General features: G+C 56.8%; 15 protein-coding genes, 1 long non-coding RNA gene and 2 other non-coding genes across 27 annotated transcripts in view; 11 read left to right on the plus strand and 7 right to left on the minus strand.

Annotated features, from left to right (window-relative positions):
- Positions 1 to 1,789, plus strand: part of LOC119946573 (acrosin binding protein) — a 15,935-nt gene extending 14,146 nt beyond the window's left edge. The window contains exons 9-10 of the mRNA XM_038767967.1: positions 423 to 509; positions 1,599 to 1,789. Coding sequence (XP_038623895.1) covers positions 423 to 509; positions 1,599 to 1,712 — 201 coding nt within the window. The 3' untranslated portion in view covers positions 1,713 to 1,789. The remainder of the gene's footprint in view (positions 1 to 422; positions 510 to 1,598) is intronic.
- Positions 1,790 to 11,108: 9,319 nt separating this feature from the next.
- On the plus strand, positions 11,109 to 18,287 carry LPAR5 (lysophosphatidic acid receptor 5). The gene is made up of 2 exons (XM_038767931.1): positions 11,109 to 11,237; positions 16,736 to 18,287. The coding sequence occupies exon 2, from the start codon at positions 16,976 to 16,978 to the stop codon at positions 18,053 to 18,055; it is 1,080 nt and encodes a 359-aa protein (XP_038623859.1). The 5' UTR covers positions 11,109 to 11,237; positions 16,736 to 16,975; the 3' UTR covers positions 18,056 to 18,287.
- A 12,704-nt stretch (positions 18,288 to 30,991) lies between these two features.
- Positions 30,992 to 52,558, plus strand: CHD4 (chromodomain helicase DNA binding protein 4). 5 transcript variants are annotated; one of them, XM_038767755.1, is made up of 39 exons: positions 30,992 to 31,132; positions 33,284 to 33,405; positions 33,527 to 33,724; positions 34,129 to 34,247; positions 34,338 to 34,579; positions 34,703 to 34,830; positions 34,978 to 35,113; positions 35,241 to 35,419; positions 35,557 to 35,796; positions 36,115 to 36,318; positions 36,434 to 36,639; positions 36,748 to 36,879; positions 36,989 to 37,085; positions 41,047 to 41,238; positions 41,361 to 41,561; positions 42,078 to 42,215; positions 42,309 to 42,430; positions 42,532 to 42,705; positions 43,437 to 43,578; positions 43,680 to 43,811; positions 43,885 to 44,002; positions 44,098 to 44,222; positions 44,345 to 44,582; positions 44,682 to 44,857; positions 45,612 to 45,792; positions 45,871 to 45,957; positions 46,073 to 46,161; positions 46,262 to 46,395; positions 46,539 to 46,683; positions 46,794 to 46,959; positions 47,501 to 47,598; positions 47,697 to 47,826; positions 47,950 to 48,021; positions 48,605 to 48,748; positions 48,905 to 49,013; positions 49,135 to 49,267; positions 49,990 to 50,188; positions 50,403 to 50,566; positions 52,023 to 52,558. In XM_038767755.1, the coding sequence occupies exons 1-39, from the start codon at positions 31,033 to 31,035 to the stop codon at positions 52,038 to 52,040; spliced, it is 5,730 nt and encodes a 1,909-aa protein (XP_038623683.1). In that variant the 5' UTR covers positions 30,992 to 31,032; the 3' UTR covers positions 52,041 to 52,558. The 5 variants fall into 5 exon arrangements, with proteins under 5 accessions (XP_038623683.1, XP_038623684.1, XP_038623685.1 ...); XM_038767756.1 differs by having other exon boundaries at positions 49,990 to 50,185; XM_038767757.1 differs by having other exon boundaries at positions 45,615 to 45,792.
- Positions 47,283 to 47,424, plus strand: LOC119946643. Its single transcript, XR_005456440.1, has one exon.
- A 5,110-nt stretch (positions 52,559 to 57,668) lies between the features above and the next one.
- On the plus strand, positions 57,669 to 65,924 carry NOP2 (NOP2 nucleolar protein). Of its 2 annotated transcripts, none has more exons than XM_038767892.1 (15): positions 57,669 to 57,846; positions 58,884 to 58,926; positions 59,319 to 59,410; positions 59,489 to 59,748; positions 59,892 to 59,947; positions 60,487 to 60,668; positions 61,908 to 62,107; positions 62,266 to 62,355; positions 62,487 to 62,574; positions 62,667 to 62,807; positions 63,427 to 63,566; positions 64,565 to 64,654; positions 64,788 to 64,910; positions 65,043 to 65,271; positions 65,476 to 65,924. In XM_038767892.1, the coding sequence occupies exons 1-15, from the start codon at positions 57,741 to 57,743 to the stop codon at positions 65,820 to 65,822; spliced, it is 2,187 nt and encodes a 728-aa protein (XP_038623820.1). In that variant the 5' UTR covers positions 57,669 to 57,740; the 3' UTR covers positions 65,823 to 65,924. The 2 variants fall into 2 exon arrangements, with proteins under 2 accessions (XP_038623820.1, XP_038623821.1); XM_038767893.1 differs by having other exon boundaries at positions 65,479 to 65,924.
- A 7,458-nt stretch (positions 65,925 to 73,382) lies between these two features.
- Positions 73,383 to 90,634, plus strand: IFFO1 (intermediate filament family orphan 1). 2 transcript variants are annotated; one of them, XM_038767889.1, is made up of 11 exons: positions 73,383 to 73,528; positions 75,926 to 76,278; positions 83,021 to 83,081; positions 84,012 to 84,107; positions 84,305 to 84,445; positions 84,855 to 84,863; positions 86,169 to 86,353; positions 86,478 to 86,598; positions 86,899 to 86,994; positions 89,551 to 89,681; positions 90,049 to 90,634. In XM_038767889.1, the coding sequence occupies exons 1-11, from the start codon at positions 73,448 to 73,450 to the stop codon at positions 90,146 to 90,148; spliced, it is 1,374 nt and encodes a 457-aa protein (XP_038623817.1). In that variant the 5' UTR covers positions 73,383 to 73,447; the 3' UTR covers positions 90,149 to 90,634. The 2 variants fall into 2 exon arrangements, with proteins under 2 accessions (XP_038623817.1, XP_038623818.1); XM_038767890.1 differs by lacking the exon at positions 84,855 to 84,863.
- Positions 90,635 to 91,622: 988 nt separating this feature from the next.
- GAPDH (glyceraldehyde-3-phosphate dehydrogenase) lies at positions 91,623 to 96,117 on the minus strand. 2 transcript variants are annotated; one of them, XM_038768061.1, is made up of 12 exons: positions 96,062 to 96,117; positions 95,382 to 95,426; positions 93,829 to 93,928; positions 93,620 to 93,726; positions 93,441 to 93,531; positions 93,229 to 93,344; positions 93,049 to 93,130; positions 92,778 to 92,929; positions 92,602 to 92,680; positions 92,195 to 92,278; positions 92,018 to 92,115; positions 91,623 to 91,910 (listed from the first exon to the last, which is right to left on the minus strand). In XM_038768061.1, exons 2-12 carry the CDS (start codon positions 95,402 to 95,404, stop codon positions 91,841 to 91,843), a joined length of 1,002 nt encoding a protein of 333 aa, XP_038623989.1. In that variant the 5' UTR covers positions 95,405 to 95,426; positions 96,062 to 96,117; the 3' UTR covers positions 91,623 to 91,840. The 2 variants fall into 2 exon arrangements, with proteins under 2 accessions (XP_038623989.1, XP_038623990.1); XM_038768062.1 differs by having other exon boundaries at positions 95,382 to 95,423; positions 96,062 to 96,081.
- On the plus strand, positions 95,061 to 100,202 carry LOC119946636. Its single transcript, XR_005456434.1, has 4 exons — positions 95,061 to 95,266; positions 98,459 to 98,555; positions 99,713 to 99,776; positions 100,163 to 100,202. It is a non-coding gene; the product is annotated as an uncharacterized LOC119946636 (long non-coding RNA).
- Positions 99,449 to 112,393, minus strand: NCAPD2 (non-SMC condensin I complex subunit D2). The gene is given in 32 exon segments (XM_038768059.1): positions 99,449 to 99,726; positions 99,832 to 99,987; positions 100,368 to 100,494; positions 100,629 to 100,812; positions 100,917 to 100,997; positions 101,090 to 101,184; positions 101,287 to 101,464; positions 101,557 to 101,712; positions 101,825 to 101,948; positions 102,038 to 102,149; positions 102,449 to 102,621; positions 102,715 to 102,882; positions 103,072 to 103,156; positions 103,270 to 103,402; positions 103,501 to 103,634; positions 103,834 to 103,918; positions 104,013 to 104,187; positions 104,262 to 104,677; positions 104,779 to 104,861; positions 104,863 to 104,963; positions 105,273 to 105,360; positions 105,448 to 105,582; positions 105,668 to 105,865; positions 105,961 to 106,108; positions 106,240 to 106,363; positions 107,210 to 107,337; positions 107,438 to 107,577; positions 107,826 to 108,013; positions 108,429 to 108,487; positions 108,658 to 108,733; positions 110,450 to 110,591; positions 112,329 to 112,393. Coding segments are annotated over 31 exon segments (4,263 nt in total). The 5' UTR covers positions 110,577 to 110,591; positions 112,329 to 112,393; the 3' UTR covers positions 99,449 to 99,640.
- On the minus strand, positions 108,083 to 108,386 carry LOC119946645. Its single transcript, XR_005456442.1, has one exon. It is a non-coding gene; the product is annotated as a small nucleolar RNA U85 (small nucleolar RNA).
- Positions 112,394 to 112,761: 368 nt separating the features above from the next.
- On the plus strand, positions 112,762 to 116,106 carry MRPL51 (mitochondrial ribosomal protein L51). The gene is made up of 3 exons (XM_038767978.1): positions 112,762 to 112,912; positions 115,487 to 115,597; positions 115,768 to 116,106. Exons 1-3 carry the CDS (start codon positions 112,828 to 112,830, stop codon positions 115,962 to 115,964), a joined length of 393 nt encoding a protein of 130 aa, XP_038623906.1. The 5' UTR covers positions 112,762 to 112,827; the 3' UTR covers positions 115,965 to 116,106.
- A 2,786-nt stretch (positions 116,107 to 118,892) lies between these two features.
- On the plus strand, positions 118,893 to 126,200 carry VAMP1 (vesicle associated membrane protein 1). The gene is given in 6 exon segments (XM_038767810.1): positions 118,893 to 118,974; positions 122,736 to 122,790; positions 122,792 to 122,866; positions 122,991 to 123,149; positions 124,385 to 124,436; positions 124,810 to 126,200. Coding segments are annotated over 6 exon segments (360 nt in total). The 5' UTR covers positions 118,893 to 118,972; the 3' UTR covers positions 124,827 to 126,200.
- Positions 126,201 to 126,513: 313 nt separating this feature from the next.
- Positions 126,514 to 130,570, minus strand: TAPBPL (TAP binding protein like). The gene is made up of 7 exons (XM_038767809.1): positions 130,425 to 130,570; positions 129,900 to 130,127; positions 129,271 to 129,531; positions 128,235 to 128,579; positions 127,732 to 128,070; positions 127,371 to 127,457; positions 126,514 to 127,271 (listed from the first exon to the last, which is right to left on the minus strand). The coding sequence occupies exons 1-7, from the start codon at positions 130,474 to 130,476 to the stop codon at positions 127,219 to 127,221; spliced, it is 1,365 nt and encodes a 454-aa protein (XP_038623737.1). The 5' UTR covers positions 130,477 to 130,570; the 3' UTR covers positions 126,514 to 127,218.
- Positions 130,571 to 132,157: 1,587 nt separating this feature from the next.
- CD27 (CD27 molecule) lies at positions 132,158 to 135,003 on the minus strand. Its single transcript, XM_038768007.1, has 6 exons — positions 134,803 to 135,003; positions 134,291 to 134,422; positions 133,523 to 133,696; positions 133,111 to 133,200; positions 132,772 to 132,897; positions 132,158 to 132,534 (listed from the first exon to the last, which is right to left on the minus strand). The coding sequence occupies exons 1-6, from the start codon at positions 134,942 to 134,944 to the stop codon at positions 132,389 to 132,391; spliced, it is 810 nt and encodes a 269-aa protein (XP_038623935.1). The 5' UTR covers positions 134,945 to 135,003; the 3' UTR covers positions 132,158 to 132,388.
- A 2,503-nt stretch (positions 135,004 to 137,506) lies between these two features.
- Positions 137,507 to 143,595, minus strand: LTBR (lymphotoxin beta receptor). 2 transcript variants are annotated; one of them, XM_038767845.1, is made up of 10 exons: positions 143,385 to 143,595; positions 143,164 to 143,263; positions 142,791 to 142,916; positions 142,499 to 142,651; positions 141,826 to 141,922; positions 141,196 to 141,332; positions 140,059 to 140,166; positions 139,857 to 139,882; positions 139,554 to 139,770; positions 137,507 to 138,035 (listed from the first exon to the last, which is right to left on the minus strand). In XM_038767845.1, exons 1-10 carry the CDS (start codon positions 143,487 to 143,489, stop codon positions 137,776 to 137,778), a joined length of 1,329 nt encoding a protein of 442 aa, XP_038623773.1. In that variant the 5' UTR covers positions 143,490 to 143,595; the 3' UTR covers positions 137,507 to 137,775. The 2 variants fall into 2 exon arrangements, with proteins under 2 accessions (XP_038623773.1, XP_038623774.1); XM_038767846.1 differs by having other exon boundaries at positions 141,826 to 141,919; positions 143,385 to 143,593.
- On the plus strand, positions 142,247 to 160,333 carry SCNN1A (sodium channel epithelial 1 subunit alpha). 2 transcript variants are annotated; one of them, XM_038767843.1, is made up of 14 exons: positions 142,247 to 142,336; positions 147,865 to 147,934; positions 148,423 to 148,721; positions 154,356 to 154,629; positions 155,478 to 155,665; positions 156,519 to 156,622; positions 156,941 to 157,104; positions 158,040 to 158,141; positions 158,277 to 158,394; positions 158,898 to 158,976; positions 159,190 to 159,247; positions 159,337 to 159,392; positions 159,505 to 159,580; positions 159,835 to 160,333. In XM_038767843.1, the coding sequence occupies exons 3-14, from the start codon at positions 148,549 to 148,551 to the stop codon at positions 160,153 to 160,155; spliced, it is 1,713 nt and encodes a 570-aa protein (XP_038623771.1). In that variant the 5' UTR covers positions 142,247 to 142,336; positions 147,865 to 147,934; positions 148,423 to 148,548; the 3' UTR covers positions 160,156 to 160,333. The 2 variants fall into 2 exon arrangements, with proteins under 2 accessions (XP_038623771.1, XP_038623770.1); XM_038767842.1 differs by lacking the exons at positions 142,247 to 142,336; positions 147,865 to 147,934 and having other exon boundaries at positions 148,149 to 148,721.
- A 5,232-nt stretch (positions 160,334 to 165,565) lies between these two features.
- Positions 165,566 to 179,308, plus strand: TNFRSF1A (TNF receptor superfamily member 1A). The gene is made up of 10 exons (XM_038767841.1): positions 165,566 to 165,744; positions 171,827 to 171,974; positions 173,715 to 173,843; positions 174,291 to 174,437; positions 175,358 to 175,436; positions 177,451 to 177,521; positions 177,621 to 177,740; positions 178,019 to 178,047; positions 178,223 to 178,448; positions 178,590 to 179,308. The coding sequence occupies exons 1-10, from the start codon at positions 165,715 to 165,717 to the stop codon at positions 178,895 to 178,897; spliced, it is 1,287 nt and encodes a 428-aa protein (XP_038623769.1). The 5' UTR covers positions 165,566 to 165,714; the 3' UTR covers positions 178,898 to 179,308.
- A 1,268-nt stretch (positions 179,309 to 180,576) lies between these two features.
- On the minus strand, positions 180,577 to 193,802 carry PLEKHG6 (pleckstrin homology and RhoGEF domain containing G6). The gene is made up of 14 exons (XM_038767840.1): positions 193,603 to 193,802; positions 192,271 to 192,426; positions 190,925 to 191,086; positions 189,691 to 189,786; positions 188,394 to 188,444; positions 186,672 to 186,821; positions 185,452 to 185,562; positions 185,192 to 185,341; positions 183,588 to 183,725; positions 183,280 to 183,399; positions 182,840 to 182,972; positions 182,345 to 182,460; positions 181,528 to 181,679; positions 180,577 to 181,318 (listed from the first exon to the last, which is right to left on the minus strand). The coding sequence occupies exons 1-14, from the start codon at positions 193,738 to 193,740 to the stop codon at positions 180,577 to 180,579; spliced, it is 2,415 nt and encodes an 804-aa protein (XP_038623768.1). The 5' UTR covers positions 193,741 to 193,802.
- Positions 193,803 to 207,490: the final 13,688 nt, after the last annotated feature.

The raw sequence follows: 207,490 nt of genomic DNA on the forward strand, positions 1-207,490 counted from the left end.
GTGTTCTGCACACAGCAAGCGCCCAATAAATACGATTGGAGGAATGAATGAATTCCAACTTGTACTTCCCAAGCGCTTAGTCCAGTGCCCTGCACACAGCAAGCGCCCAATAAAAAGATTGAAGGAATGAATGAATTGCAACTTATACTTCCCAAGCGCTTAGTCCAGTGTTCTGCACACAGCAAGCGCCCAATAAATACGATTGAAGGAATGAATGAATTCCAACTTGTACTTCCCAAGGGCTTAGTCCAGTGCTCTGCACACAGTAAGCGCTCAATAAATAGGATTGAATGAATGAATGGCAGGTCCCGGGCCCCCTCTGGGAGCTGCCCAAGATACAAGCCCCTCCTCAGGGCCGGGGAGGGGGGCCCCCGGGACCCCGGGACCCCCAATTCAGTCCCTCCCGCCTTCTCCCCGTCCAGATCTGCGATTCCAACAAGGTGCAGTATCCCAACTACTGCGCCTTTAAGAGCCGCCAGTGTCTCCTCTACAGCCGGGACAGTCAGAAGGTGAGGCCGCGCCCCCTAGCGGGACACGCCCCCAAAATCCCTCACGTCCATCACTCAGGCCACGCCCCCAGAATAGACCGCGTCAATCACGCAGACCACGCCCCCAAATAGATCGCGTAACTCGGGCCACGCCCCCAACTGTCACGTCCACCACTCAGGCCACGCCCCAACGGTCACGTCCATCGCTCAGGCCACGCCCCCAAATAGACAGCCATTTACTCAGGCCACGCCCCCAACGGTCACGTCCATCACTCAGGACACGCCCCCAATATACCGCGTCAATCACTCAGACCACGCCCCCAACCGTCACGGCCATCACTCAGGCCACGCCCCCTAAATAGACCCCGTCGATCACAGGCCACGCCCCAAAATAGATCGTGTCAATCACTCAGGCCACGCCCCCACATAGACCGCGTCAATCACCCAGGTCACGCCCCCAACGGGCACGTCCATCACCCGGGCCACGCCCCCAATTAGATCGCGTCAATCACTCAGGCCACGCCCCAAATGTCGCGTCCATCACTCAGGCCACGCCCCCAAATAGACCAAGTCCACCACTCAGGCCACGCCCCCCCAAAGACCGCGTCAATCACTTCGGCCACGCCCCAACTGGCATGTCAATCACTCAGACCACGCCCCCAATAGACGGCGTCAATCATCCAGGCCACGCCCCCAACGGTCACGTCCATCACTCAGGCCACGCCCCCAAATAGACGGGTGTCAATCACTCATGCCACACCCCCAACTGTCGTCCATCACTCAGGCCACGCCCCCAAATAGACGGTGTAATCACTCGGACCACGCCCCAGCAGTCACGTCCATCACTCAGGCCACGCCCCCAGATAGGTCGCCCAATCACTCGGGCCACGCCCCCCAAATAGACCACGTCAGTCACTCGGGCCACGCCCCCAAGTAGACCGCGTCAATCACTCGGGCCACGCCCCCAATTAAGCCTCGCCCGCCGCGCAGGCCACGCCCCCTCCGTCCCCATTGGTGGGGCCAGAGGGCGTCTCCCCGCCCCCGCCTCCCCATTGGCTGGCCAAATCCCGGGTGGGCGTGGCCGACTCCGAGACCCCGCCCCCCTCGCAGGTCTTCCGGCAGAGCTGCCGGCGGAACGAGTCCTACTCGCAGTTGAGCGAGGCCAGCGCGGAGGAGGCGGTGCTGAGCTGGAGCCGGGAGTTTGGACGCTTAACGCAGGGCTAGGGGGGCGGGAGGCCGGGCGAGCGGCCCTGGGGCTGACCCCTTCCCCCAGGGCCGGCGGATAAAGCAATTCTAACCGACCTGTGAGTGGGTGGTGTCTGAACAATAATAATAGTAATAATGGCATTTAGTGAGCGCTTACTATGCGCTAAGCGCTGGGGAGGTTACAGGGTGATCAGGTTGTCCCACGGTGGGGGCTCACAGTCTTCATCCCCATTTTCCAGATGAGGGAAGTGACTGGCCCAAAGTCACACAGCCGACAAGTGGTGGAGCCGATATAACAATAATAATGATGGCATTTCTTAAGCGCTTACTATGTGCAAAGCGCTGTTCTGAGCGCAAGGTGATGAGGTGGCCCCACGTGGGGCTCACAGGCTTCACCCCCATTTTACAGATGAGAGAACAGGCACAGAGGAGTGAAGTGACTGGCCCAAAGTCATACAGGTGACAAGTGATGGAGCCGGGATAACAATAGGAATGACGATGGCATTTCTTAAGCGCTTACTATGTGCAAAGCGCTGTTCTGAGCGCAAGGTGATGAGGTGGCCCCACGTGGGGCTCACAGTCTTCACCCCCATTTTACAGATGAGAGAACGGGCACAGAGGAGTGAAGTGACTGGCCCAAAGTCACACAGGTGACAAGTGGTGGAGCTAGGTTAACAGTAATAATAATGATGGCATTTATTAAGCGCTTACTATGTGCAAAGCACTGTGCAAAGCGCTGGGGATGATACAAGGTGATCAGGTTGTCCCACGGGGGGGGCTCACAGTCTTCATCCCCATTTTCCAGATGAGGGAACTGAGGCCCAGAGAAGTGAAGTGACTGGCCCAAAGTCAATATCAATCAATCGTATTTATTGAGCGCTTACTGTGTGCAGAGCACTGTACCGAGCGCTTGGGAAGTACAAGATGGCAACATATAGAGACAGTCCCTACCCAACAGTGGGCTCACAGTCTAAAAGCTGACACGTGGTGGAGGTGGGATTTGAACCCATGACCTCTGCCTCCAAAGCCCGTGCTCTTTCCACCGAGCCACGCCGCTGGTCTGAAGGGACGAGCTAAAGTCTGCCCACTCTCAGGGATTGGGGAGACTCCCCTCACCTCCCTCCAGGGACCGCAGGCCTCGCCAGGGACCGGGCCGGGGGCAGGGCTCGTGTGGACGGCTGCCCCCAAGACCGGCCGTTGTGTGGCTGTGTGTGTTTGGGGCCGGGGGATCATCAATCAATCAATCAATCAATCAATCGTATTTATTGAGCGCTTACTATGTGCAGAGCACTGTACTAAGCGCTTGGGAAGTACAAATTGGCATCACATAGAGACAGTCCCTACCCAACAGTGGGCTCACAGTCTAAAAGGGGGAGACAGAGAACAGAACCAAACATACCAACAAAATAAAATAAGTAGGATAGAAATGTACAAGTAAAATAAATAAATAAATAGATAAATAGAGTAATAAATATGTACAACCATATATACATATATACAGGTGCTGTGGGGAAGGGAAGGAGGTAAGACGGGAGGATGGAGAGGGGGACGAGGGGGAGAGGAAAGGAGGGGCTCAGTCTGGGAAGGCCTCCTGGAGGAGGTGAGCTCTCAGCAGGGCCTTGAAGGGAGGAAGAGAGCTAGCTTGGCGGATGGGCAGAGGGATTGGGGGCATTCCAGGCCCGGGGGAGGACGTGGGCCAGGGGTCGATGGCGGGACAGGCGAGAGCGAGGTACAGTGAGGAGATTAGTGGTGGAGGAGCTTATTGAACGCTTACTGTGTGCACAGCACTGTACTAAGCGCTTGGGAAGTGTGAGTTGTGCGTGTGAGGGAGGGGAGGCCCGAGAGCGAGCAGCGTGCGGGTGTGTATGTGACGGGGGACAGCTGTGTGTGTCTGTGTGTTGTGCAGGGGGTGGGGGGAGTGGGTGTGTGGGTGTTTGCCGAGCCGCAGGAGCTTGGCAGGTGCTGTCGGGTCCGGGACTGACGGCTCGGTCGGGCCGAGGGGGCGAAGGGCGAAGGGCGAAGGGGGGCAGGGAGCGGCAGCGGCGGCAGAGCCGTCCCGGTTAGTCACCCGTGGGCGGAGGGCGGGGCCCCGGGGCCCGGAAAAGTGCCCCAAATCGGGGGGAAGGGGGGCGAGCGAGGAACAGGGCCCATCCCCACATCACACACACTCACACACACACACACCCCTGTGCCGTGGGGCGGGGGGCTTCGCGCCTCCCGTCCCGTCCCGTCCCTCCCTCCCCCTCGGCGGTCCGCCGTCGCGCGTGGGGCCGGGCGTGTGCGGGCCGGGGCGGGGCGGGACGGGCCGGGAAAAGGGGAAGGGAAAGGGGACGGGACGGGACGGGACGGGCCGGGACGGGCCGGGATCTGCCAGGTGGGTGGGGCGGAGCCGGGCCCTGGGGCGGCCGGCGGGGCCTGCCAGCCGCGGGGGAGCGGGAGGCCCGGGAGGAGCAGGAGCAGGAGGAGCAGGAGCAGGAGCAGGAGGAGGCCGGGCGGCGGGGACCCCCAGGTACGGGGGGGGCGGGGGGCGCCACGGTTAGACCACCGACACACGGAGGAGGCCCGGGCCGGCCCGAGTGAGCAGTCACTTGGAGCGGGCAGCCGGTATGTGTGTGTGTGTGTGTGTGTGTGTGTGTACACAACACACACACACGGGTACGGGCCCCCTGGACAGCACGTAAGTGGGCGCTTAAGGAGACAGACAGACAGACACACACACACCCTCTCACGGACGGGGGCACACATACACATGGGTCTGGGCCCCCTAGACAGCACATAAGCGGGCACATAAGGAAACGAACACACACACACACCCCCCTCTCTCTCTCGTTCTTTCACGGACGGGGGCACACAGACACACGGCTCTGGGTCCCCTAGACAGCACGTAAGCGGGCACATAAGGACGGACACACACACACACACACACACACACACACACACACACCACCCCTTCTCAAGGACGGGCACACAGACACACGGGTCCGGGCCCCCTAGACAGCACATAAGCGGGCGCATAAGGAGACACACACACACACACACGGACTGGGGCACACAGACACACGGCTCCAGGCCCCCTAGACAGCACGTAAGCGGGCACATAAGGAGACACGCGCACACACACCACACACACACACACACACGGCCCTAGAGAGGGATGAACACACACCCTCAAGGACAGGGGCACACAGACACACGGGTCCGGGCCCCCTAGACAGCACATAAGCGGACGCATAAGAAGACACAAACACCACACACACACACACACACACGGCCCTACAGAGGGATGAACACACACCCTCAAGGACAGGGGCACACAGACACACGGGTCCGGGCCCCCTAGACAGCACATAAGCGGACGCATAAGGAGACACACACACAGGGCCCTACAGAGGGATGACCACACATACACACACACACACACATAGGGTCCCACAGAGGGCAGAACACAACCCCACACAGACAATACAAGCGCAGACACAGGTGTCCGGGCGCCAAGGACCGGCTTTCCGGCCTGGACTGACCCATCCATAAGTCACCCACCCACCCACCCACTGGGCATCCCCGAACCCTCCCCAGGTGACCAGTACACCCGGACCCATACACAGAGACATGCGGACCGACAACTCATTGTGACCAGGAAATGTGTCCGTTTATTATTGCCCTCTCCCAAGCGCTTAGTACGCTGCTCTGCGCACCGTACACGCTCAATAAATACCATTAATTGATTGATTCATTGAATGAATGAATAATCCCGCAGGTGAGCACATATAGACACATACACACACACACACACACACACCAAGGCAGTCGAGCACATAGCATGATTGTCTCTAGTTGTCGACGAATTGTACTTTCATTCATTCATTCAATCGTATTTATTGAGCGCTTACTGTGGGCAGAGCACACAGTAAGTACAACTTTCCAGGCGCTTAGTACAGTGCTCTGCACCCAGTAAGCGCTCAATAAATACGATTGAACGAATGAATGTAGAAAAAGACAGACACACCCAGGCAGGCCGACAAATGCTGTCAGGGACACGCAACTCCCCAGGGAGATTATACACACAGAGACAGGTGAAGACACGTACAGACAGGGACATGCGGAAACTGATAGGGACCATCAATCAATCAATCAATCAATCGTATTTATTGAGCGCTTACTGTGTGCAGACCAGGACCTGGGGCTTGTCTTTGGGAAGCAGTGACTCTCCTGATGAACCAAACGGCGACTCCCTGGGCTACGTGCTCGTTAGGGATTTTATTATTATTGTCGGTAATAATTGCGGTATTTATGTGCCAAGCACTGGACCGAAGCCAGAGTTGATATAAGATAATCAAATCGGACACAATCCTTGGGGTTTCCAGTCGAGGGGGAGGGAGAACTGATTTTTAAAAAAGTGATGTTACTACTACTACTACTAATAATGGTATTTGTTAAACGCTTACTATGTACCAGGCCCCGTTCTTAACGCCGGGGTCGATACAAGGTAATCGGGTTGGACGCAATCCCTGTCCCACATAAGGCTCACGGTCTTCGCCCCCATTTTACAGATGAGGTGACCGAGACATAGAGAAGTTAAACGATTTGCCCAGGGTCACACAGCAGACAAGTAGCGGAGTTGGAATGAGAACCCAGCCCCGTGCTCTATCCAGTAGGCTGCACAGAGGAGTTAGGTGAGTTGCCCAAAGTCACACAGCAGACAAGAGGCAGAGCAGGTGCCGGGAAGAAGGTGGGAAACAGAACTTCCGTTGGCAGCCGCTTAATCGGAAAGGACTTTCAGGAGAAGGTCGATGGCGGAGCGGACGATGTGCCGTAGATGGGAGGGGGTAGCCGGGTGGGAGCGAGGGGCCAAGAAGTGGAAAGTAATATGTGGCCGAGGGGCTAGGGAATGAGCCTGGGGGTCGGAGGACTTGGGTTCTAATCCCAACCCTGCCACTTGCCGGCCCTGTGACCTTGAGGAAGTCACAACCTCTTTGCGCCTCAGTTTCCTCAACTGAAAAATGGGAATTCAGCGTCTGTTCTCCCTCCTACGTAGACTGCGAGCCCCATATGGGACAGGGGCTGTGTCCGACCTGATTAAGTTGTAGCTGCCCCAGAGTTTAGACCAGTGATTGGCGCATAGTAAGCGCTGAACAAATGAAATAATAATAATAAATAATAATAATAATAGCCCCAGGAGGAAGATGGGCTCGTGGAGGGGATTGAAGGAGTAAGGAGGAGCCAGGTGCCTGATGATGGGATTTGAAGTTAAAGAGACGGCATTTTGGTATCCCGTGAGTTTATGTACATACTTTTATACTCTATTGGCCTCTTATCTGTATTTTATTTTACTGGTCTTCTAGACTATGAACTTCCTTGAAGGTAGGGTTCATGCCAGTTATCTCTATAATAATAATAATAATGTTGGTATTTGTTAAGCGCTTACTATGTGCGAAGCACTGTTCTAAGCGTTGGGGGGGTTACGAGGTGATCAGGCTGTCCCACGGGGGGCTCACAGTTTTAATCCCCATCTTACAGATGAGGTAACTGAGGCCCAGAGAAGTTAAGTGACTTGCCCAAAGTCACACAGCCGACAGTGGGCAGAGCTGGGATTTGACCGCGCTTACTATGTGCGAAGCACTGTTCTAAGCGCTGGGGGGGTTACGAGGTGATCAGGCTGCCCCACAGTTTTAATCCCCATCTTACAGATGAGGTAACTGAGGCCCAGAGAAGTTAAGTGACTTGCCCAAAGTCACACAGCCGACAGTGGGCAGAGCTGGGATTTGACCGCGCTTACTATGTGCGAAGCACTGTTCTAAGCGCTGGGGGGGTTACGAGGTGATCAGGCTGCCCCACAGTTTTAATCCCCATCTTGCAGATGAGGTAACTGAGGCCCAGAGAAGTGAAGTGACTGGCCCAAAGTCACACAGCCGACAGTGGGCAGAGCTGGGATTTGAACCCCTCGTACTCTCCCAAGTGTTTAGTACAGTGCTCTGCACGTAGGCGTTGGTTAAATACCGACTGAGAGAGGAGGGGAAGTCCGCGGTCAGTTGAAAGTTTTGATTCAGCCCCCGCCATGGGCAGAGAACTGTGCCCGGAGCAGTGTACGCAGAGCACTGTACGAGCGCTTAGAACAGTGCTTTGCACATAGTAAGCGCCTAATAAATGCCATCATTATTATTATTACAAGCACCAGGGAGAGAAGACCCCCCACCTCCGTCCTTGAAGGGCTTAGCGTGATGCGCTGAACTCTCCCAGGCACTTAGTGAAGTGCTCTATATGTAGCAGGTGCTCAGTAAGTACCGTTGAAGAGGCAGAGCGGTCGCACCATTTAGACACGAAAATTCAAGCTAGAGGAACGTACTGGCCGCCGCCACAAGGAAACAAGCCCAGGAGTCCAGAGGGGAGAAACGAAACCCACATCCACAAGATCCAGTCTGGCCGCAGGCGTCCGGTTAGCGGGTGGAGGGTGGGTTAATCTGGGAAGGCTTTGAGGAGGTGGTGAGCAGCGGTGGTTGGAAGAAGGGAAGGGGGAAAAGAGGTGGCGTGGGCATTCCCGGTGAAGGGAATGTCCCGGGAAGAGGAAGCTGTCTGGCCGGGCTGGGGTGGAGACTCCGGCTGGGGAAGGGGGAGAGGGGTAAGGGAGAGGAGACACTGGGCAGGGTAGGGGATACTGAGGTACTCGGCAGGGGTTTGGGGGCGGTCTACAGACTGTGGAGAAGGGAACACTGCCGTCCAGACAGTAGACAGTGGGGTCCAAGGTGTGGGGAATACCAGGTCAGGGGCTGTTGTTGATTTTTTTAAATGGTATTTGCTAAGCGCTTACTGTGGGTCATCAGCTGTTCTAAACCCTGCAGTAGATACAAGATAATAATAATAATAATAATGACATTTATTAAGCGCTTACTATGTGCAAAGCACTGTTCTAAGCGCCGGGGAGGTTACAAGGTGATCAGGTTGTCCCTGGTGGGGCTCGCAGTCTTAATCCCCATTTGACAGATGAGGGAACTGAGGCCCAGAGAAGTGAAGTAACTTGCCCAAAGTCACCCAGCTGACAGTTGGCGGAGCCGGGATTTGAACCCGTGACCTCTGACTCCAAAGCCCGGGCTCTTTCCCGCTGAGCCACGCTGCTTCTCAGATACAATCACAGTCTTTTAGACTGTGAGCCCACTGTTGGGTAGGGACTGTCTCTATATGTTGCCAATTTGTACTTCCCAAGCGCTTCGTACAGTGCTCTGCACACAGTAAGTGCTCAATAAATACGATTGATGATGATGATGATACAAGATAGGTTGGACACGGGCCCCGTCCCACGTGGGGCTCACATCTTAAATAGGAGGGAGTACGGTTCTTGAATCCCTACTTGGCAGTTGAGGAAACTGAGGCAGAGAAGCGAAGCGACTGGTCCAAGGTCCCGCGGCGGGCAAGGGATGGGTCCCGGATTAGGATCCAGGTCCTCCGGTTTCCGGGCCTGTGCTTTTCCCGTTGGCTGGGTGGCAGGGAAACAGAAAGTGAACTGTGACAAATCAATCAATCAATCAATCAATCAATCAATCGTATTTATTGAGCGCTTACTATGTGCAGAGCACTGTACTAAGCGCTTGGGAAGTACAAATTGGCAACACATAGAGACAGTCCCTACCCAACAGTGGGCTCACAGTCTAAAAGATAAAAGGCAAATAAAAGGAAGTTAGGAGGGTAAGTGCTCAGGTGGCCCGGAAGGGCCAACGTGGAGCTTGGGAAGAGGTCGGATCGATCAGGGAAGATCGAATTTGTTGAGCACTTAGCGTGCACAGAGGAGTGTAATCAAATCAATCAATCAATCCTATTTATTGAGCGCTTGGGAGAGTCCAATTCCACCCTAAACAGACACATTCCCTGCCCAGAAGGAGCACACGGTGTAGAGGGGGAGACAGACGTTAATAGAAATAAATAAACTACCGATATGTACACAAGTGCCTTTTCCTTTTAGACTGTGAGCCCACTGTTGGGGAGGGACTGTCTCTATGTGTTGCCAATTTGTATTTCCCAAGCACTTAGTACAGTGCTCTGCACATAGTAAGCGCTCAATAAATACGATTGATGATGATGAAGTGCCGTGGGGCTGGGAGAGGGGGATGAATAAGGACAGCGAATCAGGGCGACACGGAAAGGAGTGGGAAAGGAGGGCTTAGTTCGGGAAGGCCTCTTGGAGGAGATGTGCCTTCAAGAATAATAATGGTATTTGTTAAGCGCTTACGATGTGCAAAGCACTGTTCTAAGCGCTGGGGAGGTCACAAGGTGATCAGGTTGTCCCACGGGGGGCTCACAGTTTTCATCCTTAGAATAAGAATAATAATTATGGTATTTGTTAAGCACTTACTACGTGCCAAGCACTGTTCTGGAGTGCTGGAGTAGATCCAAGGCAATCAGGTTGTTCCATGTGGGGCTCACAGTCTCAATCCCCAGTTTACAGATGAGGTAACAGGCACAGAGAAGTTAAGTGGCCTGCCCAAGGTCACACAGCAGACAAGTGGCAGGGCTGGGATTCAAATCCACGTCCTCTGACTCCCAAGCCCGGGCTCTTTCCATTAAGCCGTAAATAATAATAATGATGGCATTTAAGTGCTTGCTGAGCACTGTTCTAAGCACAGGGGAGGTTACAAGATGATCAGGTTGTCCCACGGGGGGCTCACAGTCTTAATCCCCACTTTACAGATGAGGTCACTGAGGCCCAGAGAAGTTAAGTATCTATAGTACATATCTATTCTATTTATTTTATTTTATTTTGTTAATATGTTTGGTTTTGTTCTCTGTCTCCCCCTTTTAGACTGTGAGCCCACTGTTGGGCAGGGACTGTCTCTATATGTTGCCAATTTGTACTTCCCAAGCGCTTAGTACAGTGCTCTGCACACAGTAAGCGCTCAATAAATACGATTGATGATTGATGATGATGATCCCCATCTTACAGATGAGGTAACTGAGGCCCAGAGAAGTGAAGCGACTGGCCCAAAGTCACCCAGCTGACAGTTGGCGGAGCCGGGATTTGAACCCGTGACCTCCGACTCCAAAGCCCGGGCTCTTTCCACTGAGCCACGCTGCTTCTCGAAGAAGGCTCTGAAGCCGGCGAGAGTCACCGTCGATTCCAGGGCGGAAGCAAGGAGGGGGTGAGAGGTTTGCGGCAAGAAAGATGAGATCGCGGTACGAAGGAAGAGGTTAGCGTTGGAGGAGCAAAGTGTTCAGGCTGGGGTGCAGTAGGAGAATAGCGAGGTGAAGTAAGGGGGGGCCTGCATTCATTCCTTCGTCCATTCGATCACATTTATTGAGCGCTCACTGCGTATATAAAAGTGCTGTGGGGCCGGGAGCGGGGGAAGAGCGAAGGGAGCGAGTCAGGGAGACGAAGAAACGTGGGGCTTAGTCCGGGAAGGCTTCCAGGAGGAGATGTGTTTTCAGTAAGGGTTGTCGAGTGCTTTAAAGCCAGTGGTGAGGAAGCGTGGTCTCAGAAGATGAAGAGAGCAGTGGTCTGTCACCGAGGGAGAGGCGTGAACAAGGAGTCGGTGGTGGCCCAGTCGAGAACGAGCCGCAGTGAGTATGCGGGTTCGAGAGGGCTGAAGAGCCCGAGCTGGAGTGTACTGAGAGAAGAGCGGTCAAGGAGGGAGACTGCTCGTGGTGGACAGGGAGGGCGTCCGTTTCTTGCTGTAGCGAACTCTCCCAAGCGCCTAGTACAGTGCCCTGCACGCGGTAAGCGCTCGGAGGATACGGTTGTATGAATGAACGAGAGGGAGTTGCCGGAGTGTGGACGTGAAGCCGAGGCTTGGGAGATTTTGGTTGAGGTGAGAAGGAACGGGGGCCTCCCCAGCGGGGAGGGAGGGGTGCCCCACGGCCCCGAGTGGGGGGCCTGTCCTGGGGTGACCGTCCCGCTGCAGCCTGTTTGAAGCCACGTTTCCCCTCGTCCCTCCACCGAGAACCAAACTGGCCTTGCAGCGGGAGGGAGTGAGGTTAGACTGCAGTAAGACTCTCCCGTCGCGCGGCACAAGCGTTGACCGAGGAAAGTTGGGCAACTTCCTTTCCTGGAGACCTTGGAGAGCAGAAGAAGCCGGAGACCGTCTAGGCTCCCGGGATGGGGGGAGGCGGGCGGCTACCGGGGGTCCCGGGGCGGGGGTCGGACCCCTCAGGCCTGTCCGGCTGAAGAGCCCCGGGACTCCACTTTGGTCTCCCAGCTCCCGGAGGCCGGGTCAAAGGGCAGGAGTCCCGGGCCTGGGTTCCGGGGTCCCAGGAGGAAAGAGTCCCCGGAGGAAGAGAAGACCTGAGATTTGGGGTGGGGGCGTCCGGGGGTCATTCATTCATTCAATCGTATTTATTGAGCGCTTACTGTGGGCAGAGCACTGGACCAAGCGCTTGGGAAGTCCTAGTTGGCAACATATAGAGACAGTCCCTACCCAACAGTGGCTCACGGTCTAGAAGGGGGAGACAGACAACAAAACAAAACATATTCACAAAATAAAATCAATAGAATAAATATGTGCAAGTAAGAGTAATATGTACAAACAAATCAATCAATCAATTGTATTTATTGAGCGCTTACTGTGTGCAGAGCACTGTACTAAGCGCTTGGGAAGTCCAAGTTGGCAACATAGAGAGACGGTCCCTGCCCAACGGTGGGCTCACAGTCTAGAAGGGGGAGATGGAGGACAAAACAAAACATATTCACAAAATAAAATCAATAGACTAAATATGTGCAAGTAAAATAGAGTAATAAATCTGTACAGACATATATATATATATATATACAGGTGCTGTGGGGAATGGTAGGAGGTAAGGTGGGGGGGATGGGGGGGAGGAGGTCACCCCCCAGCCTCTTCTTATACGTACAAACATCAATCAATCAATCAATAGTATTTATTGAGTGCTTACTGTGTGCAGAGCACTGTACTAAGCGCTTGGGAAGTCCAAGTTGGCAACATATAGAGACGGTCCCTGCCCAACGGTGGGCTCACAGTCTAGAAGGGGGAGACAGAGGACAAAACAAAACATATTCACAAAATAAAATCAATAGACTAAATATGTGCAAGTAAAATAGAGTAATAAATCCGTACAAACATAAATCAATCAATCGTATTTATTGAGCGCTTACTATGTGCAGAGCACTGTACTAAGCGCTTGGGAAGTCCAAGTTGGCAACATATAGAGACGGTCCCTGCCCAACGGTGGGCTCCCAGTCTAGAAGGGGGAGACAGAGGACAAAACAAAACATATTCACAAAATAAAATCAATAGACTAAATATGTGTAAGTAAAATAAATAGAGTAATAAATCCGTACAGACATATATCCATATATCCAGGTACTGTGGGGAAGGGAAGGAGGTAAGGGGCGGGGGGGGAGATGGAGAGGGGGAGGAGGAGGTCCTCCCCAGCCTCTTCTTATACGTACAAACATAAATCAATCAATCAATCGTATTTATTGAGCGCTTACTATGTGCAGAGCACTGTACTAAGCGCTTGGGAAGTCCAAGTTGGCAACATATAGAGACAGTCCCTGCCCAACGGTGGGCTCACAGTCTAGAAGGGGGAGACAGACAACAAAACAAAACATATTCACAAAATAAAATCAATAGACTAAATATGTGCAAGTAAAATAGAGTAATAAATCCGTACAGACATATATCCATATATCCAGGTGCTGTGGGGAAGGGAAGGAGGTAAGAAGGGGGGGATGGAGAGGGGGAGGAGGAGGTCTCCCCCACCCCACCCCACCGAGGAACTCCAGAGGAGGGTTCCCAGCCCCTCCTGCTCTCATTTCTTGCCCGAAAGAGGCAGAGACTGGCAGTGCCAGGCCTGGTCGGGTGGCACAGCGCAGAGGGCATCGGGAGGGCGCAGGTGAGGCCAGCCGGGGCCGGACAGGTCTGATGGGGGGGTATGGGGGGGTCCCTCCATCAGGGGAGGCCTTGCCTGCGGCCACAATCCCCCCCTCCCGCACCCCGGCTCTTTTTCTGCCAATGGTCCTTGGTTTTGTCGTCTGTCTCCCCCTTCTAGACTGTGAGCCCGCTGTTGGGTAGGGACCGGCTCTAGATGTTGCCGACTTGGACTTCCCAAGCGCTTAGTACAGTGCTCTGCACACCCTCCGCTCCTCTGCTGCTAATCTCCTCCCCGTGCCTCCTTCTCGCCTGTCCCGCCATTGACCCCCGGCCCACGTCCTCCCCCGGGCCTGGAATGCCCCCAATCCCTCTGCCCATCCGCCAAGCTCGCTCTCTTCCTCCCTTCAAGGCCCTGCTGAGAGCTCACCTCCTCCAGGAGGCCTTCCCACACTCAGCCCCTTCCTTCCTCTCCCCCTCGTCCCCCTCTCCATCCCCCCCATCTTACCTCCTTCCCTTCCCCACAGCACCTGGATATATGGATATGTGTTTGTACATATTTATTAGTCTATTTATTTATTTTGCTTGTACATATCTATTCTATTTATTTTATTTTGTTAGTATGTTTGGTTTTGTTCTCTGTCTCCCCCTTTTAGACTGTGAGCCCACTGTTGGGTAGGGACTGTCTCTATGTGTTGCCAATTTGTACTTCCCGAGCGCTTAGTCCAGTGCTCTGCACATAGTAAGCGCTCAATAAATACGATTGATGATGATGATGTTTATATGTCTGTACATATTTATTACTCACTCTATTTATTTATCTTGTACATACCTATTCTATTTATTTTATTTTGTTAGTATGTTTGGTTTTGTTCTCTGTCTCCCCCTTTTAGACTGTGAGCCCACTGTTGGGTAGGGACTGTCTCTATGTGTTGCCAATTTGTACTTCCCAAGCGCTTAGTCCAGTGCTCTGCACATAGTAAGCGCTCAATAAATACGATTGATGATGATGATGTTTATATGTCTGTACATATTTATTACTCACTCTATTTATTTATCTTGTACATACCTATTCTATTTATTTTATTTTGTTAGTATGTTTGGTTTTGTCCTCTGTCTCCCCCCTTTAGACTGTGAGCCCGCTGTTGGGTAGGGACTGTCTCTATGTGTTGCCAACTTGTACTTCCCAAGCGCTTAGTACAGTGCTCTGCACATAGTAAGCGCTCAATAAATACGATTGATGATGATGTATATATGTCTGTACATATTTATTACTCTATGTATTTATTTATTTATCTTGTACATATCCATTCTATTTATTTTATTTTGTTAGTAGGTTTGGTTTTGTTCTCTGTCTCCCCCTTCTAGACCGTGAGCCCGCTGTTGGGTAGGGACTGGCTCTATGTGTTGCCGACTTGTACCTCCCAAGCGCTTAGTCCAGTGCCCTGCACACAGTAAGCGCTCAATAAATACGATTGATTGATTGAGTAAGCGCTCAATAAATACGATTGATTGATTGATTGGTGGGTGGGCGGGCAGGGGGAGGCTGCGCCTCTGGACTTTCGGGCTCGGGTTGAAATGAGACCCTCCCTCCCTCCCTCCCCCCGTCGCCCCTCCTCTGCCCGCCCGGAGGCCAGCGGGAGGAGGTGGCCCGTCATCATCATCATCATCAATCGTATTTATTGAGCGCTTACTATGTGCAGAGCACTGTACTAAGCGCTTGGGAAGTACAAAAGTACAAAAGCCCGTCTTTTGGTTTTGTTTCGTCGTCTGTCTCCCCCTTCTAGACTGGGAGCCCGCTGTTGGGCAGGGACCGTCTCTAGATGTGTTGCCGACTTGGACTTCCCAAGCGCTTAGTCCAGTGCTCTGCACACAGTATGCGCTCAATTAAAGACGACTGAATGAATGAATGAATGAATAGACCCTCCGGGACGGGGGGCGAGCCGCCCCCGGGAAGATCCGCAGGGGAGGGAGAGGGTCTCAATCAATCAATCAATCCATCAATCAATCGTATTTATTGAGCGCTTACTGTGTGCAGAGCACTGGACTGAGCGCTTGGGAAGTCCAAGTTGGCAACATATAGAGACGGTCCCTACACAACAGCGGGCTCACAGTCTAAAGGGGGGAGACAGAGAACAAAACCAAACATACTAACACAATAAAATAAATAGAATAGACATGTACAAGTAAAATAAATAAATAGAATAATAAATATGTACAAACATATATCCAATCAATCGTATTTATTGAGCGCTTACTGTGTGCAGAGCACTGGACTGAGCGCTTGGGAAGTCCAAGTTGGCAACATATAGAGACGGTCCCTACACAACAGCGGGCTCACAGTCTAAAGGGGGGAGACAGAGAACAAAACCAAACATACTAACACAATAAAATAAATAGAATAGACATGTACAAGTAAAATAAATAAATAGAATAATAAATATGTACAAACATATATCCAATCAATCGTATTTATTGAGCGCTTACTGTGTGCAGAGCACTGGACTGAGCGCTTGGGAAGTCCAAGTTGGCAACATATAGAGACGGTCCCTACACAACAGCGGGCTCACAGTCTAAAGGGGGGAGACAGAGAACAAAACCAAACACACTAACAAAATAAAATAAATAGAATAGATATGGACAAGTAAAATAAATAAATAAATAACTAGAATAATAAATATATACAAACATTTATACATATATACAGGTGCTGTGGGGAAGGGAAGGAGGTAAGATGGGGGGGGGACCTCTGGGACCTTCGCCCCCCGGAGTCGGGTCTTACCCACAAGCCACCCCTTTTTTTGGGGGGGAGGAGGGGGCCGTCGGGGGGCTCCCACGTGGGGGTCTTTCCGGGCCCCTCTCCCTTTCTAACCGCCACCCCCCCCCCCCCCCGCTTCCTGTTTCCTCCTCCTCTCCTTGCTGGCAGAGGGCTGGGGGGCCCGCATCACCATCTGGCCTGGCACCGTGCCCGCCCCGCGCCCCCCAGCGAGGCCGGGGCAGGGGAAGGAGGAGAGTGATGGAAGTGTGTGTGTGGGGGTGTCTCACACGGACCTGGGGATCAAACAGCATTTGTGTTGGGGGTCATCTGTGTAGGCAGAGGTTGTCACAGCTCTCGGTGTGCGCCTGACACGGGTGTGGGGCTTCCCGAGGGTGCGTGTATGCGTGTGAGACAGACAGAAAGAGACCCCCTAACTCGTGACTCACTCCCAACCCATCTCCTTCCCTTTCTAGGTTCCTCCCGCGGATGGAGCTGGGAAAAGCAAAGGCAGCGCAAACCCGCCCCTGGCACCCACGCCGGGGCCTGATGGCTCCGTGAGCCCGCCACCCACCCGGGACCCCCCCAGCCCGGCTGCCAGGCCCGGCCTTCCCTCCAGCTAGCCGGCCGGGCGCTCCCAGCCCGACGCGGCCGATGGTACCCCGGTGCCCGCTGTGACCCCCGCCAAGGTGGCCTCTCCGCCCCCTCCGCGGGCCATGGGGGACAACGCCACCTTGCCCCGGTGCCAGGACTACCGCGCCAACCACCGACTCCACATGGTGGGCTACAGCACGATCCTGGCCGTGGGCCTGCCGCTCAACGCCCTGGCCCTGTGGGTCTTCTTCCGGGCCCTGCGCGTCCACTCGGTGGTGAGCGTCTACATGTGCAACCTGGCGGCCAGCGACCTGCTCTTCACCCTCTCGCTGCCCCTGCGCCTGTCCTACTACGCCCGCCACCACTGGCCCTACCCGGACATCCTGTGCCAGCTGGCGGGCGCCATCTTCCAGATGAACATGTACGGCAGCTGCGTCTTCCTGGCGTTCATCAACGTGGACCGCTACGCCGCCATCGTGCACCCCCTCCGGCTGCGCCACCTGCGCCGGCCCCCGGTGGCCCGCCTGCTCTGCCTGGCCGTGTGGGCGCTGATCCTGGCCTGCGCCGTGCCCGCCGCCTGGGTGCACCGCCCGGCCCGGTGCCTCCACGGGAACGCCACCGCGCACCTCTGCTTCGAGAGCTTCAGCGACAAGCTGTGGCAGGGGCCCCTGCCCGCCCTGGTCCTGCTGGCGGGGGTGCTGGGCTTCCTGCTGCCGCTGCTGGCCGTGGTCTACTCGTCCGTCCGGGTGTTCTGGACCCTGGGCCGGCCGGCGGCCACCAGGAGCCAGCGGCGCCGGAAGACCGTGCGGCTGCTGTTGGCCAACCTGGTCATCTTCCTCCTGTGCTTCGTGCCCTACAACAGCGTGTTGGCCACCTACGGGGCCCTGCGGGCCGAGTGGGTGCGGGGCGGGGACGCGGTGCGGGCCAGCGTGCGCCAGGCGCTGGTGGTCACCGTGCTCCTGGCCAGCTCCAACTGCGTGCTGGACCCGCTGGTCTACTACTTCAGCGCCGAGGGCTTCCGCAACACGTTGCGGGGGCTGGGCCCGGCCCCGCGGGACACCAGCAACGGGACGCGGACCCGGCTGACGGCCCCCGAGGGACGGCGCGTCTCCGACACCGCCGCCTCCAGCCGGGAGCTGCTGCCCCGCCGGCTGCCCCCCGAGAAGGCCTCGGTCCTGGCGGCGAAGGACTCGGCCATCTGATGACCACCGTCCCCGGTGCGGGCGGCGGCGGAGGATGGACCAGCTGACTCCCCTCCGCCGCTGGGAACTGAGGCGAGGGGCCGTCGAGGGACCCGGGAGATCGGGGCTGGCGCTGCTAGTCCTCCGCCGGTGCCACCCCCGCCATCTCGTGCCTCGGTTTCCCCTGCTGGTCGCGGAGGGGCAGCGAGTGGGGGGGGGGACACACACAATAAAGTCGAGGACTGTGCCCTCAGCTGGTTCTCCCACCCAGATTCCCGTTCGTTAGTGCCAGGCCCGGGTACGTGTGCGTATACGGGGGGGGTGGGCGGCAGGCAGAGTGCTGCAAGTGAGCCCACTGTTGGGTAGGGACCGTCTCTGTGTGTTGCCAACTTGTACTTCCCAGGCGCTTAGTACAGTGCTCTGCACACAGTAAGCGCTCGAATGAATGAATTGGTGTGTCCCAAGAGCAGCTACTGGGGAAACCCCGGGTGGGGTATGAGGGGATGGGAAAGAGGAAGCAGCCGCCACAGGCCCGGTGGGGCGGGAACGGCTGCAAGGAAGTGAGCAGCCTGTCGAGGCCCAAAGCGTTAACGAGGGTGACTGGTGGGAGGCGGCTAGGAGGGAGAGTTGGACAACTTACTCACCAGCCCCTCCTCCCACCGCCTCAAGTGTGTGTGGTGTGTGTTGTGTGTTGTGTACGTGTGTGTGTAGGAAAGCCGTTATTCCTCTTCTCCCCGATCCCCCGGTGTGATTTACAAGGGGAAAAAGCGCCCCCTGGTGGCCAACCCTAAAACGGGTTCAGGCTTCGTCCTCCTGCCAATCCGGGCTCGGAATAATAATAATAATTATTATTATAATGGCACTTATTAAGCGCTTACTATGTGCAAAGCACTGTTCTAAGCGCTGGGGAGGTTACAAGGCGATCAGGTTGTCCCATGGGGGCTCACAGTCTTAATCCCCCTCCCCCCACCCTACCTCCTTCCCCTCCCCACTGCACCTGCACACGTGTATGATGATGATGATGGCATTTATTAAGCGCTTACTATGTGCAAAGCACTGTTCTAAGCGCTGGGGAGGTAACAAGGTGATCAGGTTGTCCCACAGTCTTAATCCCCATTTTGCAGATGAAGTAACTGAGGCACAGGGAAGTTAATGACTTGCCCAAAGTCACACAGCTGACAGATGGCGGAGCTGGGATTTGAACCCATGACCTCTGACTCCAAAGCCCAGGCTTTTCCCACTGAGCCACGCTGCTTCCCTGTATACATGCCTGCATGGATTTACCACGCCATTTATTTGATTTGTACATATTCATTCCATTTATTATACCCCGTTAATATGTCTTCTTTTGTTGTCCGTCCCCCCCTTCCAGACTGTAAGCCCCCACTGTTGGGTAGGGACCGCCTCTATATGTCTCCGACTTGTGCTTCCCAAGTGCCTAGTCCAGTGCTCTGCACACAGTAAGCGCTCAGTAAATACGACTGAATGAATGAATCCCCATTTTACAGATGAGGTCCCCGAGGCCCAGAGAAGTGAAGCGACTCGCCCAAAGTCACACAGCTGGCAACTGGCGGAGCCGGGATTTGAACCCAAGACCCCGGGCTCTTTCCACTGAGCCACGCTGCTTCTCAACGAAAGAGGGCAAACGGCGCTGCACAAATCCCTTGCACTACAATCAATTCCTTCGCTCTGGGTCTCGGAGGTGCCCCATGGGCTGCCCATCTCCGTGCCCTGAAGATCCGGCTCCCCTGAACTCCCGATCCCCATCCTGCTGGAGGTTGGGGGGTGTCTGGGGTCCGGGGGGGTGAGGCATGGAATAGCGGCGGAGTGTTGGAAAGAATTCAATCCTGGTCCTCTGGTTGCAGAACACTGTTCTAAACGCGTGTGAGCGAACGATGTAATCATTAGACAGGATTCCCGCCTTCAAGGATCCTGCCATCAATCAATAGTACCTATTGAGTGCCGTCTGTGCGCAGAGCACTGTAGTAAGCTCTTGGGAGAGGACCCCCTTCTAGACTGTGAGCCCACTGTTGGGTAGGGACTGTCTCTCTATGTTGCCAACTTGTACTTCCCAAGCGCTTAGTACAGTGCTCTGCACACAGTAAGCGCTCAATAAATACGATTGATTGATTGACCGTATAACAGAGTCGGTAGGCACGTTCCCTGCCCACAGTCCAGAGTTTATTAAGGGGATCTGGGTTCCCTCCCTGACCCCAACTCCCCTCTGGGTTCCCCACCTCCTCGAAATAAATACGATTGAATGAATAAATGAATGATCCCCTTCTGGAGGATCCTGGTTTGGGGAGAAGCAGGAGGGGAGGCTGAGGGGGAGAGGAAGAGTCTCCTAAAGAGAGAGGTGCAAGCTCGTTGTGGGCAGAGAAAGCATCTGCTAACTCTGTCATTCATTCATTCGATCGTATTTATTGAGCGCTTACTGTGTGCAGAGCACTGTACTAAGCGCTCGGGAAGTACAAGTTGGCAACATATACAGTCCCTACCCAACAGTGGGCTCACAGTCTAAAAGGGGGAGACAGAGAACAAAACAAAACATGTGGACAGGCATCGTCAGAACAAATCGAATTAAAGCTAAATGCACACTGTCGTATTGTACTATCCCAAGTGCTTAGTACAGTGCTTTGCACATAGTGAGCGCTCAATAAGGATCCTTGATGACAATGAGAGATGCAGAACGGCTTGCCGATTTCAGTGATTTCTCTTCCTCCCCACAGTACCTGTTCCCACCTTCCCCTTGCTCCCCCGAACTTTCTCCCCGTCCCCCACTTTCCTCGTCCTTCGCCTCTTCACCGTGTTCACCGCTTCCCGGAGGCCGCCCCGATCCTACCCGGGGAACTGTCCTGGTCCCTGGGGACCATCTTGTCCTAAGCTGGGGATGTTCCTGGCCCTCCGTGAGGCCGTCCAGGTGAGTCGGTGGGGAGCCACTCCCGCCTCCGCCCCAACCCCCCAGGTCTCTTCTCAGTCCTCCCGGCCCCCTGTGCTGGGCACCAGATTGGTCCCATCAGCGGATCGCCTGATAAAGGATGGCCCAGAAGCGTCTGGGTAGAGGGTGCGCCCAAGACCCTCCGTGAGGTTGGATGCAGGTAAGTCCAGCCGTGCACGACATTAGGGGCGGCCCCGAAGCCAGAGGGGAGGAGTGGCAGGGGATGGCGGAGAGGGGAAGGGCTGAGGGACCCTCACCCGAGTGGGTTGTGTGGGAGGGGAGAGCTAGAAGGACAAAGGCCCTTTGGAAGGCAGGAAGACTTCTACTACCTCTCTACCGGACCCACCATTAATAACCCTCTCAGCAGGGAGAAGAATCATGGCCTAGTGGCAACAGCAGCGGCTTGGGAGTCAGAGGATGTGGGTTCGAATGCCGACTCTGCCACTTGTCTGCTGTGTGACCTTGGGCAAAGCCACTTCGCTTTTCTATGCCTCAGCGACCTCATCCGTAAAGCGGGCATTAAGACTGTGAGCCCCACGTGGTACTTCACTTAGGACAGCGCTTGATGTGGGCTCTAATGCCAACTCTGCCGCTTGTCTGCTGTGTGACCTTGGGCAAAGTCACTTTACTTCTCTGGGCCTCAGTGACCTCATCTGTAAAGCGGGCATTAAGACTGTGAGCCCCACGTGGTACTTCACTTAGGACAGCGCTTGATGTGGGTTCTAATGCCAACTCTGCCGCTTGTCTGCTGTGTGACCTTGGGCAAAGTCACTTTACTTCTCTGGGCCTCAGTGACCTCATCTGTAAAGCGGGCATTAAGACTGTGAGCCCCACGTGGTACTTCTCTTGGGACAGCGCTTGATGTGGGTTCTAATGCCAACTCTGCCGCTTGTCTGCTGTGTGACCTTGGGCAAAGTCACTTTACTTCTCTGGGCCTCAGTGACCTCATCTGTAAAGCGGGCATTAAGACTGTGAGCCCCACGTGGTACTTCTCTTAGGACAGCGCTTGATGTGGATTCTAATGCCAACTCTGCCGCTTGTCTGCTGTGTGACCTTGGGCAAAGCCACTTCGCTTCTCTGGGCCTCAGTTACCTCATCCGTAAAGCGGGCATTAGGACTGTGAGCCCCACGTGGTACTTCTCTTAGGACAGCGCTTGATGTGGGTTCTAATGCCGACTCTGCCGCTTGTCTGCTGTGTGACCTTGGGCAAAGTCACTTCGCTTCTCTGGGCCTCAGTGACCTCATCCGTAAAGCGGGCATTAAGACGGCGAGCCCCATGTAGTACTTCACTTAGGACAGCGCTTGATGTGGGTTCTAATGCCGACTCTGCCGCTTGTCTGCTGTGTGACCTTGGGCAAAATCACTTCACTTCGCTGGGCCTCAGTGACCTCATCCGTAAAGCGGGCATTAAGACGGTGAGCCCCACGTGGGGCAACCTGATTACTTCGCTTAGGACAGCGCTTGACGTGGGTTCTAATGCCGACTCTGCCGCTTGTCTGCTGTGTGACCTTGGGCAAAGCCACTTCGCTTCTCTGGGCCTCAGTGACCTCATCCGTAAAGCGGGCCCTAAGACTGTGAGCCCCACGTGGGGCAACCGATTACTTCGCTTAGGACAGCGCTTGACGTGGGTTCTAATGCCGACTCGGCCGCTTGTCTGCTGTGTGACCTTGGGCAAAGCCACTTCGCTTCTCTGGGCCTCAGTGACCTCATCCGTAAAGCGGGCCCTAAGACTGTGAGCCCCACGTGGGGCAACCGATTACTTCGCTTAGGACAGCGCTTGACGTGGGTTCTAATGCCGACTCGGCCGCTTGTCTGCTGTGTGACCTTGGGCAAAGCCACTTCGCTTCTCTGGGCCTCAGTGACCTCATCCGTAAAGCGGGCCCTAAGACTGTGAGCCCCACGTGGGGCAACCGATTACTTCGCTTAGGACAGCGCTTGACGTGGGTTCTAATGCCGACTCGGCCGCTTGTCTGCTGTGTGACCTTGGGCAAAGCCACTTCGCTTCTCTGGGCCTCAGTGACCTCATCCGTAAAGCGGGGCCCTAAGACTGTGAGCCCCACGTGGGGCAACCGATTACTTCGCTTAGGACAGCGCTTGACGTGGGTTCTAATGCCGACTCGGCCGCTTGTCTGCTGTGTGACCTTGGGCAAAGCCACTTCGCTTCTCTGGGCCTCAGTGACCTCATCCGTAAAGCGGGCCCTAAGACTGTGAGCCCCACGTGGGGCAACCGATTACTTCGCTTAGGACAGAGCTTGACGTGGGTTCTAATGCCAACTCTGCCGCTTGTCTGCTGTGTGACCTTGGGCAAAGTCACTTCGCTTCTCTGGGCCTCAGTGACCTCATCCGTAAAGCGGGTACTAAGACGGTGAGCCCCACGTGGGGCAACCTGATTTGCTTAGGGCAGCGCTTGACATGGGTTCTAATGCTGACTCTGCCGCTTGACTGCTGTGTGACCTTGGGCAAAGTCACTTGGCTTCTCTGGGCCTCAGTGACCTCATCCGTAAAGCGGGCACTAAGACGGTGAGCCCCACGTGGGGCAACCCGATTCGCTTAGGACAGCGCTTGACCTGGGTTCTAATGCCGACTCTGTCGCTTGTCTGCTTGTGACCTTGGGCAAAGTCACTTGGCTTCTCTGGGCCTCAGTGACCTCATCCGTAAAGCGGGCCCTAAGACTGTGAGCCCCACGTGGGGCAACCCGATTTGCTTAGGACAGCGCTTGACCTGGGTTCTAATGCCGACTCTGCCGCTTGTCTGCTGTGTGACCTTGGGCAAAGCCACTTCGCTTCTCCGGGCCTCAGTGACCTCATCCGTAAAGCGGGCACTAAGACGGCGAGCCCCCCGCGGGGCACCCCGATTACTCCGCTTGGGACAGCGCTTGAGACCGAGTGGGCGCTTAACAAATGCCATCATCCTGGTCAGCCCATCCCTGCCAGTCGGGTTCCGCCTTTCCCTCTGCCCAGAGTGGGGCCCTCCCGCCCTTTCCACTCCTCCCTCCTGAGGAGGAAACCGAGGCACGGGGAAGGGAGACTGAGGGGATGGACGGTGTGTGGCGGGGGGGCCTGGTGAGCCCGGGGGGGATGGAGGAGGGTCATGGGGGGCGCGATTGGGGGATGGAGGCGAGGGGCCGCCTGAGGAGACCGCCGCGGGGCATTGTGGGCCGGCTCGAGCGCCTGGGGACTATTATGGGCTGGCGCGGCCTCCGACCGGAGGCGGGAGGGGGGGCGGAGTATTATGGGCTGGAGGCCTCGTGCCACCAGGACGACTATTATGGGCTGGCGCGGCCTTCGGTGGCCAGAGGGGGGAGCAGCGGGGGGGGGGGGGGAGCCTATTATGGGATGGCTCTTTGTACCGACTGCGGGAGATATTATGGGATGCGCGCGCGCCATGGCGGCGGGGGGCGGGGGGGGGGGCGCGTGAGGCGACCTTCCAACGACGCCCCCCCCCTCGGGAAACCCATCCCTGAGGGGCAGCCACCTCAGGGGTGGGAGGGGAGGGCGGGAAAAGGGCCGCCCACCTGTCAGGGCGGGGCCCCCCCACCCCCTCCACCCCCTCCGGCAGCCGTTAAAGCAGTCCAACGGCTATTATGGGATGGCGGCTCCTCAGGGAGGGGGCGGTCGCCAAGGAACGTCTCCTGTGGGTGGCTTATTATGGGATGGCTGCCTCTTTTTTGACGGGGGCCCCCCCCAAGGGGAGGACTATTATGGGATGGGGCCTGCGCAGTGGGGAGGGGAAGGGCTGAGGGGATTGACCTTGGCATTATAATAATGGTGGCCCATAAAGTTGCCAACATATAGAGATGGTCCCTACCCAACAGTGGGCTCACAGGCTAGAAGTGAGTGAAGCAAAGTCACCGAGCAGGGATTTGAACCCACGACCCCTGACTCCAAAGCCCGGGCTCTTTCCACAGAGCCACGCTGCCCCTCCATGGGACTGACTCAAAGTCCTCCTTGCTCAGGTGTTTGGTATAATGATAATAAGGGTGGCATTGATTAAGCGCTTACTATGTGCAAGGCGCTGTTCTAAGCGCTGAGGAGGTTAGGAGGTGATCAGGTGGTCTCGCGTCACAGTCTTCATCCCCATTTGACAGAGGAGGGAACTGAGGCCCAGCGAAGTGAAGTGACTGTGAGCCCACTGTGGGGTAGGGACTGTCTCTATATGTGGCCAACTTGTACTTCCCAAGCGCTTGGTACAGTGCCCTGCACACAGTAAGCGCTCAATAAATACGATTGATTGATTGATTGATTGATTGACTGAAGTGACTTGCCCAAAGTCACACAGCTGACAATTGGCAGAGCTGGGATTTGAACCCATGACCTCTGACTCCGAAGCTCATGCTCTTTCCACTGAGCCACGCTGCTTAGGACAACCCCCTCCCCGCAGTGGTCCCCACACGTGGCAAGTCACTACGCTGTGCCTCAGTTACCTCATCTGTAAAATGGGGATTAAGACTGTGAGCCCCACGTGGGACAACCTGATCCCCTTGTAACCGCCCCAGTGCTTAGAACAGTGCTTTGCACATAATAAGCGCTTAATAAATGCCACCATTATTATTATTATACCAAACACCTGAGCAAGGAGGAATTTGAGTCAATCCCATCGAGGAGCAGTGTGGCTCAGTGGAAAGAGCCCGGGTTTTGGAGTCAGAGGTCGTGGGTTCAAATCCCTGCTCCGCCACTCATCAGCTGGGTGACTTTGGGCAAGTCGCTTCACTTCTAGACTGTGAGCCCACTGTTGGGTAGGGACCGTCTCTATATGTTGCCAACTTGTACTTCCCAAGCGCTCAGTACAGTGCTCTGTACACAGTAAGCGCTCAATAAATATGATTGATTGATTCTCTGGGCCTCAGTTACCTCATCTGGAAAATGGGGATGAAGACTGTGAGCCCCGCCCCATGGGACAACCTGATCACCTTATAGACTGTGAGCCCACTGTTGGGTAGGGACCGTCCCTATATGTTGCCAACTTGTAGTTCCCAAGCGCTTAGTACAGTGCTTTGCACACAGTAAGCACTCAATAAGTACAATTGAATGAATGAATGAACCTCCCCCGCGTTTAGAACAGTGCTTGGCACGTAGTAAGCGCTTAATAAATGCCATCATCATTATTATTATTATTATTAGGAGACTGCGGCGCGTCCAGCTTTACCGAATGACCCGGGGAACCTCCAGCACCGATGGGGAAGGGGATCCGAATCCAGTCCGGACAGAGAGGAAGAGGCGGCTGGCTTTCAGGTGCAAAGGTCGCCCCGTCCTTGGCCCCTACAAATCCGCACCCTATCTGGGGTCATTAGACATTTCTCCAGTGGTCGCTTGGCTCAGAGAGAAGGTCAAGGCTTGGGGTCCTGCAGCTAGGAAAGAATTGGCCCTACGGTGGGATGGTTGGGCCTATCCAGCCCTAGGAGGATGGAGAATTGGGGGTGGGAAGGAGGAGAAAGCAGAGAGAAAGAGACAGATTGACTCCACTAAAAAGAATAAAGTGAGTTTTGCGTTCATGTTAAAAGTTCAGGTTGCTAGCAATGTATCCTCAGAATGGGCCGTGGGGCCGGGCACACAAAGGGAGGGAGCCATGGGCCCAAGACTGGTTTCAGAGAGAGACCTGAGGTCAGGGTCAGAGCTGGATCCAGGCCCCAGCACCCTGGACACCATCCGTCTTGGTGACAAACTGACTTTGAGAAGGGGGGACAGGCCACAGGGCCCCTTGTGAGATTGGGAAGGGGTACGGTGGACCAGGTGAGGTGATGGTGCATCCTAAGACACAAGCAGGATTAGGAGTCCATCTGAGAGGGGGGTACCAGGGCTGAGTCCAGAAGGTAGGCTAGCGAGGTGTTTGTCTCAGGGCGTACGGGCTGGGGCGGAGGGGAGCGCAGGGGCGGGTGTTGATATCCCCCTGCCTCAGGATGGCCGAGTCTGGTTGGTTAGAATAGGGAATGGTGGTCGAAAAGCTGGGTTGGCGAGTAGTCCCCTCACTGACCAGGGTGGCCTCGGTGGAAAAGCCCCTATCCGAGGTGGACAGGGATGGGTTTCTGGATCAGCGTGGCTCAATGGAAAGAGCACGGACTTTGGAGTCAGAGGTCATGGGTTCAAATCCCGGCTCCACCAATTGTCAGCTGTGTGACTTTGGGCAAGTCACTTCACTTCTCTGGGCCTCAGTTACCTCATCTGGAAAATGGGGATGAAGACTGTGAGCCCCCCGTGGGACAACCTGATCACCTTGTAACCTCCCCAGCGCTTAGAACAGTGCTTTGCACATAGTAAGCGCTTAATAAATGCCATTATTATTATTCCTTTTAGACTGTGAACCCACTGTTGGGTAGGGACTGTCTCTATATGTTGCCAATTTGTACTTCCCAAGCGCTTAGTACAGTGCTCTGCACATAGTAAGCGCTCAATAAATACGATTGATGATGATGATGATGGATCGCCGCAGGATGTAACTCAGAAGACGGTTGCTGCCGTTTCTGGGTATCATGGTCCGTGTAGCATCAGATTATACCTTATCCAAGAAATCATCCCGCTTCATGGGGAGTCAACCCTCCCGCCCCCCAACTCACCCAGTTCTTGAAGGCTCCCTGGGGCCCGTAGTTGCCACAGCTGTGAATGCTACATGATCCAGAGGGGCTAAAAGAGAACAGTGGGAAAGGTTATGGAGTTGGGGTGGGGGGGTCTGCATCTGGGAACTTTTCTTTGGTGGGGGGTGGACTTGTGAGATAGCCAGCGGAGCGGGAGCTGAGGGAGCCCATTTGGGGGATGTCATCGGGGAAGGGGCCGGCAGGGCATTCAATCATATTTATTGAGCGTTTACTGTCTGCAGAGCGCCGTACTAAGCGCTTGGAAAGTACAATACAGCAATAAAGAGAGACGATCCCTGCCCACAGTGGGCTCACAGACTAGAGGGTTGCCAGGGAACTTTTTGGGATGGGAGTGATGAGCCCAGAAGGGTGCTGTGGACTGCTTGGGAGCCCACCGAGTGTTGACCTAGGATGGAAAACAATGGCAGGGGAACTTTCTCAGCTCTTCTAGTCCATCCTCCTGGCCCTGAGCAAGGCCAAGCTGAGCATCTCCGCCTCCTGAAGCCGGGGATGAGGGGAAAGAGATGGGCCAGAGAGTCCAAGGAGAGAGCGGCATGATCAGATCCTTGGGAAGAGCAGGGTAATCAGGTAGGTAGGTAGGCAGGTAAGTGGAGAGGGGGTGTGTGTGTCTGTGTTAGTGTACGTGTGTATGGGTGTTGGGGGTGGGGGAGAGGGAGCCTTGAGACTGCCCTTGGGTTGCTTTGGGCCTGCTCTGCGCTCCAGGGACAGGAAGGAGTCAGATGAGGGTTTCTGGAAACCTCCTTCCCTTCCCCACAGCACCTGTATATATGTATATATGTTTGTACATATTTATTACTCTATTTATTTATTTTGCTTGTACATATCTATTCTATTTATTTTGTTTTGTTAATATGTTTGGTTTTGTTCTCCGTCTCCCCCTTCTGGACTGTGAGCCCACTGTTGGGTAGGGACTGTCTCTATATGTTGCCAACTTGTACTTCCCAAGCGCTTAGTCCAGTGCTCTGCACACAGTAAGCGCTCAATAAATACGATTGATTGATGGATTGATTGGAAAGGAGGCGGGTGGCCGGGCCAGTGTGAGGAGTTGCAGGGCCTGGGCCCCGAGGGTGGTGGGATCACCTGCCCCGCTGCTTCAGGGTGGGTGGGATCTGCCTGCTGCCAGGAGCTGGGCACTCGCCTCTGGGAGCTGAGCCCCCCGGGGGGTGGGTGGGGGGGCGGAGGGATGGGAGCTCTCTCAGAGGCAGAGGCGGATCCAGGTCAGGAGAGGGGTCCCCTTAGGCCCTGGGGGTCCAGGTGGGTTTGGCTGGGCCAGCCCAAGGGGGTCCGGGCGCCCCGAGGCTGGGGGCTCCAGGTGGCAGCCAGAGTTGGGTGGGGGGGGACGAGGCCTAGCCCGCCTCACCGCCACCCCCTCCTTACCCCGCCCCTCTGGCTCCCGGTGATTAGGGCGAAGGCCTGGCCAGGGCCGGAGGTGGGGGAGGGATCAATGGGATTATTATGGGCTGCCTGGCTGGAAGGGGGCTGGGAATGGGATGGGACGGGACCCCCGGCTGCCTCCCGGGGGCATTATGAGATGCCAGGCTGACCGGCTGCTCCTGGCGATTATTAGGGGCTATCGGGGTGGGGGGAGCGATCATTAGGGGCTATCGGGGTGGGGGGAGCGATTATTAGGGGCTGCCTGCCCAGTGGGGAGACAGCAGGGGGTTGGGCCCTTGGCCAGCCCCTGGGGCTGGGGCTGATCATCGGAGGGGGGGATGATTGCTGGGGGGGTGGGAGGGGAGGGGAGGGGGTCATTATTATGGGATGGTGACCCCGCTGTACAGTGACACGTGACTCTGTGTGTGTGTGTGTGTGTGTGTGTGTGTGTGTGTGTGTGTGCGCGCGCGCGCATTCAGAGGAGGGTGGGAGGGGCCCAGGGGATAGTCCGGGGGGACTGGACAACGGCCCCAGAAGGGCCCCCTTTTTATGGGACGTCGGGACCCAAAAGGGGGGGATTGGGTTATTATGGGATGTGTGTGTGTGTGTGTCGGGGGGGATCTCTGAGTGGCCGTTATTGAGGAGGGCGAAGGTGGGGGGGGTGGGAGTGTATGCGGGGGATATTATGGGATGTCAGGCTGGGGGTGGCGGGAGGGTGGTTATTATGGGATGCCTGTGGGGGATGGGCTGAGTATTATGGGATGTGAGGCCGGAGTGCGGGGAGCGGGGGGGGGATCATTATGGGATGGCCGCGGGGAGGGCAGGGCGAGGGATCATTATGGGATGGCAGTCCCAATTGGGGGGGGGGTCGTCAGGAAAGTGGCTATTATGGGCTGTCTGGAGGGGACAAGGGGGTGGGGGTTATGGGATGCCCACCCATCATACATGTGTTTGGAAGTTTTGTGCGCGCGTGTGTGTGTGTGTGTGTGTGTGTGTGTAAAAGGGGGGGTGCTGGTGAGTATTATGGGATGCCCAGGAGGTGGGCGGTTGTCGGGGTGGCGCGCTCGCGCGCGCGCGCCCTCCAAGGGGGCGGGGCCTCCGGTTGCCGGGGCGACGAGGGGGCGGGGGTTGCCGGGGCGACCCGGGGAGGAGGGTGGTGGTAGGAGCGGAGCGGTGCGGAGGGGAGCGGGGGTGGCGGCGGCGGCGGCGGCGGCCGGCGGGGGGGGGGGGGGGGAGGTGGGGAGACTATTATGGGCTGGCGGCGGGGGGGCGGGGCCTGCGCGCTGGGATTTCCCGGCCGGTGTTTCGGGCCCTTTAAGAGGCGAAGCCGGAGCCGGAGCCATTTTCCCCCCTTCGGCCGCGGCGGTGCCGACGAGCCGGACCCGGACCCGGACCCGGACCCGCAGCCCGGGACCCCCGGGACAGACCCCCGAGCCGGGCAACACCGGACCGGCCGCGGCTACGGGGTGAGGAGGACGAGCAGGAGGAGGAGGAGGAGGAGTTGGGGGCGGGCCTGGGGGAATGGGGGTCACTCCCCTCCCCAACCCCCATACAGCCCCCCCTTGGTACCCGTGACCCCTGACCCCTGGACCCGGGGTTTGGGGTGGGGGGGGATGTGCCCCCCTGGGGGCCGGTTTCCCCCAATGCCCCGCTCCCTTCCCCGGGTGCCCTCGGGGACACGTGGCCCGGGCCGCAGCCCCCCGCCCCCGTGACCTTGGGTCAGTGGGTCCGGCTCCTGGCCCCCCCCCCCCCATCCCGGAGCTGGAGCCGCTCCCCTCCTCCCCCCGGGGGAAGGGGGCTAAGGGAGGCCTCGGGGGGGGGGGCTTCGTGTGTCTGTGTATGTGTGTGTGTGTGCGTGCGAATGGGGAGGGGGTCCCCTCTCCCTGGGGTCCCCTCTCCCTTGTCCCCTCTCCCAAGTAGCCTAAAGAAGTAAGTTGCGGTCCCGCGGCGTTGGGTGGGCCTGCCCCCCAAGGGGGACACGTCCCTAACTGACGTCTCCCCCCCTCCCCCCCTCCCCCCCCCGCCGTCGGGGTCGTTGTCGGCGCAGTGAACCGGGAGGGCGGCAGGAGGAGGAGGCGGCAGGCGGCGGCGGCGGGGATGGCGTCGGGCCTCGGCTCCCCGTCCCCCTGCTCCGCCGCCAGCGACGAGGACGACATGGACGCGCTGCTCAACCACAGCCTCCCCCCGACCCACCCAGGTAACCGCCGCCGCCGGCTGCCAAGTCTGCCGAACAAACTGCGCCAAGTTTGGGAGGTGGGCCGGCGGCAGCAGGCGGGCACCGGGGGGGGGGCTCTCCGGGGGCAGCCGTCACGGGGCCCTCCGGACGGGGGTCAGGCCTTGGGTGGTCGCCCCCCGAGGGGCCACCCCTCCCCCGGCTGGGCCCAGCCCAGCTGCCCTCCGCCTTCTGGGATCGGGGCCTGGCTCCCAGAGCTGGGAAGGTCGCGGGTGGGGACGGGGACGGGGGAGCAGGTGGCTGGGCTGCAGGCCCCCGCCCTCCCTCTCCCTCCCTCCCTCTCCAAGTAGGGAGTGCCCCCTTCCTTCCCCAACCCCCCCAGAGGGGCCCGGATTGCTTCATCCGCTCTGCCCCCCCCCAGGGTTGGTGTCTACCCACCCCAGGGGCAGCGCTGGCCGGCAGCGGGGCCGTCTCCCAAGGTGAACTCTGCCCCAAGTTGTTTCGTGACCCGGTTTTTCCGCTTTGCCACACCCCATTCCTGCCCCTCTCCCAAATCTTCCCCGAGATCTCAACCGGCCGCCGGGTCGGCGCGTTGCCCGCCCCCGCGGTCGACGGGGGTGCCTTGCCCGGGGAGAGGAGGGCACCCTGCCCTGGTGTTGGTCAGCGGAGGGGGGCCCTGGGGGTGGCGCCCCCCACGTGGGGTCTGTCCGGTTCGGGTGCCTCGATTCCCTCCGGGGCCCTGGAGGCCGCTGGCACCCCGTCGGTGGCAGGGGAAGGACTCTCCTGGGCCACTGTGGCTGCCCTTGTGCCCAGGGGGTTTCAGGGAGGGAGAGGTGTAGAGACCACTACTAAAGAGAGTCTGGGCTCCGGTGGCAGGGGAAGGATTCTCCTGGGCCACTGTGGCTGCCCTTGTGCCCCGGGGGTTTCAGGGAGGGAGAGGTGCAGAGACCACCACTAAGGAGAGTCGGGGAATGTGTGTATGTATGGGGGCAGGGGTGGACGACACCCTGGGCCCCCTGCCCCCGCTGGGTGTGGCGACCCTCCTCTCCCACCACCATCCCTCGACATACACGGTGGCTCGTTGGCCGTCCCTCAGAGCTGCCAGCCCCAAAGGGGTGGTAGTGGGCAAGGGGCGACGGTCAGGTGAGCAGCAATGTGGTCCCAGGGACAGGTCGTGCTGCCTTCCTTTCCCTCCCGCCCCCTCTCCCCTTCCCCCTCCCCCTCCAGTCACTTCCTGCCTGGCCTCTGTCGCTGCTGGGTGCCCTGGGCAGGCTGCTGTGGTCAGGAGCCATTTTCCCTCCCCCTCCGCCCCCCCTCCCCCCCCTGCTCCTGGCTGGCTCTGGCTGGGCGATGGGCGGGGGTGGCCGCCACAGCCGGGCCAGAGGGAGGGAGCTGGTGTGGATTTCTGTCACAAAGGAGCGGCCAGCAGCCTGCCTTCCCCCTCCCCCGAGCACGCCCACCCCCAGCCCCCCACCCCCACACGCTCTCCTTCCAAACCTCCCCCCTCCCCCCTGCCCGTCAACCCCACACATAACCCCAGGCTTTGTGTGAGTGCCTGGGGGGGGGGGAGGGGGGAGCCAGATGGGTGGGGGAGGGGCGGCGGGGGTGGGGGGGCGACAGCTGGAAGGGTTTGGACCCTGGGGGATGGGTGGATTGCCGCCCTGGGGAGGCTGGGAAGGAAGCTTGGTTGGGGGGGGTGCCCTATCCGGCCGGGCACCGGGTGCCCGGTGGCAGTTACGGAGCCGTTAGCCGAGCCCGGGCTCTGGTGGCTTTGAGCCGTGGCGGGCTCGAGGAGGTGGGGTTCGGCCGCCACCTCGCCCCGTGACCGTTTCCAGTTGGGCCGAGGGCACCGCTGGGGGAAGCCCTGGTGCCCGCGGTCCTGTGCTGGGCCGGCGGACCGTTCGGCTGGACTCCACTGGGTCCAGGGCCACCGGTCTTTTCTCCCTCTGCCTCATCTGGTCAGCCTTGCCCTAGTGCAGCCCCGTGGGGGTGGAGGGTTGGGGGGGAATGGGGTGGACACCCCGCCACTGGGGACGAGGGGGCCTGTGCTTGGGGGTCCGGGTGAAGGCAGGGGATCTGGGCTCACGTCCAACCGGCGTGCCGGCACCCGCCTGGAGGTCCTGGGCCGGGCGGCCCATTCCGAGGGCTCACCCGTCTCTTCGGGCTCACCCCCAGGGAACGAAGAGGATCCTGAGGAGGACCTATCCGAAGCCGAGGCTCCCAAACTAAAGAAGAAGAAGAAACCCAAGAAGCCCCGTGACCCCAAAATCCCCAAGAGCAAGAGGCAGAAAAAGGAGGTGAGTGGTCGCTGGGGTCTGGGGCTCGGCGGGACGGTGGGGGACTGGCAAGGCGGGGTGGGGGGTGGCGTATTTGGGTCTCCCTCCCCTCCGTCTCCATCCCGTGTGCTTGCGCCGGCAGCTGGGGGACAGCTCGGGGGAAGGACCCGACTTCGTAGAGGAGGACGATGAGGCGGCGCTGCTGCGCTCGGACAGCGAGGGCAGCGACTACACCCCCGGCAAAAAGAAGAAGAAGAAGATCGGCCCCAAGAAGGAGAAGAAGAGCAAGTCGAAGCGGAAAGAGGAGGAGGACGACGATGATGACGACGACGACACCAAGGTGGCCTCTGCCGCCTTCCCCCTCCCCCCGCCCCCTCCCACTTTTCCGGTCCATCAATTAATCAATCGCTTATTCGCTGGTAGTTAGTGCTCGGCGGTGGGCAGGGCGCAGTTCTCTGGACAGTACAGTAATCCATCAGTCAGTGGTATCTGTTGGGTGCCTGTTATGCGTAGAGCACCGTACTAAGCGCTTGGGAAAGCACAACAGAAGTAACGGATGTGCTCCCCGCGCGTGATGAGCTTACGGTGTAGAGGGGTATCGTACCATAGAAGCGAAAGATATCACCCCCTCCCAGTCCCCGTCCTGCACCTCAATTCGCCCCTTCCACGTCTGCCTCGGACCCTTTTCTGGCGCCCGCCGGGCCGGGGCCGGGCGGGGCTTCTGACCCTTCTTCCCCTGCCCAGGAGCCCAAATCCTCGGGTCAGTTGCTGGAGGACTGGGGCATGGAGGACATCGACCACGTGTTCTCCGAAGAGGATTACCACGCCCTCACCAACTACAAGGCCTTCAGCCAGTTTGTCCGGTGCGTGGCGGGGTCGGACCGGGCGGGCGGGGAGTCCTCCCTCCCTCTCACCGTCGAGGCCCCTTGACCGGCTCGTCCTCCCGCCCCCAGGCCCCTGATCGCCGCCAAGAACCCCAAGATCGCCGTCTCGAAGATGATGATGGTGCTGGGGGCCAAGTGGCGGGAGTTCAGCACCAACAACCCGTTCAAGGGCAGCTCGGGGGCGTCAGTGGCGGCGGCCGCGGCGGCGGCCGTGGCCGTGGTGGAGAGCATGGTCACGGTCAGCGAGGTCGTCGCGCCTCCGCCGCCCGTGGAAGTGCCCATCCGCAAGGCCAAGACCAAGGAAGGCAAAGGTGGGCGGGGCGCAGGGCCGGGCTTGGGTCGTGTGGGACCCGGGTCTGTTGGGGGGGTGGCAGGCCTTGGCCGAGGGTCCGTCTGCGAGTCTGAGTACCCGCTCTCTCCCCTCTTGCCCTCAGGGCCAAATGCCCGGCGGAAGCCCAAAGGCAGCCCCCGAGTGCCCGACGCCAAGAAGCCCAAACCCAAGAAGGTGGCACCCTTGAAGATCAAGCTGGGTGGCTTCGGCTCCAAGCGCAAACGGTCTTCGGTGAGGCGCCCTCCCGCTCTTCCCCGCTCCTCGCCCCCCCCCGGGGGACCGCTGGGTGGGTGGCCCCTTGGGCATCATCGTCTCCCCCCCGTGCGGCCCCCACGTTAACCCTCCCGCGTCCCTCTCCTCCCCCTCCCGCCCGGCCAGAGCGAGGACGACGACCTGGATGTGGAATCGGACTTTGACGACGCCAGCATCAACAGCTACTCCGTCTCGGACGGCTCCACCAGCCGAAGCAGCCGTAGCCGCAAGAAGCTCCGCGCCAGCAAGAAGAAGAAGAAAGGTGGGCGGGGGCCGGGTTGCGGGGAGGGGCCGGGGGCCGGGGCAGGGGAGACGACCGGGCCAGTGGGCAGGGCCAACGGACCTCCGTAAATAAGCACGGGTCCCGTTCGCGGGGGTGGGGTGTCCAGGCGAGGAGGAGGTGACGGCTGTGGATGGCTACGAGACAGACCACCAGGACTACTGCGAGGTGTGCCAGCAGGGCGGGGAGATCATCCTGTGCGACACTTGCCCCCGCGCCTACCACATGGTCTGCCTGGACCCAGACATGGAGAAAGCCCCCGAGGGCAAGTGGAGCTGCCCCCACTGTGTGAGTGCCCCGGGTCTGGGGAGGGCGGGCCCACTCAAGGCTGAACGGAGCCCCCGTTCCCCCACCGGGAGAAACCGGGTATCCGAGTGGGGCGGAGGGTGGACCCTGGGTTGAAACCGCGCTGCCTCCCTTTGCAGGAAAAGGAGGGGATCCAGTGGGAGGCCAAGGAGGACAACTCGGAGGGGGAGGAGATCCTGGAGGAGGTGGGGGGCGACGCGGAGGAGGAGGATGACCACCACATGGAGTTCTGCCGCGTGTGCAAGGACGGCGGGGAGCTCCTCTGCTGCGACACCTGCCCCTCGTCCTACCACATCCACTGTCTCAACCCGCCGCTGCCCGAGATCCCCAACGGCGAGTGGCTGTGCCCCCGCTGCACGGTGGGTGCCCGCGAGCCGCTCGTGCGGCGCGGTTGGTCCCCGGTGCTTGGCACGCGGCTGCCGCTTCTCGCCCGGAGCCGGGAGGGGTGGGGGAGAGGGGCGGGGAGTTGGTGGGGGTTCACATGCCAGCCCAGAACGGCCTGTCCCGCCTCGCCTCAGTCTTGCCTCAGCGCCCTGCCCCCGTGGGAAACCGGCCTGGCTTAACGGGGCCGCGGCCGAGGAGGCTGGAGGGGTGGGGGGGTTTGGGGGAGCGGGTCCCAGCTAGACCCGTTCTGGCTGGGCGCGGGCTGGCACTCAGACCCTGTCCCCGTCCCTCAGTGCCCCTCGCTGAAAGGCAAAGTGCAGAAGATCCTCATCTGGAAGTGGGGCCAACCGCCTTCGCCCACGCCGGTGCCCCGGCCCCCCGACGCGGACCCCAACATGCCCTCTCCGAAACCCCTGGAGGGGCGGCCCGAGAGGCAGTTCTTCGTCAAGTGGCAGGGCATGTCTTACTGGCACTGCTCCTGGGTGTCGGAGCTGCAGGTGCGTGGGCGGGGGGGTCGAGGGGCGGGGCGAGGACGCTCTCCAGAAGCCGAGGGGCGGGGGAAAGGCGCGCCCGAGGCCGGAGGAGCCCACCCCGCTCTTTGCGCCCCCGCAGCTGGAGCTGCACTGCCAGGTGATGTTCCGAAACTACCAGCGCAAGAACGACATGGACGAGCCGCCCTCCGGCGACTTCGGGGGCGAGGAGGAGAAGAGCCGCAAGCGCAAGAACAAGGACCCCAAGTTCGCTGAGATGGAGGAGCGGTTCTACCGCTACGGCATCAAGCCCGAGTGGATGATGATCCACCGCATCCTCAACCACAGGTGGCGGGGGCCGCGGGGGCGGGCCGGCGCTTGGGGGTGCCAACCGGAGGGGAGGCTCTCTTGCCCCCCCGCGACGCCCCGCTGACCGTGCCTCTTCCGGCCTCGCAGTGTGGACAAGAAGGGTCACGTCCACTACCTGATCAAGTGGCGTGACCTGCCCTACGACCAGGCCTCCTGGGAGAGCGAGGACGTGGAAGTGCAGGACTATGACCTGTTTAAGCAGGGCTACTGGAACCACAGGTGAGCGCTGGGGGCTGTCGGGCGGCCGGGGGCGGTGTCCCCGGGGGGGCTGGGGGAGGGCCTGGCGGGACCACCTCCTGACGGGCCCGCCCCCCCCGCCCCCCTGCAGGGAGCTGATGCGGGGCGAGGAAGGCCGGCCGGGCAAGAAGCTCAAGAAGGTGAAGCTGAGGAAGTTGGAGCGGCCACCCGAGACCCCCACGGTGGATGTGAGTGGCGGGGGCCGCCTGTGGGGGCTGAGGGCGCGGGGCGGGGCAGGGGGTGAATCATGGCAAGAAGGACTGAGGCCTAATAGCAAGGGCTTGGGAGTCGGGGGACCTGGGTTCTAATTCCGGCTCTGCCTCTCGTCTGCTGTGTGGCTTTGGGCAAGTCACTTCACTCCTCTGGGCCTCGGTTACCTCATCTGTTAAATGGGTGAAAATTGTGAGCCCCCTGTGGGGTGGGACTGGGTTCAACCTGATGGCCTTGTATCTAGTCACTTTACTCCTCTGGGCCTCAGTTACATCATCTTTAAAATGGGGGTGAAAATTGTGAGCTCCTTGTGGGGTAGGGACTGTGTTCAACCTGATGGCCTTGAATCTAGTCACTTCACTCCTCTGGGCCTCAGTTACCTCATCTGTAAAATGGGGATGAAAATTGTGAGCCCCCTGTGGGGTGGGACTGTGTTCAACCTGATGGCCTTGTATCTAGTCACTTCACTCCTCTGGGCCTCAGTTACCTCATCTTTAAAGTAGGGGTGAAAACTGTGAACTCTTTGTGGGGTAGGGACTGTGTTCAACCTGTTGGCCTTGTATCTAGTCCCTTCACTCCTCTGGGCCTCAGTTACCTCATCTGTAAAAGGGGGGTGAAAATTGTGAGCCCCCTGTGGGATAGGGACTGTGTTCAACCCGATGGCCTTGTATCTAGTCACTTCACTCCTCTGGGCCTCAGTTACCTCATCTGTAAAATGGGGGTGAAAATTGTGAGCCCCCTGTGGGGATAGGGACTGGGTTCAACCCGACGGCCTTGTATCTAGTCACTTCACTCCTCTGGGCCTCAGTTACCTCATCTGTAAAATGGGGGTGAAAATTGTGAGCCCCCTGTGGGGTAGGGACTGGGTTCAACCTGATGGCCTTGTATCTAGTCACTTCACTCCTCTGGGCCTCAGTTACCTCATCTGTAAAAGGGGGGTGAAAATTGTGAGCCCCCCTGTGGGGTAGGGACTGGGTTCAACCTGATGGCCTTGTATCTAGTCACTTCACTCCTCTGGGCCTCAGTTACCTCATCTGTAAAAGGGGGGTGAAAATTGTGAGTCCCCTGTGGGGTAGGGACTGGGTTCAACCTGATGGCCTTGTATCTAGTCACTTCACTCCTCTGGGCCTCAGTTACCTCATCTGCAAAAGGGGGGTGAAAATTGTGAGTCCCCTGTGGGGTAGGGACTGTGTTCAACCTGATGGCCTTGTATCTAGTCACTTCACTCCTCTGGGCCTCAGTTACCTCATCTGTAAAATGGGGGTGAAAATTGTGAGCCCCCTGTGGGGTAGGGACTGGGTTCAACCTGATGGCCTTGTATCTAGTCACTTCACTCCTCTGGGCCTCAGTTACCTCATCTGTAAAATGGGGATGAAAATTATGAGCCCTCTGTGGGATAGGGACTGTGTTCAACCCGATGGCCTTGTATCTAGTCACTTCACTCCTCTGGGCCTCAGTTACATCATCTTTAAAATGGGGGTGAAAATTGTGAGCTCCTTGTGGGGTAGGGACTGTGTTCAACCTGATGGCCTTGAATCTAGTCACTTCACTCCTCTGGGCCTCAGTTACCTCATCTGTAAAAGGGGGATGAAAATTGTGAGCCCCCTGTGGGGTGGGACTGTGTTCAACCTGATGGCCTTGTATCTAGTCACTTCACTCCTCTGGGCCTCAGTTACCTCATCTTTAAAGTAGGGGTGAAAACTGTGAGCTCTTTGTGGGGTAGGGACTGTGTTCAACCTGTTGGCCTTGTATCTAGTCCCTTCACTCCTCTGGGCCTCAGTTACCTCATCTGTAAAAGGGGGGTGAAAATTGTGAGCCCCCTGTGGGATAGGGACTGTGTTCAACCCAATGGCCTTGTATCTAGTCACTTCACTCCTCTGGGCCTCAGTTACCTCATCTGTAAAATGGGGGTGAAAATTGTGAGCCCCCTGTGGGGATAGGGACTGTGTTCAACCCGACGGCCTTGTATCTAGTCACTTCACTCCTCTGGGCCTCAGTTACCTCATCTGTAAAATGGGGGTGAAAATTGTGAGCCCCCTGTGGGGTAGGGACTGGGTTCAACCTGATGGCCTTGTATCTAGTCACTTCACTCCTCTGGGCCTCAGTTACCTCATCTGTAAAAGGGGGGTGAAAATTGTGAGCCCCCTGTGGGGTAGGGACTGGGTTCAACCTGATGGCCTTGTATCTAGTCACTTCACTCCTCTGGGCCTCAGTTACCTCATCTGCAAAAGGGGGGTGAAAATTGTGAGCCCCCTGTGGGGTAGGGACTGGGTTCAACCCGATGGCCTTGTATCTAGTCACTTCACTCCTCTGGGCCTCAGTTACCTCATCTGTAAAATGGGGGTGAAAATTGTGAGCCCCCTGTGGGGATAGGGACTGGGTTCAACCCGATGGCCTTGTATCTAGTCACTTCACTCCTCTGGGCCTCAGTTACCTCATCTGTAAAATGGGGGTGAAAATTGTGAGCCCCCTGTGGGGTAGGGACTGGGTTCAACCTGATGGCCTTGTATCTAGTCACTTCACTCCTCTGGGCCTCAGTTACCTCATCTGTAAAATGGGGGTGAAAATTGTGAGCCCCCTGTGGGGTAGGGACTGGGTTCAACCTGATGGCCTTGTATCTAGTCACTTCACTCCTCTGGGCCTCAGTTACCTCATCTGTAAAAGGGGGGTGAAAATTGTGAGTCCCCTGTGGGGTAGGGACTGTGTTCAACCTGATGGCCTTGTATCTAGTCACTTCACTCCTCTGGGCCTCAGTTACCTCATCTGCAAAAGGGGGGTGAAAATTGTGAGTCCCCTGTGGGGTAGGGACTGGGTTCAACCTGATGGCCTTGTATCTAGTCACTTCACTCCTCTGGGCCTCAGTTACCTCATCTGTAAAATGGGGGTGAAAATTGTGAGTCCCCTGTGGGGTAGGGACTGGGTTCAACCTGATGGCCTTGTATCTAGTCACTTCACTCCTCTGGGCCTCAGTTACCTCATCTGTAAAATGGGGATGAAAATTATGAGCCCCCTGTGGGATAGGGACTCTGTTCAACCCGATGGCCTTGTATCTAGTCACTTCACTCCTCTGGGCCTCAGTTACATCATCTTTAAAATGGGGGTGAAAATTGTGAGCTCCTTGTGGGGTAGGGACTGTGTTCAACCTGATGGCCTTGAATCTAGTCACTTCACTCCTCTGGGCCTCAGTTACCTCATCTGTAAAGTGGGGGTGAAAATTATGAGCCCCCTGTGGGATAGGGACTGTGTTCAACCTGATGGCCTTGTATCTAGTCACTTCACTCCTCTGGGCCTCAGTTACCTCATCTGTAAAAGGGGGATGAAAATTGTGAGCCTCCTGTGGGGTGGGACTGTGTTCAACGTGTTGGCCTTTTATCTAGTCACTTCACTCTTCTCTGGGCCTCGGTTACCTCATCTGTAAAATGGGGGTGAAAATTGTGAGCCCCCTGTGGGGTAGGGACTGGGTTCAACCTGATGGCCTTGTATCTAGTCACTTCACTCCTCTGGGCCTCAGTTACCTCATCTTTAAAATAGGGGTGAAAATTGTGAGGTCTTTGTGGGGTAGGGACTGGGTTCAACCTGATGGCCTTGTATCTAGTAACTTAACTCCTCTGGGCCTCAGTTACCTCATCTGTAAAAGGGGGGTGAAAATTGTGAGTCCCCTGTGGAGTAGGGACTGAGTTTAACCTGGTGGCCTTGTATCTATCCCAGTGCTTGGCACATAGTAAGTGCTTAATAAAAAATAAAGCACAGGCCTGATGGAGGGGAGGGGGGCAGAAGCAGCCCGACTAGTGCTTCTGAGGAAGTGGGGGTTCACGTAGCCCCGGGAGCAGACGTTGGAGGGCTTCTTCCCCGCCCCCCGCTGACTACTGCAGACGAGTACCTACTCGAGAGACGCAGGGCCGGCTCCTGACCCCCACCCCCCTCCTCACCCCACTGCAGCCGACGGTCAAGTACGAGCGTCAGCCCGAGTTCCTGGACGCCACGGGCGGGACCCTCCATCCCTACCAGATGGAAGGACTCAACTGGCTGCGCTTCTCCTGGGCGCAGGGCACCGACACCATCCTGGCCGACGAGATGGGCCTGGGCAAGACCGTGCAGACAGCCGTCTTCCTCTACTCTCTCTACAAGGAGGTGGGCGGCTGACGGGAGAGGGCCACGCGGGTGACCGGAGGGCTGGCGTGTGCGTGCGTATGTACACGAGATGGGTCTGTCCCCTGACGTTTTTTTCCCTCTCCTCCCCCCCACCCTCTTAGGGCCACTCGAAGGGCCCCTTCCTGGTGAGCGCACCTCTGTCCACCATCATCAACTGGGAGCGGGAGTTTGAGATGTGGGCGCCAGACATGTACGTGGTCACCTACGTGGGGGACAAGGACAGCCGCGCCATCATCCGCGAGAATGAGTTCTCCTTCGAGGACAACGCCATCCGGGGTGGCAAGAAGGCCTCGCGCATGAAGGTGAGGCGGGGGCGGACCGGGGTTGGTCCCGCTACAAACCAGCCTGCACGCTTGGCTCTTGTAATGCCAACCTTTTCACTGTGCCTCGATCTTGTCCATCTCTCCACCAACCCCTTGCCCGCGTGTCCTGCCTCTCGCCTGGAACGCCCTCCCTCCTCAAATCCGACAATCACTCTCCCGTGCTTCAAAGCCTTATTGAAGGCCCATCTCCTCCAAGAGGCCTTCCCTGACTCAGTCCTCCTTTCCTCTTCTCCCACTCTCTTCTGCCTCACCCTGACTTGCTCCCTTTATTGATCACCCCATCCCAGCCCCACAACCCTTACATAAAAACCTGTCATTTACTTATATTAATATCTGTCTCCCTCTCTGCATGCTGGGGGCAGGGAGCGTGTCCGTTTATTGTTGGATCATACTTTTCCCAACTGCCGAGTGCAGTCCTTGGCACACGGCAAGTGCTCAATAGGTATGATCGACTGACCCCCCCCCCCTTCCCTCCTCCCGCTTCCACCCCGGCAGAAGGAGGCCTCGGTGAAGTTCCACGTACTACTGACCTCCTACGAGCTGATCACCATCGACATGGCCATCCTGGGCTCCATCAACTGGGCCTGCCTCATCGTGGACGAGGCCCACCGGCTGAAGAACAATCAGTCCAAGGTGGGCACGGGGGACGAGCCAGCCGCCGGGTCCTTGCGTGGTCCCGGCCGGGCCCGTGGCTGAGTCTCCTGACCTTCCCCCCGTCCCATCCAGTTTTTCAGGGTCCTGAACGGCTACTCGCTTCAGCACAAGCTGCTGCTGACGGGGACCCCGCTGCAGAACAATCTGGAGGAGCTCTTCCACCTCCTCAACTTCCTCACCCCCGAGCGGTTCCAGTGAGTGCCCGCCCACCCTCCCGTCCGTCCGTCCGTCCGCCCGCCCCGTCCGGCGCGGTCTCAAGCCCCCGCCATCCCATGCCACTCCTCCCCTTCTCCAGCAACCTGGAGGGCTTCCTGGAGGAGTTTGCGGACATCGCCAAGGAGGACCAGATCAAGAAGCTGCACGACATGCTGGGCCCCCACATGCTGCGGCGACTCAAGGCGGACGTGTTCAAGAACATGCCCTCCAAGACCGAGCTGATCGTCCGCGTTGAGCTCAGCCCCATGCAGAAGTGAGTGACGGTATCGATGATGATGATGGCGTGTGTTAAGCGCTTACTGGGCGTCTACCACCATTGTGTTGGGGTAGCTACAAGTTCATTAGAGGAGCAGCGTGGCCTAGTGGAACGAGCACGAACCTGGGAATTGGAGGACCTGGGTTCTAATCCTGACTCAGCCAGTTGCTTGCTTTGTGACCTCGGGGAAGTCGCTTCGCTTCTCGGTGCTTCAGTTCTCCTGTTCCCCCTCAGTAGGAGTCATCATCATCAATTGTATTTATTGAGCGCTTACTGTGTGCAGAGCACTGTACTGAGCGCTTGGGAAGTACAAGTTGGCAACATACAAAGAGTCCCGTCTTTGAGTCCCGTGTGGGACAGGGAGTAGTTAACTTGTTAGTTAACCCCGTGCTTAAAACGGAGTTTGACACATAGTAAGCTCTTAACAAATACCGTTATTTAAAAAAACAGTCAAACACGGTCCCCGTCCCACTGGGGACTCACAGTCGGAGTAGGAGGAAGAACGGGCCTTGAATCTCCATTTTGTAGTTGAGGAAACTGAAGCCCAGAGAAGGGAAGTGGCCTGCCCAAGGTCACCCAGCAGGGAAGGGGTGGAGCTGGGATTACTGCCAGGCCCTTGCTCTGTCCCAATGGCCACACCGCTTCTCCGTGGGGGCTGGGGGCGGCCCTGGGCTCTGGGAAGGAGGTGCCGTGCTCCTGAGCCCTCCCCCGCTCCCACCACCGTCCAGGAAATACTACAAGTACATCCTGACCCGCAACTTCGAGGCCCTGAATGCGCGGGGCGGCGGCAACCAGGTGTCCCTGCTCAACGTGGTCATGGACCTGAAGAAGTGCTGCAACCACCCCTACCTCTTCCCCGTGGCTGCCATGGTACGTCCTTGGGACACGCGGGCACCCCCCTGCCCCGCGCCCTTCCCCGCCCTGCCAGCCCCCTCACCCCGTGACCCGCTGTGCATCCCCCCCGACCTCAGGAGGCCCCCAAGATGCCCAACGGCATGTACGACGGCAGCGCCCTGATCCGGGCCGCCGGGAAGCTGCTGCTGCTGCAGAAGATGCTCAAGAACCTGAAGGAAGGAGGCCACCGTGTGCTCATCTTCTCCCAGGTACCGGGCCCGCCCCGGCACGGGAGGGTAGCTGGGGTTGGGCAGGGCCGAGGCTGACCCCGTCCTCCCGCAGATGACCAAGATGCTGGACCTGCTGGAGGACTTCCTGGAGCACGAGGGCTACAAGTACGAGCGCATCGACGGCGGCATCACGGGGAACATGCGGCAGGAGGCCATCGACCGCTTCAACGGTGAGGAGCCGGGCCGGGCGACGCGCCTCGGGGGAGCGGCCCCCGGGTCCGGCCAGCCCCCGGCCGCCCTGACGGGCTCTTCTGTCCGCCCTCAGCGCCCGGTGCTCAACAGTTCTGCTTCCTGCTGTCCACCCGGGCCGGGGGCCTGGGCATCAACCTGGCCACGGCCGACACGGTCATCATCTACGACTCGGACTGGAACCCCCACAACGACATCCAGGTGAGCCCAGCGGCGGCGGCCACGGTTTGGCCCGTTGCGGGGGAGCGTCCGGGGAGGCCGGCCGGGCCCGCGGGGGGAGTTTCAGCGGGCCGCTGCCCCTCCTCTCCCACCCCGTGCCACAGGCCTTCAGCCGCGCCCACCGCATCGGGCAGAACAAGAAGGTGATGATCTACCGGTTCGTCACGCGGGCGTCTGTGGAGGAGCGCATCACCCAGGTGGCCAAGAAGAAGATGATGTTGACCCACCTGGTGGTGCGGCCCGGCCTGGGCTCCAAGACCGGCTCCATGTCCAAGCAGGAGCTGGACGACATCCTCAAGTTCGGCACCGAGGAGCTGTTCAAGGACGAGGCCACGGACGGGGGTGAGGAGGGGACCGGGCGGGGGCTCGGGCCGGGAGGAGGGGGCTCGGACGGGACGCCGGGGGCTGACCGGGGCCGGGCCCCGCGTGGCGTCCCTGCAGGAGGGGATAGCAAGGAAGGGGAGGACAGCAGCGTCATCCACTACGACGACAAGGCCATCGAGAGGCTGCTGGACCGGAACCAGGACGAGACGGAGGACACGGAGCTGCAGGGCATGAACGAGTACCTGAGCTCCTTCAAGGTGGCCCAGTACGTCGTGCGGGAAGAGGAGATGGGGGTGAGTGTCACGCCGGGGTGAGGGAGGTGCGGGTTGTAGCCGTGGGCCCGGGAGGTCGAGAGCAGGGCTCGTGTTTTCGGCAACGCTGCGCTCTCCCTTGCCGCCCCATCCTTCCGTCCGTCCCTCCCGTGTTCCCTGTCTGCTGGGGTCCCCTGAAGAAGGAGATGAGGGTCGGTGGTGGTGGGGAAGGGAAACTAGTTCCCTTGATTTATCTCCCCTCTCCTAGCCTCACAGCACTTACTTTCACATTTGTAATTTATTTATTTGCTTGCTCATATTAATAGTCCGTACCCTTCTCTAGACTGTAAATGTGTTAGGGGCTGGGAATGTTTCTGTTTATTGTTTTGGACTCTCCCAAGTACACAGTACAGTGCTTTGTGCACAGTAAGCACTCAATCAGTAGGATCGAATCGAATGAAAGGAGAGGATTTTGGGGGGCGACTAGAGCTCCGTGACGTAGTAACGTCGCCCAGTCCCAGCCTGGGCAGGATCCTGGGGAGGCCCCTACCCGCTCCTCTTCCCCATCTGGCCCAGGCTTCTTTCGTGGGCACCAGGACCCCTGGTAGACGCCATGCTGCCCTCTGCCCCCCACCAGACCCTGCCTCTTCCCACAGTGGCCCAGCACGGGCCACTTTTCCGGGGTCCACAGCCGCGCCCGAACACTCCCGGGGCCCTCCGGTCCATCCCGGGTTGGGGGAAGGACGGGACGCGGCCCCCCGAGCCCCGCTGAGTGCCGGCCCCTCCCTCCTGCCAGGAGGAGGAGGAGGTGGAGCGGGAGATCATTAAGCAGGAAGAGAGCGTGGACCCCGACTACTGGGAGAAGCTGCTGCGCCACCACTACGAGCAGCAGCAGGAAGACCTGGCCCGCAACCTGGGCAAGGGCAAGCGCATCCGCAAGCAGGTCAACTACAACGACGGCTCACAAGAGGACCGAGGTGGGTGCGCCCTCCGGGCCCCGCGCCGCCACCCCAACCATCTCACCTTGGCCTCTCACCCCCGGCTCTCCCCCTCAGATTGGCAGGACGATCAGTCCGACAACCAGTCCGACTACTCCGTGGCCTCGGAGGAAGGCGACGAGGACTTTGACGAGCGCTCGGAAGGTGAGGGTGGTGTCCGCCCCTCCCTCTCCCTCTCCCTCACCCCCGGATCGTGGTCCCAACTCACCCATCTCTCTCTCTCTTTTTCTCTCTCTTTCCCCTCATCCCACTGGCACAGCTCCCCGCAGGCCCAGCCGGAAGGGTCTGCGGAATGACAAGGACAAACCTCTGCCTCCGCTGCTGGCCCGCGTGGGCGGCAACATCGAGGTGAGGCCCCGCGGTGGCCCCTGCCCGGCGGGCGGGAGGCGGAGGGGCCGGGGGATCCTCCTCCTCCTCTCCACCCCGCTCACCGATCACCGTCCCACAGGTCCTTGGCTTCAACGCCCGCCAGCGCAAGGCTTTCCTCAATGCCATCATGCGCTACGGGATGCCGCCCCAAGACGCCTTCACCACGCAATGGCTGGTGCGGGATCTGCGGGGCAAGTCGGAGAAAGAGTTCAAGTGAGGGCCCGGGGGGCACCGGGCGGTGACGGGGGGACGCGACTAAGGGGTGGGGACTCCGGCTTCGCGGTGGATCGGAGCCGTCCGGCGTCGCTCCCGGCCGCCGCCGCCGCCTTGCCCGCTCACCCGTCTCCCTTCCTCAGGGCCTACGTCTCGCTGTTCATGCGGCACCTGTGTGAGCCGGGAGCGGACGGGGCCGAGACCTTCGCCGACGGCGTTCCCCGCGAGGGCCTGTCCCGCCAGCACGTGCTCACCCGCATCGGCGTCATGTCGCTCATCCGCAAGAAGGTGAGGGTGTTCCGTCTGGTCTCTCCCTCCCCCGACCTCCGGTCGCCGGCTCCAGCTGCTGGAGAGGGGCCGGACGGGGACCTCACCAGCCCCCCTTCCCCGTCCCCCAGGTCCAGGAGTTCGAGCACGTGAACGGACGCTGGAGCATGCCGGAGCTGGCCGAGGCGGAAGAGAACAAGAAGATGTCGCAGCCCGGCTCGCCCTCCCCAAAGACCCCCACGCCCTCCACCCCCGGAGACACGCAGCCCAACACGCCCGCCCCCGTCCTGCCCGCAGGTGAGGCCCCATTTTCCCCCATTCCCGGGCCCACGACGGCCCCAGTGAGCGTTTCCGGGACCTTGTATCTGTACTCACCCTGGGTTTGCGTTGAGGCGGGCCCGAGGCCTTGCCAGAGTGGCCCACTGAGAAGGGCGATGGGGATGGAGGGGTCAGTCTGGGAGTCCCGATGGCTCCTTCTCTGTGAAAATGGTCAGTGCCGAGAGGTGCCGGGCTCGGCAGCCGTCTCGGAGAGGTCGGCGACCACCTGCTGGGAGCCCAGCCCGCTTTGGCTCACAGTGTGGACCGGTGGGCACGAGCCACTGGGCTCCCCTGCCCCGTCCCCGTCCCGGCCCTTTCAGCTGCCCCCCTGTGCCGAACTGTGGCGGGGGGTGTCCGGGCAGGACACACAGTAACCCTAAGCCTCTCCGTTTAGGAGGGCCCCCCCGAGGCTGGGGGTGGCCCTTAAAGGCACGAGAGGACAAAGGGGTACAGGGGAGGGGGTCCCTCAGTCCGCCTTGCGCTCCCCGCCCGGGTCCGACTCTTCCCTGTGTGTTGGCAGAGGACGGGGTGAAGGTGGAAGAGGGGGCCGGCAGAGAGGAGGATGGGGCCGAAGGAGAGAAGGAGACGAAGCCTATGCCCTCAGAGGGGACTTCAGAGGTGAGAGCCCGGGGAGAGAAAGGGGGTTCCTCTGGCTTGTCCATCCGCCCATCCTCCGGGGCGTTGCCTGCCTCACCGGCTGCCCTCTCCGTCCCCAGGGCCTGCAGCCCCCTCCCCCTGCCTCCGAGGAGGAGAAGACCCCCGTGGAGCTCCCAGAGGGAGAGGAAAAGAAGGAGGAGCCCGGTGTTAAGGAGAGGCCAGAGGAGCCCATGGAAACAGAGACCAAAGGTCAGTTGTCCCCCGTCACCCAGGGAGGTCGGGCTGGGGGACCCCACGGGAAGGTGGTGTCACTGAGGCAGGCGGGGAGGGTCAGAGCGCTCCAGCAGGCTCGACCCCCACTTGCTTCCGCAGCTTCTACAGAGGTGGAGAAGGTGGAGGAGAAGCCGATTGTGGACCTAACCCCCATCGTGGTGGAGGACAAGGGTGAGTGTGGACAATGTGGCGGCCCATCGGGCGTGGGTGGGCCTGGGGAGCCCAGAGCAGCAGCGCGCCCAATCTGGCCCTCAGGAAGAGCAGAGAGAGTTGTGAGGAATACCAGATTTTGAGTGGTGGTCCGCCCTCCCCGGGGGGTCAGTCCCGTGCCCCTCGGCGGTTTGGGATGGACTCCGTCCCTGACTCCCCCTCAGCAATGCAGCACGGACGCTGTTTCGTGGATCTGTCCGGACCCCTGTGGACCTGGTGGCTTTTCCGGCTGCACGGCTCCCTATGGGAACAGATTTCCCCTGCTCCCCGCAGGTTGGGGGAAGATGTTTCCTGTGGCCCTCCAGCTCCCATGGGGGCCTCTCACCCCAGAGCCTGGGATTTGGGGAACAGCAGTTCCGTGTCTGCCATGTCCCCCTCCCCACCTTTCTGGTCCCGTAATTCCAGCCCTGCCCGGCCTGCGTCTGTCCAGACCGCAGAGCCCTGACCCTTCCCATTCAAAACCGCTCCGTCCCCACAAACATCCTGGGGCCGGAGCCAGGGCCGAGGGGGAGCTGACCCCGTCCCCTCTCCTGCCCACCCACAGAGGAGGAGAAGAAAGAGGACGAGGAGGAGAAGAAGGATGTCTTGCTGCAGAACGGGGAGACGCCCAGGGAACCGGGTGACGAGAAGCAGAAGAAAGCGGTCAAGCAGCGCTTCATGTTCAACATCGCCGACGGAGGCTTCACCGGTACGTGGGGCCCGGCGGGGATGCCCACCCTGCAAGGGGACTGGAGGCGAGGGCACCTCCTGGCACTGAAAGTGTAGCTGCCAAACCCACGAGTGCCACAAAGTGAGGTAGCCTACCCACTGGGCCAAACTCACCCGCCCCGTTGCCACCCCGCAGAGCTCCACTCGCTGTGGCAGAACGAGGAGCGGGCAGCCACCGTCACCAAAAAGACCTACGAGATCTGGCATCGGCGGCACGACTATTGGCTGCTGGCTGGCATCATCAAGTATCCTTGGCCCACCGTCCCGCGGGGGTCCGGGCGGGACTGGTGGGGAGGGGGCCGGGGGGCTGGCGAGAGGGCGGCGTCCAGGCTTCCTCCCCGCTTGGCTTCCTGAGCCCGCCCGCAGCCATGGCTACGCCCGGTGGCAGGACATCCAGAACGACCCACGCTACGCCATCCTCAACGAGCCCTTCAAGGGAGAGATGAACCGGGGCAACTTCCTGGAGATCAAGAACAAATTCCTGGCCCGCCGGTTTAAGGTGAGGGTCTGACGCGGGGGGCAGTTTCCTCCTGACCCCTTGGGCGCTGGGGCACCGGGGAGGGGGGCCACAGGTCCCTCGCAGGAGCCCTGGGTCGGAGAGCCGGTTAAGACATTTGACCGCCTTCCTTGGGCCTCCATCCCACCGTCTGTGAAATGGGAGATGAGGTCCCCGCTCTCCCTTCATTGATCTCTTCAGCTGGGAGCCCGACCCGATTAACTTGTTCCCACCCCAGCGCTTGGTGGAAACCGTAACCGAGAGGAGGCTTCCCGGGGTTGGGACCTCCCTTCTCCCCTGAAAACTGGAGCGTATCATCATCATCATCAGTCGTATTTATTGAGCGCTTACTATGTGCAGAGCACTGTACTAAGCGCTTGGGAAGTACAAATTGGCAACATATAGAGACAGTCCCTACCCAACAGTGGGCTCACAGTCTAAAAGGGGGAGACAGAGACCAAACATACTAACAAAATAAATAGAATAGATATGTACAAATAAATTAAATAAATAGAGTAAAAAAATATGTACAAACATATATACATATATATAGGTGCTGTGGGGAAGGGAGGGAGGTAAGATGGGGGGATGGAGAGGGGGACGAGGGGGAGAGGAAGGAAGGGGCTCAGTCTGGGAAGGCCTCCCGGAGGAGCGTATCTTTGCGGGGTTCCCGGTGGGAAGGGAAAGGGGCCGGGTGTTGACCGTTCTCCCGCCCGCCCCCCCAGCTCCTGGAGCAGGCCCTGGTGATCGAGGAGCAGCTGCGGCGGGCGGCCTACCTCAATATGTCCGAGGACCCCTCGCACCCCTCCATGGCCCTCAACACCCGCTTCGCCGAGGTGGAGTGCCTGGCCGAGAGCCACCAGCACCTGTCCAAGGAGTCCATGGCCGGCAACAAGCCCGCCAATGCCGTCCTGCACAAAGGTAGCCAGTGGCTGGCGGGTGTGCCTGGGCTACCCCGGGGGGCGGCCGGGGCCGGAGGCCCCGCGGGGACCGGTGACGGGGAGCGGAGGAAGAGCCACTGAGTAGCGCCTGTCCCCGCCGCCCCTCCCTCCCTCCCTCGTAGGCGTGGGGGGCACTGCCCGGCCCCCAGCCCCGGGGCTCCGGCCGCTCACCCCGCCCCCCCGCCCGCCCCGTGCAGTTCTCAAGCAGCTGGAGGAGTTGCTGAGCGACATGAAGGCCGACGTGACCCGGCTGCCGGCCACCATCGCCCGCATCCCCCCCGTGGCCGTGCGGCTGCAGATGTCCGAGCGCAACATCCTCAGCCGCCTGGCCAGCCGCGGCCCCGAGCCGCCCCCTCAGCCGGTAAGGACCCCTGCTCCCGGTGCGGAGGGGGGCAGCTCAATCCCCACCCTCTCCCCCTCTTCCGTCCGTGGTGCCCTGCCCCGTTCAGCCTCTGTCTTCCCTTTTAGTCATTAGCCATCCAGTCCGTCATACGTACTGAGCGCCTTCCGTGTGCCGAACACTGATCTAAGCGCTTGGGAGAGTGCAGTATAACAAACTTACATTCCCTGCCCACAATGAGCTTACCGTCTAGAGCGGGAGGCAGACATTAATAAAAAATTAGAGAAGCAGCGTGGTTCAGTGGAAAGAGCACGGGCTCTGGAGTCAGAGGTCATGGGTTCAAATTGCCAGCTGTGTGACTTTGGGCAAGTCGCGTAACTTCTCTGTGCCGCAGTCACCTCATCTGTAAAATGGGGATTAAGACCGTGAGCCCCCCTGTGGGACAACCTGATCACCGTGTAACCTCCCCAGCGCTTGGAACAGTGCTTTGCACGTAGTAAGCGCTTAATAAATGCTATCATTAAAAACAAATCGGTTAGAGATGCGTACACGAGCGTGTACTGAGTAGCCAAGCGTGTGTGCACAGGGCGCTTGGGGGAGGACGGTAGAGCCAGCGGACCTGATCCCTGCCCTCAACCGGCTTCTAGTCCAAAAGAGCCATGGGCAGGAAGAAGGAAGAGAGCCTGAGGGCGTGGGCACGCAAGTGCTCCCAGAGTGGAGCTTAAGGGAAATGGAAGTTGAGGGGATGGGGAGACCAGTCAGGGCAGGCTTCCTGGAGTTGTGGATTCAGCTGGACTTCGAACAAGGGGCGAGCAGCCCTCCGTCCGTCCGTCCGTCCGTCTGTGGGATGGGAAGGGGGAGGGAGGGGGGCCGGAACGAGAGGAGGAAGCCCGGTGCCTTGAACTGTCCCCTTCCTGCCCTTCCTGTGGCATCCTGCCTCTGCTAGCCTCCCCCAGGTCCCACGTCGTCCTCCTGCGTCATCCTGCCTCTGTGTTCAGCGCCCTTCCCACCCACCCCCACCCCTGCCATCCCTCCTCCCCCCTCCCTCCTCCTTCTGCTCCTCAGAAGCCCCCGGCCCGCGTCATCCCCCTGGCCGGGAATGCCCTCCCTCCGCACATCCCCCAAGCTGGCTCTCTTCCTCCCTTCAAAGCCCTACGGAGAGCTCACCTCCTCCAGGAGGCCTTCCCAGACTGAGCCCCCTCCTTCCTCTCCCCATCCTTCCCACCTTACCTCCTTCCCCTCCCCACAGCAACCGTATATCTGTCTGCATGTATTGCTAATATCTTTTGTCTGTCTCCCCCTTCTTGACTGTGAGCCCACTGTTGGGTAGAGACCGTCTCTATAGGTTGCCAACTTGTACTTCCCAAGCGCTTAGTCCAGTGCTCTGCACACAGTAAGCGCTCAATAAATACGGTTGAATGAATGAATGAATGAATGAATGAATGAATGAACAAGCCTCCTGCCTTTGTCCCCTCAGGTAGCCCAGCAGCAGTGAAGATTGGAAATGGGACACGGCCTGCGCCTCCGAGCAGGGACCCCCGCCCCCTCCCCACCATCGCCCATTTTTGTAAAGGAACAGCCTCCCTCCCGCCGGAGACTCAGAGCAGTAGCGCCGGCGCCAGCTGCGGGGACCGGGCACGGCCGCGTGGGCCCGCACCAAACACACACATACACAGAGTCACACGTCTGTTACACAACTCGGAGAAACGACCTGAAATCCGCCTCCCTCCCCCCACCCGCCCCCCTTTACTTTGGTTTATCCGCCCTCCCCGTCCCTTTTCCCCTTTCGGGGCAGGCCGGACCCCCGGGCGAGACACAGCTACCTCCGTCGGCGTCGTTTGAAGTACCAGGAAGCGAGCGGTTCCAGGCACTGGGCAGCCAGAAAGAAAGAGGGGAAAAAAAAGAAAAAATTCCCAAAAAAAAAAGAGTAAAGGAAAAAAAAAATCACCAAAAAAACCCCCCCACCATGAACTTGTTGATAAAAATGGCAAATAAAGGTTTCCTTGTATTTTAGTCCTCTGGTCTTGTGTGGGGCCGGCGGGCGGGGGCGAGGTGAGGCCTGCGGGGAGGGGACCGCGCATCCCCCCTCCGTCGGGGTCCTGCCCTGCCTTGGCTGCTGAGGTGGGCAACGTTAGGGTCTCCTCTCACCCTGCGGTAGTCCCCGGTCAGGCCCACCCATCGGGGTCTATCAAGGCCCTCCGGGACCCCCACCCCTCCACCCTCTTCTTCCCGGCCTGCCCCAGCTCCCTCCTGCTTCACCGAACGGCCTCCCTCTTCCCGGTCGGCAAAGCGGGACCAAGGTTCCGGAATAGGAGGCCTCGAGGGTCTGCCGGCCACCGTGGGGGTCCGGGCCTCTTCCTTGTAATATACTGTATTTATATGTAATGTTTATTTTCTGCTTGGGTCATGTTTCGCCTTTTAGATTGGAAGCTCCTTGGGAGCAGGGCCGGTGCGTGTGCTAAAGTGTACCCCCGACACCTCCAGTGCTATGCACCCTGTGGGCGCTCAATAAACTCGTGTTGATGACACTGGTGGTGTCCCTGCTAGCCATGGGAGGTCTGGGCCCGGCCGGGGTCACCCTGGCTCACTGCAGTCCCGCCTTCCCTCAACCTTCCTCCCCTGGGGACCTGGGCCCGGCTGGGAGGGTGGGTTAGTAATCAATCAATCAATCAATTGTATTTATTGAGCACTTACTGTGTGCAGAGCACTGTACTGAGCGCTTGGGAAGTCCAAGTTGGCAACCTATAGAGACGGTCCCTACCCAACAGTGGGCTCACAGTCTAGAAGGGGGAGACAGAGAACAAAACAAAACATATTAAAATGAATAGATATGTACAATCAATCAATCGTATTTATTGAGCGCTTACTGTGTGCAGAGCACTATACTAAGCGTTTGGGAAGTACAAGTTGGCAACATATAGAGACGGTCCCTACCCAACAGTGGGCTCACAGTCTAGAAGTCTACCTCACTTCTCTGTGCCTCAGTTCCCTCATCTGGAAAATGGGGATTAAGACTGTGAGCCCCCCACCTTGGGACAACCTGATCACCTTGTAACCTTTCCAGTGCTTAGAACAGTGCTTTGCATGTAGTAAGCGCTTAATAAATGCTATTACTCTATTATTACTCTATTATTACTCTATATTACTCTATTATCACTATTTATTTATCACTCTATTATTACTCTATTTATTACTCTATTTATTTATTTGTTTATTACTCTACTTTACCTGTACTTATCTATTCTATTTATTTTATTTTGTTGTATGTTTGGTTTTGTTCTCTTGTCTCCCCCTTTTAGACTGTGAGCCCACTGTTGGGTAGGGACTGTCTCTATATGTTGCCAACTTGGACTTCCCAAGCACTTAGTACAGTGCTCCGCACACAGTAAGTGCTCAATAAATACGATTGATTGATTGATTGATATATATAAAGAGAGAGAACTCGGGCTTGGGAGTGGGAAGGACCTAAGTTCTGCTGCCTGATCTTGGGCAAGTCAGTTAATTTCTAAAATGAGTGTTAAGAGTGGGAGCCCCCACTGATTACCTGATTACCTTGTATCAACCTCAGTGCTTAGAACAGTGCTTGGCACTTAGTAAGCACCTAGCAAATACCACAGAAAAAACTACACGGGGCTAAAGGGATGATGTCTTTTAGACTGTGAGCCCACTGTTGGGTAGGGACTGTCTCTATATGTTGCCAATTTGTACTTCCCAAGTGCTTAGTACAGTGCTCTGCGCACAGTAAGCGCTCAATAAATACGATTGATGATGATGATGATGGGGCCCGCGACCCCTTGGGTCCAGCTTTGGGGGGAGATGGGGCCAGTGACCCCGGAGGCCATTTGTGGGGTGATGGGTCTGATGACCCTAGTGAAAAGGTAGCCCCCCAAGATTGAGGGGAGATTTCTCTAGACCTAGACTGTGAGCCCACTGTTGGGTAGGGACCGTCTCTATATGTTCCTAATTTGTACTTCCCAAGCGCTTAGTCCAGTGCTCTGCACACAGTAAGCGCTCAATAAATACGATTGAATGAATGAATGAATCCAGGTCTAGGAAAAGGATTTAATCCTGGCTACGATTATAAGCTTGTTGTGGGCAGGGAGTGTGTCTGTTGCTGTTTGTACTCTCCCAAGCACTTAGTACAGTGCCCTGCACACCGTGGCCTAGTGGAAAGAGCCCAGGCTTGGGAGTCGGAGGTCGTGGGTTCATCGTCATCATCATCAATCGTATTTATTGGGCGCTTACTGTGTGCAGAGCACTGGACTAAGCGCTTGGGAAGTACAAGCTGGCAACATATAGAGACAGTTCCTACCCAACGGGGTTCTAATCCCGGCTCTGCCACTTGTCAGCTGTGTGACTTTGGGCAAGTCACTTAATTTCTCTGGGCCTCAGTGACCTCATCTGTCAAATGGGGCTTCATTCGTTCATTCGTATTCACGCGGATTCATATTCATTCATTCATTCAGTCGTATTTATTGAGCACTTACTGTGTGCAGAGCACTGTACTAAGCACTTGGGAAGTACTTAAGACTGCGAGCCCCACGCGGGACTACCCGATTACCTTGTATCTGCCCCAGCGCTTAGAACGGTTGCTTGGCACACAGTGAGCGCATAACAAATACCATCACTATAATAAATACAATTGATTGATTGACTGTCAGTTTTGTGACCTCGGGCAAGCACTTCTCTGTGTCTCTGCTAACTTCACCTGTAAAATGGGGATTAAGACTGTTAGTCCCATGTGGTTCATCATCATCATCAATCGTATTTATTGAGCGCTTACTATGTGCAGAGCACTGTACTAAGCCCTTGGGAAGTACAAATTGGCAACAATTTGGTTGATTAGTTTGTACCTACTCCAGCCCTGAGAAGCAGTGTGGTCTAGTGGATAGTGGGGGTCAGAATAATAATAATAATAACAATAATGGCATTTATTAAGCACTTACTATGTGCAAAGCACTGTTCTAAGCGCTGGGGAGGTTACAAGGTGATCAGGTTGTCCCACGGTCTTCAACCCCATTTGACAGATGAGGGAACTGAGGCCCAGAGAAGTGAAGTGACTTGCCCAAAGTCACACAGCTGACAGTTGGCGGAGCCGGGATTCGAACCCATGACCTCTGACTCCAGAGCCCGGGCTCTTTCCACTGAGCCACACTGCTTCTGGATTGAATGAATGAATAATCTTGCTCTGCCATGAGCCCGCTGTGTCATCTTGGGCAAGTCACTTCTCTGGGCCTGTTACCTCCTCTGTAAAAAATGGGGATCAGTTTGAGCCCCATCATCATCATCATCATCATCAATCGTATTTATTGAGCACTTAGGCCCTACTGAGAGCTTGAAGTCCCCATGTGGGACAGGGACTGTGACCACCCCAATTTCCTTGTAATAATAATAATAATGATGGCATTTATTAAGCGCTTACTATGTGCAAAGCACTGTTCTACTTGCATCTACCCCAGCGCTTAGCACAGTGCCCGGTAAGTAAGCGCTTAACAAATACCATAATTAGGGTTTTGGAGAAGCAGCTTGATTTAGTGGTAAGAGCATAGGCTTGAGAGTCAGAGAATGTGGGTTCTAATCCCGGCTCCTCCGCTTCACTCATTCATTCATTCAATCGTATTTATTGAGCGCTTACTGTGCGCAGAGCACTGGACTAAGCGCTTGGGGAGTACAAGTTGGCAACATATAGGGACAGTCCCTACCCAACAGTGGGCTCACAGTCTAGAAGGGGGAGACAGACATAGAGACGGTCCCTACCCAACAGTGGGCTCACAGTCCAGAAGTCTACATATATACCTGTATATATGTATATATGTTTGTACATATTTATTACTCTATTTATCTTACTTCAAGGCCCTACTGAGAGCTCACCTCCACCAGGAGGCCTTCCCAGACTGAGCCCCTTCCTTCCTCTCCCCCTCGTTCCCCTCTCCATCCCCCCATCTCACCTCCTTCTCTTCCCCACAGCACCTGTATATATGTATATATGTATGTACATATTTATTACTCTATTTATTTATTCATTTTACTTGTACATATCTATTCTATTTATTTTATTTTGTTAGTATGTTTGGCTTTGTTCTCTGTCTCCCCCTTTTAGACTGTGAGCCCACTGTTGGGTAGGGACTGTCTCTATACGTTGCCAACTTGTACTTCCCAAGCGCTTAGTCCAGTGCTCTGCACACAGTAAGCGCTCAATAAATACGATTGATTGATTGATTGATTGATAGAAGGGGGAGACAGAGAACAAAACAAAACATATTAACAAAATAAAATAAGTAGAATAAATATGTACAAAAGTAAAATAAATAAATGGTAACATAATGGCCTGCCCAACTGCCCTCCGGGCAGCTCCGGGGGGGGGACGGGGCAGGAATGGTTCGTTCCGTCTTCGGCTCACACACCCCCGCGCCCCGCGCGCATGGTTCGGCCCTCCCGTCCTTCCGCGCGGGCGCCCCTTGCGGCCGCCAGGGGGATGGCCCGGCCCGGCCCGGCCGGAAGGGGCGGGGCTGGGTGGGAGGAGGTGGAGGCGGTGTCAGTGCGCAGTCGCGGGGCTGGGCGGTAGGCGGGGCGGCGTCAGTGCGCAGGCGCGGGGCTGGGCCGGAGGAGGCGGTGTCAGTGCGCAGGCGCGGCGGGGGAGCAGGACAGGTCGGAGCAGCGCACGTGGAGACAGGCCCAAGTTGGGCGTCGGGCCTGTTTTCGGGGGTCTTTGCTCCTCTCCCCTCCTCTCCCCTCCTCTCCCCACCTCTCCCCTCCTCCCCCCTCCTCTCCCCTGCTTTCCCCTCCTCTCCCCTGCTTTTCCCTCCTCTCCCCTGCTTTTCCCTCCTCTCCCCAGCTTTCCCCTCCTCTCCCCTGCTTTTCCCTCCTCTCCCCTGATCTCCCCTCCTCTCCCCTCCCCTCCTCTCCCCTCCCCTCCTCTCTCCTCCTCTCCTCTCTCCTGCTCTCCCGCTCTCCCCTCCTCTCCTCTCCCCTGCTCTCCCCCCCCTCTCTTCTCCCCTCCTCTCCTCTCCCCTCCTCTCTTCTCCCCTCCTCTCCCCTCCTCTCCTTTCCTCTCCCCTCCTCTCCTCTCCCCTCCCCTCCTCTCCTCTCCTCTCCTCTCCTCTCCTTTCCTCTCCTCTCCCCTCCTCTTCTCTCCTCTCATCTCCTCTCCCCTCCTCTCCCTTCCTCTCCCTTCCCGCCTCCACCGGCCAGCACCATGGGGCGCAAACTGGACCCCACCAAGAAGGAGAAGCGCGGGCCGGGCCGGAAGGCCCGAAAGCAGAAGGGAGCCGAGACCGAGCTCCTCCGCTTCCTACCGGCGGGTGAGCGCAACCCTCTAATCAATCAATCGATCAGTCGTATTTATTGAGCGCTTACTGTGTGCTAAGCGCTTGGGAAGTGCAAGTTGGCAACATATAGAGACAGACCCTACCCAACAGTGGGCTCACAGTCTAGAATAATGATAATAATGATGGCATTTGTTAAGCGCTTACTACATGAGAAGCACCGCTCCAAGCGCTGGGGGGTTACAAGGTGATCAGGTTGTCCCACGGGGGGCTCACAGTTCTAATTCCCGTTTTACAGTGCGGGTAACTGAGGCCCAGAGAAGTTAAGTGACTTGCCCAGAGTCACAGCCGACAAGTGGTGGAGCCGGGATTCATTCGTTTATTCAGTCGTATTTATTGAGCGCTTACTATGTGCAGAGCAGTGGACTAAGCGTTTGGGAAGTACAAGTTGGCAACATATAGAGACGGTCCCAACTCAGCTGTGGGCCCGCAGGGATTAGAACCCATGACTTCTGGCTCCCAAGCCCGTGCTTCACTCCCCCATCCCTCTCCCAGCTTCATCACTCCCCCATCCCCATCACTTCCAGTCGGGAAGCAGCATGGCTCAGTGGAAAGAGCCCGGGCTTTGGAGTCAGAAGTCGTGGGTTCAAATCCCAGCTCCGCCTCTTGTCGGCTGTGTAACTTTGGGCAAGTCACTTAACTTCTCTGGGCCTCAGGTCCCTCATCTGTAAAATGGGAATGAAGACTGTGAGCCCCACATGGGACAACCTGATTACCTGTATCTACCCCAGCGCTTAGAACAGTGCTTGGCACATAGTAAGTGCTTAACAAATACCAGCATTATTATTATTACCCCCATCACTCTCCCACCCCCATCTTTCCCCCTCTCCGAGTCGCGAGGTCCTGCCCAGTCTAGGCCCCTTCCCCCGGGGACTGGTCGTCTCCCCCAGCCCCCCTCCACACGCATTTTACCCCTGCTGGCCCGCCCCTTGACGCCCCCCACCCTCAAGTCCAGGTCCCCCCTTTTCTGCCCTTCCTCCCGACCCCCCATCAAACAGTTGGTCTCTCCACAGCGGATGACAGCGGGAAGAGGCTATCCAGCCGCGCCCGGAAAAGGTGGGTGAAGGACCCCCATGATTCCCCTACACCCCCTGCATACATCGCGTAAAAACAATCATTATGGCAGTTGTTAAGCGCTTACTATGTGCCAAGCTCTGTTCTAAGTGCAGGGTTAGGTACAAGTTAACAAAATTGGACACAGCCCCTGCCCCTCATGAGGGCTGTGTCTTAAACCCCCTTTTACAGATGAGGTAACTGGGGTCCAGAGAAGTTGTGACTTGTCCAGGGTCACACAGCAGGCATGTGGCAGAGCTGGGATTAGAATCCGGGTGGTTCTGAGTCCCAGGCCCACGCGCTATCCACTAAACCATACTGCTTCGCAATCACGTTAGTGGTACTTGTCTGGAGGTGGGGAGGAGATCCCCCTTTCTCACTCCTTGCCTTTCCAGGGCAGCCAAGAGGCGATCGGGGTCTGCTGGGGCCTCTGTGGGGAAGAAACCGGCCCCCAAGCCGGAGGTGGAGTCCAAGAAACCGCCAGCAGGTCAGGCTTGGTGACCAGGTGGGAGTGCGGGTGGTGGGAGGGTTAAGGCTTTCGGCTAACATTCTCACGCCCCTGTAGGTCCCATCCAGTCTCCTGTAAAGAAAGGGCTTCAAGTCCCTGGACTCAGCAAGGACAAATCCCTCCTTGGCCCCGCTCGGGGCAAGAAGCGGCCAGCACCCCCCCAGTCGACCGACAGCGAGGAGGAGGAGGGGAGTGGAAAAGAGGGTTCCGGGGGCAGTGAGGGAGAGGCCTGGGACTCCGCAGACAGCGATGCCGACATGGTCGACGACTATGGGGCAACTTCGGAGGAGGATGGCGACGATGATGAGGATGAAGAGGTGGGCCCGGGGATGGGGGCAGCAGCGGCGTCTTAGTGGGGCCAGGGAGCAGGTCTTAATCTACAGCCTTGGCCTGGTTTGGGGAAGAGAATTGGTGCGGGGATCAAGCTGGGCTTAGGCCTTCACCCTTCCCTTCCTGCCAGCTTTTGCCCATCGAGAAGGCTGCACGGAAGCAGAAGAGCCGGGAGGAAGCAGCCGGGTAAGTCTTTGGGGAATCACCGTCTTTACCCGAGGATGCTGGGCTGGGCTCTTGATGGGGGCAGCGGGCTTCAAGCTGTCACGCTTGCCATTGAGAGCTTGCAGTCTAATGAGCCCCCCAGGCTGGGTTGGGGGAGGGTGGGGGCATCATCAATCGTATTTATTGAGCGCTTACTGTGTGCAGAGCACTGTACTAAGCGCTTGGGAAGTCCAAGTTGGCAGCATATAGAGACAGTTCCTACCCAACAGTGGGCTCACAGTCTAAAAGGGGGAGACAGAGAACAAAACCAAACATACTAACAAAATAAAATAAATAGAATAGATATGTACAAGTAAAATAAATAGAGTAACAAATATGTACAAACATATATACAGGTGCAGTGGGGAAGGGAAGGAGGTAAGATTGGGGGGGGTGGAGAGGGGGACAAGGGGGAGAGGAAGGAAGGGGCTCAATCTGGGAAGGCCTCCTGGAGGAGGTGAGCTCTCAGTAGGGCCTTGAAGCCCCCACAGAAGCCCCCCATGACCCAGTGCTGCTTACAGGGTCCAGTGGGATGAGGAGAGCAGTGAGGAAGACGAGGAGGAGGAGGCTGCAGCAGCAGAGGGCAAAGATGACTCGAGCATTGAGCAGGAGGCCGAGGACGGTGCAGCCGGGGATCTGCAGCTGAACCTGGAGGACGAAGAGCGGTTCGTGCTGCCCAGTGCTCAGGAGATGGCACAGGAGAATATCCTTTGAAATAAGAGTGGTGGCATTCACCGGGCACTTACTGGGTGCGAGGCACTAGGGCCGATTAAAAACAATCAGGTTAGACACAGTCCTTGTCCCACGTGGCACTCAAGAAGGAGGGAGAACGGGAATCTTACCCCCACTTTCCAGAGAAGCAGCGTGGCTTAGTGGAAAGAGCCCGGGCTTGGGAGTCAGAAGTTGTGGGTTCTAATCCTAGCTCCTCCACTTGTCAGTACGACTTTGGATGAGTCCCTTAATCAATCAATCAATCAATTGTATTGAGCGCTTACTGTGTGCAGAGCACTGTACTAAGCGCTTGGGAAGTACAAGTCGGCAACACATAGAGACAGTCCCTACCCAACAGCGGGCTCAGTCTAGAAGCCCACTAGAGGTGGGGAGGAGATCCCCCCTTAACTTCTCTGTGCCTCAGTTTCCTCATCTGGAAAATGGGGGTTAAGACTGTGAGACCCACCTGGGACAACCTAATAACCTTGTATTTCCCTCAGTGCTTAGAACAGTGCTTGGTACATAGAAAGTGCTTAATACCATCATCATCGTTATTGTTATTAGATGGGGAAACTGAGACGTGGAGGTTTTTTTGAGAGGGGGTGCCGGGGAGGTCACATGCTGATTATGTGTCAAACCCTGTTGTGAGCGCTGGGTTAGCTTGAACTCAGCCCCTGTCCCACATGGTGCTAACAGTATAAGTAGGAAGGAGAACAGCAGAACTGAGGCACAGAGAGGTCAAGTGACTTGCCCATGGTCACACAGCAAGCATTTGGCAGTCGGGATTAGAACCCTAGTCCTCTGTTTTCCAGGCTCCTGCTCTCTCTACTAGGCCACAGTGCTTCTCTAAGGTTAAGTGACTTGGTGATGATGGTCCTTGTTAAGGGCTAACTGCATGTTGAACACTTTTCTAAAGGCTGGGGTTGATACAAGGTAATCTGGTTGGATACAGTCCCTGTCCCATATGGGGCTCACAGTCTTAATCCCCATTTCCCGGATGAGGAAACTGAGGCCCAGGGAAGTGACATAACATGCCCACAGTCTCACAGCAGACAAGTTTGGAAAGCCAGGATTAAAACCCAGGTCCTTCCGCCTCCCAGGCTCTATCCAAATCCCGCTTGCAAGATTAGATTCCCGATCTCTTGAGTCCTGGAACCACGCTCCTAACGAGGTGTACCGGCCGAGGGGGCGGGGGGTGTCCTCGCCCGGAGTCGTTCCTTAGCGTGACCACGTGGCCGGCCGCTGGACCTGCAGCAGGTGCACCAACGCATCCAGGACACGGTGGAGGTGCTGCGGGACTTCGGGACCCGCCGCCAGGAGGGCCGGGCCCGGGCCGAATACCTCACCGTGCTGCAGAGAGACCTGGCCAACTACTACTCCTACGGGGACTTCCTGCTCAGCAAACTCATGGATCTCTTCCCGCTCTCCGAGGTCCGTTGCCAACGTGCGGGCTGGACTCCTTCCTCCCTCCTTCCCCCTTCCGGGGACCCGCTTCAAATCGTCCCGGCCTGTCCGCTTTCTTGGGTACCCCGACCATCCCTGACGCATTTCCCGGGCCCCCTCTGACCTCCTGCCCCCCTTGCCCACAGCTGGTGGAGTTCCTGGAGGCCAATGAGGTGCCACGGCCCATCACCCTCCGTACCAACACCCTGAAAACCCGGCGACGGGACCTGGCGCAGGTGAAGGGTGCCTCCATTCCAGATGACACCGACCTGGGGTCTAGTGGGGCGAGGGGCCGGAGGTGGGATCCCCCTCACCCCCGCTCCGGGAACCTCCGGCCTGAGCCGCCGCTGACTGTCTCTCCCCCCAGGCCCTGATCAACCGTGGGGTCAACCTGGACCCTCTGGGCAAGTGGTCCAAGACGGGGCTGGTGGTCTACGACTCCTCCGTGCCCATCGGTGAGTGCGACGGCGGCCTCGGGCGCCGCTCCCTTTTCCCCAGCCCCCTTGCCCTGCGGCAGTGCCCCTCATCTGGCCCCTCCATCCTGTAGGTGCCACTCCCGAATACCTGGCCGGACATTACATGCTGCAGGGGGCTTCCAGCATGCTGCCCATCATGGCCCTGGCTCCCCAGGAGAACGAGCAGATCCTGGATATGTGCTGTGCTCCTGGTGGGAAGACAAGCTACATCGGTAAGGAGGATGGAGGGGGGCGGTCCTCTGGCACCCCTAGAAGTTTGTGGGTAAAGGAAAACTCGAGGGAAGCGGAAGATACAGCCCGTAGTGCTCGTGTGCTGAAATGGCAGCCGTAATGGTATCTGAGCGCCCTGTACTGAACATTTAGGAAGGTGAAACATTCCCCGCCCGCAGAAAACACGCACTCTTAACCAATCAATCAATTGTATTTATTGAGGACTGAACTAAGTGCTTCGGAGAGTTCAGTACAACGGGGTTAGCAGACACGTTCCCTGCCCACACCGAGCGTCAGTCTAGAGGTGGGGAGTCGGGCTTAGAAATCTTTCATCGGACGAGAGAATTGATCGGACGGACTGTGGATTGCACGGCTGAGGGTGGGCAGTTGGGAATTCCTGGGGGAAGACTTGTTGGAGGAGTGGGGTTCCAAGAGGGATTGGGGCTCCACACTCGCGAGAGGGAGCTGGGAATGAGCAGGGGAAGAAAGTCAGCGTGTGGAAGGGGAGCTGGTGAGAGGCAGGGACTCACGGTAAGGGGAGTCTCCTGCACCCGCCCCGAAGGAGGGCCACCGTGGGCCGGGGTAGCCGCGGTCAGCGTGACCGACTGCTTTTATCCGCAGCCCAGCTGATGAAGAACACGGGTGTGATCCTGGCCAACGACGCCAACGCCGAGCGGCTCAAGAGCGTGGTGGGCAACTTGCATCGGCTTGGCGTCACCAACACCATCGTCAGTCACTATGATGGGCGACAGTTCCCCAAGGTGCGGCCCCGTCCCCTTGTCGTCCTCATGGTGAAATCGCTTACTGAGTGCCAAGCGCTGGGGTAGATACGGGATGAGCGCATCAGACATGGTCCTTGTCCCGTGTGGAACTCAGTCCGAGAGCAAGTATTGTATCCTCGTTTTACAGAGGAGGAAACAGGCACAGAGACATTGTCGATTTTCCGAGGTCCCACAGCAGGCAAGTGGGGATTAGAACTCAGGTCCTCTGCCTCCTGCTTTCGTGCTGTTTCCATTAGGCAACACTGCTTCTCTTCCCTTCTTTTCTTCCCCTTCTTCATTTGAGAAGCAGCGTGCCTTAATGGATAGAGCACAGGCCTGGGAGCCAAGAAGGTCACGGGTTCTAATCCCAGCTCTGCCAGATGCCTGCTGTGGGACCTTGGGCAAGTCACTTAACGTTTCTGGGCTTCATTTACATCATCTGTAAAATAATAATAATAATGATGGCATTTATTAAGCGCTTACTATGTGCAAAGCAATGTTTTAAGCGCTGGGGTAGATACAAGTTAATGAAGTTGTCCCACCTGGGACTCACAGACTTAATCCCCGTTTTCCAGACGAGGTAACTGAGGCCCAGAGAATTGAAGTGACTTGCCCAAAGTCACACAGCTGACAAGTGGCGGAGCCGGGATTTGAACCCACGACCTCTGACTCCAAAGCCCAGGCTCTTTACACCGAGCCACGCTGCTTCTCTAAGGCATCATCATCTAAATCATCATGCTTCATCTAAAATGGGGATTAAGACTGTGTTCCCCATGTGGGACAGGAACTGTGTCCAAACCGATTATCTTGTATCTACCCCAGCACTTAGTACCGTGCCCAGCACGTAATAAGCGCTTAAAAAAATACTGTTGTTATTATTATTATTATTCCCCCTACAATTTCCCAGTGCCTGCGGCAGGGACCCGGGGTCCCGGGCCCCTCTTTCTGGCCAGGGGGCTCAGAGTTCGGGTGCCACCCTGCCTCCTCCTGCTCCCCAGGTCCTGGGTGGCTTTGACCGGGTGCTGTTAGATGCCCCTTGCAGTGGCACTGGTGTCATCTCCAAGGACCCAGCCGTGAAGACCGGCAAGGTGAATGGGCAGAGAGGGAGGGGGCCGGGGATGCGGGAGGGAGGGCTTGGGGGAGCTGCATCCTCCGGGGGTCCACCCCTGCCCAAACCACAGGGCTGACTGGCCTCCCTTTCACCTCCCCCCGGTCGGGCAGGACGAGAAAGACATCTTGCGCTGCGCCCACCTACAGAAGGAGTTGTTGCTAAGTGCCATCGACTCAGTCAATGCCGCCTCCAAGAGCGGGGGGTACCTAGTCTACTGCACCTGCTCCGTCATGGTGAGGCCTGGAACCCAGCGGGGAGAAGGGGATGGGCACCGGGGATGGGTGGAGGTAACTTTAGTGCCCCCCACCCAGCTCCCGCACCCACACACGCCCAAACCTCACGCTTCCACGGCCCCGCCTGCCCAGGTGGAGGAGAACGAGTGGGTGGTGGACTACGCCCTGAAGAAGCGGAACGTGCGCCTGGTGCCCACGGGCCTGGATTTCGGGCGCGAGGGCTTCACCCGCTTCCGGGAGCGACGCTTCCACCCCACCCTCCGGTCCACTCGCCGCTTCTACCCCCACACCCACAACATGGACGGCTTTTTCATCGCCAAGTTCAAGAAGTTCTCCAACACCATTCCCCAGGCCCCGGCAGGTGAGGGGGTCTGGAAAGTCGGGGGAGCAGGTTAATCCCCTTTGGCCACGGCCCCTGGTTCCAGGCTCCCCGTTTTGGGGTCCCCTTATCCCATTAACGTGTGGCCAGGGGCAACCAGTGGCAGGCCCAGGCTGGGGGGCAGACAACGCACACTTGATAATAACCTGATCCGTGTGTGTGTGTGTGTCTGTCCTGGCGGACCAGAAGAGGATTCAACAGTCCTCGCCTCCGAGACGGAGCTACTGGCTGCACCCGCTGCGGCCAAGGGCACTGTTCCACCCACCTCCGCCTCCAAGAGCCCCGGGAAAGCCACGATGCCTGGGAAGGTGAAGCCGCTGAAGGCCCCGCAGAAATCCCTGCAGAAGCCGTCGCAGAAACCGTCGCAGAAGCCCCCGCAGAAACCGTCACAGAAGCCCCCGCAGAAACCCTCGCAGAAGCCCCCGCAGAAGCCCTCGCAGAAGCCCCCGCCAAAGTCGCACTTCCACCAGCAGAACGGCGCCCGCCTGCTGAACGCCAGCCGGCCCCCCCGCAGCAAGAAGCGGAAAGCCTAGGTGGAGGGCGGAGGGTTATCGAGGCCTCAGACTCTTCATCCAATCTGGGGTGCTCTGCCCACCGGGGTCCCGGGCTCCTGCCGAACCCGTATTAAACTGCCCTTCCCCTCCAAATGGCTGCGAGGGCTGTCCTTGGGTTAGGGTATTGGGTGTGTGGTGGGGGAGGGCCCTAGCCATTGGGAGGGGGTCGAGGGGTGAGGATAGCCAGGCCAGGCCTGCTGTGGCCCGGGGCCAACGAGGCCTGACTGTTTGGGGGGTGGGGAGGGTGGGGGGGCGGTCCAGGGGCCTGGAATGCAGCTGGATGAGGGGAGGTCCGGGCATCAGTCTTAATCCCCGTTTTCCAGATGAGGTAACGGAGGCCCAGAGAAATCATCATCATATTTATTGAGTGCTTACTGTGTGCGGAGCACTGTACTAAGCACTTGGGAAGTACAAATTGGCAACATATAGGGACAGTCCCTACCCAACAGTGGGCTCAAAGTCTAAAAGGGGGAGACAGAGAACAAAACCAAACATACAAAATAAAACAAATAGAATAGATCTGTACAAGTAAAATAAATAAATAAATAGAGTAATAAATATGTACAAACATATATCCATATATACAGGTGCTGTGGGGAAGGGAAGGAGGTAAGATGGGGGGGACGAGGGGAAGAGGAGGGAATATTACTCTGTTTTACTTGTACATATCTATTCTATTTTATTTTGTTAGTACGTTTGGTTTCGTTCTCTGTCTCCCCCTTTTAGACTGTCAGCCCACTGTTGGGTAGGGACTGTCTCTAGATGTTCCCAACTTGGACTTCCCAAGCGCTTAGTCCAGTGCTCTGCACACAGTAAGCGCTCAATAAATACGATCGATGATGATGATGAGACGGGGACTGGGGCAGCTAATGACTCGAGGGGAAGACAGAACCCAGAGAGAGGTCACCGACCGCCCCCGGCTCCCACTCCTGCCACCGGACCACCAGGCTGGGGGGCAGCGGGGGGCACACAGCTGCCTGCGAGTGCCTCATCCCAAGCGTCCCTGGGTAGGGTCACGGATGATTCAGCCCGGTGGGAGGGACGGGAGCAGAACACTAGGAGCCGGGAAGCTCGCGGGGAGGCTGTCCGCGGCTGCCTGGGACCGCGTCCCTCCAGACCGCAAGAAGCGGATGGGCCCCACCATGTCCCCGGGTGGGATGGCCGGTGAACCAGCTGGACGGGCAGACGGGCGGCTCGGGGCCGAGTGTTTCCGGGCCCTCCGGGATCATCAATCGTATTTATTGAACGCTTACTGTGTGCAGAGCACTGCACTAAGCGCTTGGGAAGTACAAGTTGGCAACATATAGAGACGGTCCCTACCCAGCAGTGAGCTCACTGTCTAGAAGGGGGAGACAGAACAAAACAAAACATATTAATAAAATAAATAGAATATGTACAGATAGAGTAATAAGTACGTACAAACATATATACAGGTGCTGTGGGGAGGGGAAGAAGCTAGTGCGGGGGGATGAGGGGGAGAAGAGGAAAAAGGGGGCTCATTCTGGAAAGGCCTCCTGGAGGAAGTGAGCTAAGCGCCCAAAAAAGTAAAACTAGAAGAAAAGGGGGGTGTGCTGTTAATGCTGGGGCCTAGCAGAGGTCCCACAGCCCTCCTGGGGGATGAGAAGGAGGTTAGGATGATGGTATTTTAACGTCTCTATGCCTCAGTAACCTCATCTGTAAAATGGGGGTGGAGACAGCCCCACATGGGACAATGTGATTACCTTCTATCCGCCACAGTGCTTGGCACATGGTAAGCATTTAATGCTGAGAAGCAGCGTGGCTCAATGGAAAGAGCCCGGGCTTGGGAGTCAGAGGTCATGGGTTCTAATCCTGGCTCTCCTACTTGGCAGCTGTGTGACTTCGGGCAAGTCACAACTTCTCTGGGCCTCAGGTCCCTCATCTGTAAAAAATGGGGATTAATAATAATAATAATAATAATGGCATTTGTTAAGCGCTTACTATGTGCAAAGCACTGTTCTAAGCGCTGGGGAAGTCACAAGGTGTTCAGGTTGTCCCACATGGGGCTCACAGTCTTAATCCCCATTTTACAGATGAGGGAACTGAGGCACAGAGAAGTGAAGTGACTTGCCCAAAGTCACCCAGCTGACAACTGGCAGAGTCGGGATTTGAACCCATGACCTCTGACTGATTAAGACTGTGAGCCCCACGTGGGACAACCTGATCACCTTGTATCCTCCCCAGTGCTTAGAACAGTGCTCTGCACATAGTAAGCACTTAACAAATGCCATCATTGTTAACAAATACCATCATCATTATCATTAAGTGCTTACTATGTGTGAAGCACCGTTGCCTTATAAGCACTGGGGCAGATAGAAGCTGATCAGGTTGGACACAGTCCCGGTCTCACGTGGGGCTCATGGTCTTAATTCCGGTCTTTAGACTGTGAGCCCACCGTTGGGTAGGGACCGTCTCTATCTGTTGCCAACTTGGACTTCCCAAGCGCTTAGTACAGTGCTCTGCACATAGCAAGCGCCCAATAAATAGGATTGAAGGAATGAATGAATTCCAACTTGTACTTCCCAAGCGCTTAGTCCAGTGCTCTGCACACAGTAAGTGCCCAATAAATACGACTGAAGGAATGAATTCCAACTTGTACTTCCCAAGCGCTTAGTACAGTGCTCTGCACACAGTAAATGCCCAATAAATAGGTTTGAAGGAATGAATTCAAACTTGTACTTCCCAAGCGCTTAGTACAGTGCTCTGCACACAGAAAGCGCCCAATAAATACGATTGAAGGAATGAATGAATTCCAACTTGTCCTTCCCAAGCGCTTAGTACAGTGCTCTGCACACAGTAAGCGCTCAGTAAATACAATTGAAGGAATGAATGAATGAATGAATCCCCATTTTCCAGATGAGGGCCCAGAGAAGTGAAGCGAATTGGCTGGGGTCACGGGGGTGAGGATTCAAACCCAGGTCCTTGTGACTCATTCATTCATTCAACGTATTTATTCATTCATTCAATCGTATTTATTGAGCGCTTACTGTGTGCAGAGCATTGGACTAAGCGCTTGGGAAGGACAAGTTGGCAACCTACAGAGACGGACCCTACCCAACAGTGGGCTCACCGTCTGGAAGGATATATATGTTTGTACATATTTATTACTCTATTTATTTATTTTACTTGTACATATCTATTCTATTTTATTTTGTTAGTATGTTTGGTTTTGTTCTCTATCTCCCCCTTTTAGACTGTGAGCCCACTGTTGGGTAGGGACTGTATCTGTTGCCAATTTGTACTTCTCAAGCGCTTAGTACAGTGCTCTGCACATAGTAAGCGCTCAATAAATACGATTGATGATGATGATAGAAGGGGGAGACAGAGAACAAAACAAAACATATTAACAAAATAAAATAAATAGAATAAATATGTACAAATAAAATAGAGTAATAAATGTGTACAAACATACATATATACAGGTGCTGTGGGGAGAGGAAGGAGGTAAGGAGGGGGAGAGGAAGGAGGGGGCTCAGACATTCATTCATTCATTCAAACCTATTTATTGAGCGCTTACTGTGTGCAGAGCACTGGACTAAGCGCTTGGGAAGTACAAGTTGGCAACATATAGAGACGGTCCCTACCCGACAGTGGGCTCACAGTCTAGAATCACAGGCGGGGGGGGGCGTCCGGGTGGTTGGGGAGGAGGGAGCCATGTGGGCTTCCCGGAGGTGGGAAGCCCTACTGAGAGCTCACCTCCTCCAGGAGGCCTTCCCAGACTGAACCCCCTCCTTCCTCTCCCTCTCCTCCCCCTCCCCATCCCCCCCGCCTTACCTCCTTCCCCTCCCCACAGCACCTGTATATGTGTGTATACGTTTGTACAGATTTATTACTCTATTTTATTTGTACATATTTATTCTACTTATTTCATTTTGTTAATATGAAGGAGAAGCAGCGTGGCTCAATGGAAAGAGGCCGATCTTTGGAGTCAGAGGTCGTGGGTTCAAATGCCGGCTCTGCCAACTGTCAGCTGTGTGACTTTGGGCAAGTCACTTCACTTCTCTGGGCCTCAGTTCCCTCATCTGGCAAATGAGGATTAAAACTGTGAACCCCCCATGGGACAACCTGATCACCTTGTAACCTCCCCAGCACTTAGAACAGTGCTTTGCACATAGTAAGCACTTAAAAATACCATTATTATTATTATTATTATTATTATTGTTTTGTTCTCTGTCTCCTCCTTGTAAACTGTGAGCCTGCTCTCTAGATGTTGCCAACTTGTCCTTCCCAAGTGCTTAGTCCAGTGCTCTGCACATAAATACGATTGAATGAATGAATGAATTTATTACTCTTTATTTTATTTGTACATATTTATTCTATTTATTTTATTTTGTTAATATGTTCTGTTTTGTTCTCTGTCTCCCCCTTCTAGACTGTGAGCCCACTGTCGGGTAGAGACCGTCTCTAGATGTTGCCAACTTGTCCTTCCCAAGCGCTTAGTCCAGTGCTCTGCACACAGTAAGCGCTCAATAAATATGATTGAATGACTGAATGAATATTTATTTATTTATTTTATTTGTACATATTTATTCTATTTATTTTATTTTGTTAATATGTTCTGTTTTGTTCTCTGTCTCCCCCTTCTAGACTGTGAGCCCACTGTCGGGTAGGGACTGTCTCTCTATGTTGCCAACTTGGACTTCCCAAGCGCTTAGTCCAGTGCTCTCCACACAATAAGCACTCAATAAATACGATTGAATGAGTGAATATTTATGTATTTATTTTATTTGTAAATATCTATTCTATTTATTTTTGTTAATATGTTCCGTTTAGTTCTCCGTCTCCCCCTTCTAGACTGTGGGCCCACCTGTCGGGTAGGGATCGTCTCTCTATGTTGCCAACTTGGATTTCCCAAGTGCTTAGTCCAGTGCTCCGCACACAGTAAGTGCTCAATAAATACGATTGAATGAATGAATATTTATGTATTTATTTCATTTGTACATATCCATTCTATTTATTTTTGTTAATATGTTTGGTTTTGTTCTCTGTCTCCCCCTTCTAGACTGTGAGCCCACTGTTGGGGAGGGACTGTCTCTCTATGTTGCCAACTTGGACTTCCCAAGCGCTTAGTCCTCACCCTCGGCTTCCAGGCTGTCCATCCCCTCACCCCCTCCTACCTCACCTCCCTTCTGTCCTTCTCCAGCCCAGCCCTCACCTTCCACTCCTCTGCCACCGCTAATCTCCTCACCGGGCCTCGTTCTCGCCTGTCCCGCCATCGACCCCCAGCCCACGTCCTCCCCCTGGCCCGGAATAATAATAATAATAATGATAGCATTTATAAAGTGCTTACTATGTGCAAAGCACTGTTCTAAGCGCTGGGGAGGTTACAAGGTGATCAGGTTGTCCCAAGGTGGGCTCACAGTCTTAATCCCCATTTTCCAGATGAGGGAACTGAGGCCCAGAGAAGTGAAGTGACTTGCCCAAAGTCACACAGCTGACAATTGGAAGAGCCAGGATTTGAACCCATGTCCTTTGACTTCAAAGCCCGTGCTCTTTCCGCTGAGCCACGCTGCTTCTCCAAGCACGGAATGCCCTCCCTTCGCACACCCGCCAAACTCGCTCTCTTCCTCCCTTCAAGGCCCTGCTGAGAGCTCACCTCCTCCAGGAGGCCTTCCCAAACTGAGCCCCTTCCTTCCTCTCCCCCTCCCTCTCCATCCCCCATCTTACCTCCTTCCCTTCCCCACAGCACCTGTATATATGTATATATGTTTGTACAGATTTATTACTCTATTTATTTTACTTGTATATATCTATTCTATTTATTTTATTTTGTTACTACGTTTGATTTTGTTCTCTGTCTCCCCCTTCTAGGCTGTGAGCCCACTGTTGGGTAGGGACTGTCTCTATATGTTGCCAGCTTGGACTTCCCAAGCGCTCAGTCCAGTGCTCCGCACACAGTAAGTGCTCAATAAATACGATTAAATAAATACGATTGATGATGATGATGATGATGTGAGCCCTACGTGGGACAACCTCCCCAGCGCTTAGCCCTATTTTATTTTACTTGTACATATCTATTCTATTTATTTTATTTTGTTAGTATGTTTGGTTTTGTTCTCTGTCTCCCCCTTTTAGACTGGGAGCCCACTGCTGGGTAGGGACCGTCTCTAGATGTTACCAACTTGTACTTCCCAAGCGCTCAGTCCAGTGCTCCGCACGCAGTAAGCGCTCAATAAATACGATCGACGATGATGATGATATCTATTCTATTTATTCTATTTTGTTAGTATGTTTGGTTTTGTTCTCTGTCTCCCCCTTTTAGACTGTGAGCCCGCTGGTGGGTAGGGACTGTCTCTATGTGTTGCCTACTTGTACTTCCCAAGCGCTCAGCCCAGTGCTCCGCACACAGTAAGCGCTCAATAAATACGATCGATGATGATGATGATATCTATTCTATTTATTCTATTTTGTTAGTATGTTTGGTTTTGTTCTCTGTCTCCCCCTTTTAGACTGTGAGCCCGCTGGTGGGTAGGGACTGTCTCTATGTGTTGCCTACTTGTACTTCCCAAGCGCTTAGTACAGTGCTCCGCACACAGTAAGCGCTCAATAAATACGATTGATGATGATGATGATATCTATTCTATTTTGTTAGTATGTTTGGTTTCGTTCTCTGTCTCCCCCTTTTAGACTGTGAGCCCGCTGCTGGGTAGGGACTGTCTCTATATGTTACCAACTTGGACTTCCCAAGCGCTTAGTCCAGTGCTCCGCACGCAGTAAGCGCTCAATAAATACGATCGATGATGATGATGATATCTATTCTATTTATTCTATTTTGTTAGTCTGGTTTCGTTCTCTGTCTCCCCCTTTTAGACTGTGAGCCCACTGTTGGGTAGGGACTCCTCCCTGTATATATGTATATATGGTTGTACATATTTATTACTCTATTTATTTATTTATTTATTTATTTTACTTGTACATTTCTGTCCTATTTATTTTATTTTGTTGGTATGTTTGGATCTTTCTCCGTCTCCCCCTTTTAGACTGTGAGCCCGCTGTTGGGTAGGGCCTGTCTCTATGTGTTGCCAATTTGTACTTCCCAAGCGCTTAGTACAGCGCTCTGCACGCAGTAAGCGCTCAATAAATACGATTGATGAGGATGATGATTGATGGATTGATTAGTCCAGTGCTGTGCACACAGTAAGCGCTCAGTAAATACGATTGATGATAATGATGATATCTATTCTGTTTGTTTGGTTTCGTTCTCTGTTTCCCCCTTTTAGACTGTGAGCCCACTGCTGGGTAGGGACTGTCTCTATATGTTACCAACTTGGACTTCCCAAGCGCTTAGTCCAGTGCTCCGCACACAGTAAGCGCTCAATAAATACGATTGATGATGATTGATGGATTGATTAGTCCAATGCTGGGCACACAGTAAGCGCTCAATAAAGGCGATTGAATGGATGAAGGCCGGGCCTGTCCGTCGGGCCCCGCCTCCGGGGCGGTGGGATTGGCGAGGGTGGGGTCCGCCCCAGGCCCGCCCCCGGCCCGGTTTCGAGGCCCAGGGCGCAGCCATGAATCCGTTATTCGGTCCCTCCCCGTTCCCCGGGCCGCAGGCCCCCTCTCCGTCCCCCCCTGGGCCCCCCACCATGGCCCTCCGCAACGACCTGGGCTCCAACATCAACGTCCTCAAGACCCTCAACCTGCGGTTCCGCTGCTTCCTGGCCAAGGTAATAATAATAATCATCACCAATCAATCAATCAATCGTATTTATTGAGCGCCTACGGTGTGCAGAGCACTGGACTAAGCGCTTGGGAGGTCCAAGTCCTCAACAGAGACAGCCCCTACCCAACAGCGGGCTCACAGTGTAGGAGGGGGAGACAGGGAACAAAACCAAACATACTGACAAAATAAAATAAATAGAATAGATATGGACAAGTAAGATAAATAGAGTAATAAATATGTACAAACATATGCAGGTGCTGTGGGGAAGGGAAGGAGGTAAGATGGGGGGATGGAGAGGGGGACGAGGGGGAGAGGAAGGAAGGGGCTCAGTGTGGGAATCAATCAATCAATCATATTTATTGAGCGCTTACTATGTGCAGAGCACTGTACTAAGCGCTTGGGAAGTACAAATTGGCAACCTATAGAGACAGTCCCTACCCAACATTGGGCTCACAGTCTAAAAGGGGGTGACAGAGGTTATTGAGCGCTTACTATGTGCAGAGCACTGTACTAAGCGCTTGGGAAGTACAAATTGGCAACATATAGAGACGGGATGACAGAGGACAAAACCAAACATACTAACAAAATAAAATGAATAGAATAGATATGTACGAATAAAATAAATAGAGTAGTAAATATGTACAGACATATATACACATATACAGGTGCTGTGGGGAAGGGAAGGAGGTAAGATGGGGGTGGTGGAGAGGGGGACGAGGGGGAGAGGAAGGAAGGGGCTCAGTCTGGGAAGGCCTCCCGGAGGAGGGGAGCTCTCAGTAGGGCCTTGAAGGGAGGAACAGAGCCAGCTTGGCGGATGGGCAGAGGGAGGGCATATTTATTACCCTATTTATTTATTTTACTTGTACATATCTATTCTATTTATTTTATTTTGTTAGTATGTTTGGTTTTGTTCTCTTGTCTCCCCCTTTTAGACTGTGAGCCCGCTGTTGGGTTAGGGACCGTCTCTAGATGTTGCCGACTTGGACTTCCCAAGCGCTTAGTCCAGTGCTCTGCACACAGTAAGCGCTCAATAAATGCAATTGATTGATTGATTGAGGGCATTCCAGGCCCCGGGGGATGACGTGGGCCGGCGGGACAGGCGAGAACGAGGCCCGGGGAGGGTGCGGGCCGGGCTGGAGAAGGATAGAAGGGAGGGGAGGTAGGAGGGGGGCAGGTGATGGACAGCCTTGAAGCCCAGGGTGAGGAGTTTCTGCCTGATGATGATGATGATGATGGCATTTGTTAAGCGCTTACTATGTGCAAAGCACTGTTCCAAGCGCCAGAACCGCCCCAGCGCTTAGAGCAGTGCCCTGCACAGGGTGGGCGCTTCATAAATGCCGTCTTGAAGCCCAGGGTGAGGAGTTTCTGCCTGATGATGATGATGATGGCATTTGTTAAGCGCTTACTATGTGCAAAGCACTGTTCTAAGCGCCGGAACCGCCCCAGCGCTTAGAGCAGTGCCCTGCACAGGGTGGGCGCTTCATAAATGCCGTCTTGAAGCCCAGGGTGAGGAGTTTCTGCCTGATGATGATGATGATGATGGCATTTGTTAAGCGCTTACTATGTGCAAAGCACTGTTCTAAGCGCCGGAACCGCCCCAGCACTTAGAGCAGTGCCCTGCATCATCATCATCATCAATCGTATTTATTGAGCGCTTACTATGTGCAGAGCACTGTACTAAGCGCTTGGGAAGTACAAATTGGCAACATCTAGAGACAGTCCCTACCCAACAGTGGGCTCACAGTCTAAAAGGGGGAGACAGAGAACAAAACCAAACATACTAGCAAAATAAAATAAATAGAATAGAAATGTACAAATAAAATAAATAAATAAATAAATAGAGTAAAAAATATGTACAAACATATATACATATATACACCCTGCACAGGGTGGGCGCTTCATAAATGCCGTCTTGAAGCCCAGGGTGAGGAGTTTCTGCCTGGTGATGATGATGGCGGCATTTGTTAAGCTCTATGTGCCAATTTGTACTTCCCAAGCGCTTAGTACAGTGCTCTGCACACAGTAAGCGCTCAATCAATATGATTGATGATGATGATGATGATGCAAAGCACTGTTCTAAGCGCCGGAACCGCCCCAGCGCTTAGAGCAGTGCCCTGCACAGGGTGGGTGCTTCATAAATGCCATCTTGAAGCCCAGGGTGAGGAGTTTCTGCCTGATGATGATGATGGCGGCATTTGTTAAGCGCTTACTATGTGCCAATTTGTACTTCCCAAGCGCTTAGTACAGTGCTCTGCACACAGTAAGCGCTCAATCAATACGATTGATGATGATGATGCAAAGCACTGTTCCAAGCGCCGCAACCGCCCCAGCGCTTAGAGCAGTGCCCCGCACAGGGTGGGCGCTTCGGAAATGCCGCCTCGATGATTTCTTGTCGTTCAAGGTGCACGAGTTGGAGCGGCGCAACCGGCTCCTGGAGCAGGAGCTGCAGCAGGCCCTCCGGGGACCCCCGGCCCACCGGCGTCACCAGGCCGTGCAGACCACCCCCGTCGGGGCCCCGGCCCCCGCCTCGGCCTACTCCTCGACGGCCCGCTTCGTGCCCGGCACCATCTGGTCCTTCTCGCAGGCCCGCCGGCCGGGGCCCACCTTGGAGCCCGCCCTGGTCCAGGGCCCGGGCCTGTCCTGGACGCACCCCGACGGGGTGGGGGTCCAGATCGACACCATCACCCCCGAAATCCGCGCCCTCTACAACGTCCTCGCCAAAGTCAAGCGGGAGCGCGATGAGTACAAGCGCAGGTAACGGGGCCCACCCCCATCCAGAATGGGGAATCTGCCCCGTCCATTCAGCTGGGTGACTTTGGGCAAGTCACTGCTGGGTAGGGACTGTCTCTATATGTTGCCAACTTGTACTTCCCAAGCGCTTAGTACAGTGCTCTGCACACAGTAAGCGCTCAATAAATATGATTGGTTGATTGATTGATTGATTCCCTGGGCCTCGCTTCCCTCATCTGGAAAATGGGGATTAAGACTGTGAACCCCCCGTGGGCCCGCCTCATCACCTTGTATCTACCCCAGCGCTTAGAATAGTAAGCGCTTAACAAATGCCATCATCATTATTATTATTATTATTATTACCTTGGCCAGGAAGCAGCGGAACCGCAGGTTATAACAATAATGATGCTATTTGTTAAGCGCCTACTAGGTGCCGTGCTTAAATACCATCATCATTATTATTATTATAACAATAATGATGCTATTTGTTAAGCGCCTACTAGGTGCCGTGCTTAAATACCATCATCATTATTATTATTATAACAATAATGATGCTATTTGTTAAGTGCCTACTAGGTGCCGCGCTTAACAAATACCATCATTATTATTATTCTAACAATAATGATGCTATTTGTTAAGCACTTACTAGGTGCCGTGCTTAAATACCATCATCATCATTATTATTATAACAATAATGATGCTATTTGTTAAGCGCCTACTAGGTGCCGCGCTTAACAAATACCATCATTTTTATTATTATTATAACAATAATGATGCTATTTGTTAAGCGCCTACTAGGTGCCCTGCTTAAATACCATCATCATTATTATTATTATTATAACAATACTGATGCTATTTCTTAAGCACCTACTTGGTGCCGCACTTAACAAATACCATCATCATTATTATTATTATTATTATAACAATAATGATGCTATTTGTTAAGCACCTACTAGGTGCAGTGCTTAAATACCATCATCATTATTATTATTATAACAATAATGATGCTATTTGTTAAGCACCTACTAGTTGCTGTGCTTAGCAAGTACCATCATCATTATTATTATTATTATAACAATAATGCTTCTATTTGTTAAGCACCTATTTGGTGCCATGCTTAACAAATGCCATCATTATTATTATTATTATTCTAACAATAATGATGCTATTTGTTAAGCACCTACTAGGTGCCGTGCTTAAATACCATCATCATTATTATTATTATAACAATAATGATGCTATTTGTTAAGCACCTACTTGGTGCCGTACTTAACAAATACCATCATTATTATTATTATTATTCTAACAATAATGATGCTATTTGTTAAGTGCCTACTAGGTGCTGTGCTTAAATACCATCATCATTATTATTATTATAACAATAATGATGCTATTTGTTAAGCGCCTACTAGGTGCCGCGCTTAACAAGTACCATCATTATTATTATTATTATAACAATAATGATGCTATTTGTTAAGCGCCTACTAGGTGCCATGCTTAACAAGTACCATCATTATTGTTATTATTATTATTATAACAACAATCAATCAATCAATCATATTTATTGAGCGCTTACTGTGTGCAGAGCACTGTACTAAGCTCTTGGGAAGTACAAGTTGGCAACATATAGAGACGGTCCCTACCTAACAGTGGGCTCATGCTATTTGTTAAGTACCTACTAGGTGCCGCGCTTAACAAATACCATCATCATTATTATTATTATAACAATAATGATGCTATTTGTTAAGCGCCTACTAGGTGCCGCGCTTAACAAATACCATCATCATCATTATTATTATTATTATAACAATAATGATGCTATTTGTTAAGCGCCTACTAGGTGCCGCACTTAACAAATACCATCATCATTATTATTATTATTATAACAATAACGATGCTATTTGTTAAGCGCCTAGTAGGTTCTGCGCTTAACAAATACCATCATTATTATTATTATTATAACAATAATGATGCTATTTGTTAAGCGCTTACTAGGTGCCACACTTAACAAATACCATCATTATTATTATTATTATAACAATAATGATGCTATTTGTTAAGCGCCTGCTAGGTGCCGCGCTTAACAAATACCATCATTATTATTATTATTACAACAATAATGATGCTATTTGTTAAGCGCCTACTAGGTGCCGCGCTTAACAAATACCATCATTATTATTATTATTATAACAATAATGATGCTATTTGTTAAGCGCCTACTAAGTTCCAAGCGCCGTTCTGAGCTCTGGGCTAGATCTTATATTGACTCTAGCGCTTGGTAGCGAGTGACTGCTTAACAGGTTTTTGCCGTTGTCATTATTATTATTATTATCAATCAATCAATCAATCAGTCGTATTTATTGAGCGCTTACTGTGTGCAGAGCACCGTACTAAGCGCTTGGGAAGTACAAGTTGGCAACATCTAGAGACAGTCCCTACCCAATAGTGGGCTTACAGTCTAAATGATGATTATCATCATCATCGTTATTATAATCACCACAGTGAGGAGCTGCAAACAGAGTCTCTTGAAATCGGGGGCCTAGAAGCCCAGCGGCTCCCCCGGCTTTATTAATAATAATAATAATAATAATAATGGCATTTATTAAGCTCTTACTTAGTACAGTGCTTAGCACAGAGTAAGTGCTAGAGTAGACAAGTTTCATCAGTTCAAATAATAATAATAATGATGGCATTTATTAAGCGCTTACTATGTGCAAAGCACCGTTCTAAGCGCTGGGGAGGTTACAAGGTGATCGGGCTGTCCCACGGGGGATTCACAGTCTTCATCCCCATTTCACAAATGAGGTAACTGAGGCACAGAGCAGTTGTGACATGCCCGAAGTCACACAGCTGACAAGTGGCGGAGCCGGGATTCGAACCCATGACCTCTGACTCCAAAGCCCGGGCTTTTTCCACTGAGCCGCGCTGCTTCTCCAGACCCTCACTCCCCCCAGGATCTGAGGTGGGGGGCAGCAGGAGGGGGGTGACCGGAGGTCTCCGGGCCGGGAAAGGGGCCTAGCCGAGAAACGGACGTCCGGGACGGTGGCCGTGATGGCTGGCAGTGTAAAGGACGTAAACGGATGATCTCTATATGAATCACTCATATGCCACAGCGGGGCCTGGCGGGGTTGGGGGAACAGGCACGAGTGTTGTTGCTTCCCCTACAGTCTGGGAGCCAGGGGGAGACCGGGGGAACCCCATCCGTTCATTCAATCGTATTTATTGAGCGCTTACTATGTGCAGAGCACTGTACTAAGCGCTTGGAAAGTACAAGTTCAGGAACCCCTCTGTGGGAAAGGGACGGCGGCCTTCGGCCCCAGCTCAGGGAGGCCGTGGGCTCGGGGCAGCCACTGGGGCTAGTCTTTTAGACTGTGAGCCCACTGTTGGGTAGGGACTGTCTCTATATGTGGCCAATTTGTACTTCCCAAGCGCTTAGTACAGTGCTCTGCACATAGTAAGCACTCAATAAATACGATTGATGATGATTGATGATGACTGTCTCTATATGTTGCCAACTTGTACTTCCCAAGCGCTTAGTCCAGTGCTCTGCACACAGTAAGCGCTCAATAAATACGATTGATTGATAAACGGATTCCCTTCAGGAGCCCTGCCCCGTGACGTGGGCTCTGGAGCAAGGCGGGGGTCCACACTCCCCCGGGGAAAAATGGGCTCGGTTCGGGGACGAGCCCGACATTACACCGTGCCAGGGCCGGTGGTTGGGACTGACCCCAGAGGTGCTTCAGACTCTCAGCCATCTCTCTCTCCTGATTCTAATCGTTAATCAATCAGTCGTATTTATTGAGCGCTTACTGTGTGCAGAGCACTGTGCGAAGCGCTTGGGAAGTCCAAGTTGGCAACATATAGAGGCAGTCCCTACCCAACAGTGGGCTCACAGTCTAAAAGATAATTGTGATAATTGAGATAAGATAATTAATAATTGTGTCATTTATGAAGGGCAGACTATTGCCAGGCGCTGGGGTGGATGCAAGCATATCGGGTTGGACACAGTCCCTGGCCCCCATGGGGCTCACAGTGTTCACCCCCATTTTACAGATGAGGGAACTGAGGGCCAGAGAAGTGAAGTGACTTGTCCAAGATCCCACAGCAGGCAAGCGGCTGAGCCGGGATTAGGACCCGGGTCCTTCTGTCTCCCAGGGCTGTGCTCTATCCACTAGACCATGCTGCTTCTCAAGCAGCATGCCCGGGCTCTGCCTGGCAGGACCAGGACCGTGCCAGCCTTGCCCTAGCTGTGGCTGGGAGCGGCCCTGGGAGGGGGGCACCGGCCATGGTGGGTGGACCCAGTGGTATCCAGGTGGGTTGTGAGTAGATTGGGATTGGGGGGCAGGGATCCGGGGCCTCGGAGAGGACTAGAATGAGCCAGGCTGTGAATGTAATACTACTAATAATAACAATAATAATGATGGCATTTATTAAGCGCTTACTATGTGCCAAGCACTGTTCTAAGCACTGGGCAAATAGTAACTGTGGCATTTGTGAAGTGCTTACTTTGTGTGCCAGGAGCTGTGCTAAGCCCTGGGGTGGATCCAAGCAAATCGGGTTGGACACAATCCCTGAGCCATGTGGGGCTCACAGTCTCAACCCCATTTTACAAGATGAGGTTACCGAGGCCTGGAGCAGTCAAGTGACTTTACCTAAGGTCACACAGCAGACAAGTGGCAGATGGTATTTGTAGTTACGTTACTCGTAGTAACGGGGCCCAGCCCCGGCCGCCACTGTGGCATCAGCCTCCAAGGGCCCCTGAGGTGGGGGCTTCTGAGAAGGCTTGGGCCTCCTGAGCTCCTGGTTTGAATCCCGCTCTGGGACCGCCAGTGCGGGCACAGTTGCCAGCTGCAGGGATGGTGAGGCCGAGCCCCCGGGGCTGCTTGGCTCAGCACGATGCCACTTACCCCGAGCCCCAATGGTCCCGCCCCCCTGCCCCCCTGCCCCCTCACTCCTTCCCCCTCTCTTCACCCTCTTCAAGGGCCAGGTATAGCCTCAGCCCGGCCTGGCAGCAGGAGGGATGCTGAGAGAGGCAGGACTGATTCCTGATTCCCGGGGTGACCTTTGTCAAGAGGGTTAGAGGTGCTCGTACAGACCTCCCTGGTTCCGATCCCACGATACCTTTCTCCCCATGGATTTGGGGGACCCATGAAAAGCAACGCCCTGCCACCCCCGACATCCCCCATTCCATCCTGCTTCCTGGGAGGGTGGGTGCTGTCAGCTTGGCCCCCACCCAACTTCCCCACAGGCACAGGGGAGCCACAGTGTCGGAGTTCGAGGGCCTCCTATGGTGGAGGAAGCAGTGAGAGCCCCCGGCTGGGCTGGGCAAGCCAGGGAGCTGGCAGCAGGCAGCGGGCCCCGGCGTCCGGACGTCCGGTCCACCTCCCCAGTGGGGCTGGGGGGCAGGCGAGCTATGCTGCAGTGAGTTGTTATAATTAGGAGCGCTGCATTGCAGATGGGGGCGGCCAAGGCTCTGGCGGAGGAGGGTGCGGCCAGGGGAGCAAGGAGGAGCGGAGAGCCGGGGGGGGGGGGGGGACGGAGGACGGGCTGGACTCCAGAACCGCCAGTTGGTTCTCCTGGGTCTCCGAGGACGCGGGGGCCAGAGGGGGCCCTCGCCTCGGCCCTGCCTCCTGCCACTTCTTATTTAGGCTCTGCCTTCCTCTGGCTCTCCTGGATTGGGTTCTCTCTTTCTCTCTCTCTCTCTGCCCCCCAAACCGCCCCATCCAAGCGGCGTTGGGGGCAGAGGTCTGTCCCACCCATGCCCCTGGAGGCAGCCCCCACTGTGATAGGGTGATGGGGCCGGGCCCCCAACAAGGCCTGCCCCTCTGGGCCGGGGCCCCCAAGGGGAGTTTTCTTCCGAGGGAGGTTATTTCCACCATCCCCCTTCCTGCCATCACTGTCCTGAGCCTCCTGACTTCCCAGCTCCTCCAGGCCGGCCGTAGTCGGGGTGAGGTGGGGAGTGGAGAGGGGACTGGGTGTCCCCGGACCCAGGCTACTGGTAGACTGTGACTACAGAGGGTCCATGCCCTCCACACACCTCTCCTCAGGTTGCCCCCTCGGGAGGTGTATGGCCTAGATCCAGGCAGGAGACTTCAGGGGAGGACCGCTGCTGGCTGGACAAGCAGTGTTTGCCTACTGGACCAGCGCTTAGAGCAGTGCTTTGCACATAGCGCTTAATAAATGCCATTATTATTATTATAACCCGGGCCTGGGTGTCTGAAAGGCCCGGGTTCTAATCGCGATCCTACCGCTTGCCGGCTGTGTGACCTTAAGCAGGTCACTTCACTTCTCTGGGCCTCAGCTACCTCATCCGTCACCTGGGTCTGTGAGCCCCATGTAGGTCGTGGGCTGTGTCCAACCTGATGAGCTCGTGTTTACCCCAGCGCTTAGTACGTTGCCTGGGACGTGGTAAGTGCTTAATAAATACCGTAAAAAAAAAAAAGAGGGGCAAGTCGGGCTGGCCGGCTGGTACTGGGGAGAAAGGGCAGCGAGCGGCGAGGGGAGTGGTGCGGCGGCAGCTGCTCTTAAATATAGTTGGTGGTGCGTGGCTTCGGAGAGCCGGGCCGGCAGCTGGCCAGCCTTGTCCTCCGGTGGGCGGGTGGGCAGGCGGATGGGAGAGCGGCTGGGCCGGGGCCGCACCCGGCAGCTGCTGCCACGCCGGGACGGGGAGGGTCCGCTGGTTCCGGCCGGACCCTCCGGAAATTGGGGGCAGAGGGAGGACCTGCCGGTCACCCAGCTACTGTTGCTTATCTTCCTTGTCTGCCAGGTGGGAAGAGGAATACACCGTACGGGTTCAGCTTCAGGAGCGGGTGTCCGAGCTACAGGAGGTGAGGGGTGGGACCTCTCCTCCTCTCCCCTCCTTTCCCTTTCATTCCTCTCCTCCTTCTGGCTCCTGCACCTCCTCGTCCCCTTCCCTCACAGCTCTTTTGACTATCACGTAGCCCTTTTTATTTTCCCAGTCGCTGCCATTTCTGGCCTTACATCATCCCCGTGAGGCAGGAGCAGGCAGGGATTAGGATTATTTTCCCCATTTCACAGAGGAAGAACCGTAGGCCCGGAGAAGTGAAGTGACTTTCCCAAGGTCACGCAGCAGCCGGGCTGGAACTAGAACTCAGGGCTCCTGACTCCAGGCCCCGGGCTCTCTCCATTAGTCAGTCGGTCAGTCCATCGTATTTATTGAGCACTTACTGTGTGCAGGGCGCTGTACTAAGCACTTGGGAGAGTACAATATAACAATAAAGCAGACACCATTCCCTGCCCACCGTCTAGAGGGGGAGACAGACGCTAATATAAGTAAATAAATGACAGATGTGGACGTAAGTGCCTTGGGGCTGGGAGGGGGGATCATCATCATCATCAATCGTATTTATTGAGCGCTTACTATGTGCAGAGCACTGTACTAAGCGCTTGGGAAGTACAAATTGGCAGCACATAGAGACAGTCCCTACCCAACAGTGGGCTCACAGTCTAAAAGGGGGAGACAGAGAACAAAACCAAACATACCAACAAAATAAAATAAATAGGATAGATATGTACAAGTAAAATAAATAAATAAATAAATGAATAAAGGGAGCAAGTTGGGGCAACACTCTTCCTTTCGTCCATTAACCCCATCTTTCCTCCTCCCCTATTTCCGGTCCACGACCTCATTCCCAGCCCTCGGGATTGACGGTGACCTCCTCCACCGCTCCCCCCGGCCGTGCCCGTCTCCTCCCCGGGCCTGGCAACGTCACCAGTGCCCGTCTTCTCCCCGACAGGAAGCCCAGGAGGCCGAAGCTTGCCAGGAGGAGCTGGCTATGAAGGTGGAACAGCTCAAAGCTGAGCTGGTGGTCTTCAAGGGCCTTATGAGCAACGTGAGTGCAATGTGCCCGTGCCCCTGCCCCGCCTGTGCCCTCACCAACTGGGGGTGAGGCCTGCCAAGTGGGCAAAGCAACCCCTGTCCCGACTCCCAGTCGCCGCTCTCGGGGGCTCGGGGTAGCGGATGCCATGGTTGGCCTGGGAGAGGGGGCTGCCCCCCGACCTCTCCCCGCCTCCCTCCCCGGCGCTGCAGAACCTGACGGAGCTGGACACCAAGATCCAGGAGAAAGCCATGAAGGTGGACATGGACATCTGCCGCCGCATCGACATCACGGCCAAGCTCTGTGACGTGGCCCAGCAGCGCAACTGCGAGGATGTGATCCAGATGTTCCAGGTGAGGCAGCAGGCCGGGTGGGCAGACGGGCGAGCGGGCAGGAGGGTGGGCGACCAGGGGGACGGCGAGGCCCGGCCTGCCTGCCACGGGCAGCACCTCCCTCACCCCTGCTGAGCACCGCGTCCTCCCACGCAGCCCCTACCCGGCCCCTCCCTGACCGGCGATGTCGTCGTCCCCGTGCCCCGTTGCCCCCGACCCTCCAGCCCGCTCTCTCCAGGGCCTCCCCGGGATCCGAGGGGCACGGCGGGGAGGGGCGAGGCGGAGCCGAGGGCGAGGGGTAACATCCCTACCGGCCCAGCAAGCTCTTAACGCCACTTCTTTCCCTCCCTCCCTCTCTCTCTCTCCCATCCGCTTCCCTTCTTGCCCACCCCACCCACCCCCTTTGCCCGCACCCCCTTGCTTTCCCCAGAAGAAGCTGGTTAGTTCCAACCTCGTGCCCCTCCCTCACCAGCCTCTAAACTAACCTGGAGGGCTGGCTGGCGACTTGGACCCCTTCTTGGCTTCTCAGTGCCAACTTCTCTCGGCCGGTCTCTGTGACTCTTTGCCTGCCTCCGCGCCCCTCCTTTCCTCCTCTCCGTCTCCCCTCTTTCCTTCACTCTTTGGGTCCTCCTCCACAGTCCCGCCCTCCCTGCCCCCAAACACAGACTTCCACCGCTTCTCTGGCCTTCCCCAATTAATCCCTCTTTTCCCTGGCTCCCTCTCCCTTCCACATCATTTATGCACTTGGATCTCTGACCTTTGGGCATTTGGTACTTAGCCGCACCCTCAGCCCCATGGCGCTCAGGAACATATAATAATAATGATGGCATTTATTAAGCACTTACTGTGTGCAAAGCACTGTTCTAAGCGCTGGGGAGGTTACAAGGTGATCAGGTGGTCCCACGGGGGGCTCAACAGTCTTAATCCCCCTTTTACAGGTGAGGTAACTGAGGCACACAGAAGTTAAATGACATGCCCCAAAGTCACACAGCTGCCAGGTGGCGGAGCCGGGATTTGAACCTGTGACCTCTGACTCCAAAACCCGGGCTCTTTCCACTGAGCCACGCTGCTTCTCAACATTTCTGTAAATTATTAATTATTTATTAATGTCCGTCTTCCCCTCTACACCGTAAGCTCGTTGTGGGCGGAAAACACATCCACCAACCCTATCATAATGTCCTCTCCCAGAGTTCTTAGTACCCTGCAATCAATCAATCAGTCGTATTTATTGAGTGCTTACTGTGTGCAGAGCACTGTACTAAGCGCTTGGGAAGTACAAGTTGGCAACATATACAGTCCCTACCCAACAGTGGGCTCACAGTCTAAAAGTACGCGCTCAATAAATACGATTGAATGAATGCCCCGCGCACGGGAAGCGCCGAATAAGTACCATCGATCCATCCTCTGTTGGGTCATTTCGGTAGAAGACGTTTTAGGAATCGCCTTCCTTCCTCTCCTTCTGCGGTCAAAGCCGGCCCACCTCTCTCGGACCCCGGTCCGTCGCCTCCACCCGCCACCTCCTCCTAGCCCTCCTCCCCGCCCCGTCTCACCACCGTCCCCCGCTTCCTCTCCGTCGGGGGCATCACTGGGGGTCCGGCATCGGCGGGGAAGGGAGGGCTGGGCTGTGACTCTTTGCGTCTGTCTGTCTGTGTTGGTGGCTGCGCGTCTATCCCCTCCAACCCATCCCCACCCGGCTTGTGTGTCCCTCTTCCCCCTGCCCCTTGCCCCGGCCTCGTCTCTGTAGTCTCTGCACTTGTCTCCCATCAAGGTCCCAGCCATGGCGGGGAGGAAGAGGGACCGCAAAGCGGCGGGCGAGGAGGAGGCCCCCCAGCCCGAGGGGGACGGGCCCCACCAGCCTGCCGGCGGCGACGAAGACGAGGGCACGGCCCTGAGCATCAACGAGGAGATGCAGCGCATGCTGAACCAGCTGTGAGTCGGGCCGCGGGTTTTCTCGCTAGCTGCGAGGCCGGGTATCTCCGCGCACCCCCCTCCCAGCCTGGGGAGCCCCTCGGTGATGCGACTGTCCCCCCCCAACCCACTCCCCCATCTCCAGGAGAGAGTACGACTTTGAAGACGACTGCGACAGTCTGACCTGGGAGGAGACGGAGGAGACGCTCCTGCTGTGGGAAGATTTCTCGGGCTACGCCATGGCGGCCGCGGAAGCTCAGGGCGAGGTGCCAGTCCCCCCCGGGCCTCCCCATCTCCAGATCCCTGATCCCATTCATTCAATCGATCGTATTTAGTGAGCACTTACTGTGTGCAGAGCACTGTATTTAGCTCTTGGGAGAGTACCCTACAACAATGTAATGGACACATTCCCTGATTCTCAGCCTCCCTCGGCCTCCCCAGCCTTCCTTCTCTTGGCCTCTCCTCTTTCCCCTCCTGCTTTTAATATTTCTCCCTCCTCCCCTCCCTGCCTTTCTCCCCTCCCATTCCTGGCCCTTCCTCCTCCTCCTCCTCCGCCTGGCCCCCAGCAGCAGGAAGACAGTCTGGAGAAAGTAATCAAGGACACGGAGTCCCTGTTCAAATCCCGGGAGAAGGAGTACCAGGAGACCATCGACCAGATTGAGGTGAGGAGGAGGAGGAGAGGAGGCTGGTGGGGTGAGAGGGAGACCGGCTGGAGGGCCACAGAATGGGGCTTTTTTTTTTTAATGTTATTTGTTAAGCGCTGACTATGTGCCAGGCACTGTACTAAGCACTGGGGCAGGTACAAACTGATCAGGTTGGACACAGTCCATATCCCACGTAGGGCTCACAATCTTAATCCCCATTTTACAGATGAGAACTGAGGCATAGAGGAGTTAAATAACAATAATAATAATAATAATGATAGCATTTATTAAGCGCTTACTACGTGCAAAGCACTGTTCTAAGCTCTGGGGAGGTTAACAAGGTGATCAGGTTGTCCCATGGGGGGGCTCACAGTCTTCATCCCCATTTTACAGGTGAGGTAACTGAGGCCCAGAGAATAATAATCATCATCATCATCATCATCAATCGTATTTATTGAGCGCTTACTATGTGCAGAGCACTGTACTAAGCACTTGGGAAGTACAAATTGGCACTTATTATTAGAATAATAATAATAATAATGTTGGTATTTGTTAAGCGCTTACTATGTGCAACGCACTGTTCTAAACGCTGGGGTAGATACAAGGTAATCAGGTTGTCCCACGGGGGGGCTCCCAGTCTTCATCTCCATTTTACAGATGAGGGAACTGAGGCCCAGAGAAGTGAAGTGACTTGCCCCAAGTCACACAGCTGACAAGTGGTGGAGCCGGGATTTGAACCCATGACCTTTGACTCCAAAGTCCGGGCTCTTTCCACTGAGCCACGCTGCTTCTCCAGCTGGAGAAGTATTAAATAATAATAATAATAATGGTATTTATTAAGCGCTTACTATGTGCAAATGACTTCCGGAGGCCAATAGCTTCAGCTTCCTGCTCCTGCATTCTCCCCCAGCCCCGGCCCCCTCCTCCAGGCAGCAACCACCTCCCAACCCCTTTGTTCCCCCACCCATCCCTCCCCTCCTCTTGTTCCCCTTGGCTTCATCCATCTTCTGGTGAGTCTCCACTCTGAGGCCCTGCCCTGCCCCCCTTCAAAGAGCCAGCTCTCTCCCGGGCAACTGGCCTGTGGGAGGAAGGAAATGCAGAGAGGGAGGGAGGAGCAGGGCTTGCCTGACCTTCCCACAGCCAGCAGGCCCACAATTTGCGTGGCCCGGTGACTTCAGGAGCTCTGTAGCCTGTAGAACTGGCCTTATTCTCCCCACCCCACCCGCCTCCTCTCCCCGGCCTTGCATCCCTCTCAGGAACACAAACCTGTGCTTTTATTCCCACTCCCATCTAGATTTCCTTGACCAAAGAGCCCTGGAATTCCTTTAGTCCCCCGTCTGTCTTCCTCTGGACTCCTCGGCCTTTCGTTTAGGCCTTGGTTCCGTGTCCGCCCCCGGCCCCACTCTGGGTTTCTCCATCTGGGGTCCACGGCGATGACCTGGCAAGTCCGAATTCAGCAGCTACCCTAGCATTGGCCCGGTGCTGTATCAAACACCCGCTGGGGGCTGGAGGTCATACTGGGCACTCGGGAGCAAACGATAGGAATGGGAAAACCCAGTCCCTTCCCGGCCCAGTCTAAGCAGGGAAGCAAGAAGACCTACACGGTAAACCTGCAGTGGGCTGCAGTTATCTGCAGTTATCTGCAGTTATCAGGCAGAAACTCCTCACCCTGGGCTTCAAGGCTGTCCATCCTTTCGCCCCCTCCTACCTCACCTCCCTTCTCTCCTTCTACAGCCCAGCCCGCACCCTCCGCTCCTCCGCCACTAATCTCCTCACCGTACCTTGTTCTCGCCTGTCCCGCCATCGACCCCCGGCCCACGTCATCCCCCGGGCCTGGAATGCCCTCCCTCTGCCCATCCGCCAAGCTAGCTCTCTTCCTCCCTTCAAGGCCCTGCTGAGAGCTCACCTCCTCCAGGAGGCCTTCCCATACTGAGCCCCTTTCTTCCTCTCCCCCTCGTCCCCCTCTCCATCCCCCCCATCTTACCTCCTTCCCTTCCCCGCAGCACCTGTATATATGTATATATGTTTGTACATATTTATTACTCTATTTATTTATTTATTTTATTTGTACCTATCTATTCTATTTATTTTATTTTGTTAGTATGGTTGGTTTTGTTCTCTGTCTCCCCCTTTTAGACTGTGAGCCCACTGTTGGGTAGGGACTCTCTCTATATGTTGCCAATTTGTACTTCCCAAGCACTTAGTACAGTGCTCTGCACATAGTAAGCGCTCAATAAATACTATTGATGATGATGATGATGATGATGGGCTCGGCCAGAACAAACCTGTCTCTAGACAGTAAGCTCGCTGTGGGCAGGGAATGAGTCTGTTTATTGTTCTATTGTACTCTCCCAAGTGCTTAGTGCTCAGCACCCAGTAAGCAGTCAATAGATAGGACTGAATGAACAAACCAGCCACCTGCTCGAAGTCATTGAGCACCGAGGGAGAGGCGAAAGTGGGTTGGACGTGAAGGGCGGTGGCCCCGTCCCCCCGCTTCCTCCTGTCTGCTGTGGGACAGCTGATGAACGGTCCGGTCGCCCACCAACCCTCCCACTCAGGCCGTTCTCCCCACAGCTGGAGCTGGCCACGGCCAAGAAGGACATGAACCGGCACCTGCACGAATACATGGAGATGTGCAGCATGAAGCGCGGGCTGGACGTGCAGATGGAGACCTGCCGCCGCCTCATCACCCAGTCTGGAGACCGGTGAGGGCGCCGCCCGGGCCCGTGGGGTTGGAAGGGGTGGGCACCGAGCCCCCGGGGGCTGCGCTGGCACCAATTCATCCAACTGTAGTTGGGCAGCCACGGCCCCTGCCCCCGATCCCTGCACGGGAGGAGTTTAGAGTTTTAAATGGCGAAGGAGATGGGCACCAACAGGGCCCGGGCCCCGCTGCTTCCTGCAAAGCCTGCCTGGGGACAACTTGACAAGGGGTAGTCCCATCTGTCAAGGAGGCTCCCCAAGTCAAGGAGGAAGTAGAGTTGGGGTTGAGGGCCCTTCTTGGGGGAGCCGGGAAGGGGCGGTTCCACCCATCCCGAGGGAGGGGCCCCCAGGATGACAGCTCTCTTCTTCCAGGAAATCTCCTGCTTTCCCCGCGGCCCCCTCCACCGACGCGCCACCCAGCCAAGCTGAGGAAGCCGATTGCCACGGCCCATCTGACGACTCCACGAGATAGGGGATGCCCCTCCCTCAGCCCCCCACCCCCACTGCGCCCACTCCAGGGGCCTCCCCCGGACTGAGGGACGGACGGAGGGAGGGATGGATGGGGCCGTGGTGCATCCGGCTGCTGCCCCTTTCCCCTTCCCAGGCCCAGACTACAGTTGCTGCTGGGTGGGGCCCTGCCTTCCTCCTCCTCCTCCCCGCTGCTGGCTGGAGCCAGACCTCCACCTTTGGCCCCTGTTACTGGTGCTAACTGGACTCACTTGTTTGAACTGGACAGTGCTGGTGGGCACAGGCCTGAGCCTAGGCTCTTGCTGCCTCAGGGGGAGGCTGGGCTGGAGCCGACCCTGCTGCTGGCTTCGCTGCTCTGTCCGTGTTTTTGTGTGTTTGGGTTGTGTATCTATGTATGTAACCCCCAGGAAGGGGCATACGCCCCTCTCCCTGCCTCGCCCCAAGTGCCATGCATTAAAGGGGCCATTCTGTCCACCTCTGGCCCCACTGTGGCATCTAGGCAATGAGGAAGGGGGCTGGATGGGTGGTGGGGGCCTGGGGCAGACCAGCCCACCCTGTCTCCCCCAACCCCTATCCTAGGACTTGGCTGTGGAAAAGGAAAAGGGGAAGGTGCATCCCAGCCCCCATGGGGGTAACTGAGCTCCCCCTCGGGCCCAAGCTATAGAGTATTAAAGGTATGGGATGGTGGACATAGGGCCTGGGATGCGCAGGATTTAGTTCCCTGCCTCCCGTTCTCGAGTTAGGGGACAAACTCGAGATAAGGAAAGTGTAAATAAAAGCAGGGGCCCATTCCAATAGAGGATAAACATAAAAAATATTGAACTAGAGTGGTCAAAAGAGAAGCACCAGGGTCTATTGGGAAGAGCATGGGCCTGGGTTCTAATTGCAGCTGCACCACTTGTCTGCTGTGGGACCCTGGGTAAGTCACTTCACCTGTTAAATGAGGACTGAGCCCCAGCTGGGACATGGATTGTGTCCAAGCTGATTGGCTTGAATCTATCCCCATGCTTGGCACAAAGCACTTAAAAATACCATAAAAAAATTATACAGAAAGATACAAGTGCTAGAGTATAAATAAAATCAGAGGCTGCCCCATATCCATTGCCCCTTCAAACCCAAATTGGGGCATCTTCTCCCCTCCTTCCCCCTAACATCTTCAGTAATTTAACAGAATCTTCCACAGCTGTGGCTTCCCCCTACCTGTGATTTATTCTAGCCTAATCTCCTCCCCTAGGTTGTTGGCTCTTTGTGGGCAGGGAGGGATGGTGCCTCTTAGCCCTAGTGTATGCTCTCAGGCGCTTAGGACAGTGCTCTGCACCCAGGACGCCCTCACTTAGAGTTGGGTGAAGCATGTAGTGGGCTTCTCTTCACCCTCACACTGAGCTGAACTTATCTGCTCCTGCTGGCTTTAATATTGAGGAGGCCAAAGTTGTGTCCCCCTCCCACCGCACGCTCCCAGGCAGACAGGAGAAGAAGAGTCGCTGGATACAGTGCTGACTTTATTGATGGTATGGGGCACAGCTCTAGGCCCCTTCCCCTCCTAGGGGGTTGGGGGCTGAGGGGAGGGGGAGGAGAGAGACTTCAGTGGGTGAGGAGGAGGGGCGTGAAGTTGGGGCAGGTGGCTCCCCAGCAGTAGAGCTCCGCTCCCATTCAACCGTAGCGAGGTGGGGAGGACACTTGGGGGGCCGGGGCCCGCTCACTCCTTGGCAGCCATGTGGACCATCAGATCCACCACACGGCTGCTGTAACCAAACTCGTTGTCGTACCTGTGGAGAAGGCAGAGAGGGGGGTGAGAGGGAGCAAGCTGCTGCCTCTGCCCCGTGCGGGGCCCTGCCCTCTCTTCCTCCTGCCCCCCGCACCCCCAACTGCATACCAGGAGATGAGCTTGACAAAGTGGTCGTTGAGGGCGATACCAGCACCAGCGTCAAAGGTAGAGGAGTGGGTGTCACTGTTAAAGTCACAGGAGACCACCTGCAGCACCAGAGGTGAGTGTTACATGAGGTTGTGGCCCTGCCCCCCCCCCCCCCCCCATGACCACTCGCCCCCACACCTGGTCCTCCGTGTAGCCCAGGATCCCCTTGAGGGGGCCCTCAGAGGCCTGCTTCACCACTTTCTTGATTTCATCATACTTGGCCTGGAAGAGACGGGACGGGGTGGTGGCAAGGCAAGAAAGGACCCTCTACTCACTCCAGACCCCTCCCCTATCCCCCCGGGGTCCATCCCCCATTTTTCTTTTTAAAAAAAGGTATTAAGCGTTTACTATGTGGCAGGAACTGTTATCAGCATAAGGGTAGATAAGGTAATCAAGCTGCACAGTCCCAGATGGGAATCAGTCTTAATCCCCCTTTACAGATGAGGTGACTGAAGCCCAGAAGTGAGGTGACTTGCTTAAGGTCACACAGCAGACAAGGGCAGAGTCAGGATTAGAACCCAGGTCCACCCAGCTGCCCCTCTTACCGGTTTCTCCAGACGGCAGGTCAGGTCGACCACAGACACGTTAGGGGTGGGGACGCGGAAGGCCATGCCTGTGAGCTTCCTGCACATGGAGAGGGGGACAAAGTGGTGGGGTTTGGAGGTCAGGGGTTTCATGCTCCCCCCTACCCCCAAAAGTCACACTCTGTGCCAACTCTTACCCGTTCAGCTCAGGGATGACCTTGCCCACGGCCTTGGCAGCCCCAGTGGAGGCTGGGATGATGTTCTGGGCAGCCCCACGCCCATCCCGCCACAGCTTGCCAGAGGGGCCGTCTACCGTCTTCTGGGTGGCTGTGATGGCATGGACTGTGGTCTGAGGGACGGGAGGAGAAAAAAAAAAAAAGTCACCGGTGAGGAGGGGGTTGGCCCTGGCCGGCTCTGCCAGCTAGTGGGCACCTAAAGAGCGTTTTTTGCCCCCCGACTCCCACTCACCATGAGGCCCTCCACGATGCCAAAGTTGTCATTGATGACCTTGGCCAGGGGAGCCAGGCAGTTGGTGGTGCAGGAAGCATTGCTGTAAAGGAAGGGAATCCGATAGAAGAGGAAAGTCAGAGTCCGGTCGGCCACAAAGTGGCTGCGTGACCCCACTCGGCCACCCAGAGCCCCTCTCACCTGACGATCTTGAGGGAGTTGTCGTATTTCTCGTGGTTCACACCCATGACGAACATGGGAGCATCAGCAGAAGGGGCAGAGATGATGACGCGCTTGGCTCCTCCCTTCAGGTGAGCCTGGGCAGGGGGGAGGTTCCACCGTCAGTGTGGCCTCTGACCTCCCTGCAAGCAGTGGGGCCCACCCCAACAACCTTGCCCAAGACCCCCACTCACGCCGGCCTTCTCCAGGGTGGTGAACACACCGGTGGACTCCACCACGTACTCGGCTCCGGCCTCTCCCCATTTGATGTTGGTGGGATCACGCCTGGCACGGGGAGAACGAGAGTCAGAAGTGAGTAAGGCCGGGGGAGGGAGGTTGGTGGCCCGGCTTCCCGGCTCCCAGCAACACTCACTCCTGGAAGATGGTGATGGGTTTCCCGTTGATTACCAGCTTCCCATTCTCTGCCTTGACAGTGCCATTGAATTTGCCGTGGGTGGAATCGTACTGGAACATGTAGACCTGGGTGGGGAAGAGGAGAGAGGCGAGGGTCAGGGCCCCCCCTGCCAATCCCCCTCGGCCCAGAGCCACCACCCCCTTTGAAGGGGGAGGTGTGTCACTCACCATGTAGTTGAGGTCAATGAAGGGGTCATTGATGGCCACAATTTCCACTTTGCCAGAATTGAAGGCAGCCCTGGTGACCAGGCGCCCGATGCGGCCAAATCTGGAGAGATGGTACACGGAGGGTGAGATGAGGGGGTTGCTGGGGGTGGGCAAACCCTGGGGTGCCAGGAAGTGAGGCAGGTGGGTGGCTCTCAGGTTGTAAGTGGGGCAGTTGGGAATGTCTCCACTTCCTTCCCCCCACCATTGGGCAATCCTGCCACCCGGGGTGGGGTGGGGGAGTGAGGAGGGCCCACCAAGTGCCACCTGGCCCAGACTTTACTCCCCTGGAATTTTTATTCCCAGTGACAGGCACGGTATCCCCGCAACCTCAGCCCACACGCCAGGCACATGCCAGCCCCGAGCCATCCGGGCCCCGGCCATCCAAAGGGCAAGAACCAAAGGTTGGCGATTAACCAGGGAGCGGGAGGGGGGGGCGTGACCCCCGGCCCCCACCAAGTAGCCGGTCAGCCCCGGGTGGGCGGCACTGGACTCCGCTCCCGGGGGTCCTGACCCGAGGGGGAGGAGGGAGATAAGAGGGAGGATGGGTCCGGCCGCCCAGGCCCGGAAAGGTCAGGTGGCTAAATTTGGCCGGGCCCGGGGTGGCCGGGGAGGGGATCTGGTTTCTGGGGGTGGGATCCCCGGGCGGGTGGGAGACACCCAATCCCCAGGGTGACCTTTAAGGCGCCCCACTTAGGGGTGCGGCCTGGTCAGGGGCCAGGGCCTGCGCCCCGCGGGCCGGCCACTACAGCCCTCCTCCCTGGGCGCCTGCGGGGAGACTGAGTCACGGGCAGGGCCGGGGCGGAGGCTAGGCCGCTTCCTAACGGCCACTCCCGCCCTCGTTTCCTCCCCTTGCAACATGGCGGCTGGGGTGACCGCAACCCCCACCCCTCCCATCCTTGGGTGTGCGTGTCGTGGTGATGCTGGAGGAGAGGAAAGGGGAAAGGGGGATGGGAAGGGGAAAGGGGGATGGGAAGGGGAAAGGGGGATGGGAAGGGGAAAGGGGGATGGGAAGGGGAAAGGGGGATGGGAAGGGGAAAGGGGGATGGGAAGGGGAAAGGGGGATGGGAAGGGGAAAGGGGGATGGGAAGGGGAAAGGGGGATGGGAAGGGGATTCGGCCTCACCCACCCCCCACCCCCCACGTGGCCGGATGGCGGGAAGGGGCAGCCTCAACCGCTTCTCCCCTCCCCCGGAAGACGGATGGGGAAGGGGCACAAAAATGGACACAAAGCCCCTTTAAGGGTTTAGGGACGAGCAGCTACCAGGCCCGAGCCGCTGACCTTGAGTTCTCCTTGGGGGGCAGGCCCTTGTTCCCAGATTCCCACCCCCAGACTGGCAAGAGGAAGATGGGCACGGTCTGATTTGTACCTCCCAGGCGTCTAGCACGGCGTTCAGCACACAGTAAGTGCTCGATACGGTTGAATGAATGAATGAGTGAATGCAGCACCGCAGGGATTAACGCCCCGCCCCCTCCCGCGGCAAGGCAAGAGGGGACCCCCTCCCCCCCCACACTCACCCGTTCACTCCAACCTTCACCATCTTGTTTCAGGGGCGACTGCTGCTGCAAAAAGGAGACCCGGGGGGGGTGGGAGGTGAGAGGAAGGGGTGGGAGGGGAGATCCATACCCCCCACCTCACCCCCAGCATGCATCCCCTATGCCCTAGAGCCCCCCCCACCCCCTCTGATCAATCAATCATCATCATCAATCGTATTTACTGAGCGCTTACTATGTGCAGAGCACTGTACTAAGCGCTTGGGAAGTACAAATTGGCAACACATCGAGACAGTCCCTACCCAACAGTGGGCTCACAGTCTAAAAGGGGGAATCGTATTTATTGAGCGCTTACGGTGTGCAGAGCACTGTACTAAGCGCTTGGGAAGTCCAAGTTGGCACCATCTAGAGATAATCTCTACCCAACAGTGGGCTCACAGTCTAGAAGGGAGAGAGAACAAAACCCTGAGACCCCCAATCCTGGGCCCCAAGTGATCTCCCCCGCCTAGTCTCCATGGCTGGTCTCCTCTCCCTCACGTCCCACACCTCCAGCCTCTCCCACCCCGAGGGGGGCATCGCCCCCCATCCCCAGGGCCAAGCTCCCCTTGTCCCCGGGAGGAAGGAAAAGAGGGAGAACGGGGGGCTTGAGGCCCCCCCCACCCCTTTTGTGTTTTTTTTTTTTTTCCTTTCCTTCGTCGCCTTACCTTGCACTGCAGGAGAGGGTGGGAATTCTAGAGGCAGAGAGCGCAACAAGGGGGAAGGAGGGGGACTTTATAGCCGGGATTGGGAAAGGCCCCGCCCCGCATACTGCGCACCCAGTCCTGGCCCAAGGGCGCCCAGGACTGGCCTACGTGCGGCCGTAAAGCTCCGAGCAGCCGCGCCCCTTGTACTTCCCGAGCGCTCAGTACAGTGCTCTGCACACAGTAAGCGCTCAATAAATACGAATGAATGAATGAATGAATGAGGGCGGGGGGGGAGGGGGTCCTTGGAAGCAACGTTGCAGTGGGATGGGGTTGGGGGCCTTCGTGGGGAGGGGGCCGGGGTAAGCAGAAGGCTGAGTAATAATAATAATAATAATAATAATTGGCATTTGTTAAGCGCTTACTGTGTGCAAAGCACTGTTCTAAGCGCTGGGGAGGATACAGGGTGATCAGGTTGTCCCACGTGGGGCTCACAGTCTTAATCCCCATTTTACAGATGTGGTAACTGAGGCCCAGAGAAGTTAAGTGACTTGCCCAAGATCACCCAGCAGACATGTGGTGGAGTCGGAATTCGAACCCATGACCTCTGACTCCAAAGCCCGTGCTCTTTCCACTGAGCCACGCTGCTTCTCTAATAATGATGGTGGCTACCTCATCTGTAAAATGGGGATGATGACTGTGAGCCCCACGCGGGACAACCTGATCACCTTGTATCCCCCCCAGCGCTTAGAACAGTGCTTTGCACATAGTAAGCGCTTAACAAATGCCATTATTATTATTATTTGCTAAGCGCTTCCTATGTTCTAAGCCCGGGGGACACACAAGGTGATCAGGCGGTCCCACGTGGGGCCCACAGGCTTCACCCCCATTTGACAGATGAGGGAACTGAGGCCCAGGGAGGTTAACCGGCTCCGCCAATTGTCAGCTGTGTGATTTTTGGGCAAGTCACTTCTCTGGCCCTCAGTTCCTTCATCTATCAAATGGGGATGAAGACTGTGAGCCCCCCACCGTGGGACCACCTGATCACCTTGTAACCTCCCCAGCGCTTAGAACAGTGCTTTGCGCCTAGTAAGCGCTTAATGGATGCCCTCGTTATTGTTAAGTGGAGGAGCGGGATTGGAACCCATGACTCTCAAGCCCGGGCTCTTTCCACTGAGCCACGCAGAATGGGGAGAGGGGCTCGTGGTCGGGGGGCAGATGGAGGAGGGGTCGGAGGTGTGGGGGCGTGAAGGCCTGGACGCCCCCCGTGGGGGGCTTCCCTTTCTTTGGGTCGCACGTGGCTGCCCCGGTCTCGCCGTGGGCGGGAACGGTAGGTGCTTCTCCCTGAGATAATACGGTAGTGACACAGGAACAGCTGAGGAAAAGGAAGGGGAGGGGGGGTCCCCATCAACCAGCCTCCTCCTCCTCCCCACCCCCACACGTCCCCCAAAAGCAGCCTAATGCAGGCCAGGCCCGGGCCTGTGGATGGATGGATGGATGGAGGGGGGCTGGGGGTGGTGATGGTGGGGGTCTCAGGTCTCCCCCTTGCCCCGTAGATAATAATGATGGCATTTATTAAGCGCTTACTATGTGCAGAGCACTGTTCGAAGCGCTGGATGCTCTACCCGTAGATGGGGTGCGGGCCCAGGTTCGGGAAGCGTGGGAGGGGTTGGAGCTGGGGGGCAACCCGAGCCCACCCCCCATCACAGTCCGATGGCTAAGTTTAGCTGGACCCGGGGTGACGACCTTTCCTTAAAGGGCAGAGAAGAAGGGTTGGGAGGGAGATGGGCCTCAGCCCCTTCCCCTAGCAACCCCACCTTAAGGCCCGCACTGTCTCAAGCAGACTTCCTGTATATATGTTTGTACGTATTTATTACTCTATTTTACTTGTACATATCTATTCTATTTATTTTATTTTGTTAGTATGTTTGGTTTTGTTCTCTGTCTCGCCCTTTTAGACTGTGAGCCCACTGTTGGGTAGGGACTGTCTCTATAGGTTGCCAACTTGGACTTCCCAAGCGCTTAGTACAGTGCCCTGCACACAGTAAGCGCTCAATAAATACGATTGATGATGACGATGATGACTTCCCTGCCTGGGCCCCCTCGCCCGGGCAGCTTGTGCCCACGCCTGGCTCCCGGCCCACAGGGCCTTAATGAGCCATGGGAGCGAGCCAGTTTCCTGGCCAGTGGCCGTCTGGGAAAAGGCACATGGCAAGGGCCCCGTGCACGGCCCCGACCCACACGTGGGTCACTCCCCCAGTTCACGTGTACCCAGGGGGGTTGCTGGAGCCTCCAGGGACCACCCACTCCCCGGGGATGGGCCCACCACGTCTTGTCCAACGAGGGCATGCACCTGAAGCCCCATCACTGCAGCGGGCAGCTGCAGCACTCCAGCCCCCCACCCGTGCTCCACCCGCACAGCTCCAGCTCAGGGCCGGCTGATGGAGGACACGGGGCCTGCTGTTGTCATGGCAGCAGACACCGGTGTCGTCATGGTGGAGGGCACCGCCTGTTCCAGGTGATTCACTATACATAAGCATGGCACCCGCAGGGAGGGACTACAGGCGGCACGGTGCTAAAAACCAGCAGGGGCTGCAGCCCAAGGACACCGGGCCTTAAGCTTTGGGCGGTTCCCGAGCCAGCTGAGGCCTGTGCTGCTCTGGCCAGGTTGGTTCAGTCTTTAATAGACTGGATCCAGGGCCGAGAGAAGAGGAGTTGGAGAGGGACAGACAGAGGGGAAGAGGAGAGAGGAAGAAGAGAGCCGGAGAGGAAGAGGAGGGACAGGAAGAAGGGAAGAGTTAGAGGAGATGGAGGGGAAGGAGAGATGGGGTGAGGAGAGAGGAAGAGTCCCTGTCCATCTGTGCCCTGAGAATTGGGGGGTAGGCAGGAGTTTAGTTCAGGTCTGAGGTGGCAGCACCCGGCACAGAGGCCAGGCTCCCGCCTCGACCCCCGGCCCACGTCATCCCCCGGGCCTGGAATGCCCTCCCTCTGCCCATCCGCCAAGCTAGCTCTCTTCCTCCCTTCAAGGCCCTGCTGAGAGCTCACCTCCTCCAGGAGGCCTTCCCAGACTGAGCCCCTTCTTTCCTCTCCCCCTCGTCCCCCTCTCCATCCCCCCGTCTTACCTCCTTCCCTTCCCCACAGCACCTGTATATATGTATGTATGGTTGTACATATTTATTACTCTATTTATTTATTTATTTTACTTGTACATTTCTATCCTACTTATTTTATTTTGTTGGTATGTTTGGTTCTGTTCTCTGTCTCCCCCTTTTAGACTGTGAGCCCACTGTTGGGTAGGGACTGTCTCTATGTGATGCCAATTAGTACTTCCCAAGCGCTTAGTACAGTGCTCTGCACATAGTAAGCGCTCAATAAATACGATTGATTGATTGATTGACACTTCTCCCCAAGTCAGGAAAGTATATTAAAATGGATTTATTCACAATAAACACCGACAGACAGGCAAAAGGACACCCCCCAGCCAGCTAGGCGGCTGGCCAGAGACAAACCATAGGGAAGGAGAGAGAGTAGGGGGTCGGCCCGGCCCCTGCCTCCGCTCAGTCTTCCTGCATGGCAGGAAGAGGGGATTGGAGGGTGGCGGCCTCAGGCTCGATGGCTGCGTGTGGACGTCCGGCGAATTGGGGTGGTCTTTCTGGGGGTCTCTTCTTCCCTCAGCTCGGCCGAGCACTCTGGGGAGGGGCGAAGAGAAGGCGATGATGGACGGGGGGACGCCCAAGAGGTGAGGCCCCTTCCTGGCCCGCCAACCCCCGCCGTCCGGCCCCCAGCCCCCGCACCATCCTGGCTGCTGCTCTCCTCGTCGCTGGAGAACACTATGACAGCCTTCTTCCTGGCCGTGGGCTTCTGGGTCCGCGGCCCTCGTTGGGCAGTGCCCCGGCCTTTGGGGGTGGCCAGGTTCTGGTTGCTGGCGGTCGAGCGGGGTGGGCGACAAGCTGGTGGCAGCATGGAGAGGAGAAGAAGCACCGGGGTGGTCAAGATAATAATAATAATAATAATAATAATAATAATGACGGCATCTGTTAAGCGCTACGTTCCAGGCACCGTACTAAGCGCTGGAGTGGATCCAAGCAAATGGTGTTGGACACTGTCTCGATTCCCATTTTACAGATGAAGTAATGGAGGCCCAGAGAAGCGCACTGACTTGCCCAAGGTCACACAGCAGACGTGGCGGAGCCGGGACTAGAACCCATGACCTTCTGATGGCCAGGCCCACGCTCTATCCACGAGGCCACGCTGCTTCTCCCCCCGCCCCCCAGGTGAGCGTGGCCACCGGCCCCGCGGGCTCGGTGGGGGGGAGGGGGTGGGCTCGTACCCGTGGAGGGTCTCCCGCTGGGCCGCTGGGCCCCCTCAGGGCCCTGCTCGGCGCTGGGCTCTTCAGCTGCGTCCAGCCCGCGGTTATGGCCGGCGCGAAGCTTCTGCTCAAACTCGTCAATCAGCACCTGAGCGGGAAGGGGGGAGGCAGACAGAGACACGTTCCCATTTCCCGGCCGAGGAGACCGAGGCCTGGCGTGAGAGGCCAGCTCTGGGCTCCGGGGGCGATGGGGCTGCCGGTGGTTGGAGAGGCTGAGCCCACCTTGCCCTCGGGCTTGGCCCAGCGCCGTAGCTTGCTCACGGCCTGCGAGAAGGCGCTGAAGATGGCCTCGTCCGTCAGCTTGTCCGCGAAGCAGTCGAAGTTGTCCTGCATCTTGCGGAGGCCGCGCTCTGACAGGGGCAGCAGCGCCAGGCAGTGGGCCAGATCCCGGTGCTGCCGCTCCGTCCTGCCAGCCGGGGAGGGCGTCGTGAGCGGGGAGGGGGCCCCCGCCCTCCCGTCCCTTCCACCCCCCCACGAAGGGCCCCGGCCAGGGCAGCGGCTGGGCCGTACCGGGCCGTGCGGAACCTCTGGCACAGCTTCTCCACCAGACTCTCCGTCTGCTTGTCCTTGGTGATGTACGACAGGAGCTGTCTGGGGATAGGGTTGGGTTGGGGGAAGATGCAGACCCAGCCGGGGACGGCGGTCTGGTGACCCCCACCCCGAGTCCCCGTGGCGGCGGCTACCTCATGATGGTGCGGAAGGGCTGCTCCTCCACCCCGCCCTGGGGGTCCGACAGGCGGCTGATGATGTCTGGCAGCAGGTTGTACACGGCGTTTCCCTGCGGGGGACGTTGGGAGGGGAGGGGAAGCTCTAGGGCCGCCCTCCTCCGTGTGTGCCCCCCGCCCCCGTGGCCCCTCAGTCCCCTCGCACGCCCCCCCACCTTGCTGGCCAGCTCGTTGAAGAAGTTCTTGGCCAGGGCGGCGATCTCGGGGTCCTCGTCGACGAGCAGCACGGCCATCTCGCTCACCTGCCCCTTGACCTTCACCAGGTCCTTCAGGATCAGGTGCGTCATGACCCTGCCCGCCGTCCTCCGCACGGCCGCCGCCGGGTCCCGCAGCCTGGAACACAGGTATCTGGCTCAGCCCTGCCATGGGGGTCCTGCCCGCCCCGCCCCCCATCCCATCCCCAGGCCAGGGAGCCCCCCCGTTACCGGGCGTAGAGGTGCGGGGTCCAGGGCTCCACCAGGTTGGGGAAGCGGATGGCCAGGTCCCCGACGGCCACCATGAGGTTGGAGCGGACCACGGGCAGGGGGGACTTCTCCAGCAGGGTGAACAGGAGGCGGAGCTGGGAGTCGCAGAAGGACGAGCTGGCGACAGAGCGGGCAGCCGGTCAGGCAGGGGGTGGGGACCGCTGGGCCGACGGGGCTGGGGACGGCCACTGAGCGGGGGATGGCGTGTGGCCCCGTGTGCCCGGCCTACCTGATCATGCAGAACTTGCCCAGGGCCAGCGAGGCGGCGGTGGAGAGAGCCGGGTCGCTGTAGAGGCCGGGGTTGTTACACACCTTGAGCAGAAGCGGGACGAAGGCCGAGAGCAGCTGCTTGTCTGAGGGGGGAGAAGACGTCATCTTCCTCTGAGGCGGACGGACAGGACCACCGCCTCGCCCCGCCCTCCCTAACCCCCCCGTCACTTACCCTCCAGGAGTTCCGCCTCGCAGATGCTCCGGATCAGCTCTGCCTCCGTGTCGTCGGCCGAAGCGCCCACCAGCCCCAGCTCTTCTTCCATGGTGGTCTCGCCGGTGAGGTTCTGAGGGGGGCGGGGGGCCGGAGGGCACTTTGAGGTGGGGGTCCCAGCCACGGAGGGGACCCCCAGCCCGAATGCCCGGCCCCCTGCCCCACCACAGGTGGATGGCGGCCCTAGGCTGGGCTGGTGTGACCCTGCCCACGGGCCCCCCGCTCCCCTGAGCACTAGCCAGGGGGATTCACTCTTCAGCCTCTTTTGGGGAGGCTGGGGGACCTAAGGAGCCCGGCTCTGCCAGACAGCTGGGAGAGGGCTGGGGGAGTCGGCAAGGAAAGTGTCCAAGAGGGAGGGCCGCGTCGACTGACCGCCTTCCCCGCGGCCTTTTTGGTCTTGTCGTCCTGCTCCTCTCGCAGCACCCGTCGGCGGCGCAGCTCCGCGCTCACTGCCCGCTCCAGGTGCACCAGCTGCTGCAGTGCCACGTCGCCCGCCAGTGACACCAGATGGCTCAGGACAAAGCTGGGCAGCCTCGGGGCTTCCTCTGAGGAGGGCAGCGGGGACGGAGTCAGGATGGGTGGGCTCCTGCCCCACGGCCCTCCAGCCCGGGCCCCCCGACGGCTCCGTCCCCGCTCACCACAGCCCTCCTTGGGGGCGAGGGGCTCCTGCAGCATCTCCATGGCCCGCTGCCCACAGCGCTGAAGGATCTGGGCGCAGATGACCTCGGGACCCTCTGCCAGCTGGTACACCAGGGCCACTGCCACCTCTGTGAAGGGGATCCAGAGGGCGTCGGGACAGGCGAAGCCTGCAAAGGAAGCGGAGCCAGACGACTCATTCAAACGTATTTATCGGGCGTTTATTGTGTGCAGAGCACTGTACTACGCGCTTGGGAGAGTACAGTACAGTAAACAGACACATTCCCTGCCCACAGAGGGCTTACAGTCTAGAGGGGTTGGCGGCTGTTACCAGGGTGGGGGCGCCTCTGGTCGCTCACCTGCTACCACCACCTCCTGCAGTCGCTCAAACAGTTGGTGGTCCTGGGGTAGGCGGAACGGGGGAGCGCTCCTGCCCGTCGTGGGCTGCGGAGAGGGGCGAGAGGGAGTGAGGAACCGGGCCGGTGGGCACCGGCTGTTCCCCTCAACACCAGGCGCCCCCGGGGGCGAGGGGCGATGCCACTCGCCTGGCCCCCTACCTTGCCTCCGTCAGCGATGGCAGCGATAGCGAGGCACACCTCCCTGGCCAGCCGGTAATCCGCGGGGGTCTTCTCCGCCAGCCCTACGTTCACGAGCGTGTCCAAGTTGCCGCCCACGATCTCGGGGTTCCCCCTGTGGGGGTTCGGGTGGGCCCGGCCCAGTGGTGAGCGAGGGACCCGGCCCCTCCACGAGACCCCGCCACCCGCCGACCGGCCCTCGGCCGCTCTCACCGGGCCATCATGCCCAGCAGCCTGACGGCGGTACGGCGCTCCAGGGGCGAGCGGGGCACCTTCTCCGTGACCACCTCCCACAGCAGCTGGGTCACCGCCGGCGCCAGCTCCCCGTTCCGCACAAACTCCCGCAGCTGCTCGGGGGGACGGCGAGGGGACGGAGGAAGGTAGGGGGAGAAGACTGAGATGAGCGGCTGAGGGGAGGCCGGGGGAGGGGGACAGGGGGACGTCGGAGATGGGGGAGAGCGTGGAAGGGGAGGGGGAGTACAAGCGCGGTTTTGCCAGGCACGGTTTGGTTGGGGAAGATCAGGCTGAGATGGGGAGAGCACGCACGATTTCACCGAGGCACTGGCCGGTGGCGGCGGAAGCCTCCAGCAGGAGCAGGGACAGGTTCTGCACCAGGGTCTGGGCCTTGGCTCTGGCGGGGAGACGACGGAGAGATTCCAGACGGTGTCGGCGCCCCCGCCTCCTCCCCCCCGCCCTGCCCTCCGACCTCCGGCGTCAGGCGGTACCTGGCGGGGTCCCTGCCGGGGGGCAGGTACAGCTGGCGGTAGGCGTCCAGCACAGCCTCGCGGATGCCGGGCTCCTTGGACCAGATGAGGGGCAGCATGCGCCGGACGCCCACCAGCGCCTGGGGCACCCCGAACTTCGACACCGTCACGAAGAACTCGATGGCCTCCTGCACCACTGAGAGCGGCGTGGGGTCGGTGGCCGGCTCCCGCTCGGCCCCGGGCCCCGCCTCTCCCCGCCAGCGGCCTTACCCGTGCTCGTGTGCTCGTACATCATCTTGCTGATGGCGCCGACGGCCTCGGTGACCTGCAGGGAGAAGCTGGAGGCGTCCTGCAGGTACTGCACCAGCATCTCCTGCTTCACCAGCTCTTCCCGCCCGGCCTCAGCCTCGGGGGGCGTCCGGGGGTCTTCCCCGCCGCCGGGCCCTGTGGGGGTCGGTAAGTCTCAGAGGCACCTCGGGGGCACCCCCCGCCCCATCCCCCAGCACCCCGGCTCCCCCGCCGTGGGCTGCTCACCCGGCTGGGGAGGCGGGGGGCCGCCGGCGTTGAAGAGCCAACGGAGGAGGCTCAGTAGCTGGACGTCCTCGGGCCCGTCGAGGTCGCTGCAGGCGAAGGGTGACTCTCCCTGGAAGTGGCCCGTGGCGGCCCGGGCCAGGAGGATGGCCGGCCTGGGGGGACCGAGCCTCGTCAGCCCTCCACCACGGCTCCGCTCGCTGTCCCAAGGCCGACTCGGGGAGACGTCCCTCCCTCCACCCACCCGCCGCCTTACTCGTAGCTGGCCTTGGCCAGGAGCTGGCGGACACGCGCTGCCGTCTGCTCGGCCGTGTCCGCGCGGTCAATGGCGGGGGGGGGCCGGCTCTTCGTCCCCCGGGGGGGACGCCAGGAGACGGCGCAGGGTGAGCTGCAGCTCGGGAAGCATGGCCGCCCACTCCTCCTCGGGGGCCAGCTCCGGCCCTGGCAGACAGAGCCCGGCTCAGCCCCGGCCTGGGCCGCGGGGAGCTCGGGACTTGGGGGCGGGACGCAACCGCAATAAGCACCGGCCTGCGGGCCTTCTTGCCAGATGCCCAAATCTGGACCGTACGCTCTTTGTGGGCAGGGGACGTGTCCACCAATTCTGCTGTACCGCCCTCTCCCAAGCACCTTAGTGAGGTGATCTGCGTACAGTAAGAGCTTAATACCACTGATTGAGGGGGAGGAATTTTCTTTTTGGGGGACAATTTGGGGTGGGTTGTCTTCTGGAAGCTAGGGTACGGGGGTTCTCACCGGCCACCGGAGGGTTGTGTCGGGCCTTCAGCTCCTGCAGCTTCCGGGTCTCCTTCTCCAGGGGCCCGGCCAGGTCGGCACAACTCAACTGCAGGCAGAGGGGGTGTCACTCTGGCCCCCGGGCAGGAGGGGCAGGCCCCCCGTCTCCATCCCCACCCCAGACGGCGGCTCTCACCTTGCAGGTGAAGGGGTTGTTGGCGAGGAAGGCGGCCAGCAGCTGGATGGAGTTCTTACAGACCAGCACGGACTTGTCCTGCAGCCGCCCCACGGCCAGGGCCACCACCGCCTGGAACCGCGTCAGGGGGAGGGCCTGGGGGCGAGGGAAGCGGGGGTGAGTCTGCCAACCTATGGAGGCTTCAGGGCGGCGGTCCCGCTCGCCCCCCTCGCCCCCGCACCTTCTGCTGGACGATGCGGGTGAAGAGCTGCAGGACGCGGCTGCGCACGAACGAGTGGATGTCGTGGCCGTGGAGCTGCAGGGTGTCCAGGAACTGGTCCCGCGTGTCCCGGGCGCGCTGGTCCAGCTGGTCGCCGTTCAGCAGCTGCAGCAGCAGCTCGGCCATGGCCGCCAGAACCGCGTTGCGCATCAGGTAGCTCTGGGGGCGGGAAGGGTGGGTGGTGAGGGCGAGGGGCCGGCCCCCGGGCACGGGGCAGGGTGGAGTTCCGGGGACCTCCTCGGCCGCCCTCTCACCTCGCCGTCCAGGTGGTCGAGCAGGATGCTCATGCTGGTCATCAGGACGGCCGGGACTCTTTCCGCCAGCTCCGTCAAGAAGGCCGCATAGCCCTTGGCCCCCGCGGTGTCCCGACCCAGCTCCTGGGGGCATTTCTGCCCGATCTCCCTGGAGGGTGGGGGGCGGGGGATGACCTGTAACCCCGAGAGCAGGGGAGCCCGGCCTTCACCCTCCCGCCACGTCCCACAGGCCGTCCTCGGGGAGGGACAGAGCACGGGCCGTCCCTGGATCGGGCCTACCTCACGATCTCGCCCACGATGGTCTTCATGCCGTAGTCAGTTGCCCAGCAGCTGACGGCGCCCACCAGCACTGGCGCGACGTGTTCGAAATGCTGCAGCATCTGGGTGATCTTGAGGGTAGCACCTGGGGGCCGACGGATGGATCTTCCTGACCACCGGCCGCTTTCAGGCCCTCCATCCACTCTCCCCCTTCACCCCAACTCTCCCCCTCTCCACTCTTCTAACACCAACCTGTTAACCGGGCCTCGCTCTTGTCTCTCGCCGCCGACCCCTTGCTCACGGCCTGGAGCTCCCTCCCCTTCCTCCTCCCCACTCCCTTCTGCGTTGCCTTGATTTTGCTCCTTTTATTCACCCCTCCCTCAGCCCCACAGCCCTTATGTCCATTTTCGTAATTTATAGTAATGTGTCTCCAGCTGTAGACTATAAGTTCATTGTGGGCAGAGAACGTGTCTACCAAGTGTTATACTGTAGTCTTCCAAGTGCTTCGTACAGTGCTCAACAAATATGGTTGACTGCTTTCACACCTGGCAGACCACCCCTCCCCTCAGTCTTCAAAGCTCTACTAAAATCACATCTCCTCCACGAAACGTTTCCCAACTAACCTCTCATTCCCCCCACCCCATTTCCCTCCCACCTGCATTACCTAGACGATTGAGTCCAGACCTCCTGAGAACTTAGGTGCTCGTCCCACTCGCTCTCCCCACAACTCTAGTGTACCTATCCTTACCCTACCAGTAATGATTTTAGTTTCTGTCTCCCCTGCTAGACTGTAAACCCCTCGAAGGCAGGGATCGTGTCTACTAGCTCTATGGTAAGTACAAGCGCTAAGTAAGCTCATGATAAATACCACACTGACTTTCGTTTGATCGACTTGGAGGTAGGAGAGGGCGGAGATGGAGAGGGAGGCATGTGTGGGGCGGAAGAGGGGCTCACAGAGGATGCAGGGGGCAGGGGAGGGGGGTTCTCTCACTGAGCATGTGATTGTAGCGGGTCAGAGCGACCCCGAGCAGGTGGGTGATGCCCTCCCGGGTGGCTCGGTTCTTCTGGTGGCTGACTGTCGGGTTTTCCAGCAGGCGGTAGCAGCAGCCGGTCACCAGGCTGGAAGACGGGCAGACGGCGAGGGCTGGGACCCTCCCGGACCAGGAAAGGCAGAGCCCGGGTCTGCCCTGTCTGTGGGCCGGGGCGAGGTTTCCCGCACCTGACAAACTCCTCCTCCACCAGCGCATGGGGCCACAGGCGGCGAACGTCCAGCTGGAGCAGCTGCGTTAGCACCTGGAGAACCCGCGGCCGTTCTTCCTCCCAGTCAAAGCCACAGGCCTTAGAGCAGCCCTTCCGGCCCTGAAAGGGACACGGCAGGGAGGGTGGGGTTGTGGCCAGCTCTGACCCCTGCCAGTTTCGGAGCGTGCACTGCCCGTGCCATCCACCTGACCTGAAGCCGAAGACCAGGCCCTCAGGCCCGCCGATCCCAGAATCTACGCCTGATGGCCAGACCCCAGATGCTGCCCATATCAGGGCTCACCCCGTCCTCGCTGCCCGGACCCCACGACCAGGCCCCGAACCTGCAGCTACCCAGCCCCCGCACCCACCTTGCCGCCGGGCTCTAGGCCCACGAGACTGGTCTTGCCAGCGGTGGCAGTGGCCTCGAAGGATTCCAGGAGGCGGGTCAGGGCGTAGCAGCTCATCTTGAGGGTGTTGAGGTGTGCGCTGCGGTCGGCCGGGCTCAGAGCCGCCGCGTCCAGGACCGCCGGGAGCTCCTGGGAGTGCCGCGACACCACTGCCGGCGGAGGGGAGCGAGTGGAGCGGATCTTCCCCACCCCGACCTGCCCGCCGCCCCTTCGCCCGCAGCCATCAGATTACCAAAGATGAGTGCTCATCTCTCGGGGGCCACCACCCTCCAGGCTGAGCCGCCGCGGGCCCCCGACCCCGAGCCCCAGGGCTTGCCCTGTGCCCGTCGCCCAGCCCCAGCTGCCGGGTCCCTGGCTCGGAGCTGGCCCCGAGGGCGACGGGGGCTTGCTGTCGGTCTGCCCTTACAGCCAGCGCGCACGGCTCTGCAGCGCCCGCCAAGATTACAGACCCGGTTAATGGGTCGGGGCCCCGGGACTGAGCCGGGCCGGCCGAGTCACCCTAGCCGGGTATCATCACGTGGCTGCCGCCCACCTGCCGGTTCCTGCCCTCTCCCGCCCCATCACCTTTCATCAGCAGTTCCAGAGCATCTTCTGGGAGGCGGGGGTCTGCACTGCGAAAGTGACTGCCGAGAGAGAGAGAGAGGGTATGTATGCCACGAGTAAGCCGGGAAACCAGGGGCCACGAGAACTGGCAGAGTCGATGGTGCTGAGGGAGAGACGGAGGGCCTAGGTCACCCTGCCACCCACCCCCGCATCCCACCCGCCCGCCTGCCTCCAGGCCCCCCAGACTCACTGCAGGACACTGTAGAAGGTGTCAAAGTGCTCCAGAACGGCGAGAGGGCCCTGGACGCGGAAGGCTCCCTGGAATGCTGCCGGGATGACCAGGATACAGAAAGATCCATCAGAGCTGGCAGACATTTCAGCAGGGAGGGTAGGACCCGCGCCAGGGAGAGCCCCTTCAGAAGCCTTCATGTCAGCCGAACCTGGTACGGTGTGGGGGGCGGGGGGAAGCCCTCTCCAGTCCCTGCCGAGACTGTCTCATTGAGGGATGAAGAGGGAGCCAAGGGGTGTTCCCTTGAGCCCCTGCCCCACCAGGGCACGGATTACATGTGCAGTTGGGTGGGGGCCAGCCCCCCATCGGTCCTGATGCCCCCCAAGAACTCTCCTGACCCTTCCAGTTCGATTGACCGGGCCAGGGATGGGAGAAGGGAGTGGGGGGGTCACAGCCCTCATAGGCCCAGGTGGCGGGCACGTCCCTAGCTCGGTGGGGCCTGCTAGAGGCATTGAGGCCTACGGGAAAGAGCATGGGCCTAGGAGTCGAAGGATCTGGGTTCTAGTCCAGCTCTGGCGAACTAAGGCAGGTCAAGGCCCTACTGAGAGCTCACCTCCTCCAGGAGGCCTCCCCAGACTGAGCCCCTTCCTTCCTCTCCCCCTCGTTCCCCTTCCATCCCCCCATCTTACCTCCTTCCCTTCCCCACAGCACCTGTATATATGGATATATGTTTGTACATATTTTTTACTCTATTTATTTATTTTATTTGTACATATCTATTCTATTTATTTTATTTTGTTAGTATGTTTGGTTTTGTTCTCTGTCTCCCCCTTTTAGACTGTGAGCCCACTGTTGGGTAGGGACTGTCTCTATATGTTGCCAATTTGTACTTCCCAAGTGCTTAGTACAGTGCTCTGCACATAGTAAGCGCTCAATAAATACGATTGATTGACTGATTGAACACATTTTTTACTCTATTTATTTTACTTGCACATATCTATTGTATTTATTTTATTTTGTTAGTATGTTTGGTTTTGTTCTCTGTCTCCCCCTTTTAGACTGTGAGCCCACTGTTGGATAGGGACTGTCTCTATATGTTGCCAACTTGTACTTCCCAAGCGCTTAGTACAGTGCGCTGCACACAGTAAGCGCTCAATAAATACGATTGATTGATTGATTGATTTGTCTCTGGGTCGTAGTTTCCTCCTCTATAAATGGGTATCAAATTCAGCAACCTCAAAAGCCATTGGAGAGGAAGGATGTGTGTGTATGGATGGGGGGCTTAGGGAGAGAAAGAGAGAGAGAGAGATTGACAGGAAGAGGTCAGGGAGGGTGAGTGTGAGAAAGATGGGCTTCCCAAGCGCTTAGTACAGTGCTCTGCACACAGTAAGCGCTCAATAAATACGACTGATGATGATGATGGGCTTGAAGGGGACAGGGAATGTGAGACTAAGAAGCAGTTGTGGTTTAGTGGATAGAGAAGCCTGGGCGTCAGAAGGAACTGGGTTCTAATTCCGCTCCGCCACGTGTCTGCTGTGTGACCTTGGGCAACTCACTTCACTCCTCTGTGCCTCTGTTCCCTCAGCTGTAAAGTGGGGATTAAGACAGTGAGCCCCATGTGGGGCAGGGACCGTGTCCAACCTGATTAACTTGCACCTACCCAATTCAGTCATTCAAACATATTTATTAAGCACTTATTGTGTGCAGAGTATTGTACTTTTGGCTCGTAATAAGAGTTTAACATGCACCATAATTATTATAGAAAGGGACTGAAAGAGAGAGTGCTTGTGCACGTGTGTATGTCCGTCCTTACCGGTGAGCTGTGGCCGGAGCTGGCTGACCGTCAGCACCTCCTGCACCACGTACTGATTCACCCCGCCGCTCTTCAGCAGCTCCTCGGGGGCCAGGGGCAGGTGGAACTCCCACTGCTGCGGGGGCATCTTCCCCGGCCACGTCTGAGGCGGGCAATAATAATAATAATAGTAATTACTATGTTAAGTGCTTACTTAAGACTTGGAGAAGTGTTAGAGAAGATGGAGAGAAGCAGCGTGGCTCAGTGGAAAGAGCCCGGGCTTTGGAGTCAGAGGTCATGGGTTCAAATCCCGGCTCCGCCACTTCTCTGGGCCTCAGCTCCCTCATCCGTAAAATGGGGATGAAGACTGTGAGCCCCCCGGGGGACAACCTCATCACCTTGTAATCTCCCCAGCGCTTAGAACAGTGCTTTGCACGTAGTAAGTGCTTAATAAATGGTATCATTAATTCCTATGTCACTTACTGTTCTAAGCATTGGGGTAGTTACAAATTAATCAGGTTGGACCCAATCCCTGTCCCACATGGGGCTCACACTTTTAATCCCCATTTTACAGGTGAGGGTACTGAGGCCCAGGGAAAGTGAAGTGACTTGCTCAAGGCCACACGGCAGACATGTGGTAGTCGGGATTAGAACCCAGGTCCTTCTGACTCCCAGTTTGGTGTTTTTTCCACCAGGCTACAATACGAGGCTCTTTGCTCCCCGCTCCAGCATGCTTTGGGGCTCCGGTCCTTGACCCTCCCCAGTTCATCCCTCAATTCCCCAGTCACCCCCATCCCCCAACCCGCACACGTGCCCACACTCCGTCTCCCTGCGGCGTCTCGGGCCACCCCCCTTTTTTTTAATGGCATTTACTAAGCGCTTACTATGTGCAAAGCACTGTTCTTAGCGCTGGGGAAGTTACAAGGTGATAAGACTTCTAGACTGTGAGCCCACTGTTGGGTAGGGACCGTCTCTATATAATAATGATGGCATTTGTTAAGCGCTTACTATGTGCAAAGCACTGTTCTAAGTGCTGGGGGGGGGGGGAGACAATGTGATCAAGTTGTCCACGTGGGGCTCACAGTCTTAATCCCCATTTTTACAGATGAGGTAACTGAGGCTCAGAGAAGTTAAGTGACTTGCCCGAGGTCACACAGCAGACTTGTGGTGGAGCCGGGATTCGAACCCATGACCTCTGACTCCAAAGCCCGTGCTCTTTCCACTGAGCCACGCTGCTTCTCTCTATATGTCTATATGTTGCCAAGGTGGACTTCCCAAGCGCTTAGTACAGTGCTCTGCACACAGTAAGCGCTCAATAAATATGAATGAATGAATAAGGTTGTCCCACGGGGGGGCTCACAGTCTTAATCCCCTTTTTACAGATGAGGTAACCGAAGCACAGAGAAGTGAAGTGACTTGCCCAAAGTCACACAGCTGACATTTGCCAGGGCCGGGATTTGAACCCAACTTGTACTTCCCACTGCTCTGCACACAGTAGGCGCTCAATAAATATGAATGAATTTCCACTGAGCCACGCTGCTTCTCTCTATATGTTGCCAACTTGGACTTCCCAAGCGCTTAGTACAGTGCTCTGCACACAGTAAGCGCTCAATAAATATGAATGAATGAGGTTGTCCCACGGGGGGGGCTCACAGTCTTAATCCCCGTTTTACAGATGAGGTAACTGAGGCACAGAGAAGTGAAGTGACTTGCCCAAAGTCACACAGCTGGCAAGTGCCAGAGCCGGGATTCGAACCCATGACCTCTGACTCCAAAGCCCCTGCTCTTTGCACTGAGCCACGCTGCTTCTCTTGCTGTGAGCGCCCCCCGTGGGCCAACCTCATCACCCTGTAACCTCCCCAGCGTTTAGAACAGGGTTTTACACATAGTAAGAGCTTACTAAATGCCCCTTCCCCTTTGACCTTTAACCTCTCCGTCCCGGCCTTCTCCCACGTCCCTCCGGCTTCGGTCACCACGGCGAAGTCCCCCGGGCCAGCCCGTCGCGGGCGGAATCCCCCGCCTTTCCAATTTCCACCAATCAGAGCGCCGTTCCCCGGCCGGGGAAGAGAGGGCTGGCCAATCCGCAGGCGGCTTGAGCCTCCAGCGCCCGCCCCCCCGTCGGCGCGCGCGAAGCCGGCCCGCCACGCCTCGTTTAAACCCCAACGGCCGGGGGGGGGGGTGCGGCCAATCAGCGAGCGGCTCGCGCGGGGATGGCCAATCACAGCTCAGGGTTGGTGCGCGCGCCTGAGATTCCCGCCCTTATAAGGGCCGGGCCGGCGTCGCCCTCCATCTCGTAGGGTAGGCGCATGCGCGCGCGCGGAGGGGGCCCCGGTGCATCCTGGGAAGGCTAGGCCTGTAGTGAAGCCTGAGTTGGCCGTGCCACCCAGTGACAGGTTGCCATGGCGATGGCCCAGATGGCGAGGAGCCTGGTACCCCGCCTCAGTTGGGGACTGGTGCCCCAGGCTTGCAGAAGCTTCTCCCTGGGTGAGTAGCCGGGGTCAGACCCCACCCGGTTACCCCCTCATCACCCTCCAGCCTGTAAGCTCGTTGTGGGCAGGGACTCTCTGTTATGTTGTTGTTGTTGCAATAATAGTGGCATTTGTTAAGCGCTTACTATGTGCAAAGCACTGTTCTGAGCGCTTTGGCAGTCGCTGACTGCCTTCCAGGCTGTGTATATGCTGAACAGTGCTTTGCACATAGTAAGCGCTTAACAAATGCCATTATTATTATTATTATATGTTTGTACATATTTATTATCATCATCATCAATCGTGTTTATTGAGCGCTTACTATGTGCAGAGCACTGGACTAAGCGCTTGGGAAGTACAAATTGGCAACACACAGAGACAGTCCCTACCCAACAGTGGGCTCACAGTCTAAAAGGGGGAGACAGAGACCAAAACCAAACATACTAACAAAATAAAATAAATAGGATAGATATGTACAAGTAAAATTATGTTATGTTGTTGTTGCAATAATAGTGGCATTTGTTAAGCGCTTACTATCATCATCATCAATCGTATTTATTGAGCGCTTACTATGTGCAGAGCACTGGACTAAGCGTTTGGGAAGTACAAATTGGCAACATATACAGTCCCTACCCCCAACAGTGGGCTCACAGTCTAAAAGGGGGAGACAGAGAACAAAACCAAACATACTAACAAAATAAAATAAATAGAATAGATATGTACAAATAAAATAGAGTAAAAAATATGTACAAACATATATACATATGTACAGGTGCTGTGGGGAAGGGAGGGAGGTAAGATGGAGGGGGGACGAGGGGGAGAGGAAGGAAGGGGCTCAGTCTGGGAAGGCCTCCTGGAGGAGGTGAGCTCTCAGCAGGGCCTTGAAGGGAATTACTCCATTTATTTACTTATTTTACTTGTACATATCTATTCAATTTATTTTATTCTGTTAGTATGTTTGGTTTTGTCTCCCCCATTTAGACTGTGAGCCCACTGCTGGGTAGGGACTGTCTCTATATGTTGCCAATTTGTACTTCCCAAGCGCTTAGTACGGTGCTCTGCACACAGTAAGCGCTCAATAAATACGATTGATGATGATGATGATGATGAGCCCGTTGTTGGGTAGGGACCGGCTCTGTATAATAATAATAATGTTGGTATTTGTTAAGCGCTTACTATGTGCAAAGCACTGTTCTAAGCGCTGGGGTAGATACAAGGGAATCAGGTTGTCCCACGTGGGGCTCACAGTCTTCATCCCCATTTTACAGATGAGGGAACTGAGGCCCAGAGGAGTTAAGTGACTTGCCCAAAGGCACACAGTTGACAAGTGGCGGAGCTCTGTATGTTGCCAACCCATACTTCCCAAGTGCGTAGTATAGTGCTGTGCACACAGTAAGCGCGCAATAAATTCGATTGAATGATAATTATGGTACTTGTTAAGCGCTTTACTATGTGTCAGCTGAGAGCTCACGCCTTCCACGAGGCCTTCCCAGACTGAGCCCCTTCCTTCCTCTCCCCCTCGACCCCCTCTCCATCCCCCACATCTTACCTCCTTCCCTTCCCCACAGCACCTGTATATATGTATATATGTTTGTATATATTTATTGCTCTATTTATTGTCCTTGTACATATCTATTCTATTTTACTTTGTTAGTATGTTTGGTTTTGTTCTCTGTCTCCCCCTTCTAGACTGTGAGCCCACTGTTGGGTAGGGACTGTCTCTAGATGTTGCCAACTTGTACTTCCCAAGCGCTTAGTACAGTGCTGTGCACACAGTAAGCGCTCAATAAATACGATTGATTGCCAAGCACCTTTCTAAACGTTGGAGTAAATACTGCGAGTCCCAAATGGGACAACCTGATTACCTTGTGTAATAATAATGATGGCATTTGTTAAGCACTTACTATGTACAAAGCACTGTTCTAAGCGCTGGGGAGGATACAGGGTGAGCAGGTTGGCCCACATGGGGCTCACAGTTTTCAGCCCCATTTTACAGATGAGGTCACTGAGGCTCAGAGAAGTGAAGTGACTTACCCAGAGTCACACAGCTGATGGCGGAGTCGGGGTTTGAGCCCATGACCTCCAACTCCCAAGCCCGTGCTCTTTCCATTGAGCCACGCTGCTTCTCTATCTTGTATCTCCCTTAGCGCTTAGAACAATGCTTGACACATAGTAAACGTGTAACAAATACCATTATTATTATTTTTACGAGTTAATCAGGTCGGACCCGGTCCTTGTCCCATGTGGGGCTCACACTCCTACCCCCATTTTACAGATGAGGTAACTGAGGCACAGAAAAGGGAAGTGAGTTGCCCAGGGTCACACAGCAGGCATGTGGCAGAGTCAGGATTAGAACCCAGGTCCTCCTGGCTCCCAGGACCGTGCTGTATCCACTAAGCCACTCTGTACTCTTCCAAGTGCTTAATACAGTGCCCTGCTTAGTGAAAATGACTGATAGTGTGTAAGCTCTTTGTGGGCATGGACAGTGTCTACCAACTTTGTTGTAGTGGACCTTCTCGAGCGCATCGTTAGTGTTCCACACATGATTAATGTGAAATAAATATCACTGATTACCTTGGCCCTTCCCCAGGAGCCCCCTTCCAGGCCTTTTTGAAGAACCAGGTACCGGTCCCCAAGGAGGTGGATCGCTGGACAGAGAAGAGGACAGCGTTCGGAGCATACGACAACATCGGGATCCTGGGTATGAGGGCTGCGGAGCGCCGGGATGGGAGCGGCAAAAGGGCTCCCAGAATGACGGGGTTGGGGGAGGAGGGGGCAGAGGGTAGTGAAGCGGAGTTGAGCCGACTTCCACCCTGTACTCTCCCTTCGGCCTTTAGCTGATGGTTTCTCTCTCTGTCTACTGCCCTCCAGGAGGGTTTCAAAGACACCCTAAGGATCTAATCACCGGGCCCCAGTGGCTGCGGGGCTGGCGGGGGAATGAACTGCAACGCTGCCTCCGTAAAAAGCAGATAGTGGGTCCTCGCATGTTCAAGGAGGACTATCAGAAGCTCCTGAAGCGCATCAGATACCTCTACAAACACTACAATCGCCGGGGGAAATATCGCTAGGAGGAGGGAAACACTGCTGCCCCACGAACTCCACCCCTTTTGGCACCTGTGTCCCCTGTCCCCCCCTTGATTCCATCCCCAGGTGCTTAGCACACTGCAGTGCACGCAGTGGACACTCAATAAATACCATTGCTGCCACTCACAGGGGTCTCCTCGTTTAGGTCTGGGTGAGGGAAATGAAATGCGGTAGAAGGCGAAATGAAAAAGCGAAGGGATCCTGGAGGAAAAACTTGGCTGTTTGCAGCCCCACGTGAGCCTCTCAGGTCAGGGGGAACACGGGTGGAGGGGCACATAGTAAGCACTTAAGTACTGTGAAGAAAAATCAAAACGAGCACTGAGGTTGGGGAAAGTAGAAAGGTGGGGCTCCTTTGGGGATGGACAACTGGTGTTTTAGGGAGCTTCCAGAGATGGGAGGTGAGGGGGCAGGGTTTAAGAAAAAAAATCCCCTGCCACCTGCCCAACCTGAGGCTAAAATCCACCGTCGATGGATACTAGGAGCTCCCCAGAACTGTTCTTATGGTGTTTATTAAGCGCTTACTATTCCCGCCCCGCTGAGCATTGGGCTGGGGAGTCAGAGGACCTGGGTTCTAATCCTGATTCTACAACCTGTCTAATGAGTTGGGGCAAGTCACTTCACCTCTCGGTGCCTCAGTCGCTTCATCTGTGAATTGTTCTCTCTCCTTAGACTGGGAGAGCCATGTGGGACAAGACCTGTATTGAGAAGCAGCGTGGCTCAGTGGTAAGAGCACCGGCTTGGGAGTCAGAGGTCATGGGTTCAAATCCCGGCTCTGCCACTTGGCAGCTGTGTGACTTTGGGCAAGTCACTTAACTTCCCTGTGCCTCAGTTCCCTCATCTATAAAATGGGGATTAAGACTGTGAGCCCCATGTGGGACAACCTGATCACCTTGTAAACTCCCCAGCGCTTAGAACAGTGCTTTGCACATAAGCGCTTAATAAATGCCATCATTATTATTATCATTCGAACTGATGAAACTTGTCTACCCTAGCACTTACTCTGTGCTAAGCACTGTACTAAGCGGCCAGTAAGTACAATTATCCAAGGCCTGGGCAGGTACCAACTGAAGGCCCGCCCGACAAGACCTGTATTGAGAAGCAGCATGGCTCAGTGGTAAGAGCCCGGGCTTTGGAGTCAGAGGTCATGGGTTCAAATCCCGACTCCGCCACTTGTCAGCTGTGTGACTTGGGGCAAGTCACTTAACTTCTCTGGGCCTCAGTGACCTCATCTGTAAAATGGGGATTAAGACTGTGAGCCCCAAGTGGGACAACCTGATCACCCTGTAAACTCCCCAGAGCTTAGAACAGTGCTTTGCACATAGTAAGCACTTAATAAATGCCATCATTATTATTATTGAGCCCACTGTTGGGTAGGGACTGTCTCTATATGTTGCCAACTTGTACTTCCCAAGGGCTTAGTACAGTGCTCTGCACACAGTAAGCGCTCAATAAATACGATTGATTGATTGATATTACAGTTCCCTCATCTGTAAAATGGGGATTCAGACTGTGAGCCCCACGTGGGACAACCTGATGACCTTGTATCCTCCCCAGCGCTTGGAACAGTGCTTTGCACATAGAAAGCGCTTAACAAATGCCTTTATTTTGTTAATATGTTTGGTTTTGTTCTCTGTCTCCCCCTTCTAGACTGTGAGCCCACTGTTGGGTAGGGACCGTCTCTATACGTTGCCAACTTGTACTTCCCAAGCGCTTAGTACAGTGCTGTGCACACAGTAAGCGCTCAATAAATACGATTGATTGATACTATTAAGGCCCGTTAGCGACGAGGCCCGTCTGCGCGTGCGCCAGGCTCGTTAGCGACGAGGCCCGTCTGCGCGTGCGCCAGACACCTCAGCCGAGGCTGGGGGGGGGGGGGGGGGAGCAGTGAGGGAGACGGAGAGCGCGCGCTCGAAGCTCAGGGGCCTTCTGATTGGCCCGGAGCCGAGGCGCTGCTCCACGATTCTCGCGATGGCTCGTTGCTAAGAGACGGGCTCCCCTCGACAGCGGGAGGGGCCCGAGGTGGGGGGTTGCGGCGATCGACCAGGTGGCGGCCTTCCCGGACTGAGCCCCTTCCTTCCTCTCCCCCTCGTCCCCCTCTCCATCAATCAATCAATCAATCAATCGTATTTATTGAGCGCTTACTATGTGCATCCCCCCATCTTACCTCCTTCCCTTCCCCACAGCACCTGTATATATGTATATATGGTTGTACATATTTATTACTCTATTTATTTATTTATTTATTTTACTTGTACATCTCTATCCTATTTTATTTTGTTGGTATGTTTGGTTCTGTTCTCTGTCTCCCCCTTTTAGACTGTGAGCCCACTGTTGGGTAGGGACTGTCTCTATGTGTTGCCAATTTGTACTTCCCAAGCGCTTAGTCCAGTGCTCTGCACATAGCAAGCGCTCAATAAATACGATTGATTGATTGATGGACGAGGCCCGTCTGCGCGTGCGCCGGGCCTGTTAGCGACGAGGCCCGTCTGCGCGTGCGCCAGACACGGCCGCCGCCGCGGCTGGGGGGAGCAGTGAGGGAGACGGAGCGCGCGCGCGCGCGCTCGAAGCTCAGGGGCCTTCTGATTGGCCCGGAGCCGAGGCGCTGCTCCACGGTTCTCGCGATGGCTCGTTGCTAAGAGACGGGCCCCCCTCATCAGCGGGAGGGGTCGGGGGGGGGGGGTTGCGGCGACCGACCAGGTGGCGGCGACAGCGCGCGGGGCCGCGAGACGAGCGGGCCGGGGGGATGCGATTGGTTGGCGAAGGCAGCCGGCCGCTGATTGGCTGACGGGGCGGGTGACGTCGTCGGGGGGCGTGTCCGCCGTATATAAACGTGGGGAGCGGGGGGTAGCGGCCGCAGTGAGGTCGGCGGCGCTGCGGGGACGGGTGTGCGCCGGCCAGGGGGGGCACAGCCGCAGCCGACGCCGCAGCGTCCCGCGCCCGCCGCCGCTGCACCCGGGGAGGACACGGACCCCCACCCCCCTCGACCAGAGCCATGTGAGTGCAGCCGGGTGGGGGGGGGCTCCCTCCCGCCCCCCGCCCCGCCGGGAGTTGCGGGGGGGGGGAATGGCGCATTGCAGCAGCGGAGGCACGGCAGGCTGGGGACCACCCCTCTGCGCGGAGAGGGCTGCCACCCCCCGACCGACCCCCCTCCGGGGCACCTTAGCATCCCCCGCCCCGGCCGGTCAATCAATCAATCAATCAATCGTATTTATTGAGCGCTTACTATGTGCAGAGCACTGTACTAAGCGCTTGGGAAGTACAAATTGGCAACACATAGAGACAGTCCCTACCCAACAGTGGGCTCACAGTCTAAAAGGGGGAGACAGAGAACAGAACCAAACATACCAACAAAATAAAATAGGATAGAAATGTACAAGTAAAATAAATAAATAAATGGAGTAATAAATATGTATAACCATATATACATATATACAGGTGCTATGGGGAAGGGAAGGAGGTAAGATGGGGGGATGGAGAGGGGGACGAGGGGGAGAGGAAGGAAGGGGCTCAGTCTGGGAAGGCCTCCTGGAGGAGGTGAGCTCTCAGCAGGGCCTTGAAGGGAGGAAGAGAGCTAGCTTGGCGGAGGGGCAGAGGGAGGGCATTCCAGGCCAGGGGGAGGACGTGGGCCGGGGGTCGACGGCGGGACAGGCGAGAGCGAGGTACGGTGAGGAGATTAGGCGGTGGAGGAGCGGAGGGTGCGGGCTGGGCAGTAGAAGGAGAGAAGGGAGGTGAGGTAGGAGGGGGCGAGGGGATGGAGGTCCTTATTCAGCTGGGTCTGTACGCTCCCCTCAATAAGTATCACGGATGATGATGATGACATGAAGCGCTTACTATGTGCAAAGCACTGTTCTAAGCGCTTGGGGAGGTTACAAGGTGATCAGGAGCGTTGGGTAGGGACTGTCTCTATGTGTTGCCAATTTGTCCTTCCCAAGCGCTTAGTCCAGTGCTCTGCACATCATCATCATCATCATCAATCGTATTTATTGAGCGCTTACTATGTGCAGAGCACTGTACTAAGCGCTTAAGTACTAAGCGCTGCACATAGTAAGCGCTCAGTAAATACGATTGATGAGGATGATGGTTCCAGTTGGGCACGGGTTCCCCTGCCTCATTCGTTCAGTCGTATTTATTGGGCGCTTACTGGGTGTACTAAGCGCTTGGGAGCGTGCAGTACGACAGACCTAGCTGAATAAGGACACGGCCTCCCGGTTCACCCGAGTGGTGCCCCCTTCTCCCGCCCCGCCGCTCTCCTTCAGTGCCCGCAAGGAGGTTGCGGGGACTCCTCGGCTAGGTGCCCCCCGGGCAGCGGGAGCGACGCCTCTTACTCCGGGAGCCCCAGACCGGGCTGGAAGTCATCATCATCATCATCAGTCGTATTTATTGAGCGCTTACTGTGTGCAGAGCACTGTCCTAAGCGCTTGGGAAGTACAAGTTGGCAACATCTAGAGACAGTCCCTACCCAACGGTGGGCTCACCGAGCTGGACTGGCTCCGGCCGCAGAACGGACCCAGGCCTCCCGACGGGGCGGGAAAGAGGCCGGGATGGTCGGCGTCCCTGACATCCCCACGTCCCTCCGCTCCTTGGACATCTGCGAAGCCCTTCTGGTTCAGCGGGCGCCCCGTCGGATCTCCCACTGACCACCGCCGCCAATTTGGGATCCAGAAGCTGCTGCCGGTCGGGCCCGCTCGGCCCTGCCGGTGCCCGCCCCGGCCCCCGTCCCAACGAGTCCAGCCGGCGTGTTCGGGGGTTGAGGCCAACCCCTTCCCCCGGATTCCCGGCATCCCTCCCCAGACCCCTGGCATCCCCACCGCAGTCGAGGGAGGTCGCCCCGCCGCTAGCCTGGCATCACGAGATCTCCGACCTGGAACCCGTCATCGGCGGCACCACCATCCTCCTGCCACTCTCCTTGGCTCAGCTCCAGCGGCAAGGCCGATGCCAGCCTGGCTGTGCCCGCCCCCTTGTCGGCTACCGGTCTCCTCCTCCCAGGGGGGTTCCTGCAAGAACCTGGGCTGGAAGAGTCTCCTGGGCTATGGCATCTTCCTCCCAGGATCCTGTGGCCTGAACCATTGGCTCCCTCCCTCTTCTCGCTAGTGGTTGGCTCTGGGTGGGCACAGGTTAGCGGGGATTTCACCTGACTCAAAGGATGGGGTCCCCCTCATTCATTCGTTCATTCAGTTGTATTTATTGAGCGCTTACTGCTTGCAGAGCACTGTACTAAGCGCTTGGGAAGTACAAATTGGCAATATATAGAGACAGTCCCTACCCAACAACGGGCTCACAGCCTAGAAGGGGAAGACAGACAACAAACTCACGCGATGATGATACTCATCAGCATCATCATCATCATCAATCGTATTTATTGAGCGCTTACTATGTGCAGAGCACTGTACTAAGCGCTTGGGAAGTACAAATTGGCAACATCTAGAGACAGTCCCTACCCAACAGTGGGCTCTCAGTCTAAAAGGGGGAGACAGAGAACAAAAGCAAACATACTAACAAAATAAAATAAATAGAATAGCTATGTACAAGTAAAATAAATAAATAAATAAATAGAGTAATAAATATGTACAAACGTATATACATATATACAGGTGCTGTGGGGAAGGGAAGGAGGTAGATGGGGATGGAGAGGGGGACGAGGGGGAGAGGAAGGAAGGGGCTCAGTCTGGGAAGGCCTCCTGGAGGAGGTGAGCTCTCAGCAGGGCCTTGAAGGGAGGAAGAGAGCTAGCTTGGCGGATGGGCATAGGCATCTGAAGGACTCATTCTGTAGAGGGGCTCTGCCCTAGGGCTACCTCCAGTATGGGGGCCACTTTATCCTCACAGCACCCTGTTGAGGCAGGGATGGTGCTTCTCTCCCCTCCCCATTTCCCAAGTGAGGAAACTGAGGCCCACAGAGGTGTTAAGGGACTTGCCCGAGATCACACAGGAGGCTGAGGACAGAGCAGGGGGATCAAACCAGCGTCTGCTGACAGCCAGGGGGTCCCCAGGCCTGAAGGAAACGCGTGGCCGACAAGTGAGGAGACTGCTTGTTTCTCCTGAGACGCTGGGCTCTGTGGTGAGGCGGGGGAAACTGAGGGAGGGGAGGGGGTTCGGTCTTCTCTGAAGATCTCCGTGGCCCTCCTTCCCTGGATGCTCCAGCACATAGTATGTCAACACCCGCGCTGCCAGCGAAAGAGACGCTCTGTCCATCACTGTCGCTTTTTGGACCCATAGAACCACCTGTGTTCGCTCCATCTCCTGCTCCAGCCCCAGAATGCCAGGGCTCAAATCCCCTGACCCCTCCCCGCTCCAGGCCCCTGATGCCACCAGACCACACAGCCCCCAGGGCAGGTCTCCCAGGTGAATTGGGCAGACGCCCCCAGGGAGGACTGGGCTGCCTTCTTGCCTGGCAGAGACACGGAGGAGAGCCCAGGGCCCGGCCCAAACCATCTGCTCAGGGTCCTCCCTGGAGCCTCCCAGAGAAGGGAGGGGGCTCCCGGAGGTCATCCTCCCGATTTGGTTTGGCCAGCGTCGGCTCCAGGTCGCACTGCCGAGGGATGCAATCTGCCTGGCATCCAGGCGTCTGCTTCCTGTGCTGGACCCTCACCCTGAGGCTGTCAGGAGGGCAGCCGAGAGCTGTCTGAGTGTCATAGCTCGTGTGCGGGGTGGGGGGAGTGTCCCATCTGCCCTGCCCGGATCCCCCTCGGCGCACCCACGCTGGCCCCTTGAGAGAGCAGCATTGCTTGGTGTGACCGGGCCTTCTCTTGGGCCCACAGGTCTGCTCCCGCCCAGCCACCCACCCCTGGGGGTCCAGAGGGGGCTGCCCCCGGCGGGGGGGCCCCCCGGCCCACCCCCCAACACGACCAGTAACCGGAGGCTGCAGCAAACGCAGGCCCAGGTGGAGGAGGTAGGTGGATGGGCCGCCTCCCCCATTCCCGCCCCGAGACTCAGGGTTAAGGGGAGGGGGCTGGGGCGGGGGGATGGGACGGCAACATGCGTGCTCACCCGTATCCCCTTTCCTCCCCCGCAAGGTGGTGGACATCATGCGTGTGAATGTGGACAAAGTCCTGGAGCGAGACCAGAAGCTGTCGGAGCTTGACGACCGGGCAGACGCGCTGCAGGCCGGGGCCTCACAGTTCGAGAGCAGCGCTGCCAAGCTCAAGAGAAAGTACTGGTGGAAAAACTGCAAGGTGGGACGCGTGCACGCACACACACACACACACACACACACACACACACACACTGTGCTCTTCCTCTTTTTTTATGATGCATTTTTTTTAAATGGTACTTAAGTGCCAACTATGTGCCGGGCACTCTACAAAGCAAGCAGTCAATCAATCGATCGTATTTATTGCGTGCTTACTGTGTGCAGAGCACTGTACTAAGCGCTTGGGAAGTACAAGTCGGCAACACATAGAGACAGTCCCTACCCAACCGCGGGCTCACAGTCTAGAAGGGGGAGACGGAGAACAAAACCAAGCATACTAACAAAATAAAATAAATAGAATCGATATGTACAAGTAGGATAAATAAATAAATAGAGTAATAAATATGTACAAACATATATACAGGTGCTGTGGGGAAGGGAAGGAGGAAAGCACTGGGGTAGAGGCAAGCTAATCAGGTTGGACACAGTCCATTTCCCATACGGGGCGCTCAGCCTTAATCCCCATTTTACAGCTGAAGAAGCTGAGGCACAGAGAAGTGAAGTCACTTGCCCATGGTGACACATTAGACAAGTGGAGAAGCGAGGAATAGAACCCAGGTCCTTCTTCCGGGCCCCTGTTCTTTACACTAGGCCACGCTACTCCTAGGCCACACTGTTTAGATACTGTGCCAGTCACTGTAGTAAACGCTGGGGTAGAGACAAGCTAATAAGGTTGGACACAGTCCGTGTCCCACATGAGGCTCACAGCCTCAATCCCCATTTTCCAGATGGGATAACTGAGGCATAGAGATGTGAAGTGACTTGCCCCAAGTCACACAGCAAACAAGTAGCGGAGGCAGAGTTAGGACCTAGGTCCTTTGACTCTGAGGCTATAGAACAGGCTGCTGCTCACTCCTTTCCTCCAGGCCTTCCTCCACATGCTGCCACTCGGGTGGGCTGGAGGTCTGAGCCGTGAGGGACGGACCCCCGGGAGGACCACGGGCCGGGGGAGGGGGCGCCGGGAAAGCATCTGCCCATCAGATCCCTGGGGAAAGGGGTCTCCAGTTTTCCTGGTTGGACACCAGCTGCCAAGGGAATGGATTGCCCCCATTGAAGAGCCCAGCATCCTCCCCTCCATACACGCTCCCTCTCACACTCATACACCCATATCCCCACTCCCACACCGGGGGCCATGATCCCTGAATCTGCGGCCCCTTAAATTGGTGGGTGGTGTGCTCCGGGGGGCCGGGCTGACCCGACCCCTCCCCTCCCCTGCAGATGATGATCATGCTGGGAGCCATCTGTGCCATCATCGTGGTCATTATTGTAAGTGAGTATCGCTGAGCCCCCCGCTCACCCCTTCCTTCCTCCCTGTGTTCAGCCCGCCCCCAGCCTGGGGGCCACAGACACGCTCACTCGGAGTCAGGTATGAGACGCCCCCTAACCCCCTTGGAGCCGGCCTGGTGGGTGGGGGAGGAGGGTCGCTGGAGTGAGACCCCATTACTCACCCCTCCCTACCTCAGGGGAAAGGGGGTCATTGGGTTGGGCTCCCTGCTCCCCCCATCTGTGTGTCTGGTTTCCTAGTGTAACTATCCCTGTTGTTTCTCCTTTCCTGTTTCTGTGCATCTCTCTCTGTCTCTCTCTCTCTCTCTCTCTGTCTCTGTCTGTCTGCGGCCTGCGGTCTCCCCACCTCCTGCCTCCAGTCTACTTTTTTACTTGAGAATGTGCCCGCCTCTTCTCTCCCCTCCCCCTCCCACCTCCCCTTGCCTCCATCCATCTCAGTTCCTTCCCCCCAACCGCCCCAGGCTGCTTGTCCATTGGTTCCTCCTTTTACCTTGGTTCAGCCTCTCACCATCCTCCCCTCTACCCCCACCTCCACTAAGCCACTGCTGCACCTCGCCGCTGCCCCTCTCCACTGCCGGCCTGGGGAAGGAGCTGGGCTGTGCTAAGGGGACGGGGCAGCGGGTGGAGCCTCGTGGGGAGGGGGACACCCTGAGCACCAGCGATGGCGGCGCTGGGGGAGAGGCAGGGCGCTCTACCCAGTCCTGTCCATCTGTCCGTCCGTCCCCACTTCCCCCCCTGACCTCACTGGAGCCCACAGGGCAGCGGAGGCCCCTTAGCAGAACTGGTCCGGGGACGGCGGCCAACACAGCCTCTCCAGCTCCTCGGCCCGGAGCCGGGGATGGGGACGACGGACTGAGGGGGAAGGAAGGAAGGAAGGGAGTAAAGTGGGCTGGGGCCTGCTCCGGACTTACTGGGCCTCCTGAAGCCCCTCTGCCCTCACAGAGTGGGAGGCATGTGGCAGGGGGCCCGGGGCCCACCCAGAACGCTCTCCGTTGTGGGTGCTGTGCTGCAAGGTAACGCTGCCCTTCTGGGCAGAGCCCCTCCTCTCCTCCCTCATGCCCCAACCCCCTTCCCTCTGCTCGTGCCCCCTCCTCGCAACCTTTCCTGGCCCTCACCCGTGTCTGTGGTTCGTGGGGTTGAGCGCTGCCAGCCCGGGCCTCCGCTCGGAGGGACCTCGGCTAAGCCTGGGGGGCTGTCTGCATGTGCACTTTCCATGCCCCACCATTTCATTTTGCTGAAGCATTTTCCTCCCCAAGCCTTTCCCCCTACCTCCACCCTTCCCTCGATCTGGGCGCGGCTGAAGAGCGGGAAGGAGCAGCTGCCCACCAGCCCCCATCACTGAAACAGCGCTGTCTTCACCGCCACCCCCCTCGCCCCCATGCCACGGCCCCTCTGTTGGGGCTCAGTCCCGGGGCACGCGGGCTATGAGCCCCGCCCCTGGGATGACCAGCGGTGGTGGGACCGGCCTCTGTTCTGTCTACTGTCACTTTCTCCCCCCACACCCCAAGTCCTGCGGGGGCTGAAAGCGGCTCCCCAAGGATTAGGCCTCATGCACAGCCCCCGCCACCCCCAACAAACCTCCGTCACAAGCTGCTGGGCGAAGGTCCCGTCTGTCGTCTCTGCCCCCCTCCTCGTCCGTCTCCTCTCCTCAATCTCATCCTTGTACAAAGTAGTTACAGTTGTGATCCCACCAAGGCATGTAGCAGACTGACCACTTTCGTGTATTCTGAATAAAGAAAGAAAACTCCCATTCCTCTCCCCCGGCCTGCGGGGGGAGGGGTCTGGCAGCGTGGTGGGGGCCGCTGCCCACCCTCCCCGCTTCCTTGTGGTGTGGGCAGGCAGGAGGTGTGATGGTCTTAGATGTTGTGGTACTGGGATTGTGGCACTGTATTCAAACTCTGCTCAGGCCTGCTCTCTGAGCAGGAGGAAGTTACTGAGCCTCTCTGGGCTCTGGTTTCCTCTCCTGCAAAATGTGGGGAGGTTTTGCTGTCCTATTCTTCTCTCCCCTTCCCTCACTTCCTTCACCCCAAGGGAAGGTAGGAAAATTCAAAGCACCGGCCAGGTTCGAGGTGGGTTGAGCTTTATTTATGCTGTCAGTATGGGGCATTTCCTTGTTCCTCACCTACCACCCCTGTCGGTCAGGGGTAGGAGACTGGCGTGTGGCCCCAGGGTGGGCTTGGTCAGTTCCTGGAGAGTCACCTGGCTGGGAGGCGGGCAGCCCCCCGGCCCTTGGTGCATTCCACCTGTCCTCTGGACGCGGATTCAAGCCCACCCATTGAGGCCTGGTTCCCTCGGGAAGGGGGTAGTCAGCCACCCAGGACCATTTGGCTGGAAAGCAGGCATGGCGGGGGTGCTGCAAAGAGAGGATGTTAGACACAGCTGGTCTGGGGTCCTAACTGCTCCGCTTGGAAGCTGCCAGATGTGGTAGGAGACTGAAGAGGGGAGCAAGACTGGATTTTGGCCTGGATGGCTGGGGTAGTCACACTGGCTTCCATAGCTGGTACCTTGGCTCACCGGTCCCATGGCTCCCGAGAGCACCGGCCCCACTGTCCCCCAAAACTCGGGAGGTGTTGCTTATTGGGAGGGGGATTAATTCAGAATCTTCATGCTGCCTCCAACCTCAAGTTCCTCTCCTGGCACCAGCCCCTGGATGGGTGATGGACGAGAGGAGTGGGGCCACCAGAGGATGCCGCCTCCTCTTCCTGCTCCTGGTTCCTGAGGCTTAGCTGTGTTGGGGGTGATGAGGGGGAGGGGGCCATAGGAGACCTTTACCCCAAGTGCCTGGGGGTGGTCTTGGTTGAGCTGGGGGGGAGAGGGATGCCTGCCGAGAGAAGGGAAGAAGAAGGGTCAGTCAGGGTGGGCTTCCCGAGAGCGGGGAGGCCAGAGGGGGCAGGATTGGCGTGAGAGCCGTGGACCTTACCGGGCCATCGCCGAAGTCCCAGGACCAGGAGCCCGAAGAGGAAGAGGCCAGTGGCCACCAGGAGACCAGAGGAGGTGGATTCTGGTTCTGGGAGGGGAGAAGTCCATGAAGGTGGGTCAGCTATGGGGAAAAGGCTGGAACCGGGGCTGTGTGTTACAGCGGGCACACATCGGGACAGGGGTCTTTGAGGGTGTGCAGGTGATAGTTGTATTGAGCGCTTACTGTGTGCTGAGCACTGTACTGAATGCTTGGGAGAGAAGATCCATGTGTGCAAGGAGTCTGTGGATATGTGCAATGTTGTGTATGCAAGCGTGGCGGTGTTTGTACACACGTTCACGGGAGGCCCGTGGGGAGCTGGTACCTGGCAGGGCAACCCTGGCGGTGGCAGTAAGGGGCTCCTCCAGGGAGACGTGGGCAACCTGGCAGGTGTAGCTGGCGCCTGTGGAGCCGGGCTGGACGCGCAGGGTGGAGGAGACGCTGAAGGTGCCAGCGGCGTTCTGGCGGTGGCTGGACAACGAGGAGCCTGGCACGGGGGCCGGGGCAGGCCCAGAGCCTGGCGCAGGGGAGGAGGGAAGGGCAGCCTCGGCCTCCTCCTGGATCCATGTCACAGTCACATCCAGGGGGTAGTAGCCAGTGATGTGGCACGTCAGGGTGGTAAAGGAGGGCCCGGGGGTCACCGTCAGCCGCACCTTAGGTGGTTCTGGGGTGGGGGGGAGTGATGGACAGAGACACGATGAGGCCACCCCCCCACACACACACTCCCCCAGGGGTCAGATAGATTGATGATAGAGGCCCCGTCCCCTTCCCTAGCCCCGAGCTCCCCCCTCGTCCGTCCCCGGGAGGCCCCCCGGCATGGGCCCTCACCCAGAATGCTAAGCCGGATGATCTGCTGGGTCTTGTGCTGGCCAGCGGAGACCTGGCAGATGTAAGCCCCCTCGTCCTCCACCGTCAGGCCCGACAGGGTCAGTGTGGCGTCCCACACCCCGTGCTGTTCCTCAGGCTCCAGCCGGGCCCCTGCCCGCTCGGCCTGGCTCTTGCCACCCGCCGCGGTCCAGCTGACCACGCCCCGGCCACGGCCCTTGTGCTGAAGGCGCCAGTCCACGCTGGGGGGGCCGGAGGCAGCGGCTGCGGAGAAACTGCAGTGCAGGGCTGAGGAGCCCCCGAGCCGGGAGTGTAGGGTTGCCGTAGTCGTGCTCACCTGGAACTCCACTGCAGGGGAGGAGAGGAGCAGAACGGGCGTGAGAGGGACGGATGGATGGATGGAGGGAGGGAGGGCAGGGCTGGGAGTCCCAGCCACCAACAGCGGGTGAAGGGGCCCTGGGCCTCCTCCCCTGTCTGAACCTCTGGGTGAGGCGGGAGGACAGGTGAGGGAAGAGCAGTAGCATGATAGAGCTAGGAGTCAGAGGGATCTGAATTCTAATCCTACCACTTAACTGCTGTGTGACTTTGGGCCAGTCACAAGCTTTCTCAGCCTCCGTGACCTCATTTGTAAAACGGGGATACGGTCTGCGAGCCCCATGTGGGACATGGAATTGGGTCCAAGGTGATTAACTTGTGTCTACCCCAGAGCTTAGTCCGGTGCCTGGCACGTTGTGAGTGCCTAGGAGATACCATACATCTTCTCTCTAGAGGTCAGAGTCCAGAGCAACTGGCTTGGGTTGCAGCAGGAAAGATTTCAGCTAGACGTCAAGAAGGTCTTCCTCCCAGGAGAAGGGGGATGGGGGCACCTCTTCGAACCAGGGTTTTTGGACTGCTTTGGGTGTCATCACCCAAGGGGCGGGGATGGAGAAAATGACCCCTTTCACACCGCCACCTTCCCCCTTCCCGTCGTTTACAGGGCTCCGCAACCCGCTGGGGCTCTGCCCCGGGGCTTCCCTGGCTCCTCTCCTCGGGCTCTCACCTGTGGCCAGGACCGTCCCTTGGGGGCTCAGGGGCAGCTGGAGCTTGGGGTGCAGGGCAGCCCCCTCTTGGACGCCCCTCGGGATCCTCATCACCAGGGAGACCCGGGGGCCGCTCCCGGATACGTGCAGGGTCCCAACGAAGCAGGCGGCCGCCCCCGGCCCCCGACAGGGGAAATAGGGTGAGATCTCGCAGGCCACCTTCTCTCCCCCGCAGTCGGCATGCAGCAAGGCCTGGGCCTGGGGGATCCGCACCGAAGGCGCTGGGGAGGCACGGTGCTCGGTGAGTTGTTGGCCAGGGGAAGGGGACGGGGGCTGTGATAGACGCTGTTTGAGGGCAGGGCACTAGGTGGGGTGGAGCCAGGGCGTTGGTGTAAAGGCTGGAAGAGGGTGGGGTGGAGGCTGGAAGGGGCCAGAGATGTTGGGTAGAGGCTGGGTGAGGGCTGGGCACGAGGCTGGGAGGGTCCAGAGATCTGGGGGTAGAGGCGGGGTGAGGGCAGAGATGGGGCACAGGGCTGGGCGAGGCCAGGGATCTGGGATAGAGGATGGGCAGAGGCGGGGCACGAAATCGGATGAGGGCAGGGGGTCGGTGGGGAGCAGAGGGACCTGGGTAGGCCGCTCTGGTTCTCACCCGAGGCCTCGAAGACGATGGGGTGGTGGTCCTGCGCCGGGGGGACCCCCTCGAAGTCGGTAAAGCCGTCCAGGGCCCCGTCGTCGGGCACTGGCAGCTGCTTGAGGACGAGGGTGGCGGGGACCGTGCTGGACCGGCCGCCGAAGCCTCCCGGAGGCTGGCCGCCGCCCACGGCCGCCTCCTCCAGGAAGAAGCAGTCCAGCACCACGTCCACCGGCCGCTCCGGCCCTGCGGGCACAGGCCTGGGTCGGCGGGCGGGGGCCAGGGCAGGGAACCCACCTCTGCAGTGGGTTCGCCCCTCTGCCCGTCTGGGCTGGTACTTCCCTCTTCCTGGGATTTCAAGTGGCGTCTCCCCCGCCCCCTCCCCGGGCCTCCTGGTCGTCGCCCCCCCAGACCCCGCCATCCGGGATCTCTGCCCTCCCTATTGTCCGCCCCCCCCCCCCCCGCCCCCCAGGTTCACTGTCCGGGCCTGGGTCCCTTCTCCCCCCAGCCCACCCGAAGGCGGTCCCCGCATCTCCCTCTCACCAGGTTTCGGCGCCGCGGCCACGGCCAGGCAGAGCATCCAGGCCGTCCACATGCCCGGGGACCCTCCCCGCGACCCCCGACCTTCCCCAGGGGGGCTGGCGGGGGCTGGGGCACGCTGCCCACCGGGAGGCCTGCCCCGATCCGGGCCCGGGGCTGGGCCTTCCCGCTCCCCCGGTTCCTGCAGGTCCTTTCGCTTTCGCCTCGCGTGCTCCTCCTTCTCCTCCTCCTCCTCCTCCTCCTCCTCCTCCTCCTCCTCCCCTTTCCGCTCCCACCCCCGGTGCCCCCCGCGGCACTGGCACCACTTGGACCGGCTCGGACGCAGATCACCTCGTTTCCTGGTTCTGCCCTCCCCGGAGAGTGGGGGGCAGGCCCGGGTGAACCCGTGGGGCAGCACGAGGCTGCTTAAAAATAAAACCCCAAAACAATAAGTTATGGTATTTGGTAAGCGCTTACTCCGTGCCAAGCACTGTTCTAAGCGCTGGGGTAGATACAAGGTCATCAGGTTGTCCCACGTGGGGCTCACAGTCTTTATTCCCATTTTACAGTTGAGGGAACTGAGGCACAGAGAACAATAATAATAATAATAATAATAATGATGGTAATTGTTAAGCACTTATGTGCCAAACAGCATTCTAAGTGCTGGGGTACATACAAGAGAAGAGATGCAGATGCAGAGAAGCAGCGTGGCTCAATGGAAAGAGCATGGGCTTTGGAGTCAGAGGTCATGGGTTCAAACCCCGGCTCTGCCAGTTGTCAGCTGTGTGACTTTGGGCAAGTCACTTAACTTCTCTGGGCCTCAGTTACCTCATCTGTAAAATGGGGATGAAGACTGTGAGCCCCCCCGTGGGACAACCTGATCACCGTGTAACCTCCCCAGCGCTTAGAACAGTGCTTTGCACATAGTAAGCGCTTAATAAATGTCATTATTATTATTATTGTTCAAGGTATTCAGGTTGTCCCCCTTGGGGCTCACTGTCAATCCCCATTTTACAGATGGGGTCACTGAGGCCCAGGGAAGTTAAGTGGCTTGCCCAAGGTCACACAGCAGACAAGTGAAGAGCAGCATGAGAAGCAGTGTGGCTCAGTGGAAAGAGCACGGGCTTTGGAGTCAGAGGTCATAGGTGCAAATCCTGCCTCTGCCACTTGTCAGCTGTGTGACTGGGCAAGTCACTTCACTTCTCTAAGCCTCAGTTCCCTCATCTGTAAAATGGGGATGAAGACGGTGAGCGCCCTGTGGGACAACCTGATCACTGTGTAACCTCCCCAGTGCTTAGAATAGTGCTTTGCACATAGTAAGCGCTTAATAAATTCCATTATTATTATTATTAAGTGGCAGAGCCAGGATTAGAACCCATGTTCTCCAACTCCGAAGCCCATGCTCTCGCCACTAAACCACGCTGCTTAGCAAGGCCTAGTGGATAGAGACCTGAGTTCTTATGCTGATTCCACCACTTGTCTGCTCTGTGACCTTGGGCAAGTCACTTCATTTCTCTGTGCCTCAGTTACCTCATCTGTCAAATGGGGATTAAGACTTAGAGCCCATGTGGGACAGGGACTGTGTCCCTGATTAGCTTGTACCTACCCCAGAGCCTAGAACAGTGCTTGACACATAGTAAAGCGCTTAACAAATACCGTCATCATCATTCACCAGTCTCGGGGAGAGGCTCAAGTTCCAGAGTCGCCGACAACAGACCCACAGACGGGACCAGGCTGCTGGTCAAGTTTTTGCATTTTATTAGATGTTTGGGGGGGGTGCCAGGCCCCACCAGTCTCCAGGAGCAGAGAGGACAGCCTGGAGGAGGGGTGTCATGCCCCTGGCCCCTGCTCCCCCTCTCTCACCCCTACTTTCATCATTTCCTTCCTCCCTTGGTGGTGGGGACTTCACAGACGGACGAGGGGTCCCGGGGTCCGACCCGGCCCCCTCCCCAGCCCTGGATCTCTAGTCTGCCCTCCCTGCGACCGTCTCAGGGGTAGGAGGCCAAGTCCGGCTTGTGGCAGTCTTCCTGGATGGGCAGGGTGCTGCCCTCCTCCTCCTGTGGGCTCCTGCAAGGGCACGGCTCCTCACCGGAGCTTGGCCGGGGCTTGGCCGCCAAGCCCTCGACGCGGGGATCTGCAGGGGAGAGGCAGCTGGTGAGGGCGAGCAGGAAGGGCTGGGGGCCTCAGCCGGGAACGAGGAGCACCGATCCCATTTCCCCCACAACTGGGCCCCAGGGTCACCAGCCTCATCACACCCATAACTGGACCCTGGGGACATTAGCCCCGTCCCCCCACACACACAGGTGGATCTAGGGGTCACCATCTCCATCACCCCCACAGCTGGCACCCGGGGTCACGGCCGCAATGGTACCTGGTTTTCCACTCAGCCTCCGTCCCTCACAGAGCAGCCAGCACACTATGAGGACCAGGGCGACGAGCAGGCTAGAGAAGACCGCCAACATCCGGATGAAGGCAGAGCTGGGCGGGAACCAAACTCCTGGAATGATGCGGTGGGACGGACTGAGGTCAGTGGTAATAGGATGTATCCATGGGGGTGTCGCAGAGTGGGATGGGTGGGACCCCCGTGGGTCAGGGATGGGGGGAGTCCTGGTGGAGCTGGACGGGTGGGACCCCAGGGGAGAGGATCGGGTGAGACCCTGGGGGAGCGGGACGGGGGAGCCCAGGTTCAGATGAAGATCTGAGGACTCACGTGGGTGGGAGGTGGTGACCCCAAGAGTGGTTGCCGTCCAGCTGCCGGCCGAAGCTGGCAGATTGCTCCTGGCGCTGATGGCCGTGGCTACTGCAAGCAAGAAGGAGAGATGTGGGTGGGGAGAGGGAGACAGGTGCGACCAGGTTAGCCCTGCTGGTGGGCTTCCCCTGGTCAGGGCCGGGTGAGGGGGCAGGCTGTGACCCTCTGACATGTAGACAACTGGGAGGCAGGGTGAGCAGGGTGGCAGAGGGTGGGTGTGGGAAAGTCATTTGCCCCTGCCCCCAACCCTCACTCCTCTCTTCTCCCTGCCATCCTCTGCCCAGGAGATCTGTGATTGCTGACTGTGGAGGCAAGAAGCTCCCCCGGTTCCCGGGCCCCTTGTGGCTTTGGGCAGGTGAGGGCAGGGGCCCACCTGGGGAACGGGGTTGACCACTGCCCGTCGAGACCAGTCGGTGCCTGGAGGTGGGGCGAGCTTGGGGGCCCTGTAGCTGGGGGACACAGTAGGTACAGTCCTGGTCCTGGCACCGCAGTCCGGGCTGGCAACCGCACTTGGCGTTCGAGGTCACATTGCATTTTTGGAGGAAGCCTGCGAGGGTGGGACCGGGCGAGGGGGAAGGCGAAGGGAGAGGGGCCGGGGGAGAAAGAGGAGAAGGGGAGGAGGTGAGAAAGGTGGGGGGTGAGAAGGAAGGGGGGCCTCCCCTGTATTCACCCGCTGCCCACCCAAACTGATACTCTCTTTGGTTCCTATCTGCAGCAATGGGAAAGCAACGTGGCCTAACACAAAGAGCCCTGGGCCCTGGACTCAGAAGGAGCTAGGTTCTTATCCCGGCTCCACCAATTTTCTGCTGCATGACCTTGGGTAAGTCACTTCACTTTTCTGTGCCTCTGTTACCTCATCCGTAAAATGGGGAGTAAGACTGTGAGCCCAATATGAGACGTGGGCTGTGTCCAACCTGATTAGCGGCTTAGTACGGTGCCTAGCACATAGTAAGCATTTAACAGATACCATAAAAAAAATGGGCCTTCTCCAAATCAGTGTCCTCTGCAGACTTGAGTGCTACCTCCCGGGCTCCCCTGCCTGGTACCCCCCTGCCTGGATACCTTCAGGCAATCGTGGCCCCGTGCCTTCTGCCCCCCTGCCCCATGCCTTCAGGCCGCCAACCTCCTTGGTGGGTCTCACCGTGCCTGCAGATTTGGCAGCTCTCACACTGGCGCTGGGAGTTAGGTTTGGGGGTGAAGGAGAAGCCGGAGGAGCAGGGGGAACAGCGAGGTTTCAGCCCCCCTTCTCCACAGTCTTCCTCCAGGTACCTGCCTGGGGGAAGAACAGGAGTTCAGAATCCCACGGTGCACATCCCAATCCATCCCGTTTTAACTGGTCTGCACCCCCGGGTTTCCGGCCCCCGTCCCAGGTTCAGTCCCCCCACCCCCCCCCAGGTCTCAGTCCTTCCCGCCTCTACCTCCCCTGCAAACTCAGTCCCCCTTCCCTTCCGGTCTCTGTCTTCCCTTGATCTCTCACTCCCCTGTCTCTGTTCCATCCTCGGACCTTCTCCTGCCCTGGCGCCAGTCTCCCTGCTTGGGGGTGAGGGGGTGGTCTCTCTCTCTGTCTCTCTGTCTCTCTCTTTGCATTGCCATCTCTGGGTGTCTCAGATCTGTGCATGCGTCCCTCCCACCCCCCCACCACCCGCGTCTCACCTGCATCACACAGCAGGCAGCACCGTGTCCCTGCTCCGACCAGGTACTGACCCTCCGGACAGCCGGCGCCCAGGGCCCCCAGGGCCCCCCAGGCCCAGAACCACCTCAGCGCACCCAGCCAGAGGGGCACCGCTTGGACCATGGCACCCACTGCCCACTCGGTTGTGGCCTCGCTGCCCCACGGTCCCGCTGCCCCGCGGCCCTGCTGTCGGTCAGGCGCGTGGTCCCTGTTCCTGTGTGGGCCGCACCGAGGGTCCCGCCCGCCCCACCCAGCTGCCACTGTCGTTGGTAGGGCTGGGTTGCTGTGTGACTCATCTGCCCGCCCCCCGCCTGGCGCAGCCCCCGATCCTTTCCCTCCCCCGCCGCTTCCTCTCCCCCCTTCCTGAACTAAAATTGTGGTGCCCGTTGTATGCCCAGCCCCCCATCTCTGCCCACCACCAGGGCAAACACACACACACAAGTGCACATACACGCAAACACAGAAACATGTACATGCACACGTGTGCATACAAACACACACACACACAAACCACCACCAGGCTCCCACTCAGCCCCCTGCCCCAGCTAGATTCTCTCTCTGACTTCTGCCTCACATGGAAATGGGAAGGGGCCTTGGGGAGGCGGTGCTTTTCGGGCAGCGTTTCCTGCCCAGACCCTCTTTATCTCCCCACCCCCCAATACTGTACTCCCCCAAGCGCTTAGCACACTGCTCTGCAGACAGTAAGCACTCAGTAAATACGAGTGACTGACTGAATACAGTCCCAACTTAAATGTCACTTGCTATCACCTCCCCTACCCTCCTCCGCTGCAGTCTTTCCTGCCTCTCCCCTCCCGTCATTTCTCACTTCCGAAGGGGGGCCACGAGGGGAGCCCCCCCAACCATCAGTCCCTTCTTCGTTTCCAGTGACTCCAAGATCTAGGGGTCAAAGGTCACCCTCCCCTCTCCCCCCGCCCCATCCTTTCCCAGCCTGGAGGGGGTTGGTGGGAGGCAGAACAGGATTGTCAGGACTGGGGGGCTTCCTGCACTGGAGACTCCCGGGGTGACGGGGCTGTGGAGGTGAAGAGCTCTCACTTTGCACCCACCTGGCTCTGTCAGAGTCGTCACCAGCTCCCCGTGACGACATTTTTTCCATTTCTCTCCGGATTCCCACCCGCCACATCCCCACCGCCCCCCACCCTCCACAGACGTGGTCTCCGCTCTGATGGCAGGTAACAGCCGCCCCCACCCTGCTTGCTTTCCCTTCCCTCTCGTAGTCCGTCTGTCTGCTTCCCCCTGCGGGGGTCCCCCCCTCACCCTGATCCCACCGCGGCCCCTCCAGCCTCAGTTTCCCCGAGTTTTAAAAATTCTTATCTTGGCTCTGCCACTTGTATGCTGTGTGACATTGGGCAAGTCATTTCACTTCTCTGGGCCTCAGTTACCTCATCCATAAAATGGGGAGTAAGACTGTGAGCCTCATTTGGGATAGGGACTGTGTCCAACCCAATTTGCTTGTACCCACCCTAGTACGTGCTTGGCACATAGTAAGCACTTAACAAATGCCATAATTAATATTATTATTTCCCTGCTCCCAGGGGAGGTCTGCCGGTCCTGCTCAGAGCCGGGGTCTGCTGGGGACACCGAGAAATGGTGCTGATAAGTCCGGGTAGGGAGAGGAGGGGTCTTCCCTCCCCAGCCCTGAGTCTCCCCCCGCCCTGCCAAAGAAGAGGTCAGATGGGCTCTCCCTCTGTCCACCCACCTGTCCCCCTAAGGCTCTCCAGGCTCTGGGGAAGCGGGGCAGGGCAGGCTCCTGGGAGGACACATGTTTGGAGTTTGGAGAAGGGGTGCTCCTCAGGGAATGGGAGGGGCGGGGGGCTGGGTAAGGGGCTCAGCAGTGAGCTCGAGGGAAGGGGCTGGATCCTTGCAGCAGTCCCCGGGGGCTGTCCCCCCTGGCTCGGGGGCCCGGAGGAGAGCAGTGAGTCAGAGTGAGAACAGCAGGGGCGGGGGATCGGGACTTGGGGCCAGGCAGGGTGAGAAACAGCCAGGCTGGGAGTGAGGGGTCGGTGGGAGGGCAGGCTGGGGGCTGGGAGTGGGGGCGCCGGGAGGCTGGCAATGGGGGGCCTGGGTGACACCCTCCCAGGAGGATGGCAGTGACCTTTGGAGGTCACTGCGAGTCAAACCCCCACAGGTCGCCCTTGGAGGCCAACCAATCAATCAGCCGCTGGGGCTCCTGGAGAACACGACGCCCCCAGTTCAGGCGGGCCAGGGTCCTCACCCCGTCAGCCCCCCTCCCCTCCTCCAAACCTGGGGGCAGGGGATGGGCAGGGCCAGGATCCTCCATCCCCACCAGGCTTCTACTCCTGCTGCTGGCCACGGAGAGCGTGCTCAGGTGAGTTGGGGAGACTCAGGACGGACGAGGCTGGGGGCGTCAGGATCGGGGGGTGGGAAGGGGAAAGAGGGGAACCCTCTGGGAGGGTCTGGTATCCGCTCCCCCGGCCCCCGCCAGCTTCTCTCCTTCAGACACCGACTTCCCAGTCTCCGGTTTATTCCCACGGTTTTACCTGGGGTCCGCTAACACTCCCCTTCCCTTCCTGTGCCAGGGCAGGAGTCCCTCCCCGTGAGGGGAAGGGTGGAGCGGGGAGGTCACCCCACTGCATGGGGCCCTTGAGGATCGGGGGGTAGCACCGGCCCCCGCTGAAGGCCCAGCGTCTGAGCCGTCTCGTCGTAGCGAGTCCTTAGGATGCCGAGCTTGACAGGTAGGTGCCCGGGCCCTGTGCCCACGGGCAGCCTCAGTTTCTGAGTTACTGGTGCCCGGCTCCCAGGGCTGGCAGGGTCCTTGGGCGGGCATCTTCCCCACCCAGCCGAAGCCCGGCTGGTACTGCCTCCTTCTGGGGCTGGGAGGACTTCATACACTGGTCCCGCTGGCTCGTGCCCCTCAAATCCTGCATGGGGGAGGGGGAGAAGGTGCCAGGTGCCTGATGCCGGGAGCAGTCTGGTCAGGGGGCGTGTTGTCCAGGGGTCTCTGCCTCCGGTGCGTGCCAGGCTTTGCCGTCCTCCTGATGGGGCAGGATGAGGCCGGGTGGCCCGAAGGGGCTGGGAAAACCCGGGGCCCCCTCCTCGGGGATGGGGTAGGGGGGCTCAGGTGAGGCTGGGGGGTCTCCAGGGCTGCGCCCCCCACCCCCCGGAGGCAGGTTGTAGATGTAGATGTTGCCGGTGACTGTGACAGAGCCTCCGGTGACGTGGAAACCACTGGTGCCTGGCGTTGGGAGTGGGGAGAGAGCAGAGAGTGAGGAAGGCCTTAGGGAGGCTCGTTTGAGGTGGTCCCCCTCACCCCCATCACCGAGCCCCCCTACTCATAGCTCTACCCCCGCCCTAGCACCTTTTGTGCTCCACCCCCTCTGATCTTTCCCCCATCCCTTCCCTCAAACCCTGGCCTCTCTCTCCTGCCCCTCCATGATCCTGCCCCTTGCTGGGGCCTGGCTCTGATCAGGCCATCTCAGCCTGCTGGGTTGCAGCTCTGTCTTTAAGTTTCTCCATGTCCTTTAGTTTCTCTCCTGAGTCTCTGTTGGTTGAGTCTCTCTGGGTTCGGAATATCTGAGCCTCTCTCTGTGTCTCTGAGTCTCTCTCTTTCTGTATTTGAGTCCGCATCAAACAGAAACCCCTTACCATCAGCTTTAATAATAATAATAATAATAATGGCATTTATTAAGCACTTACTCTGTGCAAAGCACTGTTCTAAGCACTGGGGAGGTTAGAAGGTGATCAGGTTGTCCCACGGGGAGCTCACAAAGCACTCAATCAGTTCTCCCCCTCCTACCTTACCTCACTGATTTCCTTCTACAACCCAGCCTGTACACTTCACTCCTCTAAAGCCAGCCTACTCAATAACAACAACAGTAATAATAATAATGGTAGTTGTTACGTGCTTACGATGTGCCAAGCACTGTTCTAAGCACTGGGCTAGATAAAAGGTTGATTACCCATGTGGGCCTCACAGTCTTAATCCCCATTTTACAGATGAGGTAACTGAGGCACAGAGAAGTAAAGTGGCTTGCCCAAAGTAACGCAGCTGATAAGTGGTGGAGCCAGGTTAAGAACCCAAGATTTCTGACTCCCAAGCCCTTGCTCTTTCCACTAAGCCACACTGCTTCTACTTCTACTCGATCTCATCTATTTTTCCATCTACCCTTAGACCATGTCCCCACTCTGTTCTGGAACTCCGTCCCTTTCATATCCAATGGACCCACGCTCTCCCCTCCTTCAAAGCCTTATTAAAATTACATCTCCTCTAAGAAGACTTCCCCCCCCATCCCCTCTCCCATCTGCATTGTCTATGCACTTGGGGATCTGTCCCCTTTAAGCATTTTATTACATTCCCCCCACCCTCAGCCCCACAGCGCTTATGTACATAACATTAATTTATTTTAATGTCTGTCTGCTCATTTAGACCGTAAACTCTTTGTGGGCAGGGGACACATCAACCATCTCGTATTATAATCTCCCGAAGTCCAGTGCTCTGCACGCAATCGATTACATAGTGAGTGCTCAATAAAGACCACTGATTGATTAATTGCTTGATTGTTTCTCTGAATTTGTACTCTGAATCTGAGTCTCTCTCAGTCTCTGAGTCTCTCTCTGAATCTGAGCCTCTGTGCTCTGAATCTCTTCGTCTCCGATCTCTGGGTCTCTTTCAGTCCCCCCCAAATTCCCATGCCCCCAGATCCCAACGGGTCACTTTCCCTCCCTCCCTCGGTCGTCTCCGTCCCCAGCCCACCTGGATGCAATTCCTTGTCCCTGTCTGCAGCTTCAGCCCCCAGCTCTCTGGCCTGGCCCTGGGGATTCTGCCTTTGCTGCAGCAGCTCCTCCTCGGGCGCGGGCACGGGGACCGGTGCGGGCACGGGCGCGAGGGCCACAGGTCCAGCTTGGGCTCTCAGCAGCGGCTCCACCAGGTCTGGAGGGACGAGGCTGGCACGTGGTCCGATGTCCGGGGTCTAGGGGAAGGAGAGACCGGTGAGAAGCCCTGCTCCCCGCCCTCCTCCCCACACCTCCGTGCCCTGCTCACGTCCTGTGGCTTTACCTCTGGGCTCGTCTTCAGCAGGAAGCCTAAGGAGAGAAAACGGTCGGTTTAGCTGGGAACCCTCCCACCTTATCCTCAGGTGCCCGCTCCCTAACCACCCCCCGGCTGGGGTGCTGTGGGGAGACCCTGGCCGTCTGGTGGCGGGGAGATCATCGACGGGGACTGGAGTGACCCCTTCCCGTTCCCCACCCTGGGGTCTCACCCAGCTTCCTGCAGAGAGACGGATGCCTCTTCAGGGCACAGAGCAGAGTCAGTACGAGAAGTCCCACGGAAACCACGGGCAGAAGGATGACTGACAGCATCACAGGCCCTGCGAAAACATGTCGGGGATAACAGAGGTCAGCATGTTGGGGTGTACAAGGCCACTAAAATAATTCATTAATTCATTCTCCAATCGTATTTATTGATTACTACTTACTACTACTGCTAATAATGACTGTGTGCCAAGCATTCATTCATTAATTCATTCAATCGTATTTATTGAGTGCTTACTGTGTGCAGGGCACTGTACTAAGCGCTTGGGGAGTACAAGTCGGCAACATATAGAGACGGTCCCTACCCAACAACGGACTCACAGTCTACTGTTCTGAGTGCTGGGATAGACAGAAGGTTATCAGGTTGTCCCCCGTGGGGCTCGCAGTCTTAATCCCCATTTTACAGATGAGGTAACTGAGGCCCAGAGAAGTTAAGTGACTTGCCCAAAGTCACACAACTGACAAGTGGCAGAGCCAGCATTAGAACCCACAACCTCTGACTCCCAAGCCCGCGCTCTTTCTGCTAAGCCACGCCTCTTCTTACTGTGTGCTAAGCACTGTACTAAGCGCTGATCTCAGCGATGAACTCAGAGACCCAGACAGTGAAGTTATCTCCATTGTACAGAAGAGGAAACTGAGGCTTGAAGAAGGGAAGACCTTTTGGTTTTGGGCCATGATCATCACCAGCACTGCTTAAGGTGCCAACTGTGAGGGGAGCCCTGTGCTGGGCACCTACTGGCTGCAGATCCTGTACTGGGTGTCTAGTGTGTGCAGAGCGCTGTCCCAGGTGCCTACTTTGTGCAGAGGGCCAGGCCGGGCGCTTACTGTGTGCCGAATGCTGTTCCAGGTGCCTTTTGTGTGCAGAGTGAAGGACCGAGCGCCAACTATGTGCCAAACGCTGTGCTGGATGCTTGGACACAAGCATCGGAAGGAAGGGGCCAGGACTCTGTCCTCGAGAAGTTTAGTCAAATGGGGGTGACAAGCAGCCGCGGATGCCTACTGTTTGCAAAAGAGTAAGAGCGAAGACCCAAACGAGGGAGGTAAGTAGTACAAGGGGTCTGCCCATCCCGCAGTATTTCCCTCACCTGACATCACAGTGGGCACATCGGGGCTGCCCGTGGGAAGTGCGGGGCTGCCCGGCGGGGGGCTGGCTGGCACCTGGCACCGAGCGTCGGCCTCAGCCGTGCCAGGAGCCTCCGTCCTCAGACCTTGCTTCTGGCAGCTGGGAGAGAGGGTGACACAACATGCCAGTTGGCACCCTGGCACACCTGGCCCCCCAGGCTGGCCCCACAACCAGGCTCAAGGGCTCACAACCCCCCGTGCCTAAATGGGGTGGGGATGGGGCAGTTAGGGCGATGGGGTCGGTATTCTTGGGTTCCAGCTCTGGGGGTGATGGGGTTGGCACCCTCAGGCTCTAGCTGTGGGGGCGATGGGATTGGTGTCCCTGAATTCTAGCTGTGGGGGTGATTTTGGGGCCGGACTCCAGGCTCACTCCCTAGCAGGAAGGGGCAGGGAGGAACTCGAATCGAGTCTGTCTGATCTTTTCCCTCAGCCCACCTCCCCCACACTCTCCCGACCCCGCAGAGTGCCGGGGTCGACAGGTCCCAAACTCTCATCCAAATTTTGATCCCCGTGAATGGGTGGGCAGGAGGAGAGAGAGATGGGGGGCTGTTAGGAGAGGGGAGGAGATTCCGGGGACGTTTCTGGGCACTCACTCTGTGTGGGGCTGGCAGCGGGCTGCGGGTAAGGACGTGTTCTGGAAGGTGCCATTTGTGCAGGGCACGCACTTGGGGACAGAGTTTTCGGCTTCTGCTGGTGAGAGAGGAGGGTATGAGATGGGTGGGGCCCTGCAGGGGGATGCCGACCCGCTTTGGGTACCGTGCCCTCCTGCGGAGTCCCCACCCTGGCTCCATTTGGATGTGTGCCCCTGTCTCTCTTCCAACCTTCTTTCCCCAGATTCTCCCATGATAATAATAATAATAATGTTGGCATTTGTTAAGCGCTTACTATGTGCAAAGCACTGTTCTAAGCGCTGGGGGGGATACAAAGTGATCAGGTTGTCCCATGTGGGGTTCACAGTCTTAATCCCCATTTTACAGATGAGGTCACGCTGCTTCTCATCCCTCATCGCTCCCCATGTCGGCATCCAGCCCCTACCAGTGAACCCGGCCCTCCTCTGTGACCATCTGACAACTCGTCTCGATTCCTGCCATGACCATGAGCTGGGTGAGTGGGGCTTTGGGGGTGCCCAACGGGCACGGGGAAGAATCCTCTGGGTCCTAAATCTAGGCGACCCTTCCCCCCGCCCCTCCAGCCTGGCTGGTCCGCCCTTGTCTCCCTGCCTGCCTCAGTGCCCCCTCGGCCTACTCCATCCCGGCCCCTCCTGACCTTGGAAAGTGGCCTCGGTGCCCGGGGGGCAGGAGGGGAGCGCAACGCAGTGGTCGCAGTCGGCGTAGCCCCTTGGGCAGTACGTGCCCTGGCGGCACCGGCATTCGGTCTGTCGATCCGCCCGACAGGGACTGGTCTGTTCGAAGCCCAGCACTGGGGATGGGGGAGGTGGCGGTCAGATGCGAGGCCACAGACCCGGGGAGGTTACAGACCTCCCCCCCACCCCGATTCCCTCCCTCTTCCTCCCCTGGCGCCCCACCGCTCCCCTCGGGGTCCCGGCCGGCGACTTTACCCTCGTCGCAAGAGCGGCAGAGCTGGCAGTAATGGAGGTGGTTCCAGTACTGGTTATAAGAGTTGGCCGGACACAGGGAGCAGAAGGTGTCCTGATCCCCGGTGCAGGGGGATGAGATGAAACTGCCTGCGGGGGGGAGGAGCTGAGGTCAGGGTGCCAGCCTCTGCCCACTGGCCCTTGGCTCCTCCTCCGGCCCGGTGGGCGTCGCAGGAAGGCCTCGGTCCCTGTCACCCGGCCGCTGGCAGCACCGGGTGGCACAGGGATGGACGCTGCCCAGGCTCCCCCGCCTCTCCTCCCTCTCCATCCGTCGTCCCCCGCCCTCCTCCTCCCGGTCAGTCCATCCCCGCCCGGCCCGGGGACCAGCCGGTGTCACCTGGAGGGCAGCGGGAGCAGCAGGCCCCGCGGCTGGTCCTGTAGTAGTGGGTGTCATTCCCCTGGCACGGGTGCCGGCTCTCCGCGGGGTCGGGGGGCACCTGGGCCAACCGGGAGCGGGGGAGAGATGTGGGGTCAGCAGCGGGCTCGAAGCCCTCCTTCTCCTCCCCTCTCCCTGCCTCCACCTCCCTCCTGCCCCCGCCTCAGGGGCCGGGGACTCACCTGTCGGGGCTGAGCGCGGGCCAGGAGCCCGCAGATGCTCAGGAAAATTGGCCCCCAGGCCAGGGCCCGCGGGCAGCCGACTGCCCGACGGCGGGCGGCGTCCATGGGGACGGGGGCAGCCCGCGCCCCCGGGGCTGGGGTCGGCAGGGTGTGGGCCCCCCCGGGAGAGCAGGGGGAAGGGGAGGGGGCCCGAGGCCGCGGGCCTACTGCGGCCGGGCCTGGCCGGGCCTCCAGCCGCCGGGGTTTGGGAGTAGGAGCGGGAGCGGGGCCGGGGCGGGGCCGGGCCGGGGCTGTCGCAATCGGGAAGAGGAACAGGCTCGGCCGGGCCCCGCTGGGCGGGGGATTCCTGTCTGGGAAAGCACGTGAGGGAGGAGGGAGCAAGAGGAGGGACGGAAGAGCCGGCAGGGGGGCCGGAAGGCGGGACGGGCCGGACCAGGCCCCGAGGCCGGACACTGCTCCCGGACTCCCGGGACCGTCGGGACAGGGGAAGGCAGAGGTCGTCGGGCGTCCGGGGCAGGGCGGGGACACGGCTCTCGCCCCGTCGGCCGGTCCCCAATCTGTCTGCCCGTCTAGCTGAGCCAGGGGCAGCGGGGCCTGGGCTGACGGACAATCGGGACAGTAGACGGACGGACAGTCGGGCCAGTAGACGTAGACTGTGAGCCCACTGTTGGGTAGGGACTGTCTCTATATGTTGCCAACTTGTACTTCCCAAGCGCTCAGTACAGTGCTCTGCACACAGTAAGCGCTCAATCAATACGATTGATGATGATGATGACAGTCGGGCCAGTAGACGGATGGACAATTGGGCCAGTAGACGGATGGACAGTCGGGCCAGTAGACGGACGGACAATCGGGCCAGTAGACGGACGGACAGTCGGGCCAGTTGACGGACAGACAATCGGGCAGTAGATGGACAGACAATCAGGCCAGTAGACTCCCCCTTCTAGACTGTGAGCCCGTTGTTGGGTAGGGACCGTCTCTATATAATAGTAATAATAATGGCATTTGTTAAGTGCTTACTATGTGCAAAGCACTGTTCTAAGCACGGGGTGGGGGTACAAGGTGATGAGGTTGTCCCATGTGGGGCTCACAGTCGTCATCCCCATTTTACAGATGAGGTATCTGAGGCTCCGAGGAGTTAAGTGACTTGCCCAAGGTTACACAGCAGACATGTGGCGGAGCCGGGATTCGAAGCCATGACCTCTGACCTCAAAGCCCGGGCTCTTTCCACTGAGCCACGCTGCTTCTCATGTTGCCGTACGTTGCCGACTTGTACCTCCCAAGCGCTTAGCGCAGTGCTCTGCACACAGTAAGCGCTCAATTTAGGCGATTGAATGAATGAATGAACGGACAGCAGTCCTGGCGCCAAAGGCGGCTCCGACGAAAGGCGCGACGGACAGACAGGCCGACGAGAGCCCCGAGGGCCCTCCGCGGCCCTCTCCTCCTCCTCCTCCTCCTCGCCTTCCCTGGATCCATCAGGTTCCTCCTGGAATTCCTGGCCTGGAAAAGGCGACCCCTCCCTTCCTCGACCCGCCTCCCCGCGGGAGACCACCGGGCTTTACACTTACGAGCGCGTGCTGCCCCCTGCCGGTGCGCCACCGCCACTGCAGCGCGCCTCCAGCAGTGCCCAGGCAGCGAATCCATCAGTCAACAAAATAATCATAATGATGGCATTTGTTAAGCGCTTACTATGTGCAAAGCACTGTTCTAAGCGCGGGGGAAGGATGCAAGGTGATCAGGCTGCCCCGCGTGGGGCTCACAGTCTTAATCCCCACTTTACAGATGAGGTCACTGAGGCCCAGAGAAGCGAAGTGACTTGCCCAAAGTCACACAGCTGACAAGCGGCGGAGCCGGGATTAGAACCCATGACCTCCGACTCCCAAGCCCGGGCTCTTTCCACTGAGTCACGCTGCTTCCCATAATCATAATAATGGTATTTGTTAAGCGCTTACTATGTGCGGAGCACTGTTCTAAGTGCTTGGGTAGATTGCCAATTTGTACTTCCCAAGCGCTTAGTACAGTGCTCTGCACATAGTAAGTGCTCAGTAAATACGATTGATGATGATGATGATCGGGTTGTCCCACGGGGGGGCTCACAGTTTTAATCCCCATTTTACAGATGAGGTCACTGAGGCACAGAGAAGTTAAGGGGCTTTCCCAAGGTCACACAGCAGACAAGTGGCGGAGCCAGGATTAGAAACCATGTCCTTGACTCCCAAGACCTCGCTCTTTCCACTAAGCCACGATGCTTCCCCAAACGATCAATCGTATTTATTGAGGGCCTACTCTGTGCAGGGCACTGTACTAAGCGCTTGGGAGAAGAATACAGTATAACAGAGTTGATAGATACGTGGAGCTTTGAAACAATGCTGTGAGGGCACCTCCCTTTCCCTCTTCGCTTGGGGGCAGGTGCAGGGTGGGGAGAAGGGCTAGAGAGAGATAAAATACATTCATTTTTGTGTAGCGTTTTTATCCTCAAAGCTTTCCACCCTCCATTTCAGGAACCCCTTCCTTAACAGGTAGAGTTTGGGGAGGTGAAGGTGGTGAGGGTTAAATTAATGCAATGTTAGTGTGGTGTCAACCACAAACCCGCCCCCATAATCAATCAGTCAATCAATCAATATATTAAGTGGTCGAGTGGCTGCCCTGTCCCTGGCCCCGTCCCAGAGGCCTTCAGTGGCTGATGTGGGACAAACGTGACAACCCCTCCAGGCTGAGTTTTCGCATCTGTGAAATGCGCTGAGGGATCTCTTCTCCCTCCTTCCTCTCTCTCCATGAGAACCCACATGATAATAATATTTGTGAAGCACTTACTCTATCAAGCACTATGCTGAGCTCTGACGTAGATACAATACAATCAGGTGGGACACAGTCCCCTCGCCACACAAGCTCCCAGTCTTGAGTTCGCTGGAAGAAGCAGGTTCGGGGTCACTCAGACGGGCAATGGGAAGAGCGGTTATTCCCTACACACACCCCCACTCCCTCCGCTGGGCTCTTCGTTGTTTACCCAGCAGGACTGTGTAGTGTTCCTGAAGGTGAGGGACAGACAGACAGACAGACAGACAGACAGACAGACAGACAGACAGACACACACACACACACACACACACACACACACACACACACTGTCCACCCACCACAGTCAGTACAGCTGTCCTGACCCAGCCACATTCCCCTTCCCCACCACAACTCACTCTCCAGATCCCTCCACCCTGCTTTTCCCTGGGCCCTTGGCTCTGCACCCCACGTGTCCCCAGCTTCCCCTGCCCCTGGTCTTTGGCTCTGCCCATCCTGTGCCCCCAGTGCCGCCCCATCCCCTGCGCCCTGGCTCTGCCCATCCTGTGCCCCCAGCTCCCCCTGCCCCCCGGGTTCTTCTCTCTTGGTCCCCTTAGGCTCCTTGGCTTGGGCCTGGCTGCCCACATTCCTGTTGTCCCCGTGACCATACTGGGGACATTTTGTCCCTGCCTTGGCAGGCTCTGATGGAAAAAGAACAGAAGTGGCCAGCCCCACCCACCTCACCTGGGTCTGCCTCCCCTGGGCCCCTCCGTGGCCCGCAGCCTGATTTGGGGGGCTGGGAAGGGGAGAGGCTACTCCCCTACCAACCAGCCTGGCATTCACCCCCACTGCTATTTTGGAAAAGATAACCCCACTACCATTACTAGGGCGGGGGCAGTGCCACCCCCTTCTTTTCTCCCCCGACTTCCCCCAGGAAGGTGCAAGTTCCCTTTTCCGGCTAACTCTGTGTGCCCCCTTCCTACCCTAGTCTTTCCTTCTACGACTCCTAGTTGGCCCCTGTGCCCAAATCCAGATCCAAGCCCTGCCCTCTATCCCAACCTCTATCTGTCCCTACCTGCTCCTCTAACCTCGTCCCTCTGTCCCCTATCCCTCTCTCTGTCCCCTGTTTCTGTCTCTTTGCCCCATCTCTCTGTTTCTCTGTCCCTTGTCCCTCTGTCCCTTTCTGTCTCCTGTTTTTGTCCTTCTGCTCCTGTCTCTCTGTCCCTGTCTCTCTGCTCTGTCTCTGTCTCTGTCACCCCGTTCCTCTGTCTCTATCTCTGTCACCTGTTCTGTCCCTGTCTCTATCTCTCTGTCACCTGTTCTGTCCCTGTCTCTCTCTGTCACCTGTTCTGTCCCTGTCTCTCTCTCCTTGTCCCTCTGTCCCCTGCCCCTCTGTTTCTGCTGCTCTGTCCCTGTATTCCTGACCCTGTCCTCTTGTCCCTGTCTCCCTGTTCCCTGGTCCCTCCGTTCCTGTCTCCCTATTCCCCACCCCTCGGTCCCTCTGTCTCTCTGTTGCCTGTCCTGTTCCCCACCTCCCGGTATCTTGGTTCATCTATCCCTCTGTCCTTCTGTTCCCTTCTCACCCTCCTTCCCACCTTCCGTCCTTCTTTCCTGCGTTCGACCGGGGGTTCACCCGTCTCCTCGGCCCTTCCCTCCTCTCTCCCCTCTTTCTTCTCCTCTCCCCTCTTCTCCCCTCCCCTCTCAGCCATCGCCCCCGCCCCGGATTGAGATGCTAATGACGACCCACCGCCTCCGTCCCGCGCTGCACCTGTCAGGTGAGGGGGAGGAGAGGAGGGCAGGGAAGGGGAGGGCAGAGAAGAAGGGGGAAAGAAGGGGAGGGGAAGCCGGGTGCCAGCCGCAACTGGAAACGAACCAGTCTCAGTCCAGCCGGGGCCGGGAGGCAAGGGGAGCGAGGAGGACAGGACCGGAGGGGAGGGAAGGACAGGGGAGGAGGGGGAGGGCCAGACCTGGAGGAGCCTGCCGGGCCCGGGGGAGAGGCGGCAAGAGGAGCCAGTCCTGTCCCACAGACGGAGAGAGACGGAGCCGAGGGCGGCAGGGGTGGACGGCCGGGGTCGCGGGGTCACGCAGAGGCCCGGCGAGGGACGGACGGAAGGCCGGCCAAGGGAGAGCCCGAGCCCGGAGGAGGGGAGGGCGGGAGCCGGGGGTCCCTCCCGCCAGGACCATGAAGGGGGAGAAGCGGGAGCGGAGGAGCCCGGGCCACCGCCGGCCCTCGACGGGGTCGCCCCCACCTCCGCCCCCGCAGCCCACGCCGCCGCCCACCGAGGGTCTGATCGAGTTTCACCGCTCCTACCGGGACCTGTTCCAGTTCTTCTGCAACAACACGACCATCCACGGGGCCATCCGGCTGGTCTGCTCGCAGCACAACCGCATGAAGACGGTCTTCTGGGCGGCGCTCTGCCTCTGCAGCTTCGGCATGATGTACTGGCAGTTCGGTCTGCTCTTCGGGGAGTATTTCAGCTACCCCGTGGATCTGCACATCAACCTCAACTCCGACAAGCTCGTCTTCCCGGCCGTCACCGTGTGCACGCTTAATCCCTTCAGGTGGGTCCCCGCGGCTCCCCCCGCCCAATCCTTGCAAGCCGGACGAGCGACTGCGGCCTCACACCCCACCCCCGAGACCGATTAGTGAACCGACGTGGCCCGGTGGCAAGAGCCAAGGTTTAGGAGTCAGAGGACGTGGGTTCTAATCCCGACTCCGCCGCTTGTGTGCCGTGTGACCTTGGACAAGTCACTTCGCCGCTCAGGGCCTCAGATCTGGAAAATGGGGATGAAGACTGGGAACCCCTTGTGGGACAGGGACCGTGTCCAACATGATTACCTTGCATCCATCAGTGTTTGACACATAGGAAGTGCTTAACAACTATTATTATTATTGGGGTGCCCGCCCGGTGCTCCCGGCCAAAGTGGTGGGTTGGGGGCCTGGGGGAGGGGATGGAGGAGGGGCTGCTGCGGCCCCAGGCCTGGTTCGAGGCCGGACGGTGGAGGGATGGAGGCCGACTTGGGGAGGTGCAGAGGATGAAGGGGACAAAACTGCAGGTTTCACGTTCAACCCCCCGATTTGGGCCGCCCGCCTTCCTCTCACCTACTCCCGCAGTCGTCCAGGCCCCCTTCCTTATTTTAAAGTCTTTCCATCCCATTCCTCCTGCCCAGCATCCCCGGAGGCGGGGAGCGTCGGGCTTGGCTGGACCCATTTTGTAAACTAAGAAACTGAGGTTCCACGACTTGCCCAAGGTCTCCCAGCAGGCCGGGGGTGGGCGGCCTCAGAGGCCCAGGGCTGGTGCTAGGCCCCGCCGCTGCCCAGCGCGGACGGGGCGGACTGGTGGGCTTGGATGGACGGCCACGGGGCCCGGACCACGGCCTCCTCCTCCTCCTCCCTTACGCTACCTCCTGCTCGGAGGCTCAGGCCGGGATGCTCCTCGCTCCCCCGAGCTTCCGTGCTTCCTGGACTGTCCTGGCGGCTCTGAACCAAAGCCTGGACCCTGGAGAAGCCCAGAAGTCCTCCCTCGATGGCCCCCCACCCCCTGCCCGCCCCCCTGGAAAGGGTGGACCACTCCACTGACCCCCCAGAACAGGGAGGGTCACACCACTGGGCCCCCACGAGGACAGGGTGGCCACTCCTCTGGGCCCCCCTACGAGGTCAGGATGGCCCCCACCAAGACAGGGTGGGCCAGTCTACTGTCCCTCTCCCACCGGGATAGGGTGGTTCACTCCACTGGTGCCCCTAAGGCAGGGTAGACCACTCCGCTGCCCCCCTGCCCCTCCCTCCCAGCCCCCCGAGGATAGAGTAGACCACTCTAGAGGGCTACTCCACCCGTTTCCCCTCCGCTGGGTGGCGCTACAAGGTGGGGTTTGGGGTTAGAGCAGTGAGAGGGGGAGCCAGGGGCCGGAGAGGGGACCCAAAGTGACTTTTTGGACGAAAACCAAGGGAGGGGCAGGCCAGGCTGGAGATGATCCGACTCTGAATCAGAGCCTCTGAGCCTGGAGGCTGGGGCTGAGCGACCGAGAGGAGCGTCGAGGCAGCAGGTCAAGGGGGTGACCTGGGATTGGGCAGGGGTGTAACCCACCCAACCAGGTGCTGGGGGCCCGGGGCCCTGATAGACTTTTAGACTGTGAGCCCGCTGCTGGGTAGGGACTGTCTCTATATGTTACCAACTTGTACTTCCCAAGCGCTTAGTACAGTGCTCTGCACACGGTAAGCGCTCAATAAATACGATTGATGATGATGATGATGATAGCCTCCACCTCCAACCCCCAACTCCAGCCCCCCGCCGGTCCGGCTTCAGCCTGGGGTTTGTGGAGTCTGGCTAACTAAACTGCAGATGCCGTTCTTGACCTGTGGTGGTCTGTAATTTATTTATTTAGATCCACCATTCATTTATTTATATTAACATCTTTCTCCCCTCTAGACTGTTACTCATTGTGGGCAGGGAACGTGTCTACCAACCCTCTTATATTGTATTCTCCCAAGCACTTAGTACAGTGCTCTACTTACAGTAAGAGCTCAATAGATACCATTGATTGATTGGTGGTCGAGGGCTGGGGACGACAGTTGACCACTGTTTAAGTAGTTATTAAACTACTATTATTATACGAGAAGCAGAGTGGCTCAGTGGAAAAGAGCCCGGGCTTTGGAGTCAGAGGTCATTCGTTCAAATTCCGGCTCTGCCAATTGTCAGCTGTGTGACTTTGGGCAAGTCACTTAACTTCTCTGGGCCTCAGTTACCTCATCTGTAAAATGGGGATTAAGACTGTGAGCCCCCCGTGGGACAACCTGATCACCTTGTAACCTCCCCAGCGCTTAGGACAGTGCTTTGCACATAGTAAGTACTTAATAAATGCCATTATTGTTAGTCTGTCTCAAGAAGTAGCAGCAGCGGCAGCCCAAACCAGCTGGACCCTTCTCCCCATTTTACAGATGAGCAAGCCGAGACCCAGAGAGGTTCAGTGACTTGCCCAAGGGTACACAGCAGGCCAGTGGTATAGTTGGGACTGGAAGCCCTGGGAGCTTTCCACTAGCCCACACCACTACTCCGGAATAAAGGCCTGACCGGCTCTGCCGTGTGTAAGCCTTACTCTAGACTGTAAACTCATTATGGGGAGGGAACGTGTCTGCAAATTCTCTAATTATTATTATTATTATCATCATTATACTATATTAATATAATAGTGACATTCCTATTAGTAATGTAAGTAATAACATAATATATCACTAATAGCCATTTATAATTATATGTCATCGTATATTATAATGGTATTATAGTATATACTAACTAGTATATATTATAATGGCATTATTCATTCATTCATTCAATCATATTTGTTGAGCGCTTACTGTGTGCAGAGCACTGTACTAAACGCTTGGGAAGTACAAGTTGGCAACATACAGAGACGGTCCCTACCCAATAGTGGGCTCACAGTCTAGAAGGGGGAGACAGACAACAAAACATGTTAACAAAATAAATAGAATAAATATGTACAAATAAAATAAATGAATAAATAGAGTAATCAACACATAAACATACATATATATATATATATATATATATATACAGGTGGTGTGGGGAGGGGAAGGAGGTATGGCGGGGAGGAGGGGGAGAGGAAGGAGGGGGCTCAGTCTGGGAAGGCCTCATTCATTCAATTGTATTTACTGAGCGCTTACTGTGTGCAGAGCACTGTACTAAGCGCTTGGGAAGTACAAGTTGGCAACATAGAGAGATGGTCCCTAAGTCAAAAAATCAAATCAAATCAATCGTATTTATTGAGCACCTATTGTGTGCAGAGCACTGTACTAAGCGCTTGGGAAGTACAAGTTGGCAACATCTTGAGACGGTCCCTAAATCAAAAAATCAAATCAAATCAATCGTATTTATTGAGCGCTTACTGTGTGCAGAGCACTGTACTAAGCGCTTGGGAAGTACATTATAATATATGCTAATCAGTAATATTGTGATATATTATTATAATAGCAATATTTATTGTTATTATTATTTTTAATCGCTAACTATGTGCCAGGCACTGGGGAAGATACACGCAAATCGAGTCCCATCCGGGGCTCACACTCTCAATCCCCATTTTACAGATGAGGTAACTGAGACAAAGAGAAGTGAAGTGATTTGCTCAATGTCGCACTTGTACTCTCCCAAGCGTTTAGTACGGTGCTCTGCACATAGTAAGCACCCAATAAATACCCGGGCCGCCTACTCCGGTTTTTTAAGAGCAGGTCTGGATTGTGCATCTCAGGACGGACAAGACCAAGGAGGGGCCCGGGCCTGGGAGGGAACAGAGGTAGTCGAAAGGCGGAGTTATTTCCAGGTGCGGGCGGAAAGGGTCAGGGCGCCGCAGCCTGAGACTGAGAGGGAGAGAGGCTATTACAGAGCCAGAGATGGCCCGCGCAGGGTCACTGGGGTTCAATAGGGAGAACAAGGAATTCCTGATTCCCAAATCACCCTCCCTCCCTCCCTGACACACTCCCCAGGGCGAGAAAACGCCGGCAGGTCCAGAGTGTTGGGTAGGGACTGTCTCTATATGTTGCCAACTTGTACTTCCCAAGCGCTTAGTACAGTGGTCTGCACACAATAAATACGATTGATTGATTGATTAATTGATTGACAGGGCTGTGGAAGAGAGTGCGAGCCGTATCTCTGGGAGAAAGCAAAGGATGGAGAGGGGAGAGTCAGGACTGTTGGATGGTCCATGCTGGGCCACTGGGGAGAGTGAGAGATGCAGAGGGGAGAGTCAGAGGATTGGATGGTTTGAGCAGGGTCACTGAGGGAAGAGCCATTCATTCTTTCATTTATTCAATTGTATTTATTGAGCGCGAACAAGGAATTCCTGATTCCCAAATCACCCTCCCTCCCTCCCTGACACACTCCCCAGGGCGAGAAAACTCCGGCAGGTCCAGAGTGTTGGGTAGGGACTGTTTCTACATGTTGCCAACTTGTACTTCCCAAGCGCTTAGTACAGTGGTCTGCACACAATAAATACGATTAATTGATTGATTGATTAATTGATTGACAGGGCTGTGGAAGACAGTGCGAGCCGGATCTCTGGGAGAAAGCGAGGGATGGAGAGGGGAGAGTCAGGACTGTTGGATGGTCCGTGCTGGGCCACTGGGGAGAGTGAGAGATGCAGAGGGGAGAGTCAGGGGATTGGATGGTTTGAGCAGGGTCACTGAGGGAAGAGCCATTCATTCTTTCATTTATTCAATTGTATTTATTGAGCGCTTACTGTGTGCAGAGCACTGGGGAGTACAAGTTGGCAACAAATAGAGACGGTCCCTACCCAACGGGGGGCTCACAGTCTAGAAGGGGGATGTCTAGAAGAAGTCTAGAGCCAGGGATGGAGAGGGAGAATCTGGGGCTTGGATGGTCGGCGCAGGGTCGCTGGAGAGTCAGGGTTTCGGGTGGTCCACGCAGGGTCACAGGGGAGAGTCAGGGGCTTGGACGGTCCAATCAATCAATCAATCAATCAATCGTATTTATTGAGCGCTTACTATGTGCAGAGCACTGTACTAAGCGCTTGGGAAGTACAAATTGGCAACACATAGAGACAGTCCCTACCCAACAGTGGGCTCACAGTCTAAAAGGGGGAGACAGAGAACAGAACCAAACATACCAACAAAATAAAATAAATAGGATAGAAATGTACAAGCAAAATAAATAAATAAATAAATAAATAGAGTAATAAACATGTACAACCATATATACATATATACAGGTGCTGTGGGGAAGGGAAGGAGGTAAGATGGGGGGATGGAGAGGGGGACGAGGGGGAGAGGAAGGAAGGGGCTCAGTCTGGGAAGGCCTCCTGGAGGAGGTGAGCTCTCAGCAGGGCCTTGAAGGGAGGAAGAGAGCTAGCTTGGCGGAGGGGCAGAGGGAGGGCATTCTAGGCCCGGGGGATGACGTGGGCCGGGGGTCGACGGCGGGACAGGCGAGAACGAGGTACAGTGAGGAGATTAGCGGTGGAGGAGCGGAGGGTGCGGGCTGGGCTGGACAAGGAGAGAAGGGAGGTGAGGTAGGAGGGGGCGAGGTGATGGACAGCCTTGAAGCCCAGGGTGAGGAGTTTCTGCCTGATGCGCAGATCCACCCAGGGATACCGTGGGGGGCGAGGGGACGCAGCCTGGACTTGGCCACCATCAGCCCCGAAGCCTGACCTTGGCCCGCCCCGTCCCTCCAGGTACAGCGCCGTGCGCGAGGAGCTGGAGGAGCTGGACCGCGTCACCGAGAAGACGCTCTTCGACCTGTACAACACGACGGCCGCGGCCCCCTCGCGCCCCCGCTCCCGCCGGGGCCTCGGGAGCCCCCCGCCCCCGCCCCTGCCCCACCCCCTGCAGGTGCTGCGGCGGCCCCCGCCGGCCTCCCCGCCTCGCCGGCTCCGCAGCGGGGCCAGGGGCGTCCGGGAGAACGGCCCCCGGGTGGGCAAGACCGACTGGAAGATCGGCTTCAAGCTGGTGAGGCACCGCCCCTCCACGGATACGCCCCTTCCCGGCCTCCTCCGTTCCCAGCCTCCGCCCACTGCCCCTGCCCGTTCCCGGGCCTCACCCACCCCACAACTCTGCCCGCTCCCAGTCCTTCTCATTTCTCAGCCTCCCTCCTCACTCACCTTTACCTTTAGTCTCCCCCCCAGCCCCCAATTCCCTAAGGCCTTTCCTCCCACAAGCGTTCCCTGGACTTCCATCCCTCCATTCTCCCTCTCTTCCCTCTGACTCCCCTTCCCCTCTGTTTTCCCCTTCCCTCTGACTTCCCTTCTCCTCTCTCTTCCCCTTCCCTCTGGTCTCCCTTCTCTCTTTTCCTCTTCTTTGTGACTCTGCTTCCCCTCTGTCTTCCCCATCCCTCAGGCTTCCCTTTCTCCTCCATCTTTCCTTCCCCTCTCACTTTCCCTTCCCTCTGTCTTCCCTTCTCCTCTTTCTTTCCCTTCCCTCTGGCTTCCCTTCTCCTCTCTGTTCCCCTTCCCTCTGGCTCCGCTTCCCCTCTGTCTTCCCCATCCCTCAGACTTCCCCTTCCCTTCCATCTTTCCCTCTTCTCTGGTTTCCCCCTTCCCTCAGTCCATCCTCCCCCACCCTCCAGCCCTCGGTCTTCCCCTTCCCTTCCATCTTTCCCTCTTCTCTGGCTTCCCCCTTCCCTCAGTCTGTCCTCCCCCACCCTCCAGCCTTCGGCCTTCCCCTCCCCTCAGGATTCTCCCTCCCCTCAGTCTTCTCTCTTCTGGCTTTTCCCCTCCCCTCGGGCTCCCCCTCTCCTGGAGCTCCCACAGCACCTGGGGCCCTGCAGCCCCACTGACTCTGCCTTGGTGGTATCTCAGTGTGACCAGAATGGCTCAGACTGCTTCTACCAGACATACTCATCGGGCGTGGACGCTGTGCGTGAGTGGTACCGCTTTCACTACATCAACATCCTAGCCCGCCTGCCCGATCCCCTGACGCTGGACGAGGCCACTCTCAGCAACTTCATCTTCGCCTGCCGCTTCAACCAGGCCTCCTGCAACCAGGCGTGAGTCTCATTCGACACCCCTGTTGCCTCCTCCCTCTCCAGCCTGCCCAGTTCTCCCAGCCCCCTCAACCCACCCAGCAGCCCAGCCCAGCCAATGGCCACTTCATCCTTTGGGGCCTTCCTCCCCTCTTAGCAGGGTGGATTGGGCTGCTGGTAGCGTTTCGGCCCTTTTTGCAGCATAAACTTTCTGCTTCCTGGAGTGGAGCCCTGTGGTTCTGGTGGGCTGGGGGTGGATGGGCCTGTGGCAGGAATTCACATGGGACTTCTCTGGAGGAAATCTCAGGGGTCACCCTCCAAGTTCTCTGTCTTCCCCTCCTCTTTTGGTGCTCTGAGCCCAGGGTCCCAGTTTCCTGACCCTCATCCCTTTGTCTTGTGATGCTATCCCTCCCAGTCCTCTTCTCTCCCCAGTTCCCCCCAACTACACCCCTCTTCCCCTGACCTAGTGTGAAATGGAGGAGAGTTTGGACACAGGCTTTCTCCATGGGTTTGGAGGACATTTCCTACGTACATCAGTTTCTCTCTCTCCCTCTCTCTCTCTCTTCCTCACTCTCTCTCTCCCCCTCTCTCTTTCCTTCATTCTCCCCTTCCTCCCTATCTGAGCCAAGAATGACACTGCCAACTCAAGAGGTCAGTTTTATCCCTTCCCCCACAACATTCTGGGTTGGTTTAACTTGGACCAGTGGTGTTCCCTGGAGCTAACTCACACGTGCCAATGGACAGATTAGGCTATTTAGAGAGCAGGGTTCTTCTGCGATTCTGTAGGTCAGGTCTGAGGTTCCTGCCCGCCAGGTTCCCCTGTTCTTTTAGGGAGCTGGTTCTCCTGACTCCCCCTTCCTGCTCTCCTCTGATCCAGGAACTACTCCCAGTTCCACCACCCCATCTATGGCAACTGCTACACCTTCAACAGGAAGAACTCATCCACCCTCTGGATGTCTTCACTGCCTGGAGTCAACAACGGTGAGTTCAGCTGATCCAGCCAACACCCTGGCCTCTGCCCTGGTCCTGCCAGCTCCCGGCTCCTTCAAACCCTACCTGGAGCTTTCTCCCCTTCCCATCAGGAAGCCTAACCTGCCTCCACCCAGCTTATTGCCCAACTGGACTGGTCATCAGATACTTCATCGCACCTTCTGCTCTGCCTCCAGTGTGGCCAGACAGGCGCTTTGGGACGCCGGAGAAAGCGTGGGCTGGTCGCCCTCCTGGCCCCCTGTCCTGCCCCTGTGGCTGGGGCAGACTGTCTGACACCCGTGCCTCCCTCCTTCTGCCCTACACCCTCAGGTCTGTCGCTAACCCTGCGCACGGAGCAGAAGGACTACATCCCCCTCCTGTCCACGGTCACTGGTGCCCGTGTGACTGTGCATGGGCAAGACGAACCAGCCTTCATGGACGATGGTGGCTTCAACCTGAGACCTGGCGTGGAGACCTCTATCAGCATGCAGAAGGCATGGGCCCCCCGGGTGGGAAGCGGGCGGGACAGTGGGATAGGGACAGAGGGCAGGGACAGAGGAATGAAATCAGATGGGCAGGGATTGGGGGGGTACCTGGAGGGACAGGGATGGGAATGGGAGACATAAAGGTGGGTACCTGAGGAGTGGGGGACAGAGGGGTAGGGAGGCAGGGGGTAGAGGCATGGCTCAGAGGAAGCAGCATGGCTCAGTGGAAGGAGCACGGGCTTTGGAGTCAGAGTTCGTGGGTTCAAATCCCGGCTCTGCCACTTGTCAGCTGTGCGACTTTGGGCAAGTCGCTTAACTTCTCTGGGCCTCAGTTCCCTCATCTGTAAAATGGGGATGAAGACTGTGAGTCCCACGTGGGACAACCTGATTACCTTGTATCTACCCCAGCGCTTAGAACAGTGCCTTGCACATAGTAAGTGCTTAAAAAAAATTCTTCTAGACTGTGAGCCCACTGTTGGGTAGGGACCTTCTCTATATGTTGCCAACTTGTACTTCCCAAGCGCTTAGTACAGTGCTCTGCCCACAGTAAGCGCTCAATAAATATGATCGAATTGAATGAATAGAGACCCTGGAAGGCCTCCAGGGGAACCTGGGGAATGAGAGCCCACTGAGCACTGGATAGGGGATGGGCAGGTTAGCACAATCCATCAGTGCTATTGAGTGCTTACCATGTGCAGAACACTGCACTAAACCCTTGGGAGAGTACAGTGCAACAGATTTGGAAGACATGCTCCCTGCCCACAAGGAGCTTACAGATCAGAGTGGGAGAGACATTGATATAAAGAATTACAAAGTACATAAACAGCGCACAGAGTGCTTGGGACAGCACTCCCAGTCTCGGGGCGAGGTGGGCCGAGTGGCCAGGGAACCTGGCAAGGAGGCGGTTGGGCAGTCACGGACCTTTGCCTTTCTCCATGGAACAGGAGACCCTGGACCGTCTTGGGGGTGACTATGGGGACTGTACCAAGGATGGCAGTGACATCCCCGTCAAGATCCTGTATGAAGACACACGCTACACACAGCAGGTATGGCCCACATCTCTGCGTCCCCTTGCCCCCGTGACCCCATAGCTGAGCAGGGGCCGTGGTTTAAGGACAGCGAGGTGCGGGTCCCCCGAACTGACCCCTCCCCACCGTCCTGACCTGTCCCATTCCCTACAGGTCTGCATTCACTCCTGCTTCCAGGAGAGCATGGTTCAAAAGTGCGGCTGCGCCTACTTATTCTACCCACGGCCACCCAACGTGGAGTTCTGCGATTACCAGAAACACACCTCCTGGGGTGACTGGCCCAGAGCCTCCCCAGGCCTCCGGCTGACTCCCCCTCCCCCTCTCTGCTGCCCTGCCTGTCTCTGTAGCTGTCTCCCTCTGACCGTCTCTCAGTGTCTCCTGACTATCTCCGTAGACCACCTTCTTTATACATCTCTTCTGTGTCACTGCCTATCTGCCTCTGATCTTACTTAGGGTTCCCCCCCAAACCTCCAGAGGTTGGGGTGGTTGGGGAGCAGGACACTGGACTTGAGCTGAGCTGGGGGTGGGAAAACAGACGTTGGAGTGACTGGGCTGGCAGTGGGGGTGGTCCCGAGTCCCGGTGCTCTCCGGCTGGGTGAGGGGAAGGTTCCCGGGCTGATGGTCAGTGGTCCCAAAGTCACCCGAGGGAACGACAGCAGGGCCATCGGGCTGCCTCATCAGGGACCGAAAGGGACAGGTGACACAGAGGCAGGGGGAGGGAAATGATGACCTGACCCGGGTTGGTTGGGGGTGACCCACTGTCTGGCTCCCCAGGCTACTGCTACTACAAGCTCCAGGCTGCTTTCTCCTCCGACTCCCTGGGCTGTTTCACAAAATGCCGGAAACCCTGTCTGTGAGTACCCACGCCCCTGCCACCTCCCCTGGCCTCCCTGCCCAATCCGGACCCCACTGCCAATACCCAACCCGGCCCCCACTTCCCTGGAGGGACCATGGGGCAGGGGGTGGGAGGGAGAAGGAGGAAGAGAGGTGGGGGGCACGGGGTAGAACAGGGCAACGTTTCCCTATTTCCATCCTCCCCCTCACGGACCCCTTACTCTCTCTCTAGCGTGACCAGCTACCAGCTGTCTGCTGGTTATTCCCGCTGGCCTTCTGTCATGTCTCAGGTGAGCACAGGGGAGGAGGGTGTGCACGTGTTTGTGCACGTGTGGTGTGGGAGGGCATCCCCAGTGACCGCCCTCCACTCTCTGCCCAGGACTGGGTTTTCCAGATGCTGAACAAACAGAACAACTATTCCCTCAGCTCCCGCAGGTACTTGCCCCCCTGCTACCTGCGGTTGGAGGTGGGGTGGGAGGGGGTGACAGGGGACAGGGACAGCCGGGAGGCCAAGGAGGTCTGAGGGGGTCAATAAATTCCCCCACAGGAGCGGTGTGGCAAAGCTCAATATCTACTTCAAGGAACTGAACTACAAAACCATCTCCGAGTCTCCCTCCGTCACGGTGGGTCCTAGGGGAGCTGGTTTGGGGAGGAGACTGGATCCTAAGGGAGGTGCTGGAACAGGGGTCCTGGGTCTCTGAGGGTGGGGGAAGAAAGGGGCACAGTCGGCTTTCAGGTGGCTGGGCAGAGCAGAGACCGGGGTGTCTTTGGGAAAAGGAGCAGGGTAGGGGGATGCCATGCATCTGGCCCTGGCCTCCGGGGGTGATTCCCAGCTCCGGCTCACTGCGCTGACCCTCCTGGTCGCTCTGCCCAGTAGATGGTAACCCTGCTGTCCAACCTGGGGAGCCAATGGAGCCTGTGGTTCGGCTCCTCCGTGCTGTCTGTGGTGGAGCTGGCCGAGCTCGTCTTTGACTTCTTCGTCATCACTTTCCTGCTACTTCTTCGAAGGCTGCACAGACGCTACTGGGCCCCGGGAAGGGGCCAGGGTGGCTCTGAAGAGGTGGCCACCGCCCCGCTGCCCACCCTCCCTGACCTCGCTCAGCTCCCCCAGCCCCCGCTCGACTCCTCCCTGTCCACGGCCCCTCCTCCTGCCTATGCCACACTGGGACCCCTCTGCCAGGCCCCTGCCCTTGGTTGAAGGAGGGGTGGGCCAGGCCCAGCCCCTAGGACAAGCCCCTCTTCCTCCCTCCCATGCCCTGCTCCCAACTGGTCCCAGGACTGGGTCAAAGCACCTCCCAGGCCCACCAGGCAGTTTCAGGGATGAAGCCACGGCTCCCATGGGCATTGGTCTGGGTATTAAAGAGCTACCGGAGCCATGTGTGTTTCTCCTATGTGAGGTGGCGCAGGGTAACAGGGTGGGGCGAGGGGCAGCCCTCCCCATGGCAAACCTCCCTAGCCCTCCACTCCCTCAGCCTGGGTTTGCTACTGGTGGCATCAATCAATCAATCCATCAATCACTGGTACTAATTGAGCACTTAATATGTGTTTATTTATTGAGCACTTATTTATTGAGCAATGTACTGAGCTCCTGGGATAGTACAATATAACAGAGTTGGTAGATGCATTCCATGCCCACAGTGAGCTTACAGTCTAGAGGGTAGACAGACATGAATATAAATAGAGAACAATGTGGCTTAGTGGATAGAGCACGGACTTGCGAGTCAGAGGACGTGGGTTCTACTCCTGCCACTTGTCAGCTGTGTGACCTTGTGCAAGTCACTTAACTTCTCTGTGCCTCAGTTACCTCATCTGTAAAATGAGGATTAAGAATGTGAGCCCCACGGGGGACAAACTGATTACCCAGTGCTTGGCACATAATAAGCACTTAACAAATACTATTGTTATTATTATTATAAATAAAGTAATAAAGATAGTATTTGCTAAGTGCTTACTATTTGCCAAGCACTGTTCTAAGCAGGTGTTGTGGGTGGGTCATTGGCATTCTGGGTAGGATAGGGATGAGGTTTCTGATAGTCTGACGCGACCCAAGCACTCCTTGGAGACAATCAATCAACATATTTATTGAGCACCTACTGTGCACAGAGCACTGTACTGAGCACTTGGGAGAGTATAATAGAGTCTGGGGGCCATGATCCTTGCCCTCTGTGACTTTACAGATTAGTTGAAGAGGAAGCCACAAATGATTTACAAACAGGACGTAATATCAATCACTTATTTATATTAGTTTCTGTCTCAAAAATGATTTACAAACAGGATATAATACAAATCCTTTATATTAGTGTCTGTCTCCCCCTCTAGACTAAGCTCACTGTGGGCAGGGTTTGTGTCTATCACCTCTGTCGTACTGCATTCTCTCAGGCACTTAGGACAGTGCTCTGCACATAGTGAGCACTCAATAAATACCATTGATGATGATGAAAAAGAATGGAAAGATGGACGAGTGGGTGAATCAGGGCTTAAAAAGAAGGGTGTATAAGTCGGCATGAACGGAAGTGCTGTGGGTAGTTATGGAAGCAAAAGTGCTGAGATGACAATAGGGAAGATGTTACTAGTGGAGAAGGAGAACTATTACAGGGAAAGCCACCTGGAAGAGGAGGGATTTCAGGAGGGCTTTGACAAGGGGGAAAGCTGGGCTCTGGCAGATTTGAATGGGGAGGGAATTCCAGGCAGGAGGGAGGACGTGAGCAAGGGGTTGGAGGTGAGACAGACAGGAATGGGGCAGAGTGGGCAGGTGAGTTTGAAAGGAATGAAGAGAGGGAACTGGGGTTCAGTGGGAAAAGAAAGCGGATGGGTAAGGAATGGGTAAAACGGGTAAGGGATTTCTTCCTGATGCAGGAGGGCCCTTACTTGCTGGAGGAGCCAGGAGGCCTGACTCCCACAAACACAGGGACCCCGACCCCCATGGGCCCCCTCTGAAAGGATGGGGCAGGTTGGCGTGTGGTGTGGGGAGAGCAGTCTGTAAAACAAACAGAGCAGAAAGACTGTGGATCCGGAGTCCCTTCAGTCGGACTCGGGAGCTCTTAGGTCTGGTCAGAGCCCTTGGGGGAAGGAAGGAGGGTGGAGTCCACCCCCAGGCAGCTGAGGCATTTCACCCTCTAAGCTGGAACCCAGGGATGCTGGAGCCATTGTCCTCACAGCTGGACCCTGGGGGTACCAGCTCCAACGCCTGACATGGACCTGGTCCACCCTTCTCCTCAGCTCTGGGCTGTGTCCCCTTCGAGAGAAAGGAAATGACTGTCGTTTCCCCTTCCGCTCAACATCCCCTCTTCTGGTTTTCCTTCCTGTCTGGAATCGAGGCCTCTCCCGTTTTCTGGAGGGTTGGAGGGGGAGAACTTCTTCACTGGAAAACGGGGAGCTTGACCGGGTTGCTTCTCCCGACACCCCTTTTCCCCTACCCCATGCCACCCCACTCCCCCAGCCCCGCCATACTCCACAGCGAAGACCACTCCTCCCTTGGGAAGCAGCGTGGCTTAGTGGAAAGAGCCCGGGCTTGGGAGTCAGAGGTCATGGGTTCTAATCCCAGCTCTGCCACTTGTCTGCTGTGTGACTTTGGGCAAGTCACTTAACTTCTCTGGGCCTCAATTACCTCATTTGTAAAATGGGAATTAAAGACTGTGAGCCCCACATGGGACAACCTGATGACCTTGTAGCTATCCAGCGCTTAGAACAGTGTTTGGAACATAGTAAGCGCTTAACAAATACCAACATTATTATTATTAAACCCCTTAGCGGTGCAGACTAGTGAGATCGCACCGGCAAATCAACTCCAGCCTAGCAGTTGGTCCTCTTGTTCTCCTCTAATTACGACGAAAGTAACTAGCGCGACCCTCCCCAGCTAGTTTCTACTGGCCCACCTCTCCCAATCCCCCGGGAGACGCGTTCTAGCAATTCCCATGGAACGTGCCCACACCAAACAAGTCCCTGCAGGTGAAGGGGCCATGGTTTGGCCAATCGCCTCTGCATCTTTTCACGGGGTGAGGACTTTTCACACTTCCGCCTGGTCAAACTTCAAATCTAGGCATCGCCGCAGCTCAACTCACTGCTTCTAGCTCCCTGATTTCTCGGCCACCCTTAATGCACCCCCGAATTCTGGTGGTGGTGGTGGTGGTGGGGTCCTTCGGCGAGTCCACCGGACAGGGGCAGCTCAGCCCCCGGTTCCGTCCTCTCATTTTAGCACAGGATTAACTTGCTGCTTTAGCTCGGTGAAAGCTGGAGCGGTTTTTGACCGCTTGGTGGGAAGTTTCCCCCTCTAGACCGTAAGCTCCTTGTGGACAGAGAATTTGTCTACCAGCTCTGTTATATTGTGCTCTTCTAAGAGAAGCAGCGTGGCTCAGTGGAAAGAGCACGGCCTCTGGAGTCAGAGATCATGGGTTCAAATCCCAGCTCTGCTAATTGTCAGCTGTGTGACCTTGGGCAAGTCACTTAGCTTCTCTGTGCCTCACTGACCTCATCTGTAAAATGGGGATTAAGACTGTGAGCCCCACATGGGGCAATCTGATCACCTTGTATCCTCCCCAGCGCTTTGAACAGTGCTCTGCACACAGTAAGCACTCAATAAATACAATTGAATGAATGAATGAATGATTTGCACATAGTAAGCGCTTAATAAATGCCATTATTATTATTATTATTAGTAGTAGTAGTATAGTGCTTTGCACGCAGTGAGCCCTTAATAGATACCCCTGATTAATTGGTTGAAAGTTTCTGGGGGCCACTGAGTGGGGGTGCCCACACAGACAAACCTACACCCCTAGACCAACATATAGAAAATATACTCACATGTATAGACCCAGGCATAAACACAATATGTGCAGATAATAATAATAATAATAATGGCATTTGTTAAGCATTTACTATGTGCAAAGCACTGTTCTAAGCGCTGGGGAGGATACAAGGTGATCAGGTTGTCCCATGTGGGGCTCACAGTCTTCATCAACATTTTACAGACGAGGTAACTGAGGCCCAGAGAAGTGAAGTGACTTGCCCAAAGTCACACAGCTGACAATGGGCAGAGCCGGGATTTGAACCCAAGATCTCTGACTCCCAAGCCCGTGCTCTTTCCATTGAGCCACGCTGCTTCTCAGCAGCAGATCTACAGATGCCCCTTCGCCCCACAGTCTCACACACCTACAGACACACACATACATACGGACACACATATGCACATTATTAGGATAATAATCTCGCTCCCTTTGCTCTACTCTACCCCCATCCCCTCAACACAGCATTTGTTTGTATATATATGTACGCATCTATCATTCTATTTATGTATGTTAATTCCTGTTTACTTGTTTTAATGTGTACATATCTATAATTCTATTTATTTATATTGATGCAATTGATGCCTTGTTAACTTGTTTTGAAGTCTGTCTCCCCCCTTCTAGACTGTAAACCCGTTATGGGCAGGGATTGTCTCTATTCCTGAATTGTACTCTCCAAGCCCATAGTACAGTGCTCTGCACACAGTGAGCGCTCAATTAATACGACTGAATGAATCAATTAGAAGGAGACAGTGACGGTATTTACTGAACGCCACCTGGGTGCAGTGCACTGTCCTAAGAGCTTCGGAAAGAACAACAGAAAGAGGCCCAATCTCTGACCAAGAAGAGTTGAAACATGGGAGACACAGACACAGACGTCTGATCGATAGCGCGAGCAGAATAAATGATGGAACGGACAGTTGACTAGGCATATAATAATAATAATGGCATTTCTTAAGTGCTTACTATGTGCAACGCACTGTTCTAAGCGCCGCATATGCATTAAGTGTGTGTGGGGTGGTGGTAATAATAATAATAATGATGATGGCATTTATTTAGCGCTTACTATGTGCAAAGTACTGTACTAAGCGCTGGGGAGGTTACAAGGTGATCAGGTTGTCCCATGGTGGGGGGCTCGCAGTCTTAATCCCCATTTTACAGATGGGGTAAGTGAAGTGACTTGCCCAAAGCCACCCAGCTGACAATTGGTGGAGCCGGGCTTTGAACCCACGACCTCTGACTCCAAAGCCCGAGCTCTTTCCCCTGGGCCACGCTGCTTCCCACTGTTGGGTAGGGACTGTCTCTATATGTTGCCGACTTGTACTTCCCAAGCGCTTAGTACAGTGCTCTGCACACAGTAAGCGCTCAACAAATACGATTGATATGTTGCCGACTTGTACTTCCCAAGCGCTTAATACAGTGCTCTGCACACAGTAAGCGCTCAACAAATACGATTGATGATATGTTGCCGACTTGTACTTCCCAAGCGCTTAGTACGGTGCTCTGCACACAGTAAGCGCTCAATAAATACGATTGATTGCTTGATTGATTCTCTTAAAGCCAAGTACGCGGCTGCTAGAGGTATCTGTAGCAAACTTCCACCCACCCCGACCAAGAGATGGAAATGGGGTTCTGAAGTCAGGGCGTCTAGTGGGGAAGGCCCGGTGAGGGGGGGGGGAGTGGTTGGCCCGGGGCTCCCGGGTGCCTCCCCCGGGGAGGGCAGGGTTAAATTTCGGCCCCTCCTTGTCCCCCCCCCCCGCACTGACTCCCTCCCCTCCCGCCCCCGGCTCTTCCTGTCCCGGGCTGAGGTTGCGACACAGCCTGGGCCCGTCCCAACCCCCAGCTCTCTCCAACCCCGGATTCCGGGCCCCCCGTTCCCCGGAACGCCCGGTCCTGGGGTCCTCGGGTCCTCGGCCCCCCCCCCACGACCACCGTGAGCCCCATGGAGGAGTGAAGACCCGGCCCGGGCCGAGGACATGGGCCCACCGGGCCCGCCCGGCCTGCTGGTGAGCACCGACCGAGTGGGGAGGGAGGTACGGAGGGCTAGTTCTGGCACACCCCCAGGGGACAGGACTGTGAGCCCACTGTTGGGCAGGGACCGTCTCTATATGTTGCCAACTTGGACTTCCCAAGCGCTTAGTACAGTGCCCTGCACACAATAAGCGCTCAATAAAGACGATTGATTGACAGGAGAGACCCAGGCCTAAGGGCCAGACAGCAGCTGGTCAAGCCGGGGGAGGGCTGAGGAAGGGCTGTCAAGTGCGGGGGGCAGCCTATATGTTGCCAACTTGGACTTTCCAAGCGCTTAGTACAGTGCCCTGCACACAGTAAGCGCTCAATAAAGACGATTGATTGACGGGAGAGACCCAGGCCTAAGGGCCAGGCAGCAGCTGGTCAAGCCGGGGGAGGGCTGAGGAAGGGCTGTCAAGTGCGGGGGGCAGCCTATATGTTGCCAACTTGGACTTTCCAAGCGCTTAGTACAGTGCCCTGCACACAGTAAGCGCTCAATAAAGACGATTGATTGACAGGAGGGACCCAGGCCTAAGGGCCAGACAGCAGCTGGTCAAGCCGGGGGAGGGCTGAGGAAGGGCTGTCAAGTGCGGGGGGCAGCCGAGGCAGGGAAGAAGAGCAGTGGCTTCTTCCCCGCCCGATTCCTTAGGGTCACTACCCCCCTGATCTGGGCCCGGAGTGTGGGAATGAGTGTGTGTGTGTGTGTGTGTGTGTGTTTTAGTGTGTGCGTGTGGCCTGTGTTGCTCGCTGAGAACATGGCAGCTGTGTCCCATCCTCTCCCCCCTCTCCCAGCTCCCCCATCCTCCCCCTTCCCTAGGTTTCTCTCTTCTGTTTTGAGGAAGTTGAGTTGTTGTTTTGGACTCCAGAAAATGTCGCTCCCTCTCCCCCTCAGCTGCCCTCCAGACTCCCTGTTGGGTGCTGGCTCCTGTCAGGGCCCTCCGACCTCCTCTCCCTTCTCCTTCCTGCTGTCCACTTCCCCTTCCCGCACGACACCATCCTTCCCTTCTCTTATCTACCGTGGTGTAATGGTGTCATGGAAAGAGGAGGGGACTGGGACTTGGGAGTCTTGGGTCCTGACCCTGGCCTGCCGCAAGACCCTGAGGTAGGCCCTGAACCTCTCTGGGCCTCAGTTTCCCCATCTGTAAAATGGGCAGATCGAAACTGGGATAAGAAGACTAGATGGTGATTTGGGAAGTTTTGTTCCCTGGAGGTTCCCCTGCTGATCAGAGTGACCTCTTGGCCTCTTCCCCCAGCAGTTCATCCTGGGCCATCTCTGACCTTGGGAACCCAGTGGGCTCGTTGTGGGCAGGGAATGTGTCTATTTATTCTTATTCTGTACTTTCCCAAGCGCTTAGTACGGTTCTCTGCACACAGTAAGTGCTCTATAACTACTACAATTGACTGACTGACTGACAGGTGGCCCTGGGGGCCCTAGGAAGGGGGTAGGGTGTGGAACGGTTTCAGGTGAGCACCCTGGCCTTGAGTACAAGGGGGTGTGGGTAGTGTGCCTCCCCTCCCCACCTCCTTCCTGCCCTTCCCCAGTCCCCACTGGCCTCTCTGCTTCCTCCCTCCTTCCCATCACTCCCACTCAAGCCAAGTTTGTCAGCTGTCCCCAGACTTTCCCTGAGACTTCCTGGGCCGGCCCCGCCCCCTCCCTTCCATCCTTGCCAGAAGACATAGTAGGGAAAATCAACCCCCCAAACCCTGAGCCGTTCCCCCTGCCCCCAATAAGAACTGCGTTATCCCACTCCTTACTGCCCCTCCAGCCCAGGACTCTGCCCCCTTTAACATCCAAGGATGTTTGGACTAGGGTAGAGTGAGGGGCCAGAGCCAAAGACGAGAAAGGAGAGCAATTCCTCAGAAATAGCCTGGCTCCTACCCTCCTTTTGTCTTTCACTGCCATCTTCAGCCCCTCATTCTCTTCTGGCTCTTCCATCTCCATCTCCCCTGACCTAAATGTGCCTTTTCCAGATCCCATCATCCCCTCCAGTTAAGGCCCATCTCCCTGCTCGCATCCAAACTCCTCACACAAGTGGTGTCCACTTCCTCTCCTCCAGCTCCCTTCCCAACCCCCTGAAATCTGGATTTTGCCCCGTCCTTCCACCGAGACTGCTCTCTTCAAGGTCTCCAGTGACCGCCTCGTGGCCAAGTATGACGGACTCCCTTCTAACCCAATCCCCTATCACCTTTTACCTTGCTGACTATCCCTTCCCTCTCTGGACACTCTCCCCATTTTCCTTTCACCAACTGGGTTCTCCTCTGTTTCTTCTCCGGCCTCTCTGACAGCTCCCTCTCCGTTTCCTTTGCTGGCGCCCCTCACTCCCTAACTGTGGACACCCCCAAGACTCTGGTCTGGGTGCCCTCCTCTTTTCTCTTGAGGAGTTCATCTTCTCCCGTGGTTTCTGCTACCACCTGTACGTGGATGACTCTCACATCATCCTCCCCAACCGACCAACCTCTCACATTTCCTCCTGGATCTGCAGTGTCTCCACCTGCATGTCTCGCAGGCATCTTAAACCCAGTGTGGCTAAAACCAAACTCCTTGCCTTCCCTCCTAAGCCGCTTCCTCCTCAATGAATTAATCGAAGGAATTTATTGAGCACCTACCGTGTGCAGAGTACTGTGCTAAGTGCTTGGGACAGTTCAACTGACTCAGATGCAATACCTGCCCTCAAGGAGTTTGCAGTCTAAATGGAGAACTGAAATTAATCAATCAATAGTATTTATTGAGCATTTGCTATGTGCAGAGCACTGTGCTAAGCTCTTGGGAGAGTACAATATAGCAGACATGTTCCCTGCCCACAGTGAGCTTTCAGTCTAGAGGGGAAGGCAAGACACAAGCCATTCACTAACTCTGTGACTGTTGAGAGCACATAGGATACGTAGATAAATAAATCAGGGTAAATTAAACCAAGTGGAGAGTAGGCACAAGGGGTGGAAGTGAATCCATAAAATTGCTGAAGAGTAGCTGATGGATGGAAATACCTGGTTAAATCAAGACTTAATCTTGGCAATCTTAGTTTTCCTATCACAATCAACACTCCCCTGCCCCTCCAAGCGTTCACCATCATTGCCATTTTTGACTCCTTGCTGTCTTTCGCTTCTTGCCTTCAGGCTGTCACTAAATCATGCTGATTTTTCCTTTAAAGACCCTCCTCATCGTTGGTCCTCTAGACTGTAAACTCCTTGTGGGTTGGGAGCATATCTATCAACTCTGATGTACTCTCCTAAGATCTTAGTCCAGTGCTCTGCACAGTAAGCATTCAATAAATACCATCGACTGATTGATTTGGTCCAAGTCCAGACACCTTCCTTTTCTTTCCAGCTGGGTCTCAGAACCAGCCTCTTCACTGTTCTCTCAGCCTTCAGCCTCTCCTCTCTCCATTCTTTCCTCAGCTCTCAGCTAAAATTTCCTTCAGAATATATTGCTCCCACCAATGACCTCATTTCTTCTTGTACCAGATAATAATAATAATAATGATGGTATTTGTTAAGCGCTTACTATGTGCAAAGCACTGTTCTAAGCACTGGGAGGAATACAAGGTGATCAGGGTGTCCCACGTGGGGTGCACAGTCTTCATCCCCATTTTACAGATGAGGGAACTGAGGCACAGAGAAGTTAAGTGACTTGTCCAAAGTAACACAGCTAAGTGGCGGAGCCAGGATTAGAACCCACGACCTCTGACTCCCAAACCCATGTTTTTTCCACTGAGCCACGCTGCCTCTCTATAATAGTAATGGCGGTATTTGTTAAGTGGTGACTAGGTGCCAAGTACTGTACTAAGCTCTGGGGTAGACCCAAGATAATTGGGTCGGACACAGTCCCATTCCTGCCTGGGGCTCAAACAGACATTTAATCCCCATTTTACAGGTGAGGAAACTGAGGCACAGAGAAGTTAAGTGACTAGCTCAAGATCACAGAGCGGGCAAGTGGCAGAGCCGGGATTAGAATCCAGGTCCTCGAGCTTGTTCCATTAGACCACGCTGTTTCTCAGGTCATTCATTGGATTCACTCAGCCTCCCCCTACCCCATGTCTCCCCCTTCCCTGTCCGCTCTCTGCTCCTTCTCCATCCCAGCTTCCACACTTCACCAAATATTCCAGTGAACCTTCCCTGATGGATCCTCTCTCTTTCTGATCATTAGATCCCCTCAGGTCCCTCAGCACTTATCGACATGTTTGCTTATTTATTTGTTTGCCGTGTTTATTTCTACTCTTTTATTGTTTTGTCTTTTGTATGTCTGGTAACAATGTGTGCCCTTTTTTTCCTCTCCCCTTAGATAAAATCCAGCGGCCAGGAACCACCCTTAGACCCCAGACCCCCTTCACCTGCCCCCTCAGAAGCTACAGCCTTGTCTTGTTTTGTGATCCCAAGTGTCCAGTACAGTACTCTGGACACAGTAGGCACCTGGTAGTAGCAGCAGGGGTAGTTGTTGTAGCAATAGTCATAGTAATGGTTGTTGTTGTAGAAGTAGTTATCATCGTAGTAATAGTATTCATCCAATCATATTTATTGAGCACTTAACTGTGTGTAAAACCCTGTTCAAAGTGCTTGGGAGAGTACAATATAACAATAAACAGTCACATTCCCTCCCCACGACGAGGTTACGGTCTAGTCATCGGGGTAGTCATCATCAGGGTAGTAGTAATCACTTTTATTAAGTGCTTACTGTGTGCACAGCACTGTACTAATCTCTGGGAAAGAGTATGCAGGTGGAAATAACACCCAGACCTTGTCCTTTGAGGGGTTCACTATCTTTGAATTTAGGTATGTGGTGGAGGGGAGGACTGGTGACAGACACACCTGAAACAGTGAAACACTGACACATCAAAACAGCAGATATTAAAATCTAGTCCATTGCTCTGCACACCATAGGTGTCCAGGACAGTGCTGTTAAAAGTGAAGGGGGAGGAGAAAGGATGTAGGGGAGGGAGAGTTGGCAGGCGGAGCTGGACCCTGTGGAAAGATGGACTTGTCTCACTCATTTGGCCAGAGTGCAGAAGGGGACGACGTCAGGAGAACAGGGGAGGGGCTGGGCCCGGAGTTGGAATGGTTTGCTGGGCTGAGCTCAGGACCACCCCCCCAACTTTCCCCCCGCAGTGCCCCCCGAGATCTGCCGCTCTCAGACTTCCCTCCACACCTCCCCGCAACCCCTGCCTCCGCGCCACAGGAAGTCACACCTCTTCGCTAGCTCGCATCCGGAAACTGTGGGGGACTTGGGGGGCGAGGAAGGAGCAACCGGCGTTGCACCCCCATCTGGGGGAGGGTCTGGGGGCGCCAAGGGGCTTTTGGGTGGGATGGAGTTGCCTGGTGGTATGGACACATTGTGGGGAGGTTGTGAAATTGGACAGGCTGGGGGGCCAACGAGGAGAGGTCAGCGCTCTGATTGACAGGAAGCTGGGGGTCAAGGGAGACTTCCCTTCCGAAGTGGGGAGAGAGGAGGGGGGAGCACGGGAGGAGGCAGTTAACTCTTTCCTACTTTGAGTGTTTGTGTATGTGTTCATTCATTCAGTCGTACTTATTGAGCGCTTACTGTGTGCAGAGCACTGGGGGGAAGTCCGGCTGGGAGCCTGGTCTGGAGGAAGGGGATTCGAGGCCTCCTGGAAGTTTCTGAGAGGGCAGGAGAAGAAGCTGGGGAATCTCAGATCGGGTGGGCTCAGTCACTGCTCCCCCGCCGGCTCAGGAGACTTGGGGGGGCTCTTTCCCAGCTGCAGACCTGGGGAAGTTGTGCGTCAGTGCACCCTGCGTGCCCGCCCCACGTACCCCGCTCATCACCCCTCCCTGGGCCCTGAGTCACGGGGCGGAGCTGCTGGGAAGAGATTTCCCTTTCCCGGACGTGCTTGCACGGACAGACTGGATTAACCCCCTGGACACCGGAGGCCTGCCTCTCCTTCCTCCCTGTCCACAGCCTCTGGTGTCAGCCCCACACCTGGGCAGGAGGAAGAGGGCCGGCCTGCCCCCTTCTTGTGCCCCCGGGACCACTCGGGGGAAGATGGGGCCAGCCGTGTGGGCCGCAGGGTTGGGATTCCGGACTCCGGCCTGGGCTTGACCCGATGGGGCCTTGGGATCCTTGTCCAGGTGCTGTTGGGCCTGGTGCTGCTGCTGGCGGGGCCTGGCCTGGGGCTCCCCCGGTCTGGGGCTCAGGTGCTGGAGACCGGCCTGAAGTGCCCCAAAGGGAAGTACCCCTCAGGTAACAACACCTTCTGCTGCACCAAGTGTCACAAAGGTAGGAGACGACTGCCGCGCCGCTCACCCACCTGCCCACCCTCTGCCACACACAATTGCATGCCACACCGGAGGCCTGTGAGGGCAAGGATCATAGCCTATCTATCCTGACAGTTTCCCGGTTCCCAGCCCTGTCCCCTGCATGTAGTAGGTGCCCAGTTCAGTGCCCTAACAATAATAATTATGGTACTTAAGTGCTTACTATTTGCCAAGCACTGCTCCAAGCTCTGGGGTAATAATAATAATAATATTTAGGGTATTTGATAAGCACTCATTATGCGCCAGACACTGTACTAAGTGTTGGTGTGGATACAAGCAAATTGGGTTGGACACAGTCCCTGTCCAACTTGGGGCTCACGCTCTTAATTCCCATTTTACAGATGAGGTAACTGAGGCCCAGAGAAGTGAACTGACTTGTTCAGGGTCGTGCAGCAGACACGTGGCAGAGCCAAGATTTGAACCCACCCCATCCCCATCCCCCCCACCTTAGCTCCTTCCCCTCCCCACAGTACCTGTATATATGTATATATGTTTGTACACATTTATTACTCTATTTTACTTGTACATATTTATTTATTTTATTTTGTTAATATGTTTTGTTTTGTTGTCTATCTCCCCTTTCTAGACTGTGAGCCCGCTGTTGGGTAGGGACCGTCTCTATATGTTGCCAACTTGTACTTCCCAAGGGCTTAGTACAGTGCTCTGCACACAGTAAGCGCTCAATAAATACGATTGAATGAATGAATGAACCCAGGTCCTTCTGACCTCTGGGCCCGTGCCCTATCCACTAAGCCACGTGACTTCTGCACCCAGCAAGCATCCACTACAGTGCTCCCCCTCTAGACTGAAAGCTCGCTGTGGTCAGGGAAAGTGTCCACCAACTCTTTTATATTGTTATAGTGTACTCTCCCAAACGTTTAGGACAGTGTTGTGCACACTGTAAGCCCTCAATAAATACAGTTGATTGATGGCATACAGTAGGAGCCCAGCCCAGTACCCTGCTTGCAGAGGGTGCCCAGTACAGTAATCTGCAAATACTAGTGATGCAGAATAGTGGTCTGTACAAAGTAGTTACCCAATACGTTGATTAGCAATCAAGTAACCAGTGGTATTTGAGTGCTTACTGTGTGCAGAGCACTAGGCCAAGTGCTTGGCAGAGTACAATACACTAAACTAGGGAATCCCAATCCCTACCCGCAAGGAGCTTACAGTCTATTGAGAAGCAGCGTGGCTTAGTGGAAACAGCATGAGCTTGGGAGTCAGAGGTCGTGGGTTCTAATCCCGCCTCCATCGCTTGTCAGCAGTGTGCCTTTCGGCAAGTCATTTAATTTCTCTGTGCCTCAGTCACCTCATCTGTAAAATGGGGATTAAAGACTGTGGGCCCCGTATGGGACAAGCTGATAACCTTGCATATGCCCCAGTGCTTAGAACAGTGCTTGGCACATGGTAAGTGCTTAACAAATACCATCATTATTATTACTATTATTGGCATACAGCAGGCACCCAGTAGGGACTCTGTACTTACCCCCAGTCCACTAATCTGTCCCTGGAATTGATGCCCTGTCTCGGACTCCTTGGCACCCCTCTTTCCTCTTTGCCCACTCCCCAGCCTTCGGGAGGGGTCTCTTCTTCCCTGACATCTGTCAAGGATCTGCCCTAGAGACCCACCACCCTGTTTCCCTCCCAGCTCCCTCCCCACTCACTACCCATTCCTGCTTATGCCACGTCTCCCCCCCGGCAGGGACGTACCTGGTGGCCAAGTGTCCCGAGCCCGGCCGGGAGTCCAACTGCCAGGACTGTGCCCCGGGGACCTATACTGCCATCGAGAACTTCTCTAATAACTGCCTCAGCTGCCAGCGGTGCCGCAGTGGTGAGCCCGGGGCCGGGGCCTGAGGTTGGGAGCGGGATAGCTGCAATTTTATTTATTTGTATCGATTTCTGTCTCCCCGCCTGCCAGACCGTGAGCTCATTGTGGGCAGGGAATGTCACTGTTTATTGTCGTATTGTACTTTCCCAAGCGCTTAGTTCAGTGCTCTGCACACAGTAAGCGCTTAATAAATACAATCGAATGAGGGTCGCCCGGATGGAGTGAAAGCCCACCCCTGGCCAACTGATAGGACCGTCCTGGGCGGGGTGGGGCAGTGGGAGGGAGAGCTGGGACAGGGTCTGCCCCCCTCCAGAGGCCGTCGCAGGGGGTGGGAGTGGATGGGTTGGGGCGGGGGTGGCGTGGGGGTGGGATGGGACTCTTATCTGATATTGGTGCCCTGCTGTTTGCCCTCCCGCCTGCCATCGCTGGCCCGTCGTCACTCCCTGCCAGAGCTGGGGCAGGTGGAGAAGTTGCCATGTACGCCTGAGAGGAACACGGAGTGTGGCTGCCGGGAGAACCAGTACCGCCTGGGCAGGGACCACACCTTCCGCTGCCGTAACTGCAGCCTCTGCCTCAATGGCACCATCCTCCACTCGTGTGAGTTCACAGCCCCCATCCTCTGCGGTCACACACACCCTGCCCGGGAATGAACTCTCCCTCCCGACCTTTCTTGCAGTGGATTCCCCACCCACTTCCTGAGAATGGACTCTTCCTCCACCCCCGACTTGCCCCCCCACCAATGGGGAATGGACTCCTCTCTTCCCCATTGGACTTTCATTCATTCATTCAATTGTATTTATTGGACGCTTACTGCGTGCAGAGCACTGTACTAAGCACTTTGGAAGTACAAGTTGGCAACATATAGAGACGGTCCCTACCCAACAACGGGCTCACAGTCAAGAAGGGGAAAATGTTGGTATTTAAGTGCTTACTATGTGCCAAGCACTGTTCTAAGCACCGGGGGGATACAAGGTAATCAAGGTTGTCCCACGTGGGGCTCACAGTCTTAATCCCCATTTTACAGATGAGGGAACTGAGGCACAGAGAAGTGAAGTCACACAGCTGACAAGTGGCAGAGGCAGGACTAGAACCCATGACCTCTGACTCCCAAGCCTGTGCTCTTTCCACTGAGCCACGGCGCTTCGCTCCCCCTGCTTAGGTAGTGGCCCTCTCCCACTTCAGTGGACCTATTCCTCCTCCTCCCAGCCTGGGAATGGATTTTCCTCCCTTTTTTTCCCCTCCCTCCATGAACTGTCCCTCCCTCATCCAAGGAATGGACTCTCCTACTTTTCCTCCCACTGGGAATGGTCAACCCCTTTTTCCCTACCCAGGGAATAGAGTCTTCCCCTACCCAATCATGAGAAATGAGCTCTCCTGCTCCTCACCCCCCTGCTATCCAATGGGACCACCCTTCCCAGTTCAGTCTGAACACCTCAGCTCCTTCCCCTGCAACTCCAGTTGAGATCCTGCCCTCCTCCCTACCTCCAGGCTGATCCCCCCACTTCTCTCCTTCCCAGGTGTGGAGAACCGGGATGCCGTGTGTCGCTGCAACCCAAGTTTCTTCCTGAAGGAAAACAAGTGTTTCCCCTGCCACCAGTGAGTAATCCCCCTGTCTCTGCCCCAGGAGCTGGAACTTTTTTTTAAAATGATATTTGTTTAAGTTCATACTGTGTGCCAGGCACTGTATTAACTACTGAGGTAGATACAAGATCATTAGGTTGGACACAGTCCACGTCCCATGTGGGACTCAAAGTTTTAATCCCTATTTTACAGATGAGGGAACTGAGGCACAGAGAAATGAAGTGACTTGCTCAAGGTCACACAGCAGACAAGTGAAGGAGCTGGGATTAGAACCCAAGTGAATCCCAGGCCCTTGCTCTATCCACTAGGTCAGGACTGCTTCTAATCTGACTTCATCTGGAGAGCAGAAATGGGAAGGCTCAGGAAGGGGGGTTTGGGGGTGTCCTCTGGCCCTCTTCTGGGAGAGAGTAGGGATGGGAATGTCAAGTGTATCAAACACTTGGGGAAATGCAATAGAAGCCCATGGTTAGGAATAAAATGATGGAAATAAAGGTTTGGTCCAAATGATTCCAATTATGTGGAGCAAATAAATAGATGATCCATGAGCTGATGGGACTGATTCATTCATTCAGTCGTATTTATTGAGCGCTTACTATGTGCAGACCACTGTACTAAGCGCTTGGGAAGTACAAGTTGGCAACATAGAGACGCGGCTCTGCACATAGCAAGCGCTCAGCAGATATTGATTGATTGCTTGGAGGGGATCAATCAGGGAAGGCCTCTGGGGGGTTTTGAAGGCAAGGAGGGAGTCCTAGGCAGGGTGTGAGTGAAGGGTTCATTCATTCATTCATTCAATTGTATTTACTGAGCGCTTACTGTGTGCAGAGCACTGTACTAATCACTTGGGAAGTACAAGTTGGCAACATATAGAGACGGTCCCTACCCAACAACGGGCTCACAGTCTAGAAGGGTTGGGAGATTCGAGAGCGATGGACAGTGAGGAGCTGATCTTGGGAGGACCGAAGAGGGTTAGCTGGGATAGAGAGGGAGCAGAGCAAACAGGGAAAGGTGAAGCATCAGGTGAGGAAACTTAAAACCCGTGAGGGGAAGGAATTTTGCTTTAGTTGAGATCTGGAGAGTCGCTGAAGGAGATTGCAGACTGGACGAGGCCCTTGCCTTGCCCCTCTGCTTGGAATCTCCTCCTCTCAGCATCTGTTTGACACTCCCATTAGGGTGAAAGCTCTACGCATATTAGGCGCTTCGTAGAGAACTCTGTGCCCAATAAAATACTGTAGTCCAGGTGCTCTGGTGCTCAGTACTGTGCTTTGCATCCAATAGGAAGATTAGTACACTGCTCTGCACCCTATACAGTACTCTGTGCCCAGGAGGCGCTCAGTACAGTTCTCTGTTCGTAAGAGATGCTCAGTCAGTGCCAGTGGTAATGATGAGTGTTGTATTCTGATGGGCATTCTGGGAAGATGATCTGGGCAGCCGAATATAGGCTAAACTGAGGAGGGCCCTGGGAGTTGTCTCTGCCTTGGATACCCTGTCCCCATCTAACTCTCCCGCCCTCCTGCTTAGAGCAGGACACCACCCCTGTCCCCTTTCTTCCCCTTCCTCCCCTCCTCCTTCCCACCCCTTCAGTTCCGTACCTTCCCTCCCCCCACAGCTCCAGTTCTAGTTCCCAGCTCTGCCTCTGACCTGCTATGTGACCTCAGACAAGTCACTCAACCTCTCTGGGTCTCAGTTTCCCCCCACCCAGAGATAGTATGGGGACAAGATTAAAGAACCCGAAAGTGCTCTGGGAAGAAAGAAGCACAAAACAGCTTCAAGGAGCTGTTGGTTTTTTCCACTTCCAGGCACCTTGAGGGCCTGTCACTTCCCTGCCCCGGATCCCACTGCTGGGGTCGCAGCTGCTCAGGAGTGATCCCTTCACCATGGCTTTTTAGTTATTGCAATGGAACCTCAACCCTTCTCGTTGGGCTAGTAAGCCTCAGTGGTGGCTTGGCGGGAATGCCCTCCCCCCCAGTACACCCTAAGAGGGGTGTCCTATGCCCCCTCCGCACCAACCCCGGCTCCTCTCTTCCAGCTGTGAGGATGACCCTGACTGCAAGATGTTCTGCCCCGATAGCCCTTCGTCCGTCCAACGGCCGGAGCCAGGTGAGATCTAGCGAGGCGCCCATCTCCCCCTTAGCCCCCAGACCCTCACCCCATCTCCCCCAACTCTTCTAAGACCACCTCCTTCCTCTCATCTCCTAGACAATAGTGCCGTGCTCCTGCCCTTGGTGATCTTCCTGAGCCTGTGCTGTTTCTTCCTCGTCTTCATCGGCCTTGCCTGGCACTTTCAGCCCCTCAAGTCCAAGCTGACCTATCTGGCTGGTGAGGAGGGGGTGTTCCAGCCCCCCACGGGCATCCCTGAGCTGGGGACTACTATTCCCTGAAGGGAGTGGGGGGGAGGGAGGGTCAAAGTGTCCCCTCCTATGACCTGGACCAGTGCCGGCCTGATCTGGGGCTCTCGGCCCCTCGGAGCTGGGGGAGCTGGGTCTGCGGGTCTTGCAGCCCCTGGGGGCTAATAGGCACCGGGGCGAGTTACCACAGGCCACCCCGGGGAGAGGAAGTGAAATTCGTGACTTCTCATTTCTGCTTTTCGTTTCCAGTGAAGAGAATGCCGCCAACCCCAAGAGAGGTGAGAGAGGCCCCTTCCCAGCCCCCGGGATCCCGCCCTCGGAGCATTATTCGGGGCAGGAAGCCCCCCCTCCCCGCTAAATCATATACAGCAGTGGGAAACCCTCCCTTCTCTCTTCCCTCTTCTCTGTCCCCTGGGCGGGGAAAGTGTGTGACTCCATCCCCTCCTCTTCCAGCCGACCGGAGTGCAGATCGTGAGCACACCTCTGTCCCTGAGCCCCACCTCCGCCCCCGCCCGCTCCCCCAGCGACTGGCCACCCGAGCAAGTGGGCAGCCCACCGTGGAGCATCGAGGAAGTCCCTTTCCACCAGGGGACGGTCCACCCTCCTGCCTCCGCTGCCGCCCTCACTCCTGCCCTTGTCCAGGCTTTGCCCAACTGCCTCAACGCCCTCCGCCCGGACAGTGAGTGCCGGCACGCGTGTGAGGGGGGAGGGGACGGGGACCTCCCCCTGCCCGTCAGCTTGAGCCGGGCCCGCCCTTCACACTTTCAAGCCCTTGACGTGTTCTCTCCTCCTCCTCCTCCCCGCTTCCCCTCGCTCCCAGACCCAGCGATGCTGTACGCGGTGGTGGACGGCGTCCCGCCCTCGCGCTGGAAGGAGTTCATGCGGCGGCTGGGCCTGACGGAGCACGAGATCGAGCGTCTCGAGCTGCAGAACGGCCGCTGCCTACGCGAGGCTCACTACAGCATGCTGACGACCTGGCGCCAGCGCGCGCCCCGCAACCAGGCCACGCTGGAGCTGCTCGGGCGCACGCTTACCGAAATGGACCTGCGTGGCTGCCTGGAGGACATCCACGAGACCCTGGCCCGAGGCCACACTCCCTATGTCCCGCTGTCCCTGCCCCCGCGGTGAGGCCTGGCTCCTCGTCATGACGACCTCCCAGCCCGCGTGGCCCTTCCCCCCAACCTCACCCGGGGTCACGTGTAGCTCCTGCGGGGTTAGGGGCCAGCGCCGGGCCGAGGCCGTGAACCGGAGGCCGGACGCCGTGACGTCATGCACGGGGGTTGGGGGGACAGTGTCGGGATTGGTGAGAGAGCCCCTCCCTCCCCCATCTGGATGTGTGTGTGTGAGTGGGGAGGGGGCGTTTGGGCCACCATTGAACTTCTGCCCATCCTCCCGCCTGTCTGCCCCTCCGCACTGTGGGCCTGGTCCGGCCCTGCAACTCTTTGTACACTACCTGGGACGGGCTCCTCTCCGGCTCTCCCGCCTGGGACCTCAACTGTAAATACACTAAACTCTCAGATTAAAGCTCAGACTATTGGATCTGCCCCCCGTTTTGCACTGGGCGCCCATGGGGGAGGGCCGAGGGTCGTGCCCTGGGGCCTGAGATCCTGATTGGCCAATGACCTGGATGTGCCACCTTCACCCACTCCTTCCACTGGCCTGGGCATCCACCATCCCGCAGCCACCCCTGGCTTCCTGCCAGGCTCGATGCACAATCTCGGCTCTCTTCTGGACAGCCCTGCTGCCTTCGGCAGGATCACCCACTCTTTTCCGCCCCCGTCACAGGACCGTAAACTCCTCGAGGGACGGGATCGCACGTACTTTTATTGTACGTTCACGGGGAGTCGAAATCCAGCACTTTGCCCCCAGCAGGCTTCCAGAAGGTGCTCAGCGAATACTGATGTTGATGGGAGTCAGCCTCCACAGGGCTCAATCAATCAATTACTCTGACTCACTCCCAGGATGCGCAGCTGTGGCCTGACCTTTCCTTCTCCTCTACCCAGAACAGCCGACAATTTACAATTCAATGATGTAGTTGTGCCACTGAGCGGAATTTTTCACTTATCTTTGCACTGTCCCCGGTGGACTCTGCCCATGCCCCATGCCCAGTCCTGCTGACCTTCCCCATTTCTTCATCAAATCTCTCCCTCCTCCTCCAAAACTCTTCTAAAAACCACACCCTTCTGCCAGGAGGGCTTTCCAGAGAGACCTCTCCAGGATGTTCCAATTAACTCCACAGCTTTTGGATTTAGCGCTGAGCCAGACGCACACTCTTCTGCCTCAGGGGCTGGCTTTGGTGAGATCGCGACATTATTCCATCTGTTTCAGCTTTGGCAAGTCTGGCCCCAGTTTAAGAGCCAGTACCACGTGCAGTGTCAGACCAGGCGGTGCTGCCCAGTGCTGGCCTCCCCCGTTGTTCTGGGGACCAACTTTGTCCCCCTTGCTTGGCCCGCCCGTTCTTCATTGCACAGGAGCCCAGCAACTTTTCCATCCCGCTTTATCCCAGCCCCAGGCTGGGGCAGTGTACATGGTACAGAGATATACAGCGTTGGCTCCAGCCGAGGGACCTGGAAGGGACGTGGGGCCTCCGGGCCTCCACCCAGCTGGACGTCGAGGGGGCCCTTGGGAGGGCTACACCTCCCTGGAGAGAGAGACAAAGAGGCAGAGAGACAGAGAATCAAAGGTCAGTAGGCCATAACGAGGGGGCAAAAGTTAAAATGTCTGTGATGATGGGGACTGGGGGTGGCCTCTCTCCTCCCTGACACCCTGGTTTCCCCCCGCTTCCCCCGGTACCCCCTGGCTGGTGCTTACGAGACGGTCAGTGTGTTGTCCAGCTGGATGATCTGGCTTCGGCGCATCCTCTGCAGCTGGGCCCGAGTGAGCTTTCGGGGACTGCCCTTGGCCGGCTCGGCCTGCCCTTCGATGCGTTGGCCGGCCAGCTCCTCCCGGATCTCCCGCAGCATGTCCTCGGCCCGCAGGGGCCGCGGGGAGGGCGAGCGCCCGGGCCTCCTTCCTCCTCCTCCTCGTTCCTCCTCCTCCTCCTCCCGCTCCTGCTCCTCTTTCTCCTCCTCTGAGGCCCAGGGGCTCCCGCTGGCCGAGTCAGCAGGCGAGGGCACCGACGACCCGGTGAACTGCCTCCGGAGGCGAGCGCGGTGCAGGGTCTGGAGTACCACATCTTCGTCCTCTTCCTCCTCCTCCTCCTCTTCCTGGTCCTCGCCCTCATCGTCGTCATCGGACCAGGCCATGCGGCCTTCCCCGAGGACCCCGTCGGGCAGGTCTGGGGCGCTGCGGCGCTGGGGGTCGTGGGCGCGGGCGCTCCGGGGCCGCCGCGGGACGTCCCGCAGGTCCATGGTGGAGAAGGTGAGGCGAGGGTCCCGGCGGAGGGCGGCCCGGCGCCGGTGGCTCATGGCTAAGGAGGGAGGGGGCGACCTGGGCGAGCGTGGGACCAGTGTCCCATAGCCGGCGTCGGAGCCATCGTCCGGTGTGGGGGGCTCCTCAGTGAGGTCCGTCACCAGCAGCAGGGGCACTGTCGGGGAGGACCCGGCTGTCCTGCAGGGAGGAGGAGCACGCTGGTCTGCTCACCCCTGTGCCCACGAGGTGCCCCTGTTGCCCCTGCCTCCCAATCTCGGGGTCATCCCCCCGCCCCCCTGGGGTCCCCAGGCCGGGGGGAGGGGTCAGGAGTGGGGTGCGGAGGGCAGAATAACAATAATATAACGAGGATGGTATTATTTCCATTATACCATGGTATTATTACCAACCTGGGCTCCGGGCTGGGCTCCTCAATGCTGCTCTGGGAAGCGTCTGGGGAGGTCAGGAGGCTGGGGCTTGGGCACTCCGTGTCCCGGTAAAGAGCCAGGAGTTCCCGTTTCTGTTGCACGTATTCCTCTGCCTTCATTTTCTGCAGGGTGACCTGCCAGGGAGCCAGGGAAAGCCAAACTCAGGGCAGGGGTGGGGGTTAAGGGGCAGAGGTTCTAAGCACCCCATCTCTCTCTCTCTCTCTCTCTCTCTCTCTCTCCCCCCCTCCCCCCCAACCACCTCCCTCCTCCCCGCCTCCTCTGCATCGTGGCCTAGTGGAAAGAGCATGGGGCTTCGAGTCAGAGGACCTGGGTTATAATTCTGGCTGTGTCACGTGCATACTGAGTAACTAAAGGGAAGTTACTTCACTCCTTGCGTCTCTGTTTCCTCAACTGTAAAATGGGAATTAAATACTCTTCTCCCTCCCCCTTTTGACTCTGATCTGATTTTATTTATCTACCCCAGGACTTAGTACAGGGCTCGGCACAGAGTAAGTGCCCTGTTATTATTACTACTATTGTTGCTGTTATTGTTATTATTTTTCTGTCATCCTTGGCAAAGTCCCCTTTCTTCAGGAAGCCCTCCGTGACTCACAGGTTGGTAGAAGAATCCTGGGATAGCCAGTGCACAACTGGGGATGGTCTGGTGCCCAGAATGACCAGGGTCTGTCTGCATCTGTCTGGGTCTAGGGGCCCTAGTCTCCTCCCGACACCCCCGACTCCCTCTGGGCTAGAATCCATGTATGTCATTTTTGGGGGGATCCGCGGTCCGCTCCCATACCTGGGCCTCCTGGATCCTCTCCAGCCACTGCTGGCTGACGGAGGAGGTAGGGCAGTGCATGATGAGGGCACTGGAGACACACTGGAACTCTGACAGGTGGATCAGCAGGAAGCTGTCTGGGACAGAACGTGTGCATGTGTGTCTGTCTGTGGTCCTCCCACCTGCCCAGCCAGCCGGGGAGGAGGGAGAGGGAAGAGGCTAGCTCAGAGACAGAGGATTGGGTGGGATCAGGGTTGGGGGGCTGGGGATTCATTGATTCAATCGTACTTATTGAGCGCTTACTGTGTGCAGAGCACTGCACTTAGGGCTTTATTGGGGAATTGGGGAGGGCCGTGTCCGGAGGTTCGGATTGAGGCCGGGGGAGTTGGGATGGGGCCTGGGCACGGCCACGTCTGGAGGATGGGGCTGTGTCGGAGGATTGTTGGGGGGCAGGGTTGGAAGATTGGGGTGGAGTGGGAGGGGTCGTCTGGGGGCGACTCGGGTGGAGGCCCGTACTTGGGTCGCGGAGGGACTGACACACGAGCTTTTCCAGCATGAGGGGAGGGCGGATGACCTTGGCCCGCTCGGCTTTCCGCTGCCGTTTGGTGACCAGCAGGGCGTCCGAGAAGAGGAACAGGTACACGTCCAGCTGGAGGGGCCGGGGGAGTGTGAGGGTCAGGGTGCGCCCGCACGCCCACGCATCAGTTTCATACCGCAACAGGGACCCCCTCCCCCCCTCCCGCCTGCAAGGCAGGTCCTCCAGAGGTCATCCAGCCAGCCCGGACGGACCGGGCGGTCTGTCCCCTGGGACAGCTCCAGCGGCCCACTTTCCCTGGGGGGCGGGAGAGGGAGAGTCGGGCTTGTAGAGAGGGCAGAGAGCACGATCTTTCTTGGGGAGGGGTTGGGGGGCAGGACCCCTCTCTGCACCCCCCCCAGTCGCTGCCCCCAGCCCCCACCTTGCCCTCTCGACCCTCCTTCATGCGAACGGCCCCTTCCATCAGCAGCTGCCGCGTGCAGTGAGGAGTGGTCCCCGGCATGGGCGTGGTCAAGTCCAGCACGGAAAAGGGACGAAGTTTCTAGGAGAGAGAGGAGCTGGGACAACGGGCCTCAACTGGGTGCGAGGAGCGGAGAGCTCCTGGGATCCCTCCCCCACCCCCGGGAAAATCCCGAGGATCCTTGCAGGATGCTCCTTAGCGCTCCACCTGCCTCCCGGCTCCTCCGCTCCCGGTCCCGGATCCCGATCCCGTCCCGGTTCTCCCGTTACCTTCTCCACCTCCTCGCTGGAAGGCTCCAGGACGTCGTAGGGCCCGATGCGCTGGGCGGCCGCCGCCAGGTTCTCCTGGTCCTCCCCGCGGCGCACCTGGGCGTTGATGTGGTGCAGGAACGACTCCACCGCCGAGATCTGCGGGCGCCACGGGCTCGGCTCCGCTCGGGGGCTCCACTTCGTCCCGGCCTCCCCACTCCCCCACCTCCAATGCCTGCCCTGGCCCCGGACCCCTGGCCTCCCCTTTCCGCTGTGCGCCCTGGTCCCGGACCCCTGCCTCCCCTGTCCACTGTGCGCCCTGGCCCCAGATCCCCGGCCTCCCCTGTCCACTGTGCGCCCTGGCGCCGGACCTCCGGCCTCCCCTGTCTACCGTGCGCCCTGGTCCCGGACCCCCGGCTTCCTCTGTCTACCGTGCGCCCTGGTTCCGGACCTCCGGCTTCCCCTGTCCACTGTGCGCCCTGGCGCCGGACCCCCGGGCTTCCCTCTCCGCTGTGCGCCCTGGTCCCGGATTCTCGCTTCCCCTCTCTGCTGTGCGTCCTGGCGCCGGACACCCGGCCTCCCCTCTCCACTGTGTGCCCTGGCGCCGGACCTCCGGCCTCCCCTGTCTACCGTGCGCCCTGGTCCCGGACCCCCGGCTTCCTCTGTCTACCGTGCGCCCTGGTTCCGGACCTCCGGCTTCCCCTGTCCACTGTGCGCCCTGGCGCCGGACCCCCGGGCTTCCCTCTCCGCTGTGCGCCCTGGTCCCGGATTCTCGCTTCCCCTCTCTGCTGTGCGTCCTGGCGCCGGACACCCGGCCTCCCCTCTCCACTGTGTGCCCTGGCGCCGGACCCCCGGCCTCCCCTGTCTACCGTGCGCCCTGGTCCCGGACCCCCGGCTTCCCCTGTCTATTGTGCGCCCTGGTCCCGGACCCCCGGCTTCCCCTGTCTATTGTGCGCCCTGCTCCCGGACCCCCGGCTTCCCCTGTCTATTGTGCGCCCTGGTCCCGGACCCCCGGCCTCCCCTGTCTATTGTGCGCCCTGGTCCCGGACCCCCGGCTTCCCCTGTCTATTGTGCGCCCTGGTCTCGGACCCCCGGCCTCCCCCTCCACTGTGCGCCCTGGCGCCGGACCTCCGGCCTCCCCTCTTCACTGTACGCCGTGGCGCCGGACCTCCGGCCTCCCCTCTTCACTGTACGCCCTGGCGCCGGACCCCCGGCCTCCTCTCTCCATTGTGCGCCCTGGCTCCGGACCCCCGGCCTCCCCTCTCCACTGTGCGCCTTGGCGCCGGACCCCCGGCCTTCCCTCTCCGCTGTGCGCCCTGGTCCCGGATTCTCGCTACCCTTCTCTGCTGTGCGCCCTGTCGCCGGCCCCCCGGCCTCCCCTCTCCACTGTGCGTCCTGGCGCCGGACCCCGGCCTCCCCTCTCCACTGTGCGCCTTGGCGCCGGCCCCCCGGCCTCCCCTCTCTTCTGTGCACCCGGACCCCCAGTCTCGGGCCCCCCACGCTATTTCCAGCCCCTCCCTGTCACCAGCCCGCTCCCCTTCCCCCGCTTTCTCCCCAACCAGCCTCCAGCTACGAGCCCGCCTCCCCCCAGGCCTCCGGCGGATGCCCCTTGGCCTTGGGCTCACCATGGCACCCAAGGCCTCGCGCTGGCGGGGGTCAGGGCTCCGTTTGAAGACCGCCCGGAGCAGCAGCGGGTACTTGGTGACGCGCTGCTGCGGCTTGATGAGGAGGTCGCCGAGCTGCTGCCGGCCGGAACGCTTGTGCTTCTCACACCACTGCGGGCCGGGCGCCGGGCCGCGACGTTACCAACAGGAGAAAAGGGGGCCCACCTTCCGGGGACACCCCTTCCCCGCCTCCCCCCTCGGCCCTGCCGCCCCGTCCTTACCTTCACGAAGGTCTGGAACAGGTAATTGTGTTCCTGTTGGTGACGGGCGAACTCCATGGTCCGTTTCACGTGTAGACAATACTGCACGTAGGGTGAGAAGCGCTCCCCAAACTGCGGAGAGACCCCCCCGGCGGGGTGGGGGTGGGGACTTGTGAATGCTCGAGTTCCACTCCCCCGAGGAGGGTGAGGAGGAGGTGGGGGTGAGCCCGGTCCCTGGGGTCAGAAGGACCTGGGTTCTAATCCCAGCTCCGCCACCTGTCTGCTGTGTGACTTTGGGTAAGTCACTTCACTTCTCTGTGCCTCAGTTACCTCATCTGTAAATTGGGGATTAAGACTGTGAGTTCCATGTGGGACATGGACAGTCCCACTTCTCTGTGCCTCAGTTACCTCATCTGTAAATTGGGGATTAAGCCTGTGAGTTCCACGTGGGACGTGGACGGTGTCCAACCTAATTAGCTTATATCTCCCCCGACTTTTAGTATGGCTTCTGGCACATAGGAAGAGGTTAAGCGCTTAGTACAGTGCTCTGCACACAGTAAGCGCTCAATAAATACGATTGATTGAATGAATGAATTAATCATAAATACCTTTTCTTAAAAAAAAAGCAGAGCAAGGGGTGACCGGCCTGGTTTGTGACATCACCCTCAAGTCTCCTGGGATCCGGAAAAAATGGAGGACTGTGAGCCCACTGTTGGGTAGGGACTGTCTCTATGTGTTGCCAATTTGTACTTCCCAAGCGCTTAGTACAGTGCTCTGCACATAGTAAGCGCTCAATAAATACGATTGATGATGATGAGGAGGAGGAGGGAGAGAAGCAGCGCGGCTCAATGGAAAGAGCACGGGCTTTGGAGTCAGAGGTCATGGGTTCAAATCCCGGCTCTGCCAATTGTCAGCTGTGTGACTTCGGGCAAGTCACTTAACTTCTCTGGGCCTCAGGTACCTCATCTGCAAAATGGGGATTAAAAGTGAGCCCCCCTTGGGACAACCTGATCACCTTGTAACCTCCCCCAGCGCTTAGAACAGTGCTTTGCACATAGTAAGCGCTTAATAAATGCCATTATTATTATTATTATTATCCTGAGGGGTGGGTTGATGATAGAGTCTCCCCCTTATAATGTCTGAAGGTCGAAAAGCTGGACCCCGGCTGTCCCAGCAGTCCACGGAGGCTTTGGCTTATTGCTTCCCTCACAGGTGGAGATTTGCCTTTCCTCCTTCCTCACCGTGAGGAAGCCGTCCTGGAGACTCAACGGATCCAGAGGCTGACCAGATTCCCGTGTCTCCTCCAGGATCGGCCCCAGCACCTCCTCCCAGAAACGCCGGTGGACGCGGATCAGGTCGGGTACGTTGCCAAACAGGGTCTCCGCGGGCACCTGGGAGGGCAGAAGGGGGGTCTCTGAGGGTGGGGGGACATAATAATAACAATAATATAATAATAATGGTATTTTTAAAAGTGCTTAATATGGGCCCAGCATTGTTCTAAGAGCTGGGGTAGATACAACATAGGTTGGAAGAATCCCTGTAATAATAATAATAATAATAATAATAATAATAATGGCATTTGTTAAGCGCTTACTATGTGCAAAGCACTGATCTAAGCGCCGGGGGGATACAAGGTGATCAGGTTGTCCCACGTGGGGCTCACGGTCGTAATCCCCATTTTAAAGATGAGGTAACTGAGGCTCAGATAAGTTAAGCGACTTGCCCAGGGTCACACAGCAGACATGTGGTGGAGCCGGGATTCGAACCCAAGACCTCTGACTCCAAAGCCCGTGCTCTTTCCACTGAGCCGCGCTGCTCCCCCTGTCCCACATGGGGGTCGCAGCCTCCAACCCCATTTTACAGATGAGGTAACTGAGGCACAGAGAAGTGACTTGCCCAAGGTCACACAGCAGACAAGTGGCGGAGACGGGATTAGAATCCACGACCTCTGACTCCAAAGCCCGTGCTCTTGTCACTGTTACAGCTCTTTCAGAATTTATGTAGTAGGTTTTCTGGCTTTGGCTCGGAAGTAATTTTTTAGAGAAGCAGTGTGACTCAGTGGAAAGAGCCCGGGCTTTGGAGTCAGAGGTCATGGGTTCAAATCCCTAATCCGCCAGTTGTCAGCTGTGTGACTTTGGGCAAGTCACTTAGCTTCTCTGTGCCTCAGTTACCTCAGCTGTAAAAGGGGGATTAAGACTGTGAGCCCCACGTGGGACAACCTGATCACCTTGTATCCTCCCAGGGCTTAGAACAGTGCTTTGCACATAGTAAGCGCTTAACAAATACCATCATCATCATCAATCGTATTTATTGAGCGCTTACTATGTGCAGAGCACTGTACTAAGCGCTTGGGAAGTACAAATTGGCAACATATGGAGACAGTCCCTACCCAACAGTGGGCTCACAGTCTAAAAGGGGGAGACAGAGAACAAAACCAAACATACTAACAAAATAAAAAAAATAGAATAGATATGTACAAGTACAATAAATAGAGTAATAAATATGTACAAACATATATACATATACACAGGCGTTGTGGGGAAGGGAAGGAGGTAAGATGAGGGGGATGGAGAGGGGGGATGAAGGGGAGAGGAAGGAAGGGGCTCAGTCTGGGAAGGCCTCCTGGAGGAGGTGAGCTCTCAGCAGGGCCTTGAAGGGGGGAAGAGAGCTAGCTTGGCTCTCAGTATAATAATAATACCATCATTATTATTATTATTATAGGCCATGCTGCTTCTTTGATCGACAGCTCTCAGTCCAATTCTCTGCTCATAGTAAGTATTCAATAAATATCATTAATTAATTGATTGAGGAGAGGAGGTCGGGGGGACGGGAGTGGGGGGAGTTCGGGCCGTCGCCCCCTCCCACCCAGCGTCTGGACCACGGCTCGGCCGCGGCTCCTCCCTTCCCTGCGACCCCCTCCCCTCTCCCCTCTCCCCTCTCGTCCCCTTTCCGCGGCCCCTCACCTCCATCAGCAGCCCCACTCTCTGGAGGTTTAGCAGGCCGGCAGCTAGGAGCTAGAGTGTAGGGGGTACGTGAGGACCACCTCCTCAGAGCTCTGGTCCCCACCCCCCGCGACCCTCCCCATCCCTTGTGTCAGCCCCTAGAGAGAGATTGGAAAGGGGTGCTAATGGGAGGGAGCTTGGGGTAGGGAAGGTTAGTGTAGTAAACTCGGTGGGGGTCTGGATCTTGTCTACGAACTCTATTGTATTGCACTCTTCCAAGCTCCTAGTACAGCGTTCTGCACAAAGGAAGTGCACAATAATAATAATAATGGTATTTATTAAGCACTTACTATGTGCAAAGCACTGTTCTAAGCACTGGGGAGGTTACAAGGTGATCAGGTTGCCCCATGGGGGGCTCACAGTCTTCATCCCCATTTTGCAGATGAGGTACCTGAGGCCCAGAGAAGCTAAGTGACTTGCCCAAAGTCACACAGCTGACAAATGGTGGAGCAGGATTTGAATCCATGACCTCTGACTCCAAAGCCCGGGCTCTTTCCATCGAGCCACGCTGCTTCAATCTGCACACAATCTGCCGCAATCTGCACGGAGTGAGTGCACACTAAGCGGCTTAGTGGAAAGAGCACGGGCTTGGGAGCCAGAGGACGTGGGTTCTAATCCCGGCTCGGCTCCTTGTCTGCTGTGTGAGCTTGGGCAAGTCGTTTTTAACTTCTCTGTGCCTCAGTTACCTCATCTGTAAAAGGGGGATTAAGACTGTGAGCCCCACGTGGGACCTCCTGATTACTTTGTATCCGCCCCAGTGCTTAGAACAGTGTTTGGCACATAGTAAGCGCTTAGCAAATACCAGCGTGGCTCAGTGGAAAAGAGCATGGGCATTGGAGTCAGAGGTCATGGGTTCAAATCCTGGCTCCGCCACTTGTCAGCTGTGTGACTTTGGGCAAGTCACTTCACTTCTCTGGGCCTCAGTTCCCTCATCTGTAAAACGGGGATGAAGACTGTGAGCCCCACGTGGGACAACCTCATGACCTTATATCCCCCCAGCGCTTAGAACAGTGCTTTGCACATAGTAAGTGCTTAATAAATGCCATTATTATTATTATTAATAATAATAATAATAATTAGTACCATTGATTGCTTGACTGATTGAGAAGTGGGGAGAGAGGGAGGAGGAAGGGGTGCTGAGGGAAGCTGAGGGGTACCGGGGGAGAGGGAAGGTCGTGGCGGGGGGAGGAGGGAGAGGGATCAGGGGGAGCGAGGAGGGGGAAGCGCTGGCCGGGGCCCGGGGGGAACCGGGACTCACGTCCGTCATGACCTTCAGCTTCCTCACGTAGATGCACTCGGTGGAGATCAGCTCCCACATCGCCTCTTGCTGGTGGCACAGCTCCCGACTCATGGTCTGATGGCGGGGGGTGGGGGGCGAGGGGAGACCCCGGGGGGCGGGGGCATTCATTCATTCAATCGGATTTATTGAACGCTTACTGCGTGCAGTAAGCGCCTGGGAAGTCCAAGTTGGCAACATACAGAGACGGTCCCTACCCAGCAGCGGGCTCAATCAATCAATCAATCAATCAATCGTATTTATTGAGCGCTTACTGTGTGCACAGCACTGTGCTAAGCGCTTGGGAAGTCCAAGTTGGCAACATATAGAGACGGTCCCTACCCAACAATCAATCAATCGTATTTATTGAGCGCTTACTATGTGCAGAGCACTGTACTAAGCGCTTGGGAAGTACAAATTGGCAACACATAGAGACAGTCCCTACCCAACAGTGGGCTCACAGTCTAAAAGGGGGAAACAGTGCTGCTTTGGTTATTATTACTCTTAATTACTCTAATATTGTTACTCTATAATATTATTTATTATTATTATTACTCTACTTGTACATATTCTACTTATTTTATTTTGTTAGTATGTTTTGTTCTGTCCTCTGTCTCCCCTTTCTAGACTGTGAGCCCACTGTTGGGTAGGGACCGTCTCTATATGTTGCCAACTTGGACTTCCCAAGCGCTTAGTCCAGTGCTCTGCACACAGTCAGCGCTTAGTGGAAAGAGCACGGGCTTGGGAGTCAGAGGAGGCGGGCTCTAATCCTGGCTCGGCTCCTTGTCTGTTGTGTGAGCTTGGGCAAGCCGTTTAACTTCTCTGTGCCTCAGTTTCCTCCTCTGTAAAAGGGGGATTAAGACTGCGAGCCTGCCCCACAGCTCTTGTGTATATCTGTACATAATTATTATTCTATTTATTTTATTAATGATGAGTATATAGCTATAATTCTATTTATCTATTCTGATGCTAGTGACGCCTGTCTACTTGTTTTGTTTTGTTGTCTGTCTCCCCTTCTAGTCTGTGAGCTTGTTGTCGGGTAGGAATGAATGACCAGTGGGTGCACAGTCTTGAAGGGGGCAGCTCCCAGGGTCCCTCCCCTCCGGGACTCTGTCCCCCTCTCCCTCCCCTGACCGTCCCCTGCCCAGCCGGGGGCCCACTGAGGCCGGCGTGGAGGGGGTCCCGCCTCCCACGCGGCCTAGGGTCCAGTGCCCACCTCGTGTCCGGCCACCAGCTCCTTCCAGGAGCTCTCGGCCAAGCCGCCGTCCCGCCCCTCCCCGATCTCCCAGCGGCGTCGGTCTTCGGGGGGCAGGCGAGGGATCCCGAACATGCTGAACGTGTGTAGTCGGGCCTGCAGCTGCTCCACGCGGGTCACCTCCTGGGGGTGGGGGGTGGGCGGGGGAGGGTCACTTCTAGGAGTAGGGGGGATGGGGCGAGGAGAGGGTCACCTCCTGGGGATGGAGTTGGGCGGGGGCAGGGTCACCTTCAGGGTTGGGGGGAATTTGCTGGGGAGGGTCACCTCCTGGGATGGGGAAGATGGGCCTAGGAGAGGGTGATGATGATGATGATGATGGTATTTGTTAAGCGCTTACTATGTGCAAAGCACCGTTCTAAGCCCTGGGGGGATACAAGGTGATCAAGGTGTCCCACGTGGGGCTCACAGTCTCCATACCCATTTTACAGGTAGGGGAACTGAGGCTCTGAGAATTTAAGTGACTTGCCCAAGGTCACACAGGAGACATGTGGCGGAGTCGGGATTCGAACCCATGACCTCTGACTCCAAAGCCCGTGCTCTTGCCGTTGAGCCACGCTGCTTCTCACCTCAGAGGGTGACTCAGGTGACTCAGGGGGTCACCTCTGGGGTGGGGAGGTTGGGCGGGGAAAGGGTCACCTCCAGGGATCAATCAATCAATCGTATTTATTGAGCACTCACTGTGTGCAGAGCACTGTACTAAGAGCTTGGGAAGTGCAAGTTGGCAACATATAGAGACAGTCCCTACCCAACAGTGGGCTGGGGGGAATGTGGGCAGGGATTGCCTCTCTTTATTGCTGTATTGCACTTTCCAAGCGCTTAGTACAGTGCTCTGCACACAGTGAGCGCTCAATAAATTCATTCATTCATTCATTCAATCGTATTTATTGAGCGCTTACTTATTCAATAAATAAGATTGAATGAATGGGGCGGGGGGAGGATCACCTTCTGCGGCAGAGGGTGAGGCAGGGGGGAAGGGTCATTCCCTGGTCACCCCCTGGGGCCGGACTACCTCCCGGAGGAGTCAGGGTTGGCAGGCGCGGGGGACACGAGGAGGAATTTAGGACACAAGTGGGGGCCATCAGTGCCAGGGTTCAGGTCATCATCATCATCATCAATCGTATTTATTGAGCGCTTACTGTGTGCAGAGCACTGTACTAAGCGCTTGGGAAGTACAAGTTGGCAGCATATAGAGACAGTCCCTACCCAACAGTGGGCTCACAGTCTAAAAGGTCGGCTGGTGGTGGTCTGGGGTCTTCCCGGGGCCGGGCTGGGTTGGCGAGTTGGGGAGAAGGGGGAGGGGTCCGCACCTTGATTTTGGGGGAGTGCGGGGGGCCGGGCCCGTACAGGTGGCCGTGCTTTCGGTCGTGCTCCGGCTCCTTCAGCCTGAGCGGCGACAGGCCGCGGGACTGTCCGGGGCCTTTGTTGAACAGCACGAGGTCCTGCAGGCGTCGACGCCCGGGGTCCTGCGGGGTCGGGGGGACGGGTGGTGGGCGCGGGGCCGTTCTCGGGGCGCCCGGGATGGGGAGGGGGGAAGGGGGAAGGGAGAAGGGGGAAGGGGGAAGGGAGAGAGGGGAAGGGGCGGGCCGTCCTGGCCATCTCAAACCTGTTCTGCTGAGGGGCGCGGCGGCCCCTCCCGTGGGCCTGGCTCTGAGTCACGCAGGGAGAGGGGAGGGGGCGCAGCCAGGGCAGCCCGGGCTGGGTCGGGATTGGCATCCCGCCCCGGGGTCGGAGGGGAGCGGGGAGCCCCGGGCCCTCAAAGGGTCGCATCTCCCGTCCACGCGTGGCGCCTCTCCCGCATGGCCCCCTCGCGCGCGGGAGAGAGGGGGGAGTCTTCCACACTCCCTCGGCCTCGTCTCTGCAAGCCCCTTCCCCTCCTCGGTTCCGCCGCGTGGGTTCCCCAACGCATGTTCAACCTGCTCCCCCCCGGCCCCACGGGCGCCCCTAGTCCTCGCGTGGCCGCGCCTGGCCGGGGAGGGCGGGGCGCTGGAGCGGTGTCCCCGGTTCGTGTCCCCCCACCCCCCAAGGCAGGTCCGGTCACATTCCTGCAGCCCGCGCCGGTGTCCCCAGTTACCGTCCTTAGCTCGCTGCAGGCCCGAGAGCGCGGAGGGGGCTGCAGGGGCGTGGGGCCAGGGGTGCGGGAGACAGTGGGCACCCAAAACCTGCTCTCCCTTCCTACACTGCTTCCCCCTGCTCTGCCCCCCGCCTCCCAACCATCGTCCCTGAACTGTCCCTGCCCTGACCCCACTCTGCCCTGCCCTCTCCTCTGTCCCTGCCCTCTCCCTGCCCCTTCTAGAGTCAACCTCCTCCCTACCCCTGCCCTGCCAGGGCAGGGCCGAAGGGCCCGGGGCAGGGCATCACCAGGACAGACTCTTCACCGGCCCCCATTGCCCAAGGGCCTGGGGAGAAAAGGTGTCAGGGGAGGCCACGGACCACACCCTGAGCTGGCAGTGCCCTTGGCAGGGGCTCAGGGCCCGCGGTCCGGCGCAAGGACACAGGAGCTTTGTGCCCGGGAGGGTCCACCCTGCTCTGCCTGTGCCCTTCTCTGCCCCTCCCAGGCCTCAGAGGGGATTGGGGGGGAAGGGAGGGAAGGAAAGGGGGTCGGGATGGGAAGGGAAGAGGGAAGCAGGCCTCGTTCTCACCTGCAGGACGTCCCCCCGCGGCTGAAGGCTCCCTTCGGCCCCAGGTTGCGGGGCCCGGCGGCCCCCATAGGTCTCGATGCGGGAAGCCACGAGGCCCGGCACCAGGGGGCCTTGATTCGGGGGGCCGAAGGTCTGCATCCCCCTCCCGTCGGGTCACCTTTGGGGCTGCATGGCTGGGGCGGGGGGCGCACGACCCTCCCCCGCCGGCTGCAGGGCAGGAGGGAAGCCGGAGTTAGAGGGGGCGGGGGGCGAGGCCAGGCGGAGGGCAGGGGGAAGAGGAAGGGGGACCCCACCGGCAAAACGGGGGTCAAAGTCAGGGCTGGGGTCGGCCTAGCTACCTGGCTCTGTCCGGGGTTGCTGGGCTGCCGGCCGGGCCCGGGCATCACTGGGGCGGGGGCTGCAGAGCCCTGGGGGAGTCCTGTCGCCCCCGCAGCGAGGTTGGTGCCCGTCCCCGTCCTGGCACCGGGGGCGTGGGGGAGGGGGCTGTGCTCATCAGGTCCCGGCCCCCAGGATGATGGTCAGTCCCAGGACTGACCCAGGGGAGGGGGCGGGGGGGCGTTCTGAAGTGACCCCAGCTCTCCCGGGGGATCCGAGCCTCCCTGGGTCCGTCGGAAGTGGCCGGACCGGGCGGAGGTAGGGGGCACCGATCCTTGGCACATGCCCCTCGCGCCCCCCACCCCGGATCACCACCATCGACCGTTCCAGAGTCCCCTGCTGCCCCTCACCCCCATCACACTCCCGCACAGGGGAGCCTCTCCTGCCCCAACGCCACCCCACCGTGCCCCCTCCCCCTCGGAGCCCCCAGCCCGGCCCCACTCTCTCACCTGCACCCCCACAGCTGGGTCTCTGCTTAGAGCTGCTTCTTCTCCTCTTCCTCCTCCTCCTCCTCCTCCTCCTCGTCTTCCTTGCACGGTCCGGGTCCCGGATCCGATGGCAGAGGCTCCTCTTCTCCCTTGGGTCTGGGGCCGGGACGTCCCACCGCTTCAGGGGCCCGGGCAGGGGCAGGGACAGCGACAGGGACACTGGGACAGGGACCCGGACAGAGCAGCCCTTCGAGCCCCGGAGAGAGGCCCCGGCCCCGGGAGGGAGGGAGAAACGGGGCGGGGGCACCGTAATGCTCCTCCCACGCGGGACAGGGCGCGCTCCGGCTCCTGGGAGCCAGTGCCACTTGGCAACTTACACACTGCCCCCGTCCCAACCCATTTCCCCGACTATACTTCCGGGCACCTACATCGCGGAGTAGATAGAACTCCCCCTCCCCATCCCCATTGCCCCTCCAGGGCAGTCACGGGGCGCTCCAGGAGTTATAGGGGGCTACCGTAATATTGATCCAGTATTGGCATCGATCTCTCTTGGCTGGCACCCCCTCAGGGTGGGCAGGTCGGTAATAATAATATTGTAGTAGTTGTCATTCACTCCTCCATTCATTCAATCGTATTTATTGAGCGCTCACTGTGTGCAGAGCACCGTGCTAAGAGCTTGGAAAGTACAATACAGCAATAAAGAGAGACAATCCCTGCCCACAACCGGCTTGCAGTCTTGTGCCAGGCTCTGCTCTAAGCGCTGTGTTAATTATGGTATTTGTTAAGCGCTTCTTATGTGCCACGCACTGTTCTAAGCGCTCTCCTGTACTAGGTACCGTAATAGAAGTAGTCGTAGTGGTAGTAGTAGACTGTCTCTCTTTATTGTCAGCTGTGTGACTCTGGGCAAGTCACTTAACTTCTCTGTGCCTCAGTTACCTCATCTGGAAAATGGGGATTAAACTGCGAGCTCCCTGTGGGACAACCTGATCACTTTGTAACCTCCCCAGCGCTTAGAACAGTGCTTTGTACATAGTAAGTGCTTAATAAAAGCCATTATTATTATTATTGCTGTACTGTACTTTCCCAGGCACTTAGTACAGTACTCTGCACATTCATTCATTCATTCATTCATTCATTCATTCAATTGTATTGAGCGTTTACTGTGTGCAGAGCACTGTACTAAGCGCTTGGGAAGTTCAAGTTGGTAACATATAGAGACAGTCCGTACCCAACAGTGGGCTCACAGTCTAAAAGGGGGAGACAGAGAACAAAACAAAACATATTAACAAAATAAAATAAATAGAATAAATATGTACAAATAAAATAGAGTAATAATAAAATAAATAGAGTACTAGTACACAGTAAGCACTCAATAAATACGATTGAATAATAATAATAATAATGATAATAATGTGGGGTTTGTTAAGTGCCAAGCACTGCACTAAGCGCTGGAGCAGAGACAAGCTAATCAGATTCGGGTCCGCAGGGAGGGTGATGGCCCGGCCTCTGATCTGCCGGCCTCTGCCCCTCATGGTGGAGTCCAAAGGGTCGCCCTTATCTGGCGCGGCGGCTCGGCGCTGTGCTGAGGCTGCCGTCGGGTGCCCGCGGAGCAGCTCGGACTCTGCTCCCAGATTGGAGAGGGGGCTCCGGGCCGGCCGAATCCCACCACTCAGGACCCCCAGGCTCCCGCTCCAAGTTGGGCCCTGGCAGGATGCAGCGAACGTGGGGAGGGGCGGCTCAGGCCCATCAATCGATCAATCAATCAATCGTATTTATTGAGCGCTTACTGTGTGCAGAGCGCTGTACTAAGCGCTTGGGAAGTCCAAGTTGGCAACATATAGAGACAGTCCCTACCCAACAGTGGGCTCACAGTCTAAAAGGGGGAGACAGAGAACAAAACAAAACACATGAACAAAATAAAATAGAATAAATATGTACAAATAAAATAAATAGAGTAATAATAAAATAAATAGAGTAATCGGGGTCCTCGGAAGCTCCCAGGTTTGGTCGGACCCGGGGGGAGTGAGGCTGGAATTCAGTCATTCAATTGTATTTATTGAGCGCTTACTGTGTGCAGAGCACTGTACTAAGCGGTTGGGAAGTACAAGTTGGCAACAAGCTGTGGGGGGAGACAATGGCTTCACCCCCACGGCTGGCACCCGGGGGGCACCAGCCCCATCGTCCCCCCAGCTGGCACCCAGGGGCACCGGCTTTGTCGCCCCCCCTAATCTGAAGGCAGAGGACCGGCCCCACAGCTGGCACTCGGAGGACACCGGGCCCATCACCCCCACAGCTGGCACCGGGGTACACCGGGTGCCTCGGCTCCCATCAGCCTCATACAGACCAGACTCTTTGGGTCAATTGCGAACCAATTTGGGCTGGGAGCAGGGAGGTCTTTGATCACGCCTCCTGCCCCGTTGCCGTGGCAACCTTTCAGGTCACCCTTTCCGAGTGAGCGGGCGGGGCAGACGTAGTCAGACCGGACCGGGCCCTGTCCGCTCCCAGGGAGAAGAAGAGGTGGCGATTCGGAGCTGGGGATGATTAGGGCGACTCATTAATGACACCTTCCCCGGACGGCGCCTTCCCTGAGGAGCTCAAAGCACCTTCCAGACCCCCCTTTCTCCCCCTCTTTCTCCCCCCGGGGCAGGAACGGGAGGGACGGGAAGTTCTCCCCAAAGGGAGAAACCGGGACTCAGAGAGGGAGATTCCCACACAGCATTAGAGGGGTGAGGTCGTGCAGAGGGGAGGGGTAAGCTCCTTAAGGGCAGGGAATGTATCTGCTTATTGTTATACTGTACTCTCCCAAGTGCTTAGTGCACTGTTTCACACACAGTAAGCACTCAATACGATTGATTGAATGAACGAATGAATCGGGGGAGTGGTAATAATAATAACTGTGATATTTATCGTTTGCTATATGTCAGGCACAGTACTAAGCTCTGGGGTGAATACAAGCAAATCGATTTGGACACAGTCCCTGTCCCACATGGGGCTCACAGTCTTAATCCTCCTTTTACAGATGAGGTAACCAAGGCACGGAGAAGGGACTTGCCCAAGGTCACACAGCAGACAGTTGGAAGAAGCTGGATTAGAACCTGGGTCTTCTGACTCTCAGGCCTGGGCTGTGTCTACTAGGACATGCTGTTTCTCACAGTTGGCTTCACCCGGGGGTACTGGGGCCTCATCGCTCCCACAACTGGAACCCGGGGACACTGACCCCATCACTCCCACAGTGGACCCCAGGGACACCAGCCCCGTGGTTTAGCGCTTAGAGCACGGGCCTAGGAGTCAGAAGGACCTGGGTTCTAATCCTGACTCTGCCATTTGTCTGCTGTGTGACCTTGGGCAAGTCACTTCACTTCTCTGTGCCTCCGTTCCCTCACCTGGAAAATGGGGATTAAGACTGGGAGCCCTATGTGGGCCTCACCTGGAAAATGGGGATTAAGACCGGGAGCCCTATGTGGGACGGGGACATTGTCCAATCCAATTACCCTGCATCTACCCCAGCACTTAGGATAGTGCCTGGTATATAGTAAGTGCTTGACAAATACCACAATTATTATTATTATTATTATTACCTCTGCGGACTAGGCAACCACAGAGGTCTCTCTCATTACTCTCCTCCCTCCTCCCTCTGTCTTCTCAGGTGGTGGTGGGAGAGAGTACAGTGTGTGTGTGTGGGATTGTGCACCCTGGGCCAAGAGTCCAGAGATTAAAGGCCGTGGTCGGGTGGCAATTAGAGCAATTCTCTCGGGGAAGCCGGCCCTACTGCCAGCCTGACGCCTGGTTGCGGAAGTGTCTCCTGGCCTCTGCCTCCAGCTCCCATCCAACTACTGTGGCCATAAAGAGTGAGTCAGCCAGGTGCAGGACAGCCCCACGCCCTTCTCTCAATCCCTCACCCCTGGAATCCGGGTGTGGAGGAGCCAGAAGAGGAAAGGAAGGGACCCAGAGGGTGGCTGTAGGGGCTGGCATTAAGGTTGGGTTCAGGGATGGCGTTGGGGTGGTGGTTGGGATTGAGGTCAGGCTTGGGGATGGTGATGGAGTTGGGCTTGGCGTAGGCCCCTGGTGTTGGGATCAGGGCTGGGGATTGGGTTGGGACTGGCGTTGGGGATGGTATTGGTACGACCTGTCTAGTAGTACAGTGCTCTGCACACAGTAAGCGCTCAAGAAATAATAATAATAATTATGGCATTTATTAAGCGCTTACTATGTGCAAAGCACTGTTCTAAGCGCTAGGGTAGAAACAAGGTAATCAAGTTGTCCCCCGTGGGGCTCACAGACTTAATCCCCATTTTAAAGATGAGGTAACCGAGGCCCAGAGAAGTTAAGTGACTTGCCCAAAGTCACACAGCTGACAAGTTGGGGAGCCGGGATTTGAACCTATGACCTCTGACTCCAAAGCCTGGGCTCTTTCCACCGAGCCACGCTGCTTCTCCAATACGATTGAATGAATGAATATTGGGGTGGTGGGTGGGTTTGGGTTGGGTCAGGGCTCGGTGTAGGGACTGGTGTTGGGGTTGGTGTGGATGTTCATTCAGTCGTATTTATTGAGTGCTTACTGTGTGCAGAGCACTGTACTATGCACTTGATGTTGTTTGAGAAGGAAGGGAAGAGGGTGAAATGGGGGGTCCTGAGAGGGACCAATGTGACCAATACTTCGAGGTGAGGGTGGGGTGGCAGTGTAGATAGACCTGATTGCGGCTGGTCTGATCAAAGCTCTCAGGTCTAGTGGAAGACTGTGGGGAGTGAGGCTAGAGCCTGGCCCCAATGAGTAGTAGGGGTGACAATGGTTTCACATCCCCTCCAGTTGGACTCTGAAGGCACCCACCTCCTTCCCCCTACAGCTGTAGCTGGACACCAGCCCCATTGCCCCACAGCTGGAACCCAGTAGATGCTGGCCCCATCATCCCCAAAGCTAGAATAATAACGGTACTTAAGCGCTTACTATGTGCCAAGCGCTGCTCTAAGCACTGGGGTAGATAGAAGTTAATCAGGTTGGACACAGTCCCTGTCCCACATGGGGCTCACGCTCTAAATTCCATTTTACAGATGAAGGAACTGAGGCCCAGAAAAATTAAGTGACTTGCCCCAGGTTACACAGCAGACATGGGGCAGAGCTGGGATTAGAACCTAGGCCCTGCTGACGCCCAGACCCGTGTTCTAGCCACTAAACCACGCTGCCCTCTTGGCTAGGATCGGGAATTAGGAATCAATCTTCCCCGTGGGGCAGGAAGGAGTTGGGGCTCGGCATTCCCCGCCCTTGTCTGGCCCAGCAGGGCGTGAGAGGAGTTTGGACCCCAGTTTCCGCCCCTCTTTCTTGGGGTGGGCTGGAATCGAGGATGCCCACAGTCCGGGCCGAGAGGCTTCTTCTTTCCCGATCTCTGTATGTCGCTATCTGCTCAGGGAAGCAGCGTGGCTCGGTGGAAAGAGCCCGGGCTTTGGAGTCAGAGGTCAGGGGTTCAAATCCGGGCTCCGCCGCTTGTCAGCTGTGTGACTTTGGGCAAGTCACTTAACTTCTCTGGGCCTCAGTTCCCTCATCTGTAAACGGGGGATTAAGACTGTGAGCCCCACGTGGGACAAGCTGATTACCTTGTATCTACCCCAGGGCTTAGAACAGTGCTTGGCACATAGTAAGCGCTTAACAAATACGAATATTATTATTATTATTATTATTATTATTATTATTATCGCTCTGTCTCTGTCTCTCCCCCTCCTCACCCTGTGCGAACAGCCCCATCTGCTGGCAGCCTTTGGAAATGCAACAGGCTCCGCGGTCCACCCCCCCCCCCCCCCCCTTGATTGGTTTCTATTCCAACCAATCATCCAGTACCCGCTGGTATTTAATGAGCGCCTACTGCAGTGGAAGCACTGGATTGAGTGCCCGGGAGGGTAAGTTGGGGCCCAGCCGGGAGGTGACCGGAATTTGAACCAGGACGGCAGCAGGGAGGAAGGGGGAGGATCCAGGAGTTGTTGTGGAGGAGAAATGGGCAGGTTTTGGCTATTTGGGGTGATAGTTTTTGGGGGGGAGGTGAAAGAAAGGGGCCAGAGATGACTCCAAGGCGGTGAACTTCTAGGGCAGGAAGGATAGTGGTGTTATAGACAGTGATGGCCCTACTGAGAGCTCACCTCCTCCAGGAGGCCTTCCCAGACTGAGCCCCTTCCTTCCTCTCCCTCTCGTCCCCCTCTCCATCCCCCCCATTTTACCTCCTTCCCTTCTCCACAGCACCTGTATATATGTTTGTACATATTTATTACTCTATTTATTTATTTTGCTTGTACATATCTAGTCTATTTTATTTTGTTAGTATGTTTGGTTTTGTCTCCCCCTTTTAGACTGTGAGCCCACTGTTGAGTAGGGACTGTCTCTATATGTTGCCAATTTGTACTTCCCAAGCGCTTAGTACAGTGCTCTGCACACAGTAAGCGCTCAATAAATACGATTGATGATGATGATGATGAGGGAAGTTAGGAGGAGTTGCAGTAAGGGGAAGACAAGGAATTTGGCCTTAGCCACAGTAATAATAATGATGGCATTTGTTAAGCACTTACTATGTGCAAAGCACTGTTCTAAGCGCTGGGGGGGATACAAGGTGATCAGGTTGTCCCACATAGGGCTCACAGTCTTCATCCCTATTTTACAGGTGAGGTAACTGAGGCTCAGAGAAGTTAAGTGGCTTGCCCAATGTCACACAGCAGACATGTGGCGGAGCCAGGATTCAAACCCATGACCTCTGACTCCAAAGCCTGTGCTCTTTCCACTGAGCCAAGCTGCTTCTCTAATGGGTTTAAGGTGCCAGTGGGGCATCCAGGTGGAGACAATGAAGTTCCAGGAGGAAACGTTTGGTTGTAGAGCAGGTGAGAGGGCGGGCAGGGGAGGGTGATGTGGGAGTTGACCGAGTAAAGGTTGTAGCAGCAGACACAGAATAGGTGAGCTACCCAAAAGAGAAGAGGAGGGAACTCAGAACAGAATCTTAGGTGATGCCCACACTAAGGGGAGGAGGGAAGCCAGGGAAGGAGACTGAGAAGGAGTAGTCGGAGGCCAGAGGAGAAACAGGGGAGAACCCAGTCATTTAAAGGGAAATGGGGAGAGTGTCTAGAGATGGGGGGGAAGGGGTGGTCAGCAGCATAGAAGGTGGCAGGGGATTGGGTTAGAGGGGAGCCTGACGTACTTGGCCATGAAGAGGTTATTGGAGACCTTGGAGAGAGTAGTTTCAGTGGAGGGGCAGGGCAAAACCCAGATTTCAGGGGACTAGGAAGGGAGTTTGAGGAGGAAAAAGTGGACCCTGGCTGTGTAAGGAGTTTGGATGGGAACAGGGGGAGAGGGCAGTGGGATCTAGAAAAGGATAGTTAGGATAGGGATGTGGTTTAGGCAGAGAGGGAAGGGCTGAAGAGAGCCCAGACTGGATAGCTTGTGGTCCATCATGACCCCCAGATCTATCTGCAGTTCAAGTGGCTAATCTGAGAGCTTGTTTACAAAGGCCAGCATTCCACCTCACCCTCGACCCTGTTAAATTGCATCCTGTTTTTGTCGGGCCATTTTTTTCTTCAATTGGTCTGAGTCATTTCACATTTTCTCTCCATCTTCCTGGTGTGGCAGTCAGGAAGGGCCACCAATCTTCAGCCCTCCTGGTGCTCCTGTCTGGGATGGACATCAATCAGTTGTATTTATTGAGCACTTAGTGCAGTGCTCTGCACACAGTAAGTGTGAGGGCGAGTACAATCTAACAGCTTTGGTAGACATGCTGACTGAGCTTACTGTCTAAAAAGGACCTGGACTGGCCATAGGGATGAGTCAGAGGAAGTGTTTCTAAAGCCTAATGTTATTTGAGGGCCTAAGAGTCAGGATGAGGAACTTAAGGATAAACAGACAGAGAGGTCAGTCATCCTAGTTAGAGATGGACCCAGAGGCAGTAAGAACAGATTTCAGGATTTACAAGATGGACAGTAAGACCGAGCAACAGAGGGGTTTGGGAGGCAGCTGGCTTTCTCCTTCCCCTGCCTTACCACTCCCCTTCTCTCCTTCTTTCCCTCTTTTTTTCCTCCCTGCTGTATCACCTTTGCATCATTCAATCAAATCTATTGAGAGCTTACTGTGTTCAGAGCACTGTAACAATAATAATAATAATGACATTTGTTAAGCGCCTACTAAGTGTGAAGCATTGTTCTAAGCGCTGGGGTGGTTACAAGGTGATCAGGTTGTCCCACCTGTGGTTTACAGTTTTAATCCCCCTTTTACAGATGAGGTAACAGGCACAGAGAAGTTAAGTGACTTGCCCAAAGTCACGCAGCTGACAAGCGGTGGAGTCGGGATTAGAGCCCATGACCTCCGACTCCCAAGCCTGTGCTCTTTCCACTGAGCCTGACTGTACTAAGTGCTTTGGAGAGTATAATAGAATAAACAGACCCATTCCCTGCCCACAATGAGTTTACAGTCTTATGGGGTCGTTTATTTATTCAATCATATTTGAGAGCTTACTTTGTGCAGAGCACGGGTTTGGGAAAGTACAATACAGCAACAGAGACAATCCCTGTCCACAGTGAGCTCACAGTCTAGAGGGGGGAAACAGATCGATACAAGGAAACACATATCAATATAAATAAAATTGCACATATATACATAAGTGCTGTGGGGCAGGGAGGGGGGAAGAGCAAAGGGAGCAATTCAGGGCAAGAGTGGGAGATGAGGAAAAGTGAGGCTTAATCTGGGGAGGCCTCTTGGAGGAGATGTGCCTTCAGAAAGGCTTTGAATGGGGGGAGAGTAATTGTCTGGAGGATTTGAGGAGGGATGTATTTCAGGCCAGAAGTAAGATGTGGGCCAGGGGTCGGCGGCGAGACAGACGAGCTGGAGACCCTATGAGAAGCAGTGTGGCTCAATGGAAAGAACACACGCTTTGGAGTCAGAGGTCATAAGTTCAAATTCCGGCTCTGCCAATTGTCAGCTGTGTGACTCCGTGCCTCAGTTCCCTCACCTGAGCCCCACGTGGGACAACCTGATCACCTTGTATCACCTTCTATCCTACTTATTTTATTTTATTTTGTTGGTATGTTTGGTTCTGTTCTCTGTCTCCCCCTTTTAGACTGTGAGCCCACTGTTGGGTAGGGACTGTCTCTATGTGATGCCAATTTGTACTTCCCAAGCGCTTAGCACAGTGCTCTGCACATAGTAAGCGCTCAATAAATACGATTGATTGATTGTATCCCCCCAGCGCTTAGAACAGTGCTTTGCACATAGTAAGCGCTTAACAAATACCATTATTATTATTATGAGAAGGTTAGCGCCAGAGGAGCGAAGTGTGCCTGCTGGGGTGTAGAGGAGAGAAGCGAGGTGAGGTAAGAGGGGGAAAGGTGATGGGATGTTTTAAAGCTAATGGTGAGGAGCTTCTGTTTGATACGGAGGTGAATAGGCAATCTCTGGAGATTTTTGAGGCCGTGCTCTTTGCCTTCCACCCCCCCCTTCCCAAGTGCTTAGTACAGTGCTCTGCACACAGTAAGCGCTCAGTAAATACGATTGAATGAATTGTAAGGGAGCGGGGCTTGACCAGAGAGATTCCCTTCAAGGCCCTACTGAGAGCTCACCTCCTCCAGGAGGCCTTCCCAGACTGAGCCCCTTCCTTCCTCTCCCCCTCGCCCCCCTCTCCATCCCCCTCATCTTACCTCCTTCCCTTCCAACGGCACCTGTATATTTGTATATATGTTTGTACATATTTATTACTCTATTTTACTTGTACATATCTATTCTATTTATTTTGTTAGTATGTTTGGTTTTGTTCTCTGTCTCCCCCCTTTAGACTGTGAGCCCCCTGTTGGGTAGGGACCATCTCTATATGCTGCCAACTTGGACTTCCCAAGCGCTTAGTACAGTGCTCTGCACACAGTAAGCGCTCAATAAATACGATTGACTGACTGGCAATAAATAAATACGATTGGCCCTGCTGAGAGCTCACCTCCTCCAGGAGGCCTTCCCAGACTGAGCCCCTTCCTTCCTCTCCCCCTCGTCCCCCTCTCCATCCCCCCATCTTACCTCCTTCCCTTCCCCACAGCACCTGTATATATGTATATATGGTTGTCCATATTTATTACTCTATTTATTTATTTTACTTGTACATATCTATCCTATTTATTTTATTTTGTTGGTATGTTTGGTTTTGTTCTCTGTCTCCCCCTTTTAGACTGTGAGCCCACTGTTGGGTAGGGACTGTCTCTATGTGTTGCCAATTTGTACTTCCCAAGCGCTTAATACAGTGCTCTGCACATAGTAAGCGCTCAATAAATACGATTGATGATGATGATGATGATGACTGACCCCCCCACATTCCTCCCCTCTCCTGGGATCTTGGGGCTGGGCCGGGTAGGCTGCCGTTCCAGCCGCCGCCACCAGAGGACGCTGCACGCCCAGCGGAGCCGCTCCGGGCTCCCTGCCTTCGGACAAAGCGCTTCCCAAGCGCTTAGTACAGTGCTCTGCACATAGTAAGCGCTCAATAAATACGATTGATGATGACAAAGCCTTACTGAGAGCTCACCTCCTCCAAGAGGCCTTCCCAAACTGAGCCCCCTTTTCCCTCTCCTCCTTCCCCTCCCCATAGCACTTGTACATATAATAATAATAATAATAATAATGGCGCTTATTAAGCGCTTACTATGCGCAAAGCACTGTTCTAAGCGCTGGGGAGGTTACAAGGTGATCAGGTTGTCCCACAGGCGGCTCACAGTCTCAATCCCCATTTTACAGATGAGGGATCTGAGGCACAGAGAAGTGAAGTGACTTGCCCAAAGTCACACAGCTGACAATTGGCAGAGCCGGGATTCGAACCCCTGACCCCAAAGCCCATGCGCTTTCCACTGAGCCACGCTGCTTCTCTATATTTGTCTGGATTTATCACCCTATTTTACTTGTACATATTTACTATTCATTTTGCTAATGATGTGCATCTAGCTTTAATTCTATTTGCTCTGACGACTTCGACACCTGTCTACGTGTTTTTTTTTTATGGCATTTATTAAGCGCTATGTGCAAAGCACTGTTCTAAGCGCTGGGGAAGTTAACAAGGCGATCAGGTTGTCCCTTAGGGGGCTCACAGTCTTAATCCCCATTTTACAGATGAGGGAACTGAGGCACAGAGAAGTGAAGTGACTAGCCCAAAGTCACACAGCTGACAATTGGCAGAGCCGGGATTTGAACTCATGACCTCTGACTCCAAAGCCCGGGCTCTTTCCACAGAGCCACGCTGCTTCTCTTTGTCTGTCTCCCCCTTCTAGACGGTGAGCCCGTTGTTGGGTAGGGACCGTCTCTATATGTTGCCTACTTGGACTTCCCAAGCGCTTAGGCCAGTGCTCCGCACGCAGTAAGCGCTCAATAAATACGATTGAACGAATGAATGACAGGCCGCACTAGCCCCCACCCCGGGGAGGAGGAGGAGGAAGGGAGACCTCCTGGGGAACCCAGTCAGGGAAGGGAAGGGCTCAATTTGGGACTTCCCACCCCGCCCCTCTCCATCTAGAACATCCCCCTGCCTCTGGACAGCTTCCACTCTCACATAATAATAATGATGGTATTTGTTAAGCGCTTACTTTGTGCCAGGCACTGTACTAAGCACCCGGGTGGATACAAGCAAATCGTTTGTTTTTTTTTTCTCTGTCTCCCCCTTTTAGACTGTGAGCCCAATGTTGGGTAGGGACTGTCTCTATATGTTGCCAATTTGTACTTCCCAAGCGCTTAGTACAGTGCTCTGCACATAGTAAGCGCTCAATAAATATGATTGATTGAAGATGGGCACAGTCCCTCTCCCACGTGGGGCTCACAGTCTCAATCCTTCCTTCAAAGCCCTACTGAGAGCTCACCTCCTCCAGGAGGCCTTCCCAGACTGAGCCCCCCATTTTCCTCCTCCCCTCCCCATCGCCCCCACTCCCTCCCTCTGCTTACCCCCATACCCTCCCCACAGGACTTGTGTATATTTGTACATATTTATTACTCTATTTTATTAATGATGTTATAATATAACATAATATAATTATAATTCTGTTTATTCTGATGTATTGACACCTGTCTACTTGTTTTGTTTTGTTGTCTGTCTCCCCCTTGTAGACTGTGAGTACACTGTTGGATAGGGACTGTCTCTATATGTTGCCAACTTGTACTTCCCAAGCGCTTAGTACAGTGTTCTGCACACAGTAAGTACTCAATAAATACGATTGATTGATTGATTAATTGATTGAATGTCTGGTGTCCCGCTAGACTTGGGAGACTTTCAGCGGGGTGTGAAGGGCACCAAATTGGGTTTGTTTGCCCAGCATGGCTTTGTGGCTAGAGCATGGGCGTGGGAGTCAGAAGGTCATCATCATCATCATCAATCATATTTATTGAGCGCTTACTGTGTGCAGAGCACTGTACTAAGCGCTTGGGAAGTACAGTTGGCAACGTATAGAGACAGTCCCTACCCAACAGTGGGCTCACAGTCTAAAAGGGGGAAACAGAGAACAAAACCAAACATACTAACAAAATAAAATCAATAGAATAGATATGGACAAGTAAAATAAATAAATAAAAAGAGTCATAAATACGTACAGACCGTGAGTTCTAATCCCGACTCTGCCGCTTGTCTGCTGTGTGACCTTGGGCAAGTCACATCACTTCTGTGGGCCTCAGCTCCCTCATCTTTAAAATGGGGTTTGAAACTGTGAGCCCCACGTGGGAGAGGGACTGTTTCCACCTCGATTTGCTTGTATCCACCCCGGCGCTTAGTTCAGTGTCTGGCATATAGTAAATGCTTAAGTGCCATAATAATAATAATTATTATTATTATTATTTGCTCTGGGAAGCCTGCTCAACCCTCCACCCCGAACCATGTCTCACTCTCCCATTCCCTCTCCTGCAAAATCAGTAAACTGTGCCCCACCCCCAGGCTCCTGTCTGGGTCTACAACTCCCCCTTCCTCCCCACCCTATCCTCCTCCCTCATTCAGCCGGCTGAGGCCCCAGAAATTCATGGAAGTTTTTCCTCTAGCCCAACCCAATTCTGCAGGTGGCAAGAAGGAGATGGTGGGGAGGGGAGTTGTTGGGGGAGGCAATTCTCTCCCTCAGTGGGAGTA

This window comes from Tachyglossus aculeatus, chromosome 27 (genome assembly GCF_015852505.1).
Source record: "Tachyglossus aculeatus isolate mTacAcu1 chromosome 27, mTacAcu1.pri, whole genome shotgun sequence".
Taxonomy (NCBI): Eukaryota; Metazoa; Chordata; class Mammalia; order Monotremata; family Tachyglossidae; genus Tachyglossus; species Tachyglossus aculeatus.

What these genes read in the sequence shown, in the direction of transcription:
- LPAR5 (XM_038767931.1), top strand. Translation starts at nt 16,976, where the DNA reads ATGGGGGACAACGCCACCTTGCCCCGGTGCCAGGACTACCGCGCCAAC.
- CHD4 (XM_038767754.1), top strand. Translation starts at nt 31,033, where the DNA reads ATGGCGTCGGGCCTCGGCTCCCCGTCCCCCTGCTCCGCCGCCAGCGAC. An exon ending in CACCGCATCCTCAACCACAG is followed by an intron (nt 36,640 to 36,747) that starts GTGGCGGGGGCC and finishes CCGGCCTCGCAG; the next exon opens with TGTGGACAAGAAGGGTCACG. An exon ending in GAGCTCAGCCCCATGCAGAA is followed by an intron (nt 42,706 to 43,436) that starts GTGAGTGACGGT and finishes ACCACCGTCCAG; the next exon opens with GAAATACTACAAGTACATCC.
- NOP2 (XM_038767892.1), top strand. Translation starts at nt 57,741, where the DNA reads ATGGGGCGCAAACTGGACCCCACCAAGAAGGAGAAGCGCGGGCCGGGC. An exon ending in AGCCGGGAGGAAGCAGCCGG is followed by an intron (nt 59,948 to 60,486) that starts GTAAGTCTTTGG and finishes TGCTGCTTACAG; the next exon opens with GGTCCAGTGGGATGAGGAGA. An exon ending in GGCGACGGGACCTGGCGCAG is followed by an intron (nt 62,356 to 62,486) that starts GTGAAGGGTGCC and finishes CTCTCCCCCCAG; the next exon opens with GCCCTGATCAACCGTGGGGT.
- IFFO1 (XM_038767889.1), top strand. Translation starts at nt 73,448, where the DNA reads ATGGCCCTCCGCAACGACCTGGGCTCCAACATCAACGTCCTCAAGACC. An exon ending in TCAAGGGCCTTATGAGCAAC is followed by an intron (nt 84,108 to 84,304) that starts GTGAGTGCAATG and finishes CCGGCGCTGCAG; the next exon opens with AACCTGACGGAGCTGGACAC. An exon ending in ATCACCCAGTCTGGAGACCG is followed by an intron (nt 89,682 to 90,048) that starts GTGAGGGCGCCG and finishes CTCTTCTTCCAG; the next exon opens with GAAATCTCCTGCTTTCCCCG.
- GAPDH (XM_038768061.1), bottom strand. Translation starts at nt 95,404, where the DNA reads ATGGTGAAGGTTGGAGTGAACGG. An exon ending in CCCATCACCATCTTCCAGGA is followed by an intron (nt 93,532 to 93,619) that starts GTGAGTGTTGCT and finishes TCCCCGTGCCAG; the next exon opens with GCGTGATCCCACCAACATCA. An exon ending in TGGGCTACACGGAGGACCAG is followed by an intron (nt 92,116 to 92,194) that starts GTGTGGGGGCGA and finishes CTGGTGCTGCAG; the next exon opens with GTGGTCTCCTGTGACTTTAA.
- MRPL51 (XM_038767978.1), top strand. Translation starts at nt 112,828, where the DNA reads ATGGCGATGGCCCAGATGGCGAGGAGCCTGGTACCCCGCCTCAGTTGG. An exon ending in TTGCAGAAGCTTCTCCCTGG is followed by an intron (nt 112,913 to 115,486) that starts GTGAGTAGCCGG and finishes GCCCTTCCCCAG; the next exon opens with GAGCCCCCTTCCAGGCCTTT. An exon ending in CGACAACATCGGGATCCTGG is followed by an intron (nt 115,598 to 115,767) that starts GTATGAGGGCTG and finishes ACTGCCCTCCAG; the next exon opens with GAGGGTTTCAAAGACACCCT.
- TAPBPL (XM_038767809.1), bottom strand. Translation starts at nt 130,476, where the DNA reads ATGTGGACGGCCTGGATGCTCTGCCTGGCCGTGGCCGCGGCGCCGAAA. An exon ending in AGGGACGGTCCTGGCCACAG is followed by an intron (nt 128,580 to 129,270) that starts GTGAGAGCCCGA and finishes CCTCCCCTGCAG; the next exon opens with TGGAGTTCCAGGTGAGCACG. An exon ending in GGGACTTCGGCGATGGCCCG is followed by an intron (nt 127,272 to 127,370) that starts GTAAGGTCCACG and finishes TTCTCTCGGCAG; the next exon opens with GCATCCCTCTCCCCCCCAGC.
- CD27 (XM_038768007.1), bottom strand. Translation starts at nt 134,944, where the DNA reads ATGGTCCAAGCGGTGCCCCTCTGGCTGGGTGCGCTGAGGTGGTTCTGG. An exon ending in TGGTCAACCCCGTTCCCCAG is followed by an intron (nt 133,201 to 133,522) that starts GTGGGCCCCTGC and finishes TCTTGCTTGCAG; the next exon opens with TAGCCACGGCCATCAGCGCC. An exon ending in GAGGCTGAGTGGAAAACCAG is followed by an intron (nt 132,535 to 132,771) that starts GTACCATTGCGG and finishes TCTCCCCTGCAG; the next exon opens with ATCCCCGCGTCGAGGGCTTG.
- LTBR (XM_038767845.1), bottom strand. Translation starts at nt 143,489, where the DNA reads ATGGACGCCGCCCGCCGTCGGGCAGTCGGCTGCCCGCGGGCCCTGGCC. An exon ending in GTCTCTCTGCAGGAAGCTGG is followed by an intron (nt 139,883 to 140,058) that starts GTGAGACCCCAG and finishes TTCTCTCCTTAG; the next exon opens with GCTTCCTGCTGAAGACGAGC. An exon ending in TGCTGAAGACGAGCCCAGAG is followed by an intron (nt 139,771 to 139,856) that starts GTAAAGCCACAG and finishes TCCTTCCCCTAG; the next exon opens with ACCCCGGACATCGGACCACG.
- SCNN1A (XM_038767842.1), top strand. Translation starts at nt 148,342, where the DNA reads ATGAAGGGGGAGAAGCGGGAGCGGAGGAGCCCGGGCCACCGCCGGCCC. An exon ending in CCTCTATCAGCATGCAGAAG is followed by an intron (nt 157,105 to 158,039) that starts GCATGGGCCCCC and finishes TCCATGGAACAG; the next exon opens with GAGACCCTGGACCGTCTTGG. An exon ending in TATTCCCTCAGCTCCCGCAG is followed by an intron (nt 159,393 to 159,504) that starts GTACTTGCCCCC and finishes ATTCCCCCACAG; the next exon opens with GAGCGGTGTGGCAAAGCTCA.
- TNFRSF1A (XM_038767841.1), top strand. Translation starts at nt 165,715, where the DNA reads ATGGGCCCACCGGGCCCGCCCGGCCTGCTG. An exon ending in CTGCCAGCGGTGCCGCAGTG is followed by an intron (nt 173,844 to 174,290) that starts GTGAGCCCGGGG and finishes ACTCCCTGCCAG; the next exon opens with AGCTGGGGCAGGTGGAGAAG. An exon ending in TGCCGCCAACCCCAAGAGAG is followed by an intron (nt 178,048 to 178,222) that starts GTGAGAGAGGCC and finishes CTCCTCTTCCAG; the next exon opens with CCGACCGGAGTGCAGATCGT.
- PLEKHG6 (XM_038767840.1), bottom strand. Translation starts at nt 193,740, where the DNA reads ATGCAGACCTTCGGCCCCCCGAATCAAGGCCCCCTGGTGCCGGGCCTC. An exon ending in AGCTGGTGGCCGGACACGAG is followed by an intron (nt 189,787 to 190,924) that starts GTGGGCACTGGA and finishes CCCCGCCATCAG; the next exon opens with ACCATGAGTCGGGAGCTGTG. An exon ending in CCAGCGAGGAGGTGGAGAAG is followed by an intron (nt 183,400 to 183,587) that starts GTAACGGGAGAA and finishes TCTCTCTCCTAG; the next exon opens with AAACTTCGTCCCTTTTCCGT.